Here is a 288358-nt window from a genome sequence, read left to right on the forward strand (position 1 = left end):
TTTTTCGGCAAATCGAAGATACATTTTTCTATTAAAACCCTGAAATGAGCCTTTTCATTATTGCAGATCTACGCTGAAAATCATTGCAGGATTATGTGTATTTATTATTGGCTCAAGAAGAATCTGACGATTGGTGTAAGTCAATTTATTCTGATTTGAACACCAAAAGTATATATGCATAATAAGGTACATAACACGTTTTTCAACCTTTTTTCCGCTACCTATATACCGAATTTCTTCGATAGAAATAATTTTCAGGAAAAAATAACTACCGCAAGTGGTTTTTTGTTTTACCTGTTTAAAACTGGTTTGCTTTAAATTTCGATTTGAATCTACGACAAAAAATATATAACTTCGCGGCACGCACTACACCCCTAGCTGTATAGTATACGTTTACATTTTATGCTTTATAAAAACTAATTCTCGAGATTATTATTTTTCCCATGATTAATTGATATTCATTTTGCATTCCGTCCAAACCGAAACTGCAGTACGAAACACGCACAACCTAACCTATATGTTATTGTTTCGGCCTATGATAATAATTATTGTGTACATATATAGTTTGAGACGTTTAAGTCTCCCGTTTGAGACGTGTTTAACGTTTAAGTTTCTCCGCGAGCCGTTTGCAGTGCTCCTTATTATTAGGCCGACATTCTCGCGGCGTAAAAATGTATTATTATGTCGCATCAATTATATAATATCAGCTGCCTAGTAAGTGTTATGTAAAATTTTTTATAATATATATTTTGCCGATTCAACCTAGTTATTTCGTTTCACAGCTGATGGTTTAAGTTTAAATTTAACTCGTAAAGTTTTTTTTTTCTTATTCCAGTCGTATTGCAGACGTGTGCAGGTTTTGTATACAATGCTCGTTATTATATATTGTCTGGACATTATTGTTATTTATAAAACCGATTTGAGCCCTAAAAGACTCGAACGAAACGAAATATTAAATGATCAACTAGCTAGCTATACCGAGAATGATTTTTATATTTTGCAACACATGACGGTATATGTATAATCACGTGTGCTGCAATATTAAGGACATCACAATTGATTCTATATCAATTATTCCATACTTTTTATACTCACCAATAATATAATATATATATGTATATATATATAGGTAATTAACTTGCAGTCACATGTTATGGTCCGTTCGGTTTTTAGGTAGCATCTATATGCACGTTTCGTAATAATTCACATACATACGTATATATATATATAAGGTAACAAGCCGTAAATGGTATTTACGTATTCGTCGTGCCCAATTATATTAGTGAATTGCATTATTTTTAATACGCAGGCACATAGTAAATATATACGTAGGTTATATACATATACAGCAGATATACATATATACGTCAAACATGTTCGGCGCTTACCTGCAGTCACCATCATCATCATGTTCCCCGCCTTTTTATAATATAATAAATGTATAAAAATTCTGATGTTTGGAACTTCTAGTTTACCCAAAATGTCCGCAAGAATACTTGAATTCTTTATACCATTTAAGCTGCAGTGCCATGTGACGGTGAAAACTTATTTTTTCAAATTTGAATCACTCTTTTATCATCGAAGGAAATTTACGAAATTGGGATGGTGAGCGTCATATGTATATGATTAGTGCATCTCTGGAATTTTTTTATTAAAAATTAGACTATATACACTATATAACTAGTACATAATATACGTACATAGGCGCAAATAGGGGGGGGGCTAGGGGGCATTAGCACCCTCAAATAATGATCGTGCTTATCGCTTATTATGTATCAAAAACTTCTTCTTTCAAAAAAAAAAAAAAACAAACTAAAATGACAAAATGCATAGCATAAGAACCCTTAGTTTTTTTTTTATTGAAATTGCACCTATGTATGTATACGTATTTACTGTGTATAAATACTTTTTGATTTCACACTTTTTTTTTATCAACTTGTAATAATTTTCCTTATAAAATTGAAAACCAAATACCATATAAGAAAGATGTCAGTGAAAAATTGTATAATATTTTATTTAACATATTTTTAATAACAGCATTTCTATATTAAGTCATACACAATGATGATAATAATAATAATAATAATATTAATCAATAAAATTCTATAATAGAAAATAATACCATTCTTTGTATAAGCATAAAAATGGCACGCTATCCCTACTCGTTACATCAGTCGTCGATTCAATAATAATAATAATAATAATAATAATAATTTATATTTATGTGCAGTAGGTACGACCGGCTATTAACGCTCATTTTCGTTTCAACCGCGGAGACTTAAACAGCCACACGAAAATATCGTTTTACAAATTATAGGCAAATAACGATATTCTCGGTTTCGTTTTTAAGTGCGACCGTCCGTGGTAAATGTTACGACGAATGCTTTTTTTTTTCAGTCGATCATTTTACCACGTCGTCGTTTGGAAATATTAAATAATCTCTTATGGTCCACATACCTACTGGTGTTAGGGTAAATGCCAAGAGATATTTTTTAAATGTTTTTTTTTTTAACAAATAAAAATAAGTATTCACCGGGTCCATACTTTACATAATATGCGTTTTAATGTCATTACATTGTACCTACATATAATATTAGCATTGATTATAGAATATTCTATAATCAATGATATTAGCCACAAACGATTATTATTGAATTAAGTAATTATTATCTCTCAACGTGTACACTGTACATATAATATATATATATATATATATATATATATATATGACGTATTAACACGTCAAATCAATAATTATTGTTAAAAAAAAAAAAGTAGTAATAATAAAAATTAAAAAATAAGAAGATTATTGAGCAAAATCGTATTTAAATAAAATATCTATTTTTTAATACGTGTCATAATAATGTTATTATAATATCTACAAAAGAAAATGTTGTACACCAGAGCAAGAAAAATTATGTACGGGCATTAGCTGTAATAAGACAATAAAACACGTGTCGGACAAACAAAACGTACCTATATAGCTATTACAAATTTTCCTTTTTTTTTTTCTGCTATCCAACACACTATAATTTCATAACAAATAATACAATACAAGTCGTGTCAGACATTATTTCGTATATACATAAAAAAAAAAAAATAATAATAATAATAATTAAGTATATATTATTTAACGTAAAACTGAAATATTATGGTGTCGGGTCGAGTTCATATTTTGTGTAATACACGTAAGACCTTCTCTCTGATAAAAAAAACCATGAAAAAAGCCAATACAATGACATACACATACGATCGTATATATAGGTAGTATTTTTTTTATGACACGAGTGGGCTACCAACGAGTATTTCGTAACGGCGACCAAACAAAATGCCTGTGAGTTCACTCACTATACATAAATTAATATAACATGTACAACATGACGATAGTCGTATATTCAAGGTGTATTTTTTTTTTTTTTTTTTATCGTTTCTATAAATAAAATAATATAGGTAATAATAATCTTACTACGCTAAAATGAATTAAAAATAATTAATAACATATTAAAAAGAAAAAAAACTGTTCTGTTCTTGTCTGCAGGAGTATATAATAATAGTCGTGTAGAGTAATATAATATAATATGTGTTGTATGTCCGCTCGGCCAATTCTCTCGTCAAAGAAAACTGAAACAAAAAAAAAAAAAAAATATTAAATTAAATTAAAAACCATTAATTGTGATATTTTCATTAATCGGTATGGCGGTCGGAGACCAATTAGCGTGCATTGTTTTGGGCGTCGACGGTATTGTTATTTTACTTTTTAATGTTAAGCAATACGAATTAATTATAATGTGAGAACGTTCCCAAACAATTATCTCCCTTTTTCGGATACTGAAAACCTCACAAGCACAAATAATGTAAAAAAAGTTTAACGAGCATTATATTATAATATACTTTAGGCACCTATAATACGGCTGTATACTATAAATTAAAATACTCCATTATAATATTATAAGCTCGTATACAGCGAATGCAATGTAGGTATATCAGCTGTCCTCGCCGACACACGCGTCGACGTGTATACAGAACGATTATAATTTTTTTACAGCAAGAAATCGTCATATCGACATTTTCGTTTCTGGTAATATTTAAAACGCAGTAGCTGGTACTATGTCAACATTTAAGTTAATATGTTATAAATAATACGCTGCGGTAATAATTGTATTCTGCACAAGCGCACAATATCGTTTGTTGCTGAACTACTATACGTAAATTAACTCGTGATTTTTAAACGCCAAAACCTTTTCCAAAATGGGAACCCAGCGAAACAATCGATCCTTTTATAAAGAAAAAAAAACTATACTCGTTCAATATTCACTTTATTCAGGTTCTATATACTATTACTAAGGAAGTGTATTCGTAAAAATAAGTAGCTCAATTTTTGCTGATTATGAAATCGAAAATTTGAGTTTTCATTGTTTTCAAGTCAAAAGTTGAAATTTTTGAAATTTTTTCCGTGTCGAAAACAGAATATAGAAAAATTATTTCGTCGTTTAAAACTTGATGCATATATTATATACATAATATTATACATAATGCCTACATATATGTGAATGATGCGTGTCATTGCAGGCTAATGGCGAATTATTCCATAAAGGCATATGTATTCTCGTTATGTATATATATTCTACTCTATATACTTCTTCGTGCATATATGTATATACTTCCATTGTATTTCATGTAGAGTACACGAAACTCATATAACGGTAATGATAAGAAATATTTTTCTGTATATAATTAATACATTTTAATACACATTTTCAGTAACAACCATAACATCTTCTCACGGAATAATGCAGCCAATAATTGTATGATTTTTGTTCAACGTGTACTTACAGAGAACATGTATTTATAATTCTGTGGTTTTGGGTTTCGGGTTAAAAAAAGAAATGTTCAAATTTTTTTTCCGAGTTACTTATGCACAGTTTTTGTGTCCAAAAAGTTTCAACGCGTTTTGTCGCTCAGATTTCAAGCAAAAACAATCATAATATAATATTATCTTACATTGTCCAACAAATAAAATGCCCTCCTGTTGCGCTCTCGCCAATCGTGTAAATTGTAAACGCGCAGGCTATTAAAACGTAAATATTATAAATTTATAAACATTTAAATTTTAAGTGCGATACGTGTGTGTGTGTGAATTGAGCGCATAAACGAAACGAAAACGACCGCAAAATAGTTTAGTGGGTGGCGACAGAGGCGTTGCAGTTATATTCGTTTGGAATCGAAAATGGCAACGCATAAAAACATACAAAGTATAGCTTATGCATATATATCAAAACAATCGTAAAAATAATATCATTGTGTTGTGTAATTTACGTACAACCTATATAAATATAATAATGTTTACAATTAAACGCCCGCGCGTATACAATATATGTGTGCAGGAATTTAAAATTTACTACGAGCGTATATGTACACCGCGAATTGCGCAAAACGATATTACTTCGATTCGGAATAATAATAACGACGAGTGCGATATACACACTAAGTATAATATTATAATAAGGTACGCGAAGGCGCAGAGGGTGCAGACCGACGAAAGTAGGCTAAAATAATAATACGATATAATACATAATCGTCCTCGTCGTATATGTATAAATATAATACAACTAATAATAATAATAATAATAATAATACGGAGACACGCGGGTGGGCGAGCGTGCACGCGTTACTTGCAGTAAATGCATAATAATAATATATGTATATAATAATATGTCATATTGTATACCTATATAGTTCATTGTTTTGCGACGCCCGTCCGAGATCTCGGACAATATACGTCATGATAATACGACAGCGGAGCATACTTAACGATATATGATATAATATAGTGTAATTATTATATTGCGATATATTTTATTACGTTATAATAGTTTTGAAACGCCGCCGAAATCCGACGCGAGAAGTGCAACGAAAAATCAATCCGGAAATGTCGATTCCACACATCGAACATTAAAATAATATGCGACGACCGCAATACAATATTGCAGTGTAGCTGTGACAGTTAAATAATTGGTAGATATGTATAAAACGTTTTATTTTTTTACATTAATTTTCTGCAGCTGTGTCTTTGACAGAGTCTTCGTCCATCTGCACCCACACGAGTTGTGGTCACATCACGCGTCTATTGTCGTCGATCCGATTGCAGCGTATCTATAAGTCGATCGAATTTTTGATAATTTCGCAGACCAGCCGCTCTTCGTAAGAATACTGCAGCTTGTTACAATTAAGTGTACATCATGATATCATGCACTTTGCAGCTCGATTATTTTTTGCCTCCTTCAAACCGCATCGACTTTTGAATCGACGATGATGCGCGTCACCCAATAAGTCAGGTTTTTATTTACATATTAGATATTATGTTGATTTGCATTAAGTTAAAATAATATTGCGAACGCGGAGGTAATGCGCTGCAGCGAAGGAATGACGTTGCGCAAGACCATAATCTTATGGTGTACTATCGATGTACATATATCTATATGCATAACATACCGCGGTGACCTTAATCGTTATTGTTTTTACAATAGACCGAAAACCGGGAAAAGTTAATAATTTCATTTTTTTTATTGTAATTCGGCATAGTGCAACATTATAATCATCATCATGCGCGCTACAAACGTTGAAAAATCAAATTATGCGACTGGCCCACAAACGTTGCAGGCGAGTGATATCGTCGGGTGTCCGAATCCGAATGTAGGTAGAGGTATATATGTTATAAATTATAACCGAAAATAAACGCAGTAAACTTGTACCGCGGTTAGCGATGGTCATCGTCATAACGGTGCAGAACATCGGATTTCGAACAAGCATATAATATGTATAGTTAGTTGTTTTAGCATTTAAAAAGTTTAAATGAGCGGCGGAGTGGTGGACCGTAACCATAGCAGCCCACTAAAATTTCAACTATTTGACATAATTATATTCGTTTGAAATTCGATTGTTAATTATTGAATTTTATTTTCTGAACGATTTTCGTTAAGAAATATGAAACGGTAATGAGGGTTTAAAAATGTCGAGAACTGCACACACACACACACACTACGAACCGTTGTTTTTTGCTACATGATGGTTTTTAACGAGTCGTCATTATAATATAAATATTTTATCGAGAATTTTAGATTTTAGTTTTTTTTTTAAAATGATATTCGTGAAATAACGGCGTTTACCGTTAAACGCGGTTGCCGCGACCTGGCGCGTGCTCAGAGTCACACAAACAAACTATGTACATACAATTATATGGGCATGAACGCATGATGCATATATATATATCATAAAATTATGTGACCAAATAAATTATAATATTGTGCAGTTATATTATGTGGGTATACGAGCGCGACGACCGTTTTTTGACGGGTATTTAACGTTTACGAAAGAGAACGTGGGAAAGTCGTTTACATAACGCACGGATCGCATACAATTTATAGGAAGGTATGGGTAGGTATATACACCAATAATCGTATATACAAATTAGATATATATATATATATATTACTTACATTAAATGCGAGTCTTTTTATTATAATGTATAATATATTATATATGGCTCTCCATTTACGATAGTACGTAGGTATATATGTATATATAATGTTTACATTTACGAGGTATATAAATATAATATATAGAGCGACTATATGTCTATATATATTATAATTCTCGACGCATTATAGCGCACTGCGCCACCTCATATAAATCGTCGCCCACGATGATTTATAATAATAATAATATTATGTGTTTCGTATAAATCTTCAAATGATCATAACATTTTGTCGACATTACAGATGATGCGATACATATACATTATGCATATATACAATATTATATACAGTCGCCACGTCCCGTCCGTTGGCGTGTGTATTATAGTTGCACCGAAAACCACTCTCATATTATAATAATAATTATAATATGAAAAATGATTAGTAACGATGACGATCACGTCGAATACTCTATATATATCTATGTTATATACAGTTATATACATTTCGTATGCATTTACCGATGCCGATAATAATGATATATATATATATTATACGACTTGGCCGGAGGACACTATCCTTGCGGTCATTTCGGTCGGTATATATATAATACTCGTATAAACAATGACGAGTCCCGATTCAATATTATTATAAACCGTAAAAATTACCGTTCGACGTCATCTATATATATATATATATTTATTATATTATATCAATAAGACGTGAAATAATTACAATGCGTACTCGTCGATAGCGATCGAATTAACGGCGGCGGCAACGACGTGCGCAAACACGCATTTTTATTTATTTTTTTAAATAAATCGCCAACCTAAGTAGCATATAGATAATAATTATTATAAATGTACCAAGCGGAAATGAGGAATTTTTCAATCCGCGACTACAAACTCAAAACGCTCATCGCATCCATGGCTGTTATATATATAATGGGTACGACCATCATCATATAGACGGAAACGATTAATAATATATTTATATCGTCGCGGTCACTCGAACGGCCGATTGGTACCTATATGAACTTGTGCAGAGATTATATTATAGTTAAGTCGCACACACGCAGACGTGCTGCAGCGGCGATGATAATTTTATTACGAATTCGAATTTTCATTATTTACGTTCCATAATTTAGTCTATTCTATGTACGTAGTGTCTGCAGGCGTCAGTTCCCAGACAACAACCGTTACAACTATCGCTATTCTGTCGGAACCGAAAAAAAAAATTCATACCATTGAGTCAAAATTTATATTTGGCAAATTCAAAAAATTCGATTTGTGGTTTTACGGTTTTTAAATTTTGTGTTGAGGTTAAACGATAATCGTCTCCCAGGTCGCTTGTGCGCATGTGCAGTGCAAGATGCATAATATCAAATATTATATTATTATATTGATGTGTACAATGTACATATATGTATAACATATTGAATATTACGAATGAAACGAAACGAAAACTGACGCGGAGAATGTGACGATAATATTAATAAATCGTCAATACCCACCGGTCGCATAATTAATAATTTTTTTCTCACGTGGTTGGACAATATTTTCACGGGCCAGAGAGGAATGTCACGTTCAATGCGATAATTGTGTACAAAACATATTTTGATTGATTATAAATACGATTATCGTAAATCATCTACGCCGATAGCCGTCGAGACTTACAATACATAAATACATAATACATATAATATTATCGCGTATCAGGTCATAATATTATGCAAGTATAGAGGTGCACCTGTTGTACCCCGTCTGATCAAACGTTGCAATTTTGTATTGAAATCGATTTGAGATTAGAAGACTGGACAGCGACGATTTTCACACGAATAATGATCTCGCGATTATTGCCATGCGTTTTCATATACATGACGTGCTACACGACATTGTGGGGTCATCCGTTTGATTGGGGAGGGGGGGGGGCGTCCAATACAGCTTACCACGTGGAAAAAAAGATTATAATTATTATTGATCACTTCTGTTTTGAACTCATCGGTCGTTATTAAATTATCTAAGCGAAAACACGATTGGCTGGTTGTCGTCGTGGTTTGTTCATCACTATCGCGTTTATAAATTAAAGCAATAAACGAATTTAGATATAGATACAAATCATGTAATTTTTTTTCTCTTTATAAATATTTCTCACTTTAAACCCAATGGCCCATTTTTCCGAGGGTATCATTAATAATAAAAAAATAAAAATAAAAAATAAACGAACACCATAGGTTTATAATATTATCATATAATGATTAATGGATATCACCCCAGGAACGTAATATGCGAGTATGTCTTATTATTCGTATTGAGATGGAAATATTTTTGCACACCCCTTTACACGCGCGATTCATTTTTAGGTTTAAGGGTAACAATTTTGAGGAGAGCGTCGTTTTGGAGAACAGTCTCCACCTGTAGTGCGTATTCCGTAAATATAAAAATATACATCGAACACGGTTATGGAATTTCGGCACAAATTATGTCCTATATATTATAAGATATAACCTACATTATAATGATGACGCGCGCCCGTTTCGTCCGACATACTCTCATCTTTTTTTTATCAAACAATTTATTCACGGTCTTCCTATCTGCTGCTGTCACGTGAGATTTCCTATATATTATTCAAGTCTACGATCGATTCCTCTTCTTTCACCTCGTCCCCAAAGCAGACAGCTCTGTCACACCGGCAAAACGTCAATTCAAATCGAAGCGTAACATTTTATTATATTAGAATATACATATACATTTTATACTATGACGTCACGAGACGAAGATGAGAACCATATTATATAAAGGTGCGTCTTGGTATAATCGGGAAAAAGTCACTAAAAAAATTACTATAATCAATATGCATATACGTCATAACCAGTGTAATATTTGTATACGCTAAAAAAATTTCCTAACTTTTTGACACAATAATATATGTCAAATTATATTTAAGAGATATTTATTTTTTATTTTTCGTCGGTCATAATCTGTAGGATTTGTACTTAAGCCTGTATATTTGTAAAATTGCAAATTATATTTCTGTTTTCTTAGCTTTCCGATTTTACAATACACTAAATTAATAATTATTATCTGTAGTGATCAGTGGCTTTTTTTCGTCAGTCTTAAGTGTCATAATATAATATGCAGTGCATGGAATGACGTTCATTCTGCGCACGAATATTGCAGTGAAACGAAACGATTCTAATGTAATGATCAAAAAAAAAAAAAAAAAACCGCTTAGTTTGATGGTTTGTAATATACAGGGCGACCCTGTCAGGTTTATTCAACATTATAAACAATACATCATCCGAATGTTCGGATAGATCCTATATTCCGTCTGGCCTTTTTATTTTGGGAATATATAGGTACCTACTACCATCACTACATAATCAATAACGAGGATGAGCTATACAATCTTTGGAGACAACTACAATAATGGGTGAACTACAATAATGCTGGAAATAATTATGGGAAGAATTCGATTTTCGATCTGATGCGTTGTTCTCATCGACTCAATCGCTTTAAGACCATTATTATAGGAATACCATTATAAGGCATATAATATATGCTATATAGACTAACAATCTCTAATATTATTTTATTTTATTTGATAACATTATCACACCGAACACCAATAACAACTTCAAAAATACACCTAACGACCTAACCATAATAATTTATAAAACCGGATGGATCATTATATGAATATAATCAATATAGTATATCTAACTATTTACGCGCGTTCGATATGATATATATTTTTGTTTAATGCGTGTTTGTTGTATAGGTACGTATATTATAACAACAACAATAATAATATAATATCGTATTAGGTCGTTAACTCGCACGCGTGCGGTCGATGGTTTGGTTGACGATGGTTTTTTTCATTTAACGAAGGTTTTCTTTCAGACATACAAACGTTTCAAATACAAATAACCGGACGACCGGACGTTGCTGGTGTATAATAATATCATATTATTGTATTATATAGGAACATCCGGATTTAGCGTGCGGATTTATGAGTATTTACGCGATACGAATGTTTAATATGAATCATTACACTGCCGTCGACACTTACACAACAATAGGCAACAGACAATTATTTTTGATTTGTCGCCGCGGTCGATTCGTATACACTACCGAAAAATCATAATGCATTTTAACCCCGCGAGACGTCACCGTGGAAGCAGTGCATCTGCAGCAGGATGCAACTGCAGCGGTATAATACTATATGTAGGTATAAATTGTCCGGTTATCTCCGTCGTTTATGCATATATTTTACGCACACATGCAGGACGTGACCATGAATCGTAACTACGCAGATTATTATATCATCGTGCGACGATAAATTAAAATAATAATATATGCGACAGTCATATTGCACTACTCAACATTTTCTATGGTGGCGAACATCCGTCGGGTATTTATCGGATAAAGACCCTTGCAAGTATCTTCGACTGATATATAGTACGTCGCGTCGGACTCAGTGCACTGCACTTCGGCGTAAAATATTCAAAAATTCATCAACACGAATCACAAAACCAAATTTTGATCGCCAACAGAAATACGACTGCAGAATAAAACCGTGAGACGTAGTTTTTGATAATTCCGAAAATAATATAGTTCACACATGCACGGATTCAAAACACAACTGTATAGGTACGTATCGTAAACATTCGTTGGAGTATTATTAAAACTTGGAAATCACGATACATTGCGTCATGTACAATTTATTTAAATATTAGTGAAAAACGTATTTTTGCAAGTACAGGTATAGTCGTGTAGGCGTACCTCGACATCATCCTAGCTGTATACGATTTTCAATACTACTGTACCGAGCTAGATCCTAATATGGGTCAAATTGGTCGGCACAATTTCATTCGAGGGCCAGAAATCGTCCGTAAAGTAATATACCTACGTATATATATAGTGTTATTATAGAAATGGCTTGTTAGTTGTTAAATCGTATCTCTCTCTCTCACTCACTCCATCTCTCGCTCTCTCTATCTCTATATATATATTATATATATTTATGGACTTGCACCCCGGTCTCGTACTTTTAAATGATACAAGCCGGTGCGGTTTGCCGGCGCGGACCATCGCGCGAGTAGGTCACAAAAGTAAAATCGTCGTGGAGTTTCACAGCCGACCGCGTCGCGCATTCCACCATTTTCCATAAGGAGACAATTAAATGTAACAATATCGTGCAGCATTGTATTATTGTAGGAAACGCGTTTTCTGTGGTGTGACAGTGTGGCGGCGATCGTTTCCGCTGTCACGTCATGTCGTCGTCGGTGCAGCGATCGCGACACACTGCACCGGTGCGGTGTGTAACGGTACATAATGTATACGTCGCATAGGTAGATCCTACTTAGCGCCGCTCTGTATAAAGGCATATTACGCCACGATCAACTTGACCAGATATGTCGTCGCATATTCGATATGATAATATTATACTTATTGGTATATACACCAGCTCGTGTATACAAAGTGATTCACGGAGCATGCGCTCCTAGCCCTCAATTCGTTGTTGTATTATTAAATATAGAACCAATTTCCAAACTATAATTATTTGGAACTTACAAGGACCGTATTTTCAAATGTTTACATTATTCTATACCATTTACGGTTTGGTGATAACCACTCATTCGGCTGATTTTCCGAACGAGAATCCACTCATTTTTTCGTGTAAATTGTCAATCAAATGACTTTTGCAAAGTTTGATATATTCTATACGAAATTCGAACGAGAAGAATTAATTGATTCGGACAAATGTGTGTGTTATGGATAATTATCCATGATAACGAGTTTGAAAGATATGGGGAGCAATGTCCATAGACATTAAAATAAGTGAAGTGGTTTAATGTCTATGAAGCAATGGCGGTTTGAACATTAGATATTACTAATTACTAATCATTAATCCTCCAATATTTTATAATTTGTAAAAACTGTCCAACGAGTATAAATACTATATAATATCCAATATATTACATCATATAATGATTCATATTTTTGTAAAACCATTTTTTTTTTTTTTTTGATAATATTAACCCTATTATGAATATTATTTTAATAAGGCAGACATATAAGTCGTTTAAATTTTGATTTACTTAAATAAATAGAAATTAAAAAAAAAGTAGTTTGTATTGGCACAACACATTCTGTAAATGGTATACAAATCTAAATAATTGAAAGTATTAAGGAGTTTAAGAATTCCAAAAACCAGAATTTGAATAAATTCATTATGTAAACGAAAAACAGGGTTGAGCATGATTGGTGAGTCATAATTACATATTATGTAATATCAATATTGAATCGAAAATGTTAATCCGACATTTTGTGTACAGTTAAAAATAATGTGTAATAACTAATACTATATTTAAATTGTTTAAGTATACGTATCGTGTCGTTGTACATATAATAATATGGACAAACTGACCAGCTGTTCTGGATGATCACGTGTCGCGTATTTAAAGCGTATAATTTAAGAATATTGCAAATCGCGACTCTTTCGTACAACAACAATATAATAACAGTTATAGGTAGGTAGGTATATTATACTCGTGCTTTGTTTTCCTGCAATTTTCTCCTCGCGCGCACTTGTACCGTGCCCAATAATTTATTATGATATTACCTAAACTATGTGTTATATTCTACATGGTCGTTGTCGTGGTTCTGCTGTTGACCGAGAATTACGACCTGCACGTCAGCCGTGCCCACTAGGTACCTATATGTACTATACGGGGTTATTATTTTATCGCGAACCAGACTCAAAGTGCACTTATACGCTGCACTTGGATAATATCGTTGGTTGGGTTTGGATGTATACATTATGTTAAATATTTTTAAGTAGTGTTTATAGTTTTCCACTCGAATAATTGCCGCGCCCATTGTTCAGACATTTCACATTACATAAATTGACATGTATATACCTACACACACACACACACACACACACACACACACACACACACACACATATATATATATATACATACACGTATATCGATTATTGACATGTTTGGGTTCGCGGCCGTGATTAACTCGCCGACGTGCTTATTATATGTACACGAGAAAATTGTTTTTCAAAAACGTATATAATATGCGTGTGCAATATGCGATATATATAGGTACATGCATAAAAAAAAAAAAACGTTAACTCTTCACGATACAATAATATACAACGGTTCTGTGGTTGTCTTTTGAGCGATGAACGAAATTGAAATCTCCGGACGGGATTGCAGAATGATAGATTATAGTACCAAAACACACACACATCACATGCATTAATTTGAATTTTGCAACTTTCCCCCCCCCCTCTATAATATTATGAAATTTGTTTCAAAACGTTCCCGAGCAGCCTCTCTGCAAAAGCAAAAACTATGTTTTGCACAATATTTCAGTATAAACACCGTAAACGGTTTATGCAAATCACCGCCTCCATCAAGCTCGGATCACAAGGTTCGACTGTGCTCTAGGACATAGGTACCTTACGCTTAGTATTTTAGTAGGCTACCTTGTCCCTTTTTGACTTAAACTTCAAAAAAATTGTATCACTAGTCACTAAATTTTTACGACCGAATATAATATAGTATGATTTTGTCATCTCTATATACTTCACAACTTTAATTTTATCGACTTTGTCAGATGTTGTTATCAATCATTAAAGTTAAAATATAAATTTATTATTTATCATATATTATTCGTGTATAAAAACATTTTTATTTTATAATAATTTACAAGATAATATTATATATTATAGCTAGGCACTGAAATATTATTTTATTTTTTCTTAAAAACTTTTTTGAACGGAATAAAAAAAAGGTGTTTCGGGGACAAAGGTGGGTCCTGAAGAACGTGTCTGCCTGACCCCCTCCCCTCCTCCCAAACCAACTTAATCTGGGCTTGGTCACTTCTGGTGTATTCGAGATCGGGGTTTTCAATCGTTCTGATGGTTATTATTGTTCGCAGTGCTTGACACACACGAATATTCTCTCGATTTTGACGAGTGGGCTGCGTGTGCTCGTAATCGATTCCGTGTAAGGACGTCGATATTAATTATACGGTTGGACAATAATACATTATGTACATTTACCACACCTACAATACAATTATTACAGACGAGTTGATGGTGTTTCTCATGGGTTGCCGACGACGAAAGAATACTGCGTTTTATGGTCACGTCCTGAATGTATTGGTACCCCTATAGTTTTGATGACCACTCGTTTTTGGAATTATAAATCTTCGAAAACCGCGCAGTATTGCGTCACGTGGTAGTAATAATAATAAATAATAATATGCAAACCAATGCTCGCACGATTATTATATTATTACGCCGTACGAAATAGCGTCATTCAGTAATTAGACTTCAGACGTATATATATATATATGTGTGTGTGTGTGTATAACCACGGGTAAAGACTAATGACTATTTGCAACTAATTTGCAGCTGAAAATGTCGTGTCATTCGTTCTGTATGGTGTGTAATTATATTGTTCATTGAGTATATGAAATACCATAAGCAAATATAAAAAAAAAAATAACGAAAAAGTTTTTGGTTTAGCAACAATTCAGCCACGTTTTTTTTTCTCTACGGTGACTTCAGCTGATTTGGTGAATAAACGAATAAACGAATAATAAATAATAATTATAATATACACATAAACTAATATAACGTGACAGCATAACACACTATTAGCAGGTTTTTTTAAAAGCCGTTTACGCACACGTCGTATAATATACTATATATAGGTATGCGTTATAATTGTCATCGAGAAAATAAAAATACGTCAGCGTTATTGACGACAAACTAACGTCAAGAATTTTTGCAAAAAGGACGACATTAATGAAATCCACAGCCTGTGACGTCTGTTCGCGGACGGTCGATTTTCTCAAGGCGTCAAAATGAGACGATGACGAGAGAGAGAGAGTACATCCGCGGCGAGTTCGCATTGTTTCTCTCTCACTCCTCCTCGCCGTATAGCTCTTTGATTGGAAATCGATATAATATCATATTTATGTGCGTATACATATACCATCATCTGCGGGAGAACTATAATCATTCATTGTTTTCAAAACGTGTTAAAACAAATGGGTCGCCGCCGCCGCCGCCGCCGCCGTAATACCCGTTAAGAATATTACGGCGGTGGTGCGCGCCATTAGCGAAAAAAAAAATCCTCCGCGGCCGTGTGCCTATAATACTGTAATATATTATATAGAAAGCAGTGCACAAAACGAGACGCCTCGTCAAGGGAAATAAGGCGAGAGAAAGAATAGAGAGAGAGACGGATACAGCCGAGCTCGGAGAGCGTCGTTTAGCGGATTTACCTTAAATGGTATATTATTATGATTATTATTATTATTATTATATGCGCATCGTTGCAGACAATATATTAACCCTTGTGATATGTGCAGATGTAAAACCGATGGATCGAACCAGAATTCGATACACGAGAATGGACACATGGATATTTGATGGTAATAGGCGACCCATCGATATATATATATGCCAAGCATGTAGCACCGCAATGACAATCAAACATATCTTCGAAGAATGAAAACACACATGATGAAAAACTAAGAGAAGAACTAAACATAGGCCATGACATCGGAACAAATCTTGGTCCAAGGTTAGGTTAGGACTACGAAGTAAGCACCATGCATTTTTTCAAAGCAACACAAATTCTCCAATTACCTGCTTTAAGATTCTAAAACTAACAATTGTAATTATTAATTTTTATGTACTTTACATATATATATATTTTAATTTTTTTTTTCTAGTATAATATTAAATGTAATGCTAATGGCCTCAGATGTCGAAGCAGAAATTATTAATAATTTCCAGATCAATAAGAAAAAAATATATGTGATGTATAATATAATATTTTATTTTCGAGGTACACACCGCCGAGCGACCATTTTGAGATATCGGAATTCGCAACGACGAAATTGAGATCGCGAATGCGAGAAGACGATCAGATCATCGTAACACATATTATGTACCCTGCACAGCAATATAATATAACCTACATTTTATTGTATTCGATTTCACCGGCATATCTAAACAACAAACATACGCGCGGGTGCAATAATATATAACATAATATTATTATTATGTGACGTACATTATTATATATTGTGCGGCACAGGTGGACGGACAATATATCGTTTGTTGTGTGTTGGTATATCTGCTTCATATTATTATATATTTTGACTTATTATACCTATACACAATATAATATATATATTTATATTATATTATAGTTAATAGGCACACATTGTGACACGGTTTTACGTTTTAATTTCATATCGCGTATGTGATATATATATATACATACGTATATAAATATGGCGCATAATAATAATAATAATATGGGATGAATATTTTTGAAATGAGATTCGTACACGTTTTTCACTCAGTACTGCAGTAAGTAGGGGTACGCATATTATACATTATATATGTTGTTATTGTACGGTTAAAAATTGTGAATAGGTAGGCACTAACCTAAAGCGAGTGTTGAAAACATTCAAATCATGCGAATAACAGACGTATGTTTAACAAAAAATTAGCGGTTTAACATAATAATATTATTATTATTATATTTCACGAACATTCCTCGCGTCAGCTGTGTACTGCGGTCAAGGACGATCCACGACCTCACCCGTCAACTTTTTGTACGTATCCTCTCGTCGCCGTTTATGAAACACTATAACAATGTATTGTGATATGCTCAACGTTAACAAATGTTTATTCACGTGCTAATAAGATTATATATAAATAGGTACAATACAATATATATTAATCATCTGCAGTGCAGCGCAACAGTTTTCGAAAGTCAAACTTGTTTCGCTCTCGGAGAAGCAATTATAATTGCACGACAACAATTTTTTAGCCTTAGGCTTTTACAATCGACGTTTAATATATATACACACATGACCCGACTAAACAGGGTCATCAAGATGTCAGTGCACAAAACTGCATGCGTGCATTTACCTACGTTACGCGTAATGTGAAATTCGGATGATTCTATACATTGTCGATCTATATATAGTCGTATAGATAATAACTTATTAATATTGATAAGTGTATTATTACAATAATAAATATAAATACCTAAAGTGAGCCTATACTCATTTAAAAATTATTACAGGCTCTCCATAAGCTATACTATTTACGGTTATATAATAATAATACATTTTTGTACAAAATTATAAATACTTTTTAAGATTTTCACGGATAAATATTTTCGGAAGTAGGAACCTATTTCTTTGTACCTATATACAAATCGATATTCAATAATATCAGTTGCTCAACGCTGCAGTGACACCATATATATATATACTTAACCAACCATTTATCGGCATCTCTTCGCAAAGATAAATAGGAAATTCCATCGAAAAAAAAATCTATGATGGAGTGTCCGAACGCGTATATATAATTAATTTTTGTCGGCACGGACGATCGCGGGTCACAGATATTGATAATAAATAATCAAATGAACGCCGATAGCGATTTTCGATCGCGTTTTGCTGAGGCATAATAATGACGACGCGTATTTTCTAAAAATGCAATAACGGCCGTAGACGACGTAGGTATACAATAATAATTAATATTTATTAAAATAAAATATTTACGCGAGCGCATTTAGCCCGTCTGCATAATAGCGTATTTTTAAATTGCAATCATTATATTATTTTATACTCGTCGCGAGTTGTGTGACGGAATGTCGGCCGAGTGGTCTACGTGCGGACGATCGGATGAGGACAGTGAGAGCGGAGAGGGCGTTTACCGCTCACTGCAGGAGGATCACTGGACTCTGATGCGCGTAACAAACGGTTGCGTACGCGACGGGACTGGCGAATATATGATAACTCAGTAGTCATCAGTGATGGTTATATACGATATATATACAACTATAATAATAACTTACTAAGAGTACACTCTTTGCAAATGTATCGTCCTAATACGGTCACGTCGGTGTTCACGGTGTTCAAAGGTTTTAAAATTGATTTTTTTTCTAGAAAATATATAAATAAATAAATAGTTGAACCAATGTTCAACAGTCAAAACAACCTCAATTTTGGTTACGATTCCAGTTGACGTTGTATCTGCGACTGGTATTAAAAACTTATCAGAGAGAAAAGCCTATAATATACATAATATAATAGGTGCAAGCCGGTTACCGACACGTACGTGTTACCGACGCCATCACACATTTTATTTTTTAAAAAAAGTTTTATTTCGTACCTACATCATAAAATCTATTTGATCTTTTCCAACTTTTAAGTAGTTATACCGACCGAATGAACTGTTGTTTCCTGATAACTTTCTACATCAGTAAAAATATAATATTGATCTATTCATACTATCAGTGGTAAAACGGAAATGTGTACGACGAGAATATTCACTCGAGTGTCAAAATATAAACTTTATGTCTAGTGGCAATGTGGCATACTATATGGAACATGATAAAAAGTATGCAAATATGAGGATTTGAACATTAAATTTAATCACAATCAATACAAACAAATTTATTGCTTAGATAGTTGTAAAAATTAGTTTATATATATATATATATAATATATGAGTCGCGCTAATAACTGCGGTGAAGATTAACAAATGACGCAGAGAAAACCTCCTAAATGTGCCTTAAACTTTTGACGAAGTTTATTTTGATTTCAGTGATTGTTAAATTTTTAAAATATCTTTTAAACATTAACCCTTTGACTAATGTAGTCAAGGCGGTATACAGAATAGGATTATGTGAGGCGTATATTTGTCACTGTGCCCAACTTCCTTGTGAAATGTCACACGTGCGGTTAAGTTTAAGGTTTTTGAATGAAATAAAGATCGTCTATTACCGGTAAAACGTGTTGGAAAAAAATGAAAATGCCATTAAAACAAAAAAGCGCGACACTTTAATCTGCACGTGCGAAAATTAATTTTTTGCTCCCCAAAACACGCACACCCGTATGTCTCATATTTACCCATACATTGTAATAATAATATGAGGTACCTTCTATAAACTGTTGGAATTACAACGAAACATTAAACAACTATTTGCAGTGAACAAAAATCTCGTCAGGTCAAACTTATGGCGCGTGATCGAAAGAAACGTTTTTTATGGCGAGGTTTTTTTTTTTTTAATACGTTTTCCGTCATTAGCGCTTACACGACAACTGTATTACCGTCTGTTTAGCAGTCGAGATAATTTGTTTTTCATTTGCGATTTTTTTTTCCTAGAAGATTCCACGACTATAAATGTGTCTACTGTGTAGTTTATTAAAACAAATATCATTTTGTGTGTTCAGTCGGTTTCCGTCTGTTTTCATTCATTAAATGTACGTAGTATTCTGTCAAATGGGCATTGTTAAAAGTGTCAATGTCACACGACCGGGCTGAATAGAATATACACAAGAGAAGAATCTGCAGAGAACAGCTGACGGTAAAATTATACACTGTTGTGTGTTTTTTTATCAATTATATTTGACTCTCGTTCGCAGGAAAAATAAATAGTGCGTTGCTAGACGGTTAATTTGGTGCTGTTTGCCATTACAATTGGTATAAAATTTATACAAATTCTGTTGTTTTTTTTTTGTTGGATATTTTTAGTTGTGACAGGTAACCAAAGTCAACATTTAAAAGTTCTAAACTTGGCAATTTTATAGGTATAATACATATTTGCTATACTCGTGTACATGCGAAGAAACGGAAAATGATTAAGATTTAATACATTATACATAATAAAATATAAGAACTGAAACTTAAAATAAAATTGATTTTTGCTATAATTAAGATGAACGTACAAACAAAAGTTACTATACACCTGTAACATTGTTAAATTCGTACCTAGACACCCACTAGAAAATCATCAAATATTTTGCAGTCAAACCACAAAATCAGAAATCATATATTATCTATAGAGAGTTTTTTTTAAATATGTTTTCTTTTGATTTCGTAGTTTAACCAGTTTAGGACACCCAATTGATCGAGCCGAAATCCAAGACGGAAGACAGTCAATAGATAGACCTAACAAGCGGTGAAAACAATAATTATATTTAATAGGCAATCTCTATATAAACAATCAAAAACTCTCAGATTGATACACAATGTCTTCCGGTCTATTGTATAATAATTAATAATTGTTTTACTAGATTCGTATAAATTTATAAATGTAAATATCTTCAATCATTGTGTTATATAATAGTTAATATTGTATTATGTACTGCTCGAACATCATGCGAAATAACGCTATACGATATTAGTTTGAGGTATAGTTTTCCATATTTTGGAATTGATTTATTTTATTTGTTAAGTGTATTTAAAGTGCTGTACATTGCTCGCACTGAACAATGTACGTCAGTTTATAATTTAAAACCATTTATTGGCGTTCGGATATATAAACTAAAAATCATTATCACAAAAAAAAAATCGTAAAGCTATACGAAAAAACACATCGCTAGATTAAAAAAATAAAACCACGTTATGTGTGTATTGTTCGAACTAAGGGCTAATACGAAACACAATATAATAATATATAATACCATATAATATAATATCCCGGTTCTGCATACAAAGATAATCACGCGAGTGTGGTAAAAAAAATTGTGTATCGACTTAAACGAAACGCACATATATATACGCAATCCATATGAGTACGGCGAATTATATACCTATATATAAGTATTACAAGTACCTAAGAATAATGTCAGTTTTTTCGGTTTTGGTATATACATATGTATATGTGGGAAACGAATCACTATATCAGTACATATATATATATATATATACATATACGAGTATAACAAAATTATATTATAATTCGCACACGTTTATATATTATTATAAACGAACATTATTATAAGACTTGTATAATATTATATACTCATATATAAATGCGTATGTTTTCGACAAGCCGCCGAATCCTGTTATAATATTATAGATCATGTCTTACATATATATATATATATGTAGTATGTACGTGTGCTCGTGCATTACTCGCCTTCCTTTCGTGTGCACAGTACACTGTAATACGCACATAATGTCCATATAAACGGACAAATGCGCGTTAAACCGCAAAATCGTTTGATTATATTCGAGTAACGCATTGTAACGCAACATTTTTTTCCTCTTTTTTTTTTTTTGCATTATGATGATAACGCTATACGATTATTGCACGCGGCATTTTTATAATTTTTGCGCTATAATAACACTTTTAATCCTTAGCCCGCCGTCGCCGTACCTATCACATATCGTCATAACAATAATATTATATTATGCATATACGCCTTGCAGTGGCGTGGCGAATTCAAAAATTATCAGAGGCCAGTAAATATTGTCCGATACCCTGCACCCACCGATCTAACTATACTCAACGCACCCACGATCCAGCCCCACATCAACAACTATTCTTGAACACTGGATTTTTAACTCTCTGATCCTCCCGCTTTAATTTATCCTATAAAAAAATATTGCCTTACGTAGACAATTTTAAAACCATACAGATAATTAGGTACAAGATTAATTAAAATAACGTGAAATGAGACGATATTTTTTTTAAACATGACTTTGCTCTATGAATTTTAACCAGGTTAAGTTGTACTGCAACATTCTTATATGAAACTAAATTATTACCCACCCACCAAAAATCCGTCAAAAAAATTGTGGGGCCGCCACCTCTCGATTACCTCCTTCGCCACGCCGCTGTGCATAATATATCACAGAGTCCATGTGATATCATATACATTTAGATTTATGATATAAGTTTATTACGGAAACGCGTTAAGTATCCGGGATAATCGACACTTTCCTAATAATTTTGATCGGTATATAGACTGACCTAAAGTTAAGTGCGCTAATTTTCCTGCACTGGCACTATTTTTTTATCGCGCGTTGTTGTTTTTGAAAGAAGACTGTGATGTTTTCGTAACAATATTCGTACCTAGTTTAAATAAGTGTCGATTAAATCGCATTTTTAACAATTGATTTTTTCAAGCTCGTATTAATTTTCTAAACGTTTGAATAGATTGAACAAATCTTTGTTCTATTTATATCAATACATGTGCAACGTGCTTAATGCTATATGACATATATATAGCGAGTGGTGAGACGGCCAGACTGAGTACTCCGATAAAAACGTGGTTTTCACTATGCACATATACTTGAACTTTGTGAGATCATCTCGACTCCGAATCATCCTCTTGTACATCGACAAATATTTGTTCTATACGCGATTCTTCAGCTTCCTCTCACAGTCATCTCTCGCTATTGCTTCTGAAGGTATACGTTAGAAAGTAAGATAACGTCTTCGCAGACGTCAAAGTTTTTTAAACGTTTTGTTTAGCCCCAAAGTGACTTCAAAAATGTTATGTATGGCTTTCTCCGTACCCATAACACTATAGGAATTGGCATCATGTTTTTTGTGGAGAATTCGGTTTTGCAAGTTTAAACACTTCAATTCGTATATTTGCTCTAGTAAAGGATAAATATACTTAGGCTTAGGTATAGGTGCGTACACTTTACATTCTCACGCTACGGTATTCTGAATTTAATATTTCAGACCTTCTCTCCCGAACCTTGGACCTCCAGATTGTTAATGTGTTTGTGTTCTGACGGTTGACCTATCTGTGTTTCTATTTCCGGACAAGGTCCCATAGAGTAATAGATTTTCTTTCCCTAGGTTGGTAAAACATAAATCTACGATTATAGCTGACGAAAGTAAAAACAAGAAATAATATATATAATACGAGTATACATATGTTTAAACTTTTTTTTTTAAAACGTGTCATCCCCTTGTATAGTCGTGTTATTGTTTCGTTTGATGTAAAATATGTAAACAACTCTGTTTGGTTAGGAAATATCGTTAAGAAAAAATAAATCGAGAACCATTATGTGACAAAAAATGTCGTATTATTAGAACACGATACAACTGTGTAAAATATATTACATAAAAACAACATTTATCTTTCGAAAAAACACAAAAATCGTCTATCAAAAGCAAAATGTATAGGCGAGTAGCCGGTTGAATATATCATTCTATATATATATACACCAGCCTGGAGTTGTATATTATTGTTGTTTACATATCACAATATATGTCCAATATAGGTACACGTCTTATTATATTTTTACTTTTTTTTTTTATGTTTTCTCGACTCCCGCGGCAACAGCGCTCGTTCACGGTCTACTGATACCCCTGAGCAGTGGCCCCCGAGTAGGTACTGTGGCACACACACACACACACACACACTGAGTCCGACGACACGTCCGTCGTCTGTTTAAGCGTGAGCCATGTATGCACCACACACAATATTATTATTATCAAGCATTGTTTTCTTGCGTCTCTCCCCGAGTCTTGCTAGCCGGGCGGAGGGCACCCGAGAAAAATAACACAATACACAAAAATGGTGGACGCCCATTGTGTAGGCCGACGCGTGTGCGTGCGTATACACAAACACACAGGTACGCCTATATACTACACACATGCATATAAGTAGTGTGGCTATAAATATACTGTCCCAGTTTTTAAACACTCGCCGAGTCAAGGTTAGAAAGTCTCAAGTCGAGTACCTGCATGTATATATATGTAATATAATATGTGCAGGCAGTGTATGGGTACAATAATATAATATAGGTACCTGCGTAGCCATAACCGCGGTGTACACCGACGAGGCTGCACACCTGGTGCTCGAGTTAATTCATTCAAGTGTTTGGTGTGCTGTACTGGTGCATCTGTACTGCACAATGCAACTGCAGTATATGCAGCTGCATGCAAGTACGCGCCAAAACCGGGATTATACGGGATTGTAGGTTAAATACGGCGATGAAAAGCACTAATGATCATCCTATAACTGTTTGAATCGAAAATCTGATTATTGATTACACTAAAAAGGCAAAAAGTGTGTGGGTTTTTCACCTAAAATACCTAGGTTATACCTATAGCTGTATTTTGAACACTCCCGGGTTTGATTAAAATGGGAAGGAAACTGCAATTGCCGGTTACAACTGCGATTTTTCTACTTTATTCGAAAAACTTAAGTTAAACGTGCGGTTTGATTGTTCATATAGGAACTGATTTGGATGATATGATATAATCTGCAATGTAAACTACCCGGGAACCAATTTGGTAATGTAGGAACCAACTTGTATAGGCGTTCCGTAAAACGCCAAAACTATATGATATAATATATATATATATACATATGGGTCGAGACTGTCGAGAGGCTTCCAAGATTTTGTCAAATATTAAACAGAAAACAATGGTCCAAAAATCTATAAGATATTAAAATGTTTTTTTTTTCAATTCAATGCACTTGGGACAATTATGTTATATGTGTATAAATAGGCGCATAACCGGTTCACAATAAAAATATCGTAACTGGCCGAAATTTGATCAACATGATATTAATATATTATTATTATTTTCACTCTATTTCAACGATTTTCTTCGTTATATTGTCTCGTCCTTCGGTTTTTTCAATTTTACGTATTTAATTTTTTTATATTATAATTTTCGTCTCGGTGCTCGTACAGGCACCGCTTTATTATACATTGTCTTTCGTTACACGTATACAAACAAAAGAGTTGATAGTATATTATATATTATGTATACGACATTACGACGTATATAATATGATACATATATATAATATGCAAGTAATGTATTAATGTTATATACAATATATAGGCACGAGCACACAATCGCCGGAACTTATTAACAATTAATAATGAAGGGAAAAAAACGTTCCGTTAGATTAATGTAGCAATTTTATTTCGTCGAGAGATTTTCGAACAAATCCGATCCGTGAAATCCAGACTTATTTTCAAAGATATATCTAATTATGTTTTAATATTATTTTACGTCTGCCCTCTGGTTTCTAATAAAGAAATATTCGGCGCGGTTTAGTAGCTAATAATCCACGCGTAGGTAGGTGTATATTAAGTGCAATTTGCATTGGTGCATTATTGATGTTGTTATTTTGTATCCATTCGAGATAACGACTAATGGATTATGGAATACCCGCATCTGCACAGTGTATGTGTATACAATAACAATAACATTTGTATTTTATAGTAATATTCACCGCTCTGAAAAAAATTCATCACGTAAATCTTCCGAGGTTTTTTTTTTACAGCAGTATCTATATGTCATATAATATGTACACAGTACCTACGTCCTACACACGTCTTCTGCAGCGTAAGAAACATTAGACGGTCCGTCAAGGTCAAGACGATTTTTTTGTTTCGTAACGGATGATGTTATCCGCAGTAGCGTATAAAAGTCCGAACAACGACAGCATATCATTATCAAATGCACTCGCACTAAAGCCGTACACTAAAGTAATGTTTGATTAGGTCTACGTACTATTTATAGCACTAACTATACTCATCATAATAAATATAACATAAAAGCGTAACACTTTGGTATACCTATTCATACGTAAACTATATATATATATATATATACATATATATCACATGTACTCGCGATCAACGTAGAACAATTCGTCTTATTATTCAGTTTAAGCTTATTTTAAAATCTGTTTAAGATAAATTGTTTGCAATAAGTGAAAGTGATGTATAAAACAGGTAGTGATTTTAGACTTGCGTCATCCATTGACGGCACTTGGAGCGTCACGCAGGTGTATTTATTCAAATAGGAGGTCGTGGTACCATTTCCGTTTCATCCTTCGGGAATCATCTTCTGGGATGGTGTAAAATGTAAGAACTTATGGTTCGGATATAAGATGATATTGTTCAGATTGCCACGAAGTCACGAAATAAGAGTTTGGATCAGCGCGAGAACCTCACAGTATATACATAATTTACCTCCGATAAAGCAGAAAAATATTAGTGATCACTCGACGATTCGCATTTCATTCAGCTCACCACTTCACCGGAAACCAATCTACGAACCAATACATAGAATGGGACATAATAAAACAAGGCATATCATCATGATGGCCTTAAATAAAACACTCGACACCACATAGACGACGGTCGCTGCATGGTATTGTAAAAGTATTACGATTGGATATAAAAAAGTGATAAACAAACAGGTACCTATCTACTTATTGTGTTGTTTTCGTAAGTGATTTTTAATATGTTTCAAGTTGAATATTTATATGAAATTACGATCATTAAATATAATAATAATAATGACGTATTTAATTTACTGTAGTTTAAATATAGACGCAAAGAAAATAATATTTCAACAAAATACCGGTTGGCACCATGCAGATATTAGATCTCCACGGCTCCGCCTGTGGATTAAACGTATGCAAATATAAGGTGTATGACTTTAAGCGTTTCGTTAATATGTTTTAAACGTTCTACGTAGCTAGTAAGTGATGGTAATAAAAACTATTCTATAATAAATATATAATGTATATATATACAGTTAACTAAAAAAAAAAACCGGAAGAAGTGAGCGGACGATGACATTATTTGGCACAGGTTGTCGGCGTCGTCGTCGAATCGGGCGAAACGACGTGGCGCTGACCATGATGACGTATAAGTAATTCAGTGTATATATTTTGTAAACTGTGTTTTATTATGTAACGTCGACCGGTTTTGTATTTTTCGTGAAACGATAATATAATATGGTAAAATTATGCACACGGTCCTAGCCTCACCGGTCGATCGAGTTACAAATAACAATCTATTGCGGTTTGCGGACGGGCGTAACCCGCGAGAGTTCAGACGGTCATCGCGTATTGCTCTGCATACCTATACAAATAATATTATTAAGGTTTTTTGCCCTCGATTTTCGTTCCACGGGTATCGATGTGACGGCGACGACACGACGACGAAGATGATACTATCACGACTGCGCAACTATCGTTATTATAATAATATCGTGGATTAGTATAATTTCACGGCGACTCGCCAGATCTTGTCGGGGTTATCGCCGCCTATACCGTCCCTTTCGCAATAATTCGACAGGTAAAAAGCAATATGGGCTAGAGGCGAGATGATGGCGTACAGCTGCGAGACAACCGAGAGTTTGGGCTCTCCAACGCACAAGCGCTATATACGACTCTATTATACAAAAAATATAAAAGCTGTCTTTTTACAAGTCTCTCGGCCCTAGCTGTTTTTGTCGTTCTCATCAATATCATTGTCTCTTTTCAATTTTCTACAGACCACGCGATTAAAACTGTTTTATTTATTTCCTTCTCCGGTTATTTCAGATATCTGTTGAACGAGCTGCGTACCATTTTCGTATAGCTTTTTTGCTTTAATCGGTCTATGCAACTTATTTCGCCGACGCGATGAAGTTACGATTACAAATGATAGCAATGATACTCGACGACGTTGGCGGGCGGGTGCACGTACAGTCTACGTGACCGACGAAAGTACTGCAGACACGGCCTTATATAGTTATATAGAAATTCGACTACGGATCACATACGTGTTATTATAACGGATGTATAAATGCATATAATAATAGAATACAGTGTGTCTCGAAAGTCCTGTATGATACACCCCGAAAAACTTGCGACACAAATCGATGTAATATATTTGAATATAGTTTTTTTTTCTCGACATTCCCGCATATACTTATTATATAATATAGGAAAATCTCGATTTAATGGCGTAAATTTTTCACGGGTTATTGTCGAAAAAACGGCATTTAGATAATATATATATATATAATATTGATTTGCCACGTGGGTTATTATATGGTTATATAGGGTGATTATCGAAACTTTTGGAACACACCGTATGATACACGAGTCGTCGTCAACGATGAGCTTCGGGTACGTCACGCCACAGTCGTGTCTGTGAATATTGATGTGCAGATGAGACGGTCGTCCACCTGCACCTCATCATCATCGATTTAAGTTTATGCAAATTCCGTTTATTGGCGCGGGCCGGAAGATATATTCTATAGCTGTGACGGGAATCGCTGAAGGGGGAGAGGCACAAGAGCGACACGACGACGACGATGACGCATCCGGGCGGCGGCGGTCTAGGTATATATACAATAAATTATATCTATATATATATAATATAGTTGTACGGCTTATATTGTAGTATAACGTTTCTTCGTGTCGGCCAGGCGTGACTGCGTCGCGTTCGTGAAGAGAGTGAGTGAAAAAGAGAAAGAGAAAGAAAGAAATAATAACTCACGAAAAAAAAATATTGAAGACGGAGCAAATCGGTATTGTATTATTTTAATACATGTTCACCTACCTATAGGTTATTACAATGTTTATATATAATAATATTATCGATTATATTACGCAGTTGTGCCGCGTGTTTATTATTATTGTCGTCGTCGCGTACATCATCATAACATGTATAATTCAACGCGTTTTTAGTTTTTTACGTAGCGTACACTGACTCTTTGACGAACAATATAATATAATAATATACGATCATACCAGAAAAAGAATACCTATAATATATTATATATTATATGTACGCAATTCATAGGTATAGGTACTCTTTCTCCGCAGTTGCTGCAGAGGTCACTGCAAATACGGTAGTATTTTTTCGACATTTGTACGTTTATATATGGGCAAACAGTCGCGAAGCGAGACGTTAAAAACATAATAAGCATATCATTTTATTACAATGATTACCAACTTATCAGGTGATGACAACTTATATCGGAATATCACTCAAATTTTGAAAAAATAAATTTTTACGTAATTTTAAATCGTTACAAAACAACATTTTAAATCATCGTTAAATAGTTTTTTACTTATTTTTAACATACATTTTTAATTCCTTTAAAATTACTATATGGTAATTATACATCGTCGAATTCTCGTCAGTGCCCCGGAACGATCTGTCGATGGCGCTTTTCACCGCAGCGAATCACATTGTTATCGCGTTAAAACACAACGTAAAAACATTTGCTAGAACAAATCGACATGCCGCGGACACGGAGAAGACGAGTGTGTTTTGCTGACATTACAAATGTTTTCACGTAAATTCCTTGCTATTGGATAGCACAATAATACTGCACAATGGCCGCCACCTGTTGCTGGGTAGCAAGTGACGTAAATTATATGTAGGACTCAAATTTCTTTAGGCTGATATGAAACGTGTACATTTTTAATTAGAATTAAGAAATCAAAATTCAATAATATCATGTGCTTTGATACATAAAAATTCACGTACTTATAATATCATGATGATATATAACGGAATTTTAAAGGGTAACACTCATTTTCTCGTATAGGCTGTTTTAAAAATTTTAGAATTTTTTTCTAGATAATTTGAAATCAATTCAAGTTTATAGTTACTTTTAGTTGGTTATAATTGTTATAACCACTTATAACTATTGTAAAATTATCCATACTGGTTACAAATTCTCAGAAAAACATTTTGCTTAGGAATATGAAATTCAAAATGTATATTGACATTTAAAATAGCGAATACTCATATTTTTTCCAATAGTTATTATTTTTTTCATAACGAAAATTAAAGTATGCAAAATAAATATTTCAAAAATACATTAATTCTTTTCGGCGCATAATAACGAGTTCTTAATCGACCAGTCGCTATGGGATGTAAATATATATATTATATATATATATATAGGAACAGCGATGTTTGTGTTCGCTTTATGATGAGAATCGCGAATTCCGATTGCAGTTCTTTATCGCAGCGGTGGGTAATATTATTGTTGTGGAAAATCGCATTTAAACGATTCTTGATTACAGTTGTACGTCCTGTAGAAGCGGTCGTAAATGACGCAGCTCAATTCGATACATTATATTAATGTATTATATGTATACGTATAAAAAATCACCGTCGACGGAGTGGGCACGTAATGACAAACCGTTACCTCGTGGTTTTATTATACATATACGCAGTACATGATATTATACTAATTATAATATTTATATTATATTCATCCGGCAGTCCGCAGCATTAGATTTCATTGTAATCAATATGTGATCATATAAATGACACGATTCTAAGATCGCGAGTGTCACCGAGCAATTCGATTTTCATATTATCAATTTTGGCGGTGCGTCTTCTTTTGGTATACGACATATCACCACCACTCATCGATGTTATATGTTACGGAATTCTTTATTTTAATATTATTATGGTAATGGTATAGTATAGCTTATATTATGTTATGTATCGTTTCGTTTTTGAGTAACTCCATCAACAGTTGTACATTGAACGTGTAATATTATTTTCATAAGACTAAACGACTAGGTCGTTTTTTTCCCGCGTTAAGTGTGTGATGTATGCGTGATCGCGCTTATTGCGAAATTTTTCTTTAATATAGAACAATGATAATATCTATTGCAAACTACTGTCAACAGAAAATTGTTTTCATCACGAAAATCGTCTATGGGACTTAAAAGAAAACTAATTCGTCGTGTTTCGTAACGAATTGTCGTTATGGCTTTTTGACTACGAACTATGTTGGTATAAATGGTGTAGGAATATAATATGTATGCCAATAAAATAAATATATATAAATGTATATTTTACTGTAGTCAACGAACACGACCCATTTCAAGATGTGGTGGAAAAAAACCGTGGCAAAATATCTATGCACTTTCACACAAAATATGGTGCAGTTTACTATTTTTAATCGGTAGATCGTATACGCGTGACGTAAATGTCCTGTATAATTATGGTGGGTGTGGAGGGGGTAAATCTTATAGTAAGACATATAAATCATTTTTTTTTTCGAATTATTGTGAATATTTCATTTATTGTTCTACACCCTATAGATTGTTGGACGGCATTTTAATGTAAGTATAGGAATATAAAACATAGTCAAATAATTTATAACACGCAGATGAAAAATAAAAGTGAAAAATTATGTTTCTATTGAATTAAAAATGTATTTAACAAATTTTAAAATTAAAAAAAAATCCAATTTTATAATTATAACACGTTTATCAAGTTCGATTTTAAAATATCCTGTAAATAGCGGATGGGGGTGCACATATAGGGAGTATTATTGATTTTGGCATTAAAAATTAAAAATCTTTTAATAATTACATCATTGCGCGACGTGTATATAGTGCGTGCTGTAGTAGGCAGATAAATCGTTCAAGTGCGACCGAAAATCGTTTACCATCAAATAATAGGTCCACTGACACAATTGTAACGGATGTGAACATATTATAAACGGTCATTGATTAATTTTACGCGGATGCTTAACTAAAGTCGATTCGTGCATTAGACGCGTTGTGAAGAGTTTAGAATATTAATATATTTATAGAGCGCGTGTATGTATATATAAACTACTGCGGATGAGGAAAGGGAAGGGCGGCGACTACACCACGAAAGTGGCACAAGAGGGCACTGCATAGGAAAGTCGGAACTTAGCCCCCGCGGGGGCTCCTATACTCGACAGGTTGCCGGTTTTGGGGTCACCTGTGGTTTTATATTTTACTTGTTGGATGGTCATCAATATTCACGTTTGACTGCGCTATACAGCGGCCGCGATAATTATCATTTTACTGTAACACGCATTTCTCTGTATACACACATTATAAGTATTAGATACTATGTATAGGACTCATCGTCTTGTCTTTTAATTTCTGTTCGGTTTCCACTGGTGATGTTATAATGCTTTTTGTTTGGCCGACAACCGCGTCGGTTGTATTGACCGTGGTGGTGGATGCCAGACAATTTAATGGTCTGTTTGATTGTGATTTAAACTTTACAACACAATGCCTCACCATTTGACTGCATTTCGATCAGGTAGTAAAATTTTTGCATACGTCTGTCGGGCAATAACAAAGCCGACGAGCGGCAACAGCGTCGATATTGAAATGAACTCGCGTGCCTTAGACAGCGCGTACAGCACTTTCATTTGATAATGGAATTTTAATAACTGTTTAGAAATCTTTGTAGATCTGTGTATTATATCGTAACACGATTTAATGTACTAAATTCTCTTAACATTTCTATATAGCTCCATCAGTTGCGAGATAGCTAATATAGCTAGTATTATACCAAGATATAAAACCAGTCCGCGGAATCAGTGTCATTTCAGCAGTGTACAATATAGCCTAGCTATACTCGCCGATACTTTCTTCGATGGGTCGGTTGCATCTACTTAGCTAAACAACAATAAATTTAATTTAATATTTAGTTTAACAAATATTCGTGTACCTACGATCGACGTGGTTTTGATCCGAAGGGTTAGTAATATAACTGCAGCACAAACACGCATCTGCTGGTCAATAGATTTGACTGTAGGAATTGTTTCGGAGAATAAACTGTTCAGGAGTTTCAGACCGTAGGAAAAATATTGGATTTGTACCAAGACCTATCTCATTGCCTTACACCGCCGCTGACGTCGTTGTCGTGTTATTATATTTTATTATATTATAATATACTATGTAGGTATCCCACCAGATCCACCTATCTGACCGCCACGCCTCTGCGACCGCCGTCTGCTGTAAGAATGCTGGTACGCATTCCGGAGCGACCACTTTAAAACCCATGACACCGTCGAATTTATTATTATATTCACACACACACACACACATACACACGACGCTTTATGTATGATATGCTTTAAGAGCGGGCTTCTAAATAACATGGCTTGTACCAGTTGAACGTATAAATCGGAAAAACAGCCAAAAAGAAGCCACCCGTTTATAAAATGTTTATTTATTTATTTATCGTATCTATATATACGTTTTACTGTGCCTGCACAAGTGCACAACGAAGACGCGTAATAGCGTCCAACGCGTTGTATTATTACAGGTACGAACGGTTTGTGGTTATACGGTATGTTGTCGGTTCACACGCGGCGGCCCTTCAAAACCAAACTTACAGGAATGGTATATATATTATATTTTACAAACCGCAAAACGATATAATAATACCTAGGTATTTATATATTCGCAACTATGTACACGCGTGGGCAGGTATATTACCCTAGGTGGGTATGTCTACGGTATCCACCACATTGCGTAGTATACATACATGTTCTATACTTTACGTACCTACACAACAATAATAATAATATGATATAGTCATATAGATGACTACCACCGTTCGCGTCTGTCGTGGGCACAGAATTACGCGTTTACGCTCCCACCGTGCGACACGCGACGCGTAACAGAAGGTAATACGTTTAAAATTGTTATACATTATAAGGCCAAACTACGTTGCTAGCCGTCGTATTATGCACAATTATTTAACGCGACACGACGGTAAGAGATTTATTATAACTACCGAATGTTACATAACTGTCTATACATAATATGATATTATAAATATACCTTTACGCCTAATGTATTTATTCGAACGCGCAGAGATATGCTTCTGCAGTCGCGCACTTTCAAAACACGCCACTTACCGTATACCATATGTTCCTACGCAGTAACCACGCCGCAACGCTAATATATATGTTTGCTTTTGATACGACCGTCGTATTATTATTGTCGTTGCGATAAAAAAGGCTTAAAAATGTGTTTACGTTCTTTTTTTAAATTATTTATATTTTTTGTTGTTTATTTTTCACACGAAACGGGCACGGTGCATTTTATTCTATTACTATGATAATTACGTATTATTTGTGATATCAAAGCGAAATACGAACGAGCCTATTTAGTGCATAATAATACGATAATTTGTATATATATATATATATAGCCTGCAATGTCAACAGTCGGCGAAATCGCGGTAAATTGATTAACAATAATAATAGGTACCAACGTAATAGGTTCTCATTCCGCATTCGTAAGTTGCAAAATCGTGTACCATTTATAAACGACATTTATTTCGTTGAACCACTACAGTTGCAGTCGATATTCTCGATAACCCTTTATAATTTATAACTTGTCGTTTTCGCCCGTAGTAAATGTGGGATGCACAATGCACATATTCTATATTATAAACTTACATAACATACCCAGTAACCGTAATAAGTGATAGTTGATATTAAAAGTATAGGTAAACAGCTAAGATGCTGTACAGTATACCTACACAGTATTGTACGCAAAATGTATACATTAAGCCTAAATTGTTGTAATTATTTCGTTTTTACTTTTTGGTAGAGTGCTTTAATGTTATTTATGTTTACTTTACACTAAATTATAACTATATTTACCTTACTTATGCTATATCTTAAAGTCACGCAAACATAAATTAATTCATCTGTATCCAGTTTCCAACACTAATTAGCTAATTATCAAGATTTTTTTAAGTGGATTTTCGTTACGAGTTACATAAAATATGTATTATTATGTAAACACAAACTAAATTTACGTTCTCTATATACTTTTTAAATATATTAAGGTTTCCTAATATATTATTATTTTCATACTATTTTTTTTTAAATAGGTAGGTAAGTATATTTATTATTTAAATATCATGTGGTATTTACCATTGATTTACTGTTCACTACTATTCATAATATTTATTAATACCTCACATTCCATTATTTTTACCATACTTTATGAGATTTTATTTACTTAAAACATGATCTGCCAATATAAACGTACCTATACTTTTTTTTAGTAAATATAATTATCATGGTAGAAATTACTATATTAGAAGCACTAAATACTACCACTAACATTGCATAGGAATGTAAAAGAAAAAATATATTTGAAGAAGATTTAATACCGAATGATAAAATATATTGTCAATCCGAAATAAAATATTACTTAATCATCCAAACTGTCGTCTAATTTAGCGTATATAATAATTATTATTTATTATCGATACAATTTTGAAAAATCGAGAAGTCAAAACTCTCAAGTTCTCACAACAGTTATTGTCTAATGATGTACTATACACACAATATGGAAAATTATTATGTATTATTGTTTATTATGACATGCAGTAGTAATTAAGGTTTGTTATTGTGTCTCAGAGTTGAACGATTATTACTCGCGTTTCTGCAATATCAACCCAAAGTAGCGATTTCCATATATAACGCGCACCTAATATATTTTGCTCACATGATGTGCGCATTTGTAATCGAATATTCGCATTTCGAAATCAACATTAATTTATTATTACCGAAACGACAGAGTGTCGTGACTCGGGGCTACATAATATACATTTTAAAACTACAATAAAATATGATTATGATATTATATCGACACACGCGCGTGCATATTATAAAGCCTTCCTTATAGAATCGGGGTTTCGCTCCGGAAGAAAAATAGACGTACAACATCGGAAAGGACAATACATGATCGTTAAGGCTATACTATATTATCACGGTGAGGTGGGCGACGGGTCGGTGCACGATAATAATATATTATTTTTATTATTGAGATTTTAGCCTAACATTATAATATCTCGAAAACTAACAATGAACATACGAGTACATTATAAATACTTATATATAAAATGAATTGTCAAAGCTCACACTTTTGAATTCTAAGGCCTGATTACATTAATATTAATATTAATTAGTTTATTACCCGGTTAATATTCTTGCCGGCGGCGGCGATTAAGATGGTTATAACTTATAATTAATAATTAAGTACGAGGGAAGCTTCATATAATATAAAATCCTATCCACCGACGACAAAGTAGATCGTAAAACGATAAGATATATTTTTAAAAATTATAAAATAAGATAATATGTAACTGCTAATTGTTATTTACCTGCAGGCGGTCGTGGTTCCGGTCCGCTGTAACGTCAATAATATCGTAGTGGTGGTTATCGCTTCGTCTTGACGGGCCTCTGATGATGCGCCACGTTGTTGCTCTGTTTCTGGTGGTGCACCACCTGGTCGGCGCGGTCCAGCTCATCTCCCGACAGCTCCAGATCCTGCATCATCTGCATGATCTCCCGTTCCTTCTTGATGTCCACCTTGTTCGGCACTCCATCCACGCCGTTCGGCACGATTGGCGGCGCGGCGAACTTGAGGTTGGCCAGCGATCCGTACGACCGTGACCGGTGCTCTTGCCGGATCGAGTACGAGAACGCCCGCTCGTTGAGGTGACCCTTCCGCCGGTATATTCCGGTACTGTACACCGAGTCCTCCGTGTCGTCCGTCATGTCGTCGTGTCCCGCCGACATCATGCCGTTGCCGTTGACCCTGTGACCGTTGACGGCCATCTGCGGAGGTCCAGCCGGCGGTGGCGGCGGTTGATGATGCTGGTGCTGTTGCATCATCATCATTCCGCCTCCGCCAGCGCCGCCGTTGACCATCAACTGCGGCACCATCAGCGGTGGCATCATCCCGTTGACCGAGTCCTTGGATTTCTTGTCCTTTTTGCCCTTCTTGTTTTTCGGTGCCGGCCCGTTATTGTTGATGTTGTTGTTGTTCATGTGATTGATGCTGTTGGCGTACTGCTGCATTAGGTACGCTTCGTGTGGGAAGTGCTCGGGTTGATAGGACGCGACTGGGCTCAGCGGTCGGGCGGAAGGCATGTATATCGGTTCTTCCATGGCCATCGGCACAGGCACGGGTACTCCATTCTTGGACTTTTTACCGGTGTGCATGTACATAGGCACAGGCATGTAGTTTGCTGGAATCATGCCCGGTCTGGGTACCGGGATCATGCCTGGCTTCATCTTGTGCATTTTCTTGGGATGTGGCAATGTGGTGGGCACCATCATGATGGGCGGCGGAGGCGGCGGCTGCATCATTCCTGGATGGTGGTGATGCGGCTGGTGTGGCGGATGCGGGTGATAGCCGTTGACGGGCCTGAGCATGGTGCCTCCCCCACCGTTGGAGTATATGTGGTTGGGCGGTGGCGGTGGCGGAGGCTGCTGATATTGCATGAACCCTCTAGGCGGTCCCCGGCTTGCCATGGTGCCGTTGAGCGATACCGAACTCCGGCCGCCGTGTACAGATCTCATGATCGAACCGTTCATTGATGGCGCGTATAGGTCTTCGCGACTTCCGCCGGTCGGTGTTCTCTTCCGGCGCGGCCTCTCCTTGGCTTTCTTCGACGCTGACTTATTGCTGTCGTCCCTGACCGGAGGCGGTGGCGGTGGAGGTGGTGGGGCGCCTCCGACCAATTGTCTAGGCCTGCTCGATCGCGAGCTGCGCATCGTGTTTCCGGCGCCGTACAGGTCTTCTTTTTCCGATATGTCTTTGGTGCTACCCACCCACACTTTGTGATTCTCGTCACCGTTGCACTCGGAAAGGTCGTCGATGGAATTCGTGGACGCCTCCAGCATGGTGATGCCGTTCGAGTGTGCGCTGTTGAGCGTCAGCGTGCTGCCGGCCGCCCCGCCGCCGTTGGTCATGCGACGCCAACCCTCCACCTTCTCGATCGTATTGTTGCCCACCGACCTGTTGGTCCGCACCGTGCCGTATATGCTGCTGCCACCGGCACCGTTGGTAGTACCGTTCGCGCCACCGCCGTCCGATTGTTTGGCGTAAGACGAATCGGCGTACGCGTGGAAACAGCACCGAACCAACGCGTTGGCGGCCATCTCGCGCTTGCATATGAATGTGTGACACTCGAGTACCTTGATTCCGGAAGTCCGGCGCAGTATGGCCGCAAACAGTGGCGGGTGGTTGGGGTTCGGGGACCGGGCAAACGGAGAGTCCAGCGGCAGGAATCGCGGCTGCGACGACCCATTAGACTTCTCGGGCACCAGCACGAACCGGACCGCGGCACAGTAGTGCAGCGACTCGATCGGGAAGAACCGAGTGATCTTCTTGTGGTTCTCATCCACATTCTCCAGCAACAGGCCGTTGCTCCAAACGCTCAGCCAAGAGTCGATGCCTCGGGCGCCCAGGGCCCCCTGTTCCGGATACAGCTCCTTGAGGGGCTCCTGTATGCCCTGCAGCCCGTCCTTGGTGATATGCGGTACGGCCGATCCCAGGTACAGGACCCGGCACCGACAGATGGGCGTTGAGTCGGACGGTCTCATCATCATCATCATGCTCATGGCGGCGGCCGACGGACCTCGCGCACTACCGTTCGACGATCGGCTACCTACTACTCTTCGCGAAACCGCCGGTGCGATGCGTCGTGTCCACTTTTTCGTTTAAATAAGATATTCGTGTGTGCGCCCGCCGTGGTTTATAAATTTATTTCACATGCCCTGTAACGCGATTAGACGACGCTCGTCGGTGACCGTCTTTCACATCACGGGTTGCGCGCGCACCCGGTGTAAACCTATCGGAAACGCGACGGACGATATATGCGGCTCACAAATAGGTACGCGATATTTCGGCACCCGTGGAACGCGCGACACGAAAACGCGACGAAATCACAAATCAACAGAAAACGAACTGCGGAGAACGAGACGCGATTGCGGACGGTGTGCCCCGTAGACTGACGACGGGGCGGTAGTCGTCGCTCGCCGGCGACCTGTCGTGCGAGTTTACCAGGCCGCCGGCCCCCCTCCGATGTTGCCGCCGCCGCCGCACCACGCGTACCGTTCCACAGGTAGTGCTGCAGGTAATATTAATGTTGCAGTACACGGTCTCCATCTATACATAATACAAATATATTATATACAATATACGTGGTGAGAGAGAGAGAGAGAGAGAGAGAGATAATGTTGTTCGGCCGAGAACACCGATCGAGTCGCGTTCTGTACCTGCCCAACTCTGGCGGCAACAGGCGTACCAGAGGTACCGGTTCGCCTGCGCCGACGGTAATAATAATAATATTATAAGTTCGTTTGTGTGCGTTCAGGTTGTTTGTGGTATGCACAGAGGTACGTCCCCTCGACGTCCGTCGTCTGCGTCTGTACGCGGTTTTTTACTCGTCGATCGCGGTTCGTCCGGAAAAAACGACGTACGCGCAGACGAGATACCATGTTTTCTGTTTTCGTTTGTGACCTACGAAATCGTTCCATCGATCGTTTTTTTTCTCCCGAGCGATACACGGCATTATTAATATATTATTTAATGTCGTTATTACAATATCTCCTGCAGTTTCTAAAAAGATAAATTCTTTGGTCGATGGGCCGAAAGATCGATCTGCGCCGCTGCACAGTTTATTTTAACTTAAAATTTTTCAGATAATACTTACAATATTATTATTTATTTTATTTTTGTAACTATTAAGTATGGAATGTGTGTGCTAGTTACACGACACTGCAAATTAATGTTGTTGGATTTCTATAGGTATATAATAGAATGGCGTTTATGTTGCAGAAGGTGCAATAGCCTCGAGTATCACATTTTGGAAGTAGCAAATTTTAATACTTATTTATTAAATTGTAAATTATATATATTATGATTTTATAATGTTGCATATCTTTAAACATTTAAAATAAGGGGGAGATATCAGTGATGGCGTGATGCTGTATAATAATAATAAATAACACCTGTATAGGTACTAGGGCAGTAAATATGTACCTTGGGCAATATAATTTTATCTTAAACGGAGCTGTATATAATTTCATATAATATTTATAGTGTAATTAATATATAGAACTAACAAGTCAAAGAATTATAATATACAATTTACCTAGAAAAAACCCAAAGGAACTTGAAAAATAATGGAGCAATAGAAATTTCAAGTTTGGTTAAAACATCATCTACAAGATAATCTGTTAAAATTGTTGAATATCAATGATGCAAACATTAAAGTCTAGATTACCAATATTAATATTCTTGAAGGACCTCTTCAGAAATTGAGAATTTTTTTGGAGGCATTGTAAATTAGAGTCGAAATCAAAAAATTTAATTGAATTTAATCACCCAAATCAATAATGCCATCACGATTATTTTTATTCTGTTAAAAACGTTTTAAACTTTTAATTCTAGCTGATTTTAATTAGAAAATGAGAAGACGTAGATCGTTAATTTTTAGTTAAGTATTGTTTTTTTTTTTTAAATACTTTAAATATTATAGTTATAATTATAAAGGCTTTTATTATTATTATTATTTTTTTTTTTTTTTGTGCACATTTTCAAATTGAGGGCGTACAAGTGTGAATTGTAATCCCAAACTCCTTTTAATATGTAAGTATGTAAACCATTTATGTAATTCATTTTTGAAATTAAAAATAATTGTTTTTTATAGATAAAATTATTTTGTAGTACTTAAAATATTAATACCTAGGTACCTAAATAGTTTTTATTTTCTAAAAGGAGAACATTTATCAATCGACAATCACCAAGGTCAAATTATAGAAAAAAGCAAACAATTTGTACAGTTATGTACTAAATATATATATTATAACTTACTTAAAATACCATAAGAATATTAGAAATTCATCTCGATCACATTCCTAAATTGGTATTATTGTCTGTCACTGTGTACTTATAATTTCCAAACCGCTTATTTACTACAAAAGGAAAGAATTTAACTTTTTAAACATCAATTTTGTTTCACCATATCTGGTAGTTTTTCTATTACTTTTACTAAAAACATAGGTTTCATGATCACCGCAAAACATAATAATATGTACCTATCTACATTATTATTCATTAGTCATTAGTTCATTACTATTCAACATTCATCATAATTGGTGATGATGTATTTTTAAATCTATCCTTGCCAACTATAAAAACACCATTGACACTATTTAACTAGGTATTATTTGCTTAAAGATTACTATTAATCCTACTATTTCTACAACTCGTATTGCGGTGAGCAGTTTGCCTGTTTCTAGTAGGTAATTAGTGTATGATAATAGATACCTACTTTTCATCATTGGACAGTTAATAAGGGACGGTCGGCAGCCATGACGATCATATCTAGAGTCTGTTAATGGCAGCCATTGCCTGCAGTCTTTACACTGGACCATCACTAGAGTAACCTGAAATAGTTATAATTATTTAAATATGTTTATGATTTAATATATAAATTATAAATTAATATATACCTAATAGTTAGTACCTAGTGTTTATTATTATTATAATTATTGTTATGGAATCACTCAAACATTTTCTCGCATAGTTATTATTCAACACAATAGCTTAAATATTATAATAATATAAATATATGCAACGTAATGAAATACGTGGTATCCATAAAACACCTTATTTTTTCTACCATAAGTGTAGGTAATTACCAGGTATCTGGTATTTTGGACTCTGGTATATCTGCGTCTGTGCTACTGACTCTCGATATCGTGGTCCAGAGGTCGCTCTTGGGCATAGGATTATTTCCTACGATATTTTACATACGGCGTTTAAGTTCTGTGAAAAACTGGACGAATTCTGCAGAAAACAACTTGACAGAACTCAACGACGTTGTCTAAATAACGACGCAATTCGTTCACATCGGGCGCGGGTTGTGACTTTGTGAGTGTATATAATAAAATATCCATCGAGAATCGCGTATGTATTACCACAACCACAGTATCATAACCTATGATACCTAACTTGTAATTTATAATCTCCCACCAATTCGTTGACATTTATAAACGTTAACAGATTCAAAGAAGCCGAATTTTTCGAAGCAATATTTTTTTAGTTTGGATAAACGCAATATTTAGATACATGAACGGTAGTAGTGTAGTACTTACCTATTTGATCACGAAACTACGAAAACATCAAATTACAGACAAGAGCCAACGTTATTCAACATTCATCTTTTAATTTTTAATCATGTAAAAAAAAATTAGATGCTTATACCTATTAAAAATAAAAAATAAAATGAACGAACGGAACGAGAAAAAATAGTCAATTTAGTAATAGGTAGGTAGTAAAACAATTGAATAACAGATACAGCGATATCAAAAAATCGTTTACCTTTCTTATCTCATTAATTATGACAAGGTATAAATACATATTGAACATATTATTTATTATTTATACGATTAAAGTCGAATTTCTATGAATTGGTAAATTTAAAAATATGAAGTATTTAATAAAATAATATGTATTTATAAAATGCATACACTCCAAAATACCTATGTAGAAATACGTAATAAATAATAATGAATACGTTTTATTGTACTAAGGATGTTATGATACATGCTCATTGCTTATTATTAATCAATATTCAAAATTATATAAGCTGCATTCAATAAATGATGCATATACATACAAATCCATAAAATCTTAATCTCACTATTATAGACACTTTTCAGTTCTCATCTCACCCAGCACTCAAGCATTGTAATTAAGCCAATTAACGGGATTGAAAACCATATTAATTTTTCATCAAAACGTCCTCGGCGACAGACGAAAATCGAGGTACTTCTAGTGGTTATGTTTAAAAAATGTAACCAAAAATTGTCAACCAAAAATGTAAAAATGTTTGAATTGGTAAATAAGTCTACTTTACGTCAATTGGAAGGTTGGAATATATATTTTATATTTTTTAAAATATTCAATAATAAAAAAGTAAAATATTTATTCTCGTCAAGAATTTGCTAAAATTGAAAAAGTGCTCCGACCGATGCAAAATTTACCGATTCAATTATCTTTACATTTTTTTAAATCGAAAAACTTTATAATTGGGTTTTCGGCAGACGTTAAGCTATTTCACATTCGAAAATCGGTTTTAAATATTTTGATCTAATGACAATCTTATGTGCATGCGGATGATTGGTAGGGAGTATATACCTACACACTAATGATACATACATTGATACTTTATTATGCACAAACGTGTAGGACACCTACAAATATTGCCTATACCAAACCCCTTAAAAATAGTCCGTTTGCAGTCCCCAAAAACATAATATGTAAACGAAATATTGATGGAGATCCCATCTTCGATAGACAATAAACATACAGTTTTAAGTCATAACAGTCTGCAGAGATAAATGATGGTTCTAACTCGCAAAGAAGCTTCAAAGCAAAAAGCCATATTATGTAAGAAAAATATGTAATGGTTTTTCGGTTAACAATTTAGTGTTGGTTTATATTAGAATATTTTTATAAAGTAACCCCATACAATTAAAAGTCAACATTTCAAAATTTTAATATACTCTCGAACATTTCTATTTTTTGACTTATGGCCAGAATTGTGTATTAATATAATTTAGATATAAGTTGAGGGACCACAGATCACATTACTTTAATCATAACATAAAACAAATCACTGCAACTTTTGTTAATCAAACATAAAGGATTAAAAAGTTTATTTTTAAGTTTTAAAAAATTATATTATTATTACTATTTTTATTTTTGTATTATTTTCTAGAATCAGAATCTTTCTAACATTTATTCAAATATTTATTAATTTAATTTCCTATTAAGAAGGGGCTCAACTTCCTATACAAGGGTCCTGGAGCCACCAAGTTTCATACAACTGGTACACTGGGAATGTGGCCTTGCCTAGCTGTATGTTTAAGTTAAATATTAATTTGGGGGTTTACAATATCACACTGAAATTTTAGATACAAGATTAATATTTTTGATAAACTAACTTTTTTTTAGTAAACTTAAAACATAGTCAACCCCTTGAACTCAGTTGTTGTACCAACAAATGTACACCAACATAAATCAAAAAATGTAATGTATTCTGAAATGTGGAAATGTAATAACTCTTGATAATAATAAATTCTCATGGCACAATTTTTTGGCATAAAAATATTTAATGTTCATGTTTATCTATTTATTTAAAAAAACACTATACAATATATTTAATAATAATTCAATTAAAACACTAATTTAACATTTAAAAATTAATTTGTTATGTGGTCAGTATCAGAAACAAAAGATTTACAATGTATATGATACTTTAACTTCACCAAGGATTATAATACCGAATATTTTTATGTTCTTGATTTCTCATTAATACAATGTATTGATGAAAAAACTTTTTTGTAATGAATGCAAGTATTATGAGAGAAACACTTCTCATTTTTAAACCAATACTCCAATAGGTCATTTATTTCTTCTTTTGTTTTAGGGAGTCCAATTGTTTTGCAATGTCTCACTGTTTCACTCTAAGTTTAACAAATTAATCAAAATAAGTTTATTCTTTAAATGATATTATTTTTAAAAATAAATGGCATTGTACCCGGAGATAGTTGACCACTTTCAATGGACGGCAACAATGTAGATTATTTTCATGTTCTAATTGCATTAATTCTAAAAGTTGTTTGAGTTCCTCAGCGCCATATGTTGAAATATGAAGAGCCACATCTGTGATGTTTATATCAGGATTTTCAGTATCATCTATAAGAATATAAATTTAATAAAAGTATAATATTTTGACAAAAAACCATAACATACCATTAAAAACAATAACAACATTAAAACCATTCTTAATTATTCTTTTATCTGTTATAGTATATTTATCAGCTGATGGTTCATACGAAGTATCCAGATCCATTAAAAACCGATAGTTTTTCTCACCCAAAAACCTAAAAACATTTAACATTTGAAATACAATCATAAGTAATGCTTTTTAGAACCAATCAATAAAACATTATCATATATAATTTAAATATTTAATACAAATATATAAAGTTACACTAAACTTCATTCACTGACAAACTCAATTAGAACCATCCAAAGTTATCCATAACTAACCTAACCTTGTTACAGGCGCGACACATAGCCAAATATTTTCAATTGCTGACAAAGAATCTGTACTTGGCTGCATTATAAAAAAATCGATGATGTGCCATGGGCATAGAAATTTCACCAAGATTTTTTTATCTGTATATAATTTTCTTACATTGTAAGGAAAAAGCAAAAAGTTATAATTACTTTTTGTTTGTTATAATTGATTGGTCTAACATTTTCAAAGGTATCTCACTATCAGCTAACTTTTGGAAAAAAATTACAGCTTCTTGAAGACGACAAATATTTAAAGCTTGTATTTCATTACGCACACAACAAATCCAATTATTGTCCTCGATTTGACCAACAAGCATAAATTCTGATGAACTATTTAAAAAATACATTTTTATGTTATTATATAAGTAAGATGACTTTATTACAGATAATATATAATTTTGATTTATTCAAACAGTTTATTTAAAGTTTAATATTTAATTTTGACACTTACATCATTTTAGGCGTCTTAAAAATATTTCTTTTGATCTCAGATAATTCTACGTTAATTTGGGTAGAATGCCTTTCAAGATTCTTAGGGGTAGATTGAAATAATTTTTTTGGTAATTCTACATCATTTGTTTTAGTGGATATTACCACTTTTTTTTGTTCATTAGACAATTTTTTATACCTTAATTTTTCATCTTCACTCAATTCACCCCATAATCTGGCAAGTTCTTTGCTTACTTTTGTAAATTCTATCCCTGGATTTTCTCGAATGACTATATTAAATTAAATTAATTAAATCAATAGTTTTTTATTTAAATATTTAATTAAGGCTAATCTAAATGATAATACTTTTAGTTCTTATTTCCCTAGCAAACAGTGTAAATCCTGACATCTCTTTGTTTCCCATTTGACTGCTGACACTACGAATAGTTTCACAAAGATCTTCTTCAGGAACATCTAAAATGTAATAATATATATTAACCGACTAAATCATTTAAATTTTTATTAATAACAATCAACAATAGTTAAATTTGAATATTTTTTATTAATGCGGGCATAAACTAAATTTATAAATGTTATAAAATGTTTATTCAGGTTTCAAACTTTTATTATTTCTGTTATATGTATAAAATTGACTATATAAAAAAAAAAAAAAACTAACCAACAAACATCTAATAATACACCACAATTAAAAAAACTATTTCCATTAATATACATAATACACTAATGAAAAACACAGACTTGAAAATAAATTAAATACCTCTTGTTGGTCTTTTTGATCTAGGTTGAGGCACCCATGACTGTGGACGATTTACTAAATGGTGAAGACCAGGAACTTGCTCATCAGGAACAGAAACTGTACGAAAAAGTGGTTCAAGTTTTAATTGCTTCATACTACTATTTGATGATTTGAATGAAATATTTTCTGAAGATTCATCATTTGTATTTACTGGATTATAATTTTTCATTACAATATTTTCATCCATTTGAGTTACTGGAAATACGTTAGTATTTTTTAAGTAACAAATATTATAAATATAGTTGCTCCGTATAAATATTAATGTATAAAATACAAAAAAATAAAAATATTATACCAGTTTTAGAATGAAGAATTTCAGTTTCTGAATCAATTTTTGGCATATTGTTTTTCTCTACATTTCCATGCAATAAATCAGTCTTTAACACCACTCCACTCTAGAATTTTTTAATATATTTACTTCCGTGACTACAAGATAGAGAAATATAAAAAAAAAATACCTCTAATGGTTTTCCATTTAGAATTACATCACCTTTACTCCATTGTGAAATTGATATGTCTTCAGTATCAAAATTTTTAACACTTGCGCCATCAGTTTGAAGAGAAGAAGTGTTTCCAATATTCAATAACTTTTTACGATACTCTGAAATATCATCGGTACTTTCCACTTTGTTATTTTCCAAACATAACATTTTGTCACTTATATTTTTTTTTGAAATAAATGGCTCTTCAAAATCAATATCTTCTAAACTTAATTCCTTAACAATTTGTGTATGCTCATCGTTGTTTAATACAGAGTTCAATGAATCATTGCTAATAATTTTAGTTGACTCTGCATTTGGAAAAAAAGAATCATTAACCTGTGACATTAAGATTGGAGATTTTTTAGCTTGGACTTCTTCTGAATCGTAAGGTATTTTTCTTTTATTATTATTAGACGGATCATTCTCTTTTTTATCATTATAATAATATTCAGTAATGCATTTTTTAAGATTAAGTAGTATCATATCCTGAAAATTAGTTTTTATTTGATTTTGAATTAGTAATAAATTTATAAACATGTGTAAACATTAGCAATGAGTAATTATGACAAACATTATAACAACACTAACGAGACTAACATAGTAAAAAGTTTTGAGTCATAATAATCAATATGTTTGTGTGATTAATTTCATTATAGATAAATGATATAATTATCAATATACTGAACCTGATTATGAAATAAAATTCGGGATTTATCTGGTTCCAAATTTATATCAATAGCTTCAGGTGGAATGGTTATAGATATAAGACATGGCAAGTACTTTCCAGGAGGTAAATAATGTCCAAAATAATTATTAAATTCTCCAACAATAAGCTAAAATTATTTATTTAATGAAAATATATCATTTAGTCACCAATTAAAATTATTAAAAATTAACTTATTGATTCATATATTGTGTTCTTACTTTTTCAATTTTTTTATCCCTGACAGGTCTTTTGTTAACATATATATAAATTGCATCGGCAACATTTGTGGTAAAAAAACAATTTTGCACATTTATATTTTGTACAGGTAAAACTACATCAATATTTACCTAATGTGATTAAATGATTATAAATTAAAATAATATCAAATTATCAGACTCAAATTACACCAAAAACTAACCTCTTCACTTGCAAACGTCAAGTGTTTTACATACTTAGTCATTGATGATGACCAAATTTGGCCAAATGTCACTACCAAATCGATAGCTGAAGTCATTTGCCACAACACGGATTTATTATGAACCAGACAAACACGAATATTTTGTTGAATAGCTGCTAATGATTTAACAATATTTTCTATTCTTCGTAAATCATTAACACAATGTTTCTTTGAACTATAAATTTGTTTTCGAACTGGCAACTTTTTGAAAAGGTTTACTATTTTAATTACTGTACCTATTTAAAAATAAACCATTAAAATGAAACTTTTATAAATTATTATACATAGTATCAGATACAATCTATATCAGTTGCAGAAGATACAAACATATATTAATAATATTGTCAGAGCTTCCAAAATTTGTCAACATTAAAATGATTTTTTTTATTTATCATTATTAAGTATAGGTAGATATTGGCATATCGGAATCACTTGCACATAATGAAAAATAGGTATAATTTACCAACCCTTTTGGTGATGACAAATTGAACTATTCTTCACGCGGCCATTGCTGTCCATGTTAAACGATTTGGCATATTCATCAAAATCTGATTTTGTAATGACAGTGACATCAGCTACAGCACAAATTGAACTAAGTGCTTCACCGCGAAATCCGTAGCAAGTCAATTTATCTGTTTAGTATAAAAACTAAAAATGTATTTGATCAGGAAATTTATATAAGTAAAAAAAGCGTGACATACCTAAATCCGATATTTCGGATATTTTGGAAGTGTAATTACGCAAACACATGACATTTACATCACTGTGTGAGATGCCAACACCGTTGTCGCGAATTTCAATCTTGTCCAGCCCATAGTTGTCCTAAACATCGAACCAAGGGCAACACATGAAATTAGTGGTTTTTAAAATGATTAAATAAAAATGTTTATTTTTGATTTTAATTACCAGTCGTATATCAATGATGGTAGCATTGGCATCAATAGAGTTTTCAATTAATTCCTTCACCACCGACGACACCGATGTAATGACCTGAGTACTGCTTATAAGTTTAATCGTTTCCGACGGTAATTGTTTCATCGACATGACTTTTCCTTTCGCGCGCGTCTAGTCTTGGTTTCCATATAACGTTTGAAAAGCTCCTCAGAAATGAAGACGAAAATAGGTAAACACTAAATATTTAGTGCATTTGACTAATGAAGTAATGAATACTACTAATACTAGTATACTTACACTACTGACTACTATGTCTGACTATGATCAAGCGGTAAACAAGTAACTACAACAGTCTACAATAAAGTAATTTGAATTTACGAAAAAGCGCAATAGCTTATCAGTTAACAGTAATCATGATTTATGTTGTGATCATACTGATAATGAGTTATAAGTCATAACCACGGTCAATCCAACGGTTTAGAAATCTTAAACCGCGGTCATTTGAATTTATTGGAATTCTCTCTCTTTAACACAAGCCTAGTTTTTAAAAAGAGAATCACAAATTTAATTCAATTTTTTATACATATTAATTTGCATAATGTTGTTACCATTATTGTTATTGTTTTTGATATTAGTAAATATTATTATTATTAAAGTGACACCTCTTCAAGTTGGCTCGGAGGCATTGGTGTTTACTGTTTTTTGAGAGCCATGTAGAAACCGACTCGATAGCAAATGTGTGTTTGATCATGTGAGACATTTTCAACAGCATTTTATAGTAAATAAGTAAAAAATGATGTACCATATACTTAGATATATATTTTGTACATACAGTTAAAGTATATTGGTAATTCTTTTATCAAACAACACTCATTATTTGAAAAACTATTGACTTTTTTCAATTTTTTTTTTTTTCAAAATTTTAGATCCATCTTTTTCTAGGACTATATATTTTTTTAAATATTTTCACCCTTATATTTATCAGGTAAACCATTATCAACTTTTGATTTTCAAATGACAACCTATACTTAAAATGTCATAAACTAAAAAGGCTATTTTTTCAATGAATTTTCACGTTTAAATTTTCAATTTTCGTTAATCCGTTTATATTACCCAAAGTTGGGTGGTGTTTGTGTGTTATAGGTGTATGTTAGGTGGTATTTACACACAAACACCATATATGATATAAGTGTTGTTTCATAAAAAAACCACTCTGTATATACTACTAAACCAGATTGTCATTCATGATATTATTTACATTTAAGTTTAAATTGTTTCTTGAATATAATTTATAACTAAATTAATCAATGTTTTAGTACTACTTCTATAACTATAATTTTATTTTTTGCAATCGTTTTGTACTAACAGTTTAGTTTATTATTTAAATTCAGTTTAAAATCAAAATATTAATTGTTATTATAATATTAACAAATTCCCAACATTGTTACAAACATTAGAATATGCATTCAAATAAAAATAAAATAAAATTTAAGATGTTGCACTTGTCCCCCCCCCCCCCCCAAGGGAAATAATATAAATTTTATTCAAAACTACAATGAAAATGAAATAACTTGACTACTTGTCAATAAATTGTGACATGCATTTGATATTTTTAAGTTAACGACAGAAAACATTTAAATATTAACCAATAAAACTTGAAAAGTTGATATGTCTATGTACAGAAAACACTAAAATAGAATAAAAAAATAGTTAAGTAAAAAATCAATGAAATAAGCATATTCTTATAATAAAAATATTTATATTTCAGTAAACACTTTTTTTAAATTTTTTCTAAACAAGTTCAATGTTAAAAAGTAACTTAATTTTTTTTTGTTACGTAAAAAGGTCGAAGTAAGAGGTTACACCATCTTAGATTTTTTGGTAAAAAGGTAAGAGGACGTCCCCAGAAGGTCCATTCACCCAGTTTATTCTATAATAATGCACAGCTATTATCTAATTTATATCATGTAGACTGCTGACTGAGTATGAGTGTAGTTTCTGCATATCAGGCGTCAATGCGCTGTCATGGAATAAGTTCACTGCATGGAGATTGCGCACAAGAATTGTGGACATTTCAATAATATTTTATACTAAATCTGAACAAACAACTGTGGCCTATCTTTTGCGAGATGATCACACCACCTGTCGTGGCTTGGTGCTCTGTGTCTACTGGTGTAAAATAAATTTACAATGTACAAACATAGGGTTTTTATGCACTTAAAACAAAAATATTATTGTCTCACAAAATTATAATCTATTTTGACTGTATTTTTATACCATACAACGGTTTGTTATAAAATAATCAAACAACTTTATTTATTTGAAATTATAATATTAAATATGTCTATCCACAAAACTTAATTTTAATACTCATATTTGTTTTTAAGATTTAGGAGTGTCTACAGTTTTTGGGCAGGAGTTCCAGCGCAGGAGATCAACCGCCTTCTTTCTATTTCAGTCTGGTCGTACACTAGGAAAAACACTAAAACTTATAAACCCAAATAATGCAGTTATTGAATTTACTTTTATACTTATTTCTATTGTGATCAAGTTTTGAATATTTAAATCCAATTTTATGACTTAAGCTATCTAATAAAGTGCAATTAATATATTATTCACAAGGACACTTTTAGCAAACTTTTAAACGATTTTCCTTGACAGCGAATAACGTTAAATAATAAATATAAATATTTATCACTCATAGCAGTATATAAATATATTTATAATTTTTTTACTGAACACTGGCTAAATAAGATATTTTATTAGAAACTACATAGTTTAACATGACCACAGGTGTTTAAAAATCTGTAACGGCCAATTATTAACATCAACGCGCACACAATATGTTTTACCCAACTTCCACCGGTGTTGTAATAATAACATCAAGCATGTACCTACATGATATTGATATTAATCAAATTAAAAACAATAAAAAAAAAATGTTAAATTTAAAAGCAATATCATATATTTGACAAACAATATGACCCGTACGAATAACATTCACCAAAACTACGTAGGTTATAATATTTATTTTCTTGTATAATATACACTTATTTTTTAATTTCTTACAATAAAAATACCCATTTCTCAGGTATTAATTCAATTTTTTATAAATAGATTGGCACATAAAAATGATTTTAATTTAAGTATTGAGTTCACCATTATTAAGTAGAAACAATATAGTATATCGTTATTGAGTAAATCCATAAATTAGAATAAAATATTTAAATTAAATCATAATATAAAATACTACAAATAGATAAATACGCAAACAATAAACAAACAATAGAAGTATATATATATAAAAAAAAAAAAAAATGGTTTTGGTGACTTCATACTATGAGATCAATACAAACAGAACGTTAATTTCATATAAAAAAACAAAAAATAAATAAAAAAATGGAATGAAACGTTTAAAGCGGTTTTTAAAACAAATCTAGAAGATTACTAGGTCTCCCAGTTACTTCCCACACAGTTGCTGATAATCTCCGGGAATGTTCCAACACGCAGGAAGCAGTAGCCAGTCCTAAATGCACACAGAATAGTTCGAAACATCGTACTTTTCCTTTCGGCATTCTTGGAAAACATTGTTCTATTAGCTTTCTACAAACATAAATAATTCAGTTTTATTAGAATTCTAACACGAAAAAACCATTTTACCAATTTCCACTTACTCGTAGTAATCGCCGTTTAATATTCCAGGAAATAACTCTGAAGCTGTTGGTTGAACTCTTGGCTTTAAAGATGTACCCTAAAATCAAAAATTATCGTCAAATGGAGACTGGATTATGCTATTCTCAAATGCAATTATGAATTAATTTCCTCAAAAACAGCCAAGTAAACCTTCAAAACTTATTTATGATCTTGATTTTATACAACTTGAATTTTTGCACCTTATTATTGCTACTGGAAGTCGACGTTTTTAATCCAACAAACTACATTAACTTAGCAATTTATAAGCAAGTGATCGTTGCCTATTAGTCTAGAAAATTATAATTCGTTAGAATTAAATATATTTTAAAATCAATCATTCATCAAAAAAGTAATTTAAATTAACCAGGCAAGTTCAAGGTTCGTTTTCGGCATTCAAGCGAGTTCAAATACATCACATGATTATTTTTGATTCACTTTCAATTTGTTCAATGATGATTTTCTAGAGTATATAGTTGGTAGTAATTTTACAAAAATGTGTTTTTGTGGTCACCATCTTGAAATATAAATTGCTTTGGTATTAGTTAAATATTAAATATTAGTTTTGTTCCAATGAAAAGGGAAATTATGCACAAAAGTGAGTTAACCTGTTATTGAGTAGGTCAGACCAAGCATAGAAATTACACTGCCTAACTAATTAAAATTATTTTATATTAAATGCAACATCCCGGATGTTGTGTCCGATACAAAAAATAAATAAATGAGTCTGGCAGATCATCTTTGTGCAGAGAGACTATGAACAGACTTAAATAAAAGAAAGTACTAATTTATCGCTCTCAAAATTGTTTTAATTTGTTACAGAGCTACTTACCGATTGATCCTCAAACCACAAAAAATAAGAATATGTAAATGTGTTGTCTTTCCAAAGGACAATAAAATGACCATCTCTTAAATGCTGTCTACTAAAATCAATCATGGACCACACCTAAGTGAAACAAAATAACATTATTTTCGTTTAAAACTCAACTTCCTCATCAAAATATACATAAATAGTTAAAATATTTAAAAACTGTTATTTTTCACCTTTTTCTTAGTAAGTTCAAGTGTTTCTTGTGAAGCGAACTCCAAACCTGGAGCGATCATACGATGAGACATTCGATCTACATAAATGAAATGTACTAGACCCGGAAATTCTTCTAAATATTTATTAATACTCAATGTTGACCTTGTAAAAGAAATGGAATTAAGGAAAATATATTTAATATCATTCAAAAGAGAAATACCAAAATAATACCAAATATTAAGTGTTCAGATTAAAATTAAAAGATAGACAAATAATTTAAATGGCAAGAATATAGTACCTATAATGTAAATTACTTTCTTGAAAAAATACTATTTTTCTATATCATTCTTATTAATAATTATTCACTTAAATGGGTTTATAATTTATTACTCAATTTAAAAGGATATGATCTCATTGTAAAATTGTTCATCGCTTTCACTTCAAAAAATGATGTATAATCACGTAACATAACAGCAACCATTGCAGAAGCTTCACTCACTGCTTCTTTTGTATAATTGTCAATCAATGATTCGTTGAGCATACAATGATGATGGAGATCTTTTAAACTACATATAATATTCATATTGCTCGATTCTATAGCAATTAATGATGAACTGTCATTATTTTTAAAGTAATCCTGGTATTTCCTAAAAAATAAAAATGTACATAACTTGTTAGTTACCTAACGGCTATTGCAAAAAATAAAAAATAATGTCAATACTTCTTCAGTGGCTCCCATCTGGTAGCTAGAGTGGTAATTATGGCAAGTACACTCCGAGTTGGTGCAAATGGAGCATTTTTCTTTTTAAACAAATCAATAATTTTCTTCATGGAACTATCAACTGTATCATAAGCAATTTTAAGTGATTCACGGTCTACAGTTCCTCGAATTTGGATTTCTTGGATTGTGCAAAATGATGTTAATGAATCAATTACACTACTATTGAAAACATCATTTCCGATCTAAAATAGAAAAATTATAGAAATAATTATTCATTAATAAAATTATTTTTAGTTGAATAAACATTGGAATAAATTCAGTATCACCTCATGAATGATAAATAATGGGACACCATCAGTAATGTATGACAAATGTACAGCATTTAATTTTAACCTATGTAGACCCAAAAGAATCAGTAAGCTGTTAATTTTGTTTCGTGGCATTGGAACATCTAAACAAAATAAACATTGATCAATTAGTTTTAATTTGCAACTGAGTAGTGTGCTGACTTTTAGATCATATACTATAGGCATATACTATAAGGTAGGAGCCATTTCTAGATTTTATGGTCATTATTATTATTAGCAACAAGTCTATAAGAATCAAATGACTAAATGGTGCATGCGTCAAGATAAATATCACATACTTTGTTATTTTAATTGATGAAATAAAGAGAATTCTGAAATCATAGATTTATTTACTTGGATCAATACAAATAATATATTCTAAGTTTTTGATATTTTATGATTTTTTGATGGTATTTAATAATTATTTAACATTAGACTATATTCTAAACATAATATTATACTACATAGTTAACCAAGTCTAATCCAGTGCAGGAACGAACGACTTATCATTAAGCTCGAGTAAAGTTAATAGATGTTTCATTGGATGTACATAAAATATGATTAAAAAAACTAAATTTTTATTATTATCTGTTAAAGCTATGAATGAATTAAGTTAATACTGTACAATAATTAACTTGCCTGCTATGAAGGCCAAAATATATTAAACCGAGATGCGTTTGACAACATACTATTGTAGTCAGTGAGGCTTATTATTGGTTATTATTTTATTAAATCATACTATGACCACAACATAGCGGATTAAATTTAATTATTCTTTTAATTATTAATGATTTATTTATTAAGTTATTTAATCAGTGCTGACTACACAATATTAAAAAAATCCATGCATTAAAAATTTAAGCAGAAAAACCTTAAAAGACTTGTTGCTTAGATTATGTACTTTGAAACCATTACACAATCAAGTTATGCTGCTATGGCTTCATCGGTAGTATATAATACATAATAATATGATTAAGGTGGCCTAAGTATTTTTTTTTTATAGGAATTAAGAGATATTTCTAACCATTTTCCAACTGTAGCGAATTATCTTTTTCCACAATAATTACATCAAGATCTGATTTATCCTTGGGTTCTGAATCAACCGTTTGTATAGCATCAGCCAACAGTGCTAAGAATAATGTATCACCCGCAGTCAGATCAGTTGCATTGCGACTAAAATCAATAAGTTTACAAAAAAAAAAATACAATTCCAAGACTTTTAAATAACCTATTAAAATTGAACATTAATTAAAGAAAATAGTGATTACCTAGAATACAAAGTCAAAAATTTCTGTCGAACCATTATGAGCACATGAACCCTAGAGAAGGCAGATTTTGCTTTCATTTTTTCGGCTGCTGTTTTAGCGGCTGTCAAGGCAGCCGTAGAAAGTTCTGCACTGACAGTCAGTTGTTCGACAGCTTCAATTAATACACACTGCTCTTCACTTGAACGTTTCAGCCAAACATCTAAAAGCTTAGAAACCAGAAGACGACGACGGCGACTATACTTCAATCTACGACACAACAGACATATTATAATATAATATGATAGGGTGTACACATAAAAACATTTTAACCTTTTCAAACTTACAATGAGACATCAGAACCACAGATTCTTTTGATAAATAAAATTGAAACGCTAAGTACTTTTTGCTGCCAGGAAACTTCTTTGTCACCAATATAAACGAACAAATGACCCAAATACTGGAAGTAAATTAAACAATAGGTATTTAATTATAATTTAAATAGTTTGGATGTGTATGCATATTTATTCTAAAGTTGATTTGGTTACCTCGTCGAATACAATATTCGTCCCATTTTGACATTGCATTGAGCTGTAACGATTTGAAAAATGGCAATTCATTATTCTCTGAGACGTAACCATCGGGGAAAAAATCTGAAGTATTAAGTCCGGATCAACTTTATCACAATCTTCTTTTTCATTCTTAAAAAAAAAAAAAAAAAAACACACAATGATACAACACAATGAATTAAAAAGCCAATATATTTTTAGATGTAATACACAAATAAAAATGAGAAGAATAAAAAAATGGTTAAGTAGGCGGAACGATGAAATTGGTGGATAATTGTTGGGCTTGGATCAAAATGCGTTTAGAGCAAACTAACAGATAACTTGTACTGAATACGACTGTTTGTCTAATAATTCTGCGGGAGCGTAATATTCTACACCGGCAAAATAAACTATCAACAAAAGTGCAACTACTGTTATAACTGGATATAAAAACGACGACGCGAATGATTAATAAAAAAAAAAAAAAAAAAACGCTGTACCTCTGTTGGCTTGACGAGGTCCTGCGAAATTCCGATTTTTCTAATGTGTGAACAAAATTTCGTGTCGCATTTCATGAATACGATGTCGTTTAAATTATCGAACACCATGAGACACCGCATTGTGGCTGGAAAATCGGAACGACACCGGCTGAAAAGTAATAACGCAGGTACAACGACGACTGATGACGAGAAACCTCACTCGGCGGACGTCACTCGTCGACTGACCACTCACCACTGTTACGTAACTGTAGACAGTGGGCACGTCACCTCGAAACATAATCACGTTTAACGAAATCGGTAAGCGATAACGATACCTGTTATCGGAGTGTGTTTGACCGGTTGCGCTGTAAAATCCACTCGATGACATTAAACGAATGCGCGCGCATTGGCCATGTCCGGTCGCCGCCATCCGGTCGGACGTGACGCGACGACTGATTAAGTCGGCCGTCTGGTGTTATCACTTATCAACGGCGGCGATAAATAGCGTACTATCTTAAATTGGGATTTAATCAGCGCATAAGATTGAGCTTCTTAGGATTCTCTAGCAATCCAAAAGTCTGCGATCTCGTGGCACAGGACGCGGTACAAACATCGGTCGACTTGGCGATATTTTAACGTAGAGGCATTATGTTAACTTCAATAAAAAAAAAATAACAGCGTCTCCATCACTCGTCAGGAGTCGTTGAGCCTAAAACCCGGCTATAGCGACCCTCTTTGAATCGCACAGAACTAGTGAATTATAAATAACAAAATCAAAAATAACCAAGTAAAAAACAATTCATTTAAATAAATAGTTCCGTGTAATTTATCGTAGACGTGTTCTTTCTAATCTCCCAATTCCATTATTTTTGGACGTTGAACGGTTTTCTTCCGGACATCTTTTACAATTTGATATCCAAGATTTCACTTTGAAAAAAAATCATCAAGTTATCACGCGTGCATTTTGATAACAATTCAGAATGACGCAACGTGACGTGCGTTCGGGCAACTTAAAAAGAAAAGTGAGGATACGCTAACATTTCTGAAGGATTAGACGGGGTTCTCCGTCCTCCTGTGACCCCCCCCCCCCGAGTCGAGCACAAGTGGTAGGTACGACATGAATCATGGAAACACGAAGCATATTAAATATTGGGACCCAATCGACGAAGTACGGAAAGGAACGTCTAACAAAAATTTTATGAAATTGATTTACCTTCGCGCTATATACCCGCCGCCGCCGCAAGGTGTGGCGAGCTGTCGGTTTACCTCTAATAATTCTTTTAAGTCACCCGTTTTGGTACCGACAAAATAATTTTTTGTGCTTAAATCGAATAAGGACACGTAAACGCGATGGACCGATGATTGAAATAGGTTTTGAACGTTTAACATTATCCAGATGACCGGATGACACGATGACACTGTACGATGCGACAAGTTCAACTCCGAAAAGGTTTTCTCCTTAGAAGGAGCCAGCTGGCAGCAGCTACTGAGCTATACTGCACCGCATCGACCAATAACCATCCTAATACCGAAGTGAGAACAGTCGATAGATTGATGCATGACATTTTTTTTTCTTTTCGAAATAATAAGTCGTGTTCATAATTTTATTGCCGAGGGTGCTAATTCAATATGTTTTATAATTTTGTATGTCTTTTTAACTTGCAGTTACTGTATACAAGGTGTCCCATTGCGATATCTCCCGAAATAACGGCGATATCGAAATTCTGGTTTTGTGTATAAGGCGCACAGGGATAAAAACTACAATTATTTCATATTTTGATTTATTTTTATGTTTTGGTAAAAAAGTTAAAAAATATATTTTGATATTCAATTAATTCCAAAAAAGTTAAAGATAACCATTTTGTAGAGTTTTTTTTTCTGAAAATATTGACGTTTCAACATTTTATTTTCATTACTATTCTGATTTTTAATATTTTTTTTTAGTTTCGAAAAAAATTGCGAATTATTTAACACCATAATGTAATCAAACATGTGACCCACCTCGCCGCGCGCATTCCCATACGGACGGCCGAATGCTTTCCGTGTTCCTGATAGTTAGGTTATTTATAATCATATTTTATTTCTTCAAAACTAGAAAAAGTATTAAAAATCGGGAAATTAATGAAAATAACATTTTGAAACGTCAATATTTTCAGGAAAATAAACTCTACAAAATGGCTATCGTTAATTTTTTTGGACATAATTAAATAAAAAAATATATTTTTTAAATTTTTTACAAAAGCATTAAAATAAATTAATAAATGTACTAATCGCAGTTTTTATCCCTGTGAATTTTATTATAAAACCAGAATTTTGATATCTCCATTATTTCGTGAAATATAGCAATGGGTAAATCCTCGTGGGACACTCTGTACATAATAATAGGTACTATTAAGTGGTAAGTATATTAAGCTCAAACAAATCAGGAGCGTATACAGGGGGGGGGGGTTGAATCTATCGCTAACCCCCAAAAAAATAAAAATAATTTGAATTTTGAAAATTCAGTCAAATTATATACATTTATTATGAAATATTTTTATTACTAATTGTTTTTCTCGGTTTATTTATAGTCGGGCATGATAAATAAGTTTATATTTATGTAGTAAATTATAGTTGAATGATTGAGCCATTGATGTGATTACCGAGAAATTATCTTAGAAATTCAAATGATATAAAAGATTTTCAAGAGGTAACACTTTTTATAAAGATATTTTACCGAATTAGATAACATGATTAGACGCAGAAATCAAAATACGGCTAGCTAAATGGAAAAAAAATATATCAGACAGAACTACAGAATTGATTTTTACTAAAAAAATATTGAATTTTATTGAATTCTAAAAAATAAACTATTATTGGACTTAGATAAATATTTTTAAATTCAAAACAGCCTATTTGTGGATCTGATTATTAGAACAATTTTGATGGTAAAAATATTTATCTAAGTCGAGTAGCTATATTATTTTTTAGAATTCAAAATTTGTTTAATTAAATCAATTTGAAAAGTTATAAATCTTTTAAAACATTATTTTTGAGAATTCGCTAACATGAGTATCTTTCTTAAATTATTTACTATAATCATACGAGATATTTACAATTTTCGTCAAACGTTTGATTAGCGTAATTTTTTCTTTTTTTGACAGATCTTTCTGCGACACTGTATATGGCTATATATACGAGGATTAGATAATTGGTACAAAATAATTCTGCAGAACTCCGCCATATGTTGCAGCGGTTATTATTGTGTTGTTTAAAAATGAACACATGAGCTGTGCCCTGTGCGGGGGAGTGGAGAAGCCATCGCGTGCAAAACGTACACCGGTACACCATATCATGTACCTATACTACGTGCCGGGTGACCTCGATATAATTCCGACCTAACCCTCCCCCCCCCCCCAACACCGACAAACATACCCTTTCGTCGATTTCATAAGTAGGTACCTATGCTGCAGCTCTGGTTGCGAACACGTTATAGGATCTCATGTCGGTCATCGTAGGTATGTGTTCGATATGTAAGACCGCACGAAAGCCGATACTCGAACGAAACATAATATAATAATATGAAACAAGTAACAATTACTGGCCAGAGTCACTGTCCGTGAGCTCTGCGGACTCGTTGAAATCTAAATATTTAATTAACACGTCATCATCACTATAATATACAGACATTACGATATAATGATTATTATTATCTAATGCCATTTCGTACAGGCAGCGCGTGTATTAGGTACTAATATGGGTTTTTTATACGACTTTTTTTTTCCCCCGTTTAATCCGACAGCAGAGGAGGATCTGTATGAACACTACTACTCCTCTGCAGCCATCTTTTATTAATGTTTAATAAAAACGCTAATACATACACATACTTAACACATAACTATAATTATTGTTGCTGCACCTTAAAAATAAAAAATATTAAAACAATAGATACAATACAATTATACGACTTACCGCCGAGAGTTGTGTCAGTTTATTGTGTGTTGGTATACACCCGACACACCAGCAATAATTGATTTCATATCACTTTCCGCGCAAAACATGTTGTACAGTAGATATTTAGCCGTATTGCCGTGTTTTTTCTAATGAATTTCGAGCTCAGCGCTATCTAGCAACTAAAATTTAAAGTAAATGACCCAAGACCTTTATTGTATTTGATGAAATATTCATCACGATCATCACTTTAAAGTAAAATATCACAAATCCAGGAATTTTGATTGCTTTTAAATACAAGCATCTTGTCCATCGACCTATGGTAATGCAATAATACTTTTTAAAACTGATTTGAAATCGTTATAGTGTTTACTTAAGATCGGTCAGTCCACTTTTCCCAATTTCACCCCTCTTCACTCTCACACCCAAACAACTATAAATTTAGATTGAACATTTTTAAATGATCAAACGTTGATTTTTGGAATTTATATTAGAAACCTTGCGAACACATACTGATCTCAAGTATACATCATAACGAATTCTTGAAGTTTTCTGTAATGTGGGCCAAAAATAATCCATATGCGCCCTAAGCAGTATTGCCAGTACCCCGTAAAATCGGTACGGTGAAGGGTAATTATTAAGTATTCGAAAATCGAATTAATTATTTAATCGCAAACACGAGTGGTCGCGAGAACGAGACAAAGGATAAATTACAGGCATGCAGCGAATCACAATAGAATAATAAAAACAAAAAAACAAAAAAAATCATTTATATTATAGCACCAAGAAGGTTCACTATATATCATTATATTCGTTTCATTAAAATCTGTACAACACACACACACACACACAGGGTTTCTATAATGTTTTTATAATACAAGACAATATTTCATGTTAGATTTAACAATACATTTCACTAAAAATATTTACAGTAAATGCATAACAAGGATAAATATTAAGGCTTTTAAAATTAATAATAAAATAATATCGAGCTAAGATATATATTTTCATTATAAATCATCTCTGCACAGAGGTTTAAGGGGTACGCGTGCGCGCGCGCACACATATTATGATAATATAATATTTATAGTATTACGGATAGTGTTATGATTAATATTATTTCAGTTTTATTTGTTTACATTTTTATATTCGTTACGTTTGTCGCCCACGCGACCTATGCGCGATCACGATCGGATAAACGTTATCTCGACCGAAGTGGCGAATGATGCTGTGGGTGGGCGCGGGCCCAACAGCAGTTTGATTCTCTTGACAACAATATAAATAAAATAATATCGTTATCGTTCGCATTTTATAAATAATTAAAACTACATATATATAAGAATATGATAAGAATATCCTAACCGCACGTCATGTCGGAGCAAACCAAAACAATATTATTGCGTCATAATTGATCGTGTTACAATCTAATGATATTATGTTTAGACGGGGAGTCGCAAGATAGGAGATGGACGAAAGAGCGACAGGTGTCGTCGACCAGATAAGACTGTCGTCGTTTTGGATGGTTTTAAATCGAAAACACAACAATATTACCGTGTTTGAGTCTCTGTTTTTTTACACGAAAAAACTATAAAACACACACACGCACGTTGTTCGAAAGCAAATAAGTACATATTATATAGTATTATAAGACACACACTCAAACTCACATATCAGTATAGAGCCGATGCGGCTTCGAAGAAGGACACGAACGAGTGGTTTATGGGCGGATTTGAGGGTGGTGGGAGGAGGGGGTTTAGAAGTGATAATACGTGAGACGTTCCGATTATAGAGATCTGGCGGGCTAACCCCGTTTAAATCGTTTCAGTCGATTTTTTTAAATATTATCCTACCAAGTTTTCCTCGAACCACACGCGCATGCTCAAACGCATACTAATAATAATAATGGTTTTACAATATTACATTTATATATTCTATGGATTTCGTCTTATCTACAGTAACGTGACCTACCAGCAATTGTAATTTATTTTAGTTTATTTTAATTTTTTACCGCACCTATCTCACACACACATACATATTATATTATATATATATATAAAATTAAATTATAATAATATATTACTATGTAACATGACGTGTTTTCAACGCGTTAATATAAAACGTTAAAAAAAATATATATAATTTTTTAGTCTTCGAGGGTTTCCTTGAGCGCTCGCAGCTGTTCCTCGCCCAGCTGTATTTTGTCGGCGATCTCGCGGGCGTCGATCAGCAGCTTGGCTTTCATGGCGATGAAATGATCGTAGTCCGAGTACTCGTCGGCCGTCAGATAGCGGCACAGAATGTTCGACACGAAGTCTCCGCGCCTGTCGATGTTCTCCTTCAGCTCTTTGGCCTCTTCGAGTTGACCGGTCAGCTTGCACTTTTTCTCCTCCAGCGCCTTCTGCGGGACGACAAACAGGAGAAAAACGTTGTTATTATTGTTTCCATCAACATCGATATCATAATAATATTATCACATCAGGTGAGGGTTGGGGAGGGGGTGGTGGTCAGGAGGCCCCACGTGGTTCTGGGGCCCGGACTTTCAAGGAGTCCGGCATTCGTGTAAACAATTAATTCAATAAATTATTATATTAAAAAAATGTTTCAAAATCAGTACTGTTATTAAAGAAGGACCCGGATTCAATTAGGACCAAAAATATGATGTTGGGGGCCTGTAAAATGTTGCCAACAAGACTCTATTCACGATGGTGGACTGCAAAAAAAATATTGAGCCCTACTACGATAATTAACCACCAAATAGATAACGCTGCGAAGCATGAGCATCCTCAGGGGCATCATGAGATGGGGCACTTGCAGCCTCCTCCTTTAGTACTTTAAATTTGTCTTCCAAAACATAATCAGTAACGCGTGCCTAGTAAACATAGATTACTTTTATGAAATGTTAAAAAAAAATGTTCATTGAATTTTTAAATTAATTTTGTCCCCCTCCCCCAAGAAAAATGTCTATGGACGCCCATACAGTGATGACATAAGGTAAACAACCGGAGAAAGATTCAATTACACAGCACATTTTGCAGATAAATGTGACGGTCGACGATGGAAATATTGAAGATGGAACAGCCGGTACAGACTTAATGATTACCATAATAAGCGATATTTTTCGACTACTGTATTTCCACACCGAGCACACTCCCTGCGTAAAGTGCGGAGGAAGGGAATAAATATCATTAAATTGTGTTTGAAATAAAACCAAGAAACACACACGGGTGAGGTTTTTTTTCTAGTTCAATATAGATTTACTGTATACACACGTCATTTACGATACCGCATGATATATTGCTATTATAATGTATATTGTTAATGTCTGCAGCCCGTTCAATATGATTAATTCAAGGGTTAAAAATTAATGTGCCAATCGCGTGCCACTATACATATACCGTGTCATTATGGGAGACAACATTAATTCCATATCGATTCTTTTTATGAACTTTCATGCAACCAAGCACGAGAATGATGGGAAAAAATAAAAAAACATACATTACACTACTACAGTAAAAAAAAAAGAATACCGTAAATAGAGAATTTCGGTTACGATATTTTACGGTGGTTTACGATGCACGCACGGTCCCTAACAATTATTATCATTATTAATGTTCACCTTTTCTGAATTGTCTGCGTCCAAGTCCAGCAGTGCGTTTTCCGCTCTCGCCAAACGTCCGCTCAGGCTCAACAGCAAACTGGTAATGTGGCCCACTTCCTGTACGTGAGTTTTGAACTTGTTGGCCTCCTGAGGCTTGGCCACGGACTTAACGCGGTCGGCCACCGATACCCCCAGAGTCTCGTTCAGCGCCGCCTCTTCGGCTAGCGCGATTTGTTCGTCTCGGAGTACCTTCAGCTTTCTGTCCAGCCGCGACACTAGGTCCGCCTGAAAAATTGTTTAACCGGTTAGTTGAAGTGTTGTAGATGGCGTCCTTTTTTTAGAAAAAAATAAAAATCGTTTCGACGAAAATAAGTTCATGTTAGATATTTTTCACTCACCTTTTTCTTTTGCAAATTTCCGATCCCGTTGCATTCGCCCGGTGACGATTGTATCTGCCGGCTGTAATGCTGCAGATTCAGGAGTTTCGCCTTCGGTTCGGACGTGGTGTAGTAGGATGAGTTGGCCGACAGTCCGGTGACGGTAGTAGTCGATGAGGTGCTAGTTGAGGAGGTGACTGGGCCGCTGCAAACAAACCGTACAAAAATTCAAAATACATAATCCATCTCAGATTTTTAATTTTTTTTTTAAAAACCAAAAAACCCAAGTAGGTGGGGTATAATAACAATAATTATAACACTGAGGAGACGCACTAGATAAAATAATAGAAACCATTTTCTAAAACAATATTTAAAAGAAAATACGAAGTAGGACAAGCTAAGCCGCGATAGACGATACACGTGTAACGTTATTACATTGACTATGCTGCAGAGATAACAATGTGGGTTACAAGACTGTATTGATGGGTTGCACATATCTATAGGGGAACTCAGCTGTCCCGTATAATAATAATAATATAACTTAATTATTAAGGTCTTCAGCAGCAGCTATGACGTTCGTGTCGCCGTTATAAACATATTACAACATTATAAACGTCTGTGGTGCGGGCCATATAACGAAGCCGATAAATATTATAATGTATGGTAATTATTCGAACGGGACATATTCTGTTTGATGATCATCGCCCCGTATAAAATTCTATACGATACGAGAACACTGCCAATAACGAATTAACGACCGATACTCGGTTTAATGTACTTTAGGGAAAATTAAAAAAAAAAAACACGATTGATATGACATACAGATACAAATAATATTAAGTGTTTTTATGGGTTTATATTATATGAGTAGCTACGTAGTCACGCATTAATAAATAACTTGTACTAATACCAAATCACTCTGTAGACTCTGTAAAACTAATCCAAAATCACGAATCATATTATTTAAATCAGTTCTTAAAAAAAAAATATTTACCTAAATATTATTTTTGGTTTCATTTTAACGCGAAGTCGACATTGGCCAATGGGAGAAACGTGTGAAATGTTTAACCTAATGAGGCCGGAGTTGATCGACGATTACAGGTTACATATTATTTTCATTTTATTAGGTATGCATTTCATACAGAAAAATAAATCGCGACCGGATGAGAATAATTCAACGGTATTCTCAAGGTGCTCGCACCGCACGTACTAATCAGACACCACATGCGTGTACATTGGTGTACGCCTAAAGAAAGCACCACTCATTCGGAATGATTCAGAATAAAAGTGATAAGCTAAATAAAAAAATAAAAAATCAACAATGTCTACGCGATGAGGAGTGTGTGTGTGGCGGCAATAGAGATAAGACACATTGTACACATAATGATAAATATGTGATGATAAAATGTCATATACAAAACATATATATCTATAGAAGGTATATAGATCAACGTGAAATAAATAAATTATAGAAAGATTTGGAGAGGTACCATAAATCAAAATGCAAAGAAATCTAAAATCATTTTATTGTTGTTTAATGGACAGACTCGGGGTGCACATTAAAATAAAATTGATTTACAGAATTTTGATGTTGCATTATTTAGTTTTTAGTTTTTTAATTTTTTAGTCGATCGACTTTAAATCATTCAATATTTCAATACGAGTATATGCACGCACACCGTGGTGTTCTAAATCTTGCAGGTACAACGACGATATCTTATATTCTTCCGAGACATTTTTTTTTTTTTTTAACGAGATTTAAGCGGTATGTTTTTCGACTTGTGTCGGAATTTCAATACGGGAGAAGCATAACATAATAATTTAATATGTGTCGTTGAATTCTGTTGGATTATCAGCTCTATTAGTCGGAGCAATATCAGAGAGCTGTTAAGTATATCACGGCACACGGTTGTTACGGTCTGAGGAGGATTATTCCGAAGCTAAAACGGGTAAGTAGGTAGGTACATATTATATAATATATAATAAGAAGGATCGTCGTTAAACAATATATTCGAACGTTTTTGTATATATGTTGTCTGTACGTCATATTATATGTAACTACTACGACGGATGAAGTGTCGTAGTGTACACACTACTTTACATATTATTATTCCTTTGTGTAATTTACGCATACATAATTCCGTCACATTATCATTATACCTGCATTTATTATTATTATTATTATTTTATTTTAACTCGACCTCCGTACAAAGCACATGAAATTCGACACAAAAATCGAATAATTCCCATATTATTATATAATATCACCGACGTACAACCACACGGTGGCGATCAGTCGTCGACACTCGATAATTCTGCAAATTCACATAGCTCGTGTGATGTCGATAATAATGTGTCATGACGTCGTACAAAGACGTACGTAGACGAGGCACCTATTATTGATTACGAAACGACGATAAAAATAACCTTTTGGTATGAATGATCGTGTATCACATTAATCTATTATATTCAATTGTACATACTGCACGCACAGCGGTAAGTGCCTACTAATAAAAATATTAATTAGTTTATAATTGTTATTAGTATAATTAATAAACTATTGTATAATTATAGCGTGGGACTGAGTCAAATGAGAAAATACGTCAAAGTCTGCCAAGCATATAAGCTCGAAAATAAATGAACAAAAATGCGTTATTTTTTTCAGTTTTATTGCATATTATATGCATTCGCTGTCAACTTATATACATATACATACATACATATTATATATAGTCGAAATATTTCCGTTTAGAAATGAGTCGTCGAGAAGACATTATAATATAGGTAATGTGTATTTGAAAACGGATAATTGTATCGGATATATATCTCACAAAACGATGTAGTGCATAGAGTTCGCTTAGAGGGAAAGAAACATCAGTACCTATATATATCATGATATATTTAAGAAAAATGAACCACTCGACTTACCACATGGCGTCACTACTACTGCAGCAGTCTGTCAGTTTCTCGGCGACCGAAGTTCTGGACCGGGGCACCAAGTCCATGCGGAACAGCGGAGAAACGTAGTCTGTAGAACGTTTGACGTCCGGTCCGGGAGCTGAAACACAATAGACATGACGAGGTCAGAATTAGCGGATATCCTAGAGGCGTACGCGAATAACGGATTTACCTTTGTCCTTTTTCTCTGCGCGCCAGAAAGCAGCAAGGAAACGAATATAACACATTACAGATTATAATAATGGCAATAATGCACACGGTTTTCGCCAAAAGGAACGCAAGTTAATGGTTTTATTAAAGAATTTGGTTGTACTTAAATACCATATAGATGGATGAATGAAAAATGGGAAAAACTGGTATAAACTTTGTGTTGAGCAAAACGATAGTATTTTTCCAAGTGTGGCCAACATGAATTACGTCCACGAGCCACATGGATAGGTAAATATAATCGATATAAAAAGCCAAAATGTTTATAGATTTTATAATTTTATCGTTAATAAGTAAGTATTGGTTTTTTTTTAATAAAAGATGAGCCGCAAGTGTGCCACCGCTGGCGTATGCGAAAAAATCGATTGAATTAATTTCAGAATATATCTATTACATAATAATCCTTTTACTTTTTGGTAATATATATTTTTTTTTTTTTTTTGCTCAACAATGAATTGGTAAAGAGATGCATATTCAAAAGAAAAATTAATTATTTAACGGGAATAAAAAATTAAATGAGAATCCGTGCAATATAAAACATCATATTGTAATATAATAGTAAAAACTCACCCAGTATGTTGTGGAGTTTGTCGGACGGCGACAGGTGGCTGATGAGATCGCGGGACAGTTCTTCGCATTCGATCTCTTCGGGCGACTTCCGCCGGATTGTCGATGGGTTGCCACCTGCGGCGACAGATTTTAGTTCCGTTTGCGAAGCGGAATCCGACGACACCACCGAACAGCTTCTGGAAACCGGGTTGCGGAAACGGTGGTCAGCGGAGGTCACGGCGACCGCGGGTTCTGCCGTATGCCATGTAGAATTACAGCACTCGTCGAGGTCACCGGCAGTAACGGGAGTAACGGATCCCGCGGCAGATGGCGAGATGATCAGGAGCGGTGGAGGCGGACCGCCCGAGCCAAAGTCGCCCGACGACAGCCTGGTGGGCGAGTGGGACGGCGACGGGGCGTTCAGGGACAGGCTGCTGTAGCCGCTCTCGGTGGATCCCACCTGGGACAGGTCGGACTGTGACCGTTTCTGCAGGAGCAGGCTGGACGTGGACTCGGAGTGCCGGGGTGGCGGCATCATCATCAACTGCAACGTGGTGATTGCCGCGTCCGACTTGTTGGGCATGTTGGACGGGTCCGACTGCGTCCGGGGTGTCCGGGACGACCGTTTGAAATCCTGTCCGGCCGAGTTGTTAGCCCGCGGCAGTGTTTTAGATAACTGTTGTTGTTGGGGCGGCTGGTCGACGACTGGCCGCTCGGACAACACCGCGGGGGGCGGCGGTGACGGCGCGGCGACATCCACGGCCACTGCGTCGACGGTTTGTTGTTTACCAGGCGACGACTGTTGTTGACTAGTTACTGTGTTGTTATTGTTGTTGTTGTTGTTATAGTGGTGGAGGTGGTGGTGGTGGTCTAGCTGCAGGGATTGCAGTCGACCGCCACTCGAATCCAAAAGATTGCTGCAGCAATCGCTTCCGTCTGGAGCCACGTTTTCTACATCTGTTTCACAAACATCGTAAATGTTATTATAAAGCGAATAAAAGCGACATCCCAAGGCTACCGCTGTTTTGTAATTTTATTTTTTCTAATAATATACACCTTGTACGAGGCAATTTTAAAATTAACACTTTCGAGTTTCAGAAAAATATTGTTTGGAACAAAAATAAAAGATTTAAATTCAATCAGTTTTGAAAAAAAATACGAATTAATGGAGGAAATAGGCGTGTAAATAAAACGATTACAAATATGATTGTCGTGTAAAGATTTCATACACATCAAATCACCATATCACGTACAACCGAAAAAAGAGTATCAATAGTATTATTTATTTTGTTTATCAAAATTCCGGTGGAATGGTCGGCTGTAGTGCTATCGCAGATCATAGAATATTATAATAAAAATAAATGTTCAGTTAAAAACCGGTGTGCTTGTAATTTTTTCTTTAATCGATCATATAAACCTAGAGCGTACCTATGTATTTATTTAGATTATAAATACTGAACAAGCACCTTACTTTACTGAATTATTTAATTATATAAATAATATAGTAATACGTCAGGTAGGTAATTTATTATATTGTTGAAGTTTTCGGATGTTTTTACTTTAAGCGATCAAATCATCTGAAGCCCCGCCACACCCTACTTATTTCCCTCCTCAACGAGAGCTTTTTTGGCTTACCTTGTGGTTCCACGGCCGCGGCAGCGTCTCCTCGGCCGCCGCTGTTTGGCGACGCCGTCCTCTTGTAACTTCCTTCGAAGTTCGGAAGTCCTTTTTCGCGCTCCCGGGGCTCTCTCTTGTACGCTGACAGGTACGACGCCTTCGATTGACTCCTGCGGACAAAACGATTCGTACATTTAATCAGACCGTTTAGTTTTTCGACGACCAATAATAATAAGACCGACATAATGGCGTCGGTGCATGACTTATGTGAGCGACCGTCGACGCCGTATTACACTATTACCATAATAATTATAAAATATAATAATATTACTGTTGAGGTTTGGGAACGAATAAAAACGGCGCTGCCAACCGTTGCCCTCCGTGTGGTGCGTGTTATTAGTTAGCTATTATAGCTAGCTATATAGGAGTCGCAGCTGCGAAAAGCGCAAACATTTAACGGGGAAATCCATATTACATTATACACGACACCGAACGGCAAACATCCAAGTTGGGTTAGGCACGAATGCGGGGTAATACATAATATAGTGTGCGTATTTTATTGCGCGGTTTACAATTAAAAAAAAAAAAATCCAATCTAATATAATATTATTATCATTGAAACCATTTCCGCAGTGTTTGCAGCATATATTATTGTAGATCGACGACAACGAGGCGAGGTGAAGGTACGTGCAGTACTCAGGGTCTGTGCTCGGGTCAATAGTTTTTTTAATGTGCTATAAATAAGCGCATATAATTTTTTTTTTACAATTATTATTATTATTATTATCATCATTATGATTGAGTTTCGGGCATACACAAACCGCACGCGACGAACGCATAAAATATAATAATAATAATTTATAACGAATGTTGAACGACGACACAAGTCGATAAATATTTTTATAAACGAATAACAATAATATAATATCAAACGACAATAATATTGTTGTTATCATAATATTATATACATATGATTTATGATAATATCGATCGTTTGTCACGTTTTAGACGCGTTTCGTTTTGCGCCGCCGCGGTTCGGTTGCATATAGGACAGAATAAACGGTAAACATTGTTTTTGTGGCATAAAACACACAATAGCGTCGCAATTAGAAACACAATATGACGGGTAAATATTGTATTAGGCGTTAAAAAAGCCGCGGGTCTCCGCAACTACGGTTAAAAAAACAAATAAAATCAAGAGAAGAGACGAAATTAACGCTCGGCCAGGACGTATAATATATATAATGATATTCACGGACCCGGTCATTGTGTGACTGGTGATTTCGCCAATCGGAGCCCAAAATTTCTTTCCGCCGAATTTGTCTCGATTACCATAATATTGCAAACGAAAAAATATAGATCATTCACTATATAGGCGATACACGCATTATGTTATGATGTACACGTGCAGGTCGACGGCGACTTTCTTATTACGATGGAAGTACGTATATGACGTGTTTTTGTCGTAATAATTATAATAGAACAGACCGTGCGACGTTTTTAATTAATATTTCTCACTACTAATATGACGTATTTTATTATAATATTTCGCGCAATAATCCGTCGGCCGTGGCTGTTCTAATAGAGATTTGATAAGACGTGACCGAACACGATAGGAAAAAGGGCGACGACGACGATCTTCGCAGAGGATTCAGAACTCATTTATATATACGTAAAAGGGGTATTTTTTATGGTAAGAGGGAGGTGGGGTGGAAAAGTCTGTTGAAATTTGAACCCATAAATATAATAACTTTAACCTCATTAAATACATTATACGAGATATTGATTAATAAACGATATAATATAATTAGGTAGGAACCTATAATATATATGAAAAAATCGATTAATTTTGTTTCCATCATCATACGTAATGGTAACTACTAAAATCAAAATTTATCTTGATAGTTTTTATTAAAAAGTATAATTAAGTTTATATATATATAAATTTACGAATCATCGCCACTCTATAATTGTATATATTCAAACCTATTATACTTACGAATATAACAAATTATAAAACCTCTAAGTCAATGTGAGACGCAAATAGCAATAATCACTCAGCTTTTAAAACGAAATTAAAAGTTTGCTCCAATCAACGAGAAGCCCCGATGATCGTTACTTATCCCCTCGGGACCCGCGACTGTCCAAATGAGAAAAAACGCGCCGTGTAATCACGCGGACTCGTTGTTAATAAATACAAACGGCGCGTAACGTATATTACTTGGAAATCATTTAATTATGGAACCATCACCTCCGTCGGACATAATATAATATAAACATTATAAACTATGAAAATAACAGTGCAGAACTGTAATTATTATATACCGTATACTACTAATTGGTACATAGGTACGTTCCGCGGCTGTCCAACGGACGACAGACAACCTGCAGCGATCGGCGTCTTTATAATACGTATCTTCGCGAGCAAAAACCTTATATTGCGTTATTGCAATATGGTACACGATCGCACATACCTACATATTATGATGTTGGAATTAAGTATCTAAACTGATCAAACTACCGTCATCATCATCGACAAATGGAAATTGTTTTTTTTTTTTTTGATATAAAAAACTACCAACTAGACCAGCGGTTCCCAACCTTTTTGAGACTATTACCAAAAGTCAGGTAAGATATTAACAAATACCCCCCGACCCAAAAAAAAAAAAGTATTGAGTAAAAAAAAAAATATATATATATATATATTATTACAATTTCATGTACAGTCATAATACACATGTGTAAATGGATAATAAGTACATAAAATACAAATAAATAGTTTAACTTTTACCCCCAAAAAATTGTGTTTTTACCCCTTAAGGGGTAATTACGCCCAGGTTGGGAACCGCTGAACTAGACAAATGGTCCCGGAGATCTCTCTGTAATTGGTATTATAGACAACCCGGAGAACGAGCGCTGCAGGAAAATTCAAAAATATTTTCAAGTGTCTCCAAGTGAACGTATTATATTTAAATATGTAAAAAAAATCAATCAAATTATAGTAAATGTTGCTGGAAAAATCTAAAATGAAATGATAACAATATACCAAATATGATAATATAGTTGAGCCTTTCCTATGAGACAAATTATCAATCCCAAACCCAAAACGCAAAATCCTGGCTATGTGCCACTTACAAGTCCCAAAATCTGCAGTTTATTACTATTTATTAGTAGGTATAATGTGACCTGAGCCCATCGGTGGCGCAACTAGACATATTTGAACAAAGAGGCGTTTCAGGGTTTTTTGTGACTTAATGAGACCAAACTGTTAAAAAAAATTGTTAGGGTTCTGCTAAAGACCCACCAAAGCACCACTCTAGTCACGCCAATGTGTGAGCCATACATAATCGTCAATGATACCTATATATTGTAGATAATTTGTATACGACTATACGAGATAAACGTTTCGTCCGCACTATTTATTATTATTACTTTATAAATGTGTTGCAGCGGTGCCCCCGACGAGTCGTGTTCGATATTCGCGTAATAATAACATTATTGCGATTGATCAAAGTCAGTGCGCGAAATCGATATTGTGCGGGCGGCGGCGAGACCTTAGCTGAATATTATATTATTATTTTTCGAAATATTATTTTAGAGGTCGCGAGCGAGAGCTGTTATATCGACAATATCGTTATAATAAGTTTATGAGTTGTAATATTATTGACTATTGCACACACGTCGTCGTCGGGGGCAATTCATTTTTTTGGCGATCGAACGATCGTGACGAGTTTAGCCTCAAAACAAAACTCGATATAATGCATATAATTTTATATTATATAAAACGACAACTACTGGTGTCGGCGCAGACTATATACGGACGACGGTAGGGACCTCGTTTTATTGCGGATTTTTTCGATCGTTGCACAACCGTGTGTGTTATTATATCTTGGCGCGAGCACTGGAGAATTTGTTACCATTCATATTATGCACATAAATAAAATAATAAACCTAACCTACATAATATATATATAATATATAGGTACTCGACAACAACGCGACGTGTAGACTAATGATCCGGCGACACGTATAATGTATATACGACACCGCCATGATTATTATTGTTAAAATTTATTTATATTGTATCACATTGGAATTATTTATTATTTCGCAGATTCGAAATTATTGTTTTCGGCAGACAAATTGCAGGCCATTTCGAGGTCGCGTGCTCGACACTTACGTATAATGATCCGCCGCCGCGAGGTCGGTGCGACACTGATCGAGAGCTCATTGTGCCGCGGCGAGGTGTTATCCGCAGCGAACAATAACACGCGGGCCTCAAAACAATCGGTTGGCGCGGAGATCTGTTTATATCGTACGAGTGAAAAACGAGAAAATCAACAACAATAACACGTCACATAGGTAGGTAGGTGTTACGAAATTCCGTCAGCGGCGGCGTTTTGACACGTTTTTGAATTTAACAACTGCAATAACTGATATATAGGCAACTTATATGTTATAATACAGAAATTATTATTTATATTCGACCGCGACGAAACCTACAACCATCGTGATAACATATAATATACCGCACAACTGCGAATTAAACATGTGCAAACTGCACGGTGTATACCTACATGCCTAATAAACTTTTCGTTGAACACCCAAAGCGGTCAGAGTGGGTGCAGTCTTCCCAATACATCACATAACACACGAATTCACGATAAAAATCTAAAGCGGGGCGTCAAAAAAAATAATAATAATAATAAGTAAATAACCGCAAAAACAACACCACATCCGTATGATATTATGACGTGCCTCTCTCGTGTTGGATTAGAAAAAAATAAAACCGCGAAAGTCCGATCTCCCCGCGCGCCCCGGTCACATCACGCCGACCAGTCATCGTAGGTATAACATAAACATAATATAACCGCACTCATGGTATCCTCTCCCGCGCACGCACCCGCGTATACACTGTTTGTACATAGTATAGAGGTTATACACTGTGCAATTAAAATAACGTTGCATTAAGTCGTCGCACGCACATCACATCAGAACAGCATAATATTATACTTTATTCGTACACACACATAATATATAATTGTTATGTATAATACCTGTACAACACGGACCGCGAACGCAACGGGATACTCTAGGCGATTTAGGCGAGGGCAGTTTGCCGGGGGGGGGGGGGCAGAGAAGGTGCACTATCACTGTGTGTGTACGTTTTCACGGCCTCCGGGGTCCCGCGGATGAAGATTAATCAAACACACCACATAAACGTATAATAATAATAATAATAATATATATTATTATTATACGTTTATTACATTAATATCATTATACGCGCTGGTACGATGGGGCTATAGCGCTCGCGATCCAACTCGTAGAAAGCAAAAGTTCCTCTACCGGTTTCCGTCATCGAGCTGGCGGTTGTTCACGGCCAACCGAGAGAGTTGTCGTCGTTGAAGCCACGCGTCGCATCAGTCGAGAACAGATATTTTTCTTCAGATTTTTGTAAATATTCTCTAAAATATCACCGACTTTGGTTTCGTGAGTCTATTTGATATGTTCTTGTGAAAACTTGGCGAGAAATTCGACTAGCGTACGAGTGATTTAACAGGAAAAAAACAAATACAGTTGGCCAAATGTTTATAATAATATACACCGCAAATTAACGTATTGCAGTGATTTGATATTATTACGTTGTTATAATATGACTATATTATTTATAGAAGAAACAGCTATTTCCGAATTATTTAAATATTCCGCCGCGGCAGCCACTATATATAGCGACCATACTTTACGTCAAATAATGTAGTTTTTGGACAAATTCTCGTCGAGAATATACCGTGCACAGTCTAACCGATAATTAAAAACTGTTATCGTATACACTCTATCCGTCGAAAAAAATACGTTGTTTCTTTTTTTTACACCACGCGAGCAGCACACAACATTGTGTATTATTGCTCACGAATTTCGAAACGCAAACAACGCGTCGAAGCGATAACACCTACCGAAAAACAGTTCTTAATTCTCATAATATGTTTATTATATGCTCGGGTAATGTAGTACGCCCGCAGTAATACATATACACTAAAAACACTACAAAACCCAATTAGATATGGTTTATTTTTCGAAATATAGGGTTATAAGCTCGACAATGGATCTAGGGGGGACCCGTATAGTATTCCCACACGCTGCAACCGATAGCGCATTCGTCATGTTTACAAAACAGCACATGTATGTGTGCGTGTCTGTGTGTGGGAGAGGATATATACTATCGTTGTGTGTGAATGTCGAACGACGATTAGGTTTACTCAACTTGGGAAAAGAATGCCGTCCAGTGTATGAACAATACAATACAATAACGTCGTCGTCGGTACACACACAAACAATGCAGGCACACTCATCAGTTATCACTGTACGCGGTTCTAACTATACGACGATGTCAGCTAAGAGTATAGATTTTTCAAAAAAAATAAAAAAAAACCATCATCGAGTGTACTGTACATAATGTAATAATATTATTGGTACACGATTTATATGCAAGACGGAGGTAAAAGCTCTTTTACGCGATTATTACATAAATAATACATTATATTATTGTATACGTACACGTATTTGGAGAATCCGACGTTTAGTTTCCTTACACCTGACGAAAATATGTTCAAATACCTACACAACACTATCGACTTGATAGCTTCGCGCTTGCGCATCCTGATCCCGGCAAATTAATTTTTTTATACAATAACACCAAATGATTGAATGACTTAAATCCTGATCCTGCTGCAGTAGCACTGCCCGGAACGATTGCGAGAATTCGTCAGAAAGCGCTCCAAGGCCTGCAGGTGTAGGCCTAACACTTGAGTTCAATCCAAAGATTTCTCGCGGATATTCTCATGCCGCGCGCAGAAAGAATCAAACCCAACTAAATATTATCATAATACATATGTACTCGAAACGGTGGCGCCATAGACAATACAAAACACCGCTGCAGTCGTCGTCGTTGCCTGTTATGTAATTATAATAATATAATTGTCGCGCATACGGCTTCTCCCGCAGGGGCTTCACATATTATGGTCGTATAATGATTTAATTTTGTCGGCAAACAACGACGAGGCTTCCCTCGGCACAACTACTGTAAACGGCATTTGGGCAAATTGTCCATCGTCAGCACAAGACGATCGCCGACGATGTGTCCGTCCCTATAGATGGCTATATAATATATACATATAATCTAATTACTGCAGCAATTTTTACAAGTCTGTGTGTCGCCAAGTTATAAGGGCGTGACCACGACGGATTACTATTGCACGATATATGTATGTATATACATCTTATATATTATGCGACATTCAAGGTAGGTGGCGGGGGCGTGGTCCGTATAATATCAAAATATAAAAAAAAACATACGTGAGACGGCGGTGGAATGATGGGGAAAAAAATAATAATAAATAAACATAAAAAACCGACTTTCGTGTGCTGCACAAAACAGATCGAGTCCTTGGACTGCAGGCCACATATAATATTATATCCTGTTCGGAATATTATTTCATTATTATATTTTCCTGCAGTAACACGTTTCAATCGGCGGCGCGCACGGTCGGTGTTATAATTGGCCGAGTTAAGTCGTCACGGGCATTGAACACCGCGTTGTAGCAATAATAATAATAATAATAATACAAATATATAATATCATTGGAGAAGCATATAATATACTATTATTTATTTCGCAACGCGCGGTGATGGATCGGTAACGATTTTTCGTCGAGCCACGTGAAAAACGCGATCGTGACGACAAACCACTGACCGTATGTGTGTACAATGAAAAAGCGTACGTGATTTGGTTCAAAGACCCCCGCGAACGGAAATACACACACACAGACATATATATATAGTGCACCATCGCGCAGTTGTTTGTCCATCTCTTCGTTATTCCTGTAACGAAAAGACTATAATATAATACATAGAGACGAACTATATACGCGACGAAGACGACTGCACGACGGAATCGTTGTATTATACGACGAGATGTGATGGGTGGAAGAGGAGGAGAAGAAAGAGAAAAAAGTATGTAATAATCGCAATAAATAACGGTAACGCGTACAATATAGGTATATACACAACTACGACGAAGGTTGTGTGTGTGTGTATAACGGAGTGGGCCAAACGCGACGACATTTCGGTAGTCGTGAAATCCGGACGAAAAACCTTCCGTCGTGTACATCGTCGTGAGTCGAGTTCCGACCTGAACCGGAATTTGAATAATACAATGACCGCGGCGGCCACAGGTCGGTAGAGCACACAATAATTACGGTAAAAATAAACAAATTCAAATATAAAAAAAAAAATTATAATAAAAACAACACGTAATAATAATTAACTGTGCGGAAATTGACTGAAGTGTACACAATATATATATAGGTACGTAAAATATTATAATAATATGTGCTCACAATTGTTGTTCCACACTAGGAGAACGAACTAAACGTATCTCCCCTTTTACCGCGTTCGCAGTAATTTCTTGAGCGTTACGTACGGTATAACAATATCATTATAATAATAACGTTACCTATTACTTATTGCAACGTACGAAATTACTACTTTATAGTCGAATAAATTTAAGCAACATTTATCCGCCGTTATACTTCTTACCGTGGCGTATGGGAGGAAGTATACTACCTGAACATAATTAATAAAGATGCGGTCAACCGCGTGCAATGTTTGTAGACCGTTCTAAGATAATAATAATAATATATTATGAACGAATTCAGTGCGAACGAAAGTTTATTGGATAACAGCACGCGATGTGATATATGGATATTAGTTATTATTATTTATAATCAGAATAATGTTATGCAGTATGCAACGCGTAAAACGGATTATACTATCGTAAAATTAATTGAATATTTTTAACAGTTAAGCAAACTATAAAAATGTTGAGGATTTAAAAAAAATCATAATGATGATTAAAAGAGTAGGTACCCGAAAAAATATCATAAGAAATACCTAGCATGGCCGTAGCAAAAAAAAAAAAACGAGAAAGAAGTGTATCCAGCGACGCGACTGGTTCGAGTGGGCAGTGGCGGCGGCGGCCGTCGGTCCGAGCGATAACAAATTTTGCACACGCAGATGTTAGATGCGCGGCGTGCCAAACAACAACGTCCGATGACAAATATAACATTTGACAATACGACGACGACAACACAAATAATAGTAATACATGTCAAACGTCGTTCGACAACCATAATTATACGCACACACGAAACAAATAATAATTTGTATTGGGTATTAAATATTAATGTATTATTTACATTTTATGGGACAACGTAGTTATAGCGTCACAGGCGCTGATTTCCGTCTTTTTGCTTCCGAGGAAATTTTCGCTTTACTGGACGATCGCCGTAGTAATAGCCGCCACATCGCGTACATTAAATTATTTATAATAGTATTAGTACAGTTTATTATTTCGTTTTAGTTTACGTTTGTTTGCGTTCACCGACGCATACGATTTTTCCATATTATACAGGTCATCATATACCACACGGCCGGCGAGAGTAGTGTAATGTAATATAGTACAATCAGACATAACAGTATAATATACAAATACAATATAGACTATAGAGGTACACGATTTGACAAATGCGATCCCGTTACATACAATATTAACGTTTTATGTGCTATATATTACAGTAACTAAATACAATATGATTTACGATCGTTTGTTTTGGTGACACGCCGCGGGTAAGACTTGTTTTAGCGCCCGGAGAAACGTAGTCATGTTTTCCATCGTCGAATCTAAAATGAGCGATCGAAAAAAAAACGGACGAGTTATCAAAAAATAAAATAATTAACTAATAGTATTTCTGGAGAATTTGTATTTTTATCGCTAAAACTATTTGGAACCGACAAGAACTATCTATATATGGAAAATAAATTCATACACACACACACACACACCCATACATATATACAAACACCGATAGTCAATCACACCCGTCGAATAAAGCAAAAAATCGTACAACTTCGCAACAGACGGTTTAAAAAACTACATTCATACACTGCAGTCGAGGTACCTATATCTAGATGTATACAGAATATACACATGACGTGTGTCGTGTATAAATTCTATTATTATAGTTTCGCCGGTCACATATTGTATTTCCAACGGCGTGTCCTCCATGCAGAGGTATACATTTACACATAGGAACGCACAAATTGAATACGAATTATGACGAATCAGAGAACAATTTTTTTGAAGTCCGTATTAAATTTCAAACACCCAGACACCTAGTAGGCGCTCGGCGGTATAAGTATATTGAATATTCTCTATTAGTTTGTATAACAGTTCAAACAAAGTGGCAAAATCCATCACTGAAACACTTCATTTGAAATTATTATATTTCATAAGAGTACTCAAGGTATAGAGAACTGTGACATTAAAAATAATAATTAATATACTGTTTTTTTGAGCACAGTAATTCTTTGAGAAAGATTACCTCTTTGTTAAGTACGGTGTGCTATAGTTAAAGAAAATAACGGATTTAAACAGATCTAAAAATTCTACAGTCGGCAATCGAAAAAAAACCGTAGGTCGAACACAATCAATTTCAATCTATATAGACGAGAATAAATTGACAGAGCTGTGAAACAACATCAAATTGACGAACGATTTCGTGACGGGCCAAAATGAGAAAAAATAATGTTATTTCTGCCACCGAAAAGTTATACCGAGGCGTCATGGTCTACCGTTGCACTGATCGATATATAACAAAATATTTTAGGTAATAATAATACACGCAAACAAATCTTCCATTGTTTATAATTCTCTTCGCCTACACCAACACGTGCAGACTGGGTTACATAATTATATATAATGCCTATTATACCGCGATTATAATATTATCCATTGGGACTGAATACGCAAATAACATAGGTACACAACCACAGCCCACAACCTTGGTCCAGTTCTCAAAACTCGTACCCCGAATACACATACATTGTGTACACAAACACGATGCGAATTTTCATATTGAACACCTATTATATAAATGACGTATGTAATATATATAATAAAACATAGCCTCGGGGAATTAAAAAAAACTTCTATATACAGACGAACGGTGGCGTCTGACATGAACATTACAATATATACGACCTATTGTGCGTGTGACGTATTTGTGTTTTGAGCTGCACAATGACCCCAAACACCAAGATCAGCAAGCCACTTCCGACCGTGTGCACGAAAAGGAGACAGCGGTGGAGAAATACGTAATCATTACGAAACGAGTGCGTTCGAGGCAAGAAGCTCCGTGAAGACATTTTTTCATAAAATTAATTCCTGAACAGACTTGGTACGGTATTCGCGATAAATGACCTCGGTCGCGCGGTGGCGTTATTTACCTCGGGGTCGCGTACCGGACCTGGGAATAGCGGCTGATTTAGCGGAAATTGTTGGCGATTTGTGATTTTCCACAACGAGACAATACCTAAGTGGTCATAGGGATCGTCGAATTTTTTGAAACTTGTTATACACATGATACCTATATGCTATATATCTATGGGTATTTTATTTCCTTGTATATATTTAGTTAGATTAATTACCATTAAATTATTATCGCGTGTTATCACTGCAGTGTTGATATTTACATCTCGTTTTTACTATTGTAATGTAAACAATAAACATCTCTACCATTTGTACATAATATATTCATCATCTATTAAAAAATTGGGAATCTAATTGTTGCATATATAAGTACGTCGAAATCGCAATTTCGTATTTTAATAATATAATATTCCTGAGGACATAAACTTTTATATTATATATATTATCGTAAAAGCTTATTATGTTCGAGCCCACGTTAAATTTACCAACTGGGGTCAAGCTCGATTATTTGGTCCTTCAAAATAGGATAATAAAGGAAATGAGCTGTCTCCCATGTCGGCTGAATAATTATATAACACTTCGTTTTGTGTAATGAATACAATAACTAATGAAGTTTAAATACACCTAGTTTAACAACTGAAAGGCGAGGTCATGTCAAGAGTACTAAGTTGTGTTCTCTCGCAGAACAACGATTTTTTATTTTTATACATTACATATACGCATATACCCGTATAATATTTCAAGAAATGAGAGGCAAAAACAAATAAGGTGTTATATAGGTAATACTATTTGAACGCGTAAATGTATCTTTGTAAACAGTATACAATATAGTATAGTTATAGTGTTAATAATATAAAGTTCAAACTTCGTGGCAATTACATAGAGATCCAATCGTGGTGACTTCGGCATTTCCTCGTCGCCTTACCCCTCCCCCACTCGTTAATAGAGGGTTATGTAGATTTGTGGGAACGTCGCCAAATGTTAAAAGGATTGAAAAATATTACCGGCGAACTCACTGCAGCAAAATGGACGCGATCACTGCAACGACCTTTCGCCGCCGACGCTTGTCGCCGATCGGATAAAAAAAAAAACAACTAATATAATAGAAAGCCGAACGGATTCGATCACATAAATATAGGTATATCCACTCATAGTATATAATATTATGATAAATTTACGTATATATATATATATATATATTTAGGTACATCGCGCTCGCGGTGCATCGGACACGGGGCGGGTTTTTCACGCGCGTTTTCCGGTGAAAGCCTCGCCATACGTATTATATATTATAAACGTCAATTATTAAACATTATGTGTTATGATCTCTTCCTATACGGTTCTATTGCAACGCCGTGTACAGCATAGGCCGACGACTGGGTAGGTATACTGCGATGTGTGGTGGTACCGTAATTACTATGATAAGGACTACACATTTTACAGGAAAACTATGGTTTGACACGAAAACTGCTCATTGTATGATGGGTTTGGGAGGGCTGGCCGGACGATCGTTATCGTTTTAACTCTTTGCGACCTGCGGGGACATCACGTTATAATAATAATATTATTATTTTGACGATTTTTTTCACTCACTCGGCACACTTGCCGCGGGCTAGATTACTGCACGCGTCCGTCTAGAAACACTCTCCGATAGTATTATATATATATATACGTACATGGTACATACGAAGAAATAATATAGTCGTAACCGTGAAAGTATAATAATAATAATAATATGATCCCCCGCAACCTTGACGCGGAGTCTCTCAAACAGGCAAGGCCGTCGTCGACTGACGCTTAAAGTGCATAACGCTGATACATGCTATAATCTATATATATATAGAGAGAGGTAGGTACAGCGAGTTATTATTACCGAAAAATAATAAAATAACGATAATTTTCTTAATAAATATATACTTACATATAACAGATATAATAACATGCTTAATGTTAATTGCATACAATATAAACCAATAAAACAAGTTGTCATTTGTATATTACAATGATATCACTATTAACTATTATTATGCGTATACAATCTACGCTATATAGTATATATTTATTGACGACTCCCGCAGCGGTGTCATTACACTATAGTCTATAGCTATCGTTATTATGGTCCATTACGAGTGCTTAGTTCGTATACAGACTGTTGTTTTCATATATCTAAGCGCGCGCATGCGTACAGAGAAATCTTTATGTTATCCAGTCTTTATTATTATATTAACAATATCATACCCGAAAACAAGACTTATGTTCAGTGTAAAAATAAGGTTTTTAGATAATAATTAGTATTAACTATTACAGCAAGCACGATAATTCATTATTATTATCGTCGAAACACAAAAACATGCGAATCATAGAAATGCGACCAAAAAACGTGAAACGTTATTTTTGTTTTTAGTAAAAAGACATTAGAAGTAGTATAATATTACCTATGTTGCATACCACCTATTATACTACTCGTTTAGCGATCATCATTTTGTATTAATTTACTAAAACGACCACAAAATAAACACAATATTATATACGAGCGTGTTGTATATTATATAGTTATGTATCTAAAGATAGGTACTCATAAAATTTCTATGCTGTTAACATTTATCAACTACATATATATATGTATACACGCCTCCAAATATAAAATAGAATCTCGGATGAGGATTCCGTGAGGCCGAACTCTAATCGATTAAATATATCGTACACGGCATCGACTTTCGTTTCGTTTACACGATATTTTATTAGGTACCTACGTATATATTTTAAATACGCGACAACAACGCGGTTTAAGACACGGAGTATATTATACATGATATTTCTGTAAAGGTGAAAATCAGACACACCGCAAATCTAAGAGCAATAGTAGTCTATCAATTATTATATTATATGTTATGCGTGTACAAAAATTTCGACACATGTAATGTGAGTTTTCTTCTCACAGAGATGTATGACAGCGAACTTGCGCTCGTTTATAAGACGTGCACGGACATGCGAGTGTGGTGTATTTCTTCCCTGTATTTTGGCCCGTATATAGAAAGTTTTAGCGACAAAAAATAAAAAGTAAAAGCGACGACAGCCACAACTGCAGCATATAAAATTAAATATATACAAACACGAACATAATATAATGTGTATAAATATACATATACATCGTACATGGAGATCGTCATAATAAACGACAAATTGGAAGAAAAACTGGTTTCGTTTTAAGTGCAGAACGGAGTATTTTTCTCGATATATTGGGCAGCGTTCCTACCGCACTATAGCTATATTATATAGTAATACTACCTACTATAATGCTACTATAGCTACAATATAATATAATAATAATAAGGCAAATATTACGGGTTTACATAACACTGCTGCAGTGATAACAGTATATTATACAGCGACGATGATTTGCATACAAGCGTAATATGTATGTTTCACTGGTTAATGGTTATTATTATAATATTGGGTAACCAATTATTGACGAAAGTAACGCTGCCCGTTAACCTTTATAGGAGAAAAAAAATCGGCGGCCAGAAAAGGTCAATGAAGAATAAATATTGTTTCGCCAAGCCGGTTTCCGTCATATTATATAGACGACCGATATCACGACTTATTACATTACCCATTACCTATAATATTATGCGCTGCGGAGAAGATGAAAAAGAAGAAGATCGAGATGTTATCGATATAATAATAATAATAATATCTTTCTTCCGGCCCGAAACGAACTCGAAGGGGGTGGGAGGGGAGAATTTTATCATGATTTCGAACGTGCCAAATGCGCGCGAGTAACTGTTGCTGCTGCTGCGTTTCACACTTGAGCCGCCGGATCGTCGTTTTTTTCGCCAATTTCTCGCACGGTCGATACGAACGATTTACACGTACCCACTTCTGCGTCGTAATTAGATCAAAGATATTTTCGGACGGCGGTAAAAGTGTTTATCCGTGACGAATTCGACGTGGCGAAAATAACATCACCCGCGCGCAGGTCGATTTACTGCACTAGGTATATTATATTATATTACCCACACGTAATGATTTGTACGTTGTTATACGACGACGATGATGAGTGTAAAAATAACGAAAATCATCGTCCAGAAAAAGTATAAATAGATACCAGTCACTGTAGTGTTTATACTATACGTTTTATGTTTTCACGATCGACGTTTTGGCACGGCACATTCGTGATACAAGTCTAAATGCAATGCAATCAAGTATATTGACTAAAAGCACAATATTGTCGCAACTTGCTGCTAATGTCTATAGAAATGTTATAATTTAAAAGTGTGGTCGTGCGATGTATCTCCAACTGTCAACTTATACTAATTAGCTGTTATTATTTTGGTTCTATATAGGGTAGGACACCGCACCCATAATAATTGCTAGATATAGATAAAGACCTAATAGCATTTATTACATTTAGATAGATTTGGTAAACGAATGAAAAATGGGTAGGTAGTAGGTACCTAAGAACTAATGAATGAAATATTATGAAAACAATATTTCTTGATATAAGTATTTTTAGTTTCCTAATTTACGCTAAATAATTATTGCACATTAATATAGACACTACAAATTAATAAAATGAGCTAAAATACTAAAAAAATCTCATGTATTGAGTATCTGTTGCATCAAACGAATTGTTGGAATGCATTTTGTCTAAGAGTTCCTACCTAAAAAATAATTCACTTTTCTTTGAAGTCCAGGCGTTAATTTTTAGTTACTAGGCTTTACCCACCCACATAATGAAAATAAATGCTTTGAATAGTTCTATAACAATAGGGATAACCGTTTCAATATAATGAGCACATTTGTATTAATCAGGCCATTCGTATAGGAGATAGTTATAGTGATTTGAGAATTGAAACTATAAAAATGAAAGAAAAAAAATCATGAACATTGAACCAACACAAGAATTTGTTAATTTATGCTTACTGATCATATAATATTATCTTATTTAGGTACAATAATGCATAATATTACTATTTTTGTGATGTCCCGTCAATTATATTTACAACAGACAACAACCAATCTGTTCTAAGAAAAGATTACTTAGACTACTTTACAATGTAGTTTATGTTTCATTTTACTATATACGACCAGACTGAGAAAACAAACAGGAGTGTAACGTCCTTTAAACAGGAGACGACACAAAATATTACAAAAGCAAAGTATCACGTGTATTACAGACTGTTGCACCGATTTCCGACGACGTTGCTACGCCATATAATGTACATTCATTATCATAGGTAGGTCCTAATGAATTTTACATTTCAGACCATTGAATAATGCATAATATACGTATAGACGACGTATAATAATATAATATACGGTCCGTATATAAAACATAAACGTGTAGCAAGACGTATAATATAGGTATACTAATAAAAATAATATATTAATGACGACGGGGGAGAATCCATAAAATAAAAATATTATTTTTTTTAAACGTCTCTCCGATAAAATAAAATAATGTCGTGTACTGCAGTTTTGCAACGTTTCGCCATCGTCAGCGTGGACGACCACTCTCGTCACGTCGCCGGCGTGTACGTATTATAACGAAGACCGCGTGTGTATAATATAGAAAATTGCAGGAATTTACGCAAATAATAATAATAAAAGTGTATATAATAATATATATTGTGTTATATAAATGCGACCTACGATGACGTATTTCTAACGGTGATCGGCTAACGTTGTTGGTCTGCTTATATTGTGAGAGGGTGCAGGACGCAGGTGGTATAGTGGTGGTGGAGTAGGCGATCGTTATTCCTACATCATGACAAAAAACTGATACGATTTTGTATCACAAAATATAACGAAGCGTTCGTATCAGACCGCTAATTTCGGTCGTGCAGATATGACGACACGATTGGTCTTGTTTATAATCATTCGAAAAGGTGTTTTACATCGTTGGTCGGGATGTTTACGTGTTTTTTTCGTATAGTCCAAAAGCACATGACAATAAAAACTGTAGATATTACAAAATTTGTGGCTCCGCGACATCTAATTAATGCTGCGGTGCCGTTTCGGAGAGCAGCCTCGCACACTATGGTATTATTATTATTATTATTATTATGTGTATTTACAGACGAGAGGGTCGGAGCGAGTTTCGTGTGCGTGTCGAAAAACAATAAATGTTTTATCAGAGCAAACACACACACACAATGCGATGTGTATCAAGTCGAGTTCAAACGAGCGTAAGTTAGGTATACGACCGCACAAGCGGTATCTCCCGGCTCCCATATACATAAACCTACCCATTTAGTCGTTCGTTCCTATTTTCATAAGTGAGGAGTGGGGAGGGTATATATTCTATAATATACTATACGTTGCTGCTACAGCTACATATAACATTGTAATAAACGCGTGATGTAGAGGAGTTAACATCGCTGTGATGGCTTTGCGTCAGATCTCTGCCCGGCTGTAGTGATCGTCATCGTTAACCAACAATGGAGCGGACATTAACATTTCAATGGAACACACGGCCGTGTGCATATCTATTAAAACGCTTTAATTAAATGAGAGAATACATTTTGTCGTCGTACAGTGCAGTACTTACACTGCACAGCAGTAGTCACCAACCACGCGTCACATTACCTGCACAACTAACACGCTTGGACGAAAATTACATATTATGATTATTATTATACAACGATGGTCATTTACACGAAGACTTCAACGAGGGTGACATGAAAACCACATTAGTCAGCGGGAACACACTGCTGCAACTCCGGATTTAAGAAAAGTATTGTGTCAACGACAATTGCCGTCGACACAATATGTAGGTACTTACTATAATGTAGTCATGTAACGCCGCAAAGATATCGGAATGAAATGTATTTTCGACATGGATTTATATATTATACGCTTACCACGATGCATTATTGTTCTCGAAACATTTTTTTAAATTCGTTATTCCTATATATTAGTTACATAAACGAGACTACTGCAGTCGTGTAAACGACGTCACAATTATTATTCGTATGTAACGCTCCCGAGAAATAAAAATAATAATATAATCTTAGCCGCATTAGTGTATAATATGCACGCAAGACGACGATAACGACGGCCATTATGAAAAACCATTAGCAATATTTTTACATTGTCATTGCATAAAAAAAAATACAGTTACAATACACGCTGCAAGTGCGTGTCGCGAAACCCAGTGAATAAAAAATGTATATTATGAATAAAAAAAACGGCTACCTCTTGAAAGATCTACGCGTGTGCTATGATTGGGTCTGATGGGTAGGCGGGGGTGGTTGAATATTAATAAAAATAACAAAATATTTTCGACACCTGTCGTCTATCGTCGTCGATTGCACGCGATTGTCCCTCATAGCGGGCCGACAATGCCCCCTTCCCCCCCGGAGGAAGGTCGCCCGCGTTTTTTCTACCTATACTTTCACCTATTGTTGTGCTTTGAACGACGGCGGACGTGCGTAAAGTGGAAACATTGATCATAAATCGGAAGTGCACCATACTCATAGCGGAAAGATTCGACAGAAATGGACGACTTGTGGAGTCCACGTGTTGTCGTTTATTATTAATCAATTAAATGCTTGTAAATTGATATTGTTATTATATTTATATAAGGCTGCTAATTGGTATTCTGCATTTCTACAATGCGTTAAAAGCTATGTTATTAAAGTAACTACAAAGTTAAAAAATAATTGATCTGAGTATTAATCTTTGTTGAATTTTTTTGGTAAAATTAGAAAAGATAATATTATTTTTATATCATCGTACATTCGTACATAATCATGAAAGAAAAAATAACTATAAAATATTTAAATGAGGTATCTACGATACGAAATTGAAAAATCCAACTTTGATTGTTTATTCTTGAATGGAAATGTAATTTAAGTTAACCATGGTTTAGTTTGATGACTATTTAAATATGTCAGTTCAACATATTTGGATATTTATAAAATGTATTTGGTTTTAACTAAGTCAATCTAAGTAGTCTCCAATTAAAAACCACATTAATATTGCATTCTTTTTAGCAGTATATTATCATTACAAAATTATAAAGCCCCTATACACTAAAAATTTAAATTGTGTATATTCAGAGAAATATAAAAAGTATAACAACAGTTAAAATAATTATTTACAGTCTTAAATTGATAAAATATCAACATTTAAAACGTAAAATCTGAAAAACTGACTAAGTGACTTGAACAAAAATGAAAAGTTAAAAACGACTCAGGTTTAACACCATTTTTGATATTATCATATGTATGTAGAGACGCCGAGGTAGGGCACATTTTAACATATATTATTTTTACCGTAGCGGTATTGTGAAAAGACTGGCACCCCTGCAGTGTCTCGGGATCATTTCCTATATACCTATTGGACGACAACGCAATGTTTTGTCATCATCATACTTATAAGTTATATTAAATCGGAGGATTGTCGTGATGTATATACAAGACCGTTGACACAAGTACAAACAAATGTGTATCGGGAGGTATAATATAATGAGTATATATGTTGTAGGTACGTGCACACATGTGTCATTAACCTCAGCGTAAGAAGATAATATGAACTGACAACCCGACGACGACGACAACAACGGTTGACGGGCAAAAGCGGTCTAAGATCAACGTAAAGTTTATTGCACCGCGACGCGAATTTACGGCATTCTTCTATATAACAGCGACGCGACTTCTCGCCAGACGAAGATTTAGCCTGGACCGTTCGGGTATATAACAAAGTCCCAGGAAATGTTTACTCCGTCAGCGAGCTTATCGTTATCATTATTACTATTACGACTGTAGGAGAATACATTTTTTGTACTATCTAACCGGAGCGAAAGGTATACCTAAAAAGTTTTTCGTAATTTCCATATCAAACAGACCGCGCCAAAGAGGTCAGAAATTTTAATATATTATAAGAAAAGAACTATAAACATGTAAAAATCATAACGGTCGACTACTGTATATTTCGGCCATTGCAGCCAGCGCAAGTCACATTATGAAATAAAAATGTAGGCACGGTCGTTTGATAATTATTTTACTGTAATTTCAGATTTATTTATGTATATCATTTTACATTTGCTAGTTTCGTTTCAAGATACAAAAACCCGCGCGAGCGAAATGAGCGTGGCGCGATGGCGATACAATCAAAAAATGTTTTAACGATTTCATTTCATTGGTAAGTCCGCGACGATGAAAACGAAAGGACCTATTTGGAAGTGATTCCCATGTTCTAAATAAACAAAATTAATTTATAAAAACCAGTTCCCTTCTTACATCGTAAACCCGTCGACGTCGCACAACTTCCAGATTTCATGGAGTCGGCTCGACAATGAAAAACCGTAATGCATTCACTTTTTAGAAATTAAACATATCAATACAAAAACATCAAAAAGTAGATCAACCACCGGTCGTGGTTTAAGGGACACTTTACATGTATTTAAGTATAGATACAATATATACAAAATGTGTCACTCTAATAGTGGTAAAACCGAGTAGAACGAAAACCAAGAGATCGGCATATAAGAATGTATATTTTTTTAAAACTAATTGTATTATTTTTATCTTGATAAAGTGTTACATAGATGTATAGATATTATAAAATTATCTACAAGTAAAATCAACGTGGATTGATATCAATCCACCTTGGGTATAATATTATGAAGGTATAGATAACATATAGCTAGTGGATTTTGAGTGAAAAGAGTATTCAGTGATAAGTTTCAATTTTGAATAAAATGAATAATTCAAATGTATATTAGTAATAACTCTGCAGAAACGTGGCTCGAGGGGGTGGAAGGAAAAATATAATATTGTATAGCCTATACAATATATAATTACTAATATTCGAGATTCCCCATCAAACTTTATTCGTATTATTGACATGCAACCGTGCGTGCGCACGCGCATATGTATAGTCAGGTAACTGGGCCTCGTAACAGTACATACAGAAACGACGTCGACCGAGAAGACGAAAGAAGGGCCGGCAGCCGATCATCGAACCGCATCCGCTGCCACCACCGCTCGTCTAAAGAGAACCTGCCTACTACTTCTACGGTGTCTCGAGTTATTTTATTTTTAATGACTAGTCAATCAAACCCATATACATATATATATACACACAACAGCTAGTTTATGTGTGTAATATTTTACAAGTTAACGAACCGTTTTTCTTTTTGCTACTGTTTCACGCACACATTCACATTTATTATACGCGATTCGTCTTCTAACGTTATAAAATCAGAAATAAATCTTTTCAAAACACATAAACTTACGTGGATAATATTAATTATCAATCTCTCAAATATTGAGCAATACAAAAATATCAAAAATTTCTCTTGTACCATCGTATTGCCCGGCATAGGTAGAAAATTATTGATTTTTTAAATCTGATATCTGTAGGTACAGTGTTTTCTATAAAATGGATCTGCCGATTGTTGTCAAAGAATTTCAAGGATGTATAGTGTTTTTTTTTCAACACGTGCAATGTCGGTATCGTACGTGTCTGTCCTTGGCATAGGATTGACAAAAAAAAAAAAAAAAAAATGAGAAAACTCGTGTTTTACACAGACTGCCAAAGAGAGTCATACACACGGATTATTTTGTGTTTCGACCACTGCTGTTGTGTTGAGGCACGTCAAACCGACAATGTCTGTATTGTGTACCCTCGTATAATACCATACCATCGCTCTTAGATTAATTTTGGCAACATGATAATAATATTAATGTGTTTTCGTCCACAATAAATTCGAAATACAAGCTAGTTTTTATTTATTACAAATAAGAATATAGTGACAGTTAAACATGATGTGGAAAAGAAACGCGCAAAAATTCAAAATACTCGTCAAATTACGTAAGGCATTTATAAGGGAACTGAGTCGTTTTACTCATTAGTCATCTCTTTGAGACAATGATAACATCGCTAAATATTGTTTGTAATAGAATTTCAAAATCCTATTTTTCAAACTACCAAGACCGTGTCAAAGTGACAACGTGCATCCGCCACTACATGTTAACCAAATAAAATATGAGTCAAAATGTCATAAATTCAAACAATGTTGCGCAATAACAACAGTTGGGCCAAAACAGTCAAATGCAAGCACACTATTCGAAAATACCTTCGAAGTTACTATTTTATCGCAGATCATTATTATAGGTAGTGTATAGCAGTTGAGTTGTATTATATAGGAATAACGGCATAAAATCGCAATAAAACCAGTATAGAAGAGTTCACAAAACGATAACCACTGGTTAGTTGCGGTTTTTTTTTTAACTTCCGGTCATTTTTCTAAAAACGACTGAATATCGCTCCCAGATTTTTATTGTTGATTTTTCTGTTTCGGAACAGAGCTAATGATGAAGTTCCATACAATTTAGAAAAACCAAATGCCTATATACGACGATCGATATCTGCCACGGCGTGAGAGCCGAGTGTAAATAGAGACGGCAACGGCAACAGCACACATACATAAATATAATTTAACTACTGTAAATTTATATAGTTACTGAAAACTTTTTGTCTCCATTATTATTATTAAATAATAATAATAATAATAATAATATATTATAGTTATTATACACCCGGTGAATACCAATGATTTACCGGCGAACTCTACGCGTCTGGTCAGGTTACGTTTGCTGGTGAGGCGTAGGTGAGGAGAACGCGACAACGACGATCGCACGAAATAAAAATACACTTCAAACATGCCATATTTGATGTATAATATTGTATTTGCGATAGGTATAGATTTAGTTATGTGTTTATATACCTATAGGTACACAGGGAACATAATATATCATCGATGAAAGGGAATAATATAATATAATAAAATATAATATAATACGGTACGTGTATAATATATAGATTGTCGGTACATATATATAATTTCATCAACGCCAATAATAACCATGTGTTGATTGTTATTTTACAAGACAATGATCGATATCTAGGGCACGCATAACAATAATAATAATATGAAAGTGCTCACATATTATTATATTATACAGACGCGCGTCAATATTATGTTAATATATTGCAATGCAATGTTTAATATAGGAAACGGACATTTCGTCATTGCTCGTGATTAGTTCTTTATCTTTGATGAATAATAATAATATTGTAAAATGCAACTGTTGTACTGGTCGACATGCACACAGTAATATTAACGATAGTAATAATAATAATAATAATAATGTTATACGATCACAAACGAAACAATAATATCGGTCAAATAAATCGTTGGCCGCGTTACACTTAAAAATCATTGGAGTTGACAGGTCGGATTTTTTATTCGCTTCCGATGACTAAACAATTTTTTTTTCGGAGATTTTTTTTATAAAAATTAATAATAACGATGATAACATTTTCATCATAAAACATAGTCATAACGATAACGGTCCGATCCGATTTATCACACTTGCTACCCAAAGTACTAACCTACCCGCAAGAGACGAAGACAATGAATAGCTGCCGTATGGCTACTGACATTTTGCGCAATCGGTAAATCACAGTCTTTGAACACACGTTGATCGTTATCATAACAGCACCTATGACGTAACAGGACGATTACGGTGAACCAGTAGTGCGTGGGGCCGCAGGTCGAATAAAGTTGACCTAACGCCCCCGCGGGGGAGTTTGCGAAACGAGAGCGAACCGCGCCACTTCTTTACTTTTGAAAATACTCCAGCTAAGACCTTATGTATGAATAATATTATTATTTATTTATTATTTGTTGCGCCAATCATCTCACGAGAGGGAACACAAGTACTATTAGACACACCGAGTTAAATGCGTGAAACGTATAACAAACCTACAGTGAAGTGTTCACGTTTTTCTTTTATAATATCGATAAAATTATAGCAAGCATTAGAAATAGTAAAATATTTGATAATTTTTTGGTACGTATATACAATGTACATAAACTGTTAAGATAAAAACGAAACTTAGAATACATAATTATAATAAAGAATAATACAATTGTTATTAATGACATATAAAATATCCAATTAAAAAATAAAAACAAAAACCAATTTATAATTATTATAGTTAAAAAATGACTTAGTTTGGATTCGACAAAAAAAAATAAATATATGCTATTTTGTTAATTATTTACATAATATATTGACAGAATAACACTACAATTAAATAATAATTTACAAGAAATCTTACAATAGTTCCCACATATTTTTACCATCATTGAAAATAGTATATTAATGATCAATATTATTGTGTTACTGTATAAAATATAATTTTGACCTCAACGCTTGTGAACAAAAGTCAAAAATACAATTGAAATAAATATCAAAGTAAATAGTACAGTGGACTTTTGAATTATCAATATACTCGGAAACTATTCATAATGCATACTATACATAATTTATGATAGGTACGTATACATAAATAATAATAATAATAATTTATTATTATCAATTTACTCATAAACAATAATTAATACAATATGTTGTATATCATATTCGATACTTAAACTGAAATAAGATTAATTATAAGATTATGAATATTATTTAAAAAACAACCTTTGAATTCAAAAACAAAGTATAAACGATGTAATTATACGGTTACTTTGTTATCGAAACCAACGAGTGATGAAAAACATTCGTGATGATTTTCAATTAGTAATTAAAAATAAATAGACACGGTATTTAAATTTCTAAAGATGCGCAAACGATTTTTTTTCCATGACAAACACTGGAGATGAGTATAAAATTATGTCAACGTAAAAAATACAACAGACGATAATCGAGTACTTAAAAGCAGGAGCTATAATAATATCAAATAATAATTGATTGCTCACTAGGTATATCTCAACAATCCGAAACGACAGAAATCGAATAGTTAGGAATCACGAAAGAAAAAAATCTAAAAAAAATAGTTTCGGTCCCAAAAGCAGCCAGAGCAGCAGCATTTTCGTTTCGCCTAACGATTTTTCAAGAGCAAATCGAGGAGTACAACAGACAACATCCTACGCACTGCGGTGGAATCGGTGTCGATCGACCGACAGACTGTAACCGTTGCTCTACAATCATGTTAACGATTGTCATTCGAATGAAATCATCGGTAGTCGTCTTCCGCTTTCGTATTTCTGTACACTCGACCGCCGCCGCCGTCGCAAATGCCACGGGAATATAAAACGGAGAAAACGACAGTAGCAATTAAAATGTGGCGGCGGTGGATACAATAATTATTAAGAGACCGTTTTCATATTATATTGTATTCTTTTGACAATTTTTAATTGCCCATCTCTTTGCCATACAGGCACAATCTTGTTGAAAAGAGTTACAAAAACGCATTGAATGCTGTTGCGCACAATGGAAATATTGTGTCGTACGCGTTAAAACGTCCTGATTTAACGGTGTACCGTTGAAGACGAAGTGGGAGTAAGGCGTCTATTCAACGAAAAAATATTATAAGAAAATAATAACAGTTTTCACAATATAGTCTCTTACCATTTGCGAAGTACATATAGGATATTGGTACTTATTATAAGGCATGGTAACTTGAGAAAATTATCTAGTTTATACGCAAGTACATTCTATACTCGCAAATAGTCCAATTTTTATTAGGAGACTATAAGTCCCTCCTATAATATTTATCGATTAAAAAACGTAGAGCCCCACATCCTTCATCAATCATTATCGGCATACAAATACAAATTATTATCTACATCAATACATAATGTACATTCAACACATCTATTTTACATTTTTATATCTAAAGTAAGCGAAAAGAGTGCCCTTAAAGGCTTAAACGTTATAGGAATCTATGGTAAATATTTATTTATGTTAAATATGGTCGAGTCATATTTTATATGTTATATTAAATTCTATGAAAGAAACTACAGGTCTCATCCACTAGATGTTTAAACCACCTAATACTGCACCACAAATTAAAAAAAAGCTTTATAAAAATCGTTAAACACAAGATATATTTAATTGATTATACCTTATAAGTAGTTACAACTTATGACTTATAATATTTATAATACGTAATCCATGTTTTATTGAAACTAATTTTGTAAAACTTCAAGTGTATACGCCACGAAATATTTTAGTAAAATACAACATTTTAATCAAAAAATGGATGTGTAAATTTAATTTTTGTTTTAATTACGGATAACATGACGTTGTCTTTGCGGTGTATTGTCAAGTTGTACACGTATAACGGACAAAAATTTGGTTTCAGTAAAAAAAAAAAACAAACAAGGCGTGGCAAGGAAGCAGAAGTCAGCGGTTGTGCACTATGAAACGCATAAATTATATCGGCCGGTACACATCGTTATTAATTAAATGGGCCAAGATAACGAAAACGACTACGGCCACGAAGTGATACCAACGCCGTTAAGCCGGGTGCGTATAATTTATAGTTGTATAGTTGTATACTTATAAAAAAAAATTTAATAATAGTAATGTAGTGAAAAAAATAATCGTAGACCCGCAATATGTGCGCGCAAGGTACAATAATAAATTCTCGATAGATTTTCACTTAACGTAATTTCTGACAGGGACCCCTTTTTTAGTCAATATTATTTATCACGAGGAAATGTTATTATATTGTCCTACACAGAAACTGGTTCCTCTCCTAGCTGGCGAAAACTACGTCAAAGCCCAAAGGTACGATGAAACGCACACGCGACACCTCACTCGTCGTTACAACAGATTTCTCGGCAATTCTCGGTCACTTGCTTACTGGGCACAAAAGCACTGAGAAATGGGACAGCAGCCTAAATTCCACGTGAGATCCTCTCGTTTCGTTCGTCCAACACTCGCTCATTCTGACAGAATTAAGAAAGTACGTCTTAATACTTCATAACACGACCGTTTTATTCATAATATATGATTTTTTTTTTGTTCCTTTCCGATTGTGCCCCCCACGCGAGACAGACTTCGATAAAAAGTATCGTTTTACGGCTTCTCTAGGTGTATACGATTACTATTAAATAGCACAAGAAATAATACTATGTTCACAACTCCGGCAACTGCGACAATTCGCATTACTGTTGACAGTAAACAACGACTACAACCAAATAATGTGATTTGATATTTTTTATAAGAGATTAAGATTTCGACGAAGACACTTGTGATATGATTATAATATTACAATTTGCAGCAAGTGTGCAGTATAAACTGGTACTAGGTAAAAAGTGCACATGTCAGATCAATTATTATCGTGATGAACTCAGTATGTGACAGTATAGTAGGGGAAAAAAAATGTTTTCAAGTAGGTGATTATTACGGTCCGTGCAATACAATTAAAAGTAGAAAGATGTTTAATATTAAAATTATCAATGCATTTGGATAGAACGCAAGGCATATCATATGTCTCTATAGAGACATTAATTTATTCCTTCATCACAAAAAGAAACGGAATATGGTAAATTTGTGCCAAATATAAGGGTAGACAATAGATATTTCGATAACAACTCTGTCGTTATCTTCACAAAATAGAAACGGAAATAAGAACTAAATTAGAAACATTATTATTTGGGAAATAAATATATTGCGTGTATATAAATAAATAAATAAATACGGTGAATTTTATATGATAAGTTTCCATTATAACCTTATTATATAATATATAATAATATGCAATATGCATCAAATAAATTCTAAATCTATAAAGCATAAACGTAGAGCGTGATAATTTACTGATATTTGATAATAATATGTAATAATTTAATTTTTCAACGAAATTATAAGTGAGCAATTATTATGATTTAAGTGTATGTTTGCGCACTATAAACAATTATTTAATTAATTTTTATCAATTGCGTCAAGAAGAAAAAACTTATGTTAATCAAATTAACTTTAAGGTTTTCTACGAAACTCGTTCATTCCGACGACAGCTGTTTTATTTTATCAAGAAATTTTAGTTACAAAAATTATAATGTCGATAACACATGAGCATAATCGGTATACAAATATTAATTGTATGGTTACAGTGGGTAATCAACACTATATTACACAGTTTTTAGATATGATGAATAGTATTTTTTTTAACATCTATACGGTTAAAGCTATAAATTTTTGTTGACACCACTGAACGCGAAATTTATACACACCTACTCCGATAGTTTGCAATCGTTATCATGTATGAAATAATATTATTCAATAACAATATAACTCGTTAAAATCAATCTTAACATTCTAACAATAATATCGTAATCTCTAAAAGGTAGTAAAAATAGCAAAAATAATAATCATCAAACTTAAAACCTTCTAAATGTTTCCAATTGACATTTAAGCATGGTTAATAACTAAAATAAATTACGCCCTTTCGCGATCAACAACTATTGGTAATCGTTTATCACACTTTCGCGAGGAAAAGTTTCAGATACACATTTACGGTTAGATAAATGAATATGATGAACAGTTAACTAGTTGGATAAATTAATAATTAATAATAATATTAAGAAATTTATAAACCGTATATCGTGTATACAATGGTAGCTTTTACGCGTAATATTGAGTTTGGCAGAAAACCAAGCTACACCACGATCGTTAGTCAACGAACGTACCTTTTAATCCGAAATTTATTTCCGCTTCCGAATACCATGATTGCTATCCGACTGCGTCGTTTTCAAAGGCTCGGATATTGACCTGACTCTAATGGCCTAACACACATCACACACACGTACAGACGAACGCGAACGAAATATTTCCACACCACTCACGCACCTTTCGATTTCAAAAACACGACCGATAACCGTTGAAGTATTGCGAGTGATTATTAAAAACCAAAACGAAACGAAACGTACCTATACGCGCAACGAGAACGCGCACACTAACACACTTGCTGTCGGTACCGCAGTCTGACGACGACTGAATTTTGAAACAGTAAACACTGATCGCTGAGCTCTGGCTGCCACCCGTCCCCCCCCTCCACCAGACCAATGATCGGGGGGGAGGGGCGTCGGCGTCGTAATAGTAACAAGTAGTAGTAGTAGTAGTAGTAGTAATAGTAGTTGTAGTAATAGTAAGTATATCGCGCGCTCTGCCACGGCCGTAGTGGTAGTAGTAATAGTAATAAATAGTAATAAACAGTTGTTGTCGTTGTAGTAGTAAGTAAAGCGTTTGCACTTTGCAGTAATCCGGCCAGCAGTTATTGTTTTGTTACGTCGGTCAACCGTCTTACAATCGCACATACGCATCTACGCGAGATTGACCCTAAAGTCACAAACATTGCGAGCGCGACTGACGACATTGCGGCAAATCCTATAATTTCTATTGTACAAATGGACGAGTTCGTGAAACAAATAATACCCATGGCGGTGAGGGGAGAGGTTGCTTAAGCCGCGATGTATGTACTCGGTTGTATATATCGATCACTGTTTAAATATTTTACCATAACATATAACGCGTAGTGCACTTCTTGTGACTTTTTTTATAATAATTAATTCCGTCCGTTGCACGGTCAAATAATAATAATTATGTAATATTTAAATATTTAATACATTAAATGTTTGAATACGATAGGCTTATTTCGAAAACGCGCACAACATTATAATATTATGTATGCCATCGCCGAGAAATTAACATAATAATATTATATTAATAAACTGCACCTGTCACCCAATATACGCGCACACCTCGAGACAAAAAAAAAAAATAATAATATTCTAAAACGCGACGGCTTTTTGCGTCATCTTATAGCGATGCGCTTTTTCGAATTCTTCGTACGAACATCGATGGTGTATTAAAAATTATTGTTATATCATAGTTTTTTACTCGTACAAGACGCGAACGTATAGTAGATGATGTGCACATATTATCCTTTGACATCTTAATAATAATAACGTCGATTATCATTTATCTCGTATTAGAATACTCCCTTTCATAAAAAAATAAATATATTATGAACGCCGTCATTTTTTCACAGCCGAGACTTATGATTTATGATCAATGGAGAAAGTTATTTTTTTTGGAAATTAATATATGTTTTACACGAATCGCGAAGTCATATTACTTATATTATATTATTGTTTGTAATGTACGGATAATCGCGAATATGAATAAATAATAATTAGCAAAGTCTGAAAACGTATACAGACTTGAAATGAGCAACGTAGGTACATAATATTATTAGTATTCAAATAACGCAAACAGTATAAATTAGGTTTTCAGACAACCGCAGAATAAAAACGCAGGAGATTCAAACAATTTAATTATGTAATTATTATAATATATCAATTAAATATTGTATTTAAATGTAATTGGGTAATACGATACGATAACGGCGGCGGCGTCTTGATTACGTTAGAACGACGCGACGCGACGGTCGCAATGAAACGATTAACAAATATTATTTTAACTGTTACTTCATAAAACGCTTTATAATTATTAACCGTAAACTTTGAACTTGGTTTCTTATAAGTTATTATTATTTTATTTATTAGATCACTTACATAGTTGCACGCTGTTAAAATGGCAGTTCGATCGATTCAAAATACAAAACTATAATACTGAAATGTTTCGATGGACACTTAAGAATGCTTTAATATAAAATAATTTATTGTAAAGTATAATTTTTATTAATATTTTAATGCAATAAAAATTAGAAGAGTAATAAATAATATTGGTAAGTACATATCATAAAACTTGTGGTTTAAAACTGAATTTTTTATGAATTTTAGTTTATAAATAAATCCCGGAAGATTATGGTAATAATTAAATCAATACTTATTTATGAGTAATACGTTATCGTATTACGTATACAACATAATAAAAATAGCCATCTAATGCGCGTTACGTTTATTTAAAAACGTTTAAAAAAAAGGAGGTTATCATAATAAAATCCAATCACCGTAATTATCTATATGTATGTGCGTTGCTTAATTAAGAGCCGTTTGTAAAAAAAGTAGACATTCCACATATTTTTGTATACCTAACCTTCTACTTATATATACATTTTTATACATAGTGCCACAGTGGTTCGGTTTTCATCGAAGGTTTTTATATACCTATAGTTCAGCGTTATAGTGTTCTAACTAGGTTTCGTAAAAAAATATATTTAATATTTTAATAACACGATCAAACGAAATAAAACTATATATACACTTAACCAACTGACTTTGGAGCGATTACACAGGCTGAAGTCGACTTAAAGATTGTAGTCAAATATACATGCGGATTATTAGAAAGACATAATTTGTATACATATTTTTGTAACCACCCTCCTCCCACAACAACCATACCGAATAAACGACGCTTATCACCAAACAGTATATACAATGTGTTACTAAAAGATAAAACTTTCGAATTTGTGATCACGAACTTAACTTAAATCAAAAAACCGTACACAAATATGCAAATCACCACACCACTTTTTTTAAATAATATATTGGTATAGTTTTCACGAACGTTAGAAGTATGCAATATAATATTGACTAGTACATACATATCAATCGTATTATTTCGTCTTATATTAATATATTGTACATATTCTTGTGCAATATACGTCAGAATTGGCAGAATTATCGTTGGTGACTTGGTTCCAAAAAAACATTTCGCGTGGCCGATGAAATCATAACTACGGGTGCCGGTAACTCATTTTGTTTCAAAAACTTAATATATTATACTTCATAAACTATATATACATATATGTATATACATCCTTTCAAATAGCACACGTAAGTTTGGCCGGGTATGCGTTTACAGGTAAAATCAGGGTCCATTTAGTGTACGAAGAAAACGAAAACGTTTCGATTCGGTTAAGTGCGGAGAAAGTGCTGCAGGTACGTGCAGCTATATATAATATAGGTACTACCAATAATAATAGTAAATGAAATTATTTGACGGTCAAAAACGTAATCACGCTATGCCCTCAAGTCAAATCATATACATACACACATATTATAATAATATTATAATAAAAATATAGACATACACCGTCATAATATTATATATAATATATGTAACGAAATGCGTATATATCCGGCAGTACAGATACATGGGCTGCACATATCATCGTCATAGTATGTACTATGTGTATACCAATAGAGAAATAGAATCTTCGGACATAATCTACTACTACTACTACTATATACCACTATATAACTATATCAATACTATACGAGTATATATATATTATATACAATTATTATTATGCAATTACTATTTACTACTTACACGCTGTTTCACTCGGTTCGACAGGGTATATAAGGCTTCAGCAGCGACAATCATCGTGATGTACAGAGATATTATTTTATATAGGTGTCTACCCAGCCACCGCCAACCACAGGACTACGCGCGTAATAATTCATATTAATGACCATTCGACCGCTGACGTTATTATTATTATTATTGCATGTTCCTTCCCTATACGCGCGCGCGAGTGTATTATATTATAATATATATACATATATACATAACAATAATAATGATAATAATCTGTGCCCGGCTTTATTATGATGTGTATGATTGTATATACTATATACCGCCGAGGATGACTCCGGAGACCTGCAGCCTAGATAGACGATATAGCATTATTATTATCGTTATTTTTATACGTATATATATATATATATATATATAGGTAACTGCAGCGAGGGATCAGAGAAAAAAATCTAGTACAATGATTAATAGCGTGGATCGAAATAATATATATATTTATGAAATAAGGTATTTAAATATAATTGAAAAAGTTTTTTTCTCGATTAATGGGTATAGGTATATATTATACTATATATTTTATCGCCGAGTCGGTTCGCTTTTATAATAAATGACACGTTGATTGGGTCGATCATACATTATAATTTTACGGTTTGTTTAATTTGGTTAGTGTCATCGCGTTGTAAACAGTCAGTTTTTAATGATTGAGGCGCGGTCGTACGCTCAATCCGCAGAAACGCACTGAGCGTACGTACCGACCGCAATTGCTAGCTCCCGGATGGGTGACCACCCAGAATTCTTAGCAACATATCCTTGCCACACATACACAAACACGTGTTACAACTCTACCAATTTAAGAACCTACAAACAAATACACAAAAATAACCCCTACCGTACCACCCCACGACCAATGGTATATGTGGCCGCGGGTTAACCTAATAAAAAAAAATTTAATTAAAAAATTGATATATATATTTATAGGTATAATTTATATATATGATCTGTCATAATGTTGTATAGTAGTGCCCGCGACCGCACGGGGAAGAACTGACGGTTGGGAATCAAGGCGCTATTTTCGGTCAGAACTGCTGCAGGTAAACTGTTGTACGTAAATCCATAATATTATATATCATCTTTAATTAAAATATATGCAGTGTTTAAGTATATTTTAAGTCAATGATTTAATAATAATAATTGCGCGTCATGCACATGTCGTCACGCTGAAGGACGGGCGCGCATTAAAAAAAAAAATGTTATTTCCAAGCACCATAGACCACAACCGGTTTGTCTTCGAATTATATACTACGCACACGGATGTAAAATATTAAATATATATATACATATATTATATATGGTTACCACAGGTTCAAAAGGTTTCAAGCATGCTCTCGATCACTCACGTGGTAAACAGAGGAAAAAGAAAAAAAATGACGCCAAAACGATGAGCGTACATAAATATATATATATATATATATATATATATATATATATATATATGGAAAATAGAAAGATAACGTATTAAAGTATTAAAAGAAGGGAATACGCTTCACGAGGAAAAAGAGTGCATCGTGCAAAACGAGATGTCATCATCGTTACAAATATATATTGAATTAGTTTTTGAACTTTTATAAAAACATGCTAATACAAAAAACAACTAACAACAAAATTAGTAATACAAAAACTCTATATAGGCGCGCGGAATATCACCAGGGCGTAATTGTATTTTATTATAATAATATATGACACATCACTGACATCGAGACGTTTATAATGATACGAAAAGCCGTTTATAACAGTATATAAGTAACACTACATACTTCCTACATACCACATAAATGTACAGTATAATATGTAGGTATTTATATATATTATACAACTGTAGATTTCACACGTTGCTTTTATGCTAATGACGACAACGTTGACACAAGACACACACTACAGCAATATAGTCGTCAGTCGATGCACACACACGTTTTATATACATACGTAATGTAAAGGCACACTCTACAGGTTGGCGTCGTATGATGCAGTATGGTTAATAAATGACTTTGTGCAATATATGTTATGGGTATACGCGAGCGCGTACGTTTAAGTCGAAAATTGTTGGAGAGGCGGCGGCGTGGGAGTACATAAAATATTAAAGTCATACATCATATTGTAATAATATCATTGAGACGGCGACTGTGATGAATTGTCGTCGTCATTTTATGCGGGCGGGTGTACATAATATAATATTATATATTATAATTTATAATGGAAACGGAATAACGCAGGCCACAAACTAATGCTGCTGCAGCTGTACATCACAAGTGTGTTAAGTACATTATTCAATTATATATCGTATACTGCCTACTATATAGTTTACCACCCACAAGTAGATATTGTTATTACATGTAGGCGTACTGAATGACCGCCACGCGCGGTCGTCATTATTTATCGATTCTAGTCAAAAGGCGGGCCTTTAGCCGTATAGGGGTGGGTTAAGGGGCGACTGGGCGGCATTTTCTCCTGACACAAGAATTTCACCATCCCCTTCCTTAACAGCAATCGTCGTATCGACTTCCAGTCAACAAAATGTTTTAAAAGTAATTGAATACAAAACATCATGTTTTCTCCTGCCGTCCCCCCAGTGAGGGCTGTTATAATGTTTAAAAGTTGTGTGCAACAAAATAAACCCTGCGCACCCGCGGTTCAAACCTATATCTTTAAAAACAACGATCAAACAATAGGATGTTTAATTTTTTTTTATTATCATGACTGGTGATAAATCTGCGTGAGCACGGCAACTAGTAGGTGTGCTAAAAAAAAAACACAGTAAGTACGTACCTATAATGAAAAATCGCAATATATAACGGTAAACGGTTTCGGGGTATAGCCGCAAATTTGAAACATGCGCGTAACTTCTATAAAATAATATGCTATATTGCTATATAAAATTGTTCATTGTCTGCTGCATCGTCTTATCAAAATATATAAAATATTACGAAAAAAACCTTTAAAAGTCGTATAATTTAACTGTTTTTTTTCGAAACACGCGAGCGTAATAGATTTTTATAGACTTTGCAAAAGTTATACATTATACATAAGCATTAATAATATATTACATTACAATATATAATATGCAGATTTCGTCTAATCAATCGAAAACGATAATAAGTTATAGTGGATGACGTATTCTTTGTTCGTATATATGTCATGTAATATACGAGCTTCGAAATCATAACGACAGAAACAGATGGAAAAAAAAATCGTTTTCCTAGGACGACTTCATTGTATAGAGCGTAGACCGAGCATACAGACGCATGAATGGCATTATGATGATAAATAAGATCGAAAATCCACCGCCTGGTCGTTTTATGTTATACATTTTATAAAATTATAACAGATATATGCGCGTGCGTGTGCATAGTTTCTTAAGGATTATTTAATTGTCTCGCAAACGCGTTAACGCATATTATATATTTAAATATGATAAGGGCGTATGGATCGGATGCGGCGCGTTTGTACGATGAAGAATGGCTGGTATTATAATATATTATTATACTCACAGTAAATGTAAAATATAATTATCATGTAAGTCGGTCGATTAATAACTGGTGTCGTAAGAACGACACAATGTGGTATACAGAAAAGTTCTTCTCGGCAAGACCGAAAACGGCGAACATAGAGAAATTCTTGTTTAAAATAAAATTCGCTATAAAAAAATATATTGAATATGTTAAGTCATTGTCATCGGATGTGGGGCAAGTCTGTTACCTTCAAAATATTAATTAAGCATTACAACTATTATAATAATTTAACACGATATAAATACGATCACATACCTAATATAGAGGTGGTAGAACTTATAAAACTGCCCAAGATGAAACAAACCCTATCGAAAATATAACGAAATGGGTGTGAACAAGATGGGTTTTTAATATTTTATTATAATAAACATTATAATATACATATATAACGTTTGTACATTTTTTTTTTAACAAGTTTATTCCACCCAACTCCTCGCAGGAAAAATTTTTATAACATTATTGTTTGTAGCTACTCATACTATATATTTTATATATATATATACATAATATGCTACTGTCTCATGGCTTTTGTTTTCAGAGCACTGAAATATGGCACTGTAGAAGTGTTATAGTCACGAGAGCTACACTCCAGGGAGCCACGAGGACCGCGACAATCTGTGAGAAAACGGAAAGATGCGAGTTTTGTCGCGGCGGATATAGACGAATAATCCCGTTATAATGGCTATTCCGGTGGCTGATACGAAGAAGTAAAAAACTAAATAAATAAACAGTCTTTCCGGTACCAATATATAATGTATAATGTGCCTACGCGTTGTTCACGTTCGCGCGCGCCGCGCCGCGTCGTGTAATAATAATATACAGATATCCATCGAAACGCGTCTCAGACGCATTCGACTGTCGCGCAGAACACGAGCGGAATCGTGTCGGAAACCGAGCTAACACACTTTTTTCTGATCGTCACCGCGTATATAATTATATTATTATTTTAATATTCAGTTTTATCGTCGTCGGTCGTGAGATGAAGACGGTTTAACGTTACATTATAGGTACATAATATAAAATGTTATATGATGGTGGTAGGGCAAAAGACGTGCTCCAGTTGTTATTGCAGCGTGACCTTTTTTATTTTATTTCTTTTTCAAAAAAAAATCAAACATAATACTAGTTATATATTGACATTGCAGTTGAGCAACAACGCCTATAAATTTACATACAGAGTGATTCACCATACACGCTCACTCTCATATTGTATTTTTTAAGTTGATTTAGTTAGATTTTTAGATTTTTATGCTAGTTAAGGATGTTCAGGCACCACTTATTTTTAGCAAATTAGAATCACCTCTTTTTCTATACATTTTTTAATTTTGATGTATCTAAAACCTAGTTTGAATGAAAAGTATTTGAGTTATTTAACTTTGTGTACCTACACCAAAGAAAATATTGGTTCACGATGATAATGGGTTTAGGATATAAGGGGTTATTATTATTTGAAAATACGAGTACCAAACAAATACTAATCAATGAACGTATAAAAACAAATCTAAATAATTTAAGTACTTGGTACTTTTAAGTGTAATATACCTATATCTATATTAATATGTTTTCTAAAAATTAAAATTTGAATAAATTCGTGATTAAAGGAAAAAATGAAGATCAGCATGCTTGCAGTGAATCACCCTGTTCATTATATTGTATATATGTGCCATAGTTTTACGGCATATAACACTATACATATATTATATTATATACAAAGGTAAAGGTATACCTACTTCCTATAGTGACCATACTATAGTACTAATACTATAAGTAAAGTCGACAACAGTGCAGGTATTATATTATATATACATATAATACCGATTAAGCTGTTCGAGGCGACGGCGCCATCGCGTGCGTATAAATAATATATTATTTATATACACGGATGGTCGCGGGCAGATCTACTTTCTATACGCGTGTGTTTGTGCGTGCACATATATAGAGGTATATTATGTATATACTAATAATATTATACATCGTCGATAATAATATATAATAATGCTGGGAGTGCAAATCCAGTTCCGATAGATGTTACGTGAAGTCGCAATATTGCTTCCACTACGACGGCGGCGGCGGTTGCCAGGCACGCTACCCCATCCTCCTCCCGTTCCCACAGACACCGCCCACACCAATCGCGTTTGCTTATATGTAGTATAATATAGTAAAAACGTAGTCTCATTCCTTAAATAAAAAACAAATATAGCATATACCGGCGGCGGCGGTGACGTTACCAGTTTGGTGTTCTATAGAGATGATACGACCGGGAAAGTATAATTATATTATATGAGTATGAAAACACGTTAAACGGGAAGACCGTCGTTGTAGGTATCTATGTGTAATTTTTTCATTATTTCATCGCGACGATGTATCGAAAATCGAAATCTCCTACAAATCGATACGTTTTGAAAATTTGCGACTGAAACGCGAGCTCATAAAGTCGTATATGTCTATTCGACGTCGACGTGATGCCTTATTGTATATTATTTTACTACACGTTTAATATAGGTTTAACCATCGGTCTGAACTGAGTTGACGAGATTTCGGCTTAAGTCTCAACGCGCACAATCGTGTCGCTTGTACAATAAAATGATGCCAAACGTAGGCGTGTGCCGTGCGCGGGAGACATAATATTATCATTAATGTCCGTACGGCTTGGTCTCTACACAACGATTTTAATGCTATTACACACATCCACCCGCCACGCCGCCGACCATACACACACACACAATTATTATTTAAAACATTTACACACGTTAAATACTCGCGGGTATAATATACAGTATATGATACAGGCAGCTATGAGTTGTGACACTCTCACTCGGTTCGCGACACTTTCACCCTTTTTGTTGTTGGTGTATATTATATTAAATGTATTATACACACACACACACACACACACACACACACACATACACACACACACACACACACGAAAGTGCGTTATCCATTATACACACTAATAAAATAGGTGCCTATATACCTATAATAAAGTATCTACACTTATCTTTGTGTATACACGTTGCAATAATAATGGGCCGTTGGGCGGCTAGTTACAGCGGAGATGTAATCCTTACGCGACCGCCGAAGGATATAATATATAAATATGTAAGTGTTAAATAGAATAATATCTAAGAAGAAAATATAATAAACGGAGAGAATGAAAAAAAATAAAAAGCAATTTACCAACTGTTCGAGATGCGCGTATCACCTATATATATTATATATATATATATAAATATTATAATACATGCAGTTGTTATGAAATTCGATACTTGCTTCATTGTGCCTATTTAATTGAATTTGTCCGGATCAAAATTAAACACAAAAACTTGCACACTCACGAGCATGGACGTGACAATGGCGACTATTCCACGAATACACACAGATCGAGCTGATAACGACTCGGCGCCGGTATAATCTATTGTCGCAACAATACTATACATAACGATAATATTATACTAGTAGATATAATAATTCTTAAGTATATATATATATGATAGATCCCCGACATCCATAGTAAACCTAAGTCGATTATAAATAGTTTTAAAAACATAAATATAGGTAGAATTCGCAGTATAAATTTATCCTTGGCACTTTCCATTTTCCGTTTCTTTTTTTTCTTTTCTTCTAGAGTTCGCTCTAGATCGATCCCTATGATACGCGCGCGCTCGAGTATACGCACAAAATTCGTCTTACATAGGTATCTATTTATAACAATGATAATACCCATTATCCTACAACATACTGCGGTAGTCGTGGCGACGTGACTTCGTGCCTTCGTTATAATATTGTGTATCCATATAATTTAAGTGTACAACACACAAGACACTCGGATATCGGTGTACCTGCATTGATCCATATTATGGCGACAAAAATCGGAAAGCGCTAATCAATAAATTACACGTGCATTACAGTCACTATTATAAATATAATAATATAATATTTTGTTTAGTGATTGGGTCATATCCGAGTATCCGATTGTGGGTTACAGTTATTACATCTTGCACCAAATTCAGACAACCAGAAGATAATAACGTGTACTCCACTACTCCACGCTATTAAATAGTTTACATACTATTTATAAAGCTACACAAGTGCATTTGACAAATTACAAACCAGAAATAAGAGCATGAAAAAAAAAAAAAACACGAAAGTCCGACACTCCTGCACTGTGTGTAAGTACACGCAAATACAATATGACATACGATTTACGCGTCATGACCGCTGTAACCCGATACGTCGTTTTCGTTGTACCTACGGACGCGAACGGAGCGGAACAAGTCTCGGACACGCGACGACTATCACTTTCTAGTTTTGACATTGAGTCTAACCCTCGCGCGCACGTCACCCGGTGCTTTCGTTTAGAGCCGCGGTACTCTGTTACTAATGAGGGCCCACGCCAATGGCCGATTTTTCGCGTATCTCTTTACAACGTATAATAATAAATATCGTTATTGTGTTGGCTGTTGGGACAATATTATTACTTATGCGTACCTACACCGCGTGCCGCCATCCGTACTTACATTGCACTGTATTGTACAGATTATAGTGAGCTGTCGTTTGGTTATCGTATCGTATAGACTAGATTGACACGCAGATCGACAGCTATTACGGCGATACGCTAGAGAACCAACGTGCAGTATGTTGTATATTCGACATTCCGCGGCGTCATCACTCTCGCCTTCGATTTTCTTTTTTTATTCGTTTAATTTTTACCGATTGGTCTGCTTGTGCTCAACTCAGACTATATTCTTATTTGAATCAATCTTTTACACGCCATTTAGTATTTTAGTTCTTTTGCTGCTACTACTAGGTTTCTCAAAGGAAGATCTCTATTATGGTTTGATTCTTCATTACTTGCAATATCGTCTTCCTGCAGATTTAAATTGATCTATATATCGTTATCACTGCACTGTCTTCGTGCCTTCGTGGTGCGTGTTCTATTTCATTTAGCGACTAGTGCTCGTCTCATTAGACTATGGCCTTACCTTGCCATATACATCCAGCACATTCAAATCTTTTCAAGATAGAATATTTTTGGATATTTCTCATAATACCTGCATTCATTGTTCTTTCCTGTTTCAAGCCATGCAGCGATCCATATAATATAATATTCAATGATGTATACCGTTTATGACCACTTTGAGTTTCCAAGCTCTCGAGAGCTTTGGAACATAATGTACATCGTATGAGATTCAAACAGAATTTGTTGGCTCGTAGTAATGTACATATATGCGAGATATAGGTACACGGGTAATACTTGAGTTTAGAAAAATAAACACTGCACACACACATACACACGTATATAAGTGCGCTCGTTAATTAGTTTTTTAGGCGTATACAATGCGACGATAATGATGTGCGATGAAAAACGCGTAGGTACCTGTGTATTGTATATTTACGATTTTATTATATTAACGAACCGGAACAGCTTTCTTGTACGGTTTATTATGTTATTATTGTTATCCACAGCGGTGACTCTGCTGCTGATTGATCGGTTTTCAACGCGACAAATATTATATGATCATCGTCACGATGATGTTATCATATCCTGGTTTTGATGAAGAGACTACCAGTGTGTAGTGTTTGTCGTGGTGATAGACCAAATAGACCAATGATGACAATAAGGCGCGAGCTCGTAAAAGTGGATGCACCGCACAATGTGACAAGAAACTATAATATTATTAAACTATACAATGCATTCGCGCTTTAACAATATCGACATTACTCGACGTCTTTAAATAGCGAACAACCCAATTCGAACGAAAGTATATTATTATGAACAAACACTAGGTACTTACAGCTATAGCAACACAGTGATTTAAAATATTATTTTTATCGTTTTTGTTTGGCGCTCAAATTGTATGGATGTTTTTAAAAAACAAAACATTATAATTATATTTCTTGTGGCCTCAAAAACGATATCATTATTCTTACGTTTAGATCGAGAAAAATAATACAACAAAAACGATCAAATAATGATTAATATGTGTTAATTCGTCATTGTTTTTTTTTTACTATACAAAGACATCGTTATGTACTATTATTATAGTCTATGAAATCGTTTTAATAATATTTGTTAACCATCAGAACGGTTTTCATTTTCTCCTACAGCCAACATCATAGTATTACTTATAACAATAATAATATAAGTAGCTTACATAACTAGCATCTAATCAAACGAAAACCGATGATTAGGGCCAAGGGTAGGGAGAAAAATACCAATTTTTTCCTTGGCCTAAATTACTGATCGACAAATTTAGGACTCAAATGCAGTCAAATCGAATATTTGCAGAGGTATAATCGGTTGGTAGTTGGTATACAAAATAAAATGAGAAACATCGACTGTAGTAATAATATTATTAATTATTATGTAATATGCAAACCAAGAGACACATGCGCACGCCTGATAAAAATGATATAGGCCAACCGTAATGCGTGTACGCCCGGTGTATCACAAAATGGCGTGACTGTTAATGCCGTGTCCATAAATGCTCGTTTCAACATCATAATATATAATTTATCATTTTCCTACAAGATACTCGGTTTGAGAATTATATATACCAATGGAATAAATAAAGAAATCCGTAAATTCATTTTTGTTAATCTCATGTATAGGTATAGTAATACGTATCCATTATTCTGCATGATTCAACTACTTAATCGGTAAATAGAAACTGAACAAAAACAAGTATAATAAATAATAAACGTATAATCCTATTTTTTGTGCATGACATATTTTATACAATTATAGTAATAACAACTTCGACATATACGCATATAAATTTAAGACCAATTTCGCGAAAACGATTAATAGATTTTTCATTCATGAAGCGGGACACCGACTAGAATTCGTTGAGTGGTCGTAAAAACACATCAATTGGCTTATAATGCTAACAATCGCTTAGATAAATATCTATAATACGTATAGTATAGCTTAAACTTCAAAATGTACTTACTGTTGGTAGAGAGTCGGCGGACAACTGGGTTCGAGGGACGGTGGAAACACTCCCGATGACTTGAGCGGCCCGGCAACTACGGGGATCTTGGCCGTGGACGGTGATCTGGAGGCGGCGGCCGCCACTTTTTTGTCTGCGTCTCTGGCAATTTTCAGCGGAGTGCAGATCTGGTGTTTGACCACGTTATTTTGGACCGTGAAAATGGTGGCACTGAACGCTGGGGGTTTTACGGTGGACATGACCACCTGCTGTTTAGGCACCGCGGAACCACCGGCACCCTGGAATACGGATTTCCGGGCCGAGAACTCGGACTTGCAGTAATCCTTATTGGGTATGGTGAGTTTGTTACGACGGACGCTCGATGAACGACCAAACTCCTTAATGCCATTGTGCGGAAATTGCAGTGATTTTTCGTCAGTCGTTAGTGATGGTGGTGGTGGCGGTGCAGGATGTTGGGGCGGCTGCAGCAGTTCAATGGCAAACGACTTGACCGGTGTCTGAGGCACTGCTTTGTGGCTGTCATATATGTATGACAGCGATTTTGATTTTTCACTCATCGCATTATGCTGATTCTGCTGCTGGTGGCCATGCATATGGTAATTGTTGTTAGTAAACAATCCGGCTGATGAGCCACCACTGCAGCTAGCATTAAAGTCTCTGCTGAGGAGCACGTCTTCGACAGCGCTAAAACTGCTCTCCAGTCTTTTCTCCTTACCGTTGCGCAGGAATTTGTCGTTCCTCAGCGACTCAGGTTTAGGCCAGATGGCCTCCGGTGGGGGTGGCGGCAGCGGTTCGTCCGATACGAACATTTGCTCGTCGTCATCGACCACCGGCGGTGGGGGTGGAAGGTCTGGACTAGGTTCTCGTTTCGCTTGAGGCGTTTGCTGTCGAGCGACCTGTTTTTTCTTAGGTGGGAGTTCAGGCACCCAATCGTCGATCGATATCGACGGTCCAAGTACCATAGGCCCAAGAATCGCTGTCGACAGTGAACCACAACTAGAACTGAACAGTGTACAAAAACAAGCGATTAGTACTGCAAATATATACAATATACAAATTGAAATATGTTTGATTTATTTTATTTTTCGTGATATAAATATTTTTAGACAACCTATAACTTAACGAAGACATTATAGTACTTTACAAATTACTTTTAGAACAAATATTTAATATACTAATAGTGAATACTCAATACAGTGATGATTCATTACTTATATTGGCTTAAACCTGTTATAGTAGAATACAAACAAAAATTTGGCAAATAACCAACGATGTATTCTAAAACCGATTAAATATTGCAATAAATTATTAAGTTTATGTTAAATTTTAAAATTATCAACTCTAAAATTCATTAAATTTATAACTTTTTATATACCTACACTTATTTACTACTTGGTTCGCCAAATTTGAGCATCATATTTTATAATAGGATGAGTTATATTTCTTATCAATTTATATAAAAAAGAAAAAGAGTGATTATAAATAAGTAAATAAATTAAAAATATACGAGTTCAAAAAAACCTGAAGATAGACAAAACTACAATATTTAAATTCATTTATTATATTTTAACTAGATTATAATTTTGAAATTAAGATCGGCCATTTACAAAACTGTAAACGAATAAATGATTTGGTAGAAAATATAATTATATTTCAAAAGTTAATAAAATTGAAAATATTGCTCTACAGCAATTATTTGTCTACTTCTGTATAAAAATTAATTTATTTTGTAGATTAATGATTAATGATTACAAATTAAAATCAATGAACAATTAAAAAAAAATGTTAGTTAACAAAATACAAATGATGTGATAATAATTTATTTTAGATAGGTATAACTAAATAGTAATAAGTTATAAATTAAAATAGGATCTTTCAAATAATAACATATTTGATCCTCAGAAGCTTATAAAACTTAAGAAATGATTTATTAGTTTATTTAATAAACTATATTCTTATGTTTCAAATTAATTTAACAAAAATGTTTTTTAGGGGTTTGGGATAGGCAATTTAGTATAACGCTCTGAATAATAAAATGTAAGGGGCAAATCAATTCGTTAATTTTTTTAAAGAAATTACATTTCTATTAGCAAAAAAAATTATTAAATTCATATTTTTAACCGTTCGATTTCTATGTATTTGATTACAAAATCATGTTGGCATAATTTTAATGAATTTTAATAAATGGTACATAAGATATTAATCCAATATATTTTTCAATTCCTAAATTTTATAGTATATAATGTACCTCCTAAGTGGATTGTTTTTACTGAGTTCTTTGGAGTTGGTGATGCTCGCTTCTTCGGCTGAACTGTCGTCTTTCGTACAATCCTATAAACATAAAGTAAAATGAAATACATGATTACAATAAATAATACACTGAATACATTACAGATGAGGGTCAAAAAAGCGGTCGTGTTCATATAGTAATTCTAAACATATTTCATATCTTAAGTAGGGCCATAAAAATTATACCAATATAGATTCGTCGAGACTATGAAGATGGGTGTCGTGGAGTAGTTTTTGGAACTTGAATTTTAATTATGTAATTATAAATGTATTTATAACAATACAATTTTTTGTCAAGTTATCATTATAAGAATTCAAGAAGTTTGTAAATGCGTGTCGTCGAGGAGTCTTTTGTATCAAAGATTATATAAAAAAATTTGAATCCCCTCTCGCATGGCCGAGCTATAGGCACGCCACTTAACATTTTGAACAATATATTATAAAGTGCAGACACAGTTTGAGAAGTTTACATAGGTATAAGTTTCATCCGGTCACTTATTTACTTTAGTCTTTAGATAATGATATATAGTGGCCAAAATGCACCGAAGAAGATATGTTAGGGGACATGTAATCGTTAATAATTAGAACTCACGTCGTTCCAAGTGGCTGGAGAGTCGTATTCGGACGAAATAGATGAGCGCCTTGATAGCGGAGTGGGCAACCGTGGACGGCAGGGTATTGGCGGAGGCCTAGGCGGTGGTGGTGACAACTGCGGCTCAGACCTCCACGACGATCCGGGTTGGTGTCTCTCGTAGAATGACAACAAGGCCCGTTTCTGTATGGCCCTCAGGGAGTGGTCTGCTACTCTGTGCTTCTTTTCCGGATCAAAATACGTGAACTTGTTGGGCGTTTGTGTTACCTGCTGTTGCTGTTGTTGCTGTTGTTGTTTCTCCAGTTCGTTAATTCGTTCAGCAACCGTCAGCGCTGGTGGAGATCTAAAAATGGTTTAAAATACAGACGTTAACATGATATGTCTACACAGTTGTACAATGCATGTATATAGACATGTAAATCACGTGTAAACTTATAATATAATCTGATGATAAGTTAAGTACCATTTATTTATATAAAAAAAAAATAATATTGATACAGTGTATCTGACATTTAAGCTTCGACAAAGAATATGATGATATGATAATTAATTATAAATAAAAACACAAACTCGTGGTGTTTAAACGAATTCGTGATATACTCATTATAATTATTCTGGTTGTTGAACATTAATAAAACACAGCGTTTGCTATGATTATTATGAATTTTAGTTTTTAAATTGTAGAAAATAAAATTTAGGCATATTATGCGAACAGACGTACAGTACAGTAGGTATCCATCACACGATTTTAAATCAAAATACTAATAATATCATAGTTTTTGTATTTAAAGATTAAACAACTAATCAACGACGTGCTTTTTTGACAAGTTTGATTTTTGTCAAAGTTAGATAATTAGAATCAGTATTCTTATGAACTTGTAATTTTATAATAGTTTGAGAAATGTCTATGTAATGTAGTAGTGTGGAGAAAGCTTGTGTTATACAACCGTTCCGATGTATTATATGACAGAGGAATAAAACGCATTATACTTTATCCCAAGTCATTTAGAATAATAAGAAAAATAAGATAAATAAATTTGATAAGAGTGCGGTGTTATGCATAAGCAGATGACGTCCGAGATGTGAATAAAAATAGAAAACTAAATTTTGATATGTATCTTTATAGTAATAATAATAAAAACGCCGAACAATACAAATATATGGGTACATCGTAAAATGTGGTGATAACGGATCGTTCACTAATTACTCGATATTATTCTGACTCGGGACTACGAAATTATTAATAATTAATTATTGGCGTCATACATTTACAGACCACTAGATAAATAATAGGATAAAAATACCGAGGTACCCACTTGACATACTACGATTGTGTAATGTATACCCACAATTATATTATTATGATAACGGAAACAATTATTATTATTGACGTGGCATTTGCTTCGAGTTCCGGACTTAATGCGTGATTATGTATATTTTTATCCCAATGTTCCAAAATACATTAAAATAAACGATAATATCAACTCATATTACCGATACTTAATAGGTAAGTAAATTGAGTTTAAAAATTGTATGGTTTAAAGTTACTTATATATGTATGTGATATGTCAACATTTTAAAAGCATTAACAAATACATTATGCAACTATATTATTATTATAATATGCGGATAGGTGTGCAGTGCAGTCGTTCGTACTTTGGTGAAGTCTTTTCGTCTACGACCATGGCAGGTTGTACCGTGTACGTGCTGACCGGGAACAACTTTCGGAGATTTCTCTGGTTGCCAACCCTGGGTTCCTGGACGTTGGCGCCCGACCATCCATCAGTTACGCTCATCACTGACTCGGAGTGGTGTCTCTGCGGCGCCGACACCTTGGCGCTGTGTGCAATCAGCTGGGTGGTCGACCGGTGGTGCCCGCCACTGGACACAGTGCTCAAGTCACTGTTGGAACCGTGCCACTTTAGCGTTTCGCTGGACGAACCAGAGCTGGCACTCGAGTCCCTCCCCTGGGCGGCGGCGGGTTTCTCCGATTCTTTGCTATTGACGACCACGACAGCGGATTCGCTGTCTCTCCTCAACCTGAAAATAAATCCACCGTTATATTATAAACATAAAGAAAAAATTAACAAAACCTGATAACTTGCGAAATTTTTTTCGAAATTTTTAATCCAATAGTTAGGTTTATTAAATTATATACCTGTCCAGAAACGGGGTTGATGTGGAATCGGTGCTGGACACGTAACTGTGGTACCCTTCGCTTTGCGCGTACGAGGTCTGGTGTTGGTGCAAGGGCACTGTTTTTTCGGTCAGGCTGATCTGGGAAGTGGACTTTTCCTCGTAGATCCGAGTGTAATGCTCTAGCTCCTCCTTGGTCAGATGGCTGGACAACGCGCTGTCGCTACCGTCGAAACAGCTTGAGTACTCGTCTGTTTCTCGCTGCGGAAGCGGAAAAACAAAATTATCAAAGTATACAATAACAATAATAATAATATAGGACGACGACAACGACGAAGTTTCCGCCGTAGAGCGTATAGTACTATAATAATGATGGTGTGTATGAAATCAGTCACTAACGTGCGGCGAGTCGTCGTAAGCTCTGGAATACTTTTCTAGCTGCGCTTGCGTGAGCCGAGAGTTCAGGTCCGTTGGATCCGACAAGGCGATCGTTGATAATGGCACACAAAAATGTTTCTCAGCGGTCTGCTGCAGTCTTTCCACATAACCGCCACTACCGCTTTTGGTTCTCATCGACCGCACCCGGTCCAACAGCTCGGGTTTGCCCTTTTCGCAACGCTCCATCACGGTTTTCAACTGCGAAAAACGGTCAATGTTATTATAGTGTTACGTAAATAAGTATTATAATGTCACACATAATATGTAGTATAATATAAACAAGATACATGACTTGATGACATGACAATAATAATAATTGTCCCTAAATCGTGCGATAATTATAATATTATTATGTTGATTATATTAAAATATATATATAATATTAATCGATTGTCCGTGGTATGGGCCGTTAGGTTAGGTTATATATTATATATACACATAAGTATATAGGAACAATAGCTTGGGGTCAAAAACTTCGACGGCATCCTAAGTCTGCAAGCCGACAGCGTATTATAATACATATTATTGTAAGCCCAAATACTCAAACCGGTTTCGTTAAACAAACATTTATCCGCGCACCGCCGCCGCCGTACACACACCGAAAGTGTTTCGCTCGTTATTCGCATCCGACACGCCTGGTTCAACGCGGTGATCGAAGCCCGGCCCGTTCGACGACAAATCGATTTGCGGCGAACACACCGGACACGGTTCGTCAACACGAATAGTGCACCGGAATATTCTTCACGGCAGAAGAGCGATCGACATCGACGCAGGTCCGCCGTAACCAGACCAAGTTTTAGCGGGGCATTATATATATAAAAACAACATTAATTTCTAATATTTTTTAAGGGGGCAACGATTGGGTCCAGGGAGTGAAACGCACTCTCTTGACCCCCTTGCTGCGGGCCTGCATCGACCACCACTCTAATAATCATTAAACATAAATAACGATGAGAGTATGCAGTGTGTGATATAAAAAATAGGCAGTTTGCTCTTATTTTTTAAACAACGATGATTTCTCGTACACTTGTAGCAGTACAAATACGAACACATGACACGAAACACCCTGCTTTAACAACGAGTGCTAGTCGCGGGTCCGGTTGGATTAATACTTGTTGGCTTTAAGGCTATAACACAGACTGCAGTTACCCATGTTGCAGCTGAACAACGACGAGACTACTAGCTACAGGTCGAGTGCACCGACTTCGGCGGAATCACAAAAATGCATGGTCGCACATACCGCATCCTTTACCAGGCGCGCAGTTGTCATCGTCGTTGTCGTCGTCATCGTCATCACCGTCATCATCATCATCATTATCGTTAGCGTGTGTATTTCTAAGAGTATTAGAGGGTATAAAATATATTAAGTTTACCGAACAATGATCGCAGATGAGTATTATAGGCTCTTTTTGGAATGATTTTATAAACGAGACTATACATAATATTTTGTCCATCCTCCACTTCCACTGCGTTGAACAAAACCAATATTTCAAACGCGTCCCGACTCCCGAGTCGTCGTCGAAGCTTAGCATAATGGTATAGCAATCGCGCGAAACAACATCGATTATACAACAACACCATTTATAATGATCGACTACAACAATCGGATTCGGTTGTCGGATCGAGAGCGCGCGCCATCAACGACCACGAAATCGCCAATATTATTATGAAGCTGCGGCGATAAAATATTGTAATCACGATAATACATTATATTATAATAAGGCGTGTGTCGTACCGGCGGAGCGTGAAGCGTCCAAAGTCAGTGACCCGTCTCGAAACGGACACGGCCGCGGTGGAAGCGTCGTCGTCGTCATCGTAAAGTCCCACATTATGTTATTATTATACAGCCAATAATAATGCCACGCCGTTGTACACTTTAAAATAATATTATGAACTGGCGTTGAAATTATTATTAATTATTCGTGAATCGCGTGCAGGTGTGGTCGGTGTCGTAGGTATGATGTGTACACAATAATATCAACAATAATCATTGTTTTATTATATTATTAACGTCTTGCAGAGTGTTATGATGATGTAATATATTATAAGAATAATATGCATAATAACATGTGTCGCTATGAATTTTCGCGGGGAAATTTCGAACCAATTAATAACGGTTTTGCAACAAAATCGATGGCGGCGGCGGCGTGGCGAGACTATCTGGCCGTTTGTATCTTTACGTTTTGTCGATTACACTCCGCGCCTGCTGGTTTGTATTTTCTACATATTTTTCCATTGACTTTCACCAATCCAATCGTGTTTCACGAGCGCGTATTATTGGTCCTAAATAGTACCTAACTAAGCAGTGGCCGCAGAGACGATGGGGTCTTATAGAAACGCACACGATATTATACCGATTACAAAAAACCGAGACTATAAAATATATTAGAATAATAAGAGTTTGTCGTACATATAAAATATATTTCAATATTTGTGTACATTGATAAATAATGACTAGATGATTTCCCGCGTACAAGTTCGCTTCCGTCACCCCTCCACACTGTTTTCACGCTAGCGTAGACATGCTCATCATGATAATAATAACTAAATATTCTATTGGTTAGGTAAACATTATTACTATAATAGACCTGTATATTTTAAAATATTATTATGTAATATTGAGTGCGAGCGTGTTTACTTGTTGCGTATACAGCCCGTTGGACAGTCTCTTTGGATACGGCCGGACGATGGGCGGCGGTTGTTCCTTCGGGTAACTATTGTTGCTGTTGATGCCGCTGCTTCCCGTCTGCTCTTCCGCCCAGGACTTTCTGGCCGCGGTGACGGACATTCCATTGCTTTTGACGGTCGTCGCCGTGGTGGTGGCCGGACAGGATGGAAATTTTTCGTGTTCGCAAGCCGCGTCCTTGACCTATAAAAAACAATTTATTTGTTTACACTCGAATGTTTGTGTTCTTTTATCATAAACATACACACATATTAAATGATAATAATATATTATATATTATATAACAACATGGGCAATAGCGGCGACCCAAAAACAGTAAAAAACCGAGTTTAAACCGAAGTGTCAACGATACTGTAATATTCGGATTGGCCTTGTTGTCGAAAATAGATAATCAAATACTATATACAACGTGCGCATATTATAATTGTTTATAAATTAACCTATTGGTCGTGTTTCAAGACAATAATCGAAGACCTCATTGTTTCTGTTGGTTGTGGCTGCGACAGCGTACCTACTAACTCTACGCGGTAGTTGGTATTTTATATAATATAATATATAATAATAATGCATTACCTACGCCGCCAAGTATGTTGTTGACGAACGAGAGAAGAAAAAAAATTCCCTCGGATATGCGGCGGTGACTATGATTCTTCCAACTACAACGACCTCAGATTCGTCCTTGGTGGAAATCTTTTTTTTTGTTTTTTCATTTGAGTACGACTACTATTGTATAAACCGAACACCCACGGACGGAATTTTTTCATATTTTTTATATGCACACACGACGTGCATCCATCTATATAATATAACTGGTTCGTCATCACATCAACGAGAGAACACACCGTACCTAGTTCGACATCGAGTCGTCAAGTATAAAATATACATATTATGTATTAACGTCGATGGATAATCGTAGTAATCGTACTGTTGATATACTATATTATATTGTATAGACATAGAAAAATAACGAAAATAATAAATTTTCAGATTCTTTATACGTGTTATGCCTAAACGTTTTTTAATAAATTTTAAAATTATTTTCAAGATAATCTTTGTTTGTGCGGCACAAATTATGTGGGTAACAATTTACTATTTAAAACGATGTCGATTGAAAAGAAAATGTGTATAATTATTGACACGTGTTTTATAAGGATTGATTATACGTTTTATTTTCTGCAACTGTAGCATTAAATTATTTTAAATGCAATATATTATCATAAGTCATGAGGTAAACTGTAAAGTATTTTGTATGGGATTCCATTGAAAAAGCCAGCGAATTATTTCTACGGAAATTTTTTCGCTTTTAAACACATCAATTTTTTAAGGAGTTATTAAAAAAACAATTTTAATAATTTTAACGATGTTTTGTACGGTTCACATTCGCCACGGAGTATTTATCTGTTTTTAATTAAAATATACGTAGGTAGAGACTAGAGGTAGAGAACACTATATGCGTACATCATGGGTATTATAAGATATTGGAGTTTTAAATAACTTAAAATATGACAGGAAACGGAACAATATATAACAAACAATAGTTTAACGTCATTAGCGAATGCGGTAAACTATTTAGCTGGTTACAAGAAACATGAGCCATTAATGTAGTAGGTTTTCGTAGTAAAATGCCTGCATTTATCAAGGTATGCGCCATGATCGCATATCATCGCCATGATATAGTATTCCGGAAACTCGCAGTGAGCACACAGATAAAAACACAAGAAACGTATGATATATTAATTCGGCAATAAATTACCAACAGTTATAACTAATAATTAATAAGAAATCACCAAAAACAAAATAATATCCATACGTCATATTAAAAGCATTGGGCAATAATCGGTTTTTATCGTTCAACAATGATAAATTAGGAGTGCACTATTGAATTTCTAAATTTAAATCATTGCTGCCTTTCGGTATACCCATAGATATATACAACAACTTGATAGCTGTCTTTGTACTACAGTAGTGGCCGATATTGAAGTCGGCCGCCATTTACAAAGCAGGCAATGTTTACATTTATTATTATCATGAGGATACTGATAATGCTAAGATGAGTAATATCAGTTGAGATTTCAAATTCAAATAATAATGATATTGTTTTATTCTGTTTTCTGGACAGGAAACTAGGAAGTAGGTACTAGCCATTAGGTAATAAATACTTTAAATATTATTATTTAATATTTTAAATTACAATAAATAATATTTAATATCTGCCAAATTGCCATTATGCCAGTCTCATGTTCAGTGCACGGATGTTCTAATAGACAGATACGTAGTTGTTGTCAACATTTTTTTAAGCGAGAACTTTTAGACTTTGGTTATCTATCTGAGATGAATCAGATTATTATTTGTATTTGATGAATTGTAGGTTTCCTTTAAAAGATCCCAATAGACTACAATTATGGGTTGATGCAGTTAAGCGTAAAGGATTTAATCCTAATAAATCTAGTAGAGTATGTAGTGACCATTTTTTACGCTCCGATTTTGTGGCAAGACCTGGAGGAAGTTATAAATTAATGTTAAAAATTGAATCAGTTCCTTCACTTCTTATGTCTAGGAGTTTGGAAAATTTTGTTAACTTCAGAAACCGTGGTGGTCTTATCTTACCCTCTGATAGTGTTTTTAAAGTTATTGCTGAGGCTGAAAAAATGTTACTGTTTTATACTGATAATTTAAAATATTTAAATATTTCTAACTTGGAAGGGAAAATAATTTTAAATTGCAATAACTTATTAGCATTAATAATAATAATAATATTTTTAGTGATTTAATATGTGAGAACATATCATTGTTAGACCGTCCTCATAAAATGGTTTTGATACAAATAATTATAAAAAAAATATTTGAGTGTACGTTTACATACATTTGGAAAAATGTTTTCTACTAATATTCTTAACCCTGTTAACAAACGCCACACGCTGACTAAAGCTATTCTATTTTATCACCAGTAAACCTTAAGTTTGTTAAGTTTAAAGTTTTTAATTTTGTTTTGTTTTGTCAATTTATTTTCATAAAATTGTACACTTGAAAGTTTATACAAATATTGTATATTGTTAAAAATTAAAAGTATAAATTAAACTTTTGTACTTTCATAAATAAATGTATTAATATTACAAATAATATTTGTTTTTACAGGGGTTTTTACTTTAAGACATAATAAACAATATTCTCAAGGCAGATAATAGTCTGCACACACATGAGGAAAGAATAGTTGATATATGTTACAAAACAAATAGTTGACGAAAAAAGTGTACCTACCTACATATATTAAATTTGTTTCCAGTGGTGAAACCAAATAGAACGTTCCTAACTAATTCCAACAATAATATCCCATATCCACATTAATTCTTCCCACTCTGCTATAAATCAATTAAGTAATTGGATATCACGTAGGTTAGGTATGTAATTATGTAAACAAAATATAATATTAACATTAAGTAATATTTTTAAATTTTAAATTTATTTGATTATTGATTAATTAATACACTGTGATAACTGAAGATTGATAATATTGTTTTGTAAACATTGCCTGCTTTGTAAATGGCGGACGACTTCAATGATAAGAGGGAGACGGCTATCTAGTTGTTGTATATATCTATGGGTATACCGCATACATTTACACATAATATTATGTGCATAATAGGTTATACATACGTAAAGATCAGTATTTAGTTTAATTTATAATTACATTATGCTTATGCACGCTGCGAGTTGTTAATTATAAATTTAAACTTTCTAATTGTATATTAATTAAAATAATAATGGTAGGCTCCCCTATTAAATAACGCTTTCCAATATTCCAATGATTCACTAACGAACTTGAAATATAACAAAATAGTGTGTTCCTATTATCAGCCAAACTCCACATATAATAAAAATATAAATAGCGTGATGATATCGTCATTGAATAGTTTACCGGTTGCATTCGTCGAAAAACAAGTTTTTAGATAAGTATAGCATGGCACCTATTAGGTATGTTATGTATTATTATTTTATATTATATGCACATATGCAGAAGAAACGTATGATAAATTTTTGTGGTTCGATATCAGTGTTGAACACCTTAGATGAATTAAATAAAAAAAAAACATTTAGATAACATTTTTTCGCGCGATTCCACACGTTGTTGTGAAGGTCCGATAAAATAATACATCATATTAATAACCATGGGAAGGTGTTTAAAATAATTGCGATAAAAAAATGTTGAATGCCAACTTGTCACGTAGCAGATGGGCATACAGATGTCACCAAACATAATTTATACATTTATTAAAATTTAGATTTATGAAATATGTAAGTTTAATTCATAAATACTGAAGACGTTTTAAATTTAAATGAAAACCATCTATATTTACTGTAAAAGTACATAATTAGTAAATCTATTTTTTCCCTAAGGGATTTGGTAAAAAAGAACTGCGCCACTTTTATATCAAGAGGCAAAAAACATTTTAATTATAATTATGATTATGATAACATTAATTTTTGTTTCTTTTATATCTAAATATATATATATATATATATTAAAATAGATTAAATATTGTAAAAAAAAATTAAATAAAAAACTCACATCCACTGGTGGCTGTGGGGCCCTGTGTCGCGGTATGTGTCCGTCACAAGTTTCAGTCATGCGAGCCGTTACTCGACCGGACTTGACGCCGTTGCCGTGCGATGAGTGGTTTTCCTTGCTGCTGGACAGTTCTCTGATGGTGGCCACGGCGGAACAGTTGACCTTTGCGAACGATCCATCGTTTCGTGTTCTGTGGAAATAAAAAAAAATTAGTTCTCCTCAATACGAACGTAATAAAGTATCAACAAAATATACAATATTGTATGGAAACGACGGAAATAATTATTTTAAACACATAATATTATACACACGACGCACAATCCAGTAATTTGACGTTCTCTAATCAAGAAAAGTATTGCTATTAAATTTAATGATTTTACCAACAAAATAATGTGGTGCAAGGGATGCAAGGATGAGGATTCCTGCTATGGACCTGGAGTAGGTAAAGTAGAGTAATCGGCGAGTGACTGTGACGAATATGTAATAGGTTTTTAAATATTAGAGCTTCGTGCGCATTATAACGCTGGATATAATAATTAAGTCGGATCTGACTAAATTTAATAAAGGCGCCGGAAGTGTATTGGCTAAGTATGAACAAAATAATGCTATATTAATACGCGGCAGTCGTCGCGCTCGTATTCGCGATTCGCCGCAAGACCGTGACGGATCGATGGTCTCGTAGCAATGGTATTTTTTAATTTCAATTATCGTAATTATCGTTATTTTTTCTACAGTGACATTTGAGACGAAAAAATGTACAGTAAAAAATACTACCGCCGAAGCAGAATAATTTTATCGTTGATTGTCATTATACACCGACCGAGACGCGATTACGCCAACGACGGCGCGTCCGAAACCTGGTGATACGAAGTACACGGCTTGTCGGCATTATAATATAATATAATTATTTACTATATTATTAGCTATTAGTGAAGCGTCATATTATGTAACTATACCTACTGATATTTTGTTTATTTACAGGAAGAAGTACGAATGCAATGCGTGCAGATCGAAGGACATAATAATTAATAAGGAAAGTGTATTGAAAATTGAAATGGTGGTTAATATTTTTATTTTTTTTTGTAAAATGAAAACATTTCAGGAGGGGTCAGAACCCTAGAATTCAACTCCTGGGTACGCCACTGATTGCTTTACTTATACTTTTTTTAAATACCACTAAAAACTTAAATTTAAAATGAATAATTATGTATTTAGTACTATTCACCTAAATAAACACTGTTGATGATACGTTCCCTACCAATTTAGTAAACCGAAAACAATATTGCAGACACAAATTTTTAAGCTAAACATATTCATTTGTCAATTTCAAATTTTAACACTAAGTTAATAATTACTAAATAAAACGATTAATATAATTTAGAATATAAATGTATTAATAATATATAATATTTAAATAAGTGTAATTTTAAGCTAAATTTAAATCCATTTTCTAGAAATCATAATTTACAAGATAACGCGTGCTTATTGTAATAAAAATAATTAATGTATGGGCGCCCGAGTATACGATTCATCGACGAATGCACATACCTCGTCAGTACATAGCATCATAACATGTAATAATATAATGAATCATTAATAGAGTTCTTATTAAATACTAATGAAATTTAATAATAACAATATAATAATTAATAATAGTATTGTTTATTGTATAATAAATCATAATTGCAGGCCACAAAACGATCATAATAACATTATTAATTATTATATGGAGGTACAGCTAGTCGTCTTGATTCAGATGTCATTGGGTAGTCGTTATTATTAATGTCCGGCACTCCGGCTTGGTATATTTTTGTACATATTAATATAATAACGAGTATACTCGATTTTACTGGGTGTGCGCACACTTAAATGGGGCAATATTTCTACGAATTAAAGTTATATTGTTTGTTATAGTAATAATAAAAATATAATAATAATAATATGTGAAAATTCATTATGGCAAACCGCAGAGTGCACGTTTGAAGTGTTTATGAAACCGGTTTTATGGCATATTAAAATTGCGTGCGTGCGTGTGCTTGGTACGTTCGGTTAAATCGTCCGAAATGCTTTGTCATTCGACATCGTACACGAGCATGAAAGAAAAAAACATACGATTATTTCTTTTTTATCACAGTTCGCGCATTACACGGCTGAGTTGTACGTGGTTTAAGATTCAAAACTGTGTGGACGTGTGGTATACACATAATATTTTTGCAATAATGGTCTCGTTAGAATGCTTTATTATGTATAAAAAAAACAAATTTTACTCGAACTTTTAACCACCACGTTAAGATAGAAACTAAATTTGTAATGTGGCATAAGCTTTAAAGCGATTTTGTTATTATAATGATATTCATAAATTCATAATTATTAAATACTATACGGTTAGGTTAGGTTAGGTTAGAAGACGTATCGGATAAACCTGGGTTCATATATATAAACGATGTCTGTCACGTGAGTTCAAAAGTTTAGATCTAAATATTTTTTGGCAGATCATGGTAAGCGAAGGATTATTTTGATATTATTATAACTGCAGCTATTCAAAATACAATAAAATTTATATGACACGACGTAATATTTAAGCCTATTGTTCATCGCAGTCCGGCCCCTATAGTACATAATTATGTGTAGTTCCCTTGCACAAAATTGTCATAAAAAATACCATAATAATATGTACCTATGTTATTTTGATATGCTAATAAAATATTATGTGAAAAACATTTTGATTTTACATGGTAAACCATATAGGTATACTGCATGGTGTACGCGCAATGACAATAATAACAATATTATTATCATTATTTTCCCGGCGCAGATTCTGAGCTATCCAGTATCCACCCAATATAATTCTTATGAGGGTACATTATACTGCAGTGTTACGTAGAACATAATATTATAAGTTATAAGTTATAACAAATATAAAACAGCAATAATAATAATAATATGCATATACCCACGCAGTACATGTGTGTACGGCCGAATGATTTATGTGTCGGAGCTACCGAATTTCCCGAGGTCACGCCCACCGCCGAGCGTATATAATATTAATAATAAGATTATTATTCCGGAATATTATATATTAGCCTATAGCCGGCCGCGGAGCAACGCATCGCAACACTGCTGCGGAACAGCTTCCTCTGGGCGGGAGGAAGAAAAAAAAACGAGAATAAAATTAAAACGCAAGAAACGGCCCGGGCCATGCGCGCATTCCGGACATAGTCGAGAACCGGTTGTGTTCGGTGGTTTCTCCGGGGAATGATATAGATACTGGCTGCAGCAACAGCGATATTGCATAATCCGGACTTCCGAAGGAAATCAATGGAAGACAATAATGCTCCATATAACAGTGAGTCTTTTTCGAATTGTAAAAAAATCGCACATTCCAGACTAACGTTAATAAGTATATCTTATACATTGTTTTGTGAGATTATCGGGATTTTGAAAAAATTCAATAAAATTTTCAGAGTTCGGGTGTACTGTATGTCTTTCGCAACTTTATAACATGTATTGACGCGAATATTGATCGACCTCTGTACTCGCAAAATGGAATGAGCGACTATTGCTGAGAGCACTTACCGAAAGTGAATTCTAAACTTTCAACAAAATTAAAATTATTTTTTACGATTTAGAAATAATAATTATTATTTTCGCTTTAATAATAACATGGTAAGTTGAAATTATAATATATTGTTAACCTAGAAAGGCCACCGATCGGTACAGCCTCGGTTCGGGAGGAAGTGGGCTAACAATATTGTGGAGCAAGCCACCAAAAAGGTGACCTGGCGGATATAACGATGTTATATTGTACCTAGATATCATGAAATTGTATCAGTTGATCGCCGAGATGATCTGTGTGGGAAATAATGTAGAACGGCCGACGGCCGCGGCGGTAGGTAGGTACGAGTAGGCATATTGGCACGCCGCACGCGGGTATGCATCATATTATATCTGCTATTCAGGCCGCGCGACAAGGTCGGCGAAATTTTTTTCGCGACTTTTCCCTTCGTCGCGACCATTTACCCGTTACTTAAACGCTACCACGTCGCGCGCGTCTCAATAACGGTTAATGATTTATGTGTGGACGCGAGTGCAGAAAATAAAGATCATATTATTATGAACATTATGCTGTGTGTGCGGTAACATCAATATTATTATATACATAAAAGAAGGGAAAAATAAAGTGCGCGATATATATCGTTGACTATGCTGCTGCTGTTGTTATTGTTGTTGTTAACATTTATTATTGCATAACACGAGTGTCTCATAGAGACGAGTGTCTATAACCTTTGTACGTTATAGAATTGTATCGGATGAATATTCTGTGTACGCGCACGGTACACGTTGACACATTATTCAAATGTAAACGCGAGAACTGCGTTTAAACAATACAGCTGCGGCTCGAGTAAATTAAGGTAAACGTGTGTGTGAGTGTGTGGGGAGTCTGCAGCGGCAGTAAATAGTCGCGTGTCCGTTATTGTCGTCATCGTCGTCACCCGCGATGACCATTGTGTTCGGACAGGTATATTATAATAATATTATATTGTGTATGCGCGCGCGCTTCCAACACAAAATATAATAATTATGTGATGAGCACGTGTTGGTGTGTTACTGTTACAATATATTTATATTCAACACACAGTGTTTGTTTGGAAGGTCATTAATTTGAATCGTATTTTAAATTATATAATATAGCCCCAAAGTTTATATGTGTAATTAGTACCTGTGTTACTATAACGACCACGATGCAAAATACCGATAAATATTGCAGTCCGGCGCTGTCTAACCTCTCTATTATAGATCTATAATCTTATGTAATTATACGAACACAATATTATTACTTCATTTTGGTACATTATTATATTATGTCACGCGCGTGTAAATAAAGACACAAAGTCGTATTTGAGGGGCTTCAAAGAGGAAACGTAGTTTTTTTCGTTTGGCAGTCCGAATTTTTGTTTTCTACAAGGACGGAAGTATCGAGTACCAATGCACGGTGGTAATTTAATGTCACAGATGCGTTTCAACGAGTTTGCCCGACCGCCAGCCGTCTGTGCATTAAACACATTAATACACTTGTCGAAAGGAATGATTGCGCGTGCAAAAGAAACGATGAAAAAATAAAAAAGTGATTCTACCAGGAAAAAACTGCTACTTGCACCGAGCGAAACCTTGCTGCTCTATCGGAAAACGTATTAAGTATATACATTTATATTTTGTTGTGCGTTTATTTTCCCTTACCCACGCGCAGGCTCGCAAACTTTTGCGGTGGCTATTTAAGCGAGTTTTTTCTTCTTCCATAAAATAATATAATTGAGTTTGAGCGCAGAATACGAAGGTTTAGAGGTATATTAACTATACGGTCGGCGGTCGTGCAGTAACCGATGAAAAAAATCAAACTCCTCGCTTATTTACGTTTTACAGGATATAATATCATATAGTTTTAAAAAAGGTAACACAAAAGCAAACAATTTTAAAATTCAATGAACGGAAAAACACAGCGGTCAGAGGGGAGTAAAAATAAAATCCACATATCATGGTTCTTTTTCATAGCAGCAACTTACGAAATCTCGCGAGAAGAGGAAGATTGCCGCCGCCGAAGTCGTGAGGAGGTTTTACTCTAATTACAGCGTAACACTGCACAAGCGTGGGTCATTCGACTGCGGACAATATAATACTATAATATTATGCTGTGTACAACAATAATAATCTCGTCAAGACGTGTTTAAAATATAATTCATGATAATTATTATTAAATAATAGATCTGTGCTCGCGCTCGGTCAAATAGCATTCAATTGAACTTCACACTCGCAGTATAAATTATTCAGACGCATAGATGAGGTGTGCACACGCGTACCTATTAGTAGTAATAATTGTATAATCGAACTGATCGTCGCGTAATATAATTACGTCGGTTTTTTTTAGCGAAGAATAATTCGGGGAAACCGCCAAACACGTTAAAAAATCCCGACAAAAGGTTATTATATTATGTGTTAGGCGACGGAACATAAATAAAAGTCTATAATATATTATGATTTCTTCGATTAAATTATGCACAGTACATTATAACTACACATTGCACGTTTCAAACCGTATTTGTTGCATTCATCTAAAAATATTATTAGTTTTAGATTGCAAATAATAGGTGTGTACTGTCGAAATATTGGATCCGATAAGATAATTCGATCGACATATTATTCTTTGACGTCTGGTTGTCAAAATTTTGAAAAATTGTATCGACCCATCATCCTTTGAAAAAAACAACGTGAAAAGTGTACAGATTGTTAGTTATATTTTAATATTTTATATACCAACAATTTTGTTTTACATCAATGCAACAGGGGCGATTTTCGTTCAAATCAAATTCAAAAGATGTGTACCGAAATTATGTGAGCTTATATATTGTAAAGTAAAATTACACGGTTACGATGCAGGTCACAAGTGTAACTTGAGCGTAGGTCGTCCTCTTTAAAGCGAATGTGTCTGTTGTATGGGACATGCAACCTATTGGTAGGTATGTTGAATAACAGTACAATAATATAATATGTTCAGTATAGTAACTATTTATACTCGACGAATAACCTTTGACCATATAATATAATAATAATATATGGGGGTGACTAAGGCGAGCGCTACGAAACGAGTGCAATATTAATGTCATTTCTTCTCACGTACACATATTACATGTTATTATTATTATACATATTATGTATTATATTATTAAATTTATTACTACGGAGACACTGCGGCGACCACATAATATTAAAATGTCATTACTATTACTAAACGTCGCCAATTCGATTTATTGCTATATCATTATAATCAAACGAATTAGTATATTATAAAATTCGTTGCATAACATCAAACGCCGTTTGGTTTTAATGTTATGTATCTCGCAGACCGTTTAACTTCGCAGCTGCAGATACCAGCAGAATTATAAATCGCCCACGCGTAGCGTGTAAAAAATAAAAATGTCCGTCACCACATTTTCACTTTCGCCTCGGACGACGACTGAATTTGTTCAAAGCCGTTAAAGACACCGTCATTATTTCCCGAATAAAATACGGGAATCCCATAAAATATGCAAACAGAAATCGTAATGCACAAACCGTTTGAGTAAGTGCATTTCGTAAGTTATACATAATTATTATTATTATTATTATATTGCATGTATCTATACCGTTTTATTTATATTTACATTCGCGACCGACAGACTTATCTCGCGCTATAGTTACCGTGTCTATGGTATGCATGACATGCACGTATATACGTAAATCATATACACACGCACAACACATGTGTTAGTGCATTGGCAATGAAAACCGGTTGTTTTGTGGCCGTGAACCGGTGTCGCCGGCCGAGGAATTTTTGCACTTGTCCGACCTAACCTGCGAGCGGAGCGCACAGCAACGTTCGACCGCAGCGCACACACTGTATAATATAAAATTATATATATGTATATATGGTAAACAGACTTCAAGAATTGTATTGTACGGCGTACACACGACACACACGCCCCTCGTTCAAGCCCAAATGCGCTTTTAAGCGCGAATTCATTAATTCCTAGTAAAACGCCTTCCCTCGGTACTTTTCGCCCGGAGTTAATATGCTGTATAAAAAATAAAAAATAAAAACAAGCGCGTTGTGTAATTATGCGATCTCTGCGCGTTGTATATTATAATAATTATTATATCAGATATTATATTATGTTATATTATACACATGCAATAATAATAACACGCCTGACGCTTCGTCGTCGCCGTCTCTTTCCTCAGTACAAAATATTATAATACAATATGTATGGTCGAATTTTTTTTCGAAAAAAATTGACAAATGCATGACATTAATAACTCACACGCACGCGCAACACACACGCGGCTCGCCGACGCTCTAACCGGTGTTGCCGGTCAAAACGTATTTTGACAGGCGGAATTTTAATGAGAGTCTGATGATAATTGAGAACGGCGCGCCCACGCAACCGAGCGTGTAATAGATACGATTACGGCGGCGAACGAGGGTTTTGCAACCTGTGCAAATGGACCAAGCCATTAGATCGGGCGGCGGCGGCGGTGGACATGTATCAGCAACAACGCCACTTGCGATTATTACAAATCGTAGCAACATAACTCGTGAAGAATCGTCTTCCGTATTATTATATATGTGTGACGCGTATTAATAAAATATTATTAATAATTCTATAATAATTATTAAACGCGGCTACCCGATGCTATATTATACCTATTATAGTATATACGGTAGTCCGTGATAAAGTTACCTAGTCGGGGTTAGGTCGCTAAATTCGCAGTGCTTAAACTTAAGCGGATAATTGACGGCCGAGCTCGCAAATGACCAATTTACGCTAGCAAATGACATTGGCGGATACTATAATAAATGAGAAAACGTTTGAATTTGGGTGGCAAATAGTTATACTTTCAAGTATAGGTAAAACCACGATATTACATGCGCTCTCAGTTTCTGTAAAACCAAAAACAAAAAATAGGTACAGATACATAAAGATGTTAATATGAACATTATGGACCGAGCAAAAGTTTCCAGTAATATCTTTTTTGATGATTTCTACAGCCGCGTTTTGATGTGCTTTCTTGTTCCCCATCTACAACCACACACTGACGCTATAGAGTAGAAAATATCACACTGTTTCCAGACATCGTCTCAACTCTACACACTGGGAGTACAAGAGTCATCGAAAATGAATGAAATATTATTCCCCAAACAAACGAATAGCGTGAAAGTGGGTACACATTATATTATTATTATTATTATCATCATCTCGACGCGTATTCATGTATAGGTTAGCACCACACGGCCGAAACTCGCGTATAAATGTGGGTCATAGCAAGCGCGCGGTCTGTATCGCGTAGCTCGTTCCGGGATCGATCGTGATCGAAAATTTGAAACAATGATCGATTATTATTATAAGACATATTGTTTCGAGTGAGTGACACACGCCATTCGGGATTAACACGAGCATTATTATTATTATTGTGTATCATATTTGTACGCCGCGTGGTATTGCTCCGGTTTCTTTTTTTTGTTTTGTTGTTTATCTTTTTCCATCTTCACTGGCACGGTGGTGTGTATAAGTCTCGATTATTATATAGCAACACAGCAAATTTTTATAGATGTATAATTAAAAAGAAATATTATATTACAGGCACGAGGGTATCAGGGTATGTACCTGTAGTATGTACCTATACATACTTTGCCGAGTCAATAAAACGTCGATTCGATGACGGCCTTGGACAATCTCGCTGCGTGTGACACGCGCGCCATTAAACAATATATCGATATATACATGAATATATAATAAAATAAAGTCCCGACAGCGCGGTGAGACTGTACCGCCGCAACCTTGATGGAATTTAATTAATGAAATTTCGGGCGCGAATACGAACCGACGACGATGGTAGCGGCGAAGGGAATGCCACGACAAGTTTTTTTTAGTTTTCTACGACGACATAAGTGTAGATATATACGAGGCAAAGATTTTTGGCCCCGATATATCGTAGCACGCTATTGTTGCAGTCTCCGAATTGGTGATGAGATAATGGTAGAGTTCGTTTTTGTTCACATAGTTATTATTACGATAGTCGATAATAATATTATAATTTTTTTCGGTCGAGCAAAGATAATATTATAAAATAAAGCGATTCGATTAGAAATGCGATTACGATAGTATTATATATAGGTACCTACTTAATATCAGACATCAGTATTATAGGTATAATATAATAATGTAGACGACCTGGCGACCTGCACCGGACCAACGGGTATGTAATACCGTGGACGATTTGAAAATAATTGAGACGCATTCGATAAATCGATAGTTTTGAATGAACTGCAGTTATCACAGTAAATAATATACAAGTATACAACATAATATACAGTGAGACAATATGCGCCGATCAAACCGATCGAGATAGGAAAATAACCGTTATTTTAAATACATATTATTATAAAATATAACACATACCAATGACCAATGTCATACATAAAATTGAACAATCTTATAACTATGGAGTAAACGGAAGCATGTAACTTGTAAACATTCACGATTGACACAAGAGTGACTTTTGTCAGACCTACAGCAGTTAAGAGATTTCCGCGGATATTCTGGGAATTGAAAAGAATGAGCCACGGTTAGGAAAAAAGTGCGACTCGACACGGTTAAATAAAATCACGAAGATAGTACTAAATCTTGTATCGTCATTCGTCAAACATAGTTCGTTATATTTAATAAATATAATAATAAAAATGGCATCGTTTCAGAGATAATGTTTTTTAATTATATAATTAAACAAAAATTGCCATAATTATTATCGTGTAGGTAACTACCTATCTCTACTTACTATGAAATACCTTAAACATTATTAGAGTTTAATTTCGTTATTTTAGGTTTTAACACGTAAATATACCATAATTTCTTCTCGTTTATATTATGATTATATTTCATTTGTACACTAATAATTTACACGGACGGTTACGAAAACAAGACACTTATTTTTCTACCACCAGCTGTTAATCGAGTTCTAAAATACACAATCGCGGACTAATGTATAAAAATTCTGCAGTGTAATTCGTAGAATACATGATAATAATATAATTTTATGCGCGCATAATGAGTATATCAAACGAATAGCTTCGTCGCATAAACGTCTAGCGGTCGATCGTCGCGATTTTTTACGCGCAGGACTACTTAATAAATTATAATATAAATATTTTGTTACACAAAATATGTTTATTTATCACTCTCACACATGACACGAATGCGGTATACATTTGTATAATATGTTTAATGGATACTAATATATATGTAAATTATGAAAACAAACATCCACAGCAATATGCAAAGAGAATAAATATGGTACCTGCACTATTCGCTACGATACTCAGGTAAAAGGTATTTTTTTAGCTGTTTATAACATAGTATAATAATATAATATTTGATACATTCATAATATAATAATACACGGTATGGCTGTATATACAATTTTATTATTTTTTCGCAATTAAACACTTTAATCGAACTACAGGTTGATAACTTGTCTATACCTGCAGTAAATACGAATTTTATGTGTGTGTACCTGGTATTATATTATGCACTATATACAATTTTATATTTTATCATTGGTGAAAATCGCGGGGGGGCTACGAGGGTTTAGCCTCTCAAATATCTTATAAGCCCTCATTAATGTTAAAATTTTATTTTTTTCGATACATGAGATAAATATTGTGCAAATCCTGCTCGCGCGAAACGATTGAGGCACGCACTACAATAATCCAATTTCCGGCTGCACACAGACTGCAGACTAAGTGTTGGACACTGCAATTATCATAATCGGTGTAAAAATCAGTCGGTTTCATTCGGGTCAAGTCATAGAGAGCATATTATCGTATTTTATGTAACATCGGCATTTAAATCTAATATTGTAAGCATACTATATATGCCTTATTGTTTAAAGACCCTATAGCCGCTACACGTCGCGCTAATTAGGTAAAATCATTTCCTGATTTGACAATATTTGAATTGTTACAAACGTAATCGCACAATGGTTTTTATCATTATACCGAATTGAAGCCCAATATTTAGATACTTAAAGTCATATTATTTGTTCAGTTTATGTGGGGGAAGGAGTGTGGGTTAAGTGACAACCATATATATATACATATATACACATAAATAGAGGTAATCGATTACAGCTTACATAATTATACATAATATATAAATTATGTATATAAATTATCTCGAGTGCATATTAATATACAGATATTTTATGTAATGACGTGGACACATTTTTCAGAATCGATCGGGCGACAGAGACCGGTCGGCCCGTTGAAAGTTGTGCAACACTTCTCCGCAGTGACGAAAATAATATAAAGTACCATATATATATATTGTTAGATACAAGCGCAATACCTGCCACGGTGCGCGGGACGCGTATAACTCTATTCGTGTTATATGATAATATTATTAGTTATTACAATAATGGTGCAGGCGGCGTCGCAGACAATATAATAAAATGTGCAACTATATAGGTACATATTATAAGGTGTGCGAGGCGTTTTCCAAAGCTTTTCGGACCCAATAGTGCCCGCGGCTAACGACCACGTAACACGTCTTTATAGAATATTTTCGAGAGAAATTTGTCAAAAAACGCGTATTGTTTTCGTCAAAAACGACTATAATGATAATGTATTGTACGTATATTATTGTGTTGTGTTGTTACATTATTATTATATTAACATCATCGTTAAAATATAAACACATTATTATCGTATAGCTGGTGGCGGCGTGGTGGGAAGGTTATGACGTGCATAAATTTAGATTTTCAATGTGTTATGTATACAATATAATATACGTAACAATAATAATATTACACGGAAAATTGCATCGTATATGTGTAATGACCGCGAAAACAAAAACGACGTTTACCTACATAATATTATAAGCAGATAGTATAGGTGATTATTAATATACGATATCTCACGTATCAATTGATTATAAACTGTTGAAAAAAATTGACAATAATAATGGAGACATATAGATTTTTATGATGAGTAATTTAAAAAAGGGAGCAAAATTATTATAAAAGAGAACCAATCAAAAATGTAATTTCAGCATTCAACATACCGATTACTTGTTGTCTTATTATACAATCTACTTCATCAGCCGACTTTCTGTCGATGTTTTAAGTATACGCATTTACATTTCACACGCGGTTAGGTAATATAGATATACATACATATATAATATATGATCTATTAAATGGTAAACCTACATATAATAAATATGCGCTGTAAGTAAAACTACAATAATACGTGCAATTGTTGTTGTGTAGACATCACGGAGCTTAAATTGTATTGATACAATCACAACAGTCGCGAGCGGGCAACCAAACCTTCGATCGCGTGCGATTAAACGATTGTACACCGGCAGATGATTACGACCGGCAAAAGCATAAAATGTTTTAGGTAAAAATACCGATCGCAAACTATGTGTATACCTCTATATACCTACAACTTAAGATCGACGATTTTTTTCCCTCGTCTCGCAAAAGTGGCACGTCGAAAGTCATCTCGTCCATCTAAACACACATACACACAGACGGATATCATTATTACAATATCGCCGCGCGGGCTTACAATAATATAATATTATTTTATTATGGTTTTTTCCCTCATTTTTTTTCACGCAGCCGCCGTCTCATCACGCAGTGTGTCAGTGGTGCAAACCGCGATATAGCGTGCACTTTGCGCGGGCGACTCCTCTTCCTGCACACAGTCGCATCCTCCCGCGTATACACAACGAAAATTACAGCAATTACGCCTGCGCGGAAGTGCGTGAGTGTGTGTGTGTGTGTGTGGGGAGGGGGGAGTCTGGCATCTCAGCCGTGCCTCACGATCTCCCAACAATCGCAACGACCTGGAATCGCTATATATTCTAAACATCAACCAGCACACTAACCTAATAATATAGAGTGTTCATAGGTACCGCGAGCATAATGGGCGTACTATGATAATTATTATGTTTGCAGTCAGTGCTCTACTGTTCTATATTTATACGCATAAACATAATATCCACACGTAGGCAGATAAGGTGCTTACTCCGATACAGGATGTTGCGTCCCTGTTCAAATCCTCCGAATTGTCTAGCACTATTATATAGATATTAGATAGGAACTATAATACTAACCACGGTATATTATAATAGGTATACTATAATATATCTGATAATATACCGTGATACTAACCAATACAATTATACCACGATATGAATCAAAGTAGTTATGCGGAAAACAAATCTTTGTTATAAAAAGGACCTATTATATTGTGTAAGTATTGTCTGTCGATAGTATCTATATAATTTACATCCACCATCGGGCAAACGACTTTGGCACAAGGAAGCAATGTGGATAGTTAACAAACTTCACCCAACAAGATTGTCTAATCCGTAATATTATTGTTATTTATTGTTATATCACTTCGCTAAAATAAACGGCCCCAGGAGTTTTATTGTCGAGGGAGAACATCGTGGAAAAAAATACTAACAGTGAGTGCGTGTATATACCCTGAGACCGACAAGTCTGAAAATCGAGAGCCACCAATCGCCGAATTTAAAAATCGTGACATATATTATAATATGGTTACAACACGCATGCCGTCCTTATATCTATATAATATAATATATACTGTATCGAAACATTGTTGAACATTTCAATAACTGTGGTTCGTGTGTAATATCTGCTCTTCTGTGTATAATTATAATAGTACATATTTATAATCGCGTCTGCATCGGATTGATCTGTACCAGTCATATAAGCGAACAGCGGATGAAGTCTCGACGAATATTTTCTTCAATAAGACAAATCATTTATATGGTACTATAGTACTATATACGCATAATTTACCGGTCGTTACGAAAAATCATACATTATGGTTTCCCCGATCAGACGTTGGAGTAAATTGTTCGGATCGGGTACGACAAATTGCAGTTAAAAAACTACATTTAGATTTTATGGCGTGAATGTATATACACGAATATTACTTTTTTATCACACTCCCCGACAAAAAACATTTGCAACAAAATCCTAGTCATGTTAATCAATAATTTAACAGCGGTTTTCAGTCAATTCCAAATAATACTTAACTTTGAGATGATAATCGATAAATAAAAATTTTAACGATAAAATTTAGTTGAATAGGTTTTGTAAATGTATGAAATTTGATATGTAGGTTTCTATTTAAAAATCAATAGTGGATAGCGGTACAAATAGAATGGTATAATATATTCAATACAGTATATATGTATATAGAGTATAATAGTTACAATTTTATATAGGTACATATTTTTAACTACGGAAGCGAACATGCAGCAGTTTTTATGTGTTGTATATTATATTAGGTTTAGGACGATCGTATAGACATAAAAATAATCATAATAATTATTTTCTTTCACACTAAATTTAATATTAAACCACAATAATATTATCACAGTCGTTATCGTCGACAATCGGCCAAATGAATCCTACATTATAAACACTCTACACGTATAAATATGTATGTGTGTAGTGTGTAAGACACACACGGTAGTGATTTATACTTAATACGCACTTGCAACGGAATATATATATAATATATATATACACCTTTACATACATTGCACATAATATATAGATAAATTCGCGCTCGGTGATTTTATTAAACGCGTAGTATCCTTAATGACCATCTCGTGAACAATGGAAACAACAGTTATTATGTCATCTATAGCCGCTGCGGTAACGGATCGTTTAGGATGCATACAATATTATTATAATATATAATTTATATATACCTATATACAAGTAGTACCTATATAATAAATCTACGTAGGTATACATTACGGTATATAATTTGCTATTATTTATTATCGAATATATATATATATAATGTCGTAGACCGTCGCGCCCACGCGTCAAGTCGTATAGGCATTTTCATGATTTTATTTTTTTTCATAAGTCACTGGGCGCTTATATAGGTATACAGATATATATTATCAGGCGTAAGGTCGAATACTCTTGGGCATAAATATATTCGCTTAGGCGGCTCCTCGACTCGAATTCGCGGACTTGGTCGTACACCAACTGTTGTATATATTTAAGGTTAGGCTTAGGTATTAGGTCAGGTAACCTCTACAGTAATTTGTGCGACATCAGTAAATTTCTCATGATATCTAACTAATTCTTAAATCTAGGTTAACTGTCGATATATAGTTATAGAGATAAAAAACAAATACCTACCACCTACCTGGGTAAATTAGGACTTTTCCCACCCATAATATCATAATATATAATTATGATGAGCATGTGGCTTTACGTTAAACTTTTTAAAAGTTCCAGCAAGAAAAACTTATGAGGGATTCAGGGATGTTGTATTAGATATTCTAGAGTTTTAATACACGAATTTAGATATTTAAAACGTCTTTTGAATGTCTTAATATGTTTACTACGTACAGTATTTTTCATTTATTTATCCGAAAAGGCAATGTTAATTATTATAATTGTTGAATAACATACAACATTTTCAACGTCAAATTTTGATCAGCTACCTACGGTCCAAATTTGTTCACTAATATATAGAATCTTAATAAGGAAAGACAAACAATCCAAACTTATTTTTAAAATCAACATAGGAAAATTTTTTACATCGACCTCAGTGTGATATGCCTTCGAATTTTATTTCAAAATGTCCTACCTGTTGGCAAAATATTTTCTGGTGGAAATCGACTGAATACTCTAGGTATTCGCTAGAATTTATTTTTGCCGATGTATAGTCACAAGTTTATCGAAATACAGTATGTATATATAAATAATAATTATTATTATTATATGTCCAATGTGACCTCCACGTGTTTCATTGCAAACATAATAAATACGCGTGTTATTGGTGGTATGGTACGTGTTATGATATTATTACGACTTGGCGGTTTTTGTTTTTTGACATTTTCACACAAATATACAACTACGCGGTATGTACACCTAAATACGGAAGACACGCAATATTGTATTTATGGTGTTCTGGCCAAAGATTTTAAAGATATAAATGTAAACCACGCGTTTATACTTGCGACGAACGTGCGAAAAATGACTTTTTTGTAACGTTCATACACAATTAAGTGTACATATTATTATAATAATAATTGCAAACCAAAATAGTTTCTGAAGCCATAAGGGAGAGAGAAAGAACAATTTTTTTTCACTACGTTTTAGTCTTATTGAATTTCGCATAGAATATTTACCTACAATAAACGTCACATGGCGGTTTAGCGTTGATAAAGCTGTAAAGTGTAAGTATATATGTATACTAAACCGTTAAATAAAACTTAACTTGGGTATAGTACATAAAAATGTATGATAGATTAATACGTAAGCCGGTAACCTATTTAAATAAGTATATTACGTCGTTCGACGACGATTTCGACGCGGCTTACGATAATATTACAAGCTACATGAAAAAGTCGAATCAATGGAATTTTCGAAAAAATTTCGATTTATACGATTTAAATTTGAATGTATACATTTTATTATATATTATATTAATTGTATAATGTGTACATTACGAACGTCTCGCTGTGCTCAGAAAGAAAAAGTAAAAACAACGACGAAATCACGTAGTACAGATTAGGTCGACGGTTGTGTACGTTTTCCGTGAAGACCGTGTAGTACATATTAAGCAGCTGATATAACATATTATATAGATCCTATTCGGGCGGCGGCTCCGGAATGAGTGGGCGAATGATCTATACAACTGAACCGGCTATTAACGGTCGTTACATAAATCCGACAGATCGAAAACCGAGATGCGCGCGCACTGAACGGAGAATAAGTCACGAATCCTCTTCGATAAACACGTATATTACATATACCTATACCTTCTAAAGAATAGTAATAATAACGATAAGTATAACGACAATAAATATACGGTTATGATATTATTATATCGTCATAACCCGACTAATTGGGTTGAAATACTTTTTTCACTCATTTTCGCGTCACGACAACATCGCGCACGTGGTGAGAATGATAGGTAATATATTTAACGCATTGCACAACGGGTTTTGATATATATAAAAAAATATGTATATGTAATCGTAATATTATTTTAACATATTATGTTGTTCTTATCAGTTTTTGGGATGCTCACCACTCGCGTTTTAATACAAAAAACTGACCGAAACAAAATCCTGTATAATGATAATAATTATATATACGCCGTGGAGAGAATCGTCGAAGTGAATCAATCTAATTTAGCGTTAAATGATTCAATTAATTGTTTTAAAAAAATTCTAAATAGCCAGTCACAGCTCTCAAAATAGGAAGGTTGTAAAGATTTTTGAAACTTTAAAAATAAGAATTTCAATGGGTCTCTAAGAATGAAATTAGTTTCTTAAATTATTATTACAGAATTAATGAAGGTTTTCATTCATTTCTATTAAATTCCATCTTTATTTTCTTCATCTATAAATTAATATTTGATGGCACCTTCTAGAATTTTTAAAGCGGTCCTTCAAAAAAATCAATTCGCGATTCTTGCAGTCTATTAAAAAATAACTGTATCAAAAAATTATATTGAAATTAATTAAATGTTTGGTATATAATATTATTATTTTGTTGACTATAAAACGATTGTAAATGTTGTACATAATATATCCATATTTACAATGTAAACTAACAGAATGACACGTGCTGCAGATACAGCAATGTTCGAGAAACCAGCTATTGGTCAGTAGGTACCGATTTCGTTTGAAAAAAATAACGTCCATTACACGTTGTACCTACCTACATATTATTACTATCATTATTATCATTAATTTTACAACATCGTGCAACAAATACGCACGGGTTTTTGTGGTGGAACTCCGAACAAAATCAAATAGTGAAATCCGTTCAAGTAGGTAAGTACACACTCAATTCGTCATAATATACAAGATGCAGTAAAACGTAGAAAAAAACATTCACGAGTATAATAGAACGCTCTTACCGCAGAAGCCGTTATAATACAATAACACACATGAATGGTATACATAACATTAAAATCTTTAAATACACAATGATGACGCGTAATATTACAACTGATAATTGCGTTTTGGCCCATATGTGCAGAAATTAACATAATGTTTAGGTATTTTTTCATAACGCATAAAGCACGCAACACAAGTTATAGTAGTTATACATATTATTATTATAATGTCATATAATATCAACGAGATTAAGTGAAGAACTTCTGAAAACTTGAATCGTTTCATATAAACTCTCCTTCGAGGATGAAAATAATGCATAAAACGCTGACCCCCGCATATCCGTACACGTGTGTACGGGACATTATAAATGTTATGAATGTACCGTAAATATTCAATCCTACGCGCGGTGTGAGCTTGAGAGGAAAAAAACCATGAGCTGACGAGAAAATAACATAGTATTATAATATAATAATATATAATGGTGTGCGACGCGACGACTGAGTCGGAAGATTTGAATATCATAATTTTAAAATATGCTCGTAACTGGGTTCCACACATTAGGATGACGGCACACCGGCCGCGTCATGAATTATTTTCTCTGTCTTACAAATGTACAACACGGACAAATTTGCGTTCAGCAGAACGTTCAATATATCAACAAAACAACTTAAGTGGGGTCATGGATAATTTCAGTATAGGTATCCATAAATTTAATAATTGTCAAAATTCACTCTGATATTAAAATAACTGATTAAAAAAGATCCTCCTTTACGTTAAATTAGCTTGTGTTAAATGTTATGCAAAACGGAGACAACACGCCATGCTGCAGACTTGACGTCCTCCCCGATATCCTCCATTGATGTGTCATAAACAAGACACGCCGGTTTTATACCAAAGAGATGAACGCGCGGGCATTAACGAGTTTGGTGTATAGTACAACAACACATTCGTTTATTAAAATTTACAAATATTATAAATCGTCAATGCGTTTTTCCGCAGCGATTAGATTTCGCTCTTCGAACGACCCGTTGTGCAGGTAATATTATTAAACCATCGCAATGATATTGTATTACAATACAGAAGCTATATCGTGCACGATTTTACGGTCAAACGATTCTGAACGTAAGGAATTTAATTTTTCGATTCAATCACCGTCACCTGCACCCGACACACTGTTATAATTATTGTTATTACTACATTATATTGTCAACGTGTGCGCTTTTTGTGTCCAGTTTTTTTTTTACGGCGCGTATAATACAACAATATTATGAGTCACACTTGTGATATATTACATCATACATGTGCTGCTCTGACAATGATAGTTAGCTGGTATATAACATGATGGTAGCCGATTGACCCCGCGAAACACCATCAGATTGGAAATAATTGTATATATAATAATTAATAAATAATCGCGTCACGATGAAATGCCGTTTTATCGAAATCGGTAAGTATCCAATTCGAGTACGATGGGACACGATTAAGAATACTATATACGTGTTAAGAATAGGATTATAGGAATTCATTGATTCAGCAATACGTCAGCGTAATACTGACGGCAAGACGCATACTCATCAAATATATGGTCTATACCTACTTAATAGTGAGTCACATTACACCGTAACGATGTTATAATAGCATTATACATTTTTGGAGTGAGTCGAGAACATGAAAAACCTTACGTTTTAATATACCTATAGTGTACCTATAGGCTACTTCTGGTAGGTACCTATATAATAAAATATTCTTGAAAATTAATTAATAACGTTGAAGACGTGGAGTGGTTGGATACGAAGGGTCGTGAGACAGCGGCTACGGGTGGTGGGAAAAAAATGATAAAAAAAACTATAATAACGAAATCGGCCCCCGGAGGTACGCCTACCCGCGCGTACGTAGAGGATGAAGAAGTAAGTCCAGTGATTAAAATATCGTTGTTATATCGCAATAATATTAATATTCTGATACACATACACGTACGAGATATATATATATATATATATATATAATATTATCATAAACGTATATTATAATATACCAGCCCCGGGAGCCCGTCGGTCGTCCGTGCGCGAAATGCCGCGGAGAAGACCGGTCACGAGCGTCGCTGTAATAATATTAAATATAGCGCGCAACAGAGATACATATAAATATATAATATACTTCTATAGTGCTGTATCATAATATACAGCAAGTAGGTACACACTACACACAATATTATGCGGACACTACCAACCCCCCCCCTCCCCAATCAAAAACGGAATCGTCACGATATGTTATAAATTATAATATTAACATTTCGTGCGACGCAGAACGATAGCGGACAGCGGTTCAATTTTAAGATTATTTTTTCATTCACATTTTCGTATAATTTACGCGTACGACGACGTTAAGTGGTTAGACATGAGATTTGTTTTCTAACCGTAACTTTTATTTCGAAACATTAGCCAATAAAGCGATCGTCTGATAACATAATACGGTAGGTGTACGCCATATTATAATAATATGATATAAAATATTATAATATTTCATTATGCACTGCACGTACGGCGGCTGTACATGTTTTCAAGGGATTCGAATGTTGTACCATAATACACTACGCTGTGCTCACGATGATTGTTATTACTTATTATAGTTATTAGCAATAAATAATAATAAAATATTATACGCATAAATATGATTAGAAATAAAATTGCCCGCTAGCGTAAACGGTAGACCCCGACCACTGTATCGAATGTCCCTCAACCATAAAGCTCCTTCGGGTTTTGAATACTATGATGTTATATCGTCTCATTTCGATCGTATATGATAGTCAAACGATGCAAATTATGATATATGAATCGTATATTCGTATATGGTATATACTATATACAATACATATGCACGGGACCGGTCCAATGTGTGATCTACCGATAAACGGCTGGTTTAATGTGTGATCACTGTGATCTACCAATAAATGGCTGGTCGAGTGTGTAATTAACTTGCTATTAATTTGTATCGGGTGGCATGACCGCCACCATTCTTCTTTAAGTTGTCGGTCTAATAGTGGAGATGCACCACTTACTTTTATATTATACTAGGACTTGACTAACTTCCACAACGACTCTATTGTTTGAGTATGAGCTCTAGTATTTGGACCCACAAAATTTTCAGTATGATTTACAGTTTGATAAATAAATCAATGATCCTTCAGAGAACTATATGCTCGCTGCTGATCGCTGTAAATCGTTGTACCAATTTCTACCTCTCTTTGACTCTTTCTATTATTGGTATAAGCGTTTTTCGATCCCTTTTTTTTAAATGAAAAATCGACGTTCAGTTTTATTACAACACAAACCAAATACCACGGTCTCTGTATTCTATTTCAATAATTTCGTTGGTTATTTTCTACCGGAATTTCATTTTCATCATTTGAAGTTTCGTCACTATCTTCATGTGGTCGTGGGTCGTAATCACTACGTTGTAAGCGACAGCGATTATATTTTCGTTAAAATATAGGTACCTATCTGTTATCGGTAGATCACTAGATCACACGTTGTACCTACAACGCTTTTTTCGCAGATAGCCGTTTATCGGTAGATCACACATTGGACCAGTCCCCATATGCACATAGATAAACAAGTGCAGCTATCGCAGAGATCTGTTTCTGAGTAATATATTAACCTAAATATTATACCACCAATAGGTATAGGACTTTGGTGGTACGAGATGAAACGGAAATTGTTCAAAACATTCATCCACCAGTACGTCGGAAGAGTGATTTACGCGCGTACCACGGCCGATAGTCGAGAGGAATTTTTAATTCGAGTGCGCTCCCCGACACGATGCTCGTCTACACTCGCGATCACGATATTAATAAAACTATTTGCACAATTTATAATTTACATCTAATAAACGATGGATATTCTACCCGCTCCTGTCGTAGGAGAATTGAATCGTCCGTTCGCCGAAGCAAAGACGACTCTTGCAGATATCGATACAGATATATCTGTAGGGCAGGGATGGTGAACCTACGGCACACGTGGCAAAAGTGGCACGTTTGTCAAATTTCAATGGCACGTGAAAAATTAAAATTGAAAAACATTATGCGATTCTTTCTTGTAAAAAATTCAAAAAATAAATTATAAATATTTTAAAAGTTATAATATTTCTATATTATATTATTATATAAAAATTGAATATGTTACTGTATTATCACTATATTTATCATGTTCTATATAGTTTTACAAACTTTAAGCATGTGAAAAATTGTCAAACCCTTTATTGCAATAATTTGGCATTTATAGACGTCTAGACCCAAAAAAGGTTCATCATCCCTGGTATAGGTCATCGAAAGTACCAACTAATCAAGTGAGAATGTCATAAGTGCGAAGACCTGTGGTCGCGTCGTATCACAATAGTGCGAGACATTTAAAGATAACATAGATTTTTACTGATACCCAGTCGTAGTACGCCACCGTAACGGCCGAGTAGGTACGTTCCGGAATGTAACGCCCCCAACGATGCAGGCTAATGACTGACGCGAATAGTGGTGGTGCGCGCGAGAGCGAAACCGCGTGCGGATAAAATGATAAATATCACAGGACCTGCTTATAATGATAATATTATAATAATTATGTGCACGCGCTACTCAACGCTACAGCTTTAAGATGTAGCCCGTCAATTAGCGAGATAACATTTTCGGAACACCGCAAAACGAAATGAATTATATTATTAAACACGAGTGCTTTTAGCTCCCATATTATATTATTGTATGTATGCATAATATATAGGATATAATGCGTAAGTGTACCTACGTAAAACGTCCATTCACGGATTTTCACTTTCTTTTTTTCCTACACACGATAACAATATATAAATGTCACGGGTCTGTCCGTTGCCACTCACTGGGCCGAGAAGAGCACCATAACAGTAAGAAATAATAATTAACTGTGTACGGCTATCGAGATGGGAGCTCTGACGATCGCTTTCTATCTGTTTGCATGTAAAATAATGTATAATGATAACGCGAAAAGTGTGCAAAAACACTCGACGGACGGACGTTGCTGTATAAAGTACCTATAGTATATTATTAATATGTAATGCGCGCACTGTCACCATCGTCATCAGAGTAGTACTATGGTTTACATGACGTGTATTGTGTTTGTTGTCGAAAAATAAAACCCACTGTGGCAAACATATTTTCTCACGCGTCGCGTTCTTTCTTGTATATAATGTGCATTGTGCATATTTTAGCTTAGTACCCAACATGAATCGTCTTGTATATTATACAAGACAATTCAATTAAAGGTTAACACTAATTTTCTCGGAGTTGTATTCACGTTTTTTGGATATTTTTATCATTTGACTAATTGAAAGTTCATTGCTAGCTATATTTTTGCAATTTATCATCGCTATGAATAAAAAAAAAAATGTTTTATTGTTTATATTGTTATAATGACAGAATTAATTTATAATTTCAAACGACAAAACAGAATATGTTCGATGCGTGGAGTTATTGTGCAGAGTCATCGAAGTAGAGCCATCTATCGCACTGAAATCGTTTATATTTATATTATAATCAATTTCGATGCGAGGTTACAGCTATTCAAAAGATGGTGTAAAAACATTATCGATAACTCAAATGATAAATAATACATATTACATATCTAATTAAATATTTAAAAAGAGGGAAAGAGAGATATAGTAAAAAAGACGCAAAGCAGCAATAAGCATCAATATACTGCCTCGTTACCACTCGCAGTTATTATATGCATAAACGCTACTCCGCGCGCGCTCGAACAAATGATCACTAAATCGGTTAGTGCAGCCGGAACGACCCAAAATCGTGATCAGCTGACGACAATAGCACCAAACTACAACAATATGATACATACGACGTGAGAAACGGTCGGTATACCTTTACATACCGACTATCACACAACAACTACCGCGGTCGTGACAGCCGTCTAACAGATAATAACAAAAGCTCGTATGAAAAATAATATATTATAATAGAAGTATAGTATCCCTAAGTCCATGCTCAGCGTAAATAACATCCTGTAATGTCAAGGATCCATAAGTCAAAGACTCGAATCACTATAATACTGCGGCGGTTGGTCGGTCATAGTCGAAGAATCTTAAGTATACCTGAAACTATGAAACTACGCGACCATAACACATGCGAACCTATAATTAAAATACCACAGACGACCTCTCTACACGTTCATAATATAATATAATAATAAAAGTCTGCCAGCTTTCCGTTGACCGCGTCGGCCATGACATGCGCACGGGAGAAAACTCCTAAGATCGAAATCGCTGTTAATAACGGAGAAACAAACGCGTCAGCAGATTGCAGGGTTGCAATGTTGCAAAATATGTACCAGACTTATTCACGTGCGATATTATTAGATATTATTTATATTGCTAGGTAAACTCAGCTATAACCAACAGCACATTCACCTGTCGACTGTCACCACCTCCCACGGCAGTACTCGGAATAATACGCGACAACAGACGCGAATGACAACACGGACGGTCATATATAATACAATTATATCTTGTCAACAAGTATATTGTACCGAATACATTTATGTGGAAAGACTCATACCGAACAACGTTGTTTTTGCTCTTGAAATCATCACTGCCAGACGGCGGGTACGAAGAACAAGAATAAAAAAAACTCTGATCGGGGAGGGGAGGTATGCGAGCGTATTGTATCTACCTTCATAGTATATATACATATAATATAATCTAGTGCACACGACGCTTTGCCGTGGTCATTGCTAAGTTGCTTTAAAACACTAAAATTCACAGTACCTACTGCAGTGCTCCACCACTTGACAACGTCCTGTCACTGCAGGTATGAGAGTAAGACGACGATTCCGCACACACGATTCTATTGTTGGACGAGATTTTTTTTTCTCCTTCGCGAGTCGTTTCTCAGGAGGACTATCCACAGCGCAGTATATATAAAACTCATGTGTATTATATGACGCGTTACATATTATATATTTATATTACTACGGCTGCAGCGACCTGCGAGTACTATATTGTATTGTATATGGATCTTATGACTTAAATGGATGGCGCCTCGTAAATAATATGGACATATGGTGGGTATTGTTTATATATATAATATGGTTGTTAAAACAGTTGAAGGCGACCGTCCGAGCACGTGCTGGTGGACAGGGGTGAACGGTTCGCTAGCACAATATAGATATATTTACAATTATTTTTATATTATAGGACCCGTAGGATAGTGATCACGAATTTCTCATTGCCCGTTTCGGAACGCCAAGCGGAATGTAGGTGTAATGGGCACAGTGATATATGCAAGCCAGTAATTCAACAACTCGTGTATAAAGATATGTACCTACCTAATTAACACCTTTAAAAGCGTATATAAGTCATAAAATCGATCGCACTACATATATTCGTTTGTGGGCACTATACCAATGATACAGTGTGAAGTGTTCGGTGTTCCGTGTACACTGGACAGTACTGCACTATCCACAGGGTAATAAAAACAGTATTGCAACAAAATTCAAAAACCAAATGAAAGATACATATAATATTTACTACGGTCTTAACAAATAATAGCTGTACTGCACATAATTATTATATTATTATAGTACATTCTAACGTGTTAAATGAAACGGTCGGAATAATGTACCGGACAAAACAACGACGTCGCACTCTTCTTCCTACTTAAAGGATGCGTGGTGATAGGAGCGGTTTATTATATTATTACTCGTGTGGATAAGGGTGCGCGGCGGTACATACAAATGAGTTTGAAATATTTAAAGTACTTATTCAATATAATAACATTATCTTATGATACGATATTCGAGTGTGTGCGGCTTAAATGTAACGTTAAAATTAATCGACGAAGAATACTCGTTTCGTTCGTATATGCACTAGACAAAATAAACAATAATGGATTTCTGTGTTCGATAAAAATAAAGGTCTTGCCCGTGGCAACTTCGTGTGTCGGGACCCTAAGGGTCTGCCACTGCAGTAAATCATATTGTTGAAATGGTTATAAAATAATATATCGTACAACGTATTAACATTGTATGTGACAGAGTCAAGGTGAAATATCGGTTGCATTCAGTTTAAGACTCACGACGGTGACTCATACACCGGCGTCGAAATGCGCGAGCGTAAAGTGGAAGAAAAAATAAAAATCACTAATGACTCACTTAGTGCGGCGTGTGTGCAGCTATTGATGTTAATAATATTGATGATAAAATAAAATATTATATTATAATATATACGCGCCGTCAAGTATCGTCGTACCGACAAAGGAAATTCCGGTTTGGATGCCGCAGATTCTCGGTCCGTGCCAATCCCGTGTACTCGCACATACATACCAGCAATAACCTACAGAACTCTGCACACACGTCACACACCACGTAATAAAATACGTTAACATTTTTGCTTATATTCTATGCACAATGTAATACCGAACAAACGATTTGTGACGAAGACGACAATATAATAATAATATAACCACAAAATGATTGCCATGCGACGTCGTTATAATAATATCGGTGGTATAGCACCCCCGCGGGAATTTCGGGCGAGTATTTGTTCAAGTGTAACAAGGAATTATTTTTTTGCAATCACGACAGAGCGGCGCCGCGCGCCGTGGCAGTGTGTACCTCCGTGTAACGATGGAGCACGACTGGAAAGCACAAATACACACAAAAACGATTCCGGACAATAATATAATGATAATGATAATAATATAATAAGTAATAATATAGAAGTCGTGCGAGACCGATGACAAATGAGAAAACGATACAGGCACGCTATTGCAATGGTTTCTCGATATACAAGTGACGTATGAAACACAACTGCAGCTATTATAGTATACAGCCAGTACCCAAACACGTGCATGATGGCGAGTGTCGACCAGATCACCCTGTACGAACATTTTCACGATTGCATCCTGAGCATCCGTGTGCGTCGGACTATGGGGTACTGCAAGACGTCGTTCGTTTAGCGTCTTCGTCACCGGACAGGTCATACATAATCTATTATATTATCGTTATTAGCGCGTCCGCGAGGCGGTGAACAAAAATAAATACATTAAAAAAAAAAAATTATATTTTAAAAGTGACAGCGTTAAATGTACAATAATAATAAATATTTGTGTGCGATATAATATAACGTTTATACACATATTATTATACCGGTCGAGGTGAAATCGTGACTGCTTTTGTCACGTGTATTGTGTACTCATACACCTACTGTCTGATATCGGTGGACCGTTGTTTTTAAGCATAATATACCAAACGCTTACACTCGCCGTCGAACAGACGTATAATAATATTATATTATAATAACGACATTCTATGCACCAGTGTAAATAAATAATATACTATACTAGTGGACGACGGCGGTGATTAGCATAAACGATTATGAAGAACGTACAGTACACGTATTATAAATGTACAACGAGTCGTACGTATATCCTACAGCGTAATTCGGATAATCTGGTCTCCGCTCAGGTAGTTAAAATAAAATGAAGTATTGGTATTGTACTTACTGGATTTTTAACGGGTTTAAGTAGCGCCTACGCTATAGGTACTATCTATGCTATAACTTATATAGCCTATAAGAATCTCGTAACACTTGGTATGCACACAGACCTCATTTTTACCCTATAATAGAATTTCGTGTTGTCTACCTCAATTCAACAAAAAATCCATGTGCAAACTCTTGCAATGTAAACATTCAACTTTTGTTTTCGGAATAATTGTTTTGAATGTTGAAAAATGTATTATTCAGTTATCACTGATACATTGTAACAAAAATAAATAATTGGAAGAAAAATTAAAATTATTATTTATGGTATCTTTAAAGACTGGAAAATATGCAAGAATCGAATGGTAGTATTACACCCGCGTTTTTAGAATACCATCTCGCGGCGGAGTTTAAGTGACGTTGAACGTACATTATGTTGCATTGAAGAAAAAACACCTTCGACCTCAATAGACCATTAGGGCTGTCCACCACTCACGGGAAGATGATGGATTTCAATTATACATCCGTTTCAAAAACAAGACGCATTCCACGACTACAACCACCTGCAGGACAACTTATATATGTTATATACTTATATTTATATGCATGGACCTAACGACTAAACGGCAGCGCGTTGGCGTTTTATACCTGCAAGTATTTATTTATTTATTCTATCGGTATTAATGTGGATGTATACCGGCCAGGATTCTGCAGCCAGGACGTAAGATCATTGGAACAGTAGCGGAGCCGTTAGATTCTGTTCGAAAACTAGTTTGCCACCGGGAACTGCGGCGAATGTATAGGTTTATATTTTATGCCCACCGAAGATAAGAGAACTATAGAAATGGAATAAAAAAATATCGATCCAACAATAATAATCGTTTTTCCGTACTGTAGCTGTAGGTCTTTGAACTTATCCCGTACTATTATTACCATTATTATTAAATGTCAATGTTAATAAACCGTGCGTCTTGTTATCAGGAAGACGACATAATCTGCAGGCCACGCGTACCGTTCTTTCCTCCCCCCCTCCCCCCCGGAATACGTTGCTATATTATATACATCATGAAGCGCTTATAAATGTTGAGTACATACATATATAGGAACGCTGCAGCAAAGTCCGCGCCGCGTATACCTTTACCGAGGTACTGGTTTGTCACATACATAAGTCAAGGTTGCAGCGTGGAATACGTTAACATCAAGTAGACACGAAATTCGATTTGCGGCGCAAATCGCGCGAATCAAACGATTTTTCCTCCCTTCTATAGTATACATGTAAACTATGATACTACACGTAATATATAATATAATACGCCAGACCGGTTCTGGGCGGACATTCGCGGCGTTTCCATCATGACCCGTTTCCGCGACAACGAGTGGGTATATGTTTAAATATTGGTTGGTATATAATATGATAATAGCTGCTGTTTATACAATACACCAGGACCGCGATTACAAGACGTCAAGGAAAATATTATTATTATTATTATTATATAATTCCGACAGGTGACACGTAGTACCTACACCGAAAACCGCGGTATGCCTACATCGTTGATTCACGTTATATAGCTGGTATCTACGCTGTGACCGTTGTCATTTTTCTCCGGGTCATAATATAATATTGCAAAACCTATTGTAGTATATATTGTGTTTTAAATACGCTGCGTCACGAGCGCTCGCGATCATTATAATATACTATACGTATTATGGCGGACCTAGAGAAGGTTAGAAGATCAAAAATCAAATATTGACATACGATTGAAAATCTCGATTGGCGATAAACGCGTATACTTACAGAATAATAATATAATATCTTAGTTGTAGGTATGACGTATAATTTACATTATACATAATACATATATATTATTATGTATTTATTGAAAACCTGATTATCGAAACACTAGATCCAAAGACAATGCACCTGCAGAATATTATTATTATTATTATTGAATAATAATAACAACTTCGATAGTGCGCCATGCAAATCGAACTTGTGAAATAATATAATACATTAATATAATATGTATATAATATGGATAAGCGCGAACGCTTGGCTCAAGGTTTTCTCATGCTCTATTAACTAGCTTTAGGGACATACATTAGGTACTGCGAATCGTAAATCATACACTATATATATATTATTAGTATATAATAAACTCTCATTTATATTATTGTTATCAATTCACTCGGCAGTGTTTTTAAGTGCAATTTATAGTCCATACCCCGTCCTTACGTTTTGCAGCAGTCGCTGATAACAGGTAAGTACCGATTGGATAACGTTCAATTTTCACCACTATAGTTTGATACGACAGAACACGAATAGAATACTAATACTCAAGGACGATGAAATGACATTCACAATAAATGCCATGATAGTAATATATGTAAATATTGATAACGAATATGGCAGCCGAAGTGATACGACTGACGCAGAAGTGTCGTGGTGCAAATATATTTTCATGAAATTGTTCAGGTACAAAAGGTCGTGTAGAAGAAAGTTGCGGTCAGTCTATTTGGTAAACAAATTTCATAAATTAATAAACGGATGAAGAGACAATCGGAGGATATACACTCGACAGTCAATTAATCTACCCTCACTTTCAAGTCACGAAGTTTCAGTACAATATCCGGGGCAACAGGTGCACTACACTTATACGAGTTCGCGGCTAGCGCGAAGTACAAAGAAGAAGAAGAAACTGTATATGGCTCGACTCGCGTGACAGTTTCTGTAGTGAGTAGCGAACATAGGCGTGTTACTATACGTTTTCCAACAGATTATAAACTTTGACCATAATCACTGTATACGAACTCTCAGACAATGGACTACAGTGAGGCTCAGTGAGCTATGATCGATTATATATAACGGGACATGCAAAAATTTACAACGCATCCACTAAAAATAAATTTTCAAAAAGCTATCTCGAGTCATTAAAGACATCACCGAACTCAATCACGACGAATAGTCTTTACATCTACAGGTCGTAAAGATAAAAGGTCGTGATGAGTGGGCATTACCGCATATATTGTATTCAAGCAGCAGAAGTACAGTGGTCATTGTTTTAATCTATCTGTGCCGACCAAGCAAAACAATAATTTTATCATGCAGCACCTGGCACCTGCGAAAATTACGCAAATAAGTGTATACAGCACGCGCCACATTCGGGTTTATCAAAACTATCATCTGATCTGCTGCAGCGGCACGCTCAGCCAGCCTGCACCGCAGAAGTACTATAATTTAATGTAATAATATTATTTCCATCGCAAATTTTACACTTATCATAAACTGCATCATATATATCTATATCCATTATCCGGAATAAAAGAAAAATAGAAAATAGGTATAGTTCTATACGACCGAGCACAATATGGCAGCAAAAGCAGATATCATCACCTTTGAAAATATGTTCTATAAGACTGAGTCGATACCATCAACATTCCACACGGTGAAAAGACAATTATTTTTAAGCTCTCTCGCATGTTATATCAGATGTTTGATAAATATATTGAAAAAAGCCAGAGACACCTATAATAATATTTTATGTATACAACATCAGATAATGATATCAAAGCGGGGTGAGTCTAGACCAATATAGCGTAGTTCTGGTTGAGTTAGAAATGTGTGCTTGGTTTAAAATAAGTACCAAGCATAAAATACACGTACGGTTGTCGTCGTCACGCAGCTGATCTGGCAGATGTTAGGCATGCGCTGGCGGACGTCAGCTATATGTGAGGGCTAACATCTGCGCCTACCGAGTGACCACGATGACACGATACGCATTAACGTCGAACAAGAAATTTCACCCTCGTATAGTATAACATAATCGCACTATGCACACCCGGTGGTTATTACGGCCTTATACCTACCAAAAACTTGGATTCGACCATCAGATGGGGACTTGATAAGTAACAACAAGAGTAGCAATTTAATAAACCAAAAAAAAAATATCTATTCTAATGAATAATGTATGTAAATCACGTTAATACGCGACCTTGTCTGGAGGAAGATTCTGCTTTCTCGAGAAACCAGATTAAAAATATAGTAGCTACGGCGGCGGCGGCGGCGGCCGTTGATAGATTACCACCAGCCAGTCCGAATGCCAACGACCTTGAACCGGTACACATCATAACTATATATTTTTATATTCCTCTTTTAAATGAATCAATTGAACGAGGTTAACGCACGACTGGTTAATTGAAAAATCCGAATATCGAAATATTATTTTACGGGTTGCGTTCCGTTAAAAACGTGCAATAACCGGTCAATATTATAATAATTAACGATTCGAAGTAACGAACGTAAAGTTTACACAAGACATCGACGAGACGATTGTTTGCCAAAAATCTTATGCATTGCACAATGTCTCGAGTTGCACAAGATATATTAGGTATATTATGGTGCAGTGTGACATTGTTATTGCAAACCGAAAAAAAAAAATACTGTTGGCTCGTGACCAGGAATTTAGTGGTCAGGACGCGTTCCATAGGGTTTTAGACAGGTATCTGATGGCAAACCACAGCCATAAGCCTCGCGATGGCAGCGGTCGGTGTATATACTGAATATTATGTAAAGAAATTTCCATTAGTGTATATATATATATTGAGTATACTACCATAAGATGTACATTATTATAAACTAGGTACTATCTTACAGTCTTGACATCCGAGTCGGCTTACTATAAACAATAGACAGGAACCAGTCGACGGGGATGCACGTCCATACCACAACACCGTTGCGTTCTTGCTCTGTTCGTACATAAATATATACGCGGACGAATCAATCGTCGACGGATGTATCGAAACTCTGTACACATTATAAATTATAGCAATATCAAATTACGTCGCGCAAAGGATGTTAAAAGCTCAAGTATAGAGCTTATCGCGTATATAATGATAAGTATTTTTTAACAATTAATAAAATTGGTTTCCTGTGATTCATATGAAATGAAAACCATAATAGAATATGAAACCATTTTGTAGGTATATATATAGAATGAGGTGACGGATGTGTTCACGTTGGTTCGGGATGTATGTTAGGATGGTTGTTGTTAGCGGGAGAGGGTGTATGCACCCCGTGATCTCTGCACGAGCACGATCTCTCTTTCTCTATCGATACGGTCGGTATTTGAATATGCCAATACCAATACACAAAGCAAGAAGGAATTTAGAGCTATTGAATCGGCGGAACAATCAGAAAAGGAGCTGTTGGGTAGATGGGAGGCGTAGAAGGAGTGCAGAAGAAAGAAAAAAGGATCGCCGCAACAATTGACACGGTCGACCCTGTAGGACTCGGTAGACTCTCTGGAATCTCAAAATATTATCCAGGGTATTATCCAATCGTATACAGCCACGTAGTCGAGCACAGCACTATCGAAGGTTCAATGTGGTGAGATATTAATTTTTCACAGAACGGTACCTACAATTATCACTGCAGAGATCGACAACAATAATATTCCCGAAGAGAGCAAAAAGGGAAAAAATAAATATTTGTTTTTATCTTCTTAATTTCTAAAGAGTGACCAATGTAGTATTTTATATGGTAACTAACGTGGACTGAAACTACAGACCAATCTCTTGAACGTAGCGCAAACGGTCAATGTACATTCTTCAGATACCAAATAATGCATGAGCATGATCGATGTGTTTCGATTTGCTTTATTATTTTTTTGAACTCCTCCCCTCTCCCTACCACCATACACCTATCCACCTAACGATGAGAGTACGATACACGCAATGCTACTAATTTTATACACGTGCGAACGTGTCGTGAATAATAATTTCGACACACACGCACTACTAGCACACCAACATCACTGCGATAAATGAAATAAGTCGATTTTGAAATGAGTTTTTCGTTCATTGACGACTGACGAGACATCAATTTATAAAAGCAGAAAGAATTGTTACTCATCACGGGCTGTTATATTATTAGTGATTACATATTAGTATATTACTATATAAACTCGAATTAAAATAGTACAGCTGTGTTACACAGTTATAGTTGCTGTACACTATCTAAGCAGAGGGGAATTCTATTGTAAGACGTGACGTGTCCGTCACTTGCGCCAGCAAGTCCGACGAGGCTTTGCGATGTCGATTAAATTAATTATTTCATATTCGCCACGCTCAACGGCATTCGTACATAGTATAATATGCATGGTACAACTGTACAAGATAATACATTTATAGTCTAGCCGATAGACTGACCTAAACGAAAACAATGCACTCACACACACACACACACACATCATCGGATTCACATTCTCCAAAATCGACAGATGACACCGCACAGTCAGGACTCAAGCGACTGCCAAGTGGATAATATTATTTTTACACATGTGAAGGTTACCAAGTGCATAACGCTGCAGAATAAAACAAATAAATCTGTAAGGTATTGTATTAAATTGGACAAATTATTATGTCGTCCGAACGGCAATTTCGTTACCTATTTCGTTATTAAAATAATAAAATCCCATATACAAACGACTGCGGTATAATATGTATATACATACATATGCTAGTATTATATAGGTACGCACATTCTACAGAATAATAATGTACACACGTACTTAAATATTGATGAAACGACGTGTTTCGATAATTCTCCTTAGGAGAAGGTTACGAAAACAATGTGCGTCATTGTCTGGAGATTTTAACACATAACGTATCGTCATTTATCGTTTCGTGTGACTAATCGATTTTGGCATAAAATTCGCGATCGTCGGGATCGTAATGTGTAGTCGCTCCGGCACACACACACACACACGTACGCTACTCAAAGGATTCCGTTGTTCGAACAGATCTCGAGGCGGTGACCGCGGCGGACGTATGCAAGTCGGATGAGGAATGCGGTTATTAGGCGAAACGGGACGAGAAGACGAAGGAGAAAATGATAGTTTAATGGGCGCGCGCGTGCCGGCAGCTAGACTAATTCTATATTAAAATGTATACACAGTCTACCGACCCCGACCGACCGACTAATCTGCAGACCTGCCAGTCAATGGGACTTTGGTAAACGATATCGATCGCAATCGAATTCACCAATGACTATCGAAAATCGACAAGGATCGAATAAAAAACTTCGCTCACCTGAAGTCAGCGGCCGTCCATGGTGCGGCGGTGGGTTATCCAATATAAGGCAGGCACTCTAAAATATTATATCCTTTATTCGCGCACTCAAAACACGCGCGGCGACGATATGGTAATTATTGTATGTGCAACGGTCGCATATGAACACGGATCGCGAACGCAACACAGGTGATGGGCGGATGGACGGCAACCGGTTCGCGCAGGGCGATTGACGACTACTACGATGATGACGACGACGTGCAATACGACGTGCCGGACGTATCGGCGTTCGTAACGAAACTGACTGCGACGGTGCCGTCGTTGTCGCGTTGCTCGTTTCAAACGCGCGCATATGTGTGCGTGTGTGTGCGCGCGCGCCGCGCGATACGGTGGTGATGGTGATGGTGGTGGGTGCGCGCGCGCGTACGTATGTGGACTCGCTTCGGCCGAATGGCATACGTGAAACGGCGGCATGTGCCCCCGCACCATTATAATAATATTATTATTATTTACTATACGTTTATACATAACATTATAGCTGTTGAATACCTGTTGTGAGCGCGCGCACTCGATGGTGGTGAGCGGTGAATGCGTGTGCGCGCACCTCGCAAATATCACCACCGCCGTCGAGGTGTTTACGCTCACAGGTCGGGATCGTTCGGCCTTGCGGTCGACCTAGACTGACCCTTCACCCACCCACCACCCAGCGAGCACAGCCTGCGCGACAAAAATCTTGTAGATATACACTGCAATCGCCGTATCCGCGAAGACTCTTCGGGTGGACTACCCTTTTGATAAGCTAGTTTACTCGGTTATACCGATATCAGAAAGAGTACAACGAATAGTTTAGAAGAATACAACAAATCCGTATAAAATATTTTGTTGGATACCTAATGCGTTTTCAAGTAAAAAAAATTTAAAGTAAATGTTTTCGTTTTATTTTGTGATCAAACGCGGGTGGGCCTAAAGAAAATTCCATGGTGGTCCCATCGTTATTTTTCATGCTCTTTATTTTCGGGATGTTATATATCCATATAATACACAAGTAGAAACACCTGCAGCGTTGCAATGTAGACGATGCGATTTTCAGTTTTGAGTATTTTAAACTTTTTCTTTGAAATATGTACTAAAATAGGAATACACTGGAACCATGTACGTTCAGTTTAGAAATTAGAATTTAATTTCATAAAATATTATATAGGCTTGACCCTAGAATGCATAGACGATAAATACAAATACATTTATATAATTGGACTATTCCGGTTAGAAGAAACCTCTAAAAATCTATATCCGATACCGCGTATTTCTAATTATAGGATACTCTTTGATTTTTTGTAAGAAAAGCACTTAGATAGAAAGGATGAAAGGTCTTTGGCGGAAATATTTTAAATCCTTAAAATCTGTGGCAGGTATCTATATTCTGTCGACTATATATTATGATGGTTGTGTATAACGTATCAAAATAATTTAATTGCAAGGACGTTTTCGTCTGGATAGAAAATGAGCTATTTCAGTGTAAATAATATTTTTAACGTCATCATCACATCAATAAATTTTATGGGTTCTGTACTATATTATATTAATACAAAAATTGAACTAAATATTTTTTTTTTAATCACCCCAATACATATACTTCTCCGCAGCCGTTCGAATAAAATGTATAAAAAATAAATATTCATTAATCCTCACATTGTATTCCAAATGTACTAAATGTTTACTAATCGTAAACATTTATTCAAACGTTAATTTTACTTTTATGCACTATTAAAATAAATAACTTCAAGATAGGTTTTTTTATGGTCTATTAAAATAATAATAATATTGTTATTTCCAATAATAAATTACAAAGGAAGAATAGTTTTTTTTTTAAATAGTTTAAAAATATAAAATATATAACTCTAAGTAATTACAAATTGCAATTGGTATGATTTAGCGATTTAGCATTAAGTAGTATTATTACAGCATCTACATCATATAAAATGTATAAAAGTAAAACATATTATAGAGTAACTGAGGCAATTGACTTATAAAGCATTTAAAATTATTGAAGGAAATTATATTTATTCCGGATTTAATACAAAACTTAACAAATACAAAATATACTATAGTTGGTATACTTTATACTTTTATAGGTCAACGTCTAATGGTAAAGAAATTCGGGTTTTTCTCCTAGTCCATAAAAATTGATACACTTAATACTTAAATATAATTAAGCAACATAGTTCGTATATGTAACAAAACCAATAACTGATTCTGACTCGTTTTACGGCAATCGACACTATCACAACAAAACATGACTATTTTTCAAACTTTCTATTCCATTAGTTCAAATATAAATTATTATAATATACTGCGATAAGAAATAGAAATAAAATGTATACTAGATATAACATAGATGACAATAAAATGTGTAAGAACAAAACAATAATATACATAATATAATATTATAATATATAAAAATGCCCGAGTATGTATATTGTATATAGTATATTATGATATAATAATTTACTAATCTGGTATTTCTATAATACACCTATAGTAAAAATAATACACTTTAATGCGTAGCCATAAAGAAATAGAAAACAACGGTTCGAGGGAGGTCACGTATACTTGATTGGTTTCAAATGTTTCAATTGACTAAAACATTTACAATACAGTTTATTTTATTTAATACTCTGTACATGTGTGACTGATTCATAAATCTCAATTATTTTGAGACGAGTTAAAACCTTTATATTTACAACTACTGTTCCATGCTGTTTTTTCTTAACGATAATGGATATTAACTGTTGACGATATTATAATTAATTCCATAATCATACCCACATTGATACAACAATAGGTATATTATATTATTATATTATGGTCGAGTTATGAGCTTATGACTGATACCGATTGTTGAATCATACCGGTGACTGCACTATCGTGATCATACATAAAGGTATATAGAGGAAACAATCATTGAAATCACTGACATCGCCAAATGGAAATGATTTTTGAGTAAAATATATCGAGAGGATTACACAGGCCACAGAGAATCACTAGACGATTTTCATAGTGAACACTGAATAGATGCCAGAAATTACTGACCAGACGTCAGCCAAAATTATGTATAGATATATAATAATATATTTTAATATAAATCGCTGAATGTGACTACGCGTGTGAGAGTGATGTAAAAACAGTTAGTATACCTACTTCGACAGATATTAGCTATATATATAAATATATAATATATCTATGTGTGCAGTGTTTTACCATTTTATATTTTAATAAATGACGGGCTTATAATGTCTGGATTGAGTTTCGTTCTACAAAGATAACTGGATAATGTATTATTATTAATATTATTGTATTTTAAATTAGAAATTGGTTGAGTATAAATGTAAATCGGAACTCATGTTTTTTAAATACTTAGGTTGGATCTATGAATAATGAATGTATACCATTCATAATGATATTTAATATTAATCTATACAATAATATATACTAAATTTATAAAAATGTATATCATTGGGTGGTACATTTAGATTTAGTGTGTCTATGATTAAAAATCTACGAAAAATAACTATAAAAATGCTATAACTATAAACCATGTGATATATTCAAAGCAACCGTAATATTTGATTGACTTAAATTGAATATACATAGTACATACATATATAATATGTATTTTATTATGTTCAATGAAAAATTATGCTTTCGAAAAAAATCAAAAATGACAGAACCATTATCGTATCCCGCATAGAATGTTGTGAATTATGATATTATATTATCACAATAGATTTATGATTGTAAATAATTATTATTTCGAAGATATGACGTAATGGATTTTATGGCTTACTCTATTACGCACTGATTAAAGTGGGTTTTAAAGTTATTGTGGACCGTGGTTCTCTGGAGTAATAATTGGTGTATATTGTAACGCATAGACAATTCGTGTTATGCGTCCTGTTATAACAGAGCCATTTCATATTAATTAATGAGAATTAGGACGAAACATTAAAATTCATAACCGCAGTTCGCAAGTAATGTGAAATGCTCCTACAGTCTTACATTATTATCACAGTGTAATTATAATTTTGTAATTCGAATATTTTAATTCCTATAATACAATAATATACATAACGATAACATTGTTATTATAACAATTAAAAATAATGTTTTTCTGTATCTTAAAAATTTAAAATCCGCTACTTTAATAAGCAAGTACTATTTTAGTATTTTTAATATTTAAAATTATTGTAATTTTGAAAATTTCTAAATGGAAACATTTTCAGTTCAAGTTTTAAATACAAATTTCATTCCAGTGACATAGTCCCACATACTCGAATACCACAATAATTGACACATGGTAATTTATTTTTTTTGATATTGATTTTATATATTCTCCTACAATACTTATATATAGAGCCCGGAATTATATACTTTTGCATATTTTTTATAAGTCTATGCAGTCAGATGCGGGTTCGAAATCTTTACGAATCATGAAACAGGTGTAATAATGGCAAAAGTTTTTTTTGCATATTTGAGAATATTTCAAGATAAAAGAATATTTCATATAATAAAGAATATTAGAGAATATATCGATTAATTTGTATAGACGTTCGATATTTTTGGTTGCAGTGACGTAAATAATATAAATTATATTATGTCCGATAATAGTGATAATGTTATGATATTGAAAATATACTATAATATATTTATATACCATCGACTATCGTATATACCAGGGATGGGCAACTGGCGGCCCGCATACCTTTTTTATCTGGCCCGCGCCACATTTTCAAATTACTTCGTATAAAACCTCATCCTTCAGTATCACATTAAATAATAATTGTAAATATAAATAAATAAAGATAAAAAATAAAAAATAAATGTTAGTGAATTTGAAGGACCTTTTTTTTTTGCTTTTTCCTATGCACTGCGGCCCGCTAGATTTTAAAGTACTTAAAAGTGACCCGCTAGTTACTTTGAGTTGCCCATCCCTGGTATATACGATTGTTATACCCTACGTAGTAATGTGCTGCAATCCACTGTAGTATATAAGATATGTGACTTATCTAAGATAACAATGCGCGACAAAAAATGGAATTACTACACAAAAATAGCTAGCTCTAAGCAAAAAGCATATTTTTGGAATATTTTATTATGATTTTTAAAGAATATTGGAAGAATATTTTCAACTTTTTAAGAGAATATTAACATCTTATTTTGGCTATTTTTAAAGAATATAATTCCGGGTTCTACTTATATAAAATATATATACTATAAGTGCATTTTCTACTTAAAAATGATTTAATTCATGAGACATGAAGATTTCGTCAAAATATTTTTGAATACAAAACTATGGTACATTGTAAATCAAATTTACTCGAGTATACTTTCGGTTATTTCGTGATCAGTATATTGAATTATTGGCTATTGCTAGATGTAAGTATTTATGTAAGTTATTAATTACAATACATCTAATTCACAATTGTAATATTGTATACATTGATTATTTACATTTTTTGACAACATAAATATTCTTTCAACTTTGTATCATTGTATCCATAGTAATATTATGGATAATAGTTGTCCAAAGAATTTTTAAAAACCATATTAAAAATATTCAAAGTAGACGTATAACGAATAAATTAAAAGTAATCGGTTTCGATCATCGTTATATTATTTGGATCGATCGAATATGTTGCGTAATTGATCCCTCACGTGCGCATAATTTATATAATATATATTATTGAAATCGAGGTTTTTAGAAAATCGCCTCAACCTACGTGAGAAAAACACTGTTCGACTTATGATATTTTTTGTTTTTGTCGTAATCATATTTCGAGTGTAGAATATTATAATCTAGATTATATTATATCCAGAGTCCGTTAACTATAATATTTTCTCTTAGTGAAAAAACGCGCACACCATCTACACTTATAATATTATACACGACGCGCCCTATAGTAATAGTAATAGTATAGTTATAGTAGATAATATTACACATTAAATCATATAGACGGATAATAATAAATAATAATAACAACAGTTACTGCATACATCTGAAAAAAGCATGATTGCAAAATATATTTTAATTAAAAAATGGCTTATAAAACTGGAGCTTATAAAAATATTTAGCATGTATGAGAGGGTATTACATTTAATGATACTAAAAGTACAAACGCAACACTATAATATCTACATTTATTTAGTTGCTACAGAACATGAAAATAATTGAAAACCCGTTTTATTGTACACAATACGCATTTCGATGGCAGTGTCAACGACGGCGACGACGACAGTGCAAACGGAAAAATAAGAGAAAAGTTATCGCCTTACTCCGGGATCCGCTTGCACATCATAAATTATAATCGTTAATATTCATAACATAATCACACTGCACACACTCTCAATATGTATATTAAAAATAAAACTTTGGTAATGAAATAATATTGTCGATTTATTTCCATGAGCACATGCTACTGTTAAATATAGAGACCAAAATCGGAGAAATATTCAAATATATTACATAGATACCCACAAGAATGTGGCCCGATCAATACCCATTGGTCATTAACTATTGATTATTTTTGTTATGATGTATTTATTTGTTATTAAATAATAAATACTTCTGACAACATGTCCGATTAAGGGACCGTATAACAATTAGTAGAACTCCGGTTAAACAACGGAATTCGGCCGGTAAAATCAGTGGTTCAAGTATAACCGAGGTTTAAACTATATGATTGTAAAACGGGTCCTAATGCTTTAACTAAAAGTAATAAGTATACGAATAATGTGTTCTTACTACTGATTCGATACAAACGAAAAGAACCGAGAAGTCTAAAGTAATAACTAAGAAACCAATTTTTCATCATGAAAAAAGCAAAATTTTAACTGTGTCATAGCATTTTTATTTTTTCGTTAAAACCAATATATCAAAAATTATCGAAGTTTGAAAAATTTAAAAATATCAATTTTCTAAAACTTTTTTCTTATTTAAAGATATCAAACAAATAAAAACGTTACAACACAGAAAATATTATCTTCTATATTGTGTTAACTTTTGGTGTTACTTGAAAATTTAGTAAAATATTCCTCATTGGTGTTCATATTAAAAATATCAGTAATATTAGAAATATTACTTATTTTTAGATAATATTAAAATCGGAGCAGTTACCTTCACAGTAGTATTAATTTAAGTACTATTTAAAAATTAAAAATAATAATGCTACAGATGCATTTCCCCAGGCCGTGATATAGAGGAAAATATACAGATACAACAGACGCACTACCCAACTGCCCGAAGTACACATGAATCATTATACCAATTAATATTATCATAATTGTCGTTTGCTACTGTTACGACATAATAATAATTGTGAAGAGGAAATCAACATAAATAGTATACAAAACAATCGCATTATTATTGTTATTATACATTTGGAATGCACCCGTATATGTATACTATATGTAGCGGTTTATTACTATATTTCATGGATGAACCACACAGTGAATTACGATTTTCTTAGCTTTCCGGTTTTGTGAAAGTGTCGATAGTCTGAGTAAATGATAGTATTTTTATAACTGGTATACAATACTCGTACATATTATTACAGTTTGTTGGGGGAAGGACGATGTAATTGTTCTTAGATGAGTTTAAATAAATATATACCTAGTATATATATATATATATATATATATATATAATTAGAGGTATATACAATGTAGATGCCTAATAATAACAGGCACGGGTTATATAAAATATATAATAATATGTAGTACCTATATTAAATATAATATGCACTTTGTCTTTACCGTAGGTAGAGGAGAGCGCGCGCGTGTATAATATTTGTGTATTAGGTATATCGTTCTTCACATCCGCCTCATTAAAATATCTACTCATGTAATTTTCTTATAGTATGTGTCCAAACATATTAACGTGGGTAATAACAACAATAATAATAGTATTAATGATATCGAACCCGAGACAGTATTGGATTTTCACCGAAATATCCACAAATCTCAATCCGAAAGTTACGTGACGCATATTCTAAAAGGTAAACCGAAAATCGTAATACAGGTTATAAGTAGTAAGTAATAACTAACAATACTCATAATACGTATACATTAGTAATTACTATCTACTATTACTATATCTATAAAATATCAATTATCTAGCTAATTAAATTGTCGTTTTTAGCGACGGATTATCGAATAAAATGCCCACGCATACAACGAAACGCGTTGAATGGCATTTTCTACTAAAATCTACTAGAATCGATTCCGATAGGACAAAATGACAGGCTCGCAAATGATAGGTTTGAACATTGGTATACGGTATTAGCATGATCCTACAGTTGATGAAGTTCCTAAGATGTTACTAAACAGATAAATAATATTATATTATGCTATTTTTTTCCCCGTAGGTAATTCATTATCTGATTAGTGATAAATATTTTTAAAATACCCTTTGGATATTTCATTTGACATTACTATAATTATTAGTTAGGTATATAGGATAAATAACGTGTACTAACTGTACTGTAGTACTATAGTAGGGATGAGAAACGTTCAACGCTTACTAAATGGGCCGTTTTTTAAAATTTAATAGTCCCGTGCACCTGATTGTATTCCAATGACCCATTGATTTTTCTCAATTATACATTTTTCATAAAATTTCAAAAATATAAATTTCATAACGCAGCGTGGGCTGAATAAAAACGATGGCCATCCCTGTTATTTATGAAATAAGATGTTCATAACCATCATTGGTGTCGTTATTATATGTGATCAAAATCACAAATAATTGTTTTCGTTTAGTTTATGATGGGTTATTAAAAATAACTTAACGTAACTCTGGCGAAACAGGTTCCGATACGAATGTAAAACAGAAATCATAATTTGATCTGTCCGCATTTTTGACAAGATAGGAGTACACGCGTTTTTGATTAAATTCCATTGGAACGCTATACACGTTCCTGATATATTATTATGTACCTATATTAATAATAATAATAATAATAATATAATATTACAATGTTACTTCTGTTAATATAATAATAATAATAACAGTAGACACTTGTATAATATAATGACATGGCGAGCGATATAATGTATAATAAATTGTTTAATGTGAATGGAACCGTTTATCTTTCGATTAGGACGGGCATCATTGCGCAATATTATCGCAGATCATCGAAAAAAAAAATATATTACCCATACTTTATGCCAGTAAATAATATAATATAAGTATATAACCATTCAGTTTTAGTGGCTAATCTCCGTCTAGTACACAGATTAAATAATAATATTGTACATCATATTCCCAATAATATTACAAACTTAGACAACTAGTGCCTATAATATGAATAATATGATATACATTGTATCCAAAGGAGATCACTCATTGAATTTTGGTAATTGCCAATTTATGTATGACTGGGATAATTCAAGCAATAATGTAAAGTACTTAAAATTCGGCCTTTGAGATGGTATGAATAGTAAATACTATACATACATTTATAGACTATACATGTATACTTAATATATGTAAATTCTTACTCTATGCTATACATACATATTATACAGTAAGTACATAACACGTTGTTAAACAATTCAGGGCAATTCGATATGTGTTATTTATACGGTTACATCTTATGTTTACGGTTTTGAAACAAAAAACAATAATAAGCAATAAGGCTAGCGCAAAAAAACGAACATTATTACGGCCACGATCGATCAAATATAGTTTAGTGTGAATATGAGTGTGATATATCTAATGTTTTTGGTATGTGTATCGTCGTCGAATCGTAGTGTCTGATGTGCAAGTAATGAACAACGCGCGGAAATGGACACAATAGAGGTTTGATGCAACGATGGTTTTTATGCAATACGTAATTTTTAATACAGCCCGATTTGAAGTACGGAATAACGTGGTTGAAATCTTATAGAAAAAATGAGAAAAAAATATTTTAAAACGTGTAATCTATGTAAAAATTTTGATTTTTGTCTATAGAAATCTGATTAAACCGTTATAAACAAGGAATGAAAAATTACGCAATCCTATATTCGAAGATGTTTATGTACTATTGGTTTTCGAAGTGTTTTTAAATATTACAATATGTGTGCCTACGTCTGCTGTATAAATATAGCACAACTATTGTAATGATTAAGTCAGTGGACTGCGATATATTTGATTTAAGGATAAAAATTATTTATTTTGAATTATAAAATTGAACATGCATAAAGTAAAAATTTTTGTTTGGCTATACCGATTTAAGTACTTCATATGTTTCTATAGTCTATACCTTATGTATTATTAATTATTTTCATTATTTTGTAGTATTATTCCCACGGATATTTCAACAAACTATGCGTGCAGTTCGTTACATTTTACTACTTTATGGTGCGTATTAATGTATTATACAACTATATAAGTAACATGTCAATAACCTTCTAAAAACCTAGTCATCGGATTTTAGTTTATCGAATGCATAAAATGCTATATATAATAATATAATATACAAGTAAAATGTATATATATATTGTTATCAACTGTCAACAATCCATTATTATGATACATCACATATTTTTAGAAAAGTATGATATAGATATTAGAATAAATCCACGATTTATGCAAAACAAGTAGGAATGTAGGTATTATATACAATCTAGACTCGACATTTATACAGTATATTAATGTGACATCATCGCATCTAAATTTAAAATAAATGAAAATTCTTCATATATAGCAATATAATGTTTATACCTATCTTTCGGAAAAATGCTGATGCGTGATAACAAAACGAAATATTATTGAATGAAACATACTAATTTGTTGAATTTTAAATACGTAATACTTTTTTTGCATCTGCAATAATTCATACAGATGAGTAAGCATACTGCATCATTTATTTTCGGAACATATGCTAGCATATAATAATAATAAACGACATTTACAAATTAAGAAAAAAAATTAACACAGTTTTATGTTACGTAGACGCGCTTTATTGAGGAAATTGTCAGTTTGGTGCAAGCTATCAACACACAATAGAAAAAGAGTCGACAATAATTTGTATAGGTTTTCACGGAATACTCTGTGTTTTCGTTTTCAATTTTACTTTTCCAAGCACCTCTACTGTAAGCCACAGCCTACAATTTATGTAATAATAACAATCACGTATACACGCTGTACTATTATATTGAAAATTGTAATAGTCAGCGGCAGACGATAGAAACGCGTACTTATACGAATTTTGTCGGTATACTAATAATAATAAATAAATAATAAGTAATAATATCATTTTATCATTCTTATGTATACAATATATAGTATACTAGGTTATTATATAGGTTATTGATAGGCAGGCGCTAGTTAGCTGGGACTCGTTTTTCATATTTTCATTTTGGAAAAGTCTCAAGTGTACACGACGCCTGGCTCGGAGAAAGGCTTTACCCGTGTGACCGTGTATGATGAGTTTTCGCGGAGAACGAAAAAAAAAATAATATAACAATAATAATAAACAATAAAAGACATGTTATGTTGTACGGGAGGATAATATCCGCGGCCAGGAGCGCGGGCGGGAACGAGCGCACGCGAGCGGTTTCGTGTTTATAGAAAGCGTTTTTCAGTGGACCTGTACAATATTCGCTACACGTTGTTAGTAGTACTTGGCGCCATGGCGTGACAACAGCGGTGGCGTCGTTTATAAATCATTTAATCATCGCAAAATAATTATAGTCTTAGAGATACCTATATATTACATATTATTGAACGTACGTCGTAACTACGATAGTAGTACGTTGACAATCGGAATGATTGTTGTCACCGGTTCGAAAACAAACAATGGCCGGCCCTCGCGCCATTAAATAATAATATAATATGTACCTATAAGCACATAATCTAATAAATTATTGAGCGCCTTTTATACGCGTGCGCGAGAGACACACACACACATTGTACGAGTATAAGACGTTATAAGTTAACATGAGTGTGTAATAATACAAACTCGCTTGCTCATTTCTCTAAATATAAATATAATACATCACATCCGCGTCTCTCGTGGCTTACTCAGTCTTTAATTTTTAAAAACAAAGATACCGCGGCTGGAGCCCCCGGTTGATGAGCGTTGTGACGACATCGGTGGGACAACTATAACTGGTTTTGCAATCGCAAAACAAAAAACCAACATTACCCGAAACCAAATAGGAGAAATAGGTGAGGCAGAGAGAGATAGAGAGAGAGAAATACTATAATAGTCTAATACACATACTGACATACAACAATAATGATAATAGTAGGTACAGAATACGTGCGCGTTGACCGATTTCGAATGGCTAGTTGGTTGTATTTTTTATTTTATTTTTCATAATGGCACGACAAAACCATATGTGCCGCGATTTCCATATATACAGTATATACAAACACACACACACACACACACACACACACACACACACACACACACACACACACACACACACACACACACACACACACACACACACACACACACACACACACACACACACACACACACACACACACACACACACACACACACACACACACACACACACACACACACACACACACACACACACACACACACACACACACACACACACACACACACACACACACACACACACACACACACACACACACACACACACACACACACACACACACACACACACACACACACACACACACACACACACACACACACACACACACACACACACACACACACACACACACACACACACACACACACACACACACACACACACACACACACACACACACACACACACACACACACACACACACACACACACACACACACACACACACACACACACACACACACACACACACACACATACTATTATACATACTGTGTTACTTTGCAAATTGCGTGGACAATATAAAATATTATATTGTGTTTTGTGCGCGATGACGACCTCGAAACACGAACCAACGACGCGTCGACTAATATTTAATAATATGTGGTTCGTTATCGAACGTGACGGCGTTGACTATACCGCCGCCCGCGGTGTAAAGCAAACGCATAATATTATGTTACCTATTATTACGTATATAAAATGTATAATTTAGTAATTTAAGGATTTAGTAGTTACAAATGCCAGAGCTCAGCAGCTGTATACTGACATTTATTATACTTTTATTGAATCTTGATATTCAAAAACCACGAAGAGTTAGGCATTCCCAAGTTTTAACCTGCATTCGTTATCTGCATAAGACGTGTTCAATTGATTTGTTAGTGACAGATAGATTTACATTTGACAAGTGTCAACATTTGTAAGGGAAAACAATCGTATGAGTTACGGTACACGATCGGATTATAAATTAATATCTGCATTCTCGTTGGTTCCGCAGACTTCTGCTGCAAATCTGACTGACAGAAACGGTTTGATACAAACAGTTTTAATTAAACCGGAATTCATTCTACAGATACCCAATGATCGTTTCATTAAGATTTTATAATAATAAATAATAATAATATGCTCTTTCTTTATACTTCGTTTCTTTGTTTACTGTCATTAAGCTCGACGATTTGTCATTGCATTCCATTTTTTTATATACCCTTCCAGGAGTTCTCTTAAGCACGTTGCATTATATTTACACATATATACAAACATCTTTAATTACGCCCTATTTTTCTTTATATTTTCCAATAGAAGGTCAAACAAGATGAATTCTTGGTAAACGTTTCAGCGTACTTCTCTTAATTGCTGTTTCGAATAATAATAATAATAATATGTCTGTGCATTCCGGTCGTGTAAATCGCCAAGTGGCGATATATGGCGTCTGTTGTCCGGAAATAATAACATACAATTCGCCACATATTTATAATCATTCAGCCGACTCTGTAGCAGCTGCAGCAGCCAGCAGCCTTCTCGTTATCACATATTTTATCGCTTCGAACCGAACAGTAATAGTATATTATGACTTTCCTTTCGAACGTTATTAACTTTTTTATTTGTTTTTTATCACCTATCGCAGTTTCACGTGCACGCAGCAACACTATCAGTATAATATTACGGGCCCTGTATGGTTTCCGCATGTACATCGCATTATCTACAATCGACGTGATCGATACCGATCTTTATTCGGTTATAATGTTATGCCCTTAAAATTGTCTGGAATCGACCGCTCGGTCTGCACTATATACCTTTGTCGACATTATGGTACTTATTTCTCGCCGTTTTCTTCGCTTTATATGCGATATAAGTGTATAATATTATATGATATCGTACATTCGTACACTTGCTAGAGTTGAAGTTTTCGTTTACTATATGTATCGTCGGATACATAGGTAATATAACTATCGATTTTAATTGACTATTATCAATGTTTATTAATATGGTTTTAAGTAAGGAACTTTGCGATTTTACTAAACGACCGTGGACATTGGAAATCCATTGTTGAATTAATTAAATTATTGACTCAATGTGTATAATCGATTTTGCATCATTTTGTAAATTATCGAGACATTTATATGAACACATTTCTAGAACTTAAAAATAAAATTACTCGTAGATCCCCGGATGTGAAAGAGACGATGGAAACAACCCGTCAACGTGCCCAAGTGTACAATATATAAAGTAAGTACCATGAAAATAATACTATTTAGACAGCATTCGTTAATTTAGTGAAATATATGAAAAACGATCATGTTGGTATATCCTTAGATATTATTAGAATAGTTAATTAAATAATATGTGCGTCTTACCTTATGATGATTTGTGTAATTTTCAAATCGTGTAAACGCGATCGCCAAGCATACAACACAGTTCCATACCAGAATGTTTCTTCAAATTGCGATGCATAAACGATTTGATCAAGAATCGAACGACACGCGACGGATCCGGAGAAAACGACGCGCGACGGCCATTTTCACAAGACTGAACAAAGGAAATTATGATCACCATTGCCCGCTTAAGTACGAGTTCGCGAACAGACAACAGTCTACCGAATGTGGTCATCTCAGCTTACCGCTGATCAGTGAGCTTAGATATACTACTGTCGTGTGCAGCGTATATGATGACGGAGTTTACGACTTCACTGGAATTCGCCAACGGACCGCTTCGACGGAAAGTTGCCGCCAATACAGAATAAAGATCCACCATTACGGTTTTATTTTCGTGCGCAATTACGAACAATTATAATTCGCACATTATGTATAATATATATTTTTAACTGTTTATTAAAACATATTTTATGTTGATTTCACCCCCCCCCCTCCACCATCTAGAAATCTGTTCCGCTTCAATTCATAACAATGTACTAATATAGTGCAGATATATCGTATACGTGTGATCATGCGTTTTATTGGTTTTATAATTAATTATTATATAATGTATTGTATAAAGGTAGGTATTTCATTTATTGCAAACAATTGAACAAATATTATAGGCGTTTAAATATTGTATATAATATTTTCACCAAGACCCTGCAGTGTTTGCTATTATACCGCGGTAGGCTTCAATAAACCTTGGTACCTACCTATACAAATTCACGTATTCATCACTCATTGTTCTTTTATGTATAATCGTTCCACTCTGAAATCGACCGATTTATATTATTAATTTCTTCTGTCATCATCTACCTATTTGAAATCAGTTGAATTCGCGATCTCCTCGATCTCCAGAGATCTCTATATTCGTCCGTTCGTTTATTAATCGTCTATCCTTGAAACTCTAGTGGTCTCGCACACATGCTCACACGACTACGTTTATTATCCTGTTTGGTTTCACACATGAATATAATATATGTATAAGAATAGCGAGACTTTCTCTTCCATCCCCGTCATCACGAATCGGACCCGTCGCCTGTCACAATTTCGTCCGCCCGCGCTTTATTCTAAATGTCTCCCGCGCGCGCACAGCTCAGTTCTCGTTATCGGTTTTAAAAAAAAATTTCCAATTTCCATTGAAATACTGCACATTTTATTTATTTAGTGCTCGATTTGAACGGATTAAATCTTTTACTATACAGTTATAGTTTACCGGATCACCTGCATATTATATTGTAATGCTCGACAGACACGTTAGGATAATGACATTACAATAATATACATATATATATATATATATATATGACCTATTCGTGTATCACACAAACACACAAATCGCTATTACAATCGATTACGCGTATCGCGTATTAAACAAAATAAAACACTTATCATCATCAAACGTGATGCAGTTATCAGCCACATAACGTATAATACCCGTATGTTTAAATCGAGACAGTTATATGATTATATTTATATTATCGTTTCATGTTTTTCATTAAACGCACTGTTTTATTTTTTGAACTCGACATCCGGTCTTCGACGACGTACACCAACAACAATAACAAAAATACACTAGGTATAGGTCATAGGTGGTGTCACGACAGTACTATAATAATACTAATAAATGCAATATAACCAAGGTGTATATTCATAATAGGGTCGACAATTAAGATTTCTGTTTGTATTTTTTCAAAATTTAAAATTCATATATATTATATTTTAAATGTACGCATGATAAAATACATAAAATTATCATAAACTGCAGCTTGTATAATATATCAACAACATAATATAACGCAGACGGATAACTGCACATACATAATTCATTAGGCACCTATCCGTACAAATATAAAATAAGACAAATTCAAATAATGAGTTTAAAAAAATGAAATTTAAATAGGGGTTTACTGCCAAACATATTAATTTTGCGACTACTACAGAGATTTATGATACGAGTGGTTTTTCGAAAAATATTGCCACGCGTATAAATATTATGTATGTTGATAGACGTGTCATATTCTTCTGCTTAATATACTATATATATTATATATACTATATGCACGATACACAAATTATATAATATAATATTATGGTCAGCAATCAGCATAATAATTCATAATTACCATACGATAACAGCTGGACGCCTGAATAGTATTATTATGCCTGTACCATTAAATCGGTATAATTATTTAATATATAGGTACATTAAATAGACATTATAGTAATATGTATATATATACTGGGTGATTCACCAAGCCTGTCAACCCCGATTTATTCTTTTAATAATGAATTTATTCAAATTCTAATTTTTGGAATTTTCAAATATACCTACTCAAAGACTACTAGGTACTCTAAAAATCCTTGAGATTTTTTGTACTACTTAAGAAGTGTCCTAGCACTCCTAGCTGTGGCAGTAAAAACTTCTGTTTTCATACGAGAAAAACATATCAGACTTTTTTACCGTAAATTATTTAATAGATGATTTATTGCTAAAATATTTGTATTAAGGATAATAGTCCTTAAAAATCGTTTCATAAAAGTATAAGATACACGTATTATTGGAACTACCTAGTATTTATGATGCTTAAGTCGTTTTTACAAATTATTCATGTCGATAGATTAATATTAATGACTTATATTTTCAAATCCGCCATAGACCACATATCTTATAAACCTAAACCATGAACCTTTTATCCTTAGAAGTTAGAATACAAATTTAAAAACTCGAAATCTGCTCATCAGTAATTTGATTTAAATACATCAAAGTTCTCGAAAAAGTTCTCATTTGAAAAACAAAAGTTTGTATCGCCACTGGACACACCTTAAGTGGTACAAAAAATCTCAAGATTTTGAAAATATATACTCTTCGAATATATACATACTTAAAGATTCTAAAAATCATATTTTGAATATCTACATAATTAAAAAAAAATAGGGGTGAGCATGGTTGGTGAATCACCCTGTATATATGGTAATTAAAACTGCGGTGTTAAGCGATCTTGACAACGAGGCTTCGCGAACGGTGTGTATATATAGGAAGACATGGTTTGTATTGGCGAACCGAGCCGAATGGACGACACCGTGAACAAGAGCCTGACGAATCATCATCATCATCGTATACACTGACTATAGGTACATATAATGCGATATAGGTAAATGCGGTAGTTCATGGTTCATGCGGAAATCGGGTATAAAATTAGCTACGTCAAATCAATATATATATATATATATATACACGTACAATATTATTATATATATATAGAAACTCTGACACTCATACTGTAAAAGTGTACGTATATATATGTATAACTATTTTCGTTGTTGTTCTTTTGTTCCTCGAACAGAACGATTTCCGCTTGTATATTATTATTGCCTAAATTATTATTAATAATAATATTATAATATACGATCATCTTTCATTCGACGTGGTCGGATGACGAGAGTCTATACTTAATCACTCATATTATATATTTATCATATTCCGCGGTAGTCTTTTGACGCAGCAATAATATTAATAATTATAATATTATTATATATGTACAGTATAAAATGTATAATATTATGGCCACTGTTGCACCAGTGTCTAATTGACAATATAAAATATATTTAACGTCACCTCCCCGTCGCCACCACCTGTCGCTCGTGTTCTATACTAAACGTAGATTTATTTATTTCATTTCAACAAATCCGCACCAGAGCTCCCGTGCGGTTAAAGAAATAAACGTATTTTTTTTTCTCAATCGTAACGACGCGACGTTATCTTTGAAAGTACGTAGTTGTTATTCAATATTTCCACATTTTTTTCTTTCGATTTTTTACATTCATATACCGTGTAAATTGGACACGATAATTTATTGCTTAAGTACAAATACATTTCAGAAGGTTATATCCTATGGGCTATGGTACTGTTCTATTGTTATACTATATTTTACGATTAATATGTTTCATTTGATATGGCTATATCTTCATTGTCATTAAAAATTTGTCAACATTTTTTGGTTTAATTTATAGCATAATATATTATATAGTTAATTTTTTATTTTTATATTCCCGTAATATACATTTTAATACAACATGTAGTATGACAATATATGTATATAATACACGCCAACACGTCAAATAAACACATTTTGTCGGATATCATTCAAATATAGGCGCCTGCTGTGATTCTAAATAAGTTATCACTCTCGGATTTGAATTTTTACTTTTTTATATACCTATAATATTCTTTCTAGAGGCGGGCGTACAAGAAGGCAGCGGCTGGGGGTGTGTTTCCGGAAGATCCGTTTAACGGTGTATGTTTGTGTTTTTTGTTCACCCAACCCATTATGGTGACTAACCGCCTGAACGAATGAACTCGTATGAATATATTATGATTTTCTTTTCAATCCCTGTATAACCGGATGCGTGGTAAATGACCTCGACCTTCAAGCGTTGGGATTTAAATGCTTTAGATCTAAGAAGTGACGTTGTTCTGTTTCGGTCGTTAAATATCACATTTCATCACAAAGTACATGATATTATTAAACTATAGAGTTCAAATACGTACCTATAGTTCAGATATGTCAAGGGATTAAAAATATTTAAAAATATTTAAAAATACCGTCCTCGATTGTTGGTGTTAAATAATAATTGTTGTCAATTGAATATATGCTTAGACGAAATAATGTAGATATCTATAGATAGAGATAATAATTATTAAGAAATAATAAAAAAAAAAATGTCGATGAATAAATTAACAGATATTTTTCCAGGTACAAAAACATATAGGTACGGAAATAATCAAGATCGCTGCTAGAAGGTGAAAACTGTAAAAATAAGCTCAACCCGCCGTCGTCAAAATTATTAATTTAATATAGGTACATCATAATTGAATAAAAGTATAATTATACTTTCAATATTATAAAATATATATGATATATTTAATATACACACGTCGCGCGTGTCTCATATTAAGAGAATGATAATTTATTATACAAGACGCACTGGTATAGAAGACGTGACAACTGGTATGTAAATGCGATTGCTTTTCTTATTATCACGGGATTTGCGGAACGTCGGGTCTGAATTTTAAACTGGATTACACATCGACTATAAATATTAACAGTCGGGACGTACATCCGCAAAGTGTATTCGGCCGGAACGAACGAAGAGGACGTCAGACAATTATTGGACAATAATAATTGTGATTACAATATTATGTACAAATTTTTTTTTGCTCTGCAAATAATACGCCTTCGCATTATAAGTATCGCAGGGAAGTACGCGTGACACGCCGCGGACAATTGATTGTTCCGGTTAACTAATCGTTCACATCAATCAGTTGCAGCCCTTATTAGATTTCTCATTGGCTCAAGGCCATAACGCTCCCAACCTAGTTTATTGTTTTTGCGTGTACTTAAACTATATAATATAATTTATCGGTACGAGCACTACGAGCAGTATGCGAACGTATAATGTAAATGAGTTTGTGTGTGTAGGGGTAACGTGGCACCGGATGATCCGGTCACGACGAAGATCTCACGAACGTTCATTTTTATTTTATTATTACTATTTTATTTTTTTATTTTTTTGGGTCATCACACCTCTACGAGACCGTTACCGTTTTCGCGGTGCATATTATTTCGATTGTATTATTATAATATATATATATATTATTATACTAATATTATTATTGTACGCTGACGAGTGACGGCGTTGATATAATAATAACACTACATATATTGCAATAATGCAATATATGTATAATATAATATGTGTGTAGTGCATGTAATACTAGATATTAGTGTGTATATAGTATTTATGGTATTTTGTATGTATATATATATATATATATATATATTTATTAAATATATGCGCATATCGAGCGGCTGCAGGAGTGGCAATATATATGACTTATTTGTTTGGCGAAGATCGAGTTAAAATATTAATACCACGCGCATAACAATATATCTTCAAAAACACGTAGACACCACAACAACTGTCCTCGAGGTAAGAACCGTAACGATCGGGGAGATGAATTTACAAAATCTCATATATCAAACTATAATCGGGATCGACTTTTAAAGATGTGATGTACAGGATGGGCGTGGTGAAGTGACGTGCATCCTGCGAGGATTTACGATATGTGTTTATTATAATCATACCTATATAAGCGACGACGTGGCTACTATATTACTATACAGGAATTTATACATCAATGTAACCGCAAGTGACCGTTTGTTTAAACTTTATGATGACGCGCCTAACACCACAGTCTGCATTCAATAATTTGTTTTATTATTCAAAATTAATAATAAAAAAAATGTATATTTTTGAAAATTGATACATATACTTCACTTTATTTTTTTTTTCATTTGCCCCAGATAACAGATGTACGTAAACATAATGTTTAAACTTCAGAGTTTCAAGAATAGAATAATATTGTTAATAATTATATAAGATAGTCATCGCACACTTATGATGTGAGAACAATATTGTAGATGGAAAGGTATTCTATTATATTATATAGCAATGTACAAATATTTTCAAAGAAAAACGCAGTAAGATGACGCTGAAGTAATAATAAATTGTGTGTAATGTGTATAATAACGGAATCAACGAATTCTGTGATAATTGCATTATGTATTATTATTATAATCTAAATATTAAAATTTCTTTTTTCGCGCCTAGAATTATTGTTATGATAACCAATTATCAATAATTATGATAAAATACATCGTTTTTAACACTTTTCTTAAGTTCGCTTTCACGTCCGTCTGTTATCAAATCTTGCGCGCTCGATTTGACCGTAAAACCCCCGTTTCCACTGTGTGCTTCTGCAGTGATACAGCTTACGACTGTATTGTTGAAACCAATGAACCTCACACAGTAGCGAACGGTCGTCCGCATTTACGCCACCGAGTATCATCGCCGGTACGCACAGTGTTATGCTACCAAATCGCCGCTGATCGTCAAATCAAATCAAATCCCGAGGAAATGTTCGGAGGAATTATGTTAATGTATTGCTGTTTGGCGATCTGATGCAGATACCGCCAGTGAAGGGACAACCAGTTTACCGTCAGCCCAGACACATGATACCGGCAACACATTTGTGGGAATTATTCACTTTGATTGAGCTGACGCAAAATATGAGGCAGCAAGGTGATACAATTTTCATTGACGTCCTCAATGCGCTGCGAATTGGAGAGCTAACGACAATTCACATGTCCGTGTTGATGAGTCGGGTTAGTACAGAGACGGACGGGGAATTCTCTGTAGAGAAGGCAATGCGCATTTACCCGACCAATAAGCAAGTGGAGACCCACAATAATAAAGTACTACAATACTTTCGAGAAAAAAATGTCAAAATGTTTACCATTCGAGCTCAAGATTCTTTGGTCGATGCCACAAGGCCCCTAAATAATTCAATCGACACCGTCATATCGGATGACATCAACAAGACAGGAGGATTGCCGAGAGAGCTGGTAATATTCATGGGAGCAAAAGTGATGCTGCGATCTAATAACGATGTACAAAAAGGCTTGGTCAATGGAGCAATAGGTATTGTAACGGAACTGAAATGGGCTGGTGGCTACTGCAGAGGTCAGATTTACAAGCAGGACATACCGGACGTATTGGTGCATTTTGGCGTGGATGGGATCCACCTGATCAAGCCAAAATCAATACAGTTTCCAGCAAAATTCAGTTACGGAACTGCCGAGCACCGTATGCTGCCTTTAATATTATCATGGGCTTCAACAGCCCATAAAATGCAGGGCACCACAGTCGATTATGCTGTCGTTTACTTGGGACAGAAACTATTCGTACAAGGTCAAGCGTACGTCATCATTAGTAGAGTTCGTAGCCTCGATGGACTACGTATCGAAGAATTGGACGCTTCAAAAATAACGGGCAAGACATTCTGTAACGTTGACGCTTTGGATGAAATCGACAGAATGAGACAACATCGTCCCAATATCTCGGAAGCAATTGTAAATGACGGACAATAAATTATAAGTACTGTCAAATAACAAAATGTATAATACACATAATGGTCTCATAATGAAATTGTTGATATAAAAAAATTTCAATTGGTTGTGGTAAACAAAATAAATGTCTTGTCACTTAACGACCACATAAACTTATTTATTTATAAATAAATCATAATCACCAGTAGTTTGATTCTTTTTGTTTCACAAACATATTTCTTAAACGTTTAATAAAAATATTTACTTTCAACTAAAAAGTAGAAAATAAAAAATAAAAATTTTAAAAACACACTTTTCCATAAAAACATTTTAAAAAATATTTTAAAAATAATTCTCTGTACTTAAAAATAATGAAAAATTGATTGATGAAAAATTTAAAAGTGTGTGGTGCATCATACAAAACATTAAAAGCCGAGCTAAGTCTCACATACACTTCTTTGTTCAATCCTGTTTATAAGATAGTGACTGGTAGTATATGTCCAGTGTAAGAGCAAAATAATGAAAAATTTACTGATGAAAAATTTAAAAGCCAAGGAAAGTCTCACATACACTTCTTTGTTCAATCATGTTTATAAGATAGTGACTGGGAATATATGAGAAGTGTAAGAGCACCACACACTTTTAAATTTTTCATTATTTTTAAGTACAGAGAATTATTTTTGTCTTTTTAGTGCCATTTTTAAAATATTTTTTTAAATGTTTTTATGGAAAAGTGTGTTTTTTTAAAAATTTTTTTTTAAACTATATTAAAACAATATAGTGCAGCAGTTAATTATTTCCATCATATAATAATAGACCATTGATCCATTTGTATAATCAAACGCTACATATTGACAGCGTTCATATATTTTATATATTTATCTAATGTGCAGGGTAATCAAAAGTGTCCGCTTACCTGGACTTTGGCGCGACCGTGCTGTTTGCTCGCCTGCAAGCCTGCGTCTTGGATGCCGGCGAGACGTGCGATCCGCCGCCGCCCTGCAGTTGCAGTCTCTGGTCCGCCCTATGATGAGCGCTCTTGTCGTGCGCGTTGAACGAGTGCCTTCGCCTGCCATCTTCGGGCGCCGTACTGTGGTAAGTCCCTCCACCACCGGCACCGCCGCCGGATGCATTTCCGGCCGTGTTCACCTTGTAAGTCTCACGTCTGAACTCGCGAAGCCAGCGAGTAAACGCACCGGCACCGCCTCCACCGCCGACGCCGACATTTGAATCCTCTCTGGAAATCAATCGAAACGCACTCTTTTAGAATCGGAGTCTATATATACATATGCTGTATAATAGTTCGATAGAAGAAAATAGGTGTAAGTCGTTTTTAAAGTGTAAAATAAAGCGAACTTTGATATTTTTGTGTGTATAACTATTATATTAAGTCGTTCTGACACAATGCGTCTCATATTTTATAAATCGTACAATGTGCATAGTTTAGTTTTATTTTTTTTTTTTATTTTTTATTTATATACATATATGATATATTAAATAGCAGGTAACGCACGCATCTGAACATGCGCACTGGACGTATATAATATATAATTAGTACCTACCTACCTAGATATTTCTCGATACGGCTCGAGGTCTCGCGGATTGATAATACTTGTGATTAAATAATTAGAGTACCGACCGTTATTATATTATACACTTACAATACATACTCTACACGTATAATAATACTATGTATTATATAGAACACGCAAAATAGATATTATATATTAAATATAGTTTATTTAAAGATACAATGTTATATATATACGTAAAAATGAGTGCATGCTTTATATAATATGTATATAGAGGGCCCGACGGAATTCTTTATGTTGTGCAGTATACGAAATGCGTTCGCAAGCTATTACAATATTATGTTGTGCGAACGTATATATATATATATATATATATATATGTAAAGGCAATACTTAATTTCGTATATTATTATACGTCTTATATACGACGCTGCGGGCCTCGAATCTCGATACAGTCGCTGCAGCAACCATGCGTATACATGATTCAGTATTATATATAGGCTGTTCATTCGAATTAAACACGAGGACGAGTATAGTATATTATGATAATACCCATACAATATTAAGTTACCGACGTGCTATTGCATATCATATAATATAATAAAAAATAATACGATATTATCACTTGCACGCTTTTTCCCTTATATACACAATGCTCTTTTAAAGTTTTTAACACATCTTTAGTACGTGCATAGTGCAGTATACTCAGTATAGTATATCTATACGCTATATACACTATATATATGGACTACTATTGATAATATATAACTTCAAAATTAACTATACATAAACACAATGGATACAACGTAGGTAACGACTATTAACACACTGCTAATCAGTCTGTTTCATACTTTATTACCCTATAGAATATAGATTAATTATATATCTGGACCGTTATATTATTACCGGCGCTACGCAGTATCGGAAGTACGAAAAAGTGATTCGGCGAAATCTCTTGGTTTATAAAATATAGAAGATTTTCACTTTGATCGATTTTTCGTCAAAACAAACCATATTAACAATATTAATCGAATAATCCCCGTAGTGGGGTACGACTCTCGTATAAAATCTGCAGCGAAATTTGATAAGAAAAACAAATGTCTGTCCCTCGAGAGCACATAATATGCGGTCGCGCAGTAGGTACTTGTTTACTAGTCTGGGCGCCAAATCTGACCACAGATTCGGAGACGTTAACGAAATCATTCATAACACGACACGAGAGTTAAATAGGCTATTATATGGACGAAATTCAAAGGTGTTTCAAAAAGTGAGAAGACCGTTTGGAGAGCGAAGTGTTAAGGCCAATGGACACTATTTTGATGGTGATCCATTTAAATAGTTTGTAAAAGTATATTCTATCATAATTATTTGTATAGTAAAAGTATTGAACGGTCATTGCAGTTTCATCGCAGCAAATGTGTATAAAATTCACGATCGTGACGTCGGATTGCAAAAACACGAATTACAATCAATACGCAGTGCAATATACAAAAAATCTTTCTGCGGAGTCTATATTATAATATGCGATATTATTGAGAAATTAGTCAAGTCCGTAGCTTACACATTATACCGTATATGTATAGTTGTGTCTTGTGTGTGTGTGCGCGCGCGGGGATAGTAATTTATTTTTAATAGTCGCAAATATCGCGTACAAATTATTATTATTATATACAGTCGAATGGACGGTCATGGTATATAATAATAATAATAATAATTTTATTGTAATGACGTATTATCCCTAACCTCCACCCCGGTTAAAAACGAATCATATACAGTACAACTATAAATATATAGCTACGCGGGACATTCGTATATTACTTTGTTTCTCAACTATAATACGTTTGTGTGCAATATATTACAATATAATAATGTTATGTATACATTTTGGGTATGTTCGTTTTTTTTAATCTTTCAGTGTTTTAATTGCTCGGAAATGCATCTATATATAAGTGTATCGTATACACATGCGAACGTACAACGACGTCTATACGAACAAATCGCGCGTATTCTCGTGTAGACAAAATAATAATACATCAATAATAGTCGTGTAGGTAGGTAAACCTATTGTGATATTGCGTTTCGTAAGATGAGCCCATTATATTTTATTTCGGGATACGATAACACAGCAATAATGTTTTAATCGTACCGCCATTTTGGACGTTGTCGCACAAACCCGTATGGTTTTCGAATCGCAGAGATTTTTGTAAGATAATGGACAATCACAACTCCGTGTAATCATAATTACGAGCGACTCGTCGACAATGCGGATTTACATAATATAGTCAATATGCGTAACTAGGACACGACATATATATATATATATATATATAATATTATAATATATATATATATATATATATATATATATATATATATATTCCGCGTTCGATTGTCAAACGAAAATCTTGTGAAGATATTGAATAGTAATTTTTTTGTCCTCTCTCTCTCTTTTTATTTTTTGGGCGCCCGTAATTTTCCACTGCAACCTTCGCCGTTCGATACATTATAACATTATTGTCATTATATATATTGTACACACAATAATATTTTTTTTTGCAACATGGGTATTTGTGTAATAATATATAACTCAATAATCCGACCTTCTATAGCTCACTATATCTTTCTCATTCTCATTCCCATTCCCATTCTCACTCTCTCTCACTCTCTCTCTCTCTCTCTCTCTCTCTCTCTCTCTCTCTCTCTCTCTCTCTCTCTCTCTCTCTCTCTATCTATCTATCTATCTCTCTCTAGTCTCTCTCTCACACACACACACTTCTCATTCTCCTACAAATCTATACACCCGCAGGAGTAGCACGCGCAGTCTCTCCGTGTTTCCTTTATGTCTGCGCGCCACGCCGAAAGTCGGTCATTCGTTTCCAATACTACTGCGCGTTGATTTAATGGACATCGGATTGGTCGCGGGACGTTTGCCATTATGGAAAGAGAAAAAAAAATCACGAGTCGCGGAAAATTTATTAGACATCGGAGATTTATCGTAAAATATACCATTTGGAATAATATTGTCATATTAATATTTATAGTGCAATATGCAAGTCTTATATAGGTTTACATGCGGTCTACATGCGTGCGCAATAATAATATATATATATATATATATATATATATATGTATCGTATATTGTATATAGTTTCCCACGTGCTATTCGACCAATATATAGGTATTATAATTTTTTTCGAACATAAAATATAATACTTCTGTAACCACCATCGCCAAATACCATCATATATAATGTATACCACATAATAATGTGCAGCCACGACTTCCACCTACTTTTGCTGCATATCAATATTATTATATTTCGCCGTGTGCGTGTGGTCTGCGGACGACGTTATGAATGCGTATATGAATATTTATATATGTGACCGTATGGGTTCTGACGTGACGGCGTATAACATGCTGCGATCGTTTGATTCAACATTTACCATGCAGAGGTGTTGTTGAAACATTTGATATCATCGAATTTGAAATACTACAAGTTGAACTGTGACTGCTGCAGACGGACACAAAAATCAAGACGGTTTGAAGGACGCGTATGCATCATCACAGACATGAATTATATAATATAATGAGACCATATACAGCTAAAAAACACATAGGTAATAGGTATATACACAGTGCTGCCCAAATTTTTAAAATATACTATATGACATTAAGGGGCCCCCATCAACCCCTCCCCCTATTTCTATAATCTATCAGATGCAAATCAAAGCGTCTATACAAATAAATAATGTAACGTTTAATCGTATACTTTAAGTTTAAACGTATTATATTCTGGATGCAGTACACATCGTACACGGCAGTATTTTATGGTGGGCTCTCCGTTTAAAAAATCCACCATGACATAATATGTCATATATAAATTAGGTGTTAGGAAACGCTATTATGAAACGCTCAAACGTCTACTCGTCTTTTACAAAGCTTTTGCTTTTACTACCCCCATCGAACGCTTGTTATTATCCCATCTATAGAGCAACGTTAATAACAGTGACTTTAGTACTTAGAGATAGAAATTTAAGTTGCCGCGCCGTGAGGTGTGTCATTTTCATTTCCATAATGATTGTAAATAATATTTATAATAATTTTACAAGACCTAGGTATGATGTCCGTTTTTGGTGTTTTGACGCGGCTCCCTATGCAAATTTTCGCGACGCACAGTTTGAATACCTCCACCTCACGACATGCTGAACGAAGAAAAAGACTGAAAATGCATCGCGTTGCACATAATATTATGTGTTATGCAGCATTTTTTGGCCATTGTTGTATATACGTTTCTGCAGTATTTCCGTCATGAAAACGATATGCTCGATATGCTAGCTTATATAAATATAAATTAGAACATCATTTTTGTTGGCAAAATAATCACAAGGGATCCGAGGGTGGGGGTCAGGACCCTACTGCAGGAGTCCTTCACTTCCGGTGCGCCACTGATATACTTAAATTACAGTACATAAAAATACAATAATAATATACATGTATATAGTACCTAATACAACGGGTATTTGTCGTACGGGTAATGACTAATGAGCATACGCATCAAGCCTTAGTGTGTGTGTGTGTGTGTATATGTATAATACGAACAATAATCATATATAATATATATATATATATATATATATGTATATAGGTGAGGATATCGCAAGTCGCGCGTGTGTGTCGTTTTCGGTCATCGTGGCTCAGAAATAACTGCAGCGACAGCAGCAGATTTTTTTCAAAGTTTTCGTGTTTTTTTTTGCCTCGGTTCTTATATACTTATAACGTATACGTATATTACGCGCGTGCTCGCACACTGCACGCACAACATACTTTCTACGACGTTTCGGATGGGCGTGGAATGGTGGTAGATTATGGGTAGGTATTGTGCTATCCGTCGTCCATCATCATTACGGTCGTCAGGTGTAAACGTGTGGTCAACGCACTTTGGGCCTTGACAAGGTCATCCGCGGCAACCGTTGCAACTGCCGCCCAATACATACACACCAGCTGCAGTGGAAGTATCGGTGGCGGTGAGAGGTCTGCGACAACGATGGGTGGTGCGGTAGGGAGGATGATGCACTACACGATATTACGATTGTACCTATATATACAATAATATATAATACTCGATGGAGTGACTACCGTATAGTTATACGTGGGCCCGAGGCAGGCCTCAAAATATGTAAAATTATATTATTATAGAGGATGATTCGACAAGTACCTAGCGGTAGTGCAACATCGCGCATTTGTTTAAAAAAAAAACGAATTTATTTAAATCCGGATTTTTGTCATTTAAGACGTTTACATAGCCATGAACGATATTATATTATTATCATTTATATATTTATTATAACATAATATAGATTATTATGGTGTTTAGCTCTGCAGCAGCGTTTCGGGGTGTTACAAAGTCATTTTTTCGAACGAGAACCGACCTTTTTCAGTGCAGTGAATCATTTAGGTGGCACTTCAAAATATTATAAAATAATAAATGTAACATAAAGGACCTAACTGCTATAGTTATTGGAAAATGTTAACAAATTCGAAAATTTTGATAGACTGGAGATTACATAAATTAATAAAATTTTCAAACAAACGTATTTAACCTTTCTTTTTTCTAAATCCCTTATGGTGGATTTGTATGATCCATATACCTACTACACAAAGTTGATGAATGATTAAATATTATTATCTCGGAGCGATATTTTTATTATTCCCCTTCAACTTCGAGCTATCACGCGTCAAATATATTGTGTTTATATTGTGTATTCGAGTAAAATGAAAATGCAGCGTACGATAGATGATTATATTCGGTTATATTGTTCGATATCGATTTCATGCGACGCTATAAGGCGTCGATAAGCTATACATATGGACCATATGGTCTATTGGTCCTTCGTTGCATAGTATGTCGATTCTGGTATTTTACCTCGATGTAAAAATAAAAAGAACTGTAAATTGTTTAAAATATATATACTGAAACACAGTGCGGTCTGATAATATGCATTCTTAAGGTTGAAAACTAATAATAAAAACTCAATGACCTATATATACATACCATGATGTATGTAGATAATTATACCTATTTAAATATAACTTTGCAGTAATGGAAATACTAGTCATTAATAATCGGTTATCGATAAAGTAAACAATAAAATTAATAACAAAGCTATAGCACCAGCTGTTAATTACAATTTACTGTAAAACAAGAATAGCGGTAAAAAAAATCACCGTCTCCGATGAAAAAACTATAAGCTCAATTGCTATAATATAACAATTTTTTTTTTTTTATTAAATAAATTTCTTTATAAGATACAAATACATGATGTAAATATATACATTGATAAAGAATATTTCTACTTCTGTAAGCCTATAGGCTTGTGGTGGAGTAGAGCGTTAACGAATAATCGTACATAAATACAATATAATATACATAAAAATGTGTTTTTTTTTTCGTTCACAAATAATATATAGATTTGGCTTTCCAGAGATCCCCCCCCCCCTATACAGTATACTGTAATTAGTCAATCTTTGTGGTGTACTCGGCTGTTTCTCACTCCGACGCGTCACCGAAGTTTTGTCGGATCACTGCATATACGGCATCTGCAGGATGCAGCAATCGGTGTAATATTACACTTATAAGTTATAATATTGTTATGTGATGGGAACTTGAGCGGATGGATCGGTCGACGTGTGTGCCTTCTCCATAACGAATTGCCCGATTGGTCAACTTGCTGCACGAGGCAAACCGGATGAAGAAACGGAAAACGAGCATCGGATGATTAAATGATTTACTATTTACTATTTATTACGATCCGACACGGCGGAAATAATCGAATTTGCGAGAATTCGTGTAGCTGTGACGTTTGCAATAACAATAATATGCTTTTGTTTGCTACTCGATCCATACGATGATAATTGTACGCGCGTGTACAAATTATGAATAAGAAGTATACAGAACAACTTACTATAGTCGGGTGAATGAAAAGTGGCCGATGGCAATATGATAGGAGAACCTTTTTTTTTTGATAAGCCATGGGTTCTCAAAGTGAATCACGTAAAATGCGATTAATAATGATTAATAATTCAAAATGCGCGCGCTTTTTCCATAATTTTGCGGTACAATGATGAAAATTCACCGCTAGGTGCGTGGGCATCAGCGGCCACTTTTCATTCACCCGACTATTATAGTATCGCGCACAAGGGCGTATATCGATTGCGCCGAAATGACCTTTTTACCTGTGAAAAATCTATTGATTCCGCCGGCTATCGACTCCGCCGAAGTTTTCTTTTTATTGATTCCGCCGGTTAATATTTGTAAATTATTTATTTTAATGAAAACAAAATATAAAAGGCTTAAATTAATATACAATTAATTTTCAATTCACTCGTAAAAACACTCGTAGTCTTAGAGCATTACCTAAATATATAACTTGAATTTTGAATTCTCCAACTATACTAAACGTCTTAATCTCCCCTAACATATTCTATAATTCAAACTGATACATATATAATAATAAGAGGGCTCGATAATACTAAAATAATTAAAAATAAAAATTATGAAAAAAAAAATATATGTAGAAACAATTTTTGAAGACTATTTAAATAAAAAAATTGATAGATTTAAATATATAAAATTGGCATCTAAGCACTATTCTGAAAAATAAATAAATTAATATCATTATTACATTTTAATTATTATTTACTATTATTTATTTTATTTTACTAAATAATTTTTGCATTTTTGGCGTTTTTAAAATAAATTGTAGAACATTTGATTATTATTTACTATTATTTATTTTATTTTTACTAAATAATTTTTGCATTTTTGGCGTTTTTAAAATAAATTGTAGAACATTTGATTATTATTTACTATTACCTATTTATTTTATTTTTACTAAATAATTTTTGCATTTTTGGCGTTTTTAATATAAATTGTAGAACATTTGATTATTATTTACTATTACCTATTTATTTTATTTGTACTAAATTATATTATTTTTGCATTTTTGGCGTTTTTAAAATAAATTGTAGAACATTTGATTATTATTTCCTATTACCTATTTATTTTATTTGTACTAAATTATATTATTTTTGCTTTTTTGGCGTTAACTAAATAAATTTTATATCATTATTTTACTATTTTAATACATTTTACTTACAAAAATGTTTGAATTATTTTTTGAAATATTTATATTTAAAATTTAAAAAAATTGATTTAAAAATACATTTTCGGCGGAATCGATAGCCGGCGGAATCAATAAATAAAAAAGTTCGGCGGAATCGATAGCCGGCGGAATCAATAAATAAAAAAGCTCGGCGGAGTCGATAGCCGGCGGAATTGATATTAAAACGGCGGAATCGATAAAACCCCGCGCACAACTCCTCGTTATCGGAACCACTAGTCACATAAATCATTCATTCGGATATTGGTAATAATAATTATTATTATTATTACTAATGATTGAAAACGATTTGAAACAGGTATAGGTATCGACCTACATTATAGGTACATTATTACAAATTACAATACAATATAACGATTGTAATAGTTATATGGGTAACAACTAACAAGTGTACAACCTTCCCCGAGATAAAATAAATATCGCGGTCGGATATTTTAATAAATAAAATTGACATCGAAAACTTAGAGGATATAAATATAAAAAAAAATGTTGTATACGTATTTTATAGTATGGCAACAACTTAGTGTATAATTATTAATTGGATAAGAGACATATCATGTAATATAATATTCGGAGCGAATTGTTCAAGCTTTTTTCGGCAGCCATACGACAACGTCGAACACTGCAATACATATTTTTCATGGGGACCGGTCCAGTGTGTGATGATCTACCGATAACAGATACTTATATTTTAATGAAAATATCGCAGTTGCTTACAAAGTTACAACGTGGTGATTACGACCTACGACCACAAGAAGATTGTGACGATACATCAAATGATGAAATTCATACTCCGGTAGAAAATAACCAACGAAATTATGAAAATACAGGGACTGTGGATATTTGGTTTGTGTTGTTATAAAGACAACAAAACTGAAAGTCGATTGTTTATTGTAGAAAAAAGGAATCGACAAAAGCTTATACCAATAATAGAAAGATAAATCGGTACAACGATTTACAGCGATCAGTGGCGAGCATACTCGTATAGTTCTCTGAAGGACCATGGATTTATTCATCAAACTGTATATCATACTGAAAATTTTTTGGATCCAAATACTAAAGCTCATACTCAAACAATAGAGTCGTTGTGGAAGTTAGCCAAGTCCAAGTATAATATAAAAGTAAATTGTGCATCTCCACTATTATTAGACAGCCAACTTAAAGAGGAATGGTGGCGGTCATGCTTCCCGATACAAACTAAAATATTTGATGATTTTTTATCAGATTTAAAAAATACTTTTGCAGTACGAATATAACACTCAAAACTATAGCAAGTTAATTACACATTGGAACAGCCATTTATTGGTAGATCACACATTGGACCAGCCGTTTATCGGTAGATCACACATTGGACCGTTCTCTTTTCATGTTTCATTAGACATTAAATCCATTATAATAGTCAAAATCTTGGACGGAAAATCTTCATGATATTTCGTTGGTTCATCAAATATATATGATATTATTTGATTCGATTTAAAATCATTCTTCCGTGAAACCATCATAAAATAATACGTATTGGTAGGTACCTATATATAGTAAACGTGTGCACGATACTGAATGCTCACACTCTCTGATGAAAAACTCCATCGATAATCAATTAGGTACGTATATATATATAATATAATTACATGTGTTGGTTTGCAATATAATAATATGATCAATTACGTTACCACACGAACACACATGTGCAATTTTGTCAACTATAATATGATGAACCATATATTATGTAATAATGTTATGTCATACATCTGTCTAGTATAAAATATATAATATTATATATAGTATAGCTATCGTTTTGCTTGGCGTCATATTATAGTCCACGATGACGCATCAGACACCAAAATCGCCAAGGACGTCGCACACTGCAGCAGCAGCATATTGTGGGAGTACAAAACAAATGTATACAATATAATATACTGTGCCTATACAGTAAGCGAACTGTATGCCGTTGTCTATAATTTTGTATTATTTTTTCCAATAGACATTCGTGTCGCGTTCTACACAAGAATCTCAAGGATATCGTTTTATCTGCAGATATATATGCGTCTCTACGATCCAGACGGTGCTTTTTCCGAGCGAACTGTTTTCGGCGTACAAAAGTATACGTAATATAGGTACACTTCGGCGGATATTCCGATAAATATAATACTATAGTCTTTACACGCGTAGAGACCAATATATGGATAAAAAAAAAAAAAATAGGTAATAGTCCCTAAAATATTTGCCAAAAAAAAATATGCATAATATGTATACAATAATATATCGGACGGTATAATCCTGCTGTGATGGATAATATCAAAAAACGTGTTTTACCGTCGTGTAAACGTGTGATTTTCGTTTTTTTCTTTTGGCTCGTTAAACTCTTAAATAATAATACGTCTTAGCACCAAAAAAAAAGGTTATTTTTCAACTGCTCTTTAAAAAAAAATGACAGTCTCCTTTGTATACACAAAAGAGGTCTTATTTCCCGACATGACGTCCGAGATGCATATATTACATAGACTATACATATTATATTATATTATAAATATATATATACACAAAATTATGTATAACAGGTACACGATGAACCGTATCCGGTTACTCTGAATTTTTAAAGTGGCCGAATTCGTTGCGCCGAGGGTGAAATATGATAATCGAGATCACAATATCATAACATAATATAATATATTATAATAGGCATGTTCGATAGTTTTTTTTTTTATATAATATATATAGGTATCTTTTGTACAAAAAACAAACATCGTTTATTCCAATTCGTGAATTTCGCACAAACTCTGATTGATATATAATGTTCGGGATGTGCATGTGCACAAGCCGCATGATGGATAGAGGTTTGTTTGTTTTGGCAATCGCGCGCACATGATGGATGATATAATCATATTAAAGCTACAGTTGTCACTCGACGGTTTTTCTGAGCGTGTTCCAACTTTCGAGACCTCGAGAAGGTGCGATGGAGTGCTTCTCACGATATCATAAACAAAATTACGAAACCATTTAATTGGCCATTAGGATTAAACAAGTAAAGTGATGTCGGTTAATTCATAATAAAAAACATTAAGCGTATTCGTTTCGTTTATGGATATTTGTATTTGTCAGCAGTAGCTTAGAAAGCGTGGACAATATTAATATATTTTAAGAATTGCGGTTGAGGTCTGAGGCCGCGAAGCGATAACATAATAAATATCATTAGGAAAAACTGTATTCGTCGAAATATTGTACGAGTCTTATCGAAAACCAAATTATTATTATTTTAGATAAAACACGCCTATACAGTCCTTTTAGTCTACTTAGAGATTCGCATAAATGTTTAACCTATATTTGAGTAAGTACAAACAAAACCAACTCAAATATATTGATATTAATGATATTAATATTATATATAACGCAATCTAATCCTATGCAGTATTTATTGTTGTAAAACTAATACATATTTTATATTACTGTAAGCTAATAACCTTAGTTGTTGATGCCTAACTATAAATAATAATAATAATAATAATAAAATTAACTAGTATTTTTCGCCAACATTTTTAACTAAAATTTATTTTGATCATATCATTATTATACCACTGCATTGATATTTTACAAAATAAGCAATATTATGTACCTAAGTCATGGGGATATAATCTCTCGTGGATGAATCAGAGTGAGAACCTTGACAACGAAAATTATGGAATGTAAAAATGTCGAAAGTAAAAAAAAAACCTAGAAAGTAATTCCGATAAAATATTATACCATATTATACAGGTAGGATGTACTCTAGAGAGACCATAAAATGAATGAACCGTAAAACGTTATTGAACACAAAAACCCTACACCGGCTATTACTGCGGTGGGAGGAGGCATCGGCTTGTAACAAAAAAAAAAAAAAAAACAAACCCGAAACTATACATTTTGTTGAATACAACAAACTGACGAGGGATTGACACGGACACTTGATGCAGCCATATTGCTGCAGCTATGGTCGGAAAGCTATTAATGTTGGTACGTTGTCTGTGAAGGATATTGTATATTATTATTGGTAGGTACATCCTGTCGCGAAAACTGTTGTTGTTGACTCAATCGCACACATGCAGCATAAATGAAATACTAACACAACTATAAACTACGTTAAAGGTACGTACAATAAAGATCCTACAATATAATCGTAATCCGCTTGACCGACGACGAGTTCTATTGGTATTATAAAAATACCTAATATTTATATAAAAATATATTACATTTGATAATAGTTGCTTATGGTCTATCATGGACGTGTCTAATATTATATATTGGGAATTAATAAAAGACAAAAAAATAATAACCCAAACCTTCGTGTCATCTAATATATCAGAGTGCGGTATATACAAATTCCTATACGTGTAATGCGTTGATAATCAATAAAAAAAAAATGTTCTGAAACATTTTGTTTTCCCCGAGGTTTTCCAAAATTTTTTTCTCATTCCGAAACTATACAGTATACGCGTTTATGCCTATGCGTAAAAATGTTTTCAAGGTTTTTGTGCATAATGCATATAAAGTATTTGCGTGACTGATATATTTTTTTTTAATTCATCAACGAAGACGCTTATTTCCAAGGTATATATTAAGTATACACGTAAACGTATTAATACGAATTTTATTAGAGGAAAAAACACCGAACAAAAGAATGGTTCATATGAATCTAGGACGTTCCCCCCGTGCCTTCCCCCCCGATACAATGGACGTCCCCCCCCGAACAGGACAATTTCCCCCCCGAACAAAAAAAAATAAGTAGACAATAATAATATACAATGCAAATAAATAAATGTAAAAACTAAAAATGATTGAATTAATATATAAATATAATTGTATAAATGTAAATAGGTAAATAGGTAAATCTACTGCAGCTTACGAAAATTAAATAATGTAAATCAAAAATATCACGGAATATAATAAAAGTGTTTATAAAAAATACAAAATTAAATAAAATAATAAAAATATCACGGAATATAATAAAATTGTTAATTTTAAAATAGTAAATTAAATAATAATAATGAAAAAAAATATCACGGAATATCACGGAATATCATAAAATTGTTAATATTAAAATACAAAATTAAATAATAATAATGAAAAATATCACTTTATTCTGGTAAGATAGCTCACGGAAATAAAAAAATTTAAAATATAATTTGAAAAACTTTTGCATAATTTTTTTAATCCATCGTCTTTAACTAAATTACTTCGAAAAGCTCCTGATCTATAATTAAAAATTTTTATTGAAGCACTTGAGTGGCTCATTTGTAGAGCTTCAATAAAAAGCCAAATATTTGGATGATTAATTCGCACTAGAGTTGCAAATTTATTATTCGTACTATATAATTTATTATTCGTACCTTAAACGAAGAAAACGCATTAAAATCGTCAAAAAATGCAAAAAAATGTGTTTAAATAATCAATGTCATACATTAAGATGATCGTATACTTCTGGTAAAACCAAAGTACCTATTTTCAAAATTATTATTATGTAAAAAAATATAAACATCATTTCGGGGGGGGGGGAAGTCTCAGTCCGGGGGGGATGTCCAATACCGCTAAAATTCCCGGGGGGGGGGGGGAAACGTCCATATACCGGTTCATATAAAATATTAAAATGTTATATCATAACTTATACATTAATGTTATATATTTATGTGCAATGTACGCCCTATGACACAAAATCCCGTAGCCCTCACCCATCGTATCGACGCAAAATATTGAGTGAAAGAGACTATCTTATATATGATATAATGCGATCATGAGTACAGTTTGGTGCGAGTGGCCATAATAATATTGAAGATATATTTTGGTGGATATTACTGTGACTCCCTAAAATTGTCCCCGAGTATTGTTGTTTTAAAAACAAGATAACCGAACCAAACTTAAAACGCTTAAGACAATAACAACAGTCTCGATAATCTGACACATAAATAAGACCTTACAACCGGATTAAATCTAAAAACCTAGATACACAGAAATCGGATAAAAATTAAAATCCACTCACTGTCATTATAGACTTTGATTGGATTTTATTTAATGCAGGTACTTCCGTATTTCCATATTAATTTAGTATATATGGCTACTTTCATAGAATTGGTTTAACTAATTTGTAAGATTTTTTTTTTATGTGCATTCGTTTATAAGCATCAATAATTCCATTATCGTTTCTTCTTTAATCGCATAAATTTTCTCGACACATGACAGCGTTCAAAGCATTAATTTAGCAGGGTTGATGGTAACCGAAAAATAAAATTGAAGGAGGATGTGAACAACAAAAACTGGCGCTGGTGTACCGAATGATCAAAACTATTATGTACCTAAAATATATATATAAATATTCATGTAAAATGTATATTGACAATTTTACTAAAAGTTAGTTACTATACAGATTCTTAAAATGTGTAATACCTAAAAATCGTCAGCGCACTAATGGCATTATTTAAATGTACATCAAAATCTATTGGAACGATATTATAACCATTACGATGATCCCTCCAAAATGAAAAATAAATCAAAAACCATAATATTATATTATATTATATGTAGAACACGTCTATACATTTCGGCTATTCTTACGAACGCACACGCGCGTATCGTGTATATATATATACACAATATATACATATACAGACGTAGACATAGGTGTATAGACATGGCGGTGTATAAAATGCGACGAAGTGAACGTGATTTCCGAAAAGATTTCCGGATCGAAAATTTCGGCTGGTACGGAAACGACACGTGACGGTGCCACAACGATGGTTATTATGACAATTTGGAGGGGGGGAATGACAGGACGATTGTAACGCGTATCCAAATACTTTACACTATGCGCGTATATTATACAGAGCGATTCACAGATCACCCTCATCCCATTGTTCCATCTAATAATGGTCTAATATCCAAATACTGATAGGTATTCGGAACTTTCGAGTAAACATAATAATGAACTTCTTTTTTTTAACGAAAATCACCTCGTATTCTTGTAAATTGTAACACAAATCATTATTCTTTAAATCTTAATCTGTATTTGAACGTTTTTCAATGTTTTAAATTATTATAATACATAATTACTATACTTTTAAAGTCTGTTATACTATTTACATTTTATTGTTTTAATAATTCGGAATCTATACTCCTCGAAATTTTGATTTTTTTTCTTATCATATATTATTATATACACAATCTGTATATATTATTTTACAATAAGCGTATGTGATGGAGGTGACATGGATTGAGTGTCAGGAGATAAGAAGCCGCCCATTGGAGGCACTTAAGGTTAGGATGTTAGCCGTTAGGTTAGGATTTTAATGTGCTAGCGAGAGAGAGTATACAAGATTAAGGAGAGGTAAAGGTATATACAATTTTAGATGAGTAGGACACGACACCAGGTACGTTTAAGACGCGTCTTTCTTTTTCTGGGGCCACCAGGAATAGCGTGGAACTATTGAAATGTGTGCATTTGTAGAAAGTTTGGGCGTAGGACGTTTGCGCATCGCTATTGTTACGAATTACCTTTTTTATAGGCCGTTTACGCATCGCTATTGTTAAAAAAGGCATAGGGTGATTTCCTATACCTATTGTTATGAATTACCTTTTTTGTAGGCCGTTTGCGCATCGTTATTGTTAAAAAAGACATAAATGTATACAAAAATAATCGTCAATATTCATATTAAGTTATATTCCGCTTTACAAAAATAAAAAAAAAATATATTTTTGGACGTATACTATCATCTAATGAGATTAGATTCGTTATTATTATTATTATTATGAAGAAAACTCAAGAAATAATAAATATTTATTCTAATTCAAATGTAGCTCACTTGATTGAAAAGGTCGGTGACCCCTGCTATTATAGTAGGTAGGTTAGGTACCTTTATATTGTTAAAATGCGCGATGCGCAAACGACAAACTCCGGAAAGTTTTTGCGACATTTTGGACTGTTGGAATGGCTAGATCTCTATGTAGAGTGTTGTTAGCTACATAGTAGGGGGTTTTGGTTATTTGGCGGAGACATTTTGATTGGAAAAGACTTGGATTTTGTTTAAGTTGGACTTTTTGGTTGCACCCCAGAGTTGGATACCGAAATTTTGATTTAAATTTTAAATACATCATGACTAAAAAAAAATATATATGTAAAAATAGGTTAGTCCTCTATGAAAAAGAGAATAATGTTTTTATTGTCAGTGGACACATAAAAATATAGCCCTTAAGTATCTTTAGTAACTCTATAGCAGGTATATCAGATGGTATAATATATTGCAACTAAAAATTTCAAAAATCAGATTTTGTATGAATTCTGTATCGAAGAAACAAATGAAATGTTAAGATGCTTGCGGTGAAACACTGTGTATAAGTGTACAATTTTATCTAGGGGGCGACGTCGCGGTCACGCACGCTTTGCCGTCATCGGTGGACACGAATTTCCCATAAGGTCCTATGACTATATTATGCTCCGCCGACCGGATCCGTACAGGACGTTATGTTTATGCTGTAGGTAGGTACCAATAATAAATGCTGTACCTAAACATTACATAATGTACTGAGCGAGAGCACTCATTCGTCGTCCGCAGCATATATGTATAATGTATATATTATATAGGAAAAATCATCAGTATCGGCGCGTGAAAGACTGACGGCTCACGTCAGCGGACTTAAAATATAAAATAACAATAATATAAAACAGTGTGTCCCAAGAGTTCATTTCTGTCCATCTCTGCAGCGGCATATTTTAACAGGTGTTTTTTATGAGTAATTTTCGTCACTTTTTTAAAACTTTAACTTTTAAAATCGGAATTTTCTCATAGATTTTTACAGTGGCGTCTCCAGCACGAAATAATCGGGTAGGCCAGTTTTTTTTCTGTAGTGTGTTTGTAACTATTATAGAGAAGATTTGTCCTATCACACGTGGGACATGGGTAGTGAATTGCTGGGTTTCCAATTTTTGCTGCGTTATCCTTTTTGTAACATGGTTTATTTTTTAATCTTAAGGATATTGAAAAAGCAAACAATTTTTGTGAAACAAAACAATAAGTATTGATTAATCAACTCAGGGTAATATACTAGAAAATATAATCTTAATTCTACATAGACTTTTAAGAGAAAACAACTTAAAAATTAACAAAATTACAAAATAAAAACAAAAAAATATATTATTAATTTATGGAGTAAAAGAAATCATCGCCTATTCAATATTAATAGTGACATTTTTACCTGAGATAAAAAAAAAAAACCAACAGTCCATTAAAAATCGGAAAGACCCAGGCCTCGTCGAATTACCTTTTAAACACTACGCCACTGGATTACTGTTGAAAAACTGCATATTATTTTAAACATTGGATATTGATTTACCACGGATGATATACATATACGGATATACGTAGGGAGAGATTTTGGACTTTCGAATCACGCTGTATTATGTTATTTGAATTATGCTATGCGTGTTATATTATGTACCCTTCGATTATTATTATTGTAATGACGAATGCGGTAATAGTCGAACGGGCGCGGCGACGACGCTTTCGTGGTAGCACGACGGTTCGGCGGTCGAGAGTTTTAGAGGGGCATTTTCGAAAACCTTTTTTTCTTTTTGGATTCTTCACGACTGTGGAAAAGAAAAAAAACATCGACCGACTTTGCGGTCGGGTTGTTCCGGAGCATAAGATTACAATTTAGGTATATATATAAATCACGCGTACCTACTGTTGTCTGTTATGATGATACATAATATACAATGAATATAATACACATTAGGTATATACCTATACATATATAGATATAGATGCGGCCACCACGAGACTTGTAATAATAATATTGTAAATATATGTGTGTGTGCGATACGGAAAAATTATAATTACAATCGACTGACGATCCAGCTACCACATAATAATATTATTTATTATGTTACCTACCTATATATAGTTTATGCTATAATAATAATAATATATTATGTAGATTGGTACGCGAGCGCGCGTGTTGATTGCCAACACGTCTTTGGTCGGTTCGTATTTTTTTTACTTGTATTTTATATGATGATAATAGTAATAATAATAATAATAACAACAATCATAATACCATATTATTATATACCATACGACGGGTATACGCTCGCGCCACTTGCATTGTATTTTACGCCTGCATATTATACTTCTTGGGTCTCGCGTATACGTTTATATACGATATATATTTTGTATTACTATATTATTATTAGCATAGGAGTTATTTTTAGTCTACGTCACTATATTACTCCCCCACAACTTAAATTTGACAGTGAAAATATACCCTGGCAACCGACGGTTAAATATCTCGGTGTAACTCTTGACAAACGACTCACGTGATGGCGGCTCCATATTTCATCCAAAGTCCAGCAAGCTTACCAGCGCATCTCAATGCTTTATCCCATCTTGAACAAAAATTCAACTACACAAAAAAAATGCTCTCTCCTAATTTATAAACAAATTATACGCCCAATTCTTACCTACGCTTGCCCGGTATGGGGTAATTGTGCATCCTCGCACATCAAAAAAATGCAAATTGTCCAAAACAAAGTCCTCAGAATAATTTCAAATGCTCCATGGTTTGTCAGAAATGCAAATCTCCACAAAGACTTTCAAATCCAAGATATCCAATCTCATATTAATACATTAGCAAAAAATTTCCACTGCTCTCTTCCAAACTCATCAGGTGCAATTCACTATAACCTCCTCACTCACCCAACTCATCGTCGATTAAAACGAGGTCGTCCTCACGACCTTCTACACTAAGCCACCTCTCAACATCTAAATCTTCACCCTACACATGTGTTTCTTCCAGATCACTCTTCGACTTCAGTTACTTAAAGTTACACTATTGTAAATATATAAATTTCAGAATATTATTGTAATCTTAAAATTATCAATTGTTAATTATCCTTAGTACTTTAAAAATATTTTATTGTTTTAATTATCATGTTATAATGTTAAAACTATTATGTAAACTGTAAAATATCCATAGATTTAGATAGCCTTAGGCTAGAAATGTCTTATGTTTAAAATAAAAAAAAAAAACTATTATTATTATTATTATACGGTCGTCGGAATTTGTCGGGCCGGTGCCGACCGACAAAATTATTTATAAAAGATGAACGGCGACGCTGCCGCCACCCCATGACGTCCACACAATTAAGCATATATATACGCGAGCATAATAATATCACAATATAAAATATTATTTTAGTTTACCGATCGTATTATAACATATTATTATATATTATATATTATATTATATTATAATAGATAATATTGTAATATATACGATGAACCACGTTCACGCGAATTACACGCAGTTGACGTTTCAACGGTTTGCGATGAAAGCATTTTTTTTTTCATAAAAACCCGTATAAAAAGAAGTACGTCACGCGTAATGTCCAGATCGATGAGGTTTAGTGTAGGGACAGGCCATCGGACAAATAAACAGAATAAAAAATGCGAATATTGATCAATTTGAAGATTTGCAGAACACTTTTGACTTCAGCTCACTCATCCAAACCGGGTGAATATTTGTATAACAGCGTCGAGCACTACCGACATGAAAACGAGCAACGGTATATTATGGCGAAAAAAAGTCAACGAGTGTGTTCTGAATATTGCCATCCAAGCAGCTGTATGATAGCTTGAATTGATAGCTATCAATACTACAAATGAAACTCTGAGGACTTTTTCTTAATGACTTTTTTTATATAATATGTTAAATTTAAATTTAAAAAAAAAAAAATAAGAAATATGTATATAAGTAATATATTATTATCAAGGCATGATTGAATATTAATAATATTGAAATTTTTAACTTAAACGTACCATCACGTATATGTATAGGTATGTGCATCGCAGAATTGACTTGCAAGACTTACAATATGTATAATACTCGTATTATATACAATAGGTCGTTTATATACATTATATAGCTGTATATTATAATTTACGTACGAATATACCCATATATCTTGCGGAGACAGCAACGGAATGATTGTTTTAACAGCACATTTAAAGTCATTCTACCCCGAAAACCAGCATCACCGGCCAGGTCAGGTGGGCGGATGGGTGGGTGGATATTCCAATGTATATATATAATATATAATCTATATACCCTATTACTTATATAGATACTAGTATACTACACCGGTACACCAACTCGGGCCCGCGGGGCTTAAAATGCGTTAGCACCGCACTATCATCGTACCTATATACATAATAATATAACGTATAATACGCGGCGCGTATATTATTATCATTGTATGGAGGTAATAAGATATATATATAAATATATATATATATATATTACAAACTATAAGTATCGCCGCAGTACCAATATAATATATGGTCGGAAATACTGAAACCGATACGTACTTTTATCAATATTTAGGTACAATATTATATGACATGTATATTATTGTTGTATAGGGCATTGGTATTGCAGGTATAAGTCACACGCACTCACACACACACGCCAGTTTTAACGATCGTAAAAATATTATTGTGTACACGTTTTGAAACAACCATAACGCCATTGCTTACGAATTATTATGCGCATGTATATGATGATTAATGAATAAGAAGTGGCTGGAATAGGTAGGTATATATTATTATCGTATAGAAACATTCCGCACTGCAAATCATAATAATAATATTTCGAACGGTTTTTTGTTACACGACTGCTGCAGGAAATCCATGATGAGTACACTATATAGTCTATACCGATGTGAAACGACAACTGAAACCATATTATGTGTGGCCAGACGTTTAATTTTGTAGTCACACCATATAATATTATAATATATAACATATACCCATACTATGCTGTACACATTGAGTTTTTGACCGGAAAACTAAACAAAATATGTGTAATGCGTTAGTGTTTATTATTTCGTACGTCACGAATATTTAAATATAATACCTAACTAATATAAAACGTTGAAATGCAGTCCGAAGAGAAAAAAACTCGAATATATCTTTACGAGATTTTGATACAGTATTAATTATCATATATAAACTACCAACGAACAACTAATTACATTATATAATATTAAACGAAATGAAAACTGTTAATATATCGCCAGAAGAAGAAAATGTGCGTTATGTATAATTATTATTTTAATGAGTAGCAAATCATGCAGTCATTTGAGAATAATATTATTTACTCCAGTAAAAAAACCATTAGTAGAAAGGTATGATTTAATCCAACATATATTTCACAAATGACAGTTATCAATCGCTCAAACATGGGAAATGTGGTGTTAGTCATTTATACACGTTTATGGACAAATATTTAAATACTTTCTCGATGCATAATAATTGTCTGTTTACTATATACGATATGTGGGTATATGACATAGATACAACCACAAAGATAATTATTTGATTAGATAATAACATCACATAAACATAAACTGCATAATTAAATTAAGCGAGTAAAATATTATGAAAAAATAAAACTTCAGTCTCAAAACTGTACATAAATCTACCACTAATAAAGATATTACACTTGGAGTAATAGAAGATTACAGTAAGTAAGAAGATTAAAAATAAAAATACCCTGTTAAATATATTATATAAAATGAAATAAACGCGATTGTAATAATATAATTTTACGACTGTAATATTGTTAAATTGTGTAATAAAAACGTTTTACGTCCGAAACTGTCAAAAATTAACGAGAATATCCGGTTAACTGGATTGCGTTCTAACAATTTTCTCATTTCAAAGTGAAATTATAATACTATCATGGGACGATCGCGTTAATCTCAACAATAATAATATTATACATTGTACGCCATCATCAACAACCGTGACAGCGAGTATATTATATATTATATTAAAATACATAATCGTAATAGCACGACAAGTGTTTTGACGAAACCATAATGGTTGTAGTGGGCATAAGCGATGGATGGAAACGATAAGAGCTGATGGTGGTAAACATTCAGTACCTATATCTATAAAAAAAACTGCAAGGAAGAGTTGGCACATATTTTTAAGTCTTACCAAACTCGTCCGTTACCAATATTATGATAATTATTAGGCTTATACTATACACAGCGATGGAGTGTGTTTAAAAGTGGCTGTTATAATACGTCATATTGCTAATGCCTGTATAATATCTATACATTTTTATCTTCACCTTATTATAACACATTAAAGCTGACTGACTTATGGCTCATTATCACAATTAGATTTATTTTTGCGCAACGACTGCCTACATATTATATTATCCTGCGCCGGTTTATACATTTTTAAAGGAAAAAAAAAAGTGAACGACCGTAAAAATAAATACCAACATGAAAACGGACGAAACTCAACGCACAAAGATGTATGATATATACATATATATGTATAGGTACTCGCAACATCGAACGCTCGTAAGTCGTAATGATTAGTATTGTAAATATACGAATATAGTCACCTGCACTTAATTGGACCACTCCAATCGATCGTGATTTTGGAACGAAATAAAAAACGAAATCTTAACCGACAACGACAATGGTTTCCCAATAATCCATCTGGACGCTGTACGACCTGTACGATGAGAAGGCGAAAATGAAAAAAAGAATAGTAAAAAAAAAAACCTATTGAAGTCATTGCCAATATATACACCACGGCGGCGGTGTGTTGTATATTTTAAAATATTATTATGTACAAACGTCTGAGATGAATTCCGAACGATCAATATTGCTCAGAGATTTATGACAATACACCACGGAGCGGCAGTCGTACGAGAAACGTTTAGAGGTTATAACGTATTAAATAAACCGTCTCTCTTTCTCGAATCGTTAGTGCGCGCCCACTAATCATCAGCTATATAGCTCACCACGTTAAAATGTATTTCAAAAGGCGGTCATTATAATAAAGTTTAATGCGCCCATTATAGGCAATTAACCGTGTCGTACAGTATATAGTAGATGTGCCATGTGCGACAAGACATTTAAACTTTTTTTTTATGGTGGCTGGCATTAAGGAGAGGGTCTTTTTGAAAAATCGTTTTATGTTTTGTTTTTTTTAAATTTTACAGAAGCAGTACAAGGACACAGCAAATATATATAAGTACGAGCAATGAACGTGAATACTAATAATAATAATAACATCACTAAGGGTTATATTGTAACGATTCGAAGAGGATCGTGATATTTTGTCGTGTGACCTGGATTCGGGCAAAACGAAAATGAAACCAACGACGTCTGATGTATTTTTTATTTTTGACCCCGAATCGACTGTATAAATGGCCAATGAATTTCCAATGGTATATAACAGGTATACATCATGTATATTATAATTATAGTGCACCACTATCATTGGAATATTGTACAAGTGTATACGAGTGACTACGAGAATCTGTGTTGTACCTACCGCCTATACTATAATAATAATGAAAAATATTATGCTGAGATAAATTCGTTGAAGAATAGGCCTCGCGTGGTTCACGTGTTTTGTAAAATACGAAAACAACACGTCAAAACCTAATCCTCCGACCGAGTAGGCATCTACTATTGTATTTCAATAAGCATATTTAAATTTTAAATATTTAAGAGCACTCGAAACGAAATATCTATTTTATAAACATTCCATAATGAATAAGCTTGTTTGTCTATCGCACGAGTTTAATAATATTCAGTTTAAAAAAAAAATTTGTTTTTAAAATATCCCTCGGAGAGCATCTAAATTATTAAATATGTAAATTCCGAAATAATACGGGCTGTTGTTCTAGCACATAAGAATGTAAACCATCTGAATTATTATAATATTGTAAACAATAAAAATAGGAAATATGAAAAATACAATAATACATATATAAGTAGTATAATATTATGCATTTACGATTCCTCTTAAAATTTTACTCTGTTGCATTAACTTAAATACGTCGAAGGTTTGATATACAAACCGATTTACAGATTTTTTTTCATATGACTTTGTCAGAAGTCCAGAAGACTATACGAATAAAATTAACGAAAAATGTATAATCAATTATTCTGGTTCAGACTAGTTATAATATAAATAATAGTTAATTTGTGAATAAAACGTCACGATAAAACATAATTTTAAAAAACTGATGCCCACACTGAACATTCTATAAACATGCATTTCCAAAAAAAATGAATTACGAAGCCCGTGTGGCCAAGTACTGGCTATGACTTAATACAATTTAAATAATCATAATAATTAATAACTATATACAATGGTCTTGTACCTCTTGGTATATCAACGTAATCAATCATTGATGCATCATAGTATTATACACTTGTATGTCTATAACCAGCAAAATGTATATTATATAATTTAACAAAAAAATTAAATCTATACTGCGATGTCGTAACAACAAACCCGTATAATCTAGTCTTTGTCAAGTATTAGGACAGTTAGATACTGAATAACAGTATCGAAATGTTTTTTTATTATCATATTATTATTATGTGTTTGGTATGTTATTATTTTCGTATATAAAAGCGTTTTCTTTTGTTAGAGCTTCGGTGCGTTTACAACACACATCTACCTACCTTTCGTGTCGGCTAGACATTATTATTTTGTGGCCTTGGGCGATATTTCCACCTTTGATCCCGATACCTGTGGTTGTTCGCCATCCGAGTTTCAAATGTCCTCTTAATAGTTATTCAAACTTATCGCCCCGTGATTTTGGCCGACTTCCAAGTCAATTTATAGCCCACCGTTTGCACTTACTGTGGAGCGTATGCCTTTTATGCGCTACTCTCTCTCTCTCTCGATGGAGAGAGAGAAATAATAAATAGTTATTAATTATATTATGTTCATTTAAACATATAATATGGTAATGTGGCATATTATATATCCCAATAAGCCTTCGGTCATTTGTGGACGACAAACATCGCGGCTACTGTTCGGTTTTTATTTTCATACCACAAACGAACGCATTATTATTATTTATCGTCTTGTTTACACAAAATGCATATTTTATAGCTGTTGGAAATATTATTACTTTTAACAACAGCTATTGCCGCGAATAGAAAATTACGGCTTGACAACAAGCCCATATTGATGTGACGTAATCAACCATACGCTATAAAATCGCTGAAGATATAATATTACATGTTTATTTTTGCAGGAATTTTCGATTGGTAATAATTTCACACAAATTTTCTAACGAATCGACGTACTTCGGTGTATACGACAGATCGCCGATGAAAGCTCGCCCGTTTTTCGGAGACAAATTATTGTCGCGTGATTGGGATTTCTTTTCCTCCTTCGTCTAAACGACTTTGAAATCGTATGGCTTGAAAACTGTACAACCGGGGATTCGGAATTTGTGCCTATCTTTCTGCCTACCTGTGTCAGAACGTAACTATTATGACGTATAAGTACAACTGCTTGTAATAGCTTCTCACCCTGCTGGCACCCGAAAATATAACACAGTTTTTAGGAGGTTGTATATAATATTATAATATAGAACGATATGAAGTTAAGAATTTTTGATAGGATATTTTCATCATCAAGTAATAAATTTCGTATGTCGTATTCGTGGTACTGGCCGGGTAAGTGACCTGATGACGACGCCGGTCGTATAGGTACTATACCTACCTACATATTATTGCGTGCACCACGCAGTATTCGGGGATGTCGATGACGGTCGTAACCATGTGTATACCTAAATAAATTACGTGTGTCTCATCTTCAATTGTGCCTACACGTAACGGTATAATATTATTGTAAGATAAACACATAATATATAGCAAGAATACGTACGGCGGTCGGACAAAACAAGTGACGCCGGGACAAAGGCTGAAAATCTTGATAAACGATCCACGACGGGGCGATTTTTACGTTTTGTTTTCTTCCCGCCAGCATAATATATAATATAATAATATGTATATAAACAGTCACTCGCCGCCGCGCGACGGCCACGCAGTTTGTCGTGTGAACTTGAATAAGTGTATATGTATATACATACACGTACAACCGAACAAAGGCTAAGGTCCCCATAAGAAATCCAGAACGTATATTGTTATTATTATAAATGTGTATTTATACTGCTGTGTGCCTGTGTAGGTACTATTAATGCGCGCGCGCGTCCGCTCTCCGAAGATAAATGACGGACATGCTGCAGTTGTAATGGACCAAGAACGAAAATATCATAACAACCTCGTAGAAACCGCACATACTTGCAAGACGAAATAATAATAATATTAAAATATGCGTGCCCTGCCCACTACGTTCATAGTAGGTTACCTATAGTTTATTGAGGGTTCGTATATTGTGAACGAAAATATTGTCAACTTCCGCTCGAAATTTTTGAATCGTTTGCAATCGTTTATCAATATGCATCTACCTATATGCTAGGAATCCAAGACAATGTTACGCGTAGTTTGATAAATACTTTTTTATTTTTATGCGCTAAAAATGTTTGAAAAATAATTAAAAGTGTATATATAATATAATATATACACTCTTCGACTCATTTAAGTGGAATTCCTGGAACTAAGAAAAACAAAAAGGGTTGATATATCTCCCTCGCGATCGTCGCTCGTAAATACTGGCTCCTGCACTGTCTGAGAAACAACTAATAATATATTATAATAAATTATACAAACGTCTCACGAATTATAACATATCACCTATATATATATACTCGTATATATATAGGTACTATTGGATCATTCGTTTTCGATAAAAAAAGACACCAGACTACGGAAATGTTTTCTTTACACTTAACATTATCTTATGTATCTTATATAACAGGTACGTGCTATATATTAACATGTGCAACAATGTAATTTTTTAGTTTTATCGTTTTTCATTATATTACAGTCGACAGTCGCAGTGCAGGCTTACCTGTGAAATCCCCCGGGAGGGGGGGATGTGGAAAGAATTATGAAATGCCTCACTTAAAAACCATTAAAATCCAAAAGCAAAGCCATATTTGATATTATGAATTATACAAAAAAAACTTCTGGGTGAACGCCCCTGCTCCCCTCACTGCAGCAGGTCCGTCACTCGACAATGAGATCTATATAATTATATTCGTTTCAAATAAAAACACCCATATAGTCTGTATTGAACCGCATGACTGCATCATGTAGGTACATATATTATTGATAATATGTATTTAATAAGACATGATATTATTTAGAAGTTTGCATTATTGTTATATTTTTATTACACACGCCCCGACACATAAAGTATTCTGCAGGCATAGTGACTTGTAAAATTTCCGGAACACTCACAGAGATGCGATATATTTTTAAATTAGTGATATAAATATTTTGATTAAAAAGTAATTAGGTATATATTATATTATATATTTATATAATTTTCCGAATATTGAACCGTTATTAAAAAAGCAATGCAGGAACTTAGTTATACACTGTGTGGTCTTCGCAGTCAAACATAATGTGTAGGCAATAGTCATCTGCTTGGTATAGAGTTACCTACAAAATATATATTATTTTTTTATTTAATAGTCGTGTCAAATAAATCATTTTCTGGAAGAATTCGTTAAAATCTATACAAGCGAAAATCGAATTTGAATTTATTCAATTACTATTATATATTAATCAAACTATATGTATATCACAAAGAAAAGGTGGATGTATTTTATACAACCAAAATATTTATCAAAATACGTTTCAAAAATAAATGAATAAAAGTTACTAATTTAAATAATATGTTTTTTTGTTGAAAAATTAGTGTCCATTAGAAACCTGTTTTTTTTTTGTTTCTATTTCTTTTCAGACGAGAAAATATTCTGAGACAGATAATAAAAAACAAATCAAATATCAACATAATATATGTTTGAAAATATCTATTGTGTGAATAACGCGAATAGGAGTACCTAATTGAATAATATTTCTAAGGCTTCGTCACTTGACAGTCAGACAGTGCGTGGTTCCTTTAAAATTTACGGTACCTATTCCATTATTTTCAAAAGGTAAAATATATTTTAACGTTCAAATATACAATAACTATATATATGATAATAAAGGTAATAAAGCGATAGGTAGTGCATGCGCTATATGTTATTTATGTATAGTTATACTTTAAAATTTAAATGCACATTTTTGGATGATTTTCGGGAACAGTTATTTCAATATTATACTTCTATAAGAGTGCGGTCGATATTTAAAATTTAAATAAACACGATTTGTGTTTGAGGCTTGAGACCCTAATTATAATTCATAATAATACATATTAGTACGTGTGAAACGAAATTATCAAATACAAATAATTATACGCATGAGCGAAATCCCCAATGGGATATTTTCGTTCGGTGGGTTTAAGTGGAAGAACGTATAGCCATAACTATAAAAGTATAAATATTATATGGAACTTATCGTCGAGTTGGTAGATTTACCTATTTACTACTTCACGAAAACGAAAGTGTGCACGATTACGTAAACAAAATCCACAGCCAAAGGAATGGGGGGTACCAACGCCATATTGTTATCGATTTGTTTTGTTCAATAGCATATATGCAGACGGTTTGTCATAAAAATAATATTAGCGAGCACGGAATAAAAACAATAGTTTTCAGTTCTGTTAAAATAAACAAGAATGACGCTGTTCGCTTATAAAACATACTGCAGCCATTGGAATATTCGATGCGAATGTTATAAATATAATATAGGTACCAGGTCATAGTATATACTATTACTATACATAACTGGTAAATAAAATATTTTAAAACGGACATTAAACTACGCAAAGAGTAGGTACATTATTGTACACTGTACACACAGACCTCATAATTTGAAAAAATGTGAGCGCACTTATTCCGACTCAACAAATCGGTGGTGTGACCGGGGAGGAAAGAAGTAAAATACTTTCCATTGAGAAACGCGCCAGTTATATTACCATAAGTTACCACGTGGTACCGGATATTGTTGACAATGATAAAGCGCACCATTAGGAGAACACTTAATTATACATATTATAATGATTAATGATAACTAGTAAATAATAATTTATTCATATTACTATACACCCGCCACACTAAACGGTTGAAATTAATTGTATTTTGAGAAAAAAAATTAAGAAAAAATTCAGTTCTATTAAAAATGTACCATGTATTTAATTTATTTAAAATAAAATAAATGAACAAGATGCGTGCGATTTATTTTTTTATTTTAATTACTCCATTAATTCGCATTGTTTTTATTTTTATTGAAGTTTTCAACCTAACTTTATTCATTTATCAGCTAAATGATTATCGAAAAAATATTACTGAAATATTATTTCCGATGATTTATCGTGTACTTCGGTACCTATTGAGGTCTAAGTTTATATTAAGGATAGAATTTAATAAATTCCATAAAAATCTATACTTTAAATTCTACATTGACCTTTTGGTATTTATATTTTTTGCTAACTAAATTAATTTTAATATGGAAAAATATTAACCTTTTTGCCTCATAAAATCTTTACTACCACTAAAACAGTAAAACACCGATAAAGCCTTTTTAAGAATATATAATATATGTATATATATATATATATATTTATGTATATAGGTCTTATTACATTAATACGATTTCACGTTTTCAACAATATACATTCATGTTTATTATTTTTTAAAACAACTTCCGGTTGATTTGACAAACACTCATAGGTACTCCGTTAGGTACACTATTTACTAATAATAAAGGTACATATTATTATAATTTAAAAATATGTAACATTTGTATTATAGAGAAACTATAGAAATTCCTTCGTGGCTCCATGAAACCTGCAGACACGATCGCTGCAGCGCATATTACAAACGTATTGTTATAAGGCTTACGGACCTAAATGAATACAATTGTTTGTGACTCGGAGACATAAGCGTATAACAATATCCATATACAGAAGATCTGAGTGTATATCAATTGTAACGGATACATTGTATTAAGTTTAAAGAAATTATAGAAATTATAAAATTGTATTGTACACGCTCATATAGGTATATAGTGTAACTACTACCTATATGCACGTAAAATTCGAATAGGTTACATTGGAATCTTATTATAAAGTTTCATTACACAGACCACAGACGCTAGCTGCAGATGTTATTAGTTTTCCACCTACATAGTGCCTATATAAACAATCGTATATATATTGCAAATAAAAATAAAATATACATATACTTATATATACAAAAAAACACTAAATGCATACCTAATATATTATTCCGAAAATTAAAAAACAAATCAATACAGTTCTACAATTCTGACGTAGGTAGGTATACATTATACGACACAGCGTGCTACTATATCCTTTTATTATATTAATATACGTTATTAACGTCAGTTTCAACGTTTCGAGTTGTTGATAAATTTAATTTTTAATCTAGCAAACAAAGTCGTTTTATAAAAATAGTTGTCATATAATAAAACGGAGTATAAAAATATTATGCCTCCGACCTATATGGCAGAGAATTTTTAAGTAATGGTTACTTAGTAACTTTTTAAGGGTGCCGCTCGGTAAAATTGTCTATACTGGATGAACATCTGTAGTCTATGGTGAAACCAACCTTTCAGTCTCAACGATTTTATTTTCATTGGGTGTCACCAGTGTCACGCACTTTGTATGTTTAAAATATGCTCTTGTATACATCGCGTTTACTGCATACACATATTATACCAATATAATTATATAATTTGTATTTATGCGTTTAAGTATATCATACAAATCCAGGTAAATTAGAAGAATCTAACGTAAAAAGTCTGACGATATTTGTATAGAAAATCTATTTTTTTTTTAAATTTTCAGTTATCTTTCGCAAAGAAACGGTGCGCAACAATTTGTTTCGTTACGGTTTGTCATGAGAGTTCTTGACTGTGTTTTCTCATTTCGAGACTTGAGTGAGTGTTTTGGGATGCTTTAAGTTCACAGTATAAACGTATATACCTACCTACTGCGGGACGTCAAACTCTTGAGTACCAAATAATGATTTCTATATAAAAATGTTTTTTTCTTTGTCGATGACATTCGATTGCAATGTTGTAGCATTTGTATTTGTTGTTATATTATTCGTTGTTATATTTACGTCAAGCGATACAAGCTGATGCACCGCGAACACGTGTTTAAAGTCATCAACAAGTGTCGACAACCTGTAGCAGATTAAAGATTGGAAGATTGTTGTGACTATACAAGCAGTTGTTGATTCACATGTTTTTTACAAGAATCATCTTCCAATTTTCGTAAAAGATGATGCCAGTGAACGCAGTGACGTCGTATAAAGAAAAATGCATATCTGCGTTTGTTCAATTCTCTTGCGAAATCCATCACCCGTTTGAAATGATTGGATTTTATGGAAATAGGATTTTTTCTCGACGAAATCTAAATCAGCTGCAGCAGCATTGTATATATAGTGTCTTATCGATTCCAAGAAAGTTAATTCGAAATCATAATACAAAAACGTGCGAGATTTTAGCACTAAATATAGTTAATGGATAAGTACTCGCAACTCGCAAGTACTTATTATACATTGTAATAAAGCGTATATACGTAAAATATATTATAACAATAACAATTATTGTTATTGACGTGGTCGTCGCCCGACATTTATAAATAATAACACACTTCCTTGGACTGTGCACGTCATGTTAAGTAATTATATCGAGTATCTCTATATATGTATATATATAATATTTATACGTATTAATATCTGATTTGATTTTAATATTGGTTCAAACACATAACGCTGCATGCCTGCATGCGTCCGCGGTCGTGTCAAGACTTAAAACACACTATATACCAATCTACTCCGCAGCAGCTGAAGTCGAAGGTCGTGGTCTATACGGGCCCGAGATTCGATAAAAAATTTTAAAAAAACCAATTACGGACGACGGTCGGAATTTTCCGAGTGTGCATTTGTTATTATTATGCACCGACATTTTAATATATTATATTACATTAATATACATATATTGTTATGTAAATCTCCGAGCGTTTCTCGGTTGCGCAACCGAAGAGATTATTTTGGACGGCGGAAATGTGAATTCTGATAGGTTTACAATAATAACGGCCGAATATTATAATATATTATACGATATCGTAGCGTACCTGCGTACGTATATATATATGTATATATAATATATATATGCACACGTCATATTATGTATAAAAATACAAACGCGTATTCGACTATGTCGCACGTGTGGCGCAACGCGACCGCATTCCGTCCGTCGTCTGGCGCCTCACCGGCAACATTATTATTATTATTATACGGCGATGATAATATTATAAATGCACAAACGTCCTTATATACATAATCTGCCCACCCGAGACCGAATAAACCGAAGAAAAAAGACGCGACGATACGGCACGGCAGTATGGGAAAACTCGAATTCCCGATATAAAATATACTCATTATATATAGGTATACCTAATATTCCTAGATGTTTATTGTTGATTTATACTCGCGTACGCGGAAAGGACCTTTCCCAGGTCGGAGCTATTAAATTTTAAAGGTTAAAATATCAATGGTACCCACCCACAGAGACCTGCAGGATGTTCATTTTTTGACGTTATAGGTATTTAATTTTATGAAACATAGCCATGGGCACTTTAAATTTTACAAAAATTAAGATCGAAATTTTCATAGCTCAATTCAGAACGTATTAAAACATTAAAAATACAATAAAAACTTATTTGGAGGAAGTAGATAATACTTTTTTTATAATTTTTACATATTTTGGGTACAGTTTTTCATGATAAGGATAAATAACCCTATAAAAAGTTAAATTAATACTTTTATTGAATTTATATTGTTGTTATATATTGACAAATAATTAAGTACCTAAATTTCAATGCGATGCAACATGTTAAATTATTATTCTATTTTGACACTAATACACTAAAACTTTAAATCCCTCAATGTTTAATGCACCTCGGGCCCCACGTGAGTCCTAAAGACGCACTGTTTTATGCTATGTTCAGGAACAACGCGCAATCGCGGCAATGTTCTTTTCTCTCGTCAAAAATCGAAATAATAAAAAGTATTATTATTATGATAACATTATTTACTAGCGCACGATCCTCGTTTCGCTTTTTTTTATCGACCTTCGCCGTCTGCAGTGATGATGGTGGTTTTTAATTAATCGTCAGCTGGATCCACTGCGATGACGAAGCACCGTCATCGCGATACGATATTATTACATCGTACGATCGCCAACTTATCGTTGTTATTATGTATAATATCATTAGTGTAATGTAATACGCGTCATGATGGTGAACCGTAAAATCGCGAGAGTTCGACGACAAAAATCGAGTGAAAAATAACGAAAATACGATAATAGCGGCGTGCGTTGATGGGAGTTGGTTTTTCGGTGTTGTTCTACGTACGTATTGTACGGATCATCTTGACTTGGACGTCGACGACATTAGTCAGAGTCCATAGCGACATCATCTCCGACAGTCTGGACAGCCGCTCCTGTTTTTATTTACGAACACAGACATTTCACTTAATAGAAAAAACATAAGTGCTACTATAATACGAGTTGGGTTATTGTATTGCTTCGGAATTAAATGTGTGTTTGTTCGTTGTGTTAGACACTTATACTTTTAAACATACGACGCCACGGCGACGGCGAGGCGGCGAGACGTCAACGCAATATCACATTAAATTTGTATCCGATTTATATCCAAATGGTTTTTGTCATACAAATGATTTGTACGAATCTGTTAAGTCTGTTTTATTATAATAATATATTATTATTTAGAAAACGTGTAAATGTGTAAAAGATAATATTCCAACCTAAAAAGTATACGTGACATACATGGTGCACCCTGCATCCCTAACTATTTAAAATCAAAGTATTGATAGGCTCAGTATGATAGTTATAGGCATAATATTAAATCATGATTGATGAAGCGATCTTTTTATAAAGATAAGTTTTTTGCTTAGTAAGATTTCCAAGAGTACCTATACCTATTTGAGTTTAGGGTAACTGAATAATAACATTTTGAACAATATAACATATTGGGTACATGAAATCTTTTTTTTTTCGTTCGGGTTGGTACAGAAAAAAGATCATTATTCATAGACTTTACTGACATATTGTTTTATATTGTGAGAAAAAAAACGGTGTAGGTACTTTCTTTCCTTACATTAAAGGTATACCTAGAATATATTATTTTCCCCGACACTCTGGTGTGTTAGATATTATAATACCAGATCCTTAAAATTGGTATTCTCCATGTATTACACGGTATTGGGTTATTCAAGTAGTTATTTGGGTAGCTAAATGTCAACTTTTTTTTTCAGACAGTATACATGTCGATAGCAGCATAGTACATTTTTGAGTGATACTAAATTATACATCCAAGATAATATCAGATTTTCGGATTTCAGTTAGTTACATCAAATCGAACTCCTCAAGAAGTAACTATACAAAATGTACGCACCTAACATATTTCATTTTGACAAGACTATAAAACACTATACGCAACGATGCAACATAAATAATTAAAACTTCGTTATACATGTTATATTTGGGCCTACATAATAAAATCTAAATAATGAACGACGGATGGCCTGAACCATCATGTGATCTTAAATTCCATTAAATGATTTATAATTTCAATACACGCAGTATTAATAATTTACCAACAAAATGTATGTTCGTTGAGTACATAATATCATAAATAAAACTAATAAAAGTAAAAACATGTACCTATTTGAATAAATTTTAGAATAATTTTAGTTCATACCACGTGACACGCGTGAACAATTATTTTTGTATGACTTAATAATAATATTATATTAATTTATATTTCATTATTTACACCCGATTGTATTTGATTCAATTAATATTCAATCTATTAATTTTACTATTGACATATTTGAAGTTCGGGCTAAAATATATAGTATACACATTTAATAGATATCAAACTTGGAAACCCTGCAGAGAAGATACCAATATATTATTATACTTTGAAAAGATAATATTTCTATTAAAAACGTAGGTAATGTTGAAAAGACTTAGTAAATCGAACAAGTAAATTTATAAACACTACCACTGTAACATACATATAATGGCTAATTTTACACCTTCCGATCACGAACGAGAAAATTTACAATTTCCGTAAAAACACGCCGTGCGTGTTAAAACGCGTTTTGTCCGACATTTAAAATCGCTGTCGTTGCACCAGACTGATAAATTATTATTATTGTTTGCTTAAGACGGATTTGCATAATATGTGGTGGGCTGTAGAGTCAGGGTTTGACTCTGGGTCTCTTCTGGCTAAAAGTTTTGCGAAATCGGGATAGTGTCTTCATACTGTTGAGTGTTGAGTTATAAGAACCATATTAATTCATGGAGCATAGGACTTTTAGCATTTGTATATTTGTGTTGCGTGATTGTTAAAAAGTCTGATATTTTTTCAATATGGTTAAAATAATGTTTATTCATACCATATGAAAAGCAAAATCTGAAGTTTTTTGGGCGTATTGCTTTTTTTCGTGCTATTGTTGCAAATATTTTTTTTTAAATAACACCTTCATGAAAACCAAAATCAATTCTTGTACCATTTGATTATTTGATAAGCTCCATCACGCACTGGTGCACTATTTTTTGTAGGGGGGATTGAGTTAGAGAGTATATACTGCACAGTGCACATACGCCGAAACATTGTCTTTGACTTGTTAATGTCGTTCTTATTTTATATGAAATGTGTTGTATTTATTTTTCAATATTCATTAACTAATAGGTGATGGAAGAAACCGCTAAGTGCATTCTTCAGGGGTTTTCAATAGGTCATCACATCAAGTGATTTTTTGCTTTTTCGAAACTATATATACACACGCTGCACGTTCTTTTCTACACATTATAATATATAGGTTATATATGTTGGGTATATACAATACAACACGCGTGTACCTATAGGCTATAGTACATTATTATTGCGTACGTATAAAAGGTGCATAAATATATCGTAAACAGTTATATCCGCGCGAGTTTATCTCAGTTCGACCATCTCGTCCGCGGCCGCGCGCATCACTGCTGCAACTCGCACGGTCGGGGGGCAATGCACAATAAAATATGTTCCGCGTCTCTTTCGCAGGCTCGTTTAACCGTCCATATTATGCATTATAATATTACACTCGGGTATAATATTCGGGCACCTTCCACCATATTATAATACACGTTTTTTTCGAGCGATGAAAGCAAAACGGCAATAATATTATAACCGAACACCCGGTGCACTGTAGTGCGCGCACGCACACGCATCGGCGGACTGACCGCGTCGTAATTAATTGCTTTTTCGTACTCGTACTTTTATATATATATATTATATACATAAACATAATACAAAATGCATATATATAATATACACATATATAATGCACCATGTACGCGATCCGATCGCCGGTCAACGGGGTTGCCGATAATGGAAGAGTGAGGGGCGGCGGCGGCGGCAGATGAGCGAAGGACTAGTTCGGCATTCGCCCTGCAGCATCGGTCGTCGTTGTTGTCGTCTTCGTCTTCGTCGCCAAAGAGGTTATTGTACTCGTCCGCCCGACTTTTTCTGCCGCAGCACGCCCGTTCGGCTAACATTTTACATTATAATATTATTGTTATTACTACTACTGCAGGTCTGTACGATTATATATTTATTAAACTCGCGCATCGCCCCGAATCGTTTACAATATTATTATTATTATCATCCGCAGTTGGGTCGTCTCATTTTTATTCTCATAGTACCGGGCGGACGCGCGCCCGTTCTCCAGTTCTTGTCACCGGGATGACGATGCGTCTTCCCGTCGCGTCCTACAACGTTGTCGTCGTATGCACTGCGACTCCTCAGCTCTTTATAATAATATGTACGCGTACAAAATAAACATATACCTACATCCACATATATGATATATATACATATACATACCTATATACACAGTAAAATACGATGAAATAAAATAAATAAATCCGAGCCCACATTCACTTTCCATTTATGGCGATGCGTGCGCTCGAACGGAATCTCTCCCTCTCTTTCTCTCTCTCTCACACACACACACACACACACCGTGTGAGTCTTTCTCTGTCCGTCTGCCAGTCTCTTTCCGCGTCTCCATGTATACGCATATATTTTACTATACTACGTACGTATACGGCGCGCGCGCACACACACACAGTAGGTACCTATATACAACAACTTACCTTTTGTCTGCCAGCGGACAACACCGCCTGACGCCAATGATGATCGTCGTCTCCCCGTGGTGCATATATGTATATATAATATATGATTATTATTATTATCATTGTCCGCATTGAAATAGCACGCGAGCAACCCTTTCCGAGTTTCCGACTACACGAAAAATGTACGACGGTCGACTTCATGCGCACGCGCGCTCATCATAGGTACTTTGCACATATGGCGTAGGTATATGTACATAATAATAAAGATAAATAATAATAATAATAATAACGAAGAGTCATTATATATTGTCCGTACGCCGAGTATATAATATAGGAGAACCGGCGACGGAGGCCGCGGACGTGTCCGCACTATATAATATATAAGTATAAAAAATTGTATATACAATACGTGTAGTATTCATTTATCAAAAATATGTGAAGAATTTAGATAGATAAATAATAATGATAATAATAATAATAAAAAGACAGACGCGTGATAACTTGCGTGTTGTATATTATTATTATTGTACTTGTACTTGGACGGTACAGCGCGTGAAAGCCGTATGTATGTGTTATACTGTTATATATTATTATGTAAACTGTAGACAGGCAGTAGGTACGAAGCTAATTAATTATCGGTTATAAAAAATAATAACAATAATACGTAATACGCACAGCTTTTTATTCTCGCGAGTTGGAAATCGCGAGTTTCGTTTCGGATGAATAGATTGGAATACTTTTTTCGACTCTCTTGGAGGGTTATACCGACAACTATATACAGTGGATGACCGAAATATATGTATGATTTTGAGAAAGTGCAGTCCCTGCTTTTTTATTGTCACAATAATACGATTCAGAGGAAATACGAATGTCAGAATGCTTGATATTATTGTCTTATTTAGCAATATATCATATTGTAACTGTATATACTGCAGGTATTTATATAAGAGGCTAACTGCTAACCCGCTAACCTACACATTTCATATATCACCTGTAGCCAGTAATTAGCTGAGTAAGAAGTTTTTTTATTTTAACTTCAAAATACTACCTATACAGCGCATGTATCATGGCCATTTTTATTAAAATGATAAATTATCAATGTATCATCGTAGGTTTAAGGGTAAAATATAAATATATGATATCAAAATGGAGATATTATAATATATTGTATTATAATTACAAGTTGATTGAATAAATATGGGATAGGCACTGCGCTTCTATAAAACAAACAAATCACAACATTAAAGGTACTAATGAATTTAACTTAACAAAACAAGTTTAAATAACTGTAAATCGGTAAAAAAAAAAAATTACAGGTTAGTGCTGGCGTCAGGAAAATGGGTTTTAATATATTTGATGGATGTGGGAAGCAGTATGGAACTTCAAAGAAACAACTAATTTTATTTGGTCAAGGATCATGAGTTCCGAATTTCCAACTATAAAATAAAACTACTGATTTCACTATAGGTATGTAAAAAATAATAAGCTAATAATGACATTCGAGAAAAGCAATAAATAGAAAAATGGTGAAGAAATTGACATTATAATAGCGTTTTTTAGTTAACTTCATTACCTATATAATTAGTATTCAGATCGTGTATATATGTATATATGTGTATATATTATATATATTATAGTATATATATTTTATTCATAATATAGACATGCGCTTAAAGCTAATGGTAACAAATATATATATATATATATATATATTTATGGGTTGCACATTCTAAACTTAAATAAAAAAAATTTGAAAAATGTATAAGCTATAAACTTAATATTTTACGTAGCACATCAATATGTATTTTGGTAAGCTTTCGGTACCTATTTTTAATGCAAACTATATACGTTATAGATGAATATTTACTACATTTAATTATTGGAAAATTATTTTGAGAAGTTTTAAGATTTTATAAAAACATTGAGGTAAAACTAGTTTAAAAAACCGTAAATTAAAAAGATCGACATCAGAAAATTAACGATATCGCTTCCTATTTTAGTATATGGCAATTAGAGTATTGAGACCATTTAGTTAGCCTATAGTAATAAGTTTTTTTTTTAAATTAAAGCGTTATATTAAGGTCTAGGCTATAAATATTATATTTAATATGACGAAACTGTAATATTTTTTAAAACATCAAAAGATATTTTTTAAATTAAGGCATAACACATTTTTTAAACATTTTAATCCAAAAATTATGCAAAACAAAACGAGAAACCAGAAACCGGAGAATTTTCGGCTATGTTTTATTGAAGCCCCATGGCTATTGAAAAAATATGTTAACTAGTACAGTTCTTAACATCTAGCAATTAATTATGTAGCAAATTATCTGCTTGAACAATAGACGATGATTAATCGATTATAAGAATTCGTTTTATATAATATACTTTGATAATTTATACTATACTAGTGTGATCGTTTCCGTTTTTATACTTATATACAGTTATATATTATAAAAATAAAAGAACCTATACCTATTTAATAATATACGAGTAATATAATTAATGTGTGCAACAACACGGACACACGGTGCGTGTTAAGTAGTAAAGAATTTAAAATATAAGTCAAATTAAAATCTTTGATACCTAAAATAACTGTCAGTGATAAATTATTATTTTTCAAAAAATTCACATTATTTAACGCTATTTTTTCCCAATATAATACAGTGCATTATTTAATCAGATGTTCAAGTATGTGAAAACACATACTATACTTAATAATTATCAATTTATAGATTGAATTAATTAAATGTAACACACTGTTAACGGCTGATACTTTATAGACATACCATATTATTATACGTACCTATCGCTCGAAAAATTGACATATTACCCAATTTATGATTTATATTAAATAAATGTGGTGTATCTTAAAAACATTGTACAGTATAATACACTATTACCAATGAAATAAATAAATATATAAAACGATCAAATAGCGTTTAAGTTAAACTTTGGTCTTGACAACATTATAATATCTAACAAAAGTGTTATAAATATTGTCACATGACAATAAAAATGTCCCCAAACAAACATGGTAGTGTGTTTCATTTACCTACAATTCATAGAAAACTACGTTCACTGCGACTTTATGCTCGGCGATCTTAGACTTTAACGATGGGAAATTACGTTATGAGCGGTCTTGCGCGCGGCACGGAGGCACAAACACAAACGATAAACGGATGCAACGCTGTAAAACTCTCGACAAATTTCGACGGAAACCTCACATCTGTCAAGAATCTTGCATTTATGTTTTCACAGCACAACGAATTACCAAGTATTTTACATTTTTAGGAATGTAATATTGTACCGGTGCCTACGTTGAAAAAAACGCAAATGTTTATAAAATACATAATATAATAACGTAGACATAAAATATTATTACAATTCGTATAAAATATTATAGGCAGCGGTAATCTGATCGTCAATAACACTAAAAATAAACGTAACGAATTTCGAGTTCTATACCAAATTCAAAATTGTTTATTATAATATTTTATTCGGATACACGTAAATACAATAACCAGCTAAACCGAATCGTTTGCGTGTCTCGCACAAAAGAATAAGTGTCGGTACATCTGCTGTGTATAAACTGTATTGTATTATAGCATAATATTACTCACAACGTACACAAAAGTCTCAGCACATAGACATATTATATAGTGTAGATAAATATCGTAAATATAAAATAAACTTTATATCATAGGTACCTACGTCTTAACTGTCACGATTTAAACCATGTGGCGAGCGATATGCAGTGTTATGTTTAGTAATAGTATGCCAACCCGTGCAAAATAATATTGTGTCTAGTCGTTTGGGACTTTTAAATTTAAATTTAAATTACCGTTTACCTATATGTAAAAAAAAATGCACGATGTAGTGTATATGATATATACACCAAAGGCGTTCTAATTAAACACATGCCGCGGTCATGATGCATATATTATTCAAATGCTCCAATGAACATATATTTCTGTTACACAATGTCCTCCGGTCTGTTTACGGTCTTATAGATATTACATGAAGATTACAAACGACAAGTGCACGAAATTTCGGTAACAACAAAATATTGCTCAAATGTTACGAGTGAAGACTCGGATAAAAATTAGAAAAATTATAAGTGATGCACGGGTATAAACTAAACAATTACAAAAAACGCACGTTTACCTACTTAATATAGAATCGGTAGTATACGATACTATATAATTCCATTAAAATTGTATATGTACCTATACGACAGGGAGGGGCGGGGAACACGACTGTATATTAAATTACGTAAAGTAATTACAGTGGATTTGAAATAAGCTATAAGAGGTGAAAGTGGTTCTGGGATTTTGACGTGATGAGGAGATGTAAACGATATTTGAGATGCCCCCCAAATGAAATGTGCCAACTAAATATATCATGGTATCGGATGTGCCTCGCCACTGGGGCGGTTTTCCTATAACGGGTGACTTAATAATAATTTATTTTTGTAAATAATGACGGTGAATGAATGATTTCAGACGATTTTGGGTGGAGCCCAATTACTCCAAAATTAGTATTTTCTGGTTTATTTTTTTATGCTACATCACATTTCCAAAATGTGTATATAAAATAATTGCTATTTGCTGCGGAAATGTGGAATCCAGAAAACGACCTTTGTAATATTATATATGTTATAATTTATTATTATACGGTATAGAAGTAGTTATATCCAATATAAACTACCGAAATTTGCGTTTTTCAAAACACTTTTACGCGTCAACAATGTTTCACCAAGTATACGCATAAACATTATCTCGTGATGGTACCGTAGTAGTGGTTAAATCGCGTACATTACATTATAATTTACTTGTTACGCGCGACCGAGTCCAAAAGGAAACAACGGATTCATCAGACTTTTTCCCGTGTATGCTGCATATAGACCGGTCTCCATATGGTAGGTTAGTGCGCGACGTGACCTGCGCAGAAAATTTGCATATTATAATGTCTAAAGCCTAAACAGCTTGTGCATGAGCGTATAACAGCCACTTATATAATAATATATAATAATATGCACATTTCACACACGATAACAGGACGTCGATAAACTGCAGCGTCGAAAACGGTGGTGACGATTACCTACTCTTGACCCGCAGGGGGCTCCGAATACACACGCGTCTTATACGAAGGTGATGAGTGATGACATTTCACAGCACTTTGTAGGATACTGTATATAGGTATGGGATGTAAAATATTTGCATTGTGTCGGCGTAACCCGCAGTAATTGTGCACTACATAATATTATTAGTCGATGGAGCGTTACGTCCTATGGATGTCGTAATAAAAATAATAATTAATGCAAGATATAGTGTTACAATATTTCAATATTATTCTCAGGTATTTCCGTTCAAGAACGATATCGCGTTTAATGTGCGGTTAAACAACCCGCGCGACCGACCGTAACCGCCGAATATCCCAACATAGAAACAACCATCATAATATCATATTATTTGTCGTCGTCAATAATCGTTCTCATCGATCATCGTATATTATTTTATTTTATAATAATAAACGGGTTTGCAACCCTTTTGAAAATGTATACAAATTACATAATTACAATAATAACATTCATAACAGAGTATAAAGTTTAATTACAAATAATTATAGATAAATAAGGTTAATTAGATTTAAGTCATTAAGCAGATTAATATTAAAAAACGAAAAATATTAACAAATAGTAAAATTAAAGAATTATAGAGGGATCCTCATTGACCATTAACATTAAACGCATAATAGGCTCATTTTTTATGTAATTGCTCGGACATGTAAAGGAACACTAGAACGGTTTTGACGGGGAGGGACCTTGAAATTCAGTAAGGATGATAAATCAGATGAATCAACTTGACCAGACAACAGTCCCTTTAGAAACTTTACGCAAAGCATTCGCCTGCGTTCAGCTAAAGAGACGAAACCTAATTTAGCAACAACAGCTGAATAATCGTATATTATTATAATATAATAAAAATGTGTATTTTTTCTACGGAATTTGTAACGCGCGCGTGATGTAGTTACGCGGTAGACTACGGACTACACAATACTACAACACTACAACTAGTTGGAGACTACCAATCGGCAGTCGCACCAGGTCCGGGCAGATCCGACGGTAAAAACAAACAAATCCGACCAGTATCCCATTTGCGGCGGGCAACCTATGCAATAATAATAATAATATGATATACCCCCCCCCTTCTTCTTCCATAACGATATTTAATATAATATTTTAGCAACGGGTTTCATATAAACCGGTCCACTGATCTTAAGACGTGGGCACACCTAAACAATAATAATGATAATAATGATGATATTAATCGAACGGGGGTGGGCAGAGGAAGTATTGAAGAGTTAAATCAGAAAATAGTATTCACGGAGGGGTAACTTATCAGATGTAGGTTTCGAAGTTGCCAAAGTCTGGAGGCCATTTATCACTGGCAAGCTGTGGATCACGACTGCTTGCTATATATATATTATATACAATGTTGTATTGTACGTAGGTATGATATTATTTAGTTTAAATATCTAACTATAGATTTTTGTACCTACTACTTAACTTATCCACTACCGCATTGTCAAAGTGTATGTCTTTGAATTCGATAAAATCAAATAAATATTAATAAATAGTAATTTTCGAGTTTAACTTAAAAACCTGTTTGAAATTTTGGATAAAAGTAAGAAATGTTTATAATGTTTATCGGTGTTTTAATTATTTTAAATTTAGACTCATTAACCGATTTATAACTTATCCAATAAAATAATTAAAATACTAACTAAAACCAAATACGAATTATAAAGTCTGAATTGTTTTCAATTAGACAATTATTGCCAATTTTACTCTCACTATCCAAACCACAACTGAAATAAACTTTAAATATATACAATATAGTCCAACATTATAAACAGTTCTGTCTGAAATAAAAATCACCTTCACTAACTTTCATTACTTTTACGAGTTCAACTATATTTTAAACACTATTTAATTTAAACTAATACATTTAAAAGTTTTAATAGGTTCAAAAATATGTGTCACTCCAACACAATAAATAAATATCATTTTCAGGAATAATGTATACGTCATAATATCAATCATTATTCATTGATTAGCCTAGCCTGTCCACCGTGGACGGGTACTATGTGAAAATGTTCGAGAGAGGCTCTGTTTACCACTTTTAAAAATCTCGGTAATTAACTAAACACTAATTGGCCATTATTATTATATTGCGTATATACTGTAGATATATAATTATCGTTATATTAACTTATTGACTACCTATATTGTATAACGTCGGCCGTCAAACGTGGGCTGCGTAATAGCACCGTGTATAAAAATTAAAAATATGTACAAATAAACGTATGCCCCTAATGGGTTTCTACGGTTCAACGATTATAATAACAATTTTTGAGATAAGTTAAGTAACGAATAAATCAATAATTCCTATACACCAGACCAGGGACACGCCACACTGTTGCAGGATTATAGAGATAAGTGGACAAATTAACAAAATATGTATATTATCAAATAAATTATTGCATTTACGGTGTTTATTCAAAAATAAAATCTCTCGTCACATCTAAAGTCTAACTTTCAATAAAATAATATATGGTATGAACATATGTGTAATGTAACCTATATTCGTTTATATCTTACCATAGGCACAACGTGTAATATCTTATTATTAAATTATGATACCGCGAGTACCGTGATGTAGGTATAGTATAGGTACCTAATATTGCGGACGAATAAAAACAACAAGCTACAAGCCCAAGTTGAACGACTAAAAGCTATAGTTACTAGTTACTGCCTATGTATATCTTATTATATATATATATATATATATATATACGTATATACACGCATGGCTATAAAATGCGATGTCTCAAAACGACCGAATTAAAATAAATGATATTCCATACATTATATTATTATGCGCGGGACATGCGATCCATACGGATAATGCGGATAAACTCAAACAGCCGGACGTCGCCGCTGCAGCCGGTATTACATCATATGGTATTAAACATGCCGTACTATCATAGTGGTCACCGCCGCCGACCATCATTATAATCGTTACTATCGTACCCGTCGCGGCGTCGTCGCGCGTCGTAGACGCGTATCCGCAGTCGCCGACGAGGCGGGTTGAACGGCCATGGAACGTAAGCACTCGACTAACTTGCTAAATTGTGATGTGTGTTGTGCCTAAGATGACGGCGGGTTAGGTATGACGCAGCTCTGCACTTTACTGGCAAAAGGGGGGAAGAAAAAAAGAAAATCTATGAGCGTTACATCGTCGTTATATATAATGTATATCATCCGGTCACGTATATATAATATAATTTTATGCGTATATTATTATATTGTATAAACGATCTTCAGAGACGTAGAAAACCTGGGGATTTCTGCAGCAGCCTCAACCGTTGCGCGGTCGACCAGCCCCCTATTAATTTCATAACGTATATATACTTAAGTATGTATACGACTATATAATAATAATATATAGTATCTATGTATGTATGTATAGTATGTATACGACTATACGAGCATATATACGTGGTAATAATATTATATAGGTTAATGTTAATGTTTATGTTTTTTTTTAATTTCAAAAAGTTTTCATTTTTCTCACGAAAAGACGACCACGATTCGAGTGGTTGATACGTCTCAGAAACGAAATGGAAAACTCACCAGATTTATGTATGAAAATAAAAATATATTAAAGTATTACTATTTACAATCATTATTTAAATTTGTTAATGTATATAAAAGTGTAGGTACAAATCAATTTTTATTGTTAATATATTGTATAAGTAAAAATATTTTGAGTCAAATCTTCCTTTTTTAAAGATTACTGAAGTACTTATAACAAATCATAATTCATCTTTATAATACATAAAATTCGTCATTCTAATCAATAATAACCGATTTATTTAAAACTGATTAAATCAATAGTCCTAAATGTTATCAAGTCTTACTGCCCAAAGCTTCAATAAGAAGTGGGAAAATTATATTTCTTAGTATATATAATATATTATAGTATAGGTTAATTGAAGTACATTCATTGTTGTGAAAACTTGTGAAGGTAAATAGAGAAAAAATACGATATTTTTAGGTATATAAATATTATAATTCATAAGTCTCATTTTGACTGCGATAAAAAAAAATCATGATTAATAAATACGAAGGAACGTATATTTTATATTTTATACTCTGCCACGATAAGAAACTAAAACCGATTTAGGACCGACGTCTTGTCAATTGACGCGAAAACCCTTCAACACAATAATATTATTTTTGCACTGGCGGAACCCACGCCTTAATCTCGTCGATTTATGCAGCCTACGCTTACCTAAATAGGTATATCATCGCCATCACAAAACACCTCTCTCAACGTTTTGATCACGACGTGACGACGACAACGACCGGGCGACAAGTATCATAAATTATTATTATTACACAGTAGAATTGAATTTAGGTGGTATACCAAAGTATTATACAAACTACAAAGATCGGATATTTATGATTTTATGGGCGTTTCGCACTGTCATAATAATATATGATTCCTGGAATTGACATTTAATTTGCATATTTTTGTCGCATTTTAAATTATTACAAATATTTTAGATTTTTACATATTAGTTTGACTCTTAAAATTAAAAGACGTGATAAATGATTAATGTGTTTTATTGTTATTTTTTACTACAATATTGTAGATATTGTTATAAATTGTTTAAAAGTTTACTATAAAATAAAGGTTTTAAAATACCTATATATAATAAGAATTATATATTTTGAATGCATAAAAATCGTTAAGCGTTTTTTGCATTATTATATAGTATATACCAGATATATTCCAGATTTTCTCTCCCAACCAAAATGGACTTTTTAGTTGTTACAATGTTATACCTACCATGTAATCCTGGATAGTTCATAAAAGCTTGCGTACCTCCAGTGAAACCAGTAAAACCTTGATTTTTGGATTTTTAAGTATATATAACTATTATGAGTACCACTTTTTTAATTTTGTAGATTTTTTATACCATTTAAGAAGTATTCAATGACGATACAAACTTAATTTATACAAATAAGAACCAATTTTTTTCACTGTAAATAATTAAAAGCAGATTATTTTTTGAAAGTTTTCATCTATGCAAAACAAAATTCGAACGAGTAGATTTCTGAGTTATTAAAATATGCTTATCGAGGGTGTTATATTATAGTAATAATTTAATTTACAAAAAAATAAATAGATTTAATATTGGATCTAGTATTTATTATAATTGGAAAATCTTAACTGTAAAATGGCGATAGATAAATATTAATTATAAACATTTCAAAAACATCCTTATGAAATGGTGTAAAAGTTCTAAATACTTTATAATATGGCCTTTAACTTTAAGTTAGTATACTTAAACTTCCAAAAATCAGTATTTTAATGATTTTATTATCAAAGAAAAAAATGGGATTGAATCACCCTGTATGCATATAAATAAAATACTCTATACGTATTCACTGCCGTTGCAACCTGCAACAGCGACCAAATCAAGTCGACGTGCGATGTGTCGTTTTTCGACTGCGTGCAGTATATTAAGTTCTGCACGCGTAGCCGATCATAATAACATCTGAACACCCGGAACAATGCACTGCTGGTCTACTATAGCAACCGGTGCACCGAACAATTCGGATTATTCGAATAGTAATAAAAATAATAGTAACATCGACTGAATAGTTTCAGTGAATAGTAAAAATATCAATGATAATATAGCTAAGCTTAGCGCTCATACTTATTATCACTCAACGCGACAAGAGAGAAGTAAAAAACATAAAACTTAATTAGCAAGAGATCGATGGACGGTAGCAACAATGCAGACGATTGGACTCCCCACTCGGACTTTAAATATTATAATATTTTAATATTATATTATACGTGCGCGTGGTAACAAAACTATATGTCCGAACGAACGCATAATATAATAACATATTATACAATATTATGCGGTTCGGCCGGGCTAAATTTACATTTGCATTATCATAAGGAACCAGTTCTGATAAAAAGTATATACCTACATATACCTGAGTATATTGTGCATCTGTATACATCCTTAGCCAGCGGGCACGATCATAAAACATGTGTTGCCATTGTTTTGCCCGTTAGTATTTTTTATCTGACGAAGACGAAAAAATATCGTTTAATGCGTATGAAACATACTCTACCGAGTCTACCGTATACATATATATCTTACTTATTTGGACCTTTTTTTCAACCAGCCGGAAAAGGTCAGATACGCGATATGTACAAACGGAGAAAGCACTATATATAACGCGTGCGTGCGTGTGTATGTGTGTGTATTGTGAGTATATTTATACCGCAGTATAGGTCCCGGTGCAGGTGGTCGTGAGACACGGTGAAAAAGGATGCACATCTCTAGGTATAAAAAGGCTATACAGAGGAAGGTAAGTGCTAGCAATAATGGGCAGACACATGACGCGCGCTGTATAAACTTGACAGTATAATGCTCGTCTCGCGATTCGAAACAGCTCGTTCGAGTTTCCTATCAGTCCTATAACCGATTGGACTTAAGTCGACGGTGGAGAATCATCGTCGATCCCGTTTAACTTGCACACGAATATCATATTGTCTGTAGATGTTATATACCCACACAATCACAATATATATATGATATAATAGGGCCATAAGGATAAGCAGTAGCCAGTAAGAGTAACTACATATAGAGCCAGATGTAACATTAAGTTATAAAAAAAGTCAAAATCAAAATTATTCTAATTGTTACTAATATAATCCTCCGTTCAATTAAATAATACCACCATACTTTTTAAAATTTATAGAAGGTTTTCTTGAATAATCATTATTATGATGACCCTTCTCTCCCAGAATTTGAGTAGAAAACACGAAATGACGAAATCGGTTTGAAACTTGAAATGAAAAAAGAAAATCCTCAACGATATTCGAGTTAAGTTTCTAAAGACATTTAAAAAAGGATAATGACAATTTTGGTAAATGTCATGACTTATTATGATCAATTTGAACGATAGTGATGCAGAGAGATTATTATTTCTAAATTAAAGTTTTTAGCTATTACCGCAGTTAATAGAACAATACAAGTACTTACACTTTCTATGGAATAATTCATGATCCTTGTATTCTGTGTAATTGCAAAGTATAATGATAATTGTACTATCTAATTACATTACGCATATTATTAATATGTAAATTATACATTTTAATATTAATCACTTGTTATGTCTCAATTTGTTCACCTGTCTATAGCATTTTAATTGTTGTGGTTGGATTCCGGTTATTCATTTATTCGATACGTCAAACTATACTTAAAATTATAACACTGTAATACAGTTAATAATAATTTAAATGAACTACCAAAAAAAAATTGTAAACGAAACATTACGTATCATCACAGTTTGAAATACTTGTAAAATAATGTAGCTTTTGTATAGCTCTATCAATGATGACGCTATTAATAATACAAATATCATTATTAACAAATAACTATTTGTTGTAAGTGAAATTTAACGTTTTATAAATATTTGATCTGATTCCTAATAACTTTAAGCGAATTAGTGGAATTATAATATGCATAAATGAGATTATAACGGCTAGATTAAGATTAACAATATGAAGAAGATTCAGATTATTACCGGCATTAAAAAGTTTATAACAAAAATCAATTATGAATAATGAATATAAGATTGTTCAAGACAGCAAAAATGAGTTTTAACGCTCAAGTTAAATAATATTTAAATCGGTATATTTTCTATTATATCTCACAAATCCCACAAGTCATTATTTTTGTTTTTCGTTTTGAAAATGATATATTTTTGTCTCGAGTCTTTTTATATTATAATAATACATTTATACATTATACTGGATACATCTACGCCGTAATAAATATACACATTTCTCGAGTTTTTATTTCTTATATTATTTACACCATATACTTTTCTATTCAGTATAATCACTTTAACGCGCAAATGTTTTCTGCTTCGCATATTATATTATTACTATATTTTGCTCAGTCCTTATAATACATCTGTACAGAATTTCTCACAACAATGTATTATTCCGTATTGTTTACATTTTTTCGAAACTGAAGACACGGTAATAGGCACATCGGACTACACACTTCGCGCGCGCGTGTATATATTTATAATATTGTATACAATTACGCGTTTCTCCTGCAGGCCTGCCGATTCTGTCACTCGTATAAATCGCATCGATTATCAGAGACGTCCGTTGCAATGCCTAAATAGACGTATATTATACCAAGGTGCACACCGCTATACATATTTTGACTACTTTGTATATTATTCTTAGTGTACGCGGTGATATTGCCTGTATAAAGCGCTTCTCGTTCTTTTTTTTTTAGAGACGAAACCGTCAGAATCTCAAAATACTATAATATTCATGCCCACTATATAAATATCGTGGAGTAAAAACTTAAAAAGTAGAGCTAATGTAATGAAATATCTAATTCGTGTTGCTTATATTATATAGGTAGAGACATAAAAGAGCATCTAGTATATTCTTTGTAAATTGTACATTATACAGGTATAATTCATATTATATAAACGAATAGTATATAGGCGTGATCAGGCATATTTGTGGCAGGTTTCTAGCTACAGTACACACACACAAATTTTGTGTAAGTAATAATATTATATAACCGTAAACCACCCACACCCTTAAGACCTCATCTCGGTCTAATCTAAAAAACTAAAAGATAACACGGTACAACACTCGAACGAACTATATGCTTACACAATATTACTATGCGCTTTGCGACGTCACTGTATTTTAAGTATAGACTTACATAATCTAAACCAGAGGTCTTCAATCTTTTCCAATCAAGTTGGCTGATAATTTTATGACTTCAACTCCAAGATTATATAGCTATATAAAAAGGTCGGAGACCAATGAATATAACGAGTGACGAATTCTGCAGTCCGGAGATAGGATTTGAGTTTAATCTCCCTCCACACTATATTATTGTTATTATTATTATAGGTACAGTGGTGATGACCCTTTTATATAAAATATAAATCATATAATTCAAATAGCAGTCGACGCGATAACGAGCGTATATGACACGAGACAATACCAGATAATAAACTATATTTATCTATATACTTATATGCCCTATACGGCTTTATATTACTCAACGTAAACACACGCTATTGCATGTGTGTGGAGTGTGAGTCCGCGTTGAGTTTACCGTGGACAACCGCACTTATTATGGGTGTAGCATTTTTAAAGAAAAAACCTCGACGCAAATAGTGACCGTTTTGCGCTTGTGTTTCGCAAAGTCGATGCTAACCCGATAGGACGCACATTTCTTGCGCACGGTAGCTGCAGATGTATATTACCGACAACCAGGTCAACGGACTGGTAAGTTATAAAGGTATATAAGTGTATGTATGTGTGTGATGCTGACTAAGCGTAACACGGGCCCGGGTGTAAATAATTACGAGCGCTCACCCGGATCCATGCATATATATCATGTTGTACATTTATATAATCTACATTATTCGCGCACAATATCTGTAGAATCCAAAATATTTGCATAAAAATCAAACACGAGGACTTTACCCGTGGTTTTAAAAATTCAAATATTCCTCCCCCGACTTCCACGATAGCTGTTTCCCCCATGAACTAACCATAGCAGCACGTCTATTTATTTAAAATCAAACGACGCGAACGTTAAATATATATATATATATATGTAATATATTACATGAATATATTATTATTTAGAAAAACCGCGACAGCCGCGGCGGACACGATCTTTACCGTTAACCACGGGACATGCGCGCGAGAGACACGTCCATATATTATTATTGTATTATTTTTATATATACATAAACATATTGTTTGGGTAACGTTTAAGCAGACCACGTTTTATCTAAAAGGTACCTAATTGAAATGTTCTTTGTTCGCATTTTACATTTACAATGTACAAACAACGAGAAAATGAAAAATGCAGAGAATCGGCTTCAAGAAAACGTCCGTCATATATGAACATAATATAATATAATAATATATACAATATAATTACAGTAGATATACAGGAAATACACAGTACATAACTCAGATCACTGCAGTATCACAGTGTTAGAAAATGAAATAATTATCATACTATAATGGAATATTAGTTAAGATTTTATAATATATTTTAATCAGATTTAAAACTCGTGCCCAAAAAAAAATTACAAAAAAAAATTATAAACATTTACTAATTTTACATGCCGTCAGAAATAAATAAATATACCCCAATTCAAATAAAAATAATGATTTAGGAAGATAAAAGTGCACGTTGTTGAATAAAATAAAATAACTTAATTTTTTTTTCTTTTTTGAACTAATTTATTTAAAAACGTGAAGTGAAAACTCTTTTTTACTTCCTAATATAAATAAATACACGACAACTTAGATTGTATGGGAATACGCATAAGGGAAACGAACGATCTTTACCGTTAGCACGTGACCATTATGTTACATATGTCACATCAGGATCAAAGATCCACGGTTTATGTTGATATCAGTATATGCGTCTATAATAATGTATGTATTATAATTATACTATATGCTAAATCAGTGAGTTGTGTCATTGTATGAACCTATTTTAATATAATATTATGTAACAAAATTACCATTTACTATAATCATACCCAAATAGATAAAAGTCACTTTAATAATAGACTATAGGCCTTTAAAAATCGATTCTATAAGTAAATAATTATAGTAATTTTAAAACGGGTGCCTACTATGTGCATTGTACAATCAAGAGTAAACAGAAGCAGTCGTCTCGAACCGTCACAATGAAGAAACCTTTTTTTTTGATTTTAAAATTTTTACAAAAATAATGAGAGGTACATTGCAGTACACACATCAAGTATTTATCTGACATTTTTTATGTGTCTATGGGCATATATAGATACTAGGTAGGTATTAGGTACTCATTTTGATTCGCATCTACCGAATAATAATTTTTGAAAACTGGGTGACTCGGTCATTATGGTAATTTGTTAACCGTTACTTCCAGGGGATGTATATATATGGTTAATTTAGTTAATAATCAAAAGTAGTATTTTTTTACCCTATACGCAAACATAAACATTCGAGTCAGTTTGAGGTCGTGATCGAAAAACTCGTTCGAAATAAATGGAATTATTTTATTTGTCGAATCCAAATTTAATTTGCCGACAACAATCGTTTACAACACCGACGGCTTTTAAGTGCATACTGCATATATCAAACAAACAAAAAGAAAAAAAAATAACCAAAAACCGGCTGCCGACAAGGACCAGTTTTAGGCACGTTCAAGCCATAACTGCACATTCGTTATTATATTAAATACACACAGGGTACCAATCCTAACTACAAAATCTGCTGTACCTATATATTTTATGTGGCAGATTATAATAATTGATCAAAAATATTTTGCTTATTTTTTTTTTTAAGCCTAACTTTACTGTACTTACTATGTATATTAAATTGAAAAAAAAGTAAAAGCAATTGTAACAGATAAAACACTATTTTTTTTAACGAATAATAGTATTACTATATATAGGTCTGTTACGAATAATTTATATTTTATTAAAATTTTAAAAATTATAAATATTAAGAAGAAAGAAAAATAAAAATAAAGTGTATTGATTAATTTTTTTTTACTAAATAAGACGATGATGACAATCGGGTATTTATTAAGAAAGGTTAGGTATATATTTACTAAAAAGTATTCTTGTCATGTAAATGTTGTCCACGTATCACGATGATACGTTCAGCCTAACAATACTTCTAACTACATGCTCTGATCAACCTGTATTTTATATAATATTCCATTGATGTAATAATGAAAAATTTAAGCATATAATATACTTAGCTAAAATATTTTTATTCTTTTATCAGGGTATTTTGTCTAATTTCCACTATACCTATCCAATATGGTGTGCTCTAAAGAGTAAAGATAATATATCTACCTATATATTATTGTTTATTATATTATGTAAGGATGGGTACTCGTGTGTGACAGTTTTTTATACATTGGCCTGACCATCTAGTTATTACTTTGAGAAATATTATGAACGAGCTTATATAAATATAAAACAATCGAAATAATATTGCCATAGACCGGATCTAGATGTCCATCGGAAAGCGAAAACCCTCAGCAGTGCACGCGGTTGCCCCAAATCCACCTGCAACGAAGGCATCATAATCACAGGTTCTGCGGAAATAGCAAGCAGTCTAATTTACAAATTGTAACCTTAAACTTCATGGAACTCTGTTCGTTAAGTGATTTTCGTCGTCATTGTGCGTACACAAATGAGAATGTTCCCACGCGTCGGCGAAACTAAAGCCAATTACCGGGCCACGAAAATACTGTGGATTGTTTTTTCTTCTTCTTCTTCTTTTCTGCTTCTTCCGCTACCACTTCTATCCTCTCTCATATGAATTTCTTGTCCTTCGGCTCGTTTAAAACAATGCCAAACGATAAAAATGTATCAGTATATATACTATATACTTATAATAAAAAAATAACACACACCACACACGAGTTTGTAATTGAATGACTTGGGAAGTAAGGTAGCGTGATAATATTTTCGCATATTTAGTAGGTACCTATGTAGAAGATAGATCCGGAATTTATAAAGATAACGATCTCTTGGGAAAACTAAGTAAAATGGTCTCTGGTTTTCGAATCGTAAGTTGTAACGCCTGTAATGGTGCGTACGCCTACTCGCTGCTCTAGAGGAAAACAGATTCAATACATTTCTTATCCGTTTGTGCCCCCCACAAGGTTCACAAAAGATACATTGAAATTTGAAAGAAAAACGTCCCGTATAGAAGTATGATTTGATGTTTTTAACCCCGCTCGGTATTTTTCAAACAATTCAGTAACTGAGTAACCAAGTTGTTTGTCGGCACCCGAAGTCAACATATTATATGCTATTGAAGTCTACCGTATACATTATATACCAAGTATATACACGCAATAGCAGTCCTTTATACATCAGAAATCGTCATATCAAATTTCTTCAATACAAAATAATTCAGAGGGAGGATAAAAAAAAAATGTACCTATTGAATCGCCGATACACACACCGAAATCGTACGATAAACGAAAACATTCGATTTAAAATGATAAAATAAATATAAAATTCTTAAGCCCTGGTTGCCTATAAAAGAATATTAGGAATACCCACTGCGTGTATAGAAGTGAAAGAATTCTCGTAATTCTATAACGTTCTAACATTAAATAATTTAAACTCTTTCCGTGACCGTTTATAACTATATAATATAATATATTATTATATATACGTAACATATCGATATTATACATGTAATACAACTTTATATATTATGTTTTGTAATAATGGGCCGTGGGGCGACGATCATAAATCTTGTATTGCGTAAACAACTCACAATCGGGCGCAGGGTATTAAAAGGTTGATAACAATCTGTGCAATGTAATGGTTGCAGGTCGGGAGAACAAAAAAAAGAGTAAATAGTAACGAAAGGTCAATCGCAACGATGCAACAGTGAGACGTCGATCGCGGGAGGGTGCACGATACGCTACCCCTCGTATATATATACACATAGTATATATGGATTATATGTACCTGCGAACACGTACCGACCAGGACCACCCAGACTGGGCGCGGTGCTATGTACACGATATAATAAATAAAACAGTGGTTTTTCTCGATATTCTATTAATCCTCATTTGTTATGCGCAGTCTCGTACAAGAAACAAGTGGTAAAAACTGAACGTAATGATCATAAAATACTAGGTTCTAGGTAGTATACTACTTTAAGTAGAAAAAACAAGACGAAAATAACCCCTCCTAACCTCGTTTTGGGATCCTTGAGCCGGACGCTGGACCGGGTCCTGCTGGAGAACATGGCGGCCGCCACTATTTTTTCCTTTTCGGTGACTCTCCGGACATGAGACTCTACAGACGACAAAATAGTAGGTATATGTTATGCACACCGAAACTAAATCACACACGCCACATAAACACACTTATACTATAAATTAATTTACATATAAATCACAAAAATAAACCGGCCACAAAATTATAATAATAATGCAGAAATGATGCTTTAGAGACTTAACGAATCGGTATGCACAGGACACGCGCGCACTCGCACCGCACACGACAGGACGCTTAGTGTTCCGGCCAAGAACTGCCGGTGCGCCTTCACGGGAACCGGTTAGTCCGCGGAGGCGGCAGCGGCGGTAGTCCGGGGCAACGGGGCAACAAAAGACTGCGACGGCGATGCAGCATCTCTTTACGCCCACTCCTGACGACCCGCACCACCGACCAACGACGTAATTATTGTTATTATTATTATTTTTTCGTCTTTATTTCTGTGCGGTCAAGATGAGACATTGCAATGACCAATGTAGAGAATTTACGTGTAGATGTTTCATTTTAATATAAAATATGTATTTTTTTATTTAGTTTAGTCTATCAACTCTTCCGATGTCCTATGTTACTATACTATAACATCTAGACTGACCGCGTCAAACAAGACATTATAATAATATGTTGAATTCAATATGTTCAATATTTCTTATACATATATGTACGTATACGTGTGTGAAGTAAATTTAAGTTCTGCATACTGTATACAATTTATTGAAAAACAATAAACAAGTATGATGGTCGGTTAATCTAACAAAAAAGTTATTATTAATTATTACATAGCAAAATTTCATGTGAGATTTCAGAATTTCTTCTTATCTCCTTACATATAGGCCAAAAAACAAAAAACATTCCAAAAATTTCTTTTTCTTTAAAAAAAATATCTTTGTGTCAACAGCTATTGTTAATTCATCTTAAAATGGTAACTACAGTACTTAAACTGGTATTGCCAAAATATAAGTACATTAGTGTTAATAAAACCCAAAAAGTAAACAGGCGATGATGGCGTAATGAAGGTGGGTAGAGATCATTATAATTTATAGTATGTATACGCACGTTTGTAATCAATGTAATATACTTATGTATTATGACCAAGTGGAATATATGCGGTAAAATATATTGTTACAAAAATTGCATGATTAAAACTAAAATTATATTAATTTGTGTAAGAATATATATTAATATCTTTAGGTAGCTAACTAGGTAAGTATGTCAAGTTTAAGTCTTTAAATCTTAGAAGTAAAATTTGTTTGATAGTAGGTGGATAATTTTTCAAAACGTTAGTATTTACTTTTGCCATCATATATAGGTATCTATCACAATGATTCACAATAATAATATATATCTTTAAAAGTCTAGTTAGAGTGGGCCGAAAAGTGTACATTTTACCAACGTAAAACAAAAAATATGTTACAATACTATCTAAACAAAATATAATATAGATAAATACGCATTATAATTATTGCGTGCAATATGTATATAGTTACTCGTTTTTGTCTGAATGGTGGGCGAATTAAAATAATATTATCAACCATATTCTATGTTATGTTTATTCATTTCGCAAACCGTATAATACAAGAATCTTAATAGATCATTGTTTTTTCACTTGTCTAATTAATTTTTTTCATTTAGTTTTAGGAAACATCGGTGAGCGTCAGACAAGCGGACACATGTTATATCTACAATTATTACGTTTTTAGGTCAAAGTGTGAAACATTGATTCGTTTTTAATTCTCCTGTAGCCTTATTGCAATATACCTACTCTAGTCTATATAATTACTTATAATATATTACATTCTGAATTCCTATTATTATCGAGAGATACATATCTATGTCACAATGCGTTGTGCTATAGGGTAACGAGTTAAAATTGTATTTTATTAAAAAATATAAAACATAACCCTAAATACCAATCAATTAGTAAACATTTGCTGTTTCATATTATGTTGGTACCTACCAGCATAAGTAATGCATAGGACAAACTGCAGTCGATATCCAATTAGAATTTATGTTTCTACTTTATATTATATATTATACTTTATTATATGTATAACCGGTTATTTTTGCCGCCTAAGGACTAATAAATACTATCGACTAATTGACTGATAAAATATTTATAACAAAATATATTTGTTTGATATATAACGTATAATAATATCGTATAAAATAGTAGCATTCGTGTATCGTGTTATTAAATCTCTTTCGCCTTTGTGGATGATCGAAAAACATCAATGTCAACGAAATCAGAAAAACACATTTAATTAAACGCACACACTGTAGTTTTTCGTACATATACTATATTATATTCTGTATCGACAAAGTAATAAAATGTTTATAAAACACTTGATGAGTCGTGTGTATGCCACGATTTTATACCTACGTAAATGTCCGTAAAGAAGAAATGAACTATTTGAACAACACAATAAATTAAGAATAAGTCAGTCATTCTGACATGCACAATTTAAAGTTATTATTGTTACGGTTTAAAGAAACTCAGTGTTCGAAACAAAAGATGTTTTATCGTTTATACGAGCACGGAAAACACTGATATATAATACTGGTGTATTAAACTATACTATGCAATATAAAATATTGTACTGAAACTTACAAAACAAAATTGAAATAATGTATAAAGACTCAACGAGACGTGTATTCGTATGGGCGATTACACCTTTTTACCATTTTTAACACACAATGTCAACTACACGCCTCAACGGGTAGATATAGTATAATATTAAAACATAGTAATTTGTTTCACTTTGCAGTTTGTCTAATTCTTTTCATATAAAATCCTGTTAAAGCCAAGGGCGTAGGTATAAATAATATTATTTTCCCCTTCTGGAGAAATTTTTTTTTTAGAATTTTTACCAACGCTAATTTTATTTTATCAAATTCTATTGCATTTAACATTATGCTAATTCTATATAATCAGACTTCAACAATAACCATACATTTTTCAATTCATCCCCCCACGCCATAAATTTGAGGTTGTCCTTGTTTGTACTTATAAATACATTAAATATATATACACAGTACACACATACTCGTGGCTATATAATATATACGTATATACTATCCAGCTTCATTACTTCGTCAGTTAGCAGTGGCGTACCTGTGGGGGGGGGGGGGCAACAGGGGCATTTGCCCTCCACCCCGAGAAGTTTTTTGATGTCATAATGCAAATTCATTGTCCAGCTTAAATAATGTAAATAATAAATATTTTTAATTTTCACTGATTTTAATCGTGTTTGATATCAAAAGTTTTTGATATCACTTATCAATGTATTATAAAATATTGATAGTATATTATCTATGTATAAAATTTCAATATTCGACTAAATTGGGATTAGGAGTAAGATATATAGTCAAAATATATAATCACTATTTCATAATTTGGTTATCACTTATCATTGATATCAAGTGATCAACATGAGGATGTTATCATTACTTATTTTGTATATGATTTATATTTTGTTTCAGATTATATTGTAATTTATAACCTAAAAAAATTGTGCAATTAATTTATTCCGCCCCCCCCCCCAAAAAAAAAAAATACTTCACAGGTACGCCACTGTCAGTTAGTGATGGTATGTCACCTCGGTTTTACAGCTCAATAAACAAATCCCCTTTCAATACGACGTATCAAGTGATTTCGATTTACAATTGTGAATTGTGATTCGTGATTCATGATTAATATTGATACGCATAATTCTATAAAAGATCTACTATCTACAGTCCCTGAATTATTTTTATCCACGATAAAAAAAACAAAAAAAAACAATTTCACTAGATTTTAATTTCCAATTCATAGCTGACATATGTATAGTTCATATTTTATACAGAAATAATCGCATATTCATCACGAGATGAAAAGAAAAATAATTAATTATAATATTGAAAACGTCGGTTAAATCGACGTCGGTTAAATTTCGTGATGTAAAACGCATGTGTTAATTTTATTTTACTCTTCCTTCTGCAGATATACAGACTACAGACATCGTACTCATCGTAGTTATCTAAAATCACTCGGAGTTTATTGTTCATTGTTTCAAATATATTATTATTCACGCGCGTAATAAGTCTTTTACTAGATGATATAGTGGAAAATTTATATTATATTACATACTAATTAAAATGTATATTTTAATTAACTATTACATTATATAACTTATAATAATCATATGGTACCTACATTATAAACTATATTCACTAGCTACCACCCGCTATTTCTAATCGATCCTAATCCGATAACTCCGAATACGATAATTATTAAATGATCCAGTCATATAATTAAATGAACGAAGGTGATCGATTTTTTACAGGAAATGCATACTGGTAATGTTTGGATTGGATTTGATACAGATATTGTAATATTATTTTTATTAGTTTATTTAAAAAATATAGTGGTCTATTTGTGCAGCACTTTAGAACATCATTATTCATTAGTCATCGAAAAACTCAAACCTATATAAATATTATAATATATTATATTGGTAAAAAACATAATAATAATTTACTCGAGTTTCAGTCTATACTTCATATCCGCCCATTTCCTCGGTCATTGGATTTAAAATAATAAAATATATTTAGGTACCGCTTCTCCAACAATAAAGATGAAGACGGTGTGTACGGACAACCGACGTGTATACGTTGTTGTTATTGTAATTCTCGTTTTAACGCGTTCATAAATAATTTACGGTCGTTCGGTGAAATGCGCGTGTAATGTGACTTCGTATACGTACCTACATGGCATATATGTGTAAGATAATATATAATATAAGTAATATATTTCTCGCCGTTTACCGTCACACGCTGCGCATTAATCCGGCCACTCGAAAACTATATAGACATCTGCGAGAAACTGTCTGGGAATCTCGTGCAACAGGGTACATCGGTGTACATACATTATCAGCATTATAATTTAACCGTACAAATCCAAACCGTGAACTGTAGCTAAGAAATAGTTAAAAATATGTGTTTGGTGAAATATGATAAATATCGAGTACGATATACGATAGTACCTATAATAATATTACGGCAAAATAATAATTTTGGATCTACCTAAGTTTGTAATGTTCAGTTTTAACTTTCAGATTTTCAACTTGTATTTTGAGATTTTTTTGTAAAAACAGACTGGATTTATCGTAAGTATTCAGATTATTCATTGATGACTGCAATATTTTCTATGAGATATGCTACCTATCCTTATTGGCTATTAGTCTATTACTTACTGAATGAACCTAAAACTTAATTTACTATCAGCGGGTATTCATGATTTATCAAAAGAATTTTATTTTTATTTTTTACATAGGAAAATATTCGCAAATGTTCACCAATTAAGCAAGTGACTTTTTCGATAAAATGTTAAAATGATTTCTTATTGAATGAAATATAATGAATACCTACCTTTATTCTTTAATGTTAGATAACATATACCTATATATAGGCTATAAAATTATTTCAATAGATTATAAATGACATAAAATGTAAAATCGATGTTTGAGTTATCGTTCTATGTTTATTCATGATCATGAGTACACATGAGACATACAATTTCGTATTATGGTATAGGTACTATGGAATATGATTAGAATATAAATCATAAGAACACGTTAAGGGTAAGTCAATAAGTATTAACATCCAAAAAATAAAATATTTTCGGTTGCAATACATTATTATGAGAATAAATTATAAGATATAATATTATTATATATTTTTTTAGTAAGGCCAGAAACTTAGGTATAATTTTTAATTGGCAAATACAGACCTACAGTATAAGTTAACAGCAGTACCTATAATATACACTCCTGCGAACCACGAGAGCAAACAATACATTTGTTCCCGTAAGTCTTAAGTTACGATTAAAGTAACAACCTAAATACCAATAGATTTTTCGTTGGGTATACGCACATCGGATATGTAAAAGACCGAGAAGAACTTTATATTATTATATCATTGCATTTTTTGGAAGGAAGTGTAACAAAAATTATAGAAAGTATGAACGCTGTAAACCTGCAGCTGATATTTGGAGCGGGCTCACAGCGTGGTGTGTCAGAGACACCTATAGTAAACGTGCGTCCTTCAAGCGACCTCAAAATACTTACAACAGGAGAACTAATATAATTATATACGGCGACGCAACGAACCAGTAAAATAATAATAACAATTGAATCCTTAAAAAAAAATTAAGTAAATTCCATTGAGACATTTTTGTTCCGCCCTATACCTATCTACCTATAATAATTTACAACCCGAGAAACACGTCATAAAACAATTTGTGCACACATGATGTTGCAGATCTAATACTTAAGAAGTGCGAAAAAATACCAGATGCGTACCCACGAGTAAAGGAAAACATCTTATTAACTAGGAATAGACTATAGCCGTATATAGTGTAGATTATATAGTATTATAGACTATTGTGTACATTATTATTTACATTATTACTTTATTTTATCATAACTAGTGGCTAGAGTAGCCACTAGCCAGGTAGGTTTGGTTGTCGAGACCAAAGTTTTTTCAAGGTTAACCAAAATCAATAAGTAATAATTAATTATTAAACGTTTATTTATGAAATATTTAACAATATTTCAGTAGAGTGGACAAATAAACGATTTTACTAGTTGAAATCAATAAATATTTAACGTATTGATTTATTTACATGAAATATTGTAGATCAGATCGGATTATATGAAGAACAAGCCAAACTCATATTATATGAACCAAAATGTTCAATGAAGATTTGTTTTATATAGTTAATAAGTATAAATATACTTTAAAGTAATAACTTATAAAACAGATAAAACAAAATTACTTTATGTCATTGTTTTACATTAAATTAGGAGGAGTACAAATCTGAGAAAATAAAACAAAAATAACATGAAATTTAAAATGAAACAAATCGAACTGTTACACAAGCCGTGCCATTTAAACTAATATTATTATAATCATACCTACACAATATACATGTCACTTTGAGGACAAGTTAGTTTTGTGCTGTACATAGTATATAGCCGTATAGTGCATCGTATATTCGTATATCACATATATATTAAGTCTAAGCTTAGGGTGTTAATTATTTTTTTGCAAATAACCATAAGCCATTGCATTTAAAAACAACTAAAAAAAATCGACAGTGCCTACGGCAATATACCCATAATTTATAACTGTACTCTGTACTTCTGTAGTGTCTGGTGCATACAATTTAATGCACTTTTGCACGCGCGCCCACACACACAAATCTGATCGTTTAACGTTAAATTAATGTTATCGTAACGCGTTTGGTTGCATTAACAATTGATTACCTATAGAAAAACTGGAACACTGATAAGGGAGATACAGAAAAAGACTCGTAGTTTGGGACTGGGAGCGTTATGAAAACGACTTGCTATCATGTCATCCACACGCGCATGTGGCTTAAACAGCAACAGAAGCACAACGCCTCACTATAATATATTATGACTGTAATCAGCCGATTGCAAAATACAACGTAGTGACGGCCTTATTTTGTCTCGAGTTCAGAGTTCATCCACCACCCGGATTACATTAAAACAGTGCCGAATAATGGTAATGATAATCGCATTAAAAGATTGTTCAGTATTTTATATTTTTTATTTGAATCGTGGTTGCAGACAAAAAAAAACATCGAATTTATAGGTAGGTACTAGGTACATATGGTTACGATCAACGAGATTTTCCCTTAACGTGCCTATTAATTTCTAAATCGCTTACAACACGCTATATAGCTTATCCTACACTTGGTCAAATCGTACGCCCAATTTAACGTACCTACATTAAGACGAGCGTAGCGTTTTTTAAACGGCCTTCAATTTGGAAAAAACTCAAAGCATTGATAACATAATCCACAAAACACATTGTAATATAAGTGAAAAAATGTAAATTTACTTTTGTTTTTTAAAGACAACCATACTTTCCCAAACTTTATAAAAATAATGTCACTTCAACGTTTGTTTTGTCGGTAGAAATTTAAGTGACTAAATATAAATCTTAACGCTAAGTATCCAGTATGACTATGACGCCTAATATTTCCACAAGTGCTATGTGCAATTATTTCTAAGGTAATCTATTGATTATTGAACGAATTACTTGTATATTTTTGAAAATACACCATATCAGAAAATCTATAAAATCTATAAAAAAAACAACATCCTGAAAAAAAATACTTTTAAATTTACCTTACTTAGAATCTTTTTATCAAACAATAACTACAGCAAGTTAAAAAGCATTCATTATTTAATTTCCTAATCTTTTAAAAAATCTATATTATTTGTCTAAATTTGATCAAAATAATGATCATCTTATAAGTTAAAGAATACGATATTTATGAAAATTTTTTTAGAAATTATTGATAAGGTACAATGAAGGTACCTTATCGTTAGGCTATAGACTGTGGGTTAGTAAATAATTATAGTTCATAAAATAACGAAAATGTTGAAATAACTATAGATAATAGTGTTAGTTATTCAGCATTGAATAGAACTGTCACTTAATTATTTATACTATAGATATACCTTACACTTGTATTGCATTGTAGATACGCGATACTATGTGATAGACAAGACAAGAAACGGACAAAAATTACAAGTCATTCGAGTCCTATTAATGAATTTCTGTGATGATTTTTAATTTTAATTTACGTTATTGTAGAGTATTTGTAATAATGTCACGAATCATTATATCACCTGAGTTCAAAACAAATTATACCGTACTTATAAAAATAAATTAAAAGTTAAAAGTTCTTGCTTTTATAGATAGCATAATTAATTATAAATAAAAGAATTTTAAAATATATAATATTAAAAACAGTGGCAACTGGAATAAATTGTATTACATTTTCAACTCTTATGTATTGAATTCAGACATATTTTGAATTTTTAACTACGAAATATTTTCAATTACATGTGGTTTTGACAAATTTTGACCAAATTTAAAAGTTAAAATAGTGGAAGAAATCAACTTTAGTACACAGATAATAGACTTACATTTAAGCTTGATAGGTAATAGGTCAATCCCCACTCTAACGTATAAGGTATAACTATTTAAGCAGGGATTTAAGCTAACATCTCAAAATTGAAACTGCCGGTCGTATATTTTGATATACGTATTATAAGTTATTATAAGTAAAATACAACACATGCTAGTACGAAGAAGTCCTCTTAAAGGTTATAAAAAACATGACTGTTTTCGTTATTTCATGAATATTTTATCATTAAACTTAAATTGTTCATGCTATGAATCATACAAAAAGAGCAAATATATTTTGAAAATTATACTCTGATTATAAAATGATAATGTAAAATATATTTAGTGGAAATGTAAAGCCTCTTAGGTTGTTTATTTTAAATTACACCTAGATAACATAATCGATTTAGTCAAAAAAAAATGTTTTGTATAAATATTCAATTTTTTTGTAATTATTTTTAGTTTTCCCGATTTTTGGAAAAATAGTATGAAATATTTTCTTAAGTCAAACATAAACCAAATAGACAACACTCTCATAAATGGAGTCCCAAAAAGCGACGATTGAAGCAAAATATAAAAACACACCTCATTGTATACCAATATCAATGACTAATACATCATCGCTTTTGCTCAGAATCTAAAAATGTATTCATATGATAGTAAAATAGAAATAAATTATGTATCATTATAAAGTATAAACAGCTGTTACCTATATACGTCCTAAGCAATAACTAGGAGTAATCAAGACAGTAAAATGTCTGATAAACCTCTATAAATGGTAAATTGGTAACACACTATAAGATTATGACGGAAAATCTACATTTTGATCTATGACTAGAGCTTTACGAGCGTTCAAAAAAACATAATAAAATAAAATATAATTTGGTTATAATGTAGACATCGATCGTTGGTTTATTGATAAATTACTTCGAATACTTTTCCCTGGGCTTTATGACTATTATTTAATCATGGTAGTGCGTAGTTTTAGGTCCATTCTATTTTCTATACGAATACAAAATAATATTCTTATATACTTTAAGGATGAATTTCCCAAAGATATGTTCACGGAAGGGATAATTCCCCATCTTATAATATAAAACGTGAATCCCTATATATATCGCTCTAAGCAACCCATGGAAGAATTACGTTTTTCTTCCATGGGTTTCTTAAGACCGGCCAATCGCGTTACTTCCTCGCGGCGGCGGCCGAGCTATCACGATTTTTCGGTTATCGTATCACTCATCAGTCACAGATATCGTGTTTTAGATTTTTCGAAACGTTTTACGCTCATTTTTTCGACTTTTTACTCGATTTTTCTGCTTTTACGCCCTTTTCCGTCGCCTTTTTTTACGTTTAATTCAAGTGCGTTTCTTTTAAAATCGAAAACGCGGCCGACTTTCGTTTTTATCGTTTTTTTTTTTCGTCTTTAAGTCCGCCGACTGCTCTTTTTTCGCGTAGTATACTCATTTTCGAACCCGTAGACCTGCGGTACCTACCTATTGTACTGATAATAATAAATATTATACTGTTTTTGTTTGATTCAATAAATATTGTTTTAAATACGTTTAATTCTGTCTTTTGCCTGTTCGAAATCCTTATTTTAAGCTCATGTCGACGGTGTTTGAGTGTTCCTACTTTTTATAAATTATTACAAAAACGGCTACTCGGTTATTAGCCAAATATTTAACACAGCACATAAAAGGTGCGACTACATGTAATATTGTTTGTGGGATTATTTACACTTTTGTTCGTCGACGGCTCAAAGAACGTAATCATATGATGCTACGGATAAGGTGTTTAATATTAATTGCTGTCGATAGGTGTAATGAGTAGTCTACGACGGTGGTTAATCGACAACCGTAGTATCTGTGTATATGTAATCTCTTTAGGGTTTTTATGTTTAAATTGATTAAATAACTACTCGGTTATACCATATTTAGAATATTTTGGTGGTAATGTTAATAATTTAGTAAAAGTGAGTATGTACTGCTACGGATGCATTATTAAATATCATTACTTATAGGCAATGTAGTTTTTATTCATTTGTGGTAATTAAATAGTTACTAAATTACACCAGTAGTAATAATATGGACAGTTTTATTTATTAACGGCCGTATGAATGTCATTCATGGGACGGATAAAACATTAAATATTATTGTTGATAAATAATTTAGGTTCTATGAGTAGTCTATACATTTGTGATAATCAAATACCTACCCAAATTTACCAGAAAAAGCATATTTTGGTAATTATATTAACGCTTTGGTTCATCGCCGGCTCTATTATTGTCAGTGTGTTATTAAATATTACTGTTTATAGGTAAGTTAGCTACTGTGAAAAGCCTATTGTTTTTAAATATTTGATAGATTTAAATTACACTTTAGTTCATTGACGGTGTTAGTTATGAAAGTCTATATGTACTGAAATGGATACGGTATTAAATTATGCTATTGTTGGGCAAGATAGATTCTATAAGTAGGTAATCTATATTGGTTAGGTAAATTATTTAACCAAGCCCACAAATGTACACCAATGTAATATAATAGTATAGTCACAAAACAGTTCGTTGACAACATTAAATGTTATTTGTATTAAATAGTATAATACACAGGTACATGCATATAATGTTAAACTTCCTTAATTTGACAAATTGTGTAAAAATCGTTAGAATTAGAATAAATTAATAAGCAAATTTAGTTAAACCAACTTCAATAGTTTGATTTTAATAAAATTACTCAAACATAGACTATCAAAATAAATTATTAAATATGTGATAGATCTAAATAACACTTTAGTTCATTGACGGTGTTAGTTATGAAAGTCTACATGTACTGAAATGGATACAGTATTAAATTATGCTATTTATGGGCAAGGTAGATTCTATAAGTAGGTAATCTATATTGGTTATGTTAATTATTTAACCAAGCCCACAAATGTACACCAATGTAATATAATAGTATAGTCACAAAACAGTTTATTGACAAAATGAAATGTTATTTTTATTAAATAGTATACATACATGCATATTATGTTAAACTCCCTTATTTTGATAAATTGTGTAAAAATCATTAGAATTAGAATAAATTAATAAGCAAATTTAGTTAAACGGACTTCAATAGTTTGATTTTAATAAAATTATTCAAACATAGACTATCAAAATAAATAAAAAATAATATATTGATATTACACTACATTTAGAAGTAACGACTAATTGTAAATTATTTAACATTTACCTAGAACTTAATTATTTAGCCGTGTATATGTATTTTTAAAATATACACAATGATTTTGTATATATTACAATATGTTTTGATTTTATTTTATACCTAACAAAAAAGAAATTGCTGTGTATTCACATGACTTCTTGATTAATTTTGTTAGTTACAATATGCAATAAAATAATGGTAGGTTAACTAAATGTTATGACTAAACAGTGAATAGAAACATAACTTAGTACAATATATGAACAGAATCATAGATGGATATACTATACCGAAATAGTATAAACACATCGATTAAAAACAAACATACCTACTATATTATAAGGTTAACTGACACATAATTAACACGTTTGAACGTTTTTAGTATTAATCGCCGCTAAATAAAAACGGTTTAAATGCTAAAGTTTTTCCACATTGCAGTATCTCGGTAGGATGTCCCAGTAGGTTAGGCGTTAGGCATTAGATATTAGGGTATAGGGTTCGATCCCGGCGGCGGAGAATAATAAATTTGACAGATTTTTCTCCGACTTCTTAAGGAAAGAAGGAGTTCTAATGATAACAAAATTAATTGATTTAATTTGTTTGATCTTTTTTTTGTATTTTTTTTAATTTACCGATGTCCTAATGTTTTTTTCGTTTTTTTTTTTTTTTCATAATTTTCCAATGTTCTAATGATCATAATTTGTCACTCGAATTACTGTTGCATATTATACCTACAATAAATACTTGAATACTAGGTAGTCCGTGTTTTTAGTCTGTTATATTTAATAACTACGCGTGATCTATTTATTGATATCAATGATATCGATAAAAGTGTTTTTGAAAATACTGTGGTCTCTGGATATCGCTTAGTACCGTTAATCACTTCGCATCTTATATCTACGCGTACATCGTATTATTTATTAATTAATTAATAATAATAAAATTGTTAGTTGTAGGACTAGCTAAGTTATTGCGGTGGCTCATTTAAATAACATAGCCACCTGAGATCTTTTGCATTTTTTTCGAATTTTATTTAATTATTTTTTGTTATATTATTACTTAGTTCTTTTTTTAGTGAAGGTTGCTCCACCATCACTGAAAACCAATTAGAGCTATATGCCTAAATGTATTTGGATATCCCACAACGACGATAAATGATAATTGATGGGTACCTAACCATTTACGATCCGTCTTCCATAATAAACCGTTTTCAAGAAAAAAAAAACCATTTAATTAAGCTATGTGTGTGTATACTGTATAGTATACAAAATAGTATATAGTAGTATATAATATAAAATAAGCCATTGGTTACACTAAATAAATTCCAATTCCTTAAAACATACAATATGTTGTCTTCAGTATTATTCAATAACCTATAGGCTACACAACTTCCAGCAGTAATTTGTTCAAACTTATGATGACATATATAATTGTAATATAAGTAGGTTCGATTATATAGGTATATAAAAAAAATTTACTATATAGGAACACCTTGAAGAAAAACACATATATAAAAGGAATATCTTTTATATTACTCATTTCATCAATGCAAATGTAACAGAAACACAATAAAATAAATCATCATTGTATTAATACTTATTACTAATTTGTGACTAAACCATACTCGGTTAATCATAAGAATTTCTACACGGCATGCACACCATTTTATTTGTGATATTCATTAATTTCTTAATTCACTTAATACTTTATTATTATTCATCGTGAATTTCTATTGCGAATTGCGTGTTATTTATAAAATTGACTGTCTATATGATCAAATGCTATTGGTTTATCAGATTAAATACGTTTATATGCGTTTTGTTATTCATATATTTTTCGTGAACAAAATAGATATATATCTACTACCAAAGTAGCGCAGTTTTATTTATTGCCGTGGAACAGAGGGTCTGCAATCCACCGCAGGTGGATTGCCTACCTGATAAGCTGCTGCACATATGTTAATCGATATTCACTTGGGGAGATTAACTTGCTAGACACCAAAACATGGATTTCAAATTGAAGATTTTTTACATACGAAAAAGCATCGGACATGCGACGAGAGGCCGTATAATTCAATGGCTGGTATATAAAATATATATATATGTGTGTGAGTGTATGGTTTACGTTACTTCTCTGTGTATGATAAAATTTGCTTAGGGTTTATCATGGCGAATACAATCATGTGTGCTCTAAAATGTTTATAATAATATATTATGCGTGTACAGAATAGGTTTATACTACCAAAGTAGCCGAATTTCATGATATTGCCGCGGAACAGAGGGTCTGCAATCCACCGCAGGTGGATTGCCTACCTGACAAGCTGCTGCATATATGTTAATCGATATTCACTTGAGGAGATTAACTTGCTAGACACTGAAACATTGATTTCAAATTGACGATTTTTTACATACGAAAAAGCATCGGACATGCGACGGGAGGTCGTATTATTCAATGGCCGATTTGCATAGGCCATAGGTGATGTGAGAATATATCTAGACACTCAAACTCGAAATTCAAACATTCCCGCCTTCGTAACGAGTTCGCCAAGCATTATCAGAAATCCTTATCACCTCCTCAAATTTTTGTTTTTAAACAGGAACAATTTTTATATGTAAAACTACGACGACATTGTCGTCACTAGCCTCCACCGCCCACTTCAGCGAGTCTCACCTATCCCCCGAGTTTCAGGACAGCGAGTTTCCGACAGCAGCTAGTATAATTATAAAACTAACCATAATATTATAAAACTGATCGTTAACTTATCGTACTCTTAATATAACATAACTTAATATAATATCATCGCAAAGATAAAGTCTAACCCATAATACTTAAAGTATGTCTAACAAAATACATATTCCAACTACCAAGCACACGTCTTGACCGTCTTGTCCTGTTTTGTAAAACTAAAATTCGAGACTGAAATTATGATAGTGTCTACTTCGCAATAAAAATTTTAAATAACGAGAAATCTTATAGTTTTATAATATCACCGAAATTAGCATAGTGCACTCGTATATATAACATACAATATACATAAACTGGTGTTATAAATGGTATTTGTACATAGTATGATAAAATATTTAATTCGTATAAAAGAAAATCTGGTGCATTAAAAAAAAATCAAGCACCGATTTTTTATATTATACATAAGTAACAATGTGTTATTATATACATTGTATTGATTAATAAATACGATCTGCGTCGAGCAGTTTATAAGAGAATTAATTTACTGTATATAAAAATAATAATAAACAATATATAATGTTATGTTTAGAGTTTACTCACGTGTTGTCGTGTTGGCTATTCGTCAGCGTTCAGTGAAATTGCTATATTTTCTGTTGAGTTTAAGAGTGTTGTAGTAGTTTAATTATGTACCTACAATCACAACAAAAGTTATAAGGAAGGTAGTCAGTGACGGTAATGAAATATTGAGAACAGTGTCATTGTTCCAATGAGGCTAATTAATTAATTATAATAAGATATTGTATAATAGTTCACAATAATATAAATACCTACATAATGCCTATTATTACGGTTTGCGTTGGTCGAACGCCGGCATTCGATCTTATAGTTTTTGACTTTCATTTGGACGAGGCGTACATATTGGTCAGTGGTCACACTATATTTGATACAACAAGAGGAACGATATAACGCGACATATAACGGCTATAATAACCAGACACTTAAAATCTCAAAGTTAACTTTCGTAATGTCCGTTTCACCGGTCGTACATCAACATCAAAATTCCGGAATCGCAACTCGCGCATCATCTGTATTCCGACGTAATCAAACTGTCTACGTGGAGAATTTAATTGCGTTCAAATCGACTTTAACCGCGCGGTGGTGATCCGCCATTGTTAGACGTTCAAAAACGCGGACTTTGGATAATATTATTGGCAATTGCTTTTCAACTTTCATGGAAACACATCGAGACTGGACCGTAGTGTCCAACCTTACGCGTGACGTTCGAAAAAAGTCCTACCCTCGAATCAGTGGTACCAACGTCGCAATCCCTGACAAAGTGACAACCGTAACGCCAAACAACCGCAGCAGTGAAGACTTTTTTTTTATAATTTGCTAGACACTCGATAACGGTTACCAGATTTAAGCTTTTCGATTCTAATAAAGGCGGATGTCCACTATACGCATGTGTGGTGTACACATAAAATATTCAGCTATGTCCAACAACACGGTAACGTGCGGTCAATCATATGGTAGGTCCTAACCTATAACCAAACAATAACGGGGAAGGATTTGCGCGAACGTGTATAGTGGAAACGCGCCTTAAAAGAACAAATCTGGACTGTGTCAACAATCAACTACCAACACCTGCTATACCAGGGGTCGGCAAGTAATTTCTGTTGGAGTCCGGAGGATTAAAATAATAAATAAATGAGTTCCAGTAAAAAAAATGCTTGCCAAATCTTTATGTTTTTATGATAGTAATATGAAGAAAAAATATCAAGACATGTCAACGATCCGGAGGCATTCTGCGTCCCATAGCACGGTCCGGATTCGGACCGCGGTCCGCCAGTTGCCGACCGTTGTGCTATACTGTTCAATTGCCGATTTCCAAGGTCATGACAGAATGTTATGATCTGTTCAAAATAAGAACGCACGGCTTTGGCGCATCCGAATGAAACGCTGAACGACGTCCGGATCCTCTAGCTGAGCATAATCGCTCTGTGATTGGTTTTCATTTGTCGGCTGTCGACGACGAGTGACGACACAATCGCCGCCACGGCCGCCGACCATACAGGGCCTGTGGCGGGGACGCATGCGTGAGTTTAGATCGGTTTTCGTCTGCTGCCCGGCGCGTTCTTATTCTGGACAGATTTCTAGTCGCTAAAATCGGCTTTCAAACATTCCCGCCTTATTCGAAACTTTACCGCCAAAGCGTCAAGCCCTTTTGTCTCAAACACTTTATCTTCAAGCCGTTTCACGACGTCAATCTTATCACATTCTCGGCTCCCCAAACGACATTGTCTCCTCCATCTGTATCCGCGCACTCAGTGAATTTTACCAAAAAGCTGTTACAGCTATATATAGTAGTAAATAACATCTTAAATCACAACAATATTACATCGCCAGACGAAAAATCACAAGCACAGCTGATGTTCAAGATTAAAAACGACGTATAGTCATGCCTATGTGTGGATGGCGGATGTGCAGTAAGTAATATTTACTAGTCCTAATTTGTATAAATTTCATCAAGAAAGGATTTATTTATTATTTGTACTTATAAATAATATGTACGGTTATTCACGGTTATTTACATTCGAATTCTCGACAAATGTTCACGTTTTATATTAGAACAGTTGGTTTTTTAATTTTAATTAATTATAAAATAATTTTAATTTTAGAATTAAAAAAAAAATAGTTCATAAGTGTTAATGTACAGTAAATTTAGTATTATTTTTTGATAAAATTATGAGCTGAATAAAAATGTTTGCTGGATTTAGACATAATATATTATTATTTAAATTAATAAGATAATATTGACAATGAAATCAGGGTAATATCATAAATCAAAAATGTATTAGTAAAATTGGGTGTTGACCAGTTGCCCCCCACGGCTGTTATCGGAATTTTAATAATATACCAGTTGCCCTCAACCAAATATAACAGTTGCCCCCAACCGAATGTACCATTTGCCCTCACATGTTAATATATACACGAATACAATATATAGCATGTAAAATAGGGGAGGTAAATATACAAATAATAAATAAATTATGACAAAAGTTCATAATAAATAATTTAATTATAATACTATAATTACTAACTCAATGTGATAATTTGTCAAAAAAAATAAAAAACAACTATAAAATGATACCTTTGTAAGTATTTAATTGTAACAGTGTTAATGCTGAGTGAACTTCAGAAATAGATTTTGGTAGTGGTAGAAGTGTTTTTCTTCTCGCACGATAAATGCTTCTGCGAATGGACTTTATACATCGTTTTATGTTATATCACTTATATCCACGACGTTTGATTGAACTTCTTCACGTATTAGTTTTAATGAGCGTTTGGAAATTTCATCCACAGCTTTGCACCAAGCAGGCTATTATTATTTAAAAAAATTTTAATTTTATCCATCTTATTTGTATAATACTCGTATATTATATTTAATACAATATTATATGTAATTCCAATCATATGAATTTGATTCAATCATTTTATACTATTTTACTTTATTTTCATAAATAATTTTATATTTTATTTATTATTTGTATATTCACCTCCCCTATTTTACGGGTTATATATTGTAATCGTGTATATATTAACATGTGAGGGCAACTGGTACATTTAGTTGAGGGCAACTGGTGCATTTTTCTCTAGTTAGTTTGAGGGGAATTGGTATAAAAAAGGTACTTTTTGGGGGCAACTGGTACATGCCCGTAAAAATTGTGTAAGTTAAAATAATGTTCAATTCGACAATCATACAATGTTGTTTTGTACGTTGTGTTTATTTCAGATTTACGCGGTTACCCGCAAATTGTACCTACTCTTTTTTTTAAAGTTTAATTTAAAAACCAAAGTCCGAAATATTTTAATTGGGTAGCATTAAGAACAATAAGAACAAGAGTAGGTACTTCATTATTCACGGTTAATCTTGTTGAATACAATAATTAAATAAACCTAACAATTTTTTTAACATGGGAACTTTGGATTGACCCACTTATCATTTTCTGTTTGTTTTTGAAATGTTATTATTTTTGAAACCTATACCTCCTAATGTTTACCACCTACTGATTACACAATGGCGAAATTAGAATTTGACAATCTTTTAAAGTGATGATAAAAAATGTCAAATTTTGCTTTCACTCGACAACAGTAAAGAGCTACTTTTTTTAAAATACATTTTAATTAAATTCATCATTACCAAGTGTTCTGTCCCCAAAAATCGCGGGCGTAAGTACGGCTGTGTCGTTGATAATAACGATAGGTAATAAATCGGTGAAATTAAAATAGCAATGCGTTTCTAAAAATAAGTAAAGACTAGCAGTATAACACTCATATGATATTGGTAGTCGTTTAATTTCACCATTGTATTCGATGTCTTGAAATACGTGTTTGGAGGAAAGTTGAGTGTACCTACACTATATTATTATAACACCTATAGTACGTAGGTATATAGTATAAAATACCTACCTTTATATTATTACCGCAATAGTTTAATAATATTTACACATTCAGTACCTAAATCGTTTATTTTTCTAAAACCAAGTAATTTTTGTTAAACGCAATGCATAATAAATGTACCCAACACTACCGCCACTCGTTGACCTAAATCGTCGAGAAACCCAGTGGGATGTCGGACGGTGTTAACTTTGCATATTATACTATAATATTATTATTCAACGTTCAGCGGTCCGATGATAACATCAGTATAGACTATAGGTAGTAGGTACATAAAAAAACTGCTTGTCCACCGCGGGAACGTAAAGAGACTCGGAATAACCATAATAATATTATATACTATTATATTATGGTTAATGAGTCGAGTGTATGTAGAATTGTAGACTTTGTCCCGCGCCAGAGCGTGAATATCGAATTACCCGTCGTAAAAATATCATCGTATAACGTAGCTAATGAATTACCATATTTTTCTCGTATAATTAAACTTTAAAAAATTATTATTACTGCCAAAACGAAACTATTATATACCCCGGGAATGATTTGTTACCGGACCCTCGTTTATATTCCTAACCACGCAAACTTATCTGTGCGACGACGATGCAACAACTTACTATCCTACCTAGGTAGGTACTCGTATATCGTATATCTTATATGATAATATACACTGCACTGTTTTCTGGACCGTTTCGTAGTTATAGAACATAGGTACCGCCGAGGACGACTTTCGTTATCTATTTATTCTAACCGCACCGGTTAAACGGCACTCTTATTCGTACAATTTTTATTTTATTTTTTTTATTACGATGCAAGTATATCCGCGCATTACTGTAAAACATACCTATTATAGTAAGCCCAGAAATACACAATTTTGTGGCTTAGTATCACATTTTTATATCGACCGTCATTCAGCACGTATGTATATGGAGCTGTTCGGCGGTTTGAAATAAAAATAATAATATTTCACATGTAATATTTTAATGCATAATATTATCGTTAATTAAATAGGCGATGAAATTCGTAGCAAGGACATGACATATTACACACTAGGTACTTAGTTATTAAACTTCCGTGCGTGTATTATAAATTATTAGCTATATTACTATATAGAATCTGCCGAGTTAAAATTAATCTATCAATCTACCGTTTTTGGTGTTGCTTCAGTTGAGATATAATATATTATTCAATAATTGTAGGAAACACTTCAAAATCGGTTCATTCGAACAAACACAGACAGATAGTCAGTCAAATATTAAAATATGAAGTATCTGTGCATGTTTCATGCAATACTACATTTAGTTTAAAATTTGAATGATTTGTAATGTGACACTCTAAAAAATAAAAAATAAATATAAAACAAGACTCGTATCTAATTGTAATATACTTAATTCCAAAGCGGTACGATTAATGATGTTTTTTTGTTATTCTGTTAAGTGTAAAATAATGTCATATTAATATTGAGCGACAGACAAGCAAGGTTTTTCCAAATAAATCCGGGCCACCTATAGAAATATTATCCTTACAGGATTTATTAGTCGTCACCACGAATTATAAATATTTTATTTTCTATATAACCTTCCAAACAGCAAATTTTTTTAATAATTTTCTATACGTTTTTAAAATACTTTTTTATGTAACACAAAAATAATTTAAGAAACTATTGTATCATTTTTATGTAACTAAATACCTTCATTTCTGTTGCAAGTTAAGGAACCTTAGTAGTTGAAGCTGTACCATGAATAATAAAAAAAAAAACTTTTTACGTTATTCTTAGATGATGAAAAAATATTTCAGCAATAATTAACAAATATTTTCACCTCTTTTTAGCCCTGTAAAATAATTTTAGGTTATTTTAAATATATCTTGGTAAGCATCATAAATATTTTGTTAAATATATATTATTTTAACATATTATTATATAAGAATATAATATTATCATACGAACAATTGTCTGTACTAAATGTTTATATTTCTTAAAGTTTACTGTTTTTAGTTGTTTACATACATTTATTTCGTAAACAAAAGTACTCATTAATCAATAATATTTGTTTTATTAAGTATTTAAGTGGATGTTTCATTCGCATTTCCATGATGTGTTGCCTACCATCTTAGCATAAGTGTAACAGACCTACCAAATTTACGGTGAGCAATTCGTTTATCTCCATTAGTATATTAATATTATAGCGAATTGACCAATAATCAAACCTAAAGGTGACAACGTTGTTTTTCGATATTTAAATTTTAAGGGCGAGTTATGTGCATTTTAAAATTTTAATACTTCACATAATTATATAGCTCACTTAATTGACTGATATATTTGTACATTTAACTAAAATTATTGTTCATACCTAACCTATTCGCATGAAATTCATTTAAAAATATAAACAATTTAAACCGTATACATTATATTTATAATACTTGGTTACTTAAAATATATAAATAAATACATGTTAATTTATTAAAATAAGATAAACTTGTTGAATCATCGGAGGAGGGATAAAAGTAAAATGTGACAGCCTTATTTAGAATATTTAAAGCCTGTAAGGACCTAGTAGTTACAAATTCCTAAAAAACTTCAACTGTAGAACTTGCAGTACGTAACTTATAGAAAATGCACAACTCGTAAATATTACCTAAATATATATTTCATCGAAATCAATTGTACTAAATACGAAATAAAAAAAAAACCTTATTACTTCTGTAAATATTGAATAACATTTAAGCTGATTATAAAATATAAAACTAATTATTGTGATTTATGCTGCATAGATAGAATAATTTCGTATTAATAATATATTTTCAACAATGACAAATACATCATATATATATATATAGGAAAGATAAATAGGCAATATATGCGACGCGCATGTATAGTTATTACGGTACAATTGATGGATTTGAATGCTAACAAATTGCGTAAAACAAATAGAATAGGACGTACTTGACCCAAATAAAATTCAAATATTAATCGTAACGATACGAAATGACCAACCGTGCACCTTAAATCATCATAAAGTCAACGCGATCCACTAAAGCGGAGTGAGCAAATCAAGAAATACATCAATTTGTAAATGCCTAATAAATTAAATACACATTTGCGATGTAACTAACTAGTTAAACATGCGTTTCCTTCACCTAGAATTCATTTTTTCATTCGCGATAGTTGTGGATTTTAACTTTTAAGTATAGACTCCGCGTTCGTACCAATAATGTTTTTGATTTAATGGACACACTGGGTAATTTAGCTATTTTCTTTAGTTTTAATTAGGTTAATTACCAATGACATTCTAGTAAGTACTTGAAACGAACCCAGATAAAAATTAGTATCATATATTTTTATCTGGGGACTGTTATGGAATATTGGTTCTGGTGTAGTCTGTGTAGAACTCTACAAGCGTATTTGAGTACCTATACCTGCAGTCTACCTTTGCAAGGCGTTAATCTATATTTTAGTATTATTAAAATGTTCACTATTCGATATTTTTTGTGTAGATTTATTTGTTAGGTACCTATACTTACCTATTTTAATTACCCATATACATATAGGTATGTTTATATTAATAACAATTTAAAATAAAATGTTTAAAAAGTCATTTTTTAAGTTGAGTTGTATTTAATTAAATGTAATACATTATTACATGATACGAATTGTACATTAGCTAAGCACATTTTAAGATAATATATAAATATTATCTACACAATAATGTGTATAATATATACCTGCAGAGCGTGCAATATGCATATTATGTATTATTGTATTATTATTTTGTTTGTTGCAAGGACATTATATATGATAACAATGTTCTTACACGCAACATAAAAGGGTGTCCTCAGTCCTCACCATGTGCTATGCTTTTATCCCCCAAGGTATTTTAATTTTTAAATAATATACTTTTGAATATTCAAACTGTATTTAGCAATAAAACATTGCACAATATTTTAATATGCAGACAATTTGTTCTGCAAAAATAGCGATAATATTTATAGCACATTGGTCGTTTATGGGTCGATTCCACAATCGATATCGTTTATAGACTATAGTAACAATGATTTTTTATATTGAACTACCTATTGATTTATGGAATGTTAATGTTATAGCTTATACTTAATAACGTAAACGTAATAATTGTAAAACAAAAACATTGCAGTTTTACCTGCTGCACTTGGTACGATGAATACCTATAACTTATATTTTATAACTGTGTAATTAAGTAATGCTAATTTGAACATATTTATTATACGTTTAAATAAAAATAATTGTACACGATTTTATTTTAATTATCAATTCATTGCTGTTATACTAAATAGAATTTGCTAACTGACTACCATTTTAGGAGCTTGCAATGTAAGTTAATTGTTAAAAATGTTGGTACAATGGCTTCGGTATTAATAAGGAGTAGGATACCTATAATATTATAGTGTTATTAGTTGTTCCATAATTAGTTAAAATAATATTATTATGTTTTGATACGGTTGATGTATTCATTGGAAAGTTGTATAAATAAATAAATAAATAATAAAAATAATATAATTTTTTTAATATTTGCATACTTTACATAATATACATATATGAATATTTTATACAAGTTAATTTAGTATAGTTAATATTACACAATATTAGGTTTTACAATTAGCTTAATGAGCGATGTGTTAAATTATGCATTTCTTTATTCACACAAATTTCAATAAAACTATAACGATATTTGGAAAATGCCTATCAATTTTAATGTTATAATGTTAACTGTATTATATAATTTAATAATGTGCTCCGTTTCCACATTATATTTGTATTTATTTTATATGGCTAATTAGGTATAAAAATTTGGTTTTTACCTATTTTATAATTATAAATAAGCACACTCATCGCCTGCAATGGCGAATTTAGAAATTTCTAATTGCACAATATAGTTATAAGTTTATAACTTATAAGTTATGACTCATAACATCGAATGGGACCCTTATTATTGTGATCCTCTTAAACACGCTCCTATTCATCGCAAAAAAAGATAATCAAAACATACATATAATATATAAATATATGATATGAATATTCAAAACAATATCATAGATTTTTTTTTAAAACGGAGTGATGTGATAAATTCTAGTTATTCAGTGAAAATACAAATTTTAAATAGATTTAAAAGTCCTGCACGTTACCTTGTGCTGAAAGGACTGTATTGTATTTTACATATTATGAATTATTTCTCAACAAAAAACGTACTATATAATAATAGTAACTTAATCTTCTATAAAATATCTACAAGCTGAATACGGAGGAGTTCTCTTGACAGGCATACACTTATTTGATCTAAAATTGCAATCTTCAAAATTAATCTGTACTAAATTATATACACATGTCACTCCCACATTTATCCATTTTTTTATAAATCACGGAAATTCTAACATGTTATATTAAGAACGATCGTGCATAAATTTAAAAACGATGGATTTAATTTCTGATTATAAAATAATAGTAATTATTATTATACATATAAATATATAATTATCTCTCTACGACATCTCCTTTTTTGTTATTTATTTCATGACTGTTCGCTCACAACTGCAGACCATTAATTGAGTTTTTTAAACGGTACCTAAATACTTTTCTTTTTAAACACAATTTACTTTTCAAATGAATATAGGTACGAGCCACACTCATAAATTATATATCAATTCAATACGAAGTAATATTGTATATAAGATATAACGCCATTTACAAGCAACACGGTATGAACACTGTCAAAACTCAAAAAAATATAAGTTACCACATAATATTTCATATTAATGGTTTTATTAACATACGATATTATGTATGTATGCATGCACATCGTTATATATACGTTTAATTCAGATGAACATAATTTATGCGCAAGCCTATATATACCGCATATTTGCATGGCATGGACATAAAATTATCGTACACGGCGTTAAAGTCGTTCCATATTGGATCAAAGTAAAATGTATATTAAACCTCAGCTGTTCCAGAAAGTTCAAGGACTTTTAAACCAACTAAATGGGTTTTTAACGAATTTCGGAGATGATGAAAAACACCCAATAATATTCACCTCCGATAGTTTAGGTACTTATATATATTTAGATACATACAATAATACATACTACTTACCAATATATATTGATTAGAACTTGATGTATTTCAATAAACCACAGAAATTCCAATGGGCTACCTGAAGGCGATTTTATTTCCTGAATTCTCAACCACAACAAAGAACGTTTGAAAACACGCGTGAAGAAATTATCTCAAATCAACGCCACACTAATTGAAGTTCAATTCTCGAAATGCCGTGGGTTATATTATGTTATTTTTAAGTATAATATTATACAGCAACAGCAGCGATATCATACATCACCGGGCGGTGGCGGATCGATATTATTCGGTGTGACGGACAACACGATGTATAATATGTATATATCAAAATCTTAATAAATCACACGCGTTGCACAACGCACGTGCCGAACCCACAACTAGTCTTATTGTATATTACATTGTTATAATTAAATATTTTTTACAATATTATACCAACTAAATAATATTTACAGAAAATGAGAATTATCCAAATAATTCCAAACATACACCTTACACCTACATAATAATAATATGTACTCGTGACGCACTAGGTACTATGTACCCATTCAGGCGATTTTAGGACAGAAATTATAAAATCAGCCGAATATAAATTATCTACGACGTCGATCTATTAGGAATCGTTACGTGACTATTGTCCAAAAAATATGCAACGGCGGCCTTGGTACCGCAAGTGATTGCCCGACAATTATTATTATCATAATCCATAACGCGCACCCGAGAACATTATATAGGTACACCCAAGTCTCAGGTTTGGGTACAGCACTTGCAGGTCGGCGGCTGCTGCAGCGATCCAACTAAAACGTACAAATTGCAACACATGTTTAACGAATTTATTTATAAATGTTGTCCCGATTATGAGATCGAGCGAAACTATTATATTATTGTTACATTATTATGTCAGTGGAACGCAATATTATGTATAGCTGTGCAAAATTCTCAATAATTTAATTGTGCACATTTACCTAACGGCTAACATAAATCAATAATGTGTGTTTTTGTGGGTATATCATAAACGACGCGCGGGTAAAAAATAATTTAAATTGTACACCATTGTATGTTATATGAATAGATTTTTTTTGCTGGTCGTAAATTATTAACGACGATAATTTATCGCAATAAAAATGTGATCCACCGGCTGAATATACTGTACGTATACCAACCAGTCAGCTATGTTCCTGTGTATAATTTTAACGTAAGTATATTCCAATTTAAAAAAATATATTATGTAAGTATTCTATGGTATATTCGTTGTTTAACCGACATATTATCATGATAAATAGCCATGCCTTGTAAATAGCTAGGTAAACATTGCGTTTAGCATTTTACAGATAAAACTCGAAGAAATTGAAGATATTACTCGTAATATTGTACTCGTATTATTACTTAATGTAAACAAAAAATCACGCGCTGTATGTTATAGTAAATCGCAGTTAAAAAAAAAATATATATCTTGTTGTGATAAAATATTACTAAAAGTATCAAAACGAAACTTATGTTTGGAACAATAATAACTCTGTAATTTCTATTGGTGTTGTATTATACATATATAGACGGCCATGAGTTATACCCCCTCAGCATAAGATAACCGTATAGGTGTATCATGTATAGTCCGCGAGAAAAATATAATAAAAATATGTATCATTCTTATATGTGCAACCACCATCGGAATAAAACAAACATAAAATGTAATATTATTGTGCGTACAATGTATGTACATCATATACATTGATACATTAGACACTTCACACACAGAGAATATTATTATGTCGATAAGTTAATAAATCGGTAAACGTACCTATGTATTGAAAATGTTTAATAATATTAATAATTCACAATTCAAATTATCATGTAGGTTGTAAAAATTTAAATTTAACACATCTGTATTGGTGTTTAGTCGAGTAGATTTTAATTCTATTTTTCTATCCATTAAGGCATACAATATTATTTAAATCTTTAATTTTAAAACATACTAATATGGTGTACAAAACATATGAATAGGGAACGAAAGAAAAATATACCGATGGAATATTTTTAACATCTTAATATGGTACAGCAGATGTATCGCCCCCAGTGACGTGCACAGGGCGAGAAGTTAGAAGCTATATCCCCCCCATCGTCTTTTTTTTTTTTATGAGTAACAGAAAACAATTTATCATAGTTGTTATATAAGAGTTGGGTTATAATCATTACTATTAATACTTTTTATTAATCATTAGCAAAAAAACATTGTAAAATGCACTTTAATTTATAACATCGCCCCCCCTCCCACCACTAAAAATGTCTGGGAATGATCACCCCATGTCCTCACCACCGCACTATATATGAATAATATTTTCGAAATGCTGCAGGAAATCGTACGATAATATACATGAGGTAGGCTATCATCATGGTCAAGTAAACTGTAAGTACAACTTTTTGACCCTATTTCTGGAGCTCAATCCATAAACGAGGATTAAATGTGGGGCTTAAAATTGAAGCGGACAAACTTCGCGCAGTGGTACTGCACAAAATTTCCTATCTAGCAGAATTTATGTAGTAACCATATCCTTTAATCTTTTCACTTATGAATACATTTAATCGGATATATCAGAATTATTTTTTAATGGCACCACATTAATATTTATTTACACCGTATTTCTAAATCATAATATAACTTTTAACACTCGATTATTGAATTTTTTTATGGTTTTTAATAATTTAATATTCTTTGTAGTTTTTATAATTCAATATTTTCCCGAGAACTAATATACCTACACCAAAACCAGGACACACCTATATACGTCGTGCTAGGTTTTTTCATTTTTATTTTCGTGGGCAAAATGAGGTTACATATTACAGTTAAAAATGGTTGTTGATTCATCCGAAGTTAATAAACTCATACACTACTTGACTGTTTTAGAAAAAAGTTATATCATTACAGATTCCCTGAGACTTAAAGAGTGTTTACATATTATTTTATATTAATTCTTATAGGTGGATAAAGCTAAAGAGGATAGCTCACAATTGATTTTTTTTCCGCGATAATTTTTTTTTTTTTTTGTTTATCAAAATCTAAATGGTCACAATTGGTTATATATTAATAATTTGATAAAAATACGATAATATTTTCTACTATTATAATTAGGAGAGATGAGAGGCATATACATTTTTGTTACATACATATATTTAATAAAAATCCAAATATTTGGCTCTGGAAACGTCGGGCGGGACAGCTATAGTATTATATAAATTATAAATAAATATAAATATAGTTACCGTATACATAAACACAGGTTCGTAATAATACCTATTGTATATTGTTTCTTTGTTAGTTAAATAAAAATACATTAAATAACATATAGTGTTATATAGACGTGTACAAGATGCAACACATTTTTATAACGCTAAACGTCGAGTTTAAAGAAGAAAAAAATGGCCCCGTAATATTATTATAATTAATATTCTGATGTCGGTGAAATATGTTAATTTAAAATTATAAGTGTATAATACTCACCATTATATTATTATTATTATTATCATTGTATAACTTATTTGCACGTGTGAGAACATACTTGTTATAACCGTTTGTAATTAGTTGTGTTAGTTAAACAATAAGCGGTGCATCGCGGTATACATAGGTATCGTAGGTATTTATGCTTTGTTATTATTTTACACGGTAAATATTTTTATTTTTTTACTACCAGTTATATGGTTGATAGATTCAACTTGATACACGACCTTAGAGTTTAGATCAAGCATCATGTTATAACTTTCCGTTAGGAATGTTGAATAGTTTTGCATCACGGTAAAGTCACTCTTGATTTATGACTATAATATAGTCTCTTCTCCGGAATGAACTTAATTAGATGATATATAAACACACACATATATATAAATGATATAAAATAATAAATATATACAATAAATATCATGTGTATACCTACCATATTCATAAATAATAATATACATAGACCATATTACGTATGTATATATATGTGTGTATGTGGCATTACAACGATTATACACCAATTACCAGATGTTACTAGACAAAATTATAACGTCTGTTAGTAATGTTAGTATTAGTTGTTACCTAGTATAATTAGGTATAACGACCATGTTGTTCACCACTGAGTTTTGAAGTACTCATGTGATGTAGACTGTAGTGGACTGCAGTGGACTGCAGAGTAAAATATTTTTAGCTATATATGTGATATTTATATATACGAGACGTAAATGTTCAACAAATGGATGTAAAAACGTACCTATACCTATACAATATGCCCACACATATTATACGTATGTGATGTTTTTTTTTTTATGTATTCATTGATTTTAATTACAACTATTATATACAAATCAATTAATGTCTAAAGAACTGTACATCACGATGGCTAAAAAAACCGTTAAATCTGTGTGTTCTATTTTCTATATTATTGTACGACATGCATGCGATAAGTTTTGTTGCTTTGATTTGATGTTGAATTTGAATTTTGATTATTTGATACATAGACACACTCACATGGCCCTGATATATGATTACAGCCCTGGAAATGATCATTTTCGATGAAAACATCAGATTTAGCCAAACCACAATACGCTTGTGTAGGTACGCATTGTATACAGCTATATAGGTACAATTAAATACACAAAAATAGTCATGATTTGTCATGGAATCGACAACCATGCCAATATTGTAATAATCAATTTAAATTTTGATATAGTACCTAAATTATGCCAAACTAAATTACTATCTTTACCTATTTACAAAATATTATTTTGATCAGATAATTTTTCAACTCTAGCTCTTCTATATCGTTTATCCTTGTCGTTTCATTGCGGTCAAATGTCCGTGCACAATTTTTAATCACAAGAACAATAATTCGCTATTTTTGCATATTATAATATATTGTAACATGGCATCAAAACATTTATGGGTTTACGACACAAAATTGTATTTCTTCGTTCACAACACGAGCGCTCAAAGTAATTTATCAAACTAAAAAAAAAAAATTATACATTATTATTATCTTATGGGTATAATGGGTAATAGGTATAATATTATAATGGTAAACCATTTGTCCAATATTATATAGACGTGAACGGAGACGTCGTAATTTCCTGTTTATTACCAAACGGCCATCACGATATACAGAGATCTGAGAGATCGCTTATTGTATAATTTCGCAATTTCTGAACGATAGTCATCAACATTAATGTCCACCCATTTATAATTTACATCCAGGACTTTATCGGACAGTGCATTATAATAATACACACATGTGCATTATACAATATTCTAAAACATATTACATACAAACCCATTTGAATTACGATGTGGACAAATACAGTTCAAACTGTACCAATTGTTGAAATTGTATACCTTGTTTTTAAGTGTTTTCAGTGTAACAATCAAAATATTAAAATATACATTTATATATAATATGTATATGATACGCAAATACAAACTAACGCGCGGGTTCCGTTTCTTTGAAATATTTTTTCAAATAGATAGTAGGTGGTACGTAATATAATAGTGGCAAGAAATTCTATAAGTACCCGCAAAACATAATAAAAATATTTTTACTTCTATTTGAATATAATAATAGTAATGAATATCCATCCTAATGGACGAAAACGTTAAAGGAAACTACCTACCTACCTACGGTTTATTTTAACATTTTGAATCTCACGCGTTTTTTGTTTGTGTTGTATAAAACAACTTTTATTACTGCGTCGGTTGATGAAAATATATAGGCAGAGTAAACTATAGTAATTATTAAATTATCACAGAAGGTTTTTGTTTAAAAATCATTTTTATTTTATTTAGTCAGACCGCTATAACTTCTGTTCTTGTGGCTGGTTAAACAAAATATAACTGCATAGGCCATAAGCAGAGTTGAATCCAGGTATACTTGTCCTCCTCTTCATGCCCCTCCCTGAAATTTCTTTCCCCCTGAGAAATCCAACTTTCTGACTTTCAACAAAATGTACCTATTTATTAAATGCACAATACTAATTTAAAAATAAATAATTAATAGGTTTCTAATTAGTTTTGTAATTTTTTCAATATTTATAATTTCTGAATTGTAATAAATTATAATAATACAATTTATATTATGTGACGACCTTAGATTAACATTAGATTGATTTAAAAAAAAAAAATTTGTTTCTAATTTGTTTTGTAGTTTTATATAAATTTGAAATGTCTAAATTATAAATTGTAATAAGAATAACTACCTATTAATAGATATAATTCATAATACTAAAATGACGTATCACCATTCACCAATGAAGAAAAAAAGCGAGCCCCCCAGAAAAATTGTCTGGATTCAACACTGGCCATAAGGTAAGTACTCTAGTAAGTACCTACTAAGTACTAAGTAGGTACCTCATTATGTAATAATTAAAAACAAAAACCATACATTCACCAATGAAGTATAATATATTTTAATCCTTGGAGATAACCACATTAATGTAATTATATAACTCATTAAAAAAAGGCAAAAAAACCTTTAATTTTACATTTTTTCAATGATAACACAATACATTTATTTATATTAAAATAATGAATAAAAATATTACACAATTCATTCAAAAAATTAGGAAAGTATATGTTACTATAATATTAATAGTCAATTCATACAGGTAGATGTTATAACGTCTTAAAAAAATGCATAGGCATCTACCTAATTTATGGAGTGATTAAATAGGTATGCATTTTAGATCCTGAGCAGAGGGATAAATGCAGTGATTTTGCGATGATGATGTATTATGTTGTGTCTGTCATCATTTATCAGAGCAATAAAAATGCTTATATTTTTAAGCTTTTGAAGGAGTATTTTAATAATATAAAATATTTATTTAATAATCTATATATTAGTAATACGGTAGGTTGAATTAAGTTTCGTCCTAAACATTGCATTTTAAAATGTCTTTGTGATGTGTATAAAAAAATATGACATAGGTACCTACGTTCAAAGTTTAAAAAATAATATTTTTAAATTAAAATAGTGTGAATTTATTATAGAAAACGTAATTGGAAAAAATGATAAAAATTCTATAAATATAAAATGTCTATAAAATGTCTTATAGTTAAAAATTGTTTTTTCGCCGATTTTACCCTATACTTACGTTGTTTTTTTTTTCCAGAAAACTTGCGATTTTTTTAATATTGACTCAAAGTACAAACTACATTCAATTCTCTACCAGAAAAAATCAATTTGAAAATCTATGCATTTTTTTCTATTATAGTTACATATAACCCGTAGATATGTTTTGAATATTTTTCAACTATAAAACCCAACATGATTAGTGGGGCCCATTATCTTCTTGAAGAATGAATAAAAAATAATAATATACATGATAATCGATATCTAATCGCCGATGTTATCAGTTTTTTTTTTTTGGATCATAGAAAACTTGTACTTAATATACGCCATTACATTTCTGCATGGATCAAATGTAATATTTTCAAATCTATCATTCTATCAACAAGTGTGGGCAATACAGGGCCCTTTCCCCCTTCCTAGAATTTAAAATTTTGTTTTCCAGAGCATTATTATCTTTAATGCGCTGATTCGGTAATGGATTACTTATTAAAATGTATACAACAATTTTCGTTTATTTTTAAAATCAATTTTGCACCTCCCCAGAATGGGAGTCTGCCGAGTCTGGGGACACCCATGTCAACAAGTGTCCAGTTATTTTTCTTTCTAATAGGATCCACATACATAATGTATACATTATACCAATATATGTACCTGACACCTGATCTAAAAATCGTAAATCAGTCCCAGTAAGGTTATAATATAACTATATACCTATTTCATTCAACTCGCGACTACTTTATAGCCCCGTTCAGACTTTTATCCACGTCCCACGACTCACGAGCAAATAAGAATAACCAGAATAACAATATATATATTATTGTTAGAGAAATAGTGAATATAAAATAAATTAATTATAGGTAGGTACATACTTCACATGCACGCAGTAAGCCGCGGTGCCTAATGCAGTATTTATGTTATTGTTGCATCGCAAATATAGCTTCGGTACGTATATATCTATCCGTGTATACTGCATTGTATAACGCGTTTACTGCGATTTATGTATCGTAGTTGCAATGAGTATTTGCGATGTAAAGTTCAATCACACGACGGTAATAACAGCGCATTGCTGCCCACGTACTTTTCACACGTGCCGTCTATTGAGATTTCCAAAACAATATTAATAATTATGCATATCAATATATAATTAATGTAGAATATACCTAATATTGCATTGTATTCGATGATAAATAATAATGGTCACGATGTGTTCGAGTACCTACACTTACCTATTATATTATACTCCATGCGTTGCAATTTGAATTATTTCGATGATTGTTACTTATTTTTGATAGGTAGGCTTTAATTCATTGGGCATTATAACAAACGTAAAATTGTAATTTTTTTTTTAAACATTTTTATTTGGGAAAATTATATTATTTTGCAAGCTAGTGCCTACCTATCTAATAATCTCGTTGATGTGCCGCTGCCGGTTATTTTTTCTCTGTGCTGCCACACATGCTGCATTAATTATTAATTTTTTGTTGGTACTAAAAATCCCTTAGAACATTTTTTTACTTTTTAGTTTTTAGTATCTACTAGTGATGGCGAGCATAGTTATATTATTTATGCGATATTAGATAATATATAGGTATTATGATTGGTTATAATTACGAATTAAATGTTAACCATTAACATATGATTTCAATATGTAATAACTAATAGTGCAAGGCATCACACACTTGTGACTTGTACTGTATTTTACATCAACCTATTCATTTCTAAGTTGAGTATAATATTTTGTAATTTTGTATACCAAGTTATTAACTTTAAAATTATGCATAGACGCATAGTGCAACAAAACCTTATCTGTAGAACCATATTCATTATTATAAAATGTATAAAATAGAGATACTAAATATTTAAGTAAGTTTAATTAACCTTGGCATATACAGACATTTACCAGGGATGAGGAAATAGTAAATATAAATATAAATAGTTACCTATGTTTACACCACTGTATATAAGTACGAATATTAATAATATTCTAACTTGAACTTGGTTTAGGTGTTCATAATGACCTCATCAATGAATTTATTATTTTTAAATAACATGAGTACATTTAATATTTATATTTTATATAGGTGCAATATTTTTCATTTAGTATTATACATAATATTATAGTCTATAGATACCCATAGGCCACAGTTTAATGATTAATATTCTAATTTTAATGGGCAAAGTTGGCATGTAAACATGTGTTTATAACCCACACACAATATGTTCTTATGCAGTCTTTTTACCCACCTACAACCTGCAAGGTGGTCTCCTGAAGGTCAAATGGACTAACAATAACTTTTGTGTTGTACTTTTGGGTTCTAAGTAATTGCATTTAATATTTATAAATAATAAGCAATTAATATTTAGCACCTAAATTAAGATTGTCAATTAATGATATTTCTAATATTGCTAAACAATGTGGCCTTGTTCTATTATCTAAACGCAGATTATTTATTAACAATGTTAACTATATATATAAGCTGATTAATAATCAAATTGATTGCCCCGATCTATTAATTAAAAGTAAATTTAAGGTACCTACATTCAACTCTCGAAATCACTCATTATTTCATATCGACTGCCACCGCCAGAATTACAGTTACTATAGCCCGTTAAACCATATGTATAAGTTCTGTAATAACTTTACAAATTTTGATTTTTTTAATGATCCTCCGTGTTTACTTTATTCTTTATCTACTAAGTAATGTAACTAATTGTTTATATATTCTGTAATTTTTGTTCATCTTGGGCGTAATTAATAATAATAAGCAATTAATAAAAGTACCACAAAATGTATTGAATAATAAAAAAAAAAAATGTATACATTATAATCGTAAAGTAAATTTTTTAAATTGCATGTATTTTCAAAATGGATTCAATAAAATAATGGTAAACAACTATTAAGTAAAATTTAAGCTTAAATCTTATTAGCAGCCTTAACTACAGGTTTTCTAATAACATTATTATCTTCTTTCTCAAATGTGAAAGGCTTATCATAACCTAATAAACGTTGATAATGCATTACATCATCAAATGCTTGTGGATCCACAAAAAGAGGGTATTGTTTTGCATAAAATGTGACAGTTAATTTCTGTGTCAATGGCAATCTTACTTCAAATGGTTTAAATTGTACCTGAAATTAAATACATAGTTATAAATTAAACTTATAATCAAGAATACATTTATTTCATCAATTTTACTGCAATAAATTAACTAATATACTTTAAATAGTAATTTTTAGAATGTTTTTAAATTAATTACCCCAATTTTCATTAAAACATTTTTTTTAATGATTGTATTGGTGTATTAACATTTAACACTAGAAAATGTTAGTCAATGGCGAATAGAAAAGTTTTTTTTTAAAAACTAATTTAACTATTTAAATAATAAATATTTTTCCAGTTAATAATAAAATGTTTAGTTATTCATTTGTAGTGGAACTGATATGTTAAATTCCACCCAAGTGGAAATGAAAAAATAATATACCTTTTTTATAACTAAGTTAAGTAAATATTTTTGAATTTTTCTGCTTATTCATTAGTTATATTTTATTAACTATTCATAATTCAATTACTCATGGCCTAATATGAATAACAATGACTTAACTACACTAAGTCAAGTTAATTTTTTTCATTAACTGATCCATCTATTAATTACTAGGGCTCAGACTAATATAATTTATTTAAAATACCACCACACATTTTAGTGGTTAATATTAATTTAAACAAAATGAATACCTAGGTAACTTTTAATATCTAAACAGGTAAAATGATTATATTTTGGAACTAGATAAATTTGTTTTTTAAAAATAAAAATTAACATAAGTAGGTACCTACATTATTAAATTAAGCTTTATTTTAAATTTATTTTAAAAAGAGATTAGAAATCTTTAACGGATCTATCTTAAATAATTTTGCAACCCTGAATGCAGTTTTTAAAATATTGGATCGAACTCCTCAAATTGTTCTCAATTCAAACACTGCCACACTGGGTGTATTATCTATTTTCTATGAGTAAGTAGTTTAAATTTAAAATATATTACTTATACTTGCCTTCTTAGGTTTTAAAAAAAATGAAATAGTTGTGGCATTGTACTCGTCAGTGTTTTGGTTATATTCAATAGACGTCACATATTTTCTTGTTACCAAATGAATGAGTACTGGAGTAATAAATGTAAAAAATCCAGCAATGGTGCATACACCAATGGTGGCTGCCAAGCTACTGCCCACTTCTGCCGCTTTTTGTATTACCATAGGCTGAATACACAAACCTACAGCGCTGGTCATAAATGATACGATTTTCAAGTTACGGATTCGTGGACCTAAAGTTCCAATGTAGATGTTTCTCCACTCTGTGTCATTAGTTTGAATGCTGATACTGTTAAACTTGGACTCTGTGGATGACTGCAATTGGATACAACCATCAATATTATTGATTGTAAAATTATTTGTTTGTAGATACTTACGCATTTGAAGTTGACTGCTGCGGCCAAAGGATGTTGATAGTTTACTTTGTTCAAACAACTCCTGAACTGTGAAATACGACAAGTACGAAATATGATTGAAGAATACATTATCTTACAATGAGTATAAAAATAACTAAATACTATAAAATGTTGGACTATAAGTAAAAAAACGCAGATAGGTCCGGCAAGACCTAGATGTTCTTACGTTTCAATAGACACTTAAAATCATTAAATGTTAACTCAATTAGAATACTGAATATTAGATTCGAGCATTATATTATTATCACAGATTATATAAAAATCTGTGATACTATTATAATATGATTTTCTATGATAACGATTTACGTACACATGGACTAGAGAATAGTGATAAGAAGGCCGTATGGTCAGTGCACGGGGTGACCATACGTACACGTAAGCTGTTCTATGACGTAAGTGAAGGCCAATGGTGGTGACCATAGTAGAAATCACGGTATATCTCAAGCCGTGATACAAACTATTTTTTTTTTTTTTTATCTAAGTTTATAAATTTCATAGTTAGAGCCGTTTGAGGTAGACACTACACACTAGACAGTCGTGGACAACAATAAGATCCTGAACATCCACTCTGTTCAACTAAAGTTTAAAATAAATTTATATGGTAGAGAGCCTTGACATTAATATTGAGGCTCTCTATTTATAGGTAAGGCCTAGAATTAAATACAAAATGGGTTGTTTTTGGGAAAGTCTACGGAAATGATATTCAAGTATAAAATTTGTTTCACACGTCAGACAAAGCTAACATTTTATTTTTATCGTTTTTCAAACATTTTACTATGATTTTGATGAATTTAAAATTGTAATGTATACTTCACATTATAAACATTAAAGTTATTTAATAACAGAACTAGCATAAACATTTTATATGTGGGGGATGAATCCTCTCTCGGTAAGTTTTCTTAAAAAGCATTAAATTTTCTACATCATCCACATCTTAATAAATCATACACGGCAGCGCTATCTAGCTGGAGAGTTGAGCAGTGAGTACCTTTAAGAATTAAAGATGATGTGAAAAAATAGATGGCGCTGCTGATATGATCTTAATTTAAATCCAAACAATTATACCAAACTACGTAATATTGATTAAATAACAAAAATTAATTGAAAAAGATTTTTTTTTTTAAATTATTATTCAATGAATAATAAACGGTAAACGGTAAAAAACGTCAGGTAAAAATCGTCACGGTAAAAAACGTCATGGAAAAAAACGCCAAAAATGTTTTTTTTAATCTAAAAATCACAATTATTGTTTTTAAGTTTAATAATAAAATAATGACACAATATCATTATTGATAATTTGGTGAAAAACGTCAAATAAATAATAGTTTTGAAAAAAAAAAACAAATATAGAATATTATAATTATTAAGGTATAGTAGTTATATAAAAAAAAATATATATATATATCAACATCGTATAGTATAATAACAATATAGTACCTAGCTATAATATCATTAGTAATTAGTATAATAGTTATGTATACAGTATAGGTATTCGTGTTATAGTATTGCGCCGTGGAAGTATTGTGAAAACAGCTAGTTCCCAAGGGGTCGTCGGTTCAAAACTTTAAGAACTATATAGGTACCAACAATTAAAGGCCAAGTGTCTTATCGAACCCATTCCTAATAACTGTCGTAGATATAGGATATATAATATATATATTTATACAAAAATATACGTAATATAATCCTATAATCTATTGAGTATTGGGTATAATAAAGGTTTACAATTTATGACTTTGGATAACAATGGTCAATGATAGGAGTGTGTATATAAACTGAAACTTTCATAAATGTTGTGTCAATCCTAAATGTCGGTTACATTTCGACGTGGATACGTTGTACTTATAACCGTGGTTTTTTCAAATATAGAAGTAATAAAGAATAAAGTCAAATAAAGATGGGAATAAAATTTGTTGGAGTGGATATACGTATATAATGAAACATCAAGGACGTAAACGAATAACGTGGAGATGTTCAAAAGAACGTTCATTAAAATGTAACGGAACCAGTGGCGCCGAAGTCCTAAAAATCTAGTAGGGCGAAAAATATTTCAAGAGGCCAAACATCTTAATATCGGATAAAATAGCATACCGTGGAGAGGAAAATGATCAATATGAAGCGGCCCTATCTTAAATTTTCAAAATATTTCGGGCCATGGCCCGACCTTAACATAGGGTTCGGCGCCACTGAGCGGAACAATATACACGGACTTAGAGTTTGGACATCCTCAAATTGGAAAAGTCCATAGTCATATGGCTGATAAACACGTGGTAAATAACATTTTTATAATGAAAAAATAAAACAGATTATAGGTATTAGCGTAATATATACTATACGATATTGATATATTTTTTTTTATTTAACTACTATACATTAATAATTATAATATTCTATATATTTTTTTTTTCAAAACTAATATTTATTCGACGTTTTTCACCAAATTATTTATAATAATATTGTCTCATTATTTTATTATAAAACTTAAAAACAATAATTGTGATTTTTAGATTAAAAAAACAAAACATTTTTGGCGTTTTTTACCGTGAAGTTTTTTACTTTACGTTTTTTTTCCTAGATTCAGAATAAACATAGTTAGTAATAATAATAATTAATTAATAACATCACAGTGGTCCACTGTTACCTACCAACGAACGAGTTGTAGGTTGTAGCACTCAACCAGGCGCGGACTGGTAAAAAAGGGTATGGGATGCTACATAATTTAAAGGGCAAATAACAAAAATGTGTGGAGCAAATTTAAAATATGTAGGCTATGTATAAAATATAGAAAATAAGAAAGGTACCAAATTACAACAAATATTCAAACAAAATTGTACAATATTAGATTGAAAACAAATTAGATCAAATTTTAAATCGAATATATTTTAGTGCAAGCGATGCTGTAGCAATATAGCATCCAGTCAGTCTGCACCTGCACTCAACCATCATGGAGTGCACTCGACACATTGATATTAAGCTAATGGCACAAAAATCTGTAAGCTAACATAATTATTCAAACTATTATTAATCGCTAGATGTCATAATTGATGAAATTGTAACAATTATTATCAAGAGTGATTATCATCATAGATATTAAACTACTACTGTTCTATGATTAAACATATTAACATGATTTGATTTCCTTGTCACACAGAAGATGTGTGCGAGTGAGAACCATCGTTTCTCCCTCCGTTATGTTGGCCTAAACAGTGTATGTAGAATGTATAAAGGAATGCCGTATCTATATTTTGTTTAATATCTATGACTCAACACGACAAATCAGAAACTCAAAGTAGAGGCACAATGCCACAATGGCACAATGACCGTGTGCAGCATCAGGACAGGTGCAGCTGCCGTCTTCGCCTAAAGTCATTATTGTTCTATGCCTAAAGGTTCTTTGATTCCATTATCACAGTGGAGGGCACTGGAGGCGTGGACTGGTCCTTGGTCCTTCGTAGAATCGTAGACTTGTCACATTCTCCTCTTTGTAAACCATAGTATTATCACGACTAGACGCCGTTAGGTCGTATTTAGTGTGTTTACTATTACTATTTACCGTTTAGTAATGTACTTGTACACGGTGGTGTAATGTTTAATGTTTTTGGTTCGCGTACGACTTGTTTGTTTGTTTTAGTAATCTGAGTTTGGCTAAATCATGTTTGACATTAGTTACAGTAATTTGTTTCATATTGGATAATGATAAACACTGTAAATCTTACAGATTATCTTACTGTAATTCAATCTTGTATCAATGCTCATTTAAGTTATTTTACAGAAAACGTTAATGTCTTTCGTTTCATATTTGTTCAAAGCCATTTCGAATTGCCACGAATTTTAAGTTTTTAAATTAAAAACCGAAAGACAGTCAATTTCGTTCCAAGTTACAAGTACTTGTAGAACTCAAGTTTTTGTACGTATACATTCTATAGTTAAGGTTATACTCTGTTATTATTGTAATATTGATTTTTAATAATCATTTCAAGATATTCACTCCATTATTAAGTTCTAAAATACTCCAAAATATATCTGTTTAATTTTAATGGTGTTACTATATATTAATATACCTCTCGACATTTCACTCAACAAACAATTTCTGCATTATTTTTCAACTGTTGTGTGATATATTATATATATATGATGTCCTGCTAGCCATCATAACTTAATAATTAACTAGAGTAGTAGCCATTTGGGGACCAAGCATTTTCTTTGACGAGGATTAGCCCTCCTCGTCTACCTTATTATTTCAAAAAAAAATGAATGTTTAAATGTTGTCTTTTTATTGAATTGTGCTGTAGTTTCTTATATTGAATAATAATAATTATTATTATATTACAATAAAGCTATTTTCTAGTTATCACTATTACATAAACAATTTTCTGGTAAAGTTATCCTATTATTGTCTACTTTCATAGGTTAACACTGAGTTACTATATTTTTTCAAACAAATTTGTAATTTGTAATTATTTTTTCATAATATTTATTATTAGTGATTAGTGTTATTACATGGTATTATATTACTTCATAACCCACATAGTACATACTCATCTTTTCGATTCAATTGTATAATTTAATATTTTATGAAAAAGTCATAGCAAATTTTATTTTCACGGTTAATTGTAAATTTTTTATATAAAAATGTGTATTACATAAATAATTATCTTACAATTAAAATGTTTTGTTAATTTCTATCAATATCGAACCAACTGGTGTTAATATTTTTTAAACAACTGTTGAATGTTCCAGTAAATGCCACGAAATAATAACATTTAACTACAAGTAGTTAGGTACTAAAAATTAACAGAAATTTGTTATTATAAGATAATTTTTTATTCATTTGTACTGTCATTCCTTATTAGTACTTGCATTGATTAAATATACAATATTTGTATATTTTAATCAATGGTACTTGCCACCTATTTATTTTATTTATAATTGAAGTTTAAAAAAAATCATACCAAAAGACACAAAACTAAAAATATTTCATATAGAATATCAATATAAAATTAATAAGAAAATATTGTTTTGTTTCTAAAATAATACAAAATGTTTTATTCTTTTTTTTTTTTTTTTATTGATGACAACCTCGGCAACATAGGCCATTGGGTTTACAGTGAGAAATATAATATATAAAAAAGAAAAAAATACATGAATTGTATGATGTTGTTAATAGATTGAGGATGGTTGTTTAATATTTCTGAGAGTGATGATTCGGGCAGGTTGAAGCTTGTTGTTTGTGGCAATCGGTGAGGATGTGTTTGATAGTTACTTGAACACCGCAGGTTGTGCATATTGGAGGTTCTTCCCTGGACATTAGAAAATTGTGGGAGATTGTTGTGTGTCCTATTTTCAGTCTGGTTATTATTACTTCAAATTTTCTATGGATTTCGAAGGGAAATGACCAATTGTCAGTGTTATGTGGTTTAATTTTGTGTAATAAAGATGTCCACTTTTGATGCCATCTTTGTTGACATTCCTTTACTATAACTTATAAGTATTTGTATGTCACTGGAAGAAAAGATTTGTATGAACGATGATAGAGGTGATGTGATAGCATTTTTGGCTGCGAGATCAGCGAGTTAATTTTCTATTATGTTGGAATGTCTGGGGATCCAAAAAAGTTTGATTTTGATGTTATTGTGGTATTGTAAGGTGTATATTTTGTGCTGAATATGTAGGCCAATGTCTGATGGATTATATGTGTGTTTTATTCTTATTATTTGCTATTATTGCTATTATTTGACTAAATGTCAATGTGGATTGTAAAATTGCATACAAATTAAATTCTTTGACTATTTCCCTAGAAATTTAGTAAAATTTCTGATTTTACTTTATACCTATTACATATCATATTATATACTAAAAGTATCATATTACTATTTTTATTAGATTATTGATATAACCAAAATGAGTTTAAAAAATATTTTGATTATATATGCGTAGGTATTTTTGTTTGTAAGCAAATATTTTGGAATATCTCTAAATTATGTTAACAGTTATGAACTGGTTGTGTATCAATGGATGATAATAATATGTAAAACCGTCCTTAAATATATTGGAAGAACATATTTATTTTTTTCCCTAATAAAACGTTATGAGTTCTAGTTTCTGTTATTTTTATTTAAAGTTTTAATGCCTATAGTATATAAAATAAAAAATATGATCAACACAAACCATGTTTTTGTACTATTTCATGCATATCCATTACTTTGTGCTTTTTCTTATACTGCATTGCATAAGATTAAACAGATATGCGTGATGTCACTTTGAGTTATTATTGGTTGAATATTTAAATTATACATGGTCCCTAAAAAAATATGATCAGTCTTATCATTAAGCTTATTTCCTATTCCTTATACTATGTCTATTATAGCTATGATAGTATGATAGTTTCTTGTTTGACTATAAAATATAAAAACAATATAATATAATAATTTATGCAGATTTATGTATGTATTAATTATATATTTATTGATTAGGCCTTCATCTAACATTATTTTTGTGTGGGTCATTTTATTTCTTTATTTACATTACTTTAATTTTGAATATTGTTGTACTAAACAATAATATATTTTGATTAAATCTAAGTATAATATGTGTGATGTGTGTAATACAACTTTTATAATTATGTTTTAGGCCAGTAACAGTCAACAGATGTCCTGAGATTACAAATGATTAAAAAAGTTAGTTATTAAAAGTTTAATATAGGTACCTACTGAAAAAGTAATAGCTTGTTAAAAGGTATCTACAAACACAAATTATTTTCATTTCTATACCATATTTTAAGAAAAACCTTGCTATTTTCAGAAGAAACAAATTGTGGGTGTGTACAAACTTTAAATAATATAAAAAAATTGTTAAATTTAAGTACTTGATGTTCATATATAGGAATTAAAAATATTAGTATAGGACGGAATTATTGGAGAAAACCATTATTTCTGAAAAAAAAATCCTGAAGAAAACTTAAATAATTCCAAAAACATGGTTGAAAAATTAAAAAATGATGTTACAAACGAGGTTGTGACTGAATTTTCCACTTTATTATCTGTTGAAAACTCACAAACTAAAGAAATAGATTCATTAAATAATATTCCAATCGTTAATAAACCTGCTTTAGGTGATGTATGGAATGTACATGTGTCAAATATAAATTCATTAAAATATTTTCATGTGCAGAACTCAAACAACTATGAATATATTCAATCAATCAGTTCAGAATTGGATAAATATGATTCCACATTAAAGAAGCTTCCAAAAGTAGGAAATTTAATTGCTGCTCGCCATTACAATGGTTCATGGTATAGAGCTAAAGTTCAAAGCATAACTGAGTTGGGACTGAATGTATCCTTTATAGATTTCGGGATTTCTAATGAAAAAGTTACAGATTACAAAGATTTACCAAAAGAACTCGCCAGTTTGAAACCAATGGCATATAGTTGTTATTTTAAGAAAGTATTAAAAGAAGATGAAAATATATTTTCAGTTCAAGGTTTATTCGATTATATTTATAAATTCTTCAGTTCTCATAAAATAACTGCCACATTTTTAAGCAGCAATGATCCATATTTAGTTACATTATCACATAACGGTAATGATGTTCATGATATTTTATACAATTTAATTTGGGATGGTATTGTTCCTAGCATATCTGATGATCCAATTAATCTTGCAAAACTTAAAATGCTTAATGAAATATACTCAAAATCTAAAACGAAGGTTGTCTGTGTTGAACCCATTTTTTCCATGAATAATTTTTTTGTTGAAACCGAATTAAGTTATGAAACTAGCAAAACTATTAGAACTGAAATCGAAAATCAGACGAAATGGATTCCGGTATTACATCCTGAAGAAGGCCAAATAGTGATAGCTAAAAGTACCTATGATTTAAAATTATATCGGGCAAGGGTCATAAAGAAATATGAAGATTCTGAAGAGCATAAATGTTTTTTAATTGATTGCGTGACCTTTGTTAACTGTTTTGAAATGTTTGAACCTAGTGATTATCTACGTACAGCACCTCCAGTCAAGATACACTGCTCTTTAGATATATCAATAAATGTTAGTAACCATATACTGGAAAGCATGAATCTTGCTTTTATTAATGAACTAGCTGAATGCAAGGGTAAGTCAACATACATGAAAGTAAAAAAAAAGGAAAATACTTGTTTAATAGACTTGGAGGTCAGTGATTTAAATATCATTCAAGTTATTAAACCATGCGAAGTGAGAGTGATCAATGTTGAAAATTTTAACTTTTTCAAAGTCCGGTTGAATTCATCTGGCGCACAAAAAATCTCAGATGTTCTTAAGTCAACTAAAACATTTTTTGCTATTTCTAACCCAGAAGTTTTCCAACTATATATTGTTAATATCAACCAACAATACAAGAGAGTAAAATATATGGGTAAATATATGGATAGTTTTAAAGTAAAATTTGTAGATGAAGTACCAAATACGGTAGTTGTCGATGAACTATATGCACTTCCTAAATCAATTACAAATGTTGTAACTACAGATTTGTATTGTTCTCTAGGAATAAATGATAAAACACATTATTCTAATAAATTATTTATTGACATCTGTAATAATGACAATGTTAAATTTAAAATGGTTGTCATTACAAACAATCACATTGAAGCTCATATTGTTAGACTTTTTTTAAATTCTAAAGATATAACATCAATGATTTGTAGTCTACCTAAATAAATATAATGCATTTTGTTTTTATGAACAGCTATTATTATCAACTGATTTATTGTTACCTATAAATTCTTTACAGGATGAGTCATCAAGCCTGGTCGTTTCATTTTTATTTTAATAAGGAATTTTTTCAAATTTTGATTTTTAAAAATTTTAAATACATATTCTCGGGCAAATTTATCAAATTCTTGAATTGTTTTTGTATTACTTAATGAGCATTGTGTAGTGATACAAATTTTGGCTTTTCATTTTAACCTATTTTACTATAATTTATTTAGTGGATACTTAATTTGAAAATTTTAATTAAGTACCTGCCTATTTAAAAATTTGTATGAGTCGTTTCTTAGTTAATCTTAAACAAAAAATGATTGTATTCAGGATAATAGTCCTTAAAAATGTTTTCAAAAATATTAAATAGACATAATATTAGA

The 288358-nt window shown here is 33.0% G+C and overlaps 6 protein-coding genes across 13 annotated transcripts in view; 1 reads left to right on the forward strand and 5 right to left on the reverse strand.

Moving 5' to 3' along the window:
• Positions 1 to 1989: 1989 nt before the first annotated feature.
• Positions 1990 to 39744, reverse strand: LOC107174148 (uncharacterized). The gene is made up of 2 exons (XM_015524985.2): positions 37041 to 39744; positions 1990 to 3621 (listed from the first exon to the last, which is right to left on the reverse strand). The coding sequence occupies exon 1, from the start codon at positions 39286 to 39288 to the stop codon at positions 37096 to 37098; it is 2193 nt and encodes a 730-aa protein (XP_015380471.1). The 5' UTR covers positions 39289 to 39744; the 3' UTR covers positions 1990 to 3621; positions 37041 to 37095.
• Positions 39745 to 44851: 5107 nt separating this feature from the next.
• On the reverse strand, positions 44852 to 49998 carry LOC107174134 (PMS1 protein homolog 1-like). 2 transcript variants are annotated; one of them, XM_089228186.1, is made up of 15 exons: positions 49624 to 49998; positions 49419 to 49539; positions 49185 to 49349; positions 48679 to 48953; positions 48479 to 48607; positions 48241 to 48387; positions 47531 to 48040; positions 47368 to 47467; positions 47034 to 47267; positions 46622 to 46729; positions 46278 to 46545; positions 45977 to 46156; positions 45497 to 45627; positions 45282 to 45439; positions 44852 to 45207 (listed from the first exon to the last, which is right to left on the reverse strand). In XM_089228186.1, exons 1-15 carry the CDS (start codon positions 49759 to 49761, stop codon positions 45034 to 45036), a joined length of 2838 nt encoding a protein of 945 aa, XP_089084312.1. In that variant the 5' UTR covers positions 49762 to 49998; the 3' UTR covers positions 44852 to 45033. The 2 variants fall into 2 exon arrangements, with proteins under 2 accessions (XP_089084312.1, XP_015380453.2); XM_015524967.2 differs by lacking the exon at positions 49624 to 49998 and having other exon boundaries at positions 49185 to 49365.
• A 2553-nt stretch (positions 49999 to 52551) lies between these two features.
• Positions 52552 to 58121, reverse strand: HPS1 (Hermansky-Pudlak syndrome 1 protein). Of its 4 annotated transcripts, none has more exons than XM_089228188.1 (12): positions 57686 to 58109; positions 57186 to 57338; positions 56985 to 57097; positions 56662 to 56907; positions 56418 to 56566; positions 55373 to 55497; positions 55047 to 55288; positions 54732 to 54972; positions 54346 to 54489; positions 54134 to 54247; positions 53286 to 53362; positions 52552 to 53214 (listed from the first exon to the last, which is right to left on the reverse strand). In XM_089228188.1, exons 1-12 carry the CDS (start codon positions 57803 to 57805, stop codon positions 53037 to 53039), a joined length of 1902 nt encoding a protein of 633 aa, XP_089084314.1. In that variant the 5' UTR covers positions 57806 to 58109; the 3' UTR covers positions 52552 to 53036. The 4 variants fall into 4 exon arrangements, 3 of the variants coding, with proteins under 3 accessions (XP_089084314.1, XP_089084316.1, XP_089084315.1); XR_016191859.1 differs by lacking the exons at positions 52552 to 53214; positions 53286 to 53362 and adding exons at positions 53369 to 53593; positions 53669 to 53818 and having other exon boundaries at positions 57686 to 58121; XM_089228190.1 differs by lacking the exons at positions 52552 to 53214; positions 53286 to 53362 and adding an exon at positions 53369 to 53593 and having other exon boundaries at positions 57686 to 58120.
• Positions 58122 to 62359: 4238 nt separating this feature from the next.
• On the reverse strand, positions 62360 to 242474 carry Shrm (shroom). 2 transcript variants are annotated; one of them, XM_089228381.1, is made up of 16 exons: positions 242135 to 242474; positions 185332 to 185652; positions 126558 to 126747; positions 121943 to 122173; positions 119266 to 119502; positions 118889 to 119127; positions 118387 to 118770; positions 116731 to 117073; positions 116098 to 116180; positions 113850 to 114851; positions 70919 to 71070; positions 69305 to 70240; positions 68498 to 68627; positions 65591 to 65774; positions 65211 to 65477; positions 62360 to 63992 (listed from the first exon to the last, which is right to left on the reverse strand). In XM_089228381.1, exons 1-16 carry the CDS (start codon positions 242185 to 242187, stop codon positions 63738 to 63740), a joined length of 5007 nt encoding a protein of 1668 aa, XP_089084507.1. In that variant the 5' UTR covers positions 242188 to 242474; the 3' UTR covers positions 62360 to 63737. The 2 variants fall into 2 exon arrangements, with proteins under 2 accessions (XP_089084507.1, XP_089084508.1); XM_089228382.1 differs by lacking the exons at positions 185332 to 185652; positions 242135 to 242474 and adding an exon at positions 161669 to 161941.
• Positions 242475 to 277501: 35027 nt separating this feature from the next.
• LOC107174141 (transmembrane protein 70 homolog, mitochondrial) lies at positions 277502 to 279471 on the reverse strand. Its single transcript, XM_015524975.2, has 3 exons — positions 279195 to 279471; positions 278782 to 279132; positions 277502 to 277862 (listed from the first exon to the last, which is right to left on the reverse strand). The coding sequence occupies exons 1-3, from the start codon at positions 279300 to 279302 to the stop codon at positions 277647 to 277649; spliced, it is 675 nt and encodes a 224-aa protein (XP_015380461.1). The 5' UTR covers positions 279303 to 279471; the 3' UTR covers positions 277502 to 277646.
• A 3219-nt stretch (positions 279472 to 282690) lies between these two features.
• LOC107174131 (protein tudor-like) overlaps positions 282691 to 288358 on the forward strand; it is a 6336-nt gene continuing 668 nt past the window's right edge. The window contains exons 1-3 of one of the 3 annotated variants that reach the window (XM_089229362.1): positions 282691 to 283140; positions 285864 to 286050; positions 286116 to 288358. The exon at positions 286116 to 288358 is cut by the window's right edge and continues 668 nt beyond it. In XM_089229362.1, the coding sequence (XP_089085488.1) occupies positions 286209 to 287933 (1725 nt within the window). In that variant the 5' untranslated portion in view covers positions 282691 to 283140; positions 285864 to 286050; positions 286116 to 286208 and the 3' untranslated portion in view covers positions 287934 to 288358. Of the gene's footprint in view, positions 283141 to 285863 lie in introns of all 3 variants that reach the window. The other 2 variants (XM_015524963.2, XM_089229361.1) reach the window with 2 other exon arrangements.

This window comes from Diuraphis noxia, unplaced genomic scaffold, assembly GCF_037042655.1.
Source record: "Diuraphis noxia isolate RWA-SAM2 unplaced genomic scaffold, SU_Dnox_SAM2 contig0005, whole genome shotgun sequence".
Classification (NCBI taxonomy): Eukaryota; Metazoa; Arthropoda; class Insecta; order Hemiptera; family Aphididae; genus Diuraphis; species Diuraphis noxia.

Bases quoted from the DNA above. Each gene is read 5' to 3' on its own strand.
- LOC107174148 (XM_015524985.2), bottom strand. From the start codon at position 39,288: ATGAGCATGATGATGATGATGAGACCGTCCGACTCAACGCCCATCTGT.
- LOC107174134 (XM_089228186.1), bottom strand. From the start codon at position 49,761: ATGTCGATGAAACAATTACCGTCGGAAACGATTAAACTTATAAGCAGT. The intron at 47,268-47,367 runs GTATAATATTTT...ACGTATTTCCAG, and splicing joins AATTCTTCATTCTAAAACTG to TAACTCAAATGGATGAAAAT. The intron at 46,546-46,621 runs GTATTATCATTT...AATTTAATATAG, and splicing joins TAGGGAAATAAGAACTAAAA to TCATTCGAGAAAATCCAGGG.
- HPS1 (XM_089228188.1), bottom strand. From the start codon at position 57,805: ATGCGGTGTCTCATGGTGTTCGATAATTTAAACGACATCGTATTCATG. The intron at 54,973-55,046 runs GTATTGACATTA...TTTATTTTTTAG, and splicing joins AGATGGGAGCCACTGAAGAA to GAAATACCAGGATTACTTTA. The intron at 54,248-54,345 runs GTGAAAAATAAC...TGTTTCACTTAG, and splicing joins TTGAACTTACTAAGAAAAAG to GTGTGGTCCATGATTGATTT.
- Shrm (XM_089228381.1), bottom strand. From the start codon at position 242,187: ATGTTCTCCAGCAGGACCCGGTCCAGCGTCCGGCTCAAGGATCCCAAA. The intron at 117,074-118,386 runs GTACGAACGACT...AACCATTTTTAG, and splicing joins GACGAAAAGACTTCACCAAA to ATCTCCACCAGCGCTGACGG. The intron at 71,071-113,849 runs GTAAGTACATTT...TTTTGTCCGCAG, and splicing joins CCGCCGACTCTCTACCAACA to GAGTCAATCGAAGGCGTCGT.
- LOC107174141 (XM_015524975.2), bottom strand. From the start codon at position 279,302: ATGTATTCTTCAATCATATTTCGTACTTGTCGTATTTCACAGTTCAGG. The intron at 279,133-279,194 runs GTAAGTATCTAC...ATCCAATTGCAG, and splicing joins CAGCAGTCAACTTCAAATGC to TCATCCACAGAGTCCAAGTT. The intron at 277,863-278,781 runs GCAAGTATAAGT...ATTTAATTTCAG, and splicing joins TTTTTTTAAAACCTAAGAAG to GTACAATTTAAACCATTTGA.